This window comes from Chrysoperla carnea, chromosome 2 (assembly GCF_905475395.1).
Source record: "Chrysoperla carnea chromosome 2, inChrCarn1.1, whole genome shotgun sequence".
Lineage (NCBI taxonomy): Eukaryota > Metazoa > Arthropoda > Insecta > Neuroptera > Chrysopidae > Chrysoperla > Chrysoperla carnea.
In genome coordinates this window covers 51880895-52169252 of record NC_058338.1, presented here as the reverse complement: position 1 = coordinate 52169252, position 288358 = coordinate 51880895, and the positions used below count along the sequence as shown (strand labels likewise).

Sequence of the window (288358 nt, the reverse complement as noted above, 5' to 3'; positions counted from 1 at the left end):
TTAATATGAATAATTTACAAACATATATTTAAATTAGGTTAGGTTCCCCGGTTAAAGCTAACTTAGCGTCCTAGAGGAATATAGCTATTTACTATTTGACAGCGCTTACCGCTTAACAATCGCCATTTTTCTTACAAGCGCTTCCAGCGCTTTTTTCTGCTAAACGCACCCATTGATACAAGTTTTTTATATAAATGGTAAAGTTTTTAAAAGAAATTATTCACTAAAAAGCCAAAATTTATTGGGACTTATTCATATATCCCCATGTAAAATAATAGTTAAAAAAACTAAAAAAATACGCTTTTGTAACAAACTGAAGTTAAACTTAGAAAATAATTTCTTTAAATTCAAAAAAATCATTTTACTGTAAAAATGCATGGAGTGGGGTTATTGTAAATATTAAATAGACAGATATTGTTAAAAGTAAAGTCATTAAAAAGCACCAAACGCTTTTTTGCGATAAAATGATTTCTTTTAATTTAAAGAAATTATTTTCCACTTTTTAGCAAAGCATATTTTTTAAACTATTATTTTGTGTATTATAGTTTTTTAGACTATTATTTATTTATCAATAATATAGTATAAAATATGGTGGAAATGATTCAGATATGGAAATGGTTAATCCTGAAAGTCCTGATCAGGATAATTAAATAAACTTATTAAAATATTGTATTGTCATTAGTCCTTGATAAGTATGCCAATTATCGAGTTAATCTAACGCTTTCAAGGGAACCCAAATCATGTTTAAAGTTTCCGTTACATACTAACATACTAACATGCGTATGAAGCTAATAAAAGCGTGTTAAAACTGTTTTTAATTTATCGTAAACTATACAGGGAATTGACTTGAAATTCATACAAAATGAGTCATTAAATACTCATTTATTAACAGACAAAATTTCAGTCTTTTGGTAACACTTTTGTTTTGGTATCAATACGCCTTAATTCACCCTATAGATTCTATCGAAATATTTTAAAAAAAATTAACACCATCAAAAAATTAATAATACAAAACTGTCAAAACAATTAACATCAACAACGAGGGAAAAAATCACAATTACCAATTTAAACCAGGTAATAAAATAAATGAGGTTGTCACTCAAAAATATAAAACACAAAATACAAACCAGAAAGAATAAACTTTGTGTTTTTTGTTTTTTATATAAATGATAGCATGGAAATAAATATATTTTAACGACACAACAAGAGGGCTCAATTGTCACAGTCGTGTGATGTGACGTGTGTAGACATTTTATCAAATACATGTGTGTGCGTCCGTAAGTCTGTTTGACTGTTGTGTCATCATGTTGTTTTAGTGGTGTACTACATATAGGAAAAGTATATACTCATTCATTCATACCGAATCAAATCAAGAATTTTCCCACTTTAACAGATAAATAAATGGATATTTTGTTATTATTTTCAAAGAAAGTAATTAAAATTATTCTGTAACCAAATGTGATGTATTTTATTTTGGAAAAAACTAAATCTTTAAGGTAGGGAAAGGTGGGGAAAATTGTTATAGAAAGAGTGATTTCATTCCGAGGGTGATTCCCGAATTGGACAAAAATTTAGACACATTTAGCTACACATACTTTTTATAAAGAGTTTGGAGGGTTTCATATTTCCCAATGATGCCTTTTTTTATCTTGTCGAATATATATAGATAGATAGCTGGATATATCGATTGCGATATCACTTTAACACGTATTCTACATATAATAGACAAAACAAAATATCATAAGGAAAAATGGAACTTTCCAAATAATTATGTCATTTCAAAAAATGCAATATGGTCAAAATATGAAATGTGCCCAAATCATCATCATAATCGTCAGATTTTGGTGAGGTTTGGCATTTTTAGGTTTAGCGTCAATAACGTGTTTTCGCGTAAAAACTCGTACTTTTTTTTAAAAACACTTTGTCAAAAGTCAAATAATACTTATAATTGTCAAAAATATTATATCTAATTGACTTTCAACAGGTTTACGGTGAAATACCGCCAGAGACCAAAAATTGCTTAGATTCGTCCAAAATATAACATCCAACAATTTTTTTTAAACGTTTAATAAAGAAAATGCTTATCGTTTCCTACAGTAATATATGAAAATATAACTAAAAACACAACACAATTACAGTATATGAAATATCAAAAGACTAGATAGTTCAATAAATTATATATGTCTGTGTATAATTGCATAACGCTAATGGCTTTTCAAATCTTTAATGATATTATCAAACAATAAATTATCATTATCGAAGAAACTAATTTATATGCATAACTTACTAGCTACAGATATATAACAAAAGTAAAATTATTACAGCTTGTAAAATGAAACAGTAATGTCATTCATGTCAAGAGAAACGTCTTTAGAATTTCAAATACACTCAATCATATCCATATTAGTTCGAGTGAAATGGCGCATCAGAAAAGTAGGTAAGGTTTAAGATAAGAATTAACGATTTCGGTTCGCTTAGAGGTTCGCACTTTGCTGGTTGACTAATACTTGAAGTTTTTACTAAGGTATAAGCTCTGTGACGAACTTCAGACAAACCTTATTAAATTATTTCACTTGAAAATTTAAGAAAAAAATATCAAAATTTGTGAGAAATCTTTGTTTTAGTTATGTAACCTATCCCTTCTCTGTCATAAATATAAAATAAGTTTCTTAGGGAGTTGCAAAAGAGGCTTTATTCAGAACTTTTCTAATAGCTCTCTTTCTGTATAGCGAAGTAACTACGTGACGAACTTTGCTTTCTTTTTGTTATTCTAGGAAAAGATAACTAAATAAAAATAATAAAAGTAATGTCGTAAAAAAATTTAATGTACATATTTATTTTCAGACGAATGAAAAATATTTTTCCTCACCATCGTGCAGAAAGTGTCAACTTTCGCCAGCTGTGTAAAACGAAGTTGCCGCTTTCGGCCTCGGCCGGGGAGAAAATAACAAACACAGCATTGGAGCAAGTAAAGAATTTCTCAGATCTGATGGTCATTGTCGCCCAAGGCGAAGCCAAGGGTGACAAACATGCGATCTGAGACATTCTTTACTTGCTCCCGTGGTGTGTAATACACTATTTTTTGTGGACTGGTTACACATAAAGCCTTTACCAACAACAAAGCCACATGAACTTCTTGCCTCTTAGGAACTTCAACTGCTTATAAATACTTTAATAATCTCCAAGAAAACAAGAACATTATATTCTGTACTTATATTTACTAACTTCCGAGTGTTCTTTCATTTTATTTAATTAAAATTACTAAATCGGTAATTTCAAACAAGTACCTATTACCAAGTACCAATGTACCAATTGAGATTAAACTTACATGTTATACTAGTAATTAATAATCTCGATTGATACTTAATTTTAATTGGTACTTGGTATTACCTACTTACTTAGTAATGTCCGAAAATATATTTGCTTTGCTAATTTTAAAGTGAAAATTCATTTTGATAAAAAATTTCTCATTGAGTCAATGTGACTAAAAATCGTCGAAATTTTAGCTGAAAAAAATATTATACACTGCACCATTTACTTCCAGACTAATGCAGAATTATCAAATACAATCAATCAAGCGTATTCATATTTGTGGTATTATACATAGAAACATTACTGACTTAAGTTACAAAATAGATGCTTACAGCAATAATAGAAATTCAATATCCATAAATTTCGTCAGTAATAATCAAATAAATAACGAACACAATAATATATTGATTAATTTATTACCAAACATACATAGTGATTTATTATCATATAGGAAAAATCGAGTAGAAACTTTAAGGGGAAAAGAGGTCTGATTGTTCAAAAAATAACATCCGTGGATTCTGGAACATTATATAAATCACTGAAATTCTATTTTCTGTGATTATACCATGTATAATATATGTTATATATATCAAAGTATACTAGGTAAGTTTAGTCCCAAGTTTTTAACGCTTAAAAATATTCATACTACGAAAAAAATTTTGGTATAGGTGTTCATAAAATCATCTAATTAGTCCATTTTCGGTTGTCCGTCCGCCCGTCTGTGAACACGATAATTCGAAAACGAAAAATGATATCAAAGTTGAAATTTTTACAACGTATTCAGAACATCAAAAGTGAAGTCGAGCTCGTAAGAAGCAAAGGTCAATTGGATCTTGGGCCCATCTTGTAGGACCCATCTTGTAAACCGTTAGAAATAGAACAAAAGTTAAACATAAAAATTATTCTTTATAAAAAATAAACTTTTGTTTGAAACATTTTTTCGTAAACATCTCGGATTACCCGTGAGAGCGCCCAATTATATAGTATGTACTATAAAGGAATATGATTTAAGTGAGTGTGTGTGACATGTATGTATCTCTAGGTTATCTTTATTTACTTTTATGACGTAAAATAAGCAATCGATTGCGTAATCAACTTTGTTTTTACATGGTATTTAACAATTAACTAAGTCAACTGTTTGTTTTCACTTGTTTTTTTTTCCTTTAATGAATGCTTTAATAGGAAAAACGATTATTTGTTTATTGCTTCATTGAAAGCTTATTATTTTAACAAACAGCGGAGAAAGCTTTTTTTGAAATAACTTTTTTGAAAAAAGTCAGAGCTAATCCGTCAAAGATTTGTTGGTTTTTCTTTCTAGCCAAAAAGGTTTTTTCATACTTTATTCAGAAATGCGAATATCATCACATGCGAATATCATCGAATGCGAATATCATCATCGATATTGTGCATCGATTTTTTTCCATTGCAATTGTTTTGGAAAAATGAATTTAAATAAAAAGCAATAATATCACATAAAACAATTTTTAAATTTTGTGGACAATTGTCTGTCGAAAAAAGGTCACAACCTTTTTAAATGAATTCTCAATTGCGACTCGACCGATGCTTAATAAATCAGCCCGTATTAGTGTATGTAATTAAATAAATTCTAAACTATGTTAATGTTATCAAATGCATACAAATTTATTCAAAGTAATGTTATGATTTGATAATCACATTAATTTTGCATACAAACATACATTGTACTTGTACAGAGTGAACTGAATGCTACAAAGGTAAAGAAAGTACGGTTATAAACAAGGTTAATCCAATTCTGTGTTATTATTTGTAAAAAATCAAAATTGTAAATATCACTCTGTATATACTAGTGATTACTACTTTTCTAGAATTTATCATACCAACCGAAAAATAGTGAATCCACTGCTTTTCTTTTGTTCTCGATCACTCGCAAGTTGGCCAACATCTGGGATTTTCATACGTCAATTCTATACACAAATATATGAAAGCATACAAGCGCCTACAGTTTTTATTTTAAATTTACCATCTATTTGGATCCATTTTGGTATCTTTGCTCTACACCAAGTCATTAACGTGACTGATTAATAAAATAGGTTAAGAGATCATTTAACCATAAAAATTAACTTCAAACACCCTTCAAAAACCAAAAAGTTTTTTGAAAGTTTCTGAAAACATTTTCGTCTTCAAATGCGCAAAGTCGTATGAAAAAGGTCATTGTAAACAATTTTTGTTATCATGGATTTTTCCAAAATAACACGGAATAAAATATTATAACCGATTTATAGATGTTTTAGCTAAAAATCTACAGTACAAAATTTGTTTGAAACAACTATTTTCTTAGAATTTAGACACGAAAAATTGTTTTATTTGAATGTTTCCTCTTTTTCTGATAAATCGGTAAAGAATTTTCTAATTGCAAAAGAAACACATTGTACAAATTTTCATTTTAAATACATTCTATTAGAAAATTTTTTTACCTGTAATTAGGAATACAAATATACTTGCGGGTTTGTGATATTTAGTTGGATAGAAGTTCCTTAACGTGATTTACCATGGTGAGAAAACTGTCAGAAACCATCACGTAACAATGTGAGATAAACGTTAATAACTAATTAGGTTACACGAAGAACAACTTTTAGTTAGGTGGGCAATCAATAATTGAATAATTATATGTATTTATTTAAGGTTTGTTTTTGCACAGCTTTGTAAGGAACTTCTTTTCTAACGGGGGCCCACAACCACTAACTTTGAAAAAAATTTATGCTTTAAGGCAATTTTTAAGGCATTAAAAAATTGCCAATTTTCAAAGTTTAAATAACAAATTAGTAGTTGGTAACTTGCCCACTTGTCTTAGGTCAAATTTAACAGCCGTCAGCTGGAACCCTTTACTATCATAATAATTATAAAACTAATACACATGCCTCAGCAACAACCCTAAGGATGGATGACAAGACACACTCAATATAAGTACTCTCTACTTGTACTTTGATAATAATATATGAGACTCGACTCGATTCCATTGTGAACAATAGACAGCATATTACTTAAATATAATATGTACATGCATATTATTCACAATAACATATTTACTGTATGATATGTTATGTGATAGACATATTACAAATAGTCTATGGTATGTAATATGCATATATTGTATATATATATATACATATATATTCTATGTGTAGGTATGCTTGTATATATGCATGAAAATCAATGCACTTGAGAAGTAAATATCTTACTGAAATTTATATCAATTAGGGTCTGTTTTCGTTTGTTGTTTTATGACGGGATGCAAAGAAAACCCGGGGAAACATTCAGCCATATAAACCTTGACAAAATAGGGTATATGTAGTTCAGGTTTTTTTGTAATGCTTATTTTGGCTTAAAATCGTCCTCTTGTAGGTATTTTTGACCGGTGAAGAGGATTATTATCATCATCATTGTGTGCCATGCCTGTTCAACAGACGTTGGCGATCATGGACTTGTGGACCATGCGAAAAAGCTCAGCAGCCTTTTGAGGCGAAAGAGATGATAAAAAATTTACTACCTTTCTGCCTCTTGATTTGTTACCTAATATTTTATCGCTTAGTACTAAATATTCTAAGGACTGCTGTCTTATAACACGACCCACGAACTGCAGTTGCCTTGTTTTCAGAGTCTTTATTAGTTCTCTTTTAGTAACAACTCTATCCAACACTTCCTCGTTTGATATTTTTTCTTTCCAAGAAACATTCAATATACTTCTCTTAATCCAAATTTCAAAAGCAAGTAAAGATGACTCTAGAAAGAGGATAGAAGGTCCGATTACATGATTATGTCACATATTCAAAAAATTTTGACCCGAAAGTTCATTTTTGGTACGAAAACGGAAAACTGTGTATTAATCGTCCAAACTGTTATCTAGGAGGATTTGATGTCAGATTAACGAATTCTGTTACGTATTCCGAAAATCGTAACACTTTGCCTAAGAATTTCAAATTTTTGGTACAAATTTTGAAAACTAAGTATTTGGCGTACAAACTTTGTGCTAGGAGGTATTTTTAGCCGCTGTTTATGAATTCGTCCATTTTCACGATTTCTCTGATGCCCTCCGAAAATATTGTAATTTTTTATAAACATTTAGTGTCAAATTTAAATTGACAAAAAATGACACGATTTTTGGAAGGCGTGACAGAATCGTGTAATCTGACATTAGATTCGTAATCAGCAACAAAAATACTTCCTAGAGCACTGTTTGGACGGTAAATATTTAATTTGCTGTTTTTGTGCCAAAAAAGTAAAACTCTTGGTTAAAAATTTCCGATTTTCGGAAAATGGGCAGAATTTGTTTATCTGTCATCAGATTCGTAATAAGCGATCAAAAATACCTCCTAGATAACAGTTTGGGCGATAAATACTTTTTACGATAAATAAAGTGAAATTTTGGGCTACATAAGTTGGCTGAATGTTCCTTGGGGTTCACACAAGCTACAAAAAGTTTCATTCAAATCGGTTTTGTTTCTCCACTTTTCCACTTTTGACCCTTATTCCGGCTTATTAATTCTTTTAATATATACGTACCTACTAAAATAAAAACATCAAATTTTTTCTTGAACTAAAAGGAGCGTGAATGATTAACATTGACTTTTCGTTAAAATTTCTTGATTCAGGACAATGTGATCATCCTGATCAAAATGGGCGGAACCTTTCAAAATAGTCAAGAATTTTAGCATAACATTCTATATGACTCACAAAGTCCAAAAATATTTAAGTTTCAGTTTCCTTTGTTAATCTGACACCTAAAATCTGAAACTCAAGTAAGAGTGTAAAATTTGATGATTCTGTAGAGTATCATCAAATAATCGAGCGAAGTCGATACGAGCAACATGGGATGTTATACACTTAGCATGTTACATTTTGACAGGAACATGAACATCCCTGAAACTGAATTCCTTAAAACTTAAATTTATAATTTATTTTAATAGATTTTCATATTTTTGTAATATGCATTTAAACGTGATATGTTGCTAATAAATGACATTTTTCTTCTTACCAAACATGGCTATTTTCCTACCTTCATCTGTTTAAACAGGTTTCTTAAGAGATTAATATCACAATTAAGTGACCATTGTTAAAATGTTCTATTCAAAGACATAAATTCTTGTTACTCAAAGATTTTCCTTATCAGCATCCGTATTTACTAGTAAAATATATTTTGGACATTAATAATCTTGATAATAAAACAGACTGTTTTGTATGCATGGAAGATGTTATCATAGCAGCCAACTGCAAAGACAAGGGAAATTGTAAAACCAGGTATATTATATCTGTGATATGAATATACACAATGTGCTACTGGTATAGTCACTTGTCTACCGAAGAATACATCTAGATAGTAAGTTCTAAGTTGATTATGAATATTATATTATCTTACATAAGGTCTGAGTAATATTTCGAACAAATGCTATCTGTAAGAAAATTGTTTCTACGATTCGCGACTCTAAGATGCCATAGGAACCCTGTACTGGCGCTTGAAGAGAGTATAAACATCTATCTGTACGCTCTTACTACCTTATTACCCAACAAGTGAAATTTACAAAATTTTAAAAATCCCTGACAATTTTTTCGTGTATGGAACCCTTAACTCGCACGCGAAGCATTACTAAGAACACTCTCCGTTAAATTACCTTTCATACGAAACCAAATAATTTGAAAATCGGTTCATCCGTTTAGGCGCTACGATGCCACAGACAGACTCACACACATAGCGGTCAAACTTATTAAACCCTTTTTGTTTTTAGTTTGGGGGTTCAAATAATTGATAAACACATTAATTTTGTTTCTTGGAGCAGATTAACACATTTTTTTATAATTTCCAATTTTATTCTTTGAGTGCTATCTAGCGTTGTCATACGAGCTTTTTTGAGCAAGTTATTAATCATTAAGGTGAAATTAGGATTTTAGACTTAAAACAACGGTACTTTCTTCTATTATTTTTTTCCCTTGAGATAAAAGCAAAACCCTCATTTCTGGAAAATTATAGAACTACAATTCTTACAAGAACTACGAGTTGCCTTTAAAATTTATTTACTTCTAAAGATCAATTTCCTGAAATTTTTTTTTAATGAAAAATATGCATAACCTAATGAGTGGAGCATACTGTGTGTAATGAAACCACACTGGCAAATTATCGAATAAATTATGTTTTGGCCAAAACATAAAGAGAACCACTAGAAGGTCTTTCATCTTTCAAATAATGTCTGTATCTCTACTACCATAATTTCAGACGATACAACAATTTAAAATCAAAAGTGCCAATTTTCCTACTGACAACTAATAACTTGCTGAAAATACTCTTACGTCAACGAAAAGACTTGAAAGAGAATCGACAAGAACAAAAGAACAGAATGTTGTAAATGGTAATATCGGATTCTATGCTGAATTATTGTTGGATTTGGCATACACTTTTTATGGCCCTAAAAACATATAATATTTTCTCCCACCCTTTCAACTTTTCAGCCATTTTTTCAAAAATTTTAAAATGCTTTCAATCGTGCCGATGATTGTTGTACTAAGAAATTAATTAGAGATCATACCGAAGCTATCCTAAATTCTTGCTAAACTCTATCCACTAACAATTGGATTTAAGAAATATAATTTGAGAAAAAAAAAACTCTCCAACTTCGAGATATAATGTTTTTGGTTTCGTATTAAAATAGGATATATTATACTTTTTAAAACCTTTTCAGTTATTCAGTAGAAATTTATGGATTCAGTCTAATATAAATAATTAGAAAATTAGTTGAGCTATTTAATTATTTCAAACAAGCCCCTCCAGTTTCCCGAACTTTTAATTCACAGATGTCATTTTATCGACAATAAAATCATACTTTAGTTTCGATTGATATGCACTTCACGGACTACGGACTGGTTATAGATATAGATGAAATTTTCAATGACACGATTTATTCAAATCCAATCCAAGGTGTTAAATTATATTCTTCTAATGAATAGAAAAGATGATCTCACTATCAATCCTCTCTCTTGTGAAGTACTAACAACTGACTTACATTGACGATGCATTACATAGTCTTCTGCTTATGTATATCATATAATACTTACTTAGATATCCTTACCTTAGATATCCTCACAATTAGAACAACATTGTATACTTTACGAGATGAGTAGTACAATGTAGGTGAAACAAGTTTGAGAATGTTGTTAAGGTCAGCCATACTTACAACTTGTGTTTCAAACCACAGAGCCGCAAATGTCAGAGTAAAGGAATATATAAGAAAATCGTGGCTGACAGACTCACTGACCAATCTTCACATGTCTGAAACCAGCTACTGGATTGAGCTGCAATTTGCAACAGAAACAGTTATCATGACGTAGACATCCGCCTAGAACGGATTTTGGAAAATTCCATCTATAAAGAGATGTAACGGGCGTTCAAAATTTCTACGGAGATATAATGTAAGATGAATAAATGTAAAATGACTGAAAATGATGTTGAAACTAATGTAACTATCAATACATTTGGCTGTTATAGTGCAATTTCTCAAAATTGAATTTCTGCAGTATCAGAAAAAAATATTTTGTTAAAATGATATTGGTTTCTTGTAAGGTAAGGTAAGGTAACAACCTTCTAATTTAAAGTGTCTCTGACTCTTTGATGACCCTGCAGGTACAGATCAAATTCAAGGCTTAAGTTTAAACCAATAATATTTGTTTGAAATGTTTTCTTTATTTTAGTTATCGTAGAATATTTTTTATTTATCGACTTAAAGAGCCTATCCTGTTTATTCCACAGTGTGGTTACGACTTTCCCAATTAGTTCTGTAGGTCTGCAACAAAACAACTGCAGTGAATTTTTAACTTCTTCTTACAGATTGCTTTCTCACTGAAACTGGATAACGTATTGAGAAACATCTTTATCTTGCATAGCTTATTTGAAAAATCAAATATTCCAGAAGAGAAACCTCGCAATCTTAGAAATTTTCAGTTAATCATATCACGCAAATAAGAAACTAACGACATTATTGATAAAAAATTAACGATGCCTGATTAGTATATGATAACCCATGCGAAAAACGGAAGATGGAAAATGAAAACATGCTTCAAGTAGGATAATGAAGAAGAAAACAATGTTTCGGAGACAAAAAAGGTATACTATGACAATTCAATGGCTAGTATTATCTCCAATAAAAAGAAGGTAATGGATAACTTTTTTTAATTCAGCACCTTAATTTGCATATTAATAACTAAAAATATAAAAGTGGAAAATTATTTTCATCTTTAAAAAAAATTATTCAAAAATTTCAGAAATAGGCAGATAATCTTAAAAATAGTGATGTACTTACCTGAACAACTCTCCCCTGCACATATTATAGTAGAATGGAAGATTGTTGTATTCACAAGCGATGTTGAAGCACAGGTAGGTAGGGAGGCAGATAGGTGGATATCTTCATTACCATAAATTTAGATATTACATAATATATACACTAATTCTATTGTAAACAGTGGTATTACACTGAATATTAATGTCATTAGAATGTAAACATTATATGAATATTTGTTTAATGTAAATAAGGCACGTTAATACTTGCTCTAGTAATACAATTGACAGCAATCACCGCGGTATACTGTAAGCAGTGTTTGAACATACAGTGTTTCGTTTTAAATATGAATATATGAAATGTAAAACGAAGTTTATGGAGTCAGAGATTCATGGTTAAATTGAAACCTCTATTTATAAAGTTGATTTTTTTTTACTTTGTAAAAAAATGTGATAGGTTGGGTTAAGTTCTTAGATGAGTTAAGGTTGTCCACGAGGGACACACTTAGACCATAAGACACATTCCTACATTCTACTTTTATTTAGAAAATTTTTGTCCAAGAATATTTTTATTACCTTTCTTTGGTTTGGAATATTCTATTGAAAAGTATTTTGGGATTTTGTATAAGAAAGGGTTTGATAATATTCTATGTCCTTAAATTTCCTCCAAATGTAAATATCGTATTTTTACCTAGAAAAAACAATTCAGGTATGAAAAATATAGGTTTTCATTTAACCATGAATCTTTGACTTTCCCATACTCTTTCTTCTACCCTTGACCTTTTCACAAACTGCTACGCGTAATATATTTCCCTTGAAAAATCAACTTTTGTATGAAAATGTTTTCTTACAACCACGGGAAAAATATGGCTATTTCATTTAAAATGAAACACTCTGTATGTTAAAATCCGCGATTATCTTTTGCATGATTGATTATGTTCACTTAATGTATTGATTGTTGATTTCATTGTTTATATTGTATATATAGTTATTTAGAAGTGTATTCCTGCAGATCTTGTTCTTCACATCAACTTTGAAGAGTACCTTAGACGGAAAGCTGTCGGTAATAAATCCATTAGAAAAGCAATAAACTTCAGTTTTTATTTTCTCAGTTTTATAGTCCTTGCAGAAGGATTGGATTTTATATTCCATCTAAAAGAACACTTTAGTATACCAAAAGGGGACCACAATTTGTAACGTACTTCTGTGGCCTGTATAGTACCTATGGCTCAGAAGTTCTTAGCCAATTTTCAATTTTAAGGTAAATCGAGCACAAAAAACTGTTTCAAGTCCAAATAACTCATATCAACGGATGGCTTTCATGATATGGGTATCTTGAGTTTGACCTTGATCTTCAGTTAGCTAAAAATAAACGATTCTGTTACTGATGGATCAAATTGGCCTAACTAAGAAAATTTGTATCCACATAAAACTAATTTTTTTGAAATATGAATAAAATCGATCGTAATTGAATATCAAAAATTTATATAAACGGGAAAATCGCTTTGAATTTTGAAACTCTGTTTGGGCATAGAGTTTTTGGGGTGAAGTATGTCTTTTTAAACTAATATTACAATCAATCCATACAGTAAAAACTAAGTAGCTGTAAAAGTAAATTCTTTAAAGAATCAAACAAGTATTTGACTTCTAAAATTAATACCTTAGATTTTCAGAAAAATGTCTTGTAAATAAAGAAAAGTAAGCGCTACATTTATAATGTACCAAGGTACGAAAGGAATATAGTTCCTACGGGTTCCTACCGGTTGTTCCTACGACAACTCTCGTTCTTTTTAATTTATATAATTAATATGTGTTCAAACAGTACTTATCCCTAAAGCCTACTGAATTTTTAATTATAATCCACATTTTAGCACATAATTAATTCAGTTTCTATGGAACATTTTGTAAATCAATGCTAGAATTAAAAACAGCTTCAAAGTATGAACATTATAGCTACTAAATAGGATAAATACAATATATGAAACAAATTTCAATTAAATATTTTACCTTTTTAAACTCATAGCAATAAAAAAATAAAATTATCCATAATATACGTATATTTTATACGATAGGGGAGACTTTACTATCCGTTTTAGCTCAATTTAAGCCACAATTAATCCCAAATTTCTCTCTAGATGATTTATTTTTCTATAATTATAACAGTAATAGCGGTTTCCTTCAGTGGCTGACCGATAACTGAGTACCAAGATCAATTCAGATTTGAAAACTGAGTTTGGAAATTTGAAGAATGCAAAACGTATTTAGAAAATGGTAGGAAAATGATAGCAATTTCTAGAATTTTTCGAATTTTTATGGAAAAATTAGAACGATTTATATGACAATACAATGTAACTAACTCTCCCCTATGCTATTTATATGGATGGAATAATTGAACAATATTTTAAGCCATTAAAATATTGAATTAGTGTTGAATATAACACAAAATAATTTTATTTATTAGACTATATATTTTTTTTTGAATGTGATGATAATATATTATATATTTTGAAATGTATTTTAGAAGTGTGTTAAATATAATAGTAATGTTATAATACAGGGTGAAAACCGAATAAAGGCAATAAAACATTACTACTAATATCGAAAATATCCATTTATATATTCGAAATTTTATGACATTTTTGTTGAAAGTTTAATGGAAATTATTTTATTACGTATTTAATTTTATCCATTTACTATATATAGAGGTATTGCTATCTTTATAAGTCTAACCAATCACCTTCAATGTCTTGAAAACTATTAAATATACATTTTTTAAAAAGTCGTCGCATAAAGTAATAATTTTAATTTTATCAGAAATAGTTATTATTTTCTTTATGTATTAGTGCCACGCTTGTTTTATTTGAAACGATGGAATTTTTAAAATATTTAATATTAGAATGCGATAGCCTATAAAAAAAGATTAAAAATTTTGCATAGTTTATATATATTGCTTAGATGACTGACTAATATGTTTATGTATTTAAGAAAATAAGCAATTATAATTAGGTTCTGAAATTCGATCTCTGAAATAAATCATGTTATGGCAATTAAGATACTACCAATGACAACTGAAAACCACCAGACATTTTTTATCAAACGAGTAGTAAAAAATATTATGACAATAAACGCAAACTGTTAAATAGTTTGTGCAATTACAGTTGCACAAATTATAATTGAATGGGTATTTTAAATTTAATTTTGTAAATTAAAATAGATGCATATGATACATATAAGACTAATTAAAATTTTCTGATTTGAATAAATTAGTAGTTTTCCCATGCCCATTCTAGTAAAAAACCTGCTAATTAAACTTTTTAAAATCTTTTTTCGAGAAAATAATTGTACGAGGATGTCTTATTTTTCTAGGTTCATAATATAAACATATTAAATTTTAAAATTAAAATTATGTGACTCATTATAGAAAATTCATGAAGGACTCTTCAGAAATTATAAAAATATGTATGTGTACGTGTGTTTTACATTAATGTAACTTACATAATTAATAGTACCTATGTACAGGATGCGGTAGAGTAAGCAACGATTTAAATGAGCCAACGATTTAAATGAACTACGTTGAGATACTAAATTCAACCGTTCACAAATTGTTTATGTTATCCGCTCAACTGTTCGGTAACATTTAGTCAAGTGATAAGACATTTGCTCATGTGTTCTGAACATGCATCAAATGTTTCATATTGCACGTTAAATATTCTTTAACTTCGTAAATCATAACCTCTACATAGTTGTATATAAATTTTTAATTTATTTATTTTATATAAATTGATAACGAGATTATTGAATGATGCTTGAGAGATGCATTTAAACTAATTTCACCATATTTCTATCACAATTTTTTTTTATTTACTGAGTACGACTCAGATTAAACTAACGAAAGTACATGAACAGTAGTTAATAGTATTTGCTTATACCTTTATTCTCGGGGAAGAGAAATTTAAAGCGAATGAAAATAAAATATAAAAAAACTGTAAAAAGATTGCATAGTAATAAGAAAAAAAGTAGTGATATGGTAAATTGTTATATAATAAATTTCATAAGAATTACAATTACCAAATATTAATCGATTAATTTTCAAAAATAACAAATTTTATCTCACGAAGGAGTACTCTAAATTTGTTACGCTTTAACGCTAAAACTAGTGGTTACTATCTGGTGGGAATTACAATATAGCGTTATCGTATCCCTTGGTTGGTAATACGATAACGACTCTTTGTAAAAAGCTCGACCCACGCATCTTGCAAGGTTTTTTCTATCTTCCGGACCATATGCAATTATTGTGTAAAATTAATAGTGTTAATTTTTTGATTCAACACAATTTTAAATCTAACAAGCGTACAGAATGTATTTTAATGGTCGCTTTATTAAATGATACTTAGTAAGTGTTTACTTATTTAGAAACACCCTGTACTCAGTAATATATTGTGATTATACACATAATAAAAGCTCCAAAAAAAACTTTATGATATTATTATATGCACTAAAAATTTATATAAAAAAAAATAACGGTTAAAATTTGCAATGGATGAATAAAAGCACCAGACCGGTAATTCTCTGCTATACATGAAGCACATATATATATATACACATGAATCCAACCACACTTGAATACAATAGCCATACTAGTATTAAACTCGAGTCTCTACGTTAAACAAGTAAGCTTTATAGAAATGGGGAGGAAAGGGCATAGAGGTGTAGTGTGTTTACCAACAACAAAATACAACACAAACAGCTTCATCATTATGTTGATAATCATAATCGTCACCATCATCATCATCAGTATCCTCATATACGATGAGTAAAGCATGTTGTTGCCTGCACATTCAGGCATTAGCTACACGGAGAAATTTATGACGAATTAATAACTAACTTTGGACGTCAGCGACGGAAATAGCATTTAAGAATGCCAAAATAAGGTACTTTTATGGTTCTAATTTGGTACCGTCGTCAGAAATTAGGTGCACTGTAACTCATTGGTGGTATAAGTTAGTAAAAGTTGCGTTGCATTTTGCCAACTTATAAAAAGGAAGGGTAGTTTACCAAAATGAAAAATAGTGATTCTAAATTTGTGGCTCCCTGTACACACTTCTACATTATTTAGAAGTTTTAAATATGCCTACATACTTTTCAGAAAAAGCAAAATATTTTATAAAGACTTTTTTTCTTAAAATACAAAATAAGAAAATTTACAAGTATAGTTACCTCTATCCGTGGACACAGTGTATATTTAATTTTATATTTTTAAGTTTTTGTAATTATTTTAATGTTTAGAGTTGTTTTTGTTGAGGGCGTGAAGTTCCTTAACTTCCGATCACTGAATTTAAGCAACTTTTGGCATAATCAGTAGGTGCATGATATATCAGTTATGAACACTGTGGTGTTGCGTCTTTATTATTTATAATAGTTGATTCTACCCACTGTATAATGTCAATAAAAATGTTTTCATTACTATCGACAGTCCTCATGATCCTTATCGTGCGTTCGGTGGATATGAGCTTGGCAAAAAAAACTACCGACGCTATTATAGTATACCATCTCGAAATATTTTTAGCATTCTCAGGGAGAGTGTGGTCTTGTGATTATAATTTTTTTTACTTCCCGCCCTCCTTATGCGAAAGTACTTGAAAATCATTTACGTCAAAAGATTTAAAAGAAATTTTTTTTAATATTATTATAACGAACTGAACATAGTTTCTACCGGATGTCCAAGGACACTTTTCGAGCTGTTTATTTTACTTTAAATGTGTTAGTCTCAAGTAATAATGAACATATTGCACATGAGACTTTTGTCGTGGCACATGGAATTCTGTAGATATTTGCTCTCTTTTTCATTTTCCAATAAAATGTTATTTTGTAAAAAAATGTCTCCGTGTCTCAGCTTGGCCTCGCAGTATTATCAACAAATTATAGTTGTTTACTTGTTTATATAAATTAATGAAGATATTATTCTCACATAAACGGCTTCGTTCGCTCTCTCCATAAAGTGCTATATGCCCTTTTTTCACATTTTCATTCCAGTATGGTATACATATAGTAGCTAGGTTATGGCTTGCTTGTTGTTGTATGAGTGTTATGAATATTTTATGTAACGGTTGTGTATTATATAAAAATTTTTTAAACATTACAGTAATTTATTATTATTATTAACATATTTCAATCTGGATTAAAAATTATTGAATCAATAGTTATGAAATTGTACGATTCTTTGTATAAGACACATACATTTCACATTTACAGCTTGTAATTTCACAGGTATTCGCCACGTACGATTTTTAGCCCGGTGATGATGATTTTATATTTATATTTTATTATCAAAAAATGTTCACTATGTAGGATCTTCTATTTTCGTTAAATTGCCCATTTAAGATTTATATATTTTAATGTTTGAAAATTGCAATAAAAACGTGGTCATGGTTGGCAGCAATGTTGAAAATGAACATTTCTAATCTAAAACTTTTATCAAAAGTCCCAGTTTTATTAATCAAATTAAATTGCAAAAGCATATATTTGTGGCAAAATAGATTACCAAAATTGGTACTTATATAAATTAATAATTAAAATAATTTGCAATAACTTCAACATTTTGTAAAAGCATTTTAATGATTATTTATTTAAGAACTTTAGTAGAGTAACAAATATTTTATCAGCCTGTTTTTGTAGATCAAAAAGCAATGTTCGAGATCAAAAAGAACTTGCGCTTAAATCCGGAGGGTTTATATTTTTGTCAGAGATTGGGCAAAAGTTTTAAGTACGATTTTTTTTTGTAGTTATCCTTTATTATTCATATTTTTGTGTTTCTTTAATTATTTATCTAATAATTTTATTAAATCTATAATAAACTTTCTATAACCACGAAATATTTGTTCGAAATAAGGGGCCATTCATAAATTACGTCACACCAATTTTACATATAGTAGTATCTTTTTCAACATGATTCCTGGTGGGTCCTTTCAACCAAATATTATAGAATGAGTTTGTAGCCTATTATATCTTTTTGTAATTTTGAGCATTTGCGTTAGTCGGGAACTCTTCCCGAAATATGTATAAAGGTACAAGTAGGTACAGCAGGGTTCTAGCTAAACTTATTTGAGGTATACACATAAATAAAATTAAAAATTGCTTATGTCAGTGTTCTCTTTCAGCTTTTACAATTGTATATAAAAGTATATTCTCATTGAAAATATGAATATTCTCTATAGTTTTAAAATAATAATTCAAAGACTATAGCTTTATACAGGACATAGTTACAGAGTGTTACTTTAATAATACTTAACCACTTGTTTTAATAACAACGCCACTTGTTTTATGTGAACAAACACGACTTCCACGCTCTGAAATTAGCATTTAATGTTTGCAAACAAATTTTTGTTTTGACTTTTTAATGGACTCTCGTGTATTTTTCTGGACAAAATATAATGAAAGGATTTTTGTGCTCGAAATTGATTCAAAAGAGTATTTAAATGTAAAAGTACCTTATTTTCGTTAGTCATATTCGTCTTCAAACCCAATTACTTCATTGTCTACTTTAATTTTTTAACTTTTTCTGCTCCTGAGCCACTTTTTTTCCTTTCTATGCTTGATTTTGTTTCCACGGAACATGATTTTGGAATTATAAGTTTAACTGGAAAACTGCTTGCTCTTTTTTTGACTTTTGCTTAAGCTATCTGAATCCCTCTTCTTATTCCTGCCCTTAAAGAAAAGGCGCAAGTTCGTGCCTCATTAAATATTTATGTTTCAACAGAAATGTTTGTTTTGTTATTATAATAATAACTGTTTTAACGAATTTTAACACTCTGCGCCTAGTCTGAAAATATTTGTTTTGTTGTTGCCCAAAAATCTTTAGTGGGTTTTTTTGGTATAATTTTGAAACTACCTATCCATATATCCATTGGAAATTTGATATCTTAATTTTCGAACTTAAAATGTTTGTTCTGGTGTCCACTAAAGCCTCAAGCAGGTTTTCGTATAAATTTTTTGTTCAACCTATAATACCACTTTTAGTTTACATATATATGTATATATCAAAATGAATAAGTAGATATAAGACTTGAATATTACCAAAGGTAATGTTTACTAGCAAAATAGAAGAATAAGTACCCACCTTGCTTGTACTACCTACAACTTTTGTATATAATAAAGTACCTATGTAGGTACGATCGTTTATAGTTCATAGTTAACTCCTATATATGAATACTCATCTGCCTGCCTTTGAATAAAGACTACTGTTTATGAATGCTGCATATATCATCTATCGTTGCTTACTAAACCTTTGCACTTCATAAGAGTAGGTTTTGTTTAAGGATTGTCTTACGATGTTATTGTATGATTATTGTATTTAAGAATGTAAAACATAGTATTAAAAGAATCATATTAAATATTAAACATCAGATACGTTTTGTTTACGTAGTTTTGTACAAAAGTTATAAGTAAGTATAAAGATACCGTACTTTTTGGATATCGAAAATTTGTGTGGACGTTTGAATTAATTTGGAAGCCAAAATTTGTGGGACCGTAATTGTGAGGTAGTCCAACAATACTGTTACTGTTACTTTAATTCAACTTACAAAAATTATAGTTTACAAACTAATTATAGTATATTATAGCACTAAAAAATTGATAATAATATTAATTGTAATATAAAAGAATTTAAAAATATATATATTAATTTTGAAAAACAAAAAATAAGTTTATTGAATTATTTTTATCCACTTGACCTTTAATGTAAATAAAATAGTTTTAGTAAAATAATATGTATTTTTAACAAAATATTGAACAAGTTGTTAACTTGTTTTTATTACCTCTAATTACGTCATTCATAGGCAAACAGTATATAAACCTGTAAAATTTTAATTTTAACCTTATGTTCTGAAGATGATCAAAGAGATCGAATAAACGTAAAACAATTACTTTATCTTTTGAAAAATTTAAAAAAAAAAGTGGATTATGCAAAAATAAATAAAGTAATACAAATATAACATTTGTTGTTTTAATTTGAATATGGAATTCCACAAAGTAAATCTCAACACATTGAATATATATTACTGTTGCTAGGTTGTTGGGGACTAATGCGGAGCGGATACTATAAAACTACACCGCTTTGCCTTGAAAGTTACTATATATATTTCAAGATAGGTAATGTTATTTAAAGAATAAAGATTAGTATTATCTTACCGGGTAATTTTGGTCAGGATATTAAGATAAAATTATTAAATTATTTAATTGTGTTCGGACCTTGATATGTGTGCAAGTTTTCGAGTTAACCGGACAATAAGAAGTAGATTAAATTTGACTTCTGAGATTTTAGTACATTGTTAGTTACAAGTGAAGATGATATAAGTGTTTAAAATGATAAATATTTCATTTTTATTTTTTTTATTTTAAGAAAACAATCGACTCTTTTACACTCGAGAGTTTGATCAGACACTCAAAAAAGCAGCGTGTCTATTCCCTTTCAAATTTTTAGATCTAAGGACGCATCGCTTTGTTGATAGTTCGACTAAATTGGACAGTGTCGACTGTTTCCTTATTTGGATAAAAGTTGGAGGGACAATTAAAAATTTTCCAAACCCACATGAACGACTCTCTTGGAATAGTTTACACGAATGATATTTTTCAAATAACTCCAATAAATTTACGTTACTATACAGACCAATGATTTGAGTAGTAAAATTTCCAAGGTTTTTTTGGAATATGGAAGTGATGAGTTTAATAAACCTGAAAATGTGAAATATTGAAAACTAATACCGATTCTAGTGTCGTCGTGAAACGATAAAAGAGATACGAAAGGATTAACTCAAATTTCTAAATGGTCACATTTTAGGAAAAAGTTTCCAGTTCAAAATTTAACAAACATAATACCCATTTCATTTATTAAAATACATGACAAAAACTGTTGTCTCCCTAAATTAGAATACATTTTGTTTGAAAATTTTACATTGATGTGCGTTTCATTAAAATCCATTCAGTAGTTTTCGAAATTATCCAGCGATGTTATATGTTATTCTAATGTATAAGCTATAATTATAAATTTTCATTCAAATCAATTCAGTAGTTTTGCGTGAAAGTCTAACGAACAAATAAGTTTGTAGGACAGAAGTAGAGAATTAATAATAAACCAACGAACTTTCCATCTGTTTACATATGCCAAGCTACCTAGCCTACAAGATAAAAAAAAAAAAACAAAAACAAAAAACAAAAAAAGAAAAAAAATTACGTAGAATAATAATAATAACTCCAATTAATTTTTTTTTAAATTATTTTTACTTTATCAATAAAACGACTCCTTTTAGTAAATTTGTCGCCAGATTTCGAATTCATTCGATGTGACCGAACAATATCTTCCCAAGGACTTTTCTTTGCTATTATGATAAAATCTTAAATGCATTAGGAAACATCAATTGACTAATACAAATCCATAAAAATTAAAGTAGTATAAATTTATTTGTAAAAGTGCCAGGAAATATCAAGGTAATTTTCTTTTCCCGAACTTATCGAAGAGAATAGAAGAAATCAATTATTAGTGTAGACAAAGTACAACTAATATTTAACATTAATATATACTGAGTGTTGCATTTACTCGAACAATTTTTACAACATATTTTCGACAATTTAGGATAATAAACACCTTATTTGTTATATTAGCAGATAAACATCCACTTCGCTGAGTAACATTTTAAATACAAAGATTAATGTGTTATATCCTTTACCTCATTGACCATCACTTATCCTCCACTTTTGCTAACAATTTCGTAAGTTTTAATTTTTTGGCGTGGAACCCTAATTTTTTATTAAAACACGCCATAATAGGCTTTTAAAAATAGATTTTTTTCCGTCTATTACCGATCCAATTTTCTTACGGCTTAAGATCACTTACTGGGTATAAAATCACAAAATACTGACATATTCCGTTGGAGCTTCCATCTTGCAAAAAAGTTGTTGGCCGATGCGGAAACTATGCAGTTAAGATCAAGAGTCATAGAAACCATTATTGTAGGGGTGTTTTATACATTTTTAAAGATCAATTTACTTTACAACTTTTTCCGAAACTTTTTTTTAATGACCATACTTTTCAAGCTATAGGACGTTTAATGTTGGACTACCGGATGGAAGCTCTAAAATTTCAAGGTATGCATGCATAACGTATAATTGTACAATAAATTGATAAAAACACCATCATAAATGAAATCTAAAAAGTTCCCATCGATCCGAGAAGTGGAAAAAAATTTATGCTTGGTCAAAGGTCACAAAAACGGGGTTTGTGTAATTTTCAGAGAAACAGTAAGTTTTATCATTAGTTAGGACGAAATTTGTAGACTTTGTAGATTTCATTTATGGTGGGGTTTTGATCAATCCTACCATATTTCAGCCAGGTTCGAATTTTTATACCTTCACTCATACTTTCTTATTTTATTTGATCGGATAATGTTTGAAAAAATATTTTATACTGGCAATATTTTCTTAAATATGAGTTTCTTGGTTTAAAGGCCACCCTATAAACATATATATTCATTACTTTTACTAGTATTGTATTCTTATATACGGGTAGGAGCTATCGGAATGGAAGCTTAAGAAAAAAACAGTATAATGAACAAAGTTTGTTCATTAGAGAATGCATTAAGTATTAAACACTTCCTTTTATAAACCCATCTCGTATTTGCCAAGAAAGAGATATTGTCTATTCTTTTTTAATTTTTTTTTATTTCATCTATTTTTTTCACATCTAAGATACTACTGGAAAAAAGAAAATTTTCTTATTCATTTATACTTTTTCTTCTTACAGGAGACAATAATGAATGCTGTTCTGAAGACAATAAAAAAAAATTATTACTATCAGACTTTTTCATATCAAATGTAAAGTTTATGTTTTTAATTATTTATGAATTATTATAGAAAGTTCGTTTTAAAAAAGTTTACCGAAATCGATAAATATTTAATTCTAATTTGTTTGTATCATAACTTTCTAGTTACAAATGCCACATTCTGCATTTAACAGATATACATGTCTTTGACTCGAGGAAATATTTTAATCAAAGTTCTTTTATAGTTTACTAGAGTGATACCCACCCGCTTCGCTGGGTTTATGAATAAAAATTGATAAAGATTGCTCTCGCTTATCTCCTTTCTATGACACTCGCAATAATGATATGGATTGTTTTAAACAGGTAAAATATATGAATGTTTTTCTATTTTTTTAAATGTATTTATTTTAAAGTCGTAATTATTCATTGAGTATATCAGAAAAGATGGTCGTGAAATATTTCCTATTGACTATTTTTACAGAAATCTGTAATTTATGGTAATGTCAAATTAAAATAATTAAAATTTTATTTTTTATTTTTTTATTAATATATCTTTATGAATTATATCTCATGTGTTTTTCTGAAGTATGAGCTATATTGCTGTACAGTTTCATTAAAAACCATTAGCTAGTTTCAGCGTGAAAGCGTTACAAACAAACAAACAAACATGCTTACTTTCTCATTTATAATATATAAAGATTTATGTATTTTACTGGATGTTTTTAAGGAAAACCAATTTTATTCGGCAAAACCAGCTATATTATTATTCTTAGTGGAATTGTAAATGAGTGCATATTACATATAGTATAATAATTCTCAATACTAACTTATTTGAGATCAATTCTCGAAACCACTGAGCCTTCCGTAGCCCGAAGGACTTATACACTACGTGGCAGAAAGTATTTTTTGTTTTATAAATTCCATTTTAATCAAAATATCCACGTAGATAGGAATTGAAATTTATTATAAATTTTTTTTCTATATTGCTTGTGAAAACAATTAAATCTTAAATCTTGAACTATTAAGAATAATTGCCCTAATCGCATTAACAATTAGTTTTCATATTGTTAGGTTATGAAAAAATTACATATATAAAACCTAAAACAAAATAGTAGTAAAAATGAAATCTCTAAGTAGAAAAATGGTGTATTCAAGTAATAAAACATGGAAATGGAAAAATATGGAAATAAATTTAAATATGTGTATTAAGGTACTAACTCAATTCTACTAGGAATGCGGTTAAAAGAAGAAATGTGGATATATGCAGTACTATTATACTACTAGTTTTATATAGCTACAACTACTTCAAACGAGAGTTGGTGTTCATTTGAAAGAGCAAATGGATATTTTTTTTTGCTAAATAACGCCTCAGACGTACCTCGTACAGACACAACTGTTTTTTGAGTAAAATTGGAAACTACTTTCAAATTGGTTTTCGTGCTCTACCAGGTTGCAACCTGAATGAAGCTAACAAGTAACCACGCCCTACTTATCACTCATTTTGTCCACAATTGCATGGGGTTAATTTATTTGGTGTGAAACCTTAATTTTTCTAGAAAATGAAATAAAACCCATGTTATTTGCTGAAAATGTAGCTAGGTGAAAGAAATTTTAAAATCGATTAAACAGTGGATTAAAAAATTACGACGGATTTTAAAACACAGAAATTTGATCAAAATCGGCTCAGTAGTTTTGGAGTTTATCCCGAACATACTCGGTGACGGGATTATATATATATATATATATATATATATATATATATATATATATATATATATATATATATATATATATATATATAAGATACGGGCGGTATTTTTATACATATAAGATATGAACCCAGCGCTGTTAAAGTTTTCTAGAATGGAAAAGACTGCTAACGGTTTTCTCTCTTGGAATATGTTCGCATCGGTGCTACTTCAAGGAATTTTTATGTTTGATTTAGCTCAAGTAATTATTATTATTTATTTTGTAATAACTCAATCATCTTTCGACTCTGACAATGATACCTTCAGTACAAAAACAAAAAAATAAGATATACTATTTCCATTTTAACTCAGCAAAAATTGTTTGCCATAGAAAAGAAGATTTTAGATAGTCCTCAATGTCAGATAAAATTTTTTGAAATAAGCTCAGATAAAAACCAGAACTCCAAGCGGGAAAACAGGTGGCAGTTTTCTTCCAGGTTGCACAAAAGTTTTCCAACTCTTAGTACAATTTATATATACAATTGTTTCTTTCATTTTCTGCTTAGTTTTATACATTTATGAAAAATTCGATTCATCACGTGTATATTCAAAAATGATAACCACATATTGCTTTTACAACGGAGTAAATGGTTTATAACTCCGAAAATGTTAACAAAGAATGCTTAGATTAACCAATAAAAAAATTTCGACAGCTAAGCTAGTTTTCATAAGGTTTGCGCGTCGTACTTAGAAAAAAAAAGGTATAAAAAAATTAATTTTGTACATTTTGTGACATTTTGAATAGCTTGTGTAGGATCATTGGTAAGGCTTTTTTTTATAATGCTTACTTATCTTGTTCTTGCACTTTTTTCAATCATTTTCGTTCAAACATTTGAAGAAAGAAACTCAATCAAATTTATACTTCCTCTAAATTTTATGCTTAAACCAGTATATATGAGTGGAGGAAACAAAATGTGAAACCAATGAAAAATGAAGAAAGTAGGTAGCCTGTGCCTGTTTCTATTCAGTATAAGTAAATATTTTATAAGTAGTATACAGTATACATATACCTGCTGCAAATGATACAGGGTGGTAGTATAGTACCATGAAACTTAGAGATAAAATCTTAAGATGGAAAATCATATCATTTGAGATTCTATTAAAACAAAACCATTTACAAATCAACAAAAAGCCAATAAACAAATCAAACTCACTAAACTTTTCAAATCAAAAATGACATCGTCTGTTAGTTTTTACAATATATCAGGAAGATATCGGTTAGGGGAGCGTAGTATAAAATGGAAATGGTGGACTAAATAATTTTTTTAGAACTTTGAAATTCAAGTACGAACACACAAACTTTTTCCGCTATTTCCAATTTACCCTCCTCTGCTCTTAGCAGTGTCTTGCTTAGAATATACAAGTAAAAAATAATTGTTTTAAGTCCATTATCTTAAAGACAGCTCAATTGTGTCAAAAACTTTTCGAAGAGTATTGACTATAAGTAAAAAAGTGTAAAAACTTTGAAAGTGTAAAAACGGAACTACAACATCTGACCATTGAGAATAGTATTCTTATTTTAAGGTAATATTATGAAAGTGATAATGATACGATTGATCTTGGTTATTCTGGTCAGGATACTAGAATAAAATTATTAAATTATTGTTTTATCGTCGATCCTTGATACGAGTGCAAAATTCCAAGTCAATGGCACGTCTCTATGTAGGAAAAAATAACAAATAAGATTTCGTAACATTCATTCATTCTGATCAAAATAATAAACGCGTGCTAATAAAATAATACCAAAACACATATACATACTCTTTTGTGGACCATCCGGTAAATTTTGAAAGTAGTTTTATTCGTATAGAGTGCAATAAACATTCGTATACTATATATAAAATAATCGGTCTGTAATTTCTAGTGTTCTATAACGACTTTGGTAACAAGAGTTTTAATATTCAAATGAACCCTTAACAAGTTTTCCACTATTGCATTTTCCACTTCTAGCTGTAGTACATATGTGTAGGTATATAATATGGTAGTATATAATATGTATGTATGTTTGTATGTATGTATACAATTTATTTATGTTGGAAGTTAGAGAGTTTGTAGTAATACAACAAGAATGATTTTTTGGAGGAATGAGAAATTGTTAATATTAAAATACATCATTTATTTTCTACTGCTATTTAGTTCTATTTTGAAATTTTATCCATTCTAGAAATTACTAATGTAAACTTAGTAGAAACTAGAAATGTAGAATATATCCAATTTCTTGCATAGAGAATGCATTTTTATTGTAGTTGAAATTATATATTTATTTATTTTTTAATTTAATACCTTTAGCTTATTTGAACTTGTATATTCTATACTATTTTTGGATAACTCAGTTTCGAGTATATCCTAAAGAAAACATTAACGCATTTGGATTGAAATAGTTGTCAATATTGATGAATACATGAGAGTTTTGAAATTGGCTGAAGTATATTACTCCACATCAAGAATTCCCGGGATTAGAATAAGATTTATTAATAAAATATATAATATGCAGTCCCAAATTTACCAAAGAAAATATTCAAAGCTTCAATATTCTATGAAGTCTGAAGCAGTTAATAAATTCTCTGCAAACATGTTATTTTTTTGAATTCATTGCAAATATTTTAACTCAAAATCAAAATTCATTTGCGAATAGTTACAGGAAAAGTCTTATTCAATTTTTGAAACCGTACGCGGGGAAATTCAATATAACTGTGAAGGAATCAAAAATATGCTTCCATAAGTAAAAAGGATTTTCACCTGGTGAAAAGTAAGCAATCTGCACGATTTCCAATACTATTTGCACGGTTATTGACAAAAACCAAATGCACAAATTACGATATGAATGCAACTTTTATTTTTTGCACATGCATTTGGTAATTTGCTATGAATTGTATGGAAAATAGTGAGGTAAATCAAATCATAACCCGGCTTTGCTCAGGCACGATATACACTGGAATAACAAATATTATTATTTTACAAATACAAATTTAATAACATCAAATATGCAGTCAATCATGATTAATTTTTTTTTTTGTTTCAGGTAAGTATTCTTCTATTGTATCCTTATTTTCTAAACCTGAAAAAAAAGCTCTATGGGTGAGTGTTATGGTTTGTTACAGATTTTAAGAGTAAATGTTCATAATTCGAGGAGGTGGTAGGGTCTACCGAGGTGGTATGGATAAGAAGATCAACAGTTTCAAATAACTGTTGTTATAATTTTATGCAAATCAATTTTGTATTTTAAAGTGGAAAATTACAAAATAAGATTATAGCCCAGATGCTATATGTTCAAGGGCCTTGAATTAAGACCAGTTATTTAGAAACTCTCAGTATAATAATTAAATCTTAATAGTAGCCCGATTGTTTTAGAAGTTGCAAAATATTATCTCGAACAATAGAAGGTATAAAACATGAATCCCCATTTTTACCCGACTTTTTGTTTTAAACATTATTTTGTAAGCCAAATAGTTAAGAGAATGATTTAGCTTTTTGCGCGTCTCTTCATTCAATTTGAACAAAAATGGTCCATATAGAAAGCGGACCACTTTTATTGGAATTTTCTTTTCGAGATTCCATGGAAACAATTACACGAAACAATAATTCTGATAAGAAAAAACAATTTTCGGACAATACTTTTGGTGGATAATTAGTATGGATTGCAGAAAATGTTTCGAACAAAAAAAGTTTCTTAAATCAATAACAGCTTTCTAATTTAAAGTGTTCATTTATCTAAAACCAGTAATGAAATAGAGAAAGGTTTGTATTGGGCCTCAAAACCTAAATCTAGTATTAATGCCTGCGTAAGATGGATACCAACTCACCCAACATTTACAATCTAAAAATATTAAGATTAAAGAAAAACATCCTCTATACATTTTGACATAAAATAAACAAAACTTTGTTTTTTAGAAAAATAATTCAGTTTGAAAGATATTGCCTTAAAATGAGATCAGTTCTGGCGGCTAAAATTCACAGCCAAAAATTTATATTCAGAAACTCTTTTAATGATTATTGGTATTTATTTAGTTTAATAGCTGATAAATATTTCAATTAATGAACAATGGATTTTTGAATAAAATTCAAACAAAATATAAATTGAATCATTTTTAAATTAATTCATTAAATTTAATAAAAAAAAGAAATTAAAAGGAATTAAACAATTTTTTTTAACGAATTCGATCATTATAATGAAATTAATTTAATTGCTCATTTACCCAATTAAGAATATTTTTAACAAGCTGTGGTAAATATGGTCGTTGGGGTAAATTCAATAAATTTCTAATTCAGTCAATTATTTCATTTTCATAAATTTCTCTATAGTTTGCTTTGAGTAAATACTGTTAATATACTAATTGCTTTTTTATGAGTAAATACTGTAATATACTATTTTTTATGCTATAGCGAGAACATTCAAATCGTAAAATATATTTGTGATAAAATTTATTTTTTACAACTTTTGATATTTTGAATTTTATTGTAATTTATTCAATATGTATGGAAAACTTTAAATTTATAATTAGTTTCTCTTAATGTAACTAAACAAATTTTAATTTCAAGTATTCAAATCGAAAATATCTTAAAACAAATTCTTTAAATGGCAAGCTGACAAAAAAATTAAATTTAAATATATAACACTTATATATATTTTTGCAATCACCTTTAAATTTCCTTTATTTTGAGGCCATACTCAATAGATTTTGTTAATTTTTTTATTAACGTATTACTCTTTCGCTTTACATATCCGCCATTTTGATTTTTTAAACACCTATCTGAGAACACTTGAGATTTAAAGAAAAATAAAATGCTGCCTCCAATGTGTAATCCATTGAGACGTTTGGAAAATACGAGGTAATAAAGAAATTTACAAGTATAAATATAAGAATATTAATTTACAGGTATGCATATACAAGATACGCGCAATAACATAAACATAACCACTCCTTGACAGTCGGGTAACAAGATACGAACAAAAACATATCCACTCCTTGGCACTCGAGTAAAAAGGCAAAATAAAAATGAAATTCTATCAATGATTCTGGGATGTAATACGTTACGCCATAAGCATGATTGGTATATTTAATAAAATTTACCTTGTGCGACGCAAATATCAGCGAAATAAAAAATAACAAATTTTTTTTTAAATCCATACCCTCGAGTTGTGTTTTACTGTATTTACTGGTGAATTCAAGCCTATCTACTTATTTTTTACGAAATTGAACCTAGAACCTATATTAAACAATATAGGTCTCAAAATAAATGGCTGAATAAAACGAGTTTCTAAACTATATTTCTCACATTATTTCAACGACATTCAATCGATTTTGTTTTATATAATATTATAAGTTGAAAACTTTGGTAATACAATTTCAAGGTTATTGATCCCATATGAATATATATTTTTATATATAATAACAAAACGATATTTTTATACATTATATTATATAAAGAACTTTTATCAACTCTCTGTCAGAAGGTTATTATTGATCTTACTGAAAATTGAAATCAAAATATTTTTGATTTATTTAATATTCGATCTATTTGGGTTTAGTATGCAAATTTTTATACCATGCAAGGTATATTAAGTTCAGTCCCAAGTTTTTAATGCTTAAAAATATTGATGCTATGAACAAAATTTTGGAATACGTGTTTATAAAATCGCCTAATTTGTCCATTTTCGGATGTCTGCCTCCGTCCGTCTGTCTGTCAAGCTGAAATTTTAACAGCGTACTCAGGACGTAAAAAATGAGGTCCAATGCATTACCTTTTATCCCAGAGAATTGTAGTTCAAACAATAACTGTAACATGAAAATATTTTGTATACTCTGAAGTAAAATGAAAAAATTGAAATATTTGTTATAAAAGTTTAAAAAAATAAATTTAACTTTAATAACCATTGAATCAGCAAGTTATTGGTTATTCCATAAAGTTCATATACTCTTGTACTTGTTTTATATATAACTAGAACGATTTATAAACCTTCAAGCACTTCTTTTACCTACATAATATTGAAAGCTGTGTTATAGTAAATGACACCATTATTTTATTTTATTTTTCTTAGGATGTATGGTATGCATTGGTAAAATTTGACACACGTTAGTTTAATCAAATTTAGAGAGTAAATAAATCATTTCATTCTTGCAAATGAAAAACGTCAAGAAATTTTTAATTAATATTTAAAACGATATCTATAATATTTTTGATTATTCATAAATTCGTAAATAATAATTTCGTATTTAATGAACAATATCTTGTCTCTGAATTTATATAAACATCAAGTTAATTTATGCACAGAGTTGTATTAAATAGAAATTTCGTTTTATCGCTATCCGCATCTGTCTGCCTGCTGGCCTTTGTTTGGATTTGAAAATTTCGTAAATTGTGTAAAAAATTATTTCTATAAATCTATACATACATACATACATAATCTTTTAAGATTGTCTTTTGTCTACTTGGGAGAAAATCGAGACTTACTTGGTGTGGTGGGAGGGGTGAGATAATTTTCCGTGTGAAGCTGGATCAGGTTGATAGTGGTTAATAAAAACACCTTTCTTACTATAAAAAACAATACAACGCCAATCGGTTGAGACGAAGACATTGCTGGAAAATCGTCAATACTTAAATTTAAAGAAAATTAGTTATTGCGTACTTGATATTGTTAAAAATCAAAATACAAACAAGTGAAAACAAACAATTGACTAAATTGTTGAAATACCATGTATAGACAGTGTTGATGAAGCAATCGTTGGTTTTTTGACTTCACGTTAATAAAAAAAGATATCCACTTTTAAATAGCTACACACACACTGATATTTCCATATTAATGCATACTATAAAATTTGCACCTAATAAGTGGCTTCGTGGGTAAACAGTGAAGTTTACAAAAAAAAAATTTCAAACAAAAGTTGTTTATTTTTTTATAAAGAACATTTTTTACATATAAACTTTTGTTCTATCTCTAACGGTTTACAAGATGGGTCCTACGGACACAAGACCCAATTGACCCATATTGCTCATTTACGAACTTGACCTCAGTTTTTAGGTCCTGAGTACGCTATAAAAATTTCATCTTGATATCTCTTTTCGTTTTTGAGTTATCGTGTCCACAGACGGACGGACGGACGGACAACCGGAAATGGACTTATTAGGTGATTCTATGAACACCTATACCAAAATTTTTTTCGTAGCATGAATATTTTTAGGCGTTACAAACTTTGGACTAAACTTAATATACTATGTATATTTCATATATACATGGTATAACAAGCAAACAATAGCAAAAGAAAGAAATGATTTGCATTAATATTGTAACATTTTTCCGTAGGCTCAATACTATGAAAACACAACCGGGTACATTTAATTTTTATATAAAATAAATTAAAAATATTAATTTTCAAAATATGTTCACAATTAATAAATTTATTTTAATAATTCAACCATTCAATCAACCATTTATTCGTAACAGCTCTCTACAATGAAATATTCAGCTATCCACAATGAAACGTATAAAATATCCATACTCAACTCTCCATATCAACTGACCATTATTTCCATTCCACATCCTTAGTTTCACTTTCCCATATCCTTAGTTTCCTTGTTCCATGGAAACTGTCTTCAATTTTGTTTATCCACAGCCAACTCAGATACCAGACTGAATTTCATAGTTTTTTAGACAAGACACAGTATAGCCCAGGATATGAGGATATCAAAATCGTTTCCTTATGTAAAAAGTATGATTGCTTAATCGTCGATTTGTTTGTTTATGGTTTTTATCATTTTCACACACCTAAACTGAACTTTTTTAGTAAGACACTTCATTCAACCCTTTACTTTACATTGATTCCACTCTAACTCAGAAAACTTCCCCATCATTCAAGAAATAGAAATATAGTATGGTTTATTTTACAGTGATTCCGACCTTGGAAAGTGTCCTTTACATCTCAAATTTAAGTTTGCTAGAAACAGACAGACATTTTCAGCTGTTGTTGCCTTTACAAATGAGAGTAAGCTTCCCTATTGCTGCTAATCGTGATGAATAAAAGATCGTAAAACATGTTCATTGATGAAATTTTTAAAACAGCTCGTTATATCAAGTCCATTTCATATTTTATACCGTAATAATTTTCTGTTTGAAAATATCACTTAAAATATTTATGTACCACATTATTTATGTGCTAGCTACCAACACTAAATAATAAAATACACTGGAAAAAAAAGTAAAACCAACTTAAAATTCATATTATACAATATCAATTTATTTTATAGATGTACATATACAGAGAGACGTATATATATGTATATATACTATTTATGTATAAATTTATGGTTAGAAAATACGTACGTGAAAAATATGCCATATTTTCCTGACACATGTCTCACACATATATATAAATGGAAAAATATTTTTCGATGTTCATTTCTGTTTATGTCTATTTATACATTCTGTCTCAAAAAACTGTACCTTCATTATCTTTATATTCGACTTCATCGAAGCAAAAAAGTTGTATAGTTTATTATATACTAGTTCTCCGAAATATTCGATGTAACTAATAAAATGCTGGCTTATTTCTTCACAATTGATTTTGGGCATATATACAATGGCGTAATGTCGAAATCAAACACATCTACTACGGTTATTTGTTATTTTCTGTACAATGCTACGTTATAATTTTTGTGTATAGAACCACGAAGTTAAATACAGTTTCATTTGAAAGAAAAAAAACCAAGACATTCAACATAAAAGTGTTGTAAATGTTTGTCAACTATCAGATAAAATCCCAATGCTGAAAACATAATATGATAATATATAAACAGCTGAGGGCTCGGGGCAAAATAATTTCGATCGAATACTTTTTTCACGATCATAAACTCACTGGCACAAAAATTTTCAATAAAATTAATTAAAATCGTAGCAGTTAAAATATTCTAAGTGTAACTTCCTTTGTGCGAATTTTAACTAACTTTTTTCGAGGGGAGCTATTACCTTTGATAGAATTTTACATTTTTGACTTTAAGCTGCTGTTGCTTCTTCATTATTTCTAACCAAATATCAAATTCTATAGAAAAATAAGACAAAATAAAATGTGGGATATACATACTGTGACCTATGATTTTATTATTTTTAGCGAATTGTCGAAGAAAATGGAGCTATTGCTTTTGCACTGATGACGTAATTTTGAAAAAATTTCTTCAAATATTCATCGATCCCACCTAATAGATGTCAAAAAAGTACCATCGTTAAAATTTATAGTGGTAATACTTATGAGTTTTTATTAAAAATAATTTTCTCCAAGGCCTTCACGATAGTAAAAAATATATGGAAATTTATTATCACGCTTTATTCTCTTCTCGTGTAATAATATCTGTTGAACTACATTTTCAAAAAGTTGAAAGCACATATGTTCAACTAAACTAAAATCCTTTAATTATTGTATTATTATCGTTTTAAAACGTTATATATTACAAACCTTATCATTCAGCTTAGTTGTGGCAAATTTATCTGAACCATCTTGATAAACACTTAACATGCATATCCAAATATGTAGGTACAAAAATTGTTCTAATATTTTTGGTGTTTAAATATGAAACTGTTATGAGATATACTTCATACTTTTTATTTATATTTTCATACTTTTAAACTACAAATCAAAGGTATTTAAGGAAAAAAACGAAAAAATTCGGAATGTGTCAAATTGATATTATTTTGCTATTTTAATTTTTATTAAACATGCTTGGTTGAAGAAATTACGATTATTTAGGCAATGTTTTTCAAGTGGATATTATCTTATAAGTGGATATTATCTTGAAACATCTAAAAACATCACTAAATATGCGAAATTTGAATCCCGTTTCACGTGCATAAAAGAGTCAAATATTCAATTGATTTTTCTTAGAGCAAGCATATAAACATTTGTTTGTAATCAGCGTTTGCAGTTAAAATAGTACACATCTAGAGAGCAAAAGTAAAGAATGTCGCAGATCTCATTTTCATGAAATTTGAGACATATTTACTTGCTTCTGTGGAGTGTATACATTTTTTTGCTTGACGGAGGTGGAAATCGACAAATTTGTTTAAAACAGGGGTTCAAATGAATAACAAGATAATATATAACTAAAGAAATTGAAATGAGGAATCGATTATTGTACGGTTTACGGTCAATAATTCAAACCTTAATTTTACGTTAACACAAGAAACACCTTATAAAATTCTATTATAAAATTGTTACGATGATGAAGACATAATCATAAGCCAACCCATATTATAGCATTAATTTGATTCAAGTTTTTCTCAAATTTTGTTGGGACCGGCTTAGTTCGAGCGAAATTTTACCGCTTGACATCCGATGACAAATGAGCTTATTTAATTACATAACGCAGCGTGTATAAAAGTGTAAATGTTAAATAATAACGAAAATAAAATGTAGTTACAATTATTGTTATTTTTGGAGTCGGTGTCAGTCAAGGAAACAACTGTGACAGAACAGTTTGCTACATTAACTTGGCTGACACCGACTCCAAACAATAATTGTAACTACATTTTATTTTCGTTATTTTTTACTTTTTAGTGCAAATTAATTGGTTTTTGAATTGTTTTTTTTTAAGTCGGTTTTTTAGTTTGCTAAAAGTTTTTTTATTTTATGATTTTTAGTGAATCTGAAGTAAATTAAATAATTTATCACTAAAAAAAGAAGTATCGAAATCGGTTGGCGTGATACTGAGTTATTCGTCCATTTGTCGTACACATACCAAATGCAAATTTAAGACTTATATGGTTTTCACAAAGATGGCATTGTCAGAACTGAACCAAATTGAAATGGGACCACACGGAAAGCACCAGCTTTCAAATAAATAAAAAATCATCAAAATCGTTCCACCCAGTCAAAAGTTCTAAGGCCACAAACATAAAAAAAAAAAAAAAAAAAAATACAGTCGAATTGAGAACCTCCTCCTTTTTTGTTTGAAGTCGGTTAAAAATTGGATCTCAAAAAGGTACATCAATCGACTTTCTACAATTTTGAGTTAGAGGTGTTTTTAAGAAAAATTGTAAAAACCCAACAATTGATATTTTCTTGATTGTTACCCCTCTTATAAAGTTTTCTGTCGATTTGTACATAACTAAAAAGTAAAGGTATCCGTAAAAAGCACATTGGTTCGTAATTTCGTAATTCGGTTAAAGATAGAACAATATAGTTAAAAACTACAAAATTACCATTTGCAAGAACAAGGCTATCAACAAATACTAAGACGCTATTTGCGATATTCAATATAAGCTATGAACGTGATAAGTAATAAACAAATGCGATTTTGAAAGCAAATATTTCATTTTTATATTTTTTCTACCTCAATATCTTGCACCTATTTTACATACCGTTGTCGAATTTTGTTTGTAAAATAAATTATAGAATTTGTTATTTTTTTGTGTTATGTAGTAAAACACTAACACAATAAAGCTGCAACCACACACTGTAGAATACATACTAATGGAAATATGAAATATGAAAAGATAATTTTTTATATACCCACTGTGTTATGTTTGTTACATCGGATATTATGTGGACAGATCAGACATATACATATTTAAGAGAAAGTTGTCAACAAAAGCCACATATATATTTTATTTACAAACTGGTGGATTGGGAACAAGTAGGGTAGTGAATTGAAAAGAAATTCACAATTAAAACTTTCAAAATTTGGTCAAGTTTGATCCTTACCATTACTTCCTGACCATCAACGTAAGTGATGGTCGGATGAGTTCAGAAACTACTGTGGAAAAACATGGTCGAAAATTGCTACTGACAGACAAGCGTGGAGAAACGCATTAGACATTCTACCGTTATTGTGATTACATTCGCATTTGTGAAAGTAGAGGCCGTTGCTTATTTACTGGAATCAAGGCTTGTTGTTATTATTATTGATCCTTACCATCTACGTTAACTCATGGCTTGAAAATGGACAAAATATACGCCGAACTGATTGAAAATGATATGGAAAAAGAATTGAAAGAAAAAAACGTTAATTTTGAAATAGTTCCTTGCATCGTTAGAATATTCAGATGTCTCCAACATTTACCTTTCAAGATGATATCCATAAAATTTAAGCTGATTTGGACTCGCCTTAAAAATGTATCAAAATGTATCGCTAATATTTATAAGAAAAAATTAATAAAAAACTTTTCTAATAAATTTTCTCTTTTTTATGGTAATTAACATTATCTCGCTATTCTTATCACTAACAAAAACGTTAATAAACTGCTTGGTATATATTATACACTTTATTTTCATTTACAGCACTTTCCGTGAGTAGGGTCTAAAGCGATTTTTGAGGTTCACACGAATAACTTTCCTATATAATAAATAGTCAAAAAAAAAAAATATATATATATATATAAAACACGAAACGACTTGACCGAATGTTTTGAAATTCTTTTCGGATCATATTGCCTTTAATACCCTTCGATCGACAACTCAACGAAGTCAATATCATTTTTTTTTCACGTGATATCGACGACGATAAAAATGTCTACGGACGTACGTACACACATACACACACACACACATAGTTATTCTCAAAATTGGTGTAAAAGTCTTGTCCTTAACATGAAACGGGAAGATATGTTGAAAATTTCCATTTCGAAAATCGGACCCATTGCAATAACTTTCTATATTGGTAAGTTAATAAATCGACAAACAAATTTCACATAAATAATCGACAACTAAAACATTGTTGCTTGACAACTGTCCCCTACCACATACTATATAATATATAGCATACAATGACTCCTGATATTTTATTTATTCATGAAAAATATTGACAAATGTAAAATCATAAAAATATTTCATGAATTCATCCACATATTTTTGTTTTACAAAATAGAAAGGAAATGAAAATCCATGGGAATAAATAACATCATACAAAAAGGGGATTGATTTTATTATTATATTCTTTTAATTAAAATTGAATAGATACCACTTAATTCATATTTTTCAATTCAAAAATTTGGTGTGAAGCTAGCAACTACCGTATGCTCGATCCAAAGTTGGAATACAGTCTCCTAGTGACTGTATCATAGAAAGTGTACAAAACACCTAAAACGCGGGCAAGCCCTGATGTGATGTCATATCGGTATGAACCATAGACCATCAGTTAGTTCAGTGTAGACAGCTGGGTAATATATATGCATAGATAATAAATATTTATATTTATTATAATTAGGTGTCTATGAATATATCTATCAAATTTATCTGTGTTATTTCCTATAATGATACCGATATTACGTCACTAATTGGATGCCCGCGTTTTTGACAGTTTAAAAAAGGTTTAAAATTTGAGTTTTTGTCAAGAAAGCTTCAATAAAGTATGATATTTTTAAAATTTTGTTATTTTTTTTAATAATCTATGCATGGACGTGAAATGAAGGTTTGCATTATTTGTTGCTTCATATTTCAATTAACAACCTTTTTGTTTTTAAATACAATTGAAATAAAAATTTTTTTTTATATACATGACCGCTAGCATACTATTGGTATTCAATACATGTTAGATTAATTGATTGATCTCTTAACTTTCTCTTTATAACCATCTCTGTAAGTTATATTCTGTATATCAGAGGCATTCTATCCAATGCCTCTGAAGTTTTTGAAGTGAAAACTGCTGAGTGCACGTTGAGAACTTTTGCAACATTGACCACACTTAATTTTAGGTTGGTTATCGCTTAAAAACAGTGTGTTTTTTTTATTTATAATAGTTTTTTATACACACGTTAATAATTTCAATTTACAAATTATGAAATTTTCATTATTTATAGGTACTATAATTAATACACAATCCACAAAAGAGAAAATAAACAAAAAATTCGTATCGTGGAGCTGCGTTCTCTCGGAGATTTGTAAAAATAACATATTTTTCTTAAAATTGAATATTGTATTTTTCATTCTTCAAGAACTTTGATTGCGAAAAATAAGCATATTGGGAAAAAATCACAAAAATCCTTTTTTTCTTATAACCGATCTAGCACATCATAATGTACGTTAAGTTCCAAAAATCTCGTGTAGTTTTTCAGTTGCAGACTTGTATAATTTATTTCGAGTGAACAACACATTACTCACTGACATTAACATTAACAATACGTAAGAATATTGTATTATAAATAGTTGAATGTAATACGTATTCAGTATTCTAAAATATTTATGAACTAAATTACAATAATAGATTTTTAGTTAGTTGTTTTACTTTACTTACATAACACGAATAAAGTATAAGGGATGGAGATGTTATGTTAAGTAATAAGTTTTATTCCTTGTTATTGTTGTTATTTTCTTCTTACATTATATTATTTGTATTTTGTATAAAACTTTACTGAATTTATTTCGTAATGTATTTCATGTTGTGATTTTCTAATGTATAGTTAGTTACGCTTATAGTCATTCTTAAGTAAGTGTGTGTCGTAGGGTAAAGTGTGGTACCTCGAGAGTGTGGAATTACCTTGGATCATCCTTCAGTTTCTTAAAAATATACAGTTTATATGAAAGAAACCTTACGAAAGTAAAATTAACTTACCAAAAGGAAATCAAATCAAAAGCAAGACAGTAAAATTAAATTTTATAAGCAAAAGTAAAAAAGTTATTTCTATTTGTCGTTTTAAATCGCCATTCTAATTAAATTATTTATTTTATTAAATACATTTAACACAATATGTTAAGTTTGGAAAGCTTAGCTTTTCAAGCGTAGCTTAGAAACTAAATGCGCGCATTGTATGCAAGAAATCTTAAGGGCAACATACCTCCACCTGCAAAAAGTATTTTTTGTCAATTATTCAAATTCAAAAATTCAATGTTCGTATATATTTCTATAAATTTTAGCTTTACAGAAAAAATATCAGAGGAGAGAATTGTTCAGAAATTAGTTTTCTACAAGTATACTAAAGACCAAAAATTTCCAGTTCTTAATATTATAGAATAAATATCTAGTTCCAAATGGGTACATTTGTTGCTGTAAGTTTTAAATTTAAATATGATTAGGATTCCTGCCTGCCAAGGACTTCAGTGTCGGTTGCCACTACAGCCACTTTTTCAAAAATCACTTTACAATAAAAGAAGTAAATCATATAACAAGTGAAATTTACAAAATTAGAAAAAAAAACCCAGATAAATTTTTCGTGTACAAAACCCTAAACTCGCACTCTAAACGTATCTAGGAACACTCTCCCTTAAATTACCTTTTTCCTCAGAGCCTTCTCCAATCTGAACCGATTTTGAGGATCATCGCTTATTTTTAGTTGTTCCGAGTACGGAACCTTAGCTAAGAACACTCTTCACGAAATCTCGTTTCAAACGAAGCAAAAAAATTCAAATCGGTTTATCCGTTTAGGTGCTACGGTGTCAAAGATTGACAGACAGGCACACATAGCAGTTCGTGGGTTAAAACCAACTTATATTGATAAGTTTTTGATGACGCGCAAGGCTGATATCTGCCACGTCGTAGTTACCATATTTAATAGCTCTCTATGACTTATATCACTACAAAATTTTTAAGCCCTACAGAAATACCGTTATCCGGAGGGTTCACAAGCTTTTAAACAATAAACTTAAAAAACACGGTGTGGATTAATGTTGATGTTTCCTTTGTAATATTTAAAAAATGGCAAAAACAATATAAATTAAAATTGTGACTTAAGGTACCACACTCTCCTATAGGATCTAGAGCTTTGTATATCCAATATTATTTATTATAGATACACAATTTACATTAACTTTATTTTATGCTGAGTAAAAGTTGATTTTATTATTGTTGAGAAACAGTTAATTTCATTATTTTAAGTAACAAATTAATTATTTTATCAAATTTTACTACTATTAGTTTGGTGATAATAATGTAGGTGAAAATATTTCTTGATAATATCTTTATTAAAATTATGAAAACTTATAGTCAGTACTTATAGTCTAGTCAACAAGTTCAAATTGGTTAAATATAGAAATAATGGTGTAAAAATATGCGTGATAGCTCCTTGGATTTGAAATAAGCGTTAAATTAAAATAATAAATAAATGTGGAGTGACTTTCGGGAGTGAGAGTTTTTTATTGTAAATATTCTGCACATTTCAAAATTTCTTAAATATATTCTTTACCAATTTTAATTGTTTATAACTTTTACAATTTTTTGTGTGCTAAAAAACGCTTCTGGTACCTTTTTCTAGATTATTCGAATCAAACGAGCTATCACACGTATTTTTATGAGCATTAGTTCTATATTTCACCAATTTGAACTTGTCAACTAGATTAATTTAAGTATTTACATATCTTTATTCTATACAAACTTATACAAGAAAGTAGTTATGAATGTACAACCCTATGAACTGGGTTGTACATTTAATAATAAATTATAGGCAAAAACGTTTTTAAAATAATTTTGTTGTATATCTAACTTGTTGTTTATCTAATTTGTAGTTTACCTTAACGAAATTTAGAGCAAAATGGCAACTAGGTCCATCGGTAGAAATTATTATGATCCACCCATTGACTGGAGTTGCGAGATCAGATTTGAATTCAAAACGGTAGATTAGTCACATCTTTGACAATGAATGAATATAATCAACTGTTTTAAGATAATTATCAAATATTTTTACAAAATAATTACGTACACCATCTTTTGAACTTAATCTTAAAATTGTACTCTTTAAACAGAATCCTTCAGTAAAATTTCAAAGTACATATACAATAATTTCTTTTAAACTTCCTCTTTGGTTTGATTTAAAAATTTTCAAAGCTAAAGAGTCAACGAGTTATGGAAAATTAAAAATTGTATGATGGTATAAACAACTAAAAATTTTAATTTTCCATACCACAACATTATTTTGTGAATTTGAGTATTCTTTATCATTTGGAGTTATTGTTCACACGAAGGCAAACATCAAACAATCAACCAAAGAAGGCAGCTATCTATAACATCGCACAGTAGTTTAAATTTATTCATTAAGTGATGTTATGTATTGCAAAAAAAATTTTTTAAAATGAACTTGTTTATTTTTTTCAATGTGAGTTGTTTATTTTTTTCAATGTGTAGAAACGTTTTGTATTTTGAGGCGGCATCCTATACTTAGTTCATTACAAGCACCAAATTATTATTTAAACAAGTGAAAACAAACAATTGACTGAGTTAATTGTTGAAATACCATGTATAGACAGTCTTGATTATACTGTCACATTACACATACATAAATGTCACACATACATATCTGATATTCCCATATGATACTACATACTACACAATTTGCGCCCTCACAGGTAAACAGTGATGTTTTCGAAAAATGTTTCAAACAAAAGTTGTTTATTTTTTTATGTAAAAACTTTTGTTCTATCTCTAACGGTTTACAAATCCTTGACCTATGTTGCTCATTTACGAACTCGCCCTCACTTTTTATGTTCTTAGAATGCTATAAAAATTTCAGCTTGATATCTGTTGGGTAACGACGTCTAGTAATCAATTTTAAGATGTTTACTTGATTTGTTATTTTACAAAATAACTGAAAGTTGTTTAAATATTAAACAAAGGTAATGTTATCAAAAAATTATTATAACTGTCAGATAAATGTACAATTGGTGATTCATAATTTTTGTCTGTAATAAATAAATAATTAATAATAAAACGATTACTTATTATATTCTGCAATAAATCTTTTCGTTTTTTGAGTTATCGTGTTGTCATTCGTACAGACATACAGACAGACAGACAAGTTGATTTTACTACCACCTATATCAAAATTTTTTTCGTAGCATCAATATTTTTAAACGTTACAAACTTGGGACTAAACTTTATACCTTGGTATATGTTTTATATATACATGGTATAACAATTTTTTTCTAAACTACAAGAGTTTTTATTTTTGTTTATTTGGTTTTTTTAATAAATATTCATGATACATACGTATGAACAAAAACTATACATAACTTCAGGACATAATGTCTACATACCGAAACTCTCGCCTTTATCTATACAAATACAAAGTAACTTTAATTAACAATTTTGTTAAACTATTTTCATTTTTAATAGTGTTTTCAATTTAATTACACCATTAAACGACTAAAGTTTTTGTATTGTTGTCTGCAATTTGGTATTCTGGTTATTTTTTCCATCGAGATATCATTTTCGTATAAGTATTTTTTGTTTTATTTTCTCTATATAAGTTGAAAATGAAGACATAATAATAGTAAATGAGTTTTTCACCTTATTTAGAAGTATTTGAATTCTAAATTTTTAATGATAATGTACTCCAGAAAGTAAATAAAAAATATTAACTTCAAATGTCTAATTACTTCTGACAATGGTAGATAGAATTCTGACGTTTTTAAATTGTAGAAATGAATAACAAAAACAATACACCCGTTGTCTCTACCATTTTATATACAGTTAAGATAAATTTAAATATGCGTATAACTGTATCACTTTAATTATGAGAATATTGATTTTAAATGAAAATGATAAATTTGGTTCGGTTGCCAATCTTTAGTAGTTAATTAGCATTTTTTGATAAATAAAGACATCAGCCATTTGTAAGCCAGAACATCAGTACCCATTTCAAAAAAAAAAGCATCATTGTCAGGTTAGAGTTTGCATGAAAGAAAAATGGAAGTTGAACGGAACATGAGAAAAAATTCAATAAATGGTGCAAACGCATATAAATAACGCATGTCATTACATTTTACTAAGCAATATGTATTTATTTGCGTTTAGCTAGCGGTCGGGCTAAACATACTATAGCTATTAATGAATAGGAGTTGCAGGTAAATTAAGATTTATGTTTAACGAGTGGGGCAGTGGGTGGGCTAACAATTCCTGATCAATGTTTACAATTAAATAGATTGTAATTTGAATAGTATTGAGGAATTATTTATTACTATTCAGGTATTGTAAATAGTGTGAATAGGTATTTATTAGATCTATAGACGAGCGCAGCGAGCTTCACTGCCCCAGGCTCAACCAGGCAGGTAGCCGAAGGCCCTCCAAAGGAATAATAATAAAATTTGGGTTAAGCGGACGTGCTTGCAGGTGGGCATAACGGACTACGCGGGTGGGCTAACAATTGAAAGCTTTAAATTAATTGGAGCTGCAGGTTAATTTAGATTAATAATCGCTTATCAATAGTTACAATTAAATGAATTAAAGGTGAAACGATGTTCACCGGATCATTTATAAATTTTATAAACATTGATTGTTAAATAAAATTGATTAAAATAAATTTGGAAAAGATTTTTATATACATTGATTGTTAAATAAAATTGATTATTAAATAAATTGGGGAAAATTTTCCCAAAGTTTTGTTATCTGTTGTTATCTTATTGCTATCATTTTTACTGTGATATAAATGTAATTTTTAGCAATAGTACAAAAGCTAAATTTACTCAGTTTAAAGAAATTTATTTCAATTTTTTTCTTAATTTATTGGCTTTCTCAAGTAAAAAAATATATTTATGACGGTGAAAAATATATTTGTCAGCGAATAAAATGATGTTTACTATTTAAAACATGAAGTTGATTTTTATTTCCTTTTAAATATCTTCAGTCGTGACAAAATCGGTAATTCAGATAAGTGTATTCTTCATGTTAGGATCACCACCTTTTTAAGAAATCTTTCTTTCAAAAATATATTTAGTTTTTTATGTTAAACAGAAGATTACTGCTTTATTTAGTCTTTATGTTTTTTTCTAAAACTAGTTTTCAATAAAGTTGAAAAATAATGTTCCGATGCGGCCTCAAATACAAATTTATTGATTTTGATTAAAAATAAAAGTTCACTGCCAATGATGTTATGAAAAAAAATACAATTTTATCCCTTATAAATGCTTGGTAGAAAATTCCATTTGGTATAGTGGAAAAAAATGTCCGTTGTAGAGTAACAAAAAAAATGTATTTGTATTGTTGTTCATCTGACCTTTGTGGCGTAATAAATATCCTTTTAAAATAATAAGAAAACAGTATCAAGTGTAATATTAAATATAACAACATTAAATATTTGTGTAACAACAATACAATACACTATACCATCAAAGGTTCTGTCTGAGTTCTTGAAATGCATACATTTTAAAATCAGTGAACAAAAACTATACAATCAGAGGTTCTGTTCTATTCAAATTGTTGGAATGCATATATTTCAATATCAGTGTAAATTTTTATCCTATAGTTCATCTTTAGATTCGAGACAGAAGCTATATTATGTCAGATCTTAAACGAGACTTTAAATTAGCATCGAAAAAAAACTGAAATATGTGTCTTAATTAATGAGTTTTTGGTACGCCTTATGTATAAATTTTGGTTGTAACTATGTACGATTTTATAAAAAGCAACCCTTTTTAACCCCCCAACCGAAAAAGGTGTGTTTTAAGTTTTACCACCAAGTGTGCGTGTCCTTCTGTCGGCCTGTCTGTCTGTGACATCGTAGCGTCTGATCGAATTAACCGATTTTTATTTTATTTTGAATGAAAGGTAATTTAAATGAGAGTGTTCAAGCTATGTTTGAAGAGTGAGTTTAAGGTTCCGTACCTGCAACAACTAAAAAATAAGCGATGAACCTCAAAGTCGCTTCAGTTAGGAGAAGGCTCTAAGGAAAAACTTAATCTAATAGAGAGTATTCTTAGATATGTTTCAAGTGAAAGTTTAGGGTTTCGAACCAGGAAAATTCGTTGTTTTTCTGCCCTTATTGCTATTTACTACACAGCATTTGTATTAAAATGGAGTTATTTTATTAGAATGTAGCTAGACTGTAGAATGGTTGTCAAAGTGTTTTATGTTTTCGTAAAAACTGGAAGCTAAATATTTTTAGAGAAAACATTTTGATTCAGATGATTAACTTTTTTCAAACTGGTCATTGAACATCGTTTAATAAACCATACTGCCAATCATTTTTTATTTGCGAGTAAGTTGTTTACGATATAATTTATTATAATATACCATTGATACTTACAAGGTAATATGTATGCACTAAATTTAACATTTGTATTTTTATGAATTTACGAGCTTAGATGAGCGCAACATAAATGAGAAAAATAAGTTTGATTCGTCTTAAATCAATAAAAATATCAATTTAATCTGTTACTGGGCCGGGCCTTCTGAATAGTGGATGCCTTTAAAAGAAACGTGTAAGACTTTTAACTATTCAATGACATTTATATGATACTGTTTCCTAACTACATTTTACATATTGAAGAGAGCACCTTCAGATAAAATCGGTGGGGGTGGTCCAAGGTTTATTAGGCTGCGGCCTTTGGTACAATTTCATATTGTATACTATTGGGGCACACTTCATGAATCGTGATTCAAACGTTTGATTGAAAGATAATGATATTTCAAAAATTCTTTAAAAAAAGTAAGTAAAGTATAAATTTTGATTATAGATACTAAAATCTATTATAAATTATAAAATTTAGACAGTGAAGGGTACTTGATTTTACTCCTACATCCTCCTTAATAAATACACAAAACTAAACTTAAAAGAATTGTACAAGACATTTAAAATTCATATCATTGATTAAATTTGAACGTGAACGTAGTGGAGGCCATTTAAAAAAAATGGTAGACAGTGAGAATACCACATGGGATGTAGTTCTAAATAATTGAATTTAAATTTTAAACACATAGTATAATATAGATAGAGTGTTATGTATAAATGTACTAGTCATTCTCTCTTCTCTTATATCATCTACCTACTATGGATAATTTTTTTGAACGTTATGGTAGAGAAAAATACACACATCACTATATAAAATATATCAGGGAAGTGAAAATTTATTTATACCTTTTGGGGATTAACATAACGTTGTTGGAAAATATTATATTACTAGGGTACCAACAGAAAAAAAATGGTTTTACACTAGCAATATTTTGTTATACAACAGCACAAAACTTTAATATTCAAAGCTAATGCCATTACATTATTTTTAATCTAAAAATCTGAATTGAGTTTTTTTTCAACTCTTATTAGTATAATCTGATAAGCATTTAAAACCCTTTTTGTATTATGACTCCCATAATTAATATATTATCGATGTAATTACGTAAACTAGCCTTGACCTAAGAAATGCTATGCAAATCAAATAGTACCTACATCACATCTCATCAGATGTATACCCTTTGGATTATTATAAATGTTTGATGCACGGGAAAAGTAAAATATGAACATGATTGTCATGAACTAAGTTTCTAACCTTGAAATTATCATTTTTAAATTAACTTCAGCAAAAAAGGCAGGTTAACCATTTCATAGGTATATTCTTTTTAAGTCTAGCGATTAGTTGATAACGCACCACAGCATTTTCCGATGAAAATTTATGACCGGCGAGGGTGCAATCTAGTTTCTATGGATGAATCAGTTTCAGCACGTGAATTAATTTTTTTATCACTTAAATATTCAATTCGTATTTGAAAGTAAAAAAATTGACCAGTCGCTGCAAATTCTAGCGTTTTATAAATGATTTTATACAAAATACTCAAATTTTATAGTTACTGTTAAAGGTGTAATCAAATAACAATATCATTTTAATTTAAAGCATGTGCAGGTCTTATTTCTAAACGATTTAAAAGCTTTATGCATATGACGTAAACAAATCCAATGATTTACACATTCGAATCTGCAACGTTTTTTTTTTTTGCACTTTGGAGTCCTTTAATTATATAAATTTTGTGAATATACTAGCAAAATATAAAAGTTATAAAATAAAATTTAACTTTTATTATGGTGAGCTTGATGCAATCATTTGTCCTATATTACAATTGCAGAAACGATTCATCTACAATGAATTTATTCTTGCAGGCACTTAGATGATTTTACGCTTTATATGAATGGTAGTAGTATGATGTTTTTTGAAAGCAATTAGATTAATAATTCATAAATATTGTTATTATTAATAGCTTTTTTCCTGTAAAATTACATTGTACAATTAATATATGTAACAATTGGTTTGAATTATTTATTAAAGCATATTAATAATATTACTTAATATTTTTACTTTTTACATTTTATGAGTTGAATTTAATTATGCAAGAACGTTGTTAATTTCCTAAAAAATTGTCACAAATGCATACTCAATACAACTGCACGCTATTATTTTTAAAGTCATTATTATACCATGCATATATGTAATATGCAAGGTATACTAAGTTTAGTCCCAAGTTTGTAACGCTTAAAAATATTGATGCTATGAACAAAATTTTGCTATAGGTGTTCATAGAATCACCTAATTAGTCCATTTCCGGTTGTCCGTCCGTCCGTCTGTGGGCACGATAACTCAAAAACGAAAAAAAATATCGAACTGAAATTTTTACAGCGTACTCAGGACGTAAAAAGTGAGGTTCGTAAATGAGCATCATAGGTCAATTGTTTCTTGGGTCCGTAGGACCTATCTTATAAACTGTTAGAGATAGAACAAAAGTTTAAATGTAAAAAATGTTTCTTATAAAAAAAATAAACAATTTTTGTTTGAAACATTTTTTCATTAACATCATTGTTTACTGAATATCAGTTATGTATGTGTCACATGTATGTATGTGTTAAGTGATAAAGAAATCAACACTGGCTATGCATGGTATTTCAACAATTAACTTAGTCAATTGTTTGTTTTCACTTGTTTTACTTATAAATTTAGTTAGTATTATCTGTTTAATTCATTGTAAAAATTGTAACTGGGTAACTTCCCGTATAAATAAATAAATAAATAAATTAATTAATTAATCAATGTATGCAAAAAAAGCGCCATGCCATTTTTGTCCGCTTGAAAATTAACCATAATAAAAAAAAAGAAGTTTTTATATGCATTCTTAATAAATTGTCTGGTAGTCGCCATATTTTCAATTTTCATCCCAGAAAACAAATCTATTGACGTAAGAAACATCCAAACCAATCCTCGAATTTGGTATCTAGTGTGCCACATAGAAACACACATACATATATAGACTGATTACTGATTAAACACATTACCACTCCTTTACATCGCGCTGTCAACCTCTTACAGCCGCTGTCAAATAGCTTTCATCAAGTATGCACACAACAACAACAACAACTAATAAGTGATATAGTTGTGCGTGTGTCACACACAATAAATGATCTGAAGACTCTTTCTTTGTTTCATACATAAGAACCGCCATAAAAACTCTTCATACTTCATAAATTTTATATGGATAACGAGATAGTAAAACAAACACCATATAACAATTAGCAGTGAATGGAGGATAGCGTAGGTATTCGTTTATAAACCGTCGGCTACAAATCGTTAAATTGTAAAGGAACAGCCATTGTTAGTGTAAAAATACTATAAAAACAAAAACGCTAGATTATCAGCCTTATTGTTCGGTTACAATCTATGGTCGGTTTACAATCTGACTAGTTTACTAACGATTCTTCTATAAATTATTATAAACTTTTAAAAAAATCAAAATTACGCAACTAGTTAAAGTCCAAATTGGGACATTTCCCATGTATGGAAATATTCATTTATTGTTAAATTTTCAATTTGTAGCTTTTGAATAAAATTTTGGTAAATAAGTATATTTTAACTTTGTTTAAAATTTAGAGGAACAAAATACACACGCTCTTCTATTTCCAAGAAAATTAATAACTTAGAATAGAAAAACCTTTTTTTCAAAAACAATTTAGTTCATCAAAAAAATTTGTACGATGATGTTTAAATAATATATTTTTTAATAATAAAAATGAGAAGGAACGCGAAGCGAACTTAACAGATCGTATAGACAACAAAGTCATACTTCTAGATAAAAGGCAAGTTTTTCATCATTCTCCTTTTCGTCTGTATATATATGAATAAGTTTCTCATTACTCTTTTTCTATATGATTTAAAATGTATGTATAGCACTTTTTATTCTATAGTTTTAAAATTTATGAGTATAATTAAATATTATAATACATAAAAATATGTATTGTATTCATAGTCATGACTTGAAGTTAGAGTAAGTAAGTATAAGTAATATTAACTGAATGTTTTGTGTAACAAAAACCTGAGTTTTTTAATTTGTTCAACAGTACAAAAATTATTAAATGTGAAAAACTTTCTACATATTTTCTAAAAAATGATTTAACTTTTATAAACTGTTTCTTGTGATGTAGCAACAGTTAAACTATACCAATTGTATCTTAAATTTTGTAGTTATTATTTTATCTATGAAAGCCTGTGGAAAATGTTCGGTGTTGACTCAAGCTTGGAAACGAAGACTGATCCATTATTGTATGTGTAAGATGATCAAATACTAGTAAGATCTGAAACTAGTAGCAAGTTAAAACCTTTTCAATACTGTAGGTATAATTACCTAGTTTTTCCTTATTGACATTTTGAAGTGTGATAATCTCAATCTGATAATTTCAATTCTCTTTAATTAGGATTACTTAACAAGATTTTAGTCAATATTTAGTTTACGCCTGTATGTATCATATTACATCAAATATAATCGAATAGGCCATGATGTAAATATCGGATGCATGATTAAAAGTAAACATCAACAATAAGTAATAATAATAAATAAGTGGATAAATAAATTGAAAAATTCATTTAGTAGAAAAAATTGAATTCGTGTCTAGAACTCGAATAGCCTAATTGGTAGGGCGCTTGACATAAATCCAAGAAGGCCGGGTTCGAGTCCTGGTTCGAGTGTATTTTTTTCAATTCTCTTTAATTGTAATAAGATGATTACAATTAACTATGAATTTACACTGTAATCTACAAGACAACAAATGAATATCATATGCCATCGTGAACTTGATATACTGGCCGTAATTAAAAACAATGTTCTATTTAAAATTTCACTATGAATTTACCATGAATTAACAATGAATCCCCTGTATAAAAGACATAAAGTGTTTGGTTATTAAATTATAATACCAAAATTAAATTTATATTTTAATTGTCCCTTTAAAATAAAATGTATTAGTAAATGTTTTATTAATAATTAAATCAAAATTATTAAAAGAGTATATATTATGTACATTACGTTAGTCAGCTAAAATAGGCATTCGGTGAATTAATTAAATGGCGTGAGCTATAAAATAATCAAATTAATTAGATATGAAAAGCATATGCTTTGAGTTTTTTTATCATGAAATATTCTTTGAAATAATTTTTGAATTTTTTTTTTAAATTTGGGATGTGACATAGAGTCAGGTCTATAATGATTTTGTGATTTACACTAATTCATGTTTTTTATCGTTACAGGTGAGTACGAGAATTAATAATGAAAATATTTTTCTATTTTAACATTTTTAAGGTAAGGTTTATAAAAATCAAGTATTGAAAAATTATCAAAGTAGAATTTTGATAAATTTTATTTGAAACATCATCCTACGTGGAAATTTAAAAGATATATACCATTTACAAAAGGGCTTTATTCGTTTTCATAATAACCCTTAAGTACATAATAATATTAAAATGTATTGTACAGTTAAAGTCAAATAATTTACATCACCGGAAATGTGAGTATATACATCACCATAATTAATATTCCATATAGACCAGAAGTTTGCCTGGTTTTAGGTAGGCTTAAGGTTATGGAGTACCTACTTTTCGATACAAACGTACTACAAGACTTAAACTTCCACAAAATAATTCAATATTTGGTATTCAATAACTAATTCAATAACAGAAAACAAATGGATATTCATTAATTTTAAGGTGGACTTTAAATGAAAAAAGTTGGAGAATGGAAGGAAATTCGTGTTTTTGCAATACCGTTTTAATGGTTTTACTTGAGTATAGCATTTATGTTGACGACAGGAAAAATTACGTCTTTTATTAACAACGTTATTAAAATTATACGCATTTGAAAAAAAAAGAAAAAATTTTGCGTTCGTAGGACCCCAGTTAGGAACGAAGTTTCTTACGAAACCTTCACAAAAACAAATGTAAACGTTAAATAAATACGTATATACAATTTAATTAACTTACTTTTGTAAATCTGTATAATACATATAATCTGTTTTTGATTGCTTACGTACTAGAAACTTATAAGTTATTAAATAATTATAAAAAGATGTTCGTTTGGCAGCTAGAATGACAGAATAGTAATGAATTTGGGCACATAATTATACAGGTGTATAATTATACGAATTTTGTCATTTTTGTACAATTTACATCCAAAACTAGTTATGCATATAAATATACATAGTCACATAACTAGTTTTAGATGTAGATAGTACAAAAATGCAAAATTCGTGTACCTACTATAATAAATAACAAGTGAAAACAAACAATTGACTAAGTTAATTGTTAAAATACCTTGCATAGTCAGGGTTGATTTCTTTATCACATTACACATACAAACATGTGACACATACATAACTGATAATCAAGTATAGTACATACTATAAAATTTCCGCCTAATTGGCGCTCTCACGGGTAAACAATGATGTTTACGAAAAAATGTTTCAAACAAAAGTTGTTTATTTTTTATAAGGAACATTTTTTACATTTAAACTTTTGTTCTATCTGTAACGGTTTACAAGATGGGTCCTACGGATCCAAGACCCAATTGACCTATGATGCTCATTTACGAACTAGACCTCACTTTTTACGTCCTGACTACGCTGTAAAAATTTCAGCTTGATATATTTTTTCGTTTTTGAGTTATCGTGTCCACAGATGGACGGACGGACGGACGGACAACCGGAAATGGACTAATTAGGTGATTTTATGAACACCTATGACAAAATTTTTTTCCTAGCATCATTATTTTTAAGCGTTACAAACTTGGGACTAAACTTAATATACTATGTATATTTCATATATACATGGTATAAAAATAATATAAAGTAGGTGAACATATCGTGGGTGCCATGGATATGGTACACACACACATACAAAGAATATCTCACATTGTTACGTGATGAAATTTGCCAGTTTGCTCACCATGACAAGCCGCATTAATGAGCTTGTTTCCAAAAACCCGGCAAATATTTACGAAATAAGAATCGGCGTACCTACTTAGAAGCATAATCTTAATGTAATCACATAAACTAATTTTTAGAGGTATTTTATATGCTCATTCCTTTATACACCATAAAAGAACGAACATGTCCAATAGTTCCAAATTTAAAATAAATATAGGTAGGCCACTTTAAATGTATACAACCGTACAATACATAACCAAAAAGCAAACCAAACATAGTAGTTTAGTGAATTGACTCGAATAAAATAAAATTGTTTGCCATATATTATTATAACCATATTCATTCAAATAGGATAGAGTTTAGTATTAGAGAGGTACTACAACAAACTATACTGTATCCATGAAATGTTATTCATCATAATAATATACATTTTGCATGACTGATTTTGAATGTTTAACAATACAATATTTTGTAACATAACACATACAAACAGCAGTTGAGTTGAGTCAGTCAGTCAGTCAGTCAGTCAGTCATCAAATATATGGCAGCCGTAGTTTAGCGTCAAAATTGTATGTATCATATTCTTTTTTAACTATAATAATATTAATAATAATAGTAATAATAATAATAATAAAAATATTTTTATTTTTGAAAAAGCTACTATGCTTGATCTCAATAGTAATACTGGAACAATTTTTATTCATTAAACATATGCAACTGAATTACGCTGTAAGAGGTTCGAAGGATCATATACATAGAATTATTACATAGCGGATTTAAGAAATGTTACGAAACAGCAGCTTAACCTTTGAAAATAATATACTTTGATGAAAAAAAGTTTCATAGAGAAGTTGTACCGCTAAAGTAATTGTAGTAAGCTGATTGAGGTCGTAAAACAGACATTACAATTCTACATCAATTAGAAATTAGAAATTTTAAATTATTGTATCTTGTAACGATGCAAATCTGTTTTCAAGTTTTTTGTTTTTTTATTTTGTAATGTTTTGGCTCATAAAAGTACATAAAAAAATTTGTTTTTCTCATACTTGAGGATATGTAATTTACCACACGCTTTAATGATCATAAGTTACATCATGTTCCAGAATTTTAACTCAATCCTTCATTTTTCAGGGTTCGATAGTTATGTTCAAGATTCCATAGTAGGAATGGAAGGGTGATGTAGAAATTCTTTTCTTTTTAATCCTTCGTTTTTAATATATTTTAAGATGAAAAGTGAATAACCATATGATTCGCAACAGCAACAACAGTAACGAGTTAATTTTTCTTTTTTCCTCCACTTTTTTTTTACAAATATATTTTTTGTAGCACCAAATTCCATTCCATTCAAGTATGTCACTGCCAAAAAATCCTGTTTTAAAGTAACCATCGAGTGAACTTAAAAAATAAAAATTAAAATGGTATGTGACGAAAGTATTTCGAGCAAAACATTTTTCACTCACTGGGGTTTTAAAAACATACAAATTCAATATAGAAAAACTTATATAAACAGGGTTTTCAAAAAGTATGATCGAAGAACTGAAGAAAACACTTCGTTTTGAAAATTAACAAAAAATTATAATCGAATTAAATGAAAATCGAGATCACACATATTCGGATTTCCATTTTTACCACATATTCGGTTCTTCGAGTTAGAAAAAAAATTTTATTGATGTGTGTTCGCTAACACTATAGAAATAGAAAAAAATTTTGTGTAAGTAGTTCATTTACTTGAAATTCTCATGCGGGTGATCATTTAAAACATTTATTTCGATTGAAACATTAGTGAACATTCGTGTAATCGTAAAAAAAAGGTCTTTATGTTTTAACAGAAAGGTGAGTTATGAAAATTTTAAAATCATTAACTTGAAATTATCATGCAGTTATTAATATAAAGACAACTTCGTCTCTGAAATGAACTCGGGGTTGTCAATTGTGAAATATTAAATATTAAACCCTAGGAATTTCTATTTATATTATGCATTTATCCAGAGTATAGGAATGTTGTTTTAAAGGCGGTAAATACGTAATCATTTCTCTTAGTTCCCATAAGATATAACATAAGTTATCATTGCCTATTCCTCCCTTAGAGGCGAAGTTGTCTAAAGTTAGGTTAACTACATGATAGTTTCCAGTAATTGAATTAATACTTTGTAACTTTTCATTTCACTATACTATACCAATAATTTTCCAAAAATTTCTACTCTAAATTTCATGGCGATTATGGCGTTAAAGTTTGCTAAGCATGGACCATTTAAATGTTTAATCCAAAATTTTCCATTTAAAATTTTAAACTTGACTCCTGCCTCAGCCTAAGCATGACTAAGAAGTTCGACTTTAATTTTATTAGATATAGTTTAACAAAAAATTTAGAGGTGTTTTCGTTAAAAAAAAGTATTTTTCGAGTTCTTATACTTTTTGAACACCTTGTGAATTCGCTAACCTAACTACTGTTCACTTTTGTCGAAAAAAAAGTACATTTTCTCGTTATTGTTCGGGGAGGTTGTAATATAAAAATTTATTGTCATACATATTAAGTCCATTAATAAGAATCCACAACGCTCCATCTACGTAAGCTTAGTGAATTTTCGTTTATGTAATATTAAGTATTTTTTAAAAATTGTTATGATTTTTTTCACACAATATTTGCGTATTGTTAATGTTATAGATAAATATAATCACAGAAATGATGCAATTGTGTGAAAACTCATGTTAATAATACTAGTCCACCCTGTGTCTAAAAACTGGCAACAGAAATAATACATATGAGTGATTCAAAATATCCAAAATAATTTACTTTCTTTTTATCGTGCATAGGCAATTTTGTTACAGATATGATATACAAAATGCATACTGAACAAAACTATATCTTAAAAACAAATTGGAAAAAACCTAGACTCTAGTTTTCGTTGTTAGCCAACACGATAAGCTTTTAAATGAGGAGAAAATCGTGAAATTGGATAAAGGAATGGAGAAAATCTCGCGGATTACCAGAAAAACTAGCTAGAGAAAAAATATATTAGATAATATTTGTCTAAAATATTTCAGAAGTTGGAGTGCTCATTGCTTTATGATTCCTTTTTCCGGAAGATAAAAAAATTCTGACACCTAAGAAAAGGTTTGTGTGATTACGCTATTTATTTTCAAAAACTACTGTATTTTTATCGCTATTTAACAATAATTTGTTTGGTAACATTTTTTGAGTAAATTCACGATTGTATTTTTACTAAACCCTAGCACGTTCCAGATTTCGAGCCTTTTATTTTAAGTTACAAGCAAAATTTCGAGTATAAGATCTGTAGACAGTGTGAATAAAGTCTAAAAGGTATACCACAGAAATACTTAACTAGGTAGGAATTTTAAAAAACTTTTAAATTTCACCATTTAAACAAAACCCATAGCGTTATTTTTTAAATTTGCATATAAAAAAAAACTTCATATAGAAAAAAAAAAGAAAGCCAAGCTATAATAAAGGTTAGAAATTATATTTTATATGTTATATTGGTATGATGACAGTCTTGAGACTAAAAAAACTTTTCTAGTTAAAATAATTATGATTAGTTTGGCTTTTAAAAACGAAAAAATACTGACTTTTCATATTTTCATTATGTTCAAAAAAGCCTTTCTGGTAGCATGTTAATCAAGTAAAATAAGAGTAGATTATTCAATCTACTTGATTTTATAAAATAAAAAATATTCAGTCATGAGGACGGAAGTGAAAACTTAAGACTTTGGAATAACTGTGTTTTTTTTTTCTATAATTATAAAAACATAAACAAATCATAAGAATCGTCATCTATAAACAGTAATCAGAAGTTTTCAAATATCAGAATCACTTAGTTTATAGTTAATTGCACAGCTTTAATTAATATTACATAGACGTCGCTTTCCGATTGAAAAAACTTTTAGTTTTCTAGGTTACGGTGTTCCATCTGTAGCTACATGCAAAGAATGTGGCTGAAGTTTATAATGGTTATGATGATGATGTAGCATTGCTGACGCAAATCTATAAGATTTTTTTAAAATCAGCTTACGCGTTTATAGAAGTTTTTCCTTCAGAAAATGTAATTGGCTATGCTTAAAACCGCAGAAAACTTGGAAATGAGACAATTATTTTCAAGAAAATGTGAGAACAGTATTTAAATCTTTTGAAGCGTTATAGCAAGGGCAGATCAGAAAAAGGGTCTGGAAATCATCGAAAAAAATGACATTATTTATTGATATTGTAGAACTGTAGTAGATTAAAACTATGTGCCTGCGTACCACCAGTCGAATTCTATAGTGTATGATCGAATAATCTCGGTAAAGCAATTGGTAATCATAAAAAGGCAAAACCACAAACTCTAAAATCGTGTTTTACTCAATTTCTGTAAAAAATAAATAACTTTTGATGTGAAACTTGAAAACAAACTGTTATGTATAAATTTTCTATCCTTGATTCTAGTAAGTTTTTACCTGAACGTCAAGGACTATTGATAATACTGATAAAATTTGGATATGTGTGCTCAGAAAATCATATAATTAGTACCATTTCAATTTTTCACTCTGTCTGTTTATCTATCTCTCCCGCTGTAAACATTTTATGGCATATTCTAAACATAAAAAGAATATTTTAGAGAAGTTAAGAGCTTTTTTTTTTGGAATTTGCTCTAATCGAACATTTTACTATGCAGTAGTTTTCTTCGGTTTATTTATGCATTTTTTTGTTAGGTTTCTTGAAACTTTTTAAAATGAATAAAGGAAAATCGTTTTATAACTTTCATTACTGCTTAGTGTACGCTTTATTATACATCAGAAAATATGTAAAATAGAGTTTTATATGTAAATACAAAATATTTCTGAAAATTAAACACAAACTTCTTTTCATGCTCAAAACTCACGGATGGCTACCGACTATTGTGGTTTTTGTGATAACTTTCTAAAAATAATATTAAACATTAAACATACATAGATATGGTTTCACCACAATTTTCATGGTTTTATTCCTTCTGTGTATTAAGAATTATGTATGTTGAAAATATTTAGAAAATAATATGGTTTTATGAACATTCTAAAACTGACAAATAATACTTTTTTACATTTAATCTCACATATTGAGAAATCAACGTGGCAATCAGAACCTGTATCATATTAACTTTTATTGCAGGTTCGTAATCAATGATCTCGAAAATTCTCAAATGTTAATTCAGCTGTTTCTGATGGTCAACCTGGAAAAAAGAAATAAATTGTTTGCAGAATTACACGAAACATATAATATAAAGGTGCCTTACTTTCCTATAAAGATTGCTGAAAATTGCTAATATCTTGACTCTATTTTTACTAAATAATATTTTACTACATTCGACAAACTAAAAATTATTTTTCACAGTTTTTTTCGGCTTAGCAACCAACTTTTTTTATGGAATCCATCCACATACACAGCCATTCATAAAAACAATGGCTAAAAATAGTATTTTTGGAAGCATTCATCATCAATTTTTTGAGTCTACCAAACTTCTCTCTCCGACTTTTCACGAAAGCGTTGCGTTCTTAAATGAGCACGATAACGTCATATTTAAGCAATCGATCTGAAAAACCGCAGCAGAGAATTTGTGAGACACGATGACCACTTGATAACATTAATATCTACTAAACAATTCAGATAAAATGAGCTACATATGTATTGAAAGTAAAAAATACGAGAGTACGGCGTGTTTGAGCTCGTAGGCAAGCTCATTGGTGCAGTTTTATAGTTATTAATATTATCTAGTGGTCATAGTGTCCCACAAATTATCTGCAGCGTTTTCTCAAACCGATAGTTCTATCATAAATCAATATGACGTTAATAGACTCACCAAAAGGAAGCCATTCACGGATGTTCAAGTATGTATTTATCATTTTACAAAGCAATCTAGTTCTGTCCAACGGTCTAAAGCACCGAAATCCATTAGTCAATATTTTTCATTCTGTAAAATAATTTAAATTAATTCGAACACTAGACTGCTTTTTTGGATAATTTCTGTTATGTATGATCAAATCGGGAGTTGCAGACACAGAAGAGATTGTTGCTATAATTAGATTCCGATACAGTTTTACATTTAAAAAAAAATTATACTAAAAGCTCTGCATATGGACCTCAAAGCTAATTTCATATTTTTAAAATTGAATACCATTTTTTATCCACCGCATACATATCTGTTATACAGTAATAGATTTTTAAGTTGAACAAACTGTGAATACTACTCTGAAAGTTGAATACAATTTATCCTTACTATATGAAAGAATAAAGAGGTAGAAGATATTATTATACTAGTGGTTCAAGACCACACATACTCCATGGTGGAACCATTCATCTCGTATGTGGGATGTAGGATCACTTATCGCCCTTCCATCGACCACCACACTATTCACTTACATACTAAATTCAAGTACACTAAACATTTGAAATGGTTATTTTATTATCATTTATGTATACGTAGTATGTTAGCAATTGCATTTTATTGCAAATAATATCCTCATTTTGAAAACAATTTTTATTTTTCATTTAGTTTTTACAATTTTATGTTTTTCAAATGAAAATTTTTTTATTGTACTTTGTAGGTATTTGTTTATTTTCGTTTAATTATTTTATGTGGTAATCATATTTTTAGAAAATCCATGTTTTTGACACATTGTTTTTAGAAATGTTTTGAACAATATAATATCCGGAATTTTTATTACGATATTTGCGAAATAAATTTTTTTTTGTTGCACCTTCACTCTCGTAAAAATCTGAAAAATGATAATTCGAAAATAGACCCGTTAGCACTCACGTTATGTGAATATTGCTCACGCTCGATTTAAAACATAAATAACTTTTTCAAATGGAATATGTGATTGAAACTTTTTCAAGTAATTATATCTATTTTCGAATTATTAATTTTTCTAATTTTTACAACCAATCTAGAGTTTTAATATTTTTGTTTCAAAACCTGATGGTGGCCCATTTCGAAACTACAAAGTTTCATATTATGGTTACGTATACACTTTTAGCTAGCTTTGAAAATGGAATCGAAAATTGTATATCTTTGTATATGTGTACCATTTTTATATATTCATCGAAAATTTCATATCCTGACAGGTTTTGTTGTGTTTCTTAAAAGTGAAAAGTTTTTAAGTGTTTCAAAGTTTATAGTCCACGCTGTATGATGGAAGTGATAAGCTAATTAATAGAATTAAAGCACACACAAATTGAGGTACAATTGTCTGTTTTCAAAATGGTAGAAACTACCAAAACACATCGAATAAAATAAACCAATATTAAAACAGTTGATAGTATTGTACCCGAGAAATACGAGAAGTTAGAATACCACGTACATGCATTGCTATCAATATAGAAAAGGCAAAATTGTATAAATGTGACTAAGGGAAATGGTATTAATACAGAAAATCTATATGTGGGTTTTGTTATATGAACAATGATGATACTAACTGACTGACCAACAATCCACAAAAACCAATTTAACAGTTCCCTTTACCTCCCCAACATTTGTAACAGGATCGCCAATGAAAATACAACACAGGATGTTGAAGCTAATAAAGACCTCAAAATTAGTTCACCTGAATCTAGAGATAATACGTTTGCTTAATTTATACTACTCAATTTTATTTTTATTGGTTTTAGTACATATTAGGGTGAAGTGTTATACCTTGATACCAATGTTCCTAGTTGACTTTACTCGTTAAGTTAGTCTAAGTAAGCCACTCTCTGGCGGACTCTCGTTTCACTTCGCAGTTATGATGACAAAATATAATTTTTTTCATACAATAAACTGTTACAATTATTTTTTTAGTTGTATACAAGTTTTTTATGAAATTAATCATTATCCATAACCCAACAATGTTTTATATAAGCCACAATAGTTACTGAACTACACAAGTAATCACCAGAATATGGAGATGATGCTCGTCTGTACTCGCCTGGGTGCCACGTGATGCCTATGACTTGATAAGAAAATATCGTATTTTTAGAAAAAGCTGGGCAAGGTAAGACGAGGACAATCTAGACACCATAACTTGTAATGTGCTTTTGTTTTCAAGTAAAATTCGCGATCGCAAGATACGGTGGCGCCGCGCAGCGAGGACTAGTGAAACTATTATAGAGGATTTTGAGTTTTTGACAGCTACACAAGTGCTGAATGTTTTTGTTGTTGAGATGGAAATTATCAAAAATGAAAAACGTTGTGGTGTTCCCCAGTGTGGGAAAACAAGATCTACAGGCGTCAGTTGTCGCACAATGTCGCAAAAACATGCTTGCACTTGCTTCCAGCGCCCGCTTTGCAAGAACAATAGCATTCGATTTTTTTGTTGTCATTGGCTACAAACACTTTGATTTGGATTTCATGAGGTTTCTCGGTGATGTTCGACGTTTGCAAACATGAAGATTTGATTAATAAACAATTATTTTGCTTCGATTGGATACCACAAAAAAACAAGTTTTTGGAACGAGAAAGCGTCTCTCCTTCCATCAACGGCCTTACTGATCCACCAAGTAGATAAAATATATCACCAATATTAATATCCAGGGCTTTCTCCATGTTAAAAAAACAAATAAACAAAAAAAAAAATGCAAAAATTTATTTTGACAACTTGAACGAAAATCCTCTATATCGGCCATATTGCATTCACACCAGAGCCATCTCTAGGTAATTTCGTTCGCCAATTAAAATAAAAATTTAAAAAGAATCATAATTAAGAATTAAAGGTTTGAAAAGATGCATCGTCATGTACCTTGGATAAAAAAACTTGGTAAATCAACAAGGATGCTTAATTTTACAATTATTTTGTGCTTTATTGTAAGTTAACATGCACTAGGTACAAGTTAAATGTTATTGACAATAGAAAACGTTAAAAGTGCTCAGATAAGGCGATGCCCAAAAAACACTTTCAGGATTTTTCAATTTTTCAGTTATCTTCCTTTGATGCTCTTTCTTTCAGAGAATAGTATATATTACATGTTGACGTGAGCATTGTGAGATAAAACCTGTTCTAATGTATATTAAGATGTGACTCATTGCACATGAAACCACGCATAATATGCTAATAAATCATAAATATAATATTTATCGATATAGCTGTTTAAGAATGACAACAAGCTATATATAAAAAAAGGCTTAAAAAGCAAAGGAACGTAAATTGTGATCCAAGGTATAACACTCTCCCATACATGGTTTGTGTCTGTTTCTGAATGGTTGATTCACACAGGGTATATCACATAATCATTTGCTAATCTAAATCATCATTAACTGGCTTGAAAAAGGTTTAGTTCGGCTATAGTTAAAATTGAACATTAAGACAATAGTGATTGCGACAAATTTTCATTATGCCATTTACAAATAATGTGAATGTTGTTTTGGTTTTAATACCTTTTTTATATTCATTAAAAGACAAATACAATTCTTAAACTGATAAAGGAAAGCTGTTGTAAAACTTATTTGCAATAAAAATATTTAAGTGATATAGTTCAAATTTTCATTGCTTTATCGTAAATTTCTATCTATTCTGTCTTCACGTCAGAATATTTGACGTGAACTTTACATATGAATGATAACGTATAAAGCTATCTTTAAAAAACTCCTAGCAGCTCTTCTGGTATATATTGCACCCTTTTGGAGATAATTTTTCAGTACAAAGTACGGAGATGGAAATTTGTATAATTTCTTTTACGTCAGCCGAACTACGTGGCCTGGTGGAAAAAAATATAGTTACTCAAACCTTTATTGAGTAGCGTATACTTACATGCTAAATTATTGAAATAAATCGATTACGCTCTCTGGTATCCAAGTTTATGTGTATTTTAACATAGACACTTAAATGTAGAAACACTATATGGCAACGAATCCCTCGACGAAGGAACTTTTCCTTACCTGCTTTTATTTCAGGCTGCTTTTCCATTTATCAAATCTCAATTCTCTTAAATCTTTCTCTGCTGATATTATCCAGATTATCATGAGTCTACCTTTTCATCTACCAGCAGTATTTCCTCAGAACTTTCCTTTTACTCTTTCATATGAAATCTAATTATAGGACACAACCATCTCAAGCTTTGTGGATTATTAACATTTGTAATACGAAATTTCCTATACAGCTCTTAAAGCTCTTTCATTTCTAAATATTCTTCCTTGTACTTTTCTTTCCCAAATGTTAAGTGTGTTCTTTTCCAATAAGTTTCGGGTCCATAATTCACTCGTTAAAATCATTATCGTTGGTCGTATTGTTGATTAAACCTTACAATTTTTTCGGATTGTTAAACTACCTTCTATTTATTTATTTCAGTTGCATGTAATTAAATTTTATTAATCTTCAATCTTTTGGATCTTCTTGCCTCGGGCATATTATGACATTCATTCCACTCACTCTAATACGCTTATCACTACTTATTTAATAAATTTACGAATGCAGGATAAATTTTACGCAATGGAATTATTATAAAAGTTCAACTCGGTAATGTACTAAAACTTGATTTAGCTTTTCTCTTATTTCCATCTATTTGATGAGTAAATCATGCATAAATATATTTAATAGTTCAATAAAATAATTTTCACATGAAATCGTTTGAATATACAAGACAACACAAAACTTACAATATCCATTCATGATGTAACATAAGATATTATTTTACGATGAAGAAGATGTTTGGGTTTGAGTTTTCTAGTTAGTTAATAGCTTAGATACCAGTGGTTTATCAATGAGGTTCATATGTGCGGGTAACAGTTTATGTAACTGTTTTAGTTTCTGGAGAGTAGAGATACTGTAACCAATGTATGTACCTACATCTGTACGCTATATAAATTTACTGACGATGTTGTAACAGGATGATAATTATTTTTTGACTTGCAAAAGAAAGACTATCTAAAAAATGGGTATCGGTGTTCTTTTTCATAAGCAAAATAATTGTCCCCAGATCCGAATACTAACGTTTAGAGATGTAATCTGTTCATTGTTCATTTTAATAGCTTTGAGTGTTAGAAGGGGGGCTAGGGAAATGTCTTCCAGTTTGTGCGGTCGTTACGAAAGTTATTTGGCAAGCGCGACAGAAATATTTTTCAGTAAACTTGAGTTTATCTGGTTAGGTTCCACTTTTTTCCGTCTTACAACCTCCTCCGCCGCCCCCTTTGAATCCGCCAAAAAGTTTCATCTGCCACTATTTTTCCTGTTTATAAAAAATGAATGCTTTGATTTATAGTTGCTTCCAGGCGGTTAGGGTTCATCGTTTTCCCCAAAATTCTACAGCATCCTTTACCTTGGAAATTACCGATATGCCATATATGTATATATATATATATATATATATATATATATATATATATATATATATCCAATGAGTGATAATGCTCCATATCGACTCAGGAACTTATTTATTACGCGGCTAAAAGTTAGGATTCATGGATATTTTTACGTACTATATCCAAGGCTATAAATCAAGCCATCGTAACTGCATTTTATTGATACACGGTATAAAATACATTAAATAAAGTCCTTTTACACTAACTAACCTATTATATCCAACATGTGCATAAAGGATAGATATATTATGTACATATAGGTTCGTACCTTTTTATTTCACTTGATTATATAAATTTAGAGACATTATTATATATTTATTGGGTTCATTGTATATATTTGAAATGGTTATAGATATTCATTCACTAAACCAACACCACCCAACCGAACCAACCATTTTGTTGTGAACAAATCACTAAATTTAATTCTATATGAAATTGGTTAAATAATAAGAGTCTACTTCTAATATTACAACGTGAGACAGGATGGCCCAAACTTGAAGACTTGAGTTGTATCTCGAAACAAATTTTAAATACAATGAGCTAAAATTCTTAAATTTAAAAACTTTTACTGAGAAAACACTTAAATGGAGAACTGCTCATAACTAATAAGCTATAAAGGCGAAATATAATCGCTGTCTTCTATACAGGGAGAGCCATTTCGATCTATATATATACTTAAGTAACTCGTTTTGTCCCTCATCAAATTCTGCAACTTTTGTTTAAATTTTTTTTGATTGAAATGGCCACCCATATCGATTAAAATGGGCAACCCTGTGTATACTTTCTGCTCGGCCTCGCGTTGCTGTAACTTGACTATCGCGCTATAGTCTTGGCTTGCCCCCCCCCTGATCTCAATTGTTTTTATTGAAGGTGATTATATGAATTTAAAAAAAAAATAAATAATGATAAGATATATAATTAATATAATAATTATAAACAATTTAAAAAAATACATAAAAATAAAATAGATTTTGACTCGACTGGCGATTGAATATTGATTTCCATGATAGCAGTCAAGTGGTACCACTGAACCATAGTCCATCTTGAAGAAGCTAGAGTTTTTTACATTAAGTATTAGTTTATACCCACTATTTTCGTTTAGTAAACATTTCATTTTGAAAAACAAATATTGAGGTCAATAATTGAGACAAAACTACCCTATATTTTAAGTTGGACCGAATTACAGAGAGTTACGAAATTTGATCAAAATCAGCTCAGTAGTTTCGGTGTTTATCCTAAGCAAACATGAGAGACGATATTTTTATATAAGCAAGATAGTATATAGAAAGAAGAGATTACAGAAATAATCGATGATACATACATATTTTTTAATTTAGATCATTTTAATCAGAAAATTTCTTTGGGGGAATTTCACCCTCCAAATGATTTAAAAAATTTAGAAACAAAGTTTTCGAACAATATTTGTTGGCCTTATTTAGAAAATATTCTCCATTAAAATTCTTTCTTTACTTCTTTGTCATTTGTGAACATGGGTTCTAAATTGAAAAGATTGGTTTTACATCAAAACTTGTAAGTATGTGTACAAAAATTTTAGGATTTAAACAATTGTTTATGAAAATCGCCAATAAATTTACCCTTTTTGTTGTCTTTTGAATGATCGTGTTAGTCCAAATCAGTTTCAAGTTAATTTTCACACAAGAAATTTTAACCTCACAAAATTTTTATAAAGTTTTTCTATTTGTTAAATTTTTTGTGATTGTTATATAAAAGTGTAATAACTCAGTAGGACATCGTGTACATAAAATATAACATTGTTTTATTTTATGTATTTTTATTGTTTTTGATAAATATTTGAGTTATATTGTTTTTTATTTTATTTATATATAAATAAAACATTTACATTTTATTGAATGTATGAAGACTGAAGAGACTATGCTAGTATTTGACAAACAAATCGATTTGAGCAAAAATCTAAAATGTTTGTATTTAGTAGCCCAGAAAGACCTAGTTTAGCAGCACCTGATCCTCATCTCACTAGGTGTGAATACGTTTTTCATTTCAATTCTAAATTTGTTTTTCATGAAATTATGTTATTGATCGAGAGACTATGGAAAAAAAAATATTTGCAGAAAACAGTCTGTTGTTTTGAATAATGATAATATAGATTTAGTTTAAATTTATTACTAGAAAATTTTATGCGATTGCAGGTTTTACCGAAAGCAAGGAAGCTACGAAATAGTTCATGTTTGTAACTGGTAAACCGTAGAGGAAAATTTATATTGAAACGTAGTAAATAGCATACAGATTTTGTTTTTCGCAAAACTTTTTTTTTAAATATTTTTTTTCTTTAAAATTGAAATTTTTAATTTTTTTTTCTTTCTTTAGGTTAGGGTAGGTTATATTGGCTGTCCACGAAGGACCCACTTAGGTTATAGAGCCCATTGTGATACCATATATGTGTTTTACCACCTTTCCGCTGATAATTTTACTTATCAGATCCTCAATTTCAGAGGCTGAGTGCACCTTCTTCATGCATATACCATGCACTAAACCAGCCCATCACAACTATTAATTAAATTAATTTTGTTGCGATGGTGGGAATCGAACCCGCTACCCTTAGCATACCGTGGGCGGAATTAGTTACGCCTTAACCAAATAAGCTAATTGAGCGACTTTTCTTTGTTTGTACTCCATAATTACAAAAATATTACTCATTACAAAAATCTTTTTGCAAACCGTCTCTTACCTAATATAAAATATTTAAATCCCAAAATTAATCTAAAATTGAAATTTTTTATAATGCGAACTGTTTTTTCATAAAGCAACTTGAACGACATTATGAAAATAATTTGTATAGAAAATATAGCATATGTTCGCCAGTTTTTGTCTCAAATTTTCAGAATTGGAAGTATTCTAAAGCAGGTTTTATAACTTCATATACAAAACATTGTATCAAAAGAAAACCCGATAACATTTCTGGAAAATGTTGATTACTTTTCTTTGTATGGAAATATTTGTGATTGATATCAACTTTCTTACAAATACTTTCAAGGATAAAGATTACATAATTTTAGCTTCTAATAAATAAACCTTTGATTTTCTTAGCAATTTCGTTTTTTGTAAAGAACAATGAAAAATGTGTATCAATTTCATTATTTTTTATATGAAAAAACTAACTTTCAAAACTCTTAGACAAAGTGTATAAAAAGTAAACTTCTCGAATTTTTATTGAATATTTAAAAAAATAAGGCTTATTTCTCATAGTCCCAATGCGTTGTTCTTAGATTTCCCATTTCCATCAAGAATTCGATACCGGTAATATAAATCCTGCTTTAATGCAAGCATATTTTTAAAATTTTCTTTTAATAATTCAAATTTGACAAGGTAAATGAATGTATGGTCTTTTTAAATGAATCATGCTTCATGTATTCTGACATATCCGTGTAATGTATACAGTAAATGGTACACAATGGTAACATGCTCTAATCTAAAGGAATTTTGAAGCCAAAATTGATAATATAGATATATTTCATCAACATGACTGCTAAAATCAAAGATGGCCTGCGGTGGAACTGGTTTCTATCAAGAAATGGAATGATACATCAAATAATATCTGGTGTTCACAATTATAAGGAACTCGAACATATGCTGCTCAATATAAATAATATAATTTTAAGCCACTACTTAATACAAAATTCGATATAATTAATTAAATAGTAATTAAAGTAATTAAACGTATTTTGATAGTAAAAAATATTAATTTATTTATAATATAAAATTGTGGAATGCTATTAAATCGATATAGGAGGCTAATAATTTCCCGGTGTGTAGACATTATAATATATTAGAACATACCGATCCCATCTAGTGGTAAATAAAGCCACTGTTACGAAACCGCACACACAAGTGGTATCCAATGGTTATTCCTTTCTCACGTAGACAATACCATTCATATGATATTAGAGGGGTTCTGTAACCATTATAAGTATCCATAATACCGTACTATCAATTGATTTTTATGTTCCTTTACGTAATACATTACGTAACTTGGAATTATATTTTTCATGAAAAAAAGTTGAAGTTTTAATTGAAAATGTATTAAAAATAACCCAAACTTACTAAATATTTTGAAAAATCTATTTAAAATATTACTTTTAACCTCTAAACCAAAAACAAGGGAAGTTATTGATATATAACTTTGACTGTATATATCTTACATTTTATTTCGAAGTTCCCACCGAAATGAAAAATTTCATGCGTTTTAACAGGTTTCAATAAAAATTTTAATTATCACCGGATTTAATAAAGGTGGCCAGATTTTTAATAATATCAGATTTTTGTTTTATTCTCCAACGTAGCCGGGGAAACGTAAAGTAAACAACGTCGGGTCTAACTATAGTATCACATAAACTTCCATTTTTGTTTGCTTAGTATTATCTTTACTGTTGGTCGGTTTAGGCATTTTCAAACTGTCTATATAAAAACACATGTCATTTTTTATATTATTTAAATATTAAAATAAAATACAAGTGGACTAAGCAAAGAAAATTGGAAGTTATTTCTTCAAATCCTAAATTATGGATTCCCACAAAAGTTAGAATGAACATCAGGTTGCGTTGTTTTACGGATTTAGTTTCACATGAAACTTTCCTTTTTCATTTTGTTGATTCGTAAAATAATGGAACTTAGATTTACAACACTGTCTATTATTTACACTACATACATTAATAATATTGTAATTATTATAAACAATTTTATTGGATATTGTTTAAACGCTTTGGGGGTCGATTATTATTTTCAAATTGGATAATCTTCATTTAAATTGTACCGTACATTTAATAGTGGGTTTATTATTATCTGTCAATCAATTAGAGGTGACAATATTGTTTACTTTTTGGATTATATCACAAGCTTATTATATGTTAGACATTGTATTAGTTAAATAGTAAATTTTCCCATAAAGATAAATTTGATAAGGAAATTAAGATGTTATAAGTGTTTGCAATTGAAAATAAATTAAATAAGTATATATATTTTCCTTTTTTTTGAAAATTAAACAAATTGGTCAAGTGCTATTTAATGCTTTCTATTAGCGTAGAGAGGACTCCGTGATGAATCATTTAATAAGCTTTACCCAATTTAATTGTCTTTGTGGACTAAACCTGAGTAGTTTAAAAAATATTACTTTTACGAATATTCCTAGGTAAAACATTTTTTTAAATAATGTCAATACAAAAATTTCACTATTTTCAAAATTTTCCATTTGTTGAAAATTTAAAGACTTATAATTTCGTTTAGGTTTGCCTGTATATTTGAACGTAGGCCTAAAATCAATGTTTTCCAAAGTTTGTTATCAAACTCTCATTAATTAATGTGATAAGGAATAGAATGGCAAATTTTCATGAACTATCCAAACTACACATTTAAAAATTATAAAATACTACCTGTACTCTGCCACGCTTCGCTGTGGTACATTGAATGGTTGCATGGAAATAAATGAGAGGTTTAACGCCTAGGAAATTTTATCAAATTTGATAAACCCCCGATAGAAAATATCGCGATAAAAGCTCAAGAAGCCCCCAATCATCTTTTATTTTCACTTTATCGCCTCAAGCTCTTACATGTATGAGTGACTCGTACCAAAAAGTGATTTTTTTTCTTTTTAGTACAATAAAAATACCCTTTGAGAAGAATTTTTTATTTCAATTTTTGTTTCCATATTGATGACGGAAACCTAAAATAAGAATAACTCATAGATCCATCGATCCAATAACAAAAAATAAAAATAGCTTATAGGGAGAGAAGAGCTGAAATTTTAAAAGTGTGCTCTGATGTTAAATATTCTACTAATTTGTTAATGCTCAAAAATATTTTTTTTAATTGTCCTAATAATTTTTTTTTTCACCACATATGAATGTTGCATAACATAGCACATATTACGTAATCATTTTGTTCCAAACCTAATAATACGAAATGAATAATATCGACCATAGAAAAAAACGACCACTAATGACAGTAATAATGAAAAGAAAAAACGGCGAATGGAAAAAAAGATAGTATAAAAACAGTTGATGGAACAAAACAAGAACATAAAACAATGAAGTCATTACTCGTTGCTTATATCCAAATAGCAAATAGTATTATACTAGTATTCTTCTGTGAGTAATAAATTGAATTCACATTAATTGAAACGGTAAATGATTTTTACAAATATTATTCGTCTATTTTTTACCAACTTAATTCCATTCAAAGCAGATGCAATTCATTGGAAGGTTTCGAGACTTTGGATTCCTTAAGAAAAAAGGTCGTTAAAGTATAACAAAAACCGAAAAAAATTCGGAATACAAATTTGGAGAATTTGAAAGTCACAAACTGGCAAGCTTGATCAAGATTTTTGGTAAACAACATGTTATCCTAAACAATTCAAATAATAATTTATTTTTTTTCAGATACCAACCACAATGTTTTTACGGATATTTTTTCACGGATGTTTCATAGTTGTTTTTTTTTTTTTAACTGCAAGATTTGAGATAGCTAGAGGTCTTTGTTTTTAATTCCATAGTTATTCGATTCAGACAGGGTTAGCCATGGGATTCACCGAAAAAAAATATTTTTAATTGTGTGTGTAAACAAAAAAAATATTTTTAAATAAAATATATTTGTTATTTGTTTTTATTGTGTGTTTTATTCAATCAACGTTCAAAAATGAAAATCATTGTCATTTTGTCAAGAAAAATCTATCAGATATCAGTTTCTTGCGTATTTTCCGTGTCTTAGCGAAGCATAGATCATAAATATTTATTTCAAACGGACGCATTCAGTCGCCATATCGCCGCTTTTTTAACAAATACGACTTCCTTCGGTTTGCTAAGCGCTAACTCCAATTCAGCAAAAATTCAGTCGATTAGTTCCAAATACATTTATATTTATACTTCCAATAGGTATTGATTTTTTCGAATATATCCACACATTTTTTTGAATATATCCACATTCATAACTTAGTGTGTTCAATCCCAGAAGCAGGTGACTGTAGTTGTCGCACTTCGTACAATATTGCAGCGTTTTAAATGAATCACTGTGTACAAATACAATAAAATTTTCCTAATACATAATGAAAATCATTATTTGTTACAATAATTTCAACTACTAGTGGACATAGCTACTGTCTCAAGGGTGACCAACCTTATAAATAGAAATATTATTCTGAATCCAAGTTTGTTATCTTGGCTAACCCATTGGCTAACTAAAGTACATAGACCGTGAATCCATTATAATACAAAATTTCTGCGAGTTTTTGTCTACTATCTAAAGGATTCGTACAGATAAGTTTATAAAATACAAGGTTCGTATTTCAAAAATTTATTGAAACGAAGTCTCTTAAAGTGGCTTGCCATGGTGAGCAAACTAGTGACATATGCTGCGTGTATGTCATATCCAAGGAAACCATTATAATATGGTCGCCCACTTGACACTAACCAAATTCATTATACTTACTATTCGTCAAGGGAACAACAATTTATAAGCGTTAATTATTTAATAAATCATTATAGCTTATTAGTTTTAATCTTTTTTAGGGGAGCAACCAAAAACAGATTATAATAATGATAATAATGGGGTATAACATCCGTTTTCTGACATATAACTAGAGCCTATAACAGAAGACACCCATATCATTATTTGTTAATCTTTATTTATTTAACTCCATCCATATTTTACAATTACATTTATGATGTGGGTGGAGTCGGTTACTTCGTCCTTATCCAAGCGACGATAATGTGATCAATTCTACCACCCCCATTAATTATAATTGTTCACACAGCCGCTACCTAGATTCGAACCCGCAACTTAAGTCTAAATAGATAAACGATTAAAATCAATAACGCTTTAAACCGCTTGGCTACTTAGCCTGTTATAGATTAGCCTGTTGGATTATATGTGTAATACAGATTAAGAAACGTAAGTTAATAAAATTGTATATAAATTTTTATTTCATGGTTACATTTGTATTTTTGTACAGGTTTCGTAAGGGATTTCATTCCTAACGGAGGTCCCACGCTTTTAAAACTTCCTGCGATTTGTGCCTTGCGATGTCAATAACTTTCTTTTACCATAACCAACAGACAAAAATAAATTGACCAAATACGAAACTTGATTTTAGGGGTTGGAAAATATTTTCAAAAAACCATATTTTAATCCACATCAGCAGTTGCAAAGTTATTGCGATTTTCTATATATTGCTTGATTTTCTGTTATTATGAATAACATAAATTTAATTTCATTGTGGGTTCATGGTCTAATATATTGCACAGCATTGTATCGGTACTACCATTTCAATCTCCTGTACGTTATATGTACTATCCTGGACCTTAATTTCTTTTTGTATCGTTTACTTTCTTCCACATAAATGTGGGTTACGCAACTAAGTGATTTACTAAGATTAATTTTCTATATCGATAGATACGATACGATACAATAAATGTTCAGTTTATAGTTAGTTGTGTGTATGTGTAGGGTAGTACATCCACCAGGGAACTCTTAGTTCAATTTAACGAATTCGATTTTGTGTGTTACACGGAATAACAGATACAGTACATTTTATTGGAATTAAATTCTTGTATATGGAGAGATAAATTGTTTTGCTTGTAAAAACGATCATATTAATACAGTGGCTTTAATTTTAAATTGGAAATAAATGTATGGGTATTTATAAGATCCAATTTTCACGTCCGCCAGAAACAAGTATTTTTGAATTATGTTCTGTATTGACATGAAAGTCATATTTTAAAGTTTAAAACAAGATAGATCAATCTTTTGTATGACATTTAAGTAATGTGGCAACTGGTTATATCACTAGTTTAAGAAAAAGTATTTTATAAATAGGTCTTATATGCTTATTACGTTTTACTTCTCCAAATAATACGATTTTGATATGATGAAGTAAGTTTATTTTCAGAAATAAAAACTATTATTGTATTATATCTTTTAATTTTGAAATTCAGGAATATTTTTGATAAAATATCATATCCGGAAAATGGTTCATGTCACATTTCATGGACAATAATGATACTTCATCAGCCACTAAATTGTGATGGCCTGGTTAAGAACAACGTATATACATACATATCCACACTCGAACACAGGCAAGTAATTCGTTCCTTAAACACAAATATTAGGTGCAAGCCAGTTGAAAGCCTTTTATTACGGACCGTTACTTTATTTAGTATTTAGATCCTATTGAAATCAGTTACTGTAACTTTGTGAGTTTTCGTAGAGCTTAGAGCTTATCATAATTCATAAAATTACATTAATAAATTTAAATATTTTGAAAAAAATCATGAAAATTAGTGAATGAAGTAATTGGATTAAAATTTTTCGATGTATTCTGTAAATTTAACGTTAATACGTGTCGAATGAAAAAAAAAAAAGACTAAAATATTTTTTATGTATAATTTATGTAAACAAACCTTTTTATACCATGTCTATATGAAATATACATAGTATATTAAGTTTAGTCCCAAGTTTGTAACGCTTAAAAATATTGATGCTACGAAAAAAATTTTGGTATAGGTGTTCATAGAATCATCTAATTAGTCCATTTCCGGCTATCCGCCCGTCTGTCAACTCGATAACTCAAAAACGAAAAATGATATCAAGTTGAAATTTTTATAGCGTGCTCAAGACATAAAAAGAGAGGTCGAGTTCGTAAATGGGCAACATAGGTCAAATGGGTCTTGGGTAGGACCCATTTTGTAAACCGTTAGAGATAGAACAAAACTCGAATGTAAAAATGTTTTTTCTTAAACAACACTGTTTACCCGTGAGAGCGCAAATTAGGTGCAACTTATATAGTATGTATTATATAGGAATATCAGTTATGTATGTGTAATGTGGCAGTGTAATCAACACAATCTATACATGGTATTTTAACAATTAACTCAGTCAATTGTTTGTTTTCAGTTGTTTTTAATATTCATTGAAATACATAAGTATATTTAACGAATTGAAGGCACTGTAAATGAGAAAAAAATGAACATTAATGGTTATCTTCGTACGTTCAATAAAAATATTCAATGATTAATATAATTTCTCTACACACAATAAACTGAATACATTTTAATCGTTATATTTGTCTTGTGTGTGTTTTTTTTCTTTAGAAATATATATTTTTTTTAAATATATAAAAGCAAATATAATTTTCCTTATTATTTGATCATTTATTGACCATAGAAAATGTGAAAAATTACTGTTTTTTCTACTCAATTTATTTTATAATAAGAAAGATTTTATTTACGATACTAAACTAAAAGTGTTTAGTTTGAAAAGCTCCAGCACTATTTTATTAATATCGAAAAACGAATTTTTACATGCAAACTTTTGATAGATCGTTTGTTGAATGTTTCAAAAAGTTAATACTATACTATACTACCAATTTTTTCTGTCAATTTTTATATTTAACGCTGGAAAGAACTCCGCAGAAAAATTCTACCTTTCGACAAAATTTGCTAAAAATCTGGCAACTTCTTAATTCATACATATCCATACGTCATATGTTTTTACGAGATTCACATTGAATCTCTAAAATTGAAATAGATGTTTCTACATCATTATTTCCATGATCGGGGTGATCATTTATTACGTCTTCAAGGGTTATTCCATGTTGAAAGTTTATTCTGATTAAAAGTATGTCTGTTTAATCAAAATAAAGAATATAACTCAAAAAGAGTGGTGTATTTAATTTTTTTATATATTGTTTTACTTTTAATGCAGAAATTAATTTCCGAAAACTATTAAAAAACTACCTTTTCCCAACTATGAGAAAATATCCTTGCTGAAATTTTTACAAAGGCTAGTAAAACAGTGGGTTTATAAGCCTAGGACGCCTAGGTGAAGGTGTTGGCAAGGGTTACTAAAGTAAATATCAGCATTAAATAATAAATCTTATTGTTTTTTGAAATTTATTCATTTTAAAGTTAGAAGTTTCTACTTTAAGAATTTTTTTGGAATAGTCTACACACTTTTTGTCGTAATTTACACCAAAAGTTCAAGGTATTCTTGATGCAGATTTATTAAAAGTTAAAGCTTATGAAATGGAGAGGAGGTTACGGTAAACCAGAGTAAAAAAAAATTGAAATTTTTTATTAAATGATAATTTTTGTTAAATTTAAAAGAATGACGAGGGAAATCCAAGGCACCCAACGAATAGCTCCGAATTATTTCATTTGAGCTAGAAAATGAAAATTCTCTTTTTTTTTGTTCTACAAGTAAACTTAATATTTAGAAATTGATAAAAGTTTAAATAAAATTTGCATTCAATGCAAAATACAAGCTTCATACGACCATTTCTTACGAAACTTTCTCAAAATTCGAATAAGCCAAATCATCATTAATTGATACAAATATATGGATTTCCGCTCAATATATCCGATGTAGTTTTATTAGGGCTTACAAAACTGCTTCTATAATCTATATGACTTTATATTAAGGCCTACACACTTCTTTCGGGCGTCGATACAAGAAACTTTTTGTTCAAAAAATGTATAGTACAGTATATAATATATTTTCGAAATCTCTAGAATAATATCACATACATACCATTTTCTGACCATGTATTTATAACGACATTTTCATATGAAAACCTTTCTGTATAAACTTTTTTCGTCGTATTTCAGAGACCCGTTATATAATATTTCAATTTCAGTTATTCTTTTGTAACCACTAACACTTATACATAAAAAATTTCAAATGAATTGAATAGAAATAAAATTACCTTAAATATATATTTTTGTCTGGTGTACAGTGTCATACAAGTCTTTTAAAACAATAATCATAGTTCTCCCTCATACGAATCTGATAAGTTTCAATTTTTTACTTTTTCCTATTATATTATCGAATCAAATCCGTCTAAGATAAGAAGATAATCTCAAGCATTTTAAAGCAATCAAATTTGTGTAGCATGGTTTTATTCTTTAGAAATGAGTAAATAAAAAGTATTTCATTTATCGGTATTGATGACTGTCTGTGGTTTTATTAATTCTGCACTGTTGTTGTTAATCAGCTTCGGAAAAAAATTTGCTGTAATAAAGATTTTCCTTTAATCTGTTTATAAATGGACCTTTAATAATGTTTGTTATTTACCAAATTGTAATTTTCGAACAACGGTTGTGTCGGTCAACGAACATCCAGTCTTATACATTCAATTATCATTCTAGAGAATACCAAAAAATATAAAATAAAAATAGGTATATAATTGATTGTAAGCTTATGAGACACTGAAAAAATTGAGTGTGCTTTCCGGGGTTCGGGGTAGTAAACAATAAAGATTACTAATCTAGGCAAAAATATTACGTTCGCTAATGTTTCTCGTACGTGTTAGGACGACTGAATTAAAGTTTTTCAGAGTATTGTTAAAAAATGTTCAAGGATTATAATTGCATTAATACTAGCTAACTTAAAAATATGATTTTTCAACTTTGCTGGCTTACCTTGAAAATGATGAACTTCTAACTTATGACTATACTTATTTAATTAACAACAGTCCTCCAACACTTAAATGTGATCGTCACTATTCAATTTTACTGGTGCCGGGACACGGTGGAGTTTTAGAATATACACAAAAATAAGTTTTAATATAATAATAATAATAATGGGGGTTAACCTCCGTTTCTCTGACATAAACGTCTATAACAGAGACCGCCCACATCTTTTTTTTAAATCTATATTTATTAAACTGTATTCGCATACAATTAAATTTATGATTTGGGTGGAGTCGATGGGATTACCGTCCCATCAATTATAATTGTTCATACTGCCGCTGCTTGGATTCGACAAACGGGTAAAATCAGCGTCTTAAATCGCTGGGCTACCTAGCCTCGAAGTTTTAATATGATTTTGCAAAATAGCTAATTTACCTGGCTTAAACTCGTCCGATGGCATGTTACTGTAATTTGCTAAAAATGAATGAATTTTATCTCCAAATGGTATCGCAGTTGTACGGAAAACGACAAAATACTTTGTAAAATTTTTTCTTACGGCCTGATTTAATCTTTCGTCTTGATCTTAACTTGGGTTTTGATACTTTAATGTGGTTTTCCACTCATTTATCTGTTTATTACTTGGCAATGTTTGACTTAAAGAAAAAATCACGGTTTTTAGCTTATTGAAACAACTCATAGAAAGCATAAAACTATTTTCCTCCCCAAAAATGTTATTTTTTTATTTGATCTTAAAAATTATTTTTACCGGTTTTATGGGAACCAAATATGGGATATTTGTTACAATAAAGTTGTGAGTGTCAAGAATTTCAAAAAATTTACGTAAACGGGATTTTTTATACCTTGAACATTCTGTGTAAATATTTTTTTCGTATTTATATTATATATAGTATAATGTATGTAATATGACTTTGACAAAACATGTTTTCCCTTATAAATAATTCATTTTTTTATATTAATAAAACAATTTTTGTTAAAAGGGTTTCTTTGAAATCGTTATAATGAAATTATGATTTAACATTACCTACAGTATTTTTCATCTGTTAAAATGTAAAGCGTAAATAAACGTGTGTATGTTGTTTCATTCAGTTTGTATCAAAAATAGTTTTTCTTTAATTTCGTGCTGTATGCTAGATAAAACAACAACAATAACAACAGCAGCAAAAACAAATGGAATATCTCATAAACGGATAAATTCAGTGTCCTTTTAGCATTACGATGATACTGTCAAGTATAATTGAATATAAAGGAATTATATTTTACTTTAATAAAACTAAACTCATATAGTTCTATATGGCTTTAATGGGTGAATTTTGATAAATGTATTTTGAAAAATGAGGTACCATTCAATTCATATTTTCGCAAATAGTTTCGATAAAATATTGAATACTGATATTTTATGGTTTAAGAGACGATATAAAATCGATCTTCACCCATCTGATAACCAGATGAGACAGAAAAAATGATTTTTTAACGGAAATAATAATATTGGCTTGCCTGAAAAAAATCGTTCATGGAAAAATTAATAAAAATAAAAAATACGTCTCAACTGGTTATAAAATGGGTGAAGATCGACCTTATACCTTCTCTTGTACTATTAACTATTAATATTTTTATAAAATGTGAGTTTTTACTTGTTTTAACTTATTATTAAGGCTATCAAATGAAAGGATTCAGGCGAAATTTTGTCCTCTACAACTTTGATAATAAATGCAAATATAATTGAAGGCAAAGTAACTAAGACATTCTCAAAAAACTGATTATTGCAACCTTTTTACCCTGAATATCTAAGGACGTGCACATGTGATCATAAGTGACTTTTGACTCAGTATTTGTACCATTAAAATAAAGATTTGTTCAAATATTCAGATTATTTTGTTAGTTTCCGAGGTGAAACACAAAGATGACTAAATATATTTGAAGTAGGTATATTTAAGAGGGCAATGTTCCTATCTACAATAATATATCATTAGTCATACAGAGAAATCGCATTTATTTGAATGACACAACAAAAATTAGCAGATGATATAACAAGTATTGGTAAATGATAATTTTTTTTTTTTGTTAAACTAGACTACCTGATAAATAGACCATATTTGAATTTTTTTTCAAGTGGTTTATTATTATTGTATTATAGGGGGCTTTCACTGTTTTTAATGTTTTATTTTTAACAATAAGTAAATAATCAACACGACTAGTTAAACGCATTTTTAGTGTGACTTATCTATTTATCAGAATATTTGATTCATACTTGAATATTTAAAATATTTTATAATGAGGTGCATGACTTTGTGATTATTAAAACCAAATATGCAAATATTTAACTCAAAATTTTACTATCAAAGAATACGGATAAAATACGCTGGAAAATTATCCAGTTTAATTTAATTTTAATAGGCTGATTTTGTAGATAGTTACGAGAGGGACAAAAATCCTTATGGTCAAGATATTTGGTTGAACAACCTTTTGGTAATCAGCGTTTGAGAAACAGAAAATCAAAAAATCTTCGTTTTCAAAATCAAAAAACTTTTCTAAAAAACATTTGTAGGAAAAAAGTCGGCAAAATAACAAAAACAACAAAACTTATTGACGAACCTTAAGTACATTATACTATAATATCGGGTTGTTCAATAAGATGTTACAAGGATATGGGTGACATTTTTGTCAAAACCCTGTTACCAATTAAATGAAAGAGATGCAATATCCTAAAAAGATGTTGCCATTTAAATGGATGAGATGTTAATTTAAGAACGTAATATATATATATAAATATATTTAATTTATAATTTTAAATTACATTATTATAAAACATTTTGTGTAAAAAAAATAATTTTTAAAAAAAAATAGAACCGACGAAAAATGTAATTAATAATAATTTTAATAAATTACCGCCTCAAAAATCAATAATTTTCTTGTAAGCAATTACGTTTGAAGTCGACGCTAACCAAATCTTTAGATAAAAATTGATTCATTTGCGTCCCATTCAAAACGTTATTTCTCAAAAGGAAATTATTGATTTAAGGCGGTACTTTAATAAAAGTATTTCCACTTTTTTGTACACTTTTCGTTGGCTTTTTTTTTTGCAAAAAAAAAAAAAAATTCTTTACTTTTAGGGAGTTTTTGTAATACAGTTCTCAGAATTCAAATCTGTGAGTGAACTATAAATCACTCTCAGGGTAGACAATTTTTTCACAAATTTATATCAGAGAAAAATCAATCGCTTCGAAGTAATCGTGAATGATAGGTATCGGATTTAGCTATACATGATTTTTATAGAATTTCTAACTATTTAAATGGCCCCTGGATCCGAGTCAAGACCCATTATTATAATTATATCTCATAAATAACTTGTTTAAGTGATTTGGTCACTCTTAATTCAACAAATGTTATTTAGCCGCGATGAAACATCAATGCTCAATAGTTTTTTTAATGGCGTAGCAACTTTTATTGAAATTTTTGTACGAATATGTGTTTTTTCATTATTTTCAAAAGCCAATAAAAAACTTAACAAATATTATTGAAAATAAAAACACATTAATAACAATGTTGGAACACCGCATGCAAACTTATAAAAAAAAGTATATATCATAATTACTGAAGTTAATGTGCGATACATGCTGAAATTCTGAAACAACTACCGTAGTGGTGCAGCCATTTGCTTTATATATTTATCAGCTGTACAAAAAAAAAAAAAAAAAAAAAAAAAAAACATAAAATCAAAATTTATAATCCGTGTAATAAACTTGCGTTGTTTGTCCTACTGTTTTAGACAATAAAACTTTTAATAAAAATATAATATTTATTTTTGTTTAATAATTTATGGGAATTGTAATAAACAATGTAGTAAAGATATAAAATACGCTGCCAATAATGCCACAAAAGTTTCGTTTTCCGTCTGCGGTATGCTTAGTGTAGCGGGTTAGATTTCCGCCGTCGCAACAAAATTAATTTAATTAATAGTTGTGATGGGCTGGTGTAGTGCATGGTATATGCATGAAGGAGGTGCACTCAGCCTCTGAAATTGAGAAGCTGTCCTTCGTGGTCAGCCAATATAACCTAATCTAACCTTATGATTTCGTTTATATTAAAAATCTAATCGTCGCCCAATTCAATCCAACTAACTTTTAAGAAAAGCGATATTAGTAGATACTCTATTAAACTAAAAGAAATACTCTATCGTCTATGTGTTATAGAAATAACGGTAAAATTTTTAATTTCAACTTTAAATACAAAGACTACTTACTTTGTTATAGCTTCAATTCCTTTGCACCTACTTATCCTTCTTTTTGTTCACAATTTCATTAGTTAAATAGTTTGTTAATTTTTCTATGCGAAACCCTATTTTTTGTTTTTAAATAAAATACAGCTTGTGTAATTCGCTGTTAAGGTAGCTTTCTATAGATGAAAAAAAGTAGGCTCATTTATTTTGTGGATTGGTTTCCTGGAGTTATCGTACTATGTAAAATGTAGAACGGCCAATTTTTGTTTTAGATTAGTGCCCCTTTCATTTAGAAAACTAATTTGATGATATGATAATTAATTTCCTATAAAGCATATATTTATATTATTTGGGCTTCGAGAAGACAGTTTTAAGGTAGTATGAGCGCCAAGGCAATTTTCAACTTTGATGATGCATTTTGTTATAACTGCATGAATGTAGAGGAAAATAAGAATAAAATTTTTCGATATCGAATATTATATTGTCAAGTTATAACATAATTCACCATCAAAATTGAAAACATTTTTTTCTGGGTCTCACCACTACCGTACTCATACATCCTTAATAAGTCGGGCACAACGGTATTTTTTTCTCAATAATCTATTAAGGTTCTAACTTTAATTTAAATAGGACGCCACAACCTTAACATGCATTGTCATCCAAACTAAATGTGCATGAAAAATTTCAGCTCAATCGGAAACCGGGAAGTGGATTAAATCTGACTTGAAACTAAGTAAAGCTTGTAAAAAACCAAAATACTTGACCGCTTCATTCTTGAGATATATTTACTTAAAGCTAGTATACTTAAAGCTTAATAAATTTATTGTATAACACAAACAATTTTATTTAGTGTATAAGTAGTGTCAGAGAGATGTCTGTTATATACAGAATTACAGATATATATTACTAGAGTGATACCCACCCGCTTCGCTGGGTTTAAAAGTAAATATTAAAAGTAAAAACTCGAAATAATGGTAAGGATTGTTTTACATAGGTAAAATATATGTATGGTTTTCTATTTTTTTAAATGTATAATAGTCGTAATTATTTATTGAGTATATCAGAAAAGATGACCGTGATATATTTTAAATTGACTATTTTTACAGAAATCTGTAATTCATGGTAATGTCAAATGACTACTTTTACAGAAATCTGTAATTATATCTCATGTGTTATTCTGAAGTATGAGCTCTATTGCTGTACAGTTTCATTAACCATTAAAAATTATTCGCTTATTTTAGCGTGAAATGTAACAAACAAACAAACAAACGAACATGCTTACTTTCGCATTTATAATATATAGAGATTATACAGAATACCTAGTGTTGTAACTCAGGTAGGTATTCTGTATGATCCACGTTATTGTATTAAATGAGTGAAAGTAAATAAATCCAAATGAATAAATAAAGGAAAAATCTGATTATTTTATATATAGTGTTGAAGGTCACCACTTGAAAATAATTTGAAAATCATTATCTGAATGCTGTATCAATTGATTAAAGATAAGTGATTACTTTTAAATTTAAAAAACAATTGTAACTCATTAAGTAATATCTAAATGATACGCCAAATATAGATATTAAGCTAGCACAACAATTTCAGCACAAACAAAATCGAAAAGTATCAAATTCAAGCTCAGTGCTAATTTAGTACATGAACAAAAATTTATTGATTAAATTTTTTTTTAAGATCTTATATGGTAGCTTAATATTAAGCTAGCACATAACACACACATAACTTAGTGACTTAACCCGTGTCATGGAAGACATGCGAAACAAACAGTTTTGGTTTGGCACGCTAGTAAATTGAAAATACCTTGGAAAATTGAATTAACATGCTGCCTATAAGTCAATGCTAAAAAATTTTACAATTTTTGTTTCATAAATTTCCTGTTATTTATTTTAGTACTAGCTCGATACCCGCCCGCTTCACTGGGCTTAAAAGTAAAATCCACCGCTTTATAGCCTTCACCCTCCCTTGATATGCAGTTTTCAATTTTGTTGAATGTAAAATAGTCAAAATTCATTCAGTATATCAGAAAAGTTGGCCATGATTTGTTTGACATTTACTATTTAAAATTTTTACAGAAATCTTTAATTTATGGTTCAAAATGATGAGTATAATTGAAGCAGATTTATGTTCATTTTGAGCCATAAATTAAAGATGTCTGTAAAAATTTAAAAAATGGTAATGGTCAAATTAAATTAAATTTGTTTATTATTATTATTTTTTTTTTAATATATCTTGATCGTTATAATTAATCTTAAAGCCTTAATAATATTATGCTTGACTAAAAATGATCAGAATTTAAAAGAAATTTTGAACTTTGTTATCCTTAAAGTTTCACACACTTGTCTATATCAAATACGCAGGAAAAATATTATGATAGTATTTTATGATTTGTAATCATTTGAAAAAAAAATATTATCATTTAATTATTATTTACATAACTTGTAATTATTATTGGGACAACAACACAAAAATATGATTTGTATTGTATATAGTTATACCGGGTGTTAATTTTGGTATTGAACTTGTTGGTTATAATGACTATACAGAAAGATTCTCAGTTGGTAAAATTGACATTTGGATTCTACGTCCAGTGATTTGAACACGCTTGTGAGAGCCAATCACTAAAAACTGTTACATACATACATTTACATATACAATGAAACTCCCTATTTTTTGAACTGATTTTCATCTGGACACTTTTTATGTACTTGTTTCTTTTTTTTCCCTTATGTAAATTTGTTAAGAGTTTCTTTTGTATTTTTAAGTCACTTTCAAATAATTTGAAAAAATTTATACGAATCTGTTTCGCCATTCTGCTTTGCCATTTATATCCAAAGAATCAATCCGATTTTGCCACTTAATTAAAAGCATAATTGCAGCCACCACTTTCTTTAATGAATCTTCTTACCTAGATAAATGTATTTTTACTTATTTTGTGAGAAATTTAGAGATGGTTTTCGTGCTAACAGAAATTTTTTGGCAGGCGTTCATAATTGATAATATTTATTTGAGATTGTCACTCTATATATATGAAATTTTCACTATTAATGTTTGTAATCATTGTTGTCTGTGGATGACATTGAAGTATTTATCTTCGATGATATTTATAATTTCTATATTTAAAAGTATTTTTTTTAGTATACTGTACCATACCAATATATATCACACGACCATAACGGCGTTATTTGTTTTCTTTAGAGTATGGTATGGTATGGCCATTTCGGTTGAGTTGTAAAATTGCAAGCTATTGCAAGCTAAATGTCGAGTTAAAATTTCAAAACTAACACAATTCCTGCTTGGTTTTTAGTTTATTCGAAAACAAAACACATTGACAATCAGTCTTCAGCCTATCTGCATTCTTATTAGATGCCCTACCTAATTTCAATACAAATGTTGACTTTTCAATGGCAATATCTTTTGAGAAATTCAAGGTACATATGAGTCCAGGTTTACATCTTACGCTTTACATACCGGCGACACCTGAAAAATGTCACATATACATGCTATTGATATTTATTTAATTATTCTTGATAAATTTGTTCTAAGAATAATAACACCATCTTTTTATTTTATTTTGTACATAATTTAATCCAATAATTATAATAAATACAATTTTGAAATTATTGCTAAAATATCGTCAAATTATTTTCACTTTTTGTGTATTGTATATGCAATATATCAAGATATATAATAAATTCCCAGGTTTCTAACGATTGAAAATATTGATGCAATAAAGAAAATATTGGTTGGGATATTCATAAAATCACCTCTTATTCCGTTTGTCCATCTGTTTATCCGACCGTTATTTCGAATTGAATTATTTTAGTTAAAAATCATATTTAATAAAAGAAATTATTCAAAAAAAGTCACATTACAGATAGAAGATAAGGGTAAATTTAATGCATAAACGATAAGTTTTGCGAAATTACCTATGATTGATATGATCATAAAAAATTCTGAGCATGATTCATCTATAAAAAATGGAATTTCCAAATCCGAAGTAAAAGGATTATGCCTATAATAAATCTGACGATTTTGAAAAGCGATTTGACGATTGTAATGTACCAACCCAGAGCAAAGGGATATACAGTTTATATATTTTAAGCATTATTTATTTATTAGAATATTTAATTCTTCACGCTTAATAATAAGACCACGGTACAAAAAGCAGTTTGGTTACTTAACTATAATATCAAAAATATTCCAACGCAGCGATTGTTCTATTTACTTCCATAATCATATACAAAAATTGCTTTACCGAACCGTTTACTTGATGGTGCTGTTACTTGTTTGACAGGAATTTTAATGAGAGTATAAATTGTATGCTGATAATTTAGAAAATTATTGTTTTGTCAAAACAATTAGTTGATCAATAACTAATTGAAGAATTAAAGGACTTTGAAGCAAAGTTTGTTTTGATTACTTATCTCAATTTACCTCAAACTCTTTGAGGGTATTTGAGTTATTTATTTTAATATATTAATTTCTTTAAAAAATTCACTTGTAAATAGTGCCTACCGAAATTTTCCATTTTTAATAGTTATTCGTGACAAAACATAGTTGATAGATTTAACATTTGGTTAAAAGTGTTTTTTGTTTTCTAATTCAGTGTTCTTCAACTTCTTAACATAAAATCATGTGGTTAATTACTTTTGCATTGGTAGGTGTGTTCTATTTTTATTGGAATTTTATCCGACCATTAAATACATGGAAAAATTATGGTATCCCATATATTAAAGGATGGCCTTTGGTGGGAAACTTTTTAAAAAATGCTTTGAAAAGAGAATCTTTTGGTGATGCAGTTATTTCCATGTATAAAGCTTTTCCAAATGAACCGTAAGTTTTATTCTTCATTTTTATTAAACTTTACTAAAAAACAATAGTGAAGGCGGGTATTTAAGTCATTAGTAACATCTATTTTTAATAGTTTCGGACTCATCTGCTCAGTTCGTAACTCGCATTTGTAATACGTTTATATTGGTTTCCTGTACGTAATAGTCTTATTATTATACGATCATAATAAAGTTTAAAAATTGACAAAACTTTACTTGCCTTAATTTACTTGTGCAAATAATCATCATAGTACACAAAATTGTCAATTAGTCATCATGGAGTTAAATAGTTAAATTATATCACACGGTAATAGCGGCCATATTTGTTTTCTTTTGAAGGTGGTATCCACTTTCAGTTGTCTTATAAATTTTTATCAAATAATATTAAGATCTTAATAATGCTAATTCGCAAAATAAACCAAACATAATATCGAGTTAAAACTTCACACTGACAGAACCCCTGCCATTGCTTGAAATACAATTAGTAATAATTATTTAAAAAAAATGTTTTTTATTTTTTTAGATATTGTGGATCTTTTGTATTTTCTGCACCACGGTTACTGATTCGTGACGCGAATTTACTAAAGGATATTGGGATCAAAGATTTCGATCATTTTACGGACCACACAAAAATATTTTTTGGCGATGGTTTCGATCCTATATTCGACAAAAACTTATTTTCATTGGACGGTAAATCTATTTGAGGAAAGAGTATCTAAACCGACAAAGAACCATTAATTGGGACTTTTTCTTTAAAACTAACTTATGGAATCCTTAAAATATAAGTTCTTACTAATATATATGAAGTTTATTGATTGGATCTCATTAATTCTGATCTAAGGCTTACGTCAAGTAATAAATGACGTTTTTAGCATGTATTGAACTTAAAAGATCAAAAATCTGATTTACATAAGACTTTGGTTAGTTATAATTAAAATGTAAATTAATTTCAATTAAATTTTGAAAACTTAACTAAAATGATCTACAATTTTGGCCATCTTATACTTAATGATTCTTTTTTGGGATAGATATTTCGCCTGTTATAATAATTTAAATTTCCGTAACAATTTTTTGTTTTTATACAGGACAAAACTGGAGGGATATGAGGGCAACTTTAAGTCCAGCATTTACTGGCAGTAAAATGCGTGGTATTTTTGTTCTAATGAATGAATGTGGAAATCAATTAGTGAACTATCTAAATGACAAAATAAAAGCAGAAAACAATCAAAAACATTTAGAATTGGAATTAAAGGATTTGTTCACTAGATTTACAAACGATATAATTGCAACCACAGCTTTCGGTATTAAGGTTGATTCACTTAAAGAACCAGAAAATAAATTTTATTTAATGGGTCGTGAGGTCACTTACTTTTCAACTTTTCGATTTTTCTTAATGAATTTTATACCAACAATCATGAGGGTTTGTGCAATTTATATATATTTTTCAAAACAATGACTGATTTTCTAAAGAAATATAGAAATTTTCTTCGTGTTAGAAATATTTTACAAGTGTAAGGCCAATCGAAGGTATAAAATTTGATTTATTGCATAAGGTTCCGAATGGCTAAATAATAAAAATAAAAATTTCGATAGGTTTTCTTGTAGAAATGTCAAATTTTGTTCATTTATATTTTAGTTAAATACATTTTCAGTAATATCCTCAATTTTGATTTTTAGCTTTTAAATATAGGAGTATTATCAAAAGCGGCTTGTGACTATTTCCGGAATTTAGTTTTCCAAACTATTAGTATGAGAGAAACTCAAAAAATTGTACGTCCCGACATGCTTAACATATTACTTCAAGCCAAAAATGGTCTTTTAAAAAATGATGACAAAGGTGATGATAATGGAGGATTTGCCGCTGCTACTGAAGGAAAAGTTGGAGGAAAAATTAGTAAGATAATAACATTCAACTAATATCAAATAGACTTTAAAACTATATCTTTTTATAGGAAAATTGACCGACGAAGACGTAACAGCACAAGCATTTATATTCTTCTTAGCAGGTTTCGATACTGTCTCCACAGCTATGTGTTTCATAGTTTATGAGTTAGCTTTAAATCCTGATATTCAGGAACGTCTTTATTCAGAAATCAATGATGCACTTGATGGAAATCCCAATGCAGAAGTCACTTATGAAACACTTCATAAAATGAAATATTTAGATATGATTATTTCTGAAAGTTTACGAAAATGGCCTCCAGCGGTTTTCATTGATAGAGAATGTACGAAACCATACCGGCTAAAAGCTAATAATGGTAAAGAAATTATGATACCAACAGATATGGGTATAGTCATACCTATAATGGGCATTCACCGTGATCCAAAATATTATCCTAATCCAGAAAAATTTGATCCAGAACGATTTAGTGATGAAAATAAGAGTAAAATTAACATGAACGCATATCTTCCGTTTGGTGTTGGACCCCGAGTTTGTATTGGTACGAAGATTATTTTAATTTTGTTATCTCGATAAAATACTTACAATTTTTTTAAATTCTAGGTTCTAGATTTGCATTAATGGAAACCAAAATTCTTATTGTACATTTGATTAGAAATTTTGAAGTCATTCTAACAAGCAAATCAACAGTTCCACCAAGATTATCAACGCAGTCATCTAATATGGCTATTGAAAATGGCTTTAATGTTGGATTAAAGCCTAGAAACTTTTGATACATTTTAATCTAAAATAAAACTTGTAAATACAACTAGGATTAAGGATCATTTGTAAATATTTTTGTATGTTTATTAATTTTGTTTTTTTTTAATAAAGATATATGATTAATATTTGATTTTACATTTTACCTTGTCCTGTGAATCAAGTGTAAAAAAACTGCCTTTTGGTGTTTTTATCGTTAACGTTAGGCAGAGTAAGTCAGAAAAATTAGTAGAAGAAGTAATTAGTGGAATCAAATCAAGAAATATGTTTCAACTTAATTATTTTAAATTCCCAACTAAAAAAAGAGGTGTTATAAGTTTGACGGCTAGGTGTAATGAAATTTTTATAAAAACGTTTGCATTTTAACATTTTTGCAGAAAAAAATATTATTTAGGTACTTAAGATACTGAGTGCTGACTAGAGGCACTGCAGTTTTGGCACCAGGCTGAAATATTTTTACCATCCAAAACAGTAATATTTTTTTTTCATTCATAATACACTTTTTCGTGGAATAATCCACCTGAATTCATTGAGCGCTTACATTTTCACTTTAAAATGCCTCAAATGAGTTCACAACATATGGCATGATATTAAAAAAAACAAATAGGTTAAAAGAGTGTTGAGTTTTTTTTCTTTTTTAACAATCGGCTTCCTTTCAATTTAATCCATCAATGCAAAAAAAAAGCTATAAATTAGTTATAAAAAAACTTTTAAACAGATATTTTAATGTTCAATTTTTGGTTTTCGATTTTTCGATGGCTTTTAAAGAAACAACATAGGTAGCTTGGAGCTTTTTAAGCAGAAAAATACTTTTAAACTATACGTATTGGTAAAAATTTTTGAAAATAAGCTTGATTAAAACAATGTAACAATAAATAATAACAATAAAAAGAAATGTAATATATCACAGTAATTACTGTGAAATTAATGTGCATGCAAAATTTCTGGAAAAACTATTATTGTGAGAACATTCGTTATTATTTATTGGAATAAAAAAATAATAATACAATTTATAATCCTTGTAATAAACCCAGATTGTCTCACACTGTTAGTTCATAGTAATAAACTACAATTTATTGAATATTTTTTAATCATTTTGTAGGAAATGAATAATAAATAATGTAAAAACTAATAATTTCTGGTATCTAAAATTACCTATGTGAAACTCTATCCATAAAATGATAATTAATTTATTCGTAATACAAGTTCGCCTTTTTGGTTTTTAATATTTGTTGGTTGGCTTGTAAATTTTTACCCCATTCATACTTTCTTCTAAAAAATTGATTTTTTACATTTACAGTTATTTTTAACAAGCTTTTAATTTATGCTCGGTATGTATCTATGAACTTGAATCTTTGAACGTGATTCTCATCCATTTCGGTCAGATTGAATTGAAACTTCGCACACTTATCCAAGATCGATGACCTTACAATAATTTAATAAGTTTCTCCGATCAATCCTAATCAGAATTCAAAAATAAATGATTGTCCCTACCACAACTACGCACCCAACAGATTGACATTAATAATTCAAAATTGTAAAACACACACACACACATATTTTAAATTATATAAATTTATTTTTATTTATTTTTTTATTAACAATTTCCACAAAAGCTATTTCCAATTAACATTGAGTAACTAATGCAAATATTTATAAAATAAATGTAAATTTGTTTATTAGCATGGATCTATTGCTATCTGCCCATGTATGTATTTTTAATTGTGCATAAAATATTTAAAACTTTTATCAGGTTGCAGTTGGTTTAATTTTTCAAAAAACACACTCACATATTCAAATATGCACACAAAATGTACACCGCAGATTCTATGTAAGAAATGAATCTGGGTACAAATAGCTGATATTTTGGGAAATATTAGTAAGACGAGTAGAACTGAAATGCGAATAATTTACATACTACTCAAAACTTCGTTGTATTCAAGATTGACATACAACATGAAGTTCTATATATTCCATGTATGAAGATTCGAATTACAAGAAAAAATGTCTGTACACGAACATTGATTTAATCATTAAAAAAATTATTATTTAGTATTTACACCTTTTTTCACGGAAAAGAGGGGGAGGGGCGAGGGAATCATTTAGACATATGTATATCGTGTGACTTAGATCCTTGAGTTCTTTCTGAATCCTAGATCAAAAAGCAACTATTTTTTACCGACTTCAAACAAAAAAGGAAGAGGTTATCAATTCGACTGTATTTTTTTTTTATATTTCGTTACTTCAGAACTTTCGACTGGGTGAACTGATTTTGATGATTCTTTATCTATTTTAAAGCTGTTGCTTCCCGTGTGGTCCCATTTTATTTTGGTCTAGTTCTGATAACGGCATCCATGAGGGAACCAAAAAAGTCTTAAATTTGCATTAAGTATGCATGACAAGAGGACGACGACAATAACTCAATATCAAGCCAACCGATTTCGATTATTCTTTTTTAAGTGACAAATTAGTTAGTGTATTCACTAAAAATCACAAAATAAAGAAACAAACAAAAAGAAAACCGACTTCAAAAGAAAAACTTTTCCAAAACAAATTAACATGCACTAAAAAGTAAAAAAATAACGATAATATAATGTAGTTAAAATTATTGTTATTTTTGGAGTCGGTGTCAGCGAAGGAAACAACTCCGACAGAACAGTTTGCTACATTAGCTTGACTGACACCGACTCCAATAATAACAATAATTTTAACTACATTATATTATCGTTATTTTTTTACTTTTTAGTGCATATTAATTTGTTTTGGAAAAGTTTTTCTTTTGAAGTCGGTTTTATTTTTGTTAAAAGTTATTTTTTTTTTTTTTGAAAATATAAATTGATTTTCAAATAACGTTGAAGATTTAGTTCAAATTAAAGTAAGTTTTCGTTAATTTAAAAATAGTTATCATATAATTTTTTGTTTGAAACAAAAGTTTTTTTTAACCATCGAATATTTAGAGATACTGGATATTTAAAACTTCAACAGTTCGGTCAAAACTTTTGATTCTTATAATTAAGAAATAATATTTCCTAAAGTTTCAGCAAATTACACCGAGAGCCATATAACATAAAGATTCTGTAAGATACTATGTAAAATTAAAACCAATAAAAAGGTAAATAAATAATAAAAATATTATTAATTAGAAAAAATATGTGTATATGTGAAAATAATAATATCAATACATAAAACCACATGAAAACCACATAAAATCAATTAATTTTCCTTTATCGACTATCCAGGTTGTTGCATTATTAATGTAATATATTTAAAAAAACATAATAATTAGAATTTCGAATAGTGGTAAAATTAAATATACAAAAGGGTTCGTAAGATGCTACAATATTTTCAAACGACGACTTAGTTGCACATGATCATACACAATTGCTGGATCAAAGGGTTCAAAACAGGAATTTTTGATCTAAAGGGGCGTCTATAAAATTTTAAAATTGATTTAGCCAACTAAATCGATGATAAGTTCAAGTCCATGGGGGATTGTTGCTCTGACATGCCTCTCTCCTCGGTACACTTGTGTAGTTGCAAGTTGCAGGTTTTAGTTTGTTAATTGAGTTTTGCTTTTACAACGTGACATTCTTCTAAGCTCATTCATACTTTTTTCGATTACATTATTATTACCTTTGCGTATATTTAAGCCATAGGGCATAAAGTTGGTAAATAAGCAATAATTATATATACGGTAAGTAAGCAATAAAATATGGTTTACGTACTAAAATGACATAAAAAATATTATAACAATTTCATGGAATTGATTTTAAATTAACTTCCCGATGACCTAGACTGGAAATTTGGACCATAGCTTAGTGGTTAGTGGATTAAAATGCATTCACAAAACCGTAAAAAAAAGAAGAAAAAAAAAACATAAAAATTAATTGTAAATGTACCATGTTTTTTTAACTTACTAAAAAGTATAAAATAATAAATAGCTATTAAAATACTTAAGATTAGAAATGAAAAACATGGGGCGCATGCAATACATATAACTATACTAATAACTATAGAGAGTGTAGAGCAGGCATGGGCAAGTTATTTTAAGTCGAAGTCACCATTGTTATAACTTTATTGTGGTCATAAACTCTATTGTGTGTCTCTTTATCCAAGCCCGCATTGCTCATAGAGGAGGAAGCGAGACGGGTGTACGAATCTTCTACCTATCTCAGCTTCTCTAGTAGTAATAAGATAGGCTCGTATTTTAGGCTGTCGCTGGCTAGGTTGTCACTGTCTTACTCGTATGTTAAGTGAGGAGTCCGAGGGACTTCTCTGAGTCACATTTTCCCGTGCCTGGTGTAGAGTCTGCTGCATTAAAATTTTTTTTTGTGTTTCTACGGCATCCTACACTGTAATTACTGTAATTTATGATAACATTACAACCAATAATAAATATGTTTGTTTATTTTGCATTTATTATCAAATGCGGGGGTTTGGATCAGAGTTATTTGAATTGGTTTGCAATATGCAAATTATTATATTAATTTATATACCGTATACTGTTCAATGATTTTTAGTCATTATGTATTATTTCCTTCCTTTTTTTTGTTTTTTTTTCTCTGTTTTTTAATTTATGTTAATTGAAAATACATAAACAAAAATTATAATTTTTTAATGGAAAATATCAATTAATTGTTTTATTTCAGCCAAACGTAATGATATATTATTATTATTATTATTATTATTATTGTAGATTTTAATACTTATATATTTAAATGCATGGACGTGTATTAAAAAAGGGGAGACAACTATAGATCACAGTGACATCAAAGTGATACAAACGTGAAAGTTAATTATGACACAAAAAGATCATGATCATAAATTTAAATTTGTTCCCTAGTAATAGCTGGAGAGCTGAAAATGCACATTGAAAATATTAAAGTTGATAACTTTCGAATGTGTGAATGGTGAAATCGACAACCTGACTGGGAGGTTGGAGGGCCTTAGTGACCTATGACCATTTTAAAGTCTAATATTCAATCATACGAAATATCATCGCCTGGCATGATTTGGTGGGGGCTAAAATAGGCTGGCAGATGATTGAAATAGTGCATTTAAATCATCTGCCAGGCTATTTTAGCCCCCACCAAATCATGCCAGAATCATCACATAATGTTGTTAAATAAACTGTACTAATACACACGTGTCCCAAATGAATCTGGTCAATTAATATAAATGAATTGAGCTTTAAATGGGTATATTTATTATTGCGTGCTGTTTCCTATTTGTTAATTTCAAGCTCTCAAGCAATATATGTTTAGTACAAGGGGTGATTTTCTTAAAGTTTCTACCCTTATAATTTGTTTTTATAAATAAGAATTATGAAGGATGTTACTACACAAAATCAGTCAATTGAAAAAGAATCAAGATTACTTCTGGTTTCCGATAAAGACGTCTCCGTATAAAAAAAATTGAATTCTATGTTTTAAGTCTTCCTGAAAAACGAGCCGATTCCTGTTTTTGCGTTTTGTGAATCTTCATCCCGTTCCGAAAATATAAAGGTGGAGTTTAATAAAAAATCGTCCTGTATTCATAAGTATTATATTTTATGAAGGTGTATGTGTAAAAATACGTTTGGGAACCACGAAAATGTATGATCATGATATTGTAAATCATGTTACTTTTATTCTAGGTATAGCAACTGACTAATATCAGTAAAACATGTTCATGTTGCGTTCACTAAAACGCATTAGTTACAGGTACTACGTACAACCTATAGTAATAGATACTCAAAATTTATGATATTTTATTAAAATACTTAAAATGATTACTAAATACAATGTGTTTTTTGCACGTAAAATACAAATAGCTAATACACTTAAAATAAACTTACCATTTGTATTCCATGGATGCTTACAAGTTATATGCATGAATAACCATACTAAAATGATCGTTATTACTAATACCACCCCGCAAATCTATAAGTGACATAATTTTATACAACTAAGTTTGTAAATGTTAAATTCTTGAAAGCTTACCAAAGTTTAAAAGCAAAAAATTTCCTACACAAAAAATGCTAATCATTTTGATATCTCACTCATTTAATTTTTCTTTAAATACCTTTCTTCACAGACTTGTTACTTGGTACCAAATACCGTTCTGTTACGCGGTACCTTTTTTATAATTTTTTTTTTTTTCGGTTCACGGATTTATTGCTTATCATGTGCACCACAGATATTGTTTTTTCCCTCCAAAAATCTAGCCTTTTTCACTCAATCTTTTGAGAAAAAATCCAACGATGAAAAATTGAAATTCAATAATTCGTTTATTTAGGCGCAGCGAGGGAACTAACGTACAAACATACATGGACTATTAAAAACATATATGTCCTTTTTATTTTGGAAGCTATCATGCAGAAAGTTCTCATTACCCTCATTACTATTTCTCTAATCAAATACTGGTAAATCATTAATAATGAAGTTAAAATGCAGTAATTATTTTACTCATCTTTTTACGAAAAGTTTTTTTCTTTTGCGTATGTTTAAAGAAAGCCTTTAATAAAAAAAGAGCGTTGGAATTTAAAATGGTCAAAAGGATTTTAAATCAGGATTTTTTTATTACAAAAATACCAGCTACTTTACTACCTCATATTTCATACATCCTTACTTTCAGCCTCGCATTAGAAAAAATGAATAGTTAAAAACAGAATGATCGTGAATCTAAATATCATAGACATATCCCTCAGACCACCATACATACCTATTTAAATGGCCTAAATATGTTACGTTAGCTTACTAGCGATAGTAAGAAGATATTGCAAGTACCGTTTTTGTTTTAAGTTTCTGTTAAGGTGGTTTAACTACCGATTCTTGCAATAGATTAAATTAAAATGTTTATGATAGCAAGGTTTCCCTAATAAATGATTAGAGAGTGAGAAAAGATGCAGTTGAGTTTTACAAAAAAGCTGCCTATCAGCGGCAAAAATATTTCATGGTATTTTATTTTACTCTATGTATAACAGCTCAAATATTCAAAATATTAAAATAAAACTATCAAACAAAGTTGATGAAAAGTTGTTTTCAGTAATTTTTTTAATAATAATATTTTTTCGTAAGGCAAAACTTCCCTCCTCAAAAAACTTACAAATGAGCTAATAAAGATTCGATGATGCAGTTATTATATAGGTGCATCAAACGGACAAAATATCACTGAACTAAAGTTGACTTCTTATCAAGGATTGGCATACGATTATATTATCATTTTTCTAAGCAGGTATTTTTATACTGACAGTGAATCTTCGTGAAACTTGCAAACTTTTCTTCTCTTGAGCTCCGTTTGTGACTTTCTTATATTTCTCATGTGAATACTTAAGATGAAAAGTAGATAAATAAAAATTTATAGTATAATACATGTTTATAAAATAAATAATATGTTTAGTCTTAACAAAATAAAATGGTTAATCGTATTATTTTCATATATATAATTTTATCTAATAATGTGCAAAGTTTTTACACAATAAACTTTCCAAATGACACATTGATTGCTGTCATAAACAATGAAAATAGAATAAATATATAAATATTGTTCACTACTAACACATTCCTGCAAAACTAAAACAATAATAATAAATATAAATTTAATATCAAAAAATCTTACTTCCATTACTATGATATTAAGAACCAAAACTAGAATCTTGGAGTACTCTTCAAAAAGTTAACCGAATATTTATTTCAATAAGCTTTGATTCATCTAGACACGTTACAGATCGTTAGAACTTGCATTATTTAATGAATAACTGGTTGTTGTTTGTACAGTTTTGCAAAATTTGATTAAAAAAAGAGCGAGAGATGTGGTGGGACACTTAGTAGGAACTTTGTTCCTTTAGATATAAATTATGTATTATTCAAATAACTAGCACAATGACGAAATGGTAATAAAATTGTATTAACAAGATTGTTGCATTTTTAAAGTTCTTTTTTCCTTAAGCACCAGCAAATAACATGGAAAGGCGCATTATGAACATTAAACTTACGCATAAATCACCCGAAATTAGAACAAAAACCAAGTGCCGAGGGGCGGACATAGAGCACGAATAAAAGAGGGTCGCTGGACGTTCCGAAGTACGATGTGGATACCGTACGGTAATAATAGGAAAAAAAGGTAGACCATTACGTAGATGGCACGATGATCTGAAAAAGTTTTCAGGAGGTGGTTGGTCTCGTCTAGCCAAAGACAGAAGGTTCTAGAATTCTCTTGAAGAGGTCTTTGCCCAATTTATAGGATAACCATTATTATTATATGATAGTCTATTATTATTATATACTATTACCAACAAATAATTCAAGTGATGACTTGGAACAGACAACTCACTGTAGATTCCACAAACGACTGAATAGTGTCCCACTCCTGGAGCTGATACAACCTAATATAATTAACATATCATTCCAATTGTCTTCTATGTGTTGTTCACTTGCTGAAAGCTGTATTATAAAACTTCACGATAACATATATACTTTACGAAGTACGGATGTAAAGTTTTTAACACTATGATTTATGAAAAACAAAGTTATACTGGAGATTAATTCCCTATACATTTAGTAAGTAAAGTAAATTCATAAAATAAAATTTTTGATTGCAAGTCAAATAATTTTTCGTATCACAGATGTTAAGTATACATATACATAAACTGCCTGATATTTCCAATCTCACTATGTCACATTCTGTGACAAACTGTGACATATAAACTTTATATACATAATGGAATAAAATTGTATAACATTGTATATATTTGAAGTATAGAGTGTAAGAAAAAGTGCGCTTTCTTTTTATTTCAGATGATTGAGTCAATTCAGGTTCATAATTAATAAAAGATAGAATAACGATTTAGGTTGGAATATTGTAATATTGTTACGCAAAGGCATTAAAATGTTTTGGTGGAAACATTTTTTTTCCATTGCAAGTTCCATTGCAAGGATGTAGGTAAATATGTCACAATTCAGTTTACAATTCAGTAATATGGCACATCCAGGTTTTGCGATAATCAAGATCTGATAAAATAGTAGATACTGATAGGACGATGAAGCAAAAATTTGCATCCCTTGAATTCCAAAAAGGTACCCACCATCTTGACTTTTCGAATAAAATAGATTATAAAAAAATCTTCGAGAACAATATTTGCCACAGTTTTATATTAAACTTAAACTGAATATTTATGAAGTCAATTGTATAGTTCAAAAACATACAATCAGACCCAGTAACGTATATAACTTTATTCTATTCGCACCGTGTGTGAGTTTTATTGAAGGCGTTTCCATGGTAACGATATAGTACTTTTATTATAGAATTGTATGGATGAATATATAATTTTAGGAATTGCATTTATGACTTACATTGAAAATTTAACATTATTGTCTCACAAATTTAAATAAATAATTATGATAATTTACATTTGAAAAATAATATTTGTGCAATTTGACTTATTTTTACAATTTTTAGTGCATTAAGTTTAATTAAGTAGTGTTTTTCAATAATTTTAATTTGACATTCACTATAACATTTGCATGTAAAGAATTGCAAATTAGTCATAACAGCCTCCTTTAACGGCAAAATTTTTCACTGGAAGCGCTGGCATCGAGTTTATTGTCCCTACCATGACTAAGCACACAACGAATATAACAATTTGGTCTTGATCATTTTTAAGTAAAACCAATTTGTGGAAGAGACATTTAATTGATCCACGAAATTCGGAATAGGAGTAATTTGTTTTACTTTGGAAGCATCCCCAACTGATAAATGAATATTCTCCGCAAATGGGATTGTGTATTTAATTTTATTCATAATTATTTCATTTTGGGGAAAAAGGTATCTTTCAAGAACAATCGTTTTTTATAAACCGCTTGAAATATAATTTTGTAAAACATGACCTTGGAAGGTAATTAATACATTTTGTTTCACCCTATATATTTAATAATGAAGGAATTGTAGGAAAACATTAAAAACAAAACAAATTTTAACGTACAAACAACAAATAAACCATAGAATGTTTTTTAACTGTGAAAATAATATATAAATTGATATATAAATATATGTATTTTTGTTACAGAGCCAACTACTTATGTTTCGGTTTACGACCAATATGGTGGCATGCGACAAATGTTCTCCTACATGTAATATGTTGTATATTATTTACACGTGTATGTTTATTGATTGCACGCATGCGTCCTGGTTTCGCTGCACTAGCTGGTTTATTATTTGCTGCACATCCAATACATACTGAAGCGGTAAGTGTTTTTATTATAATATTATTTTGAATAAGTTGATTTTAAAACAATGCTCTGCTATAAGTATCTACTTTCTTCAAGGATAATTTATATTTTTGTTATATGTAATTACCGCACCCAAAAAGAGATTCACAAACTATTAAAAAATGTTTATGGTTTAAAATTTTTCTCTATCTAATAAAATTAGTTCCAAATAAAACTATCCCACAGTTTTCTTTACAAAATAAGTTGCAACATTTAATGAGTTTTCTAATTCATCAAATATGATTAGGAGCCCAAAAACTGAGAAGCGGAAAGTAATCCTCATATTGCATTCGCTAATTTCCCGTCTTTTATTCAACATTGAAATGTTGTTCGTCCCTTCCTAGGCATATGCTAGAAAATGAGGCAATCTTATCGGTCACTATCTAAGGATTCTACCGAGTGGACTGCACATATATACGCCTAATAGAAACTTCACAGTCTAACTGTTGTTATTGAAATGAAGTAAGTAAAATCGTCCTTAGACACACGCCCAAAAGACATAGTACATCACCGATGAAACTTCGTACATATGTCTTTATTAATATTTTCCATGGCGTCACCAAAATCCAAATTAAAAAATATTTCTATTATTTATTTTGGCAGAAAGAGAACCGAATAACAAAATAAAAACTCATTTTGCTCCACGTTTGATATAACAGGGTCTTCGTTAACCGACTCTGAAGAAGTCTCAATTTCCAAGATGATTATTAATTTGTTATTCGATTATATTTCTGTCGAAATAAAAATCTATTATATTTCAAATTGTACTTTAAGGGTGCAATGAAAATTATTTCGAGTCTCTTGTAAAAGAACGCCTCCATATTGCATTTTCTATGAAGGAGCTGGCTGCAATGTCATAAATTACACATATACAAATCAGTTAGTTTTAAGGCGTTAGTTTTGAGGAGAGTTAAAATGTCTTATTTATGGCAATTAGAGAATCAGTGTCCCAGTTGGAATCGGATGCTATTCATAGTTGAAAGATCTTTTACTATGATTAACTTCTGTAAAAAAAAATCAGTAAATTAAATTAGAATAAATAGCGAATATAGAGGGAATATAACAATTAAAATTTATTGTTATTAGAAAGTTTTCCCTAACTAATTATATGGTTATACAACAATACACAACTTCTTGTCAACGTCCGTCCATTCATCCCCAATATTTAAGTGCACTTTAAATAAGGTTTCTACTAAAACATATCTAATAAAGTAATATTAATACAATATTATCAGCTTCTGAAAAACTTTATGTCACAAAATATTACTATAAAATTACACTGTTAATGTTATGTTATGGTATGTACTATACGAATAAACAAGAGAGGCAAAACAGGACAGGAGCTGCAGACCTACTTTAACAAAAGTTTTAAATGTATATACTTCATTTATTTCATTAACTTTCACAACACATAAATCCATTAAAAGATGGACGTGGAGACGTGCCTATTTAAAAATTTACTTACATTAACAACAAAACAGTAACATTTCTCTACTTCTATTGCTGTATACGTAGTAATGTTAACAAACTTTATATGAAACGTTCATAAATAACTGAAGGTGATATTAAAATAATACCTTGTATATTGAGAAAAGTTTTTAGGTGTTTAATTCTGAGGAGGAACGTGTTTTTAAAATTTGAGCTTGTTTATATAATGAGCAATTTTGTACTTGTCAATGTCTCAGAGAAAAAACACTATAGGGTATATTAAAACGCCCGGAGCGACGTCCGGTACCGAGATATAGGTAAAGGGAGGCTAAAGGAGGAACTGAATAATTTTAAAAAAAAGTTGATTTTTTCAAGCTTAAATTAATTCTAGACATACAAGAAAGAACGATATAGAAAATGATTAAGACCGAGCCTTTAACCGATTTTCTAATAACTTATACTTTGCGTTAACTTATACTGGTCACACTATTAAAATTAATGCTATGTATTTGGGTAAAAAATAATTAAAGAACATTCATGAACAATAATATATTAAGGATGAAAAATATATTGATCCATTTAGAGAGTAGGACGATCGCACCCCGTAGTAATACATAATTATATGAGATATTAGCTTTTGCCCACGGCTTCGCTCGTGATAATTATTCATTTCAATGTATTCCATAAATGATTCATTCAATGAATCGCTGATTCATTTAGAGAACTAAAATTTAAAAACCCACATTCTATCCTTCAATCCTCTTTCCGTCGCTTTGCTTATTCTCTAAACATCAACTTTACTTACAACCCGTTTGAAAATATCCCGGCATTCGGTGATGGAGTTCACTGTGCTCCTTGAAAGAATGAGCACATATATTAATTTTTTCATTCCTACGTTAAAAATGACAAAGTTTCATATAAAATTTTACCCCCTATTTTAGCCCCTTTAAGAATGAACTTTTTGAAAGTGATTAATACAGTAATATAAAATTTTTTTTTGAACCATGGCTCATATTAGTCGCATCAATGAAGGTTTTTATCCAGAAGCCCTCAAAAACATCTCCGCGTTTGATGTTATTTTTTGTTTGTTTTTGTTTAAATGATTCTTGTTGTATCTTCGTTAAAATCAGAAACATTTCACCTGTTTAGGGAATACATTTCGAAAAATTCTTTTTTAAATGAGAGTTACAGTATAAATAATTCATATTACCCCGTGTCTCTGTGTTTTTCTTCACATGCCAGTGATATGAACCTCATAACAGGCAAACGAAGCTGTTGCTCAAGGAATACCGCGCTTTGAATTACCATTGTAAAATCTTTGAAGCATTTATTTGAGTGCAACCTTGGCAGTAATTTTGGAATCACCAACTAGTCACCATCGTTCATCCTAAAATGAACTATGGTGACTACATCAACTTTCCAATGTCAAGCATATCGAACGACATTACATTACATTTTGACATAATAACTTATTAATTCGCTTATAATATTCAAAACCCTCTGTATGCATTAAGTTAATAATAAATAAATGAATGAATGTTTTTATAAGTTAATACAAACTTCAATTTTTTTTCATGTATGAAAGTTTTATCATTATAAATTTAATAATACAATTTTATATTCTGGATTTGATAGAAATCCAAATTCACTTATTTGCTATTCATTCATTATCATTTACCCAGGAAAAATTTGCTCTTGAATAGAATTACTTACCAGACAAAATAAGATATTCTTAATAGTAAAGTTGTTTTAATAAAAATAAGTGAAAACAAGCAGTTGACTGAGATAGAATTATTGAAATATCATCTAAAGACAGTGTTGAATATTCAATCGTTTGTTTTTTTTTACGTTAGGTAAGTGAAGGACTTGAATTTTGAAATGTAGTCTTCAAGAAAGCAGGGGAAATTTGATATAGAAAATCTTGCAATAATGGCTGTAACAACTCATATGGATTTTGAGATTTACCTTTTGGCGTTTTTCTAAGTGTCAATGCCTTAGTTACGGTATTTTTAAAAATCCTGAAAAAATGGATATTTTATAATCGATAGATCACTCTAGATCGAGGTAAAACATTCATAAAGCCCGAGACATATAAAGCATTGCAAAAGCGGCAGTGACGAGTTATCTTTTATAAAAACAATCGATATGGATTTAAAATCTTCATTTTGGCAATCAAGAGCCAATTACGGGCAAATTTACCCTATTGAAATAAACCTTATATGAAATGGAAATTTTTATAAGCCAGTCACGTTAGTAGTCTACTTTTTAGTCAGTCACGTTAGAAAAGGATAAAACTTGGATCGAGTTCAACGTCGTAGTAACGAGGATATTTTATAAGATCATATTTTGATGAGTGAAAATGACGGTGGCATCAGCTTATAATGACTCCGAATATTGGTCAGCTAGTTTCGAAAATTTCTGAACATTTTAAAAAAGTGAATTTGCTGGTTTATTCGCTTGAACTATATCGTTAAACTTCAAAACTGTAAAATTTTTACGCCTTTGTTTTGTAAATTGTTATACTGTTTTTCTAGCTTCTATGGTCATGTGCCTTTGTGGTTGACTCGACATGTACCACAGTTAGGGCATATATAAGAAGTAAATACCGACAAGATATGCCAAATGTCGTCAATCTGTCAATGATTCGAAAACATGCGTTTCCCGAATGTTTCCCCATTCGAAATCACATTGGTAAATGAGAGGTTATATAATTTACGTGTTGTTTTGAGTTATATTCTTTGGAACACTGTATATTTTTTTTCAATATAACTAAAATTTTTTATTAAAAATAGGGTCAAGCAATAATCAGTTTTTATATCAAAAACAATTTAATAAGATTTTTTGCAATCATTTACACACATTTTTATCAAAATCTATTTTCTCAACCCCACTTTAACTAAAGAACACGAGGGATATATACCTTGCATTTATTTATACACCTAATCATTTTCATTCAAGTGCACGCACACAAACACACACACACATTTTTTTGTCATGAATAAACGTGTGACGTCAATTGGAAATAGCTATATTTTAATATGTTTGCTATTGGTAAAGACAATAAAATAATCATTGAAATGAAGCTATGTTTACAATAAGAGACCTTAGCCTAAGCTAAGCAAGGAAGTATATCGGCTTATAAGTTTTTGCTGGGAGATTTTAAACGCAAGGATAAAGTTTTATATTGATACAGAAAAAGAATTGTCTAGCAAATAAGATAGTTTCCAATTGGCTTATTATGAAACTATTATTAGACGCAGCGTCTACTGATGGTTTTACGGCCTCAAATTACGAATATGTTCATGGATTTTGCGAAAAGTGGTGCCACCAACTAGGTTATTAACAGCTTAATTGTTTAAATCGCTGTAACTCGGAAACTTTTAGCGAGGCCATACTAAAGCTGTCTATAGGCAAGGAATGCTTTTTGTAAATTGATAGAACAAAATTTTTTGAAAAAATGGAAATTTTGATTTTGCAGAATGTTTGGAAATAAATTTATTTACTGCTACTATCGATAGTATCCGAGTGGCAACGATTTAAACCATTCAATTGTTACTTTTATTTGCACAATTTTACGTTAAATCCGTCTTAATAAACATCTTCAGAAAACACTGCATCTACTCATCCCGGTTTTACTTTCTCCGAAACCACTATCCCGCGTGTGGACTAGTTAGACATGAAAACTAAGCAGGCAAACAGGCAATCATACAGGTTTACTTTCAAACTCTTAACAGCGATTTTTTGTAAATGATTGAGTCTTGAAGTTTAAAAATGTTTTTAAATGGACCGACCTCAAAGATGAAGTGAAGTGTTTTCGTAGAAACCATATCGTGTATGTTACGTGGATAGACGACAGACGTAAAAGTATCTAGCAGCAACAATGTTACATGCACTAGAAACAAAGCATTAACGGTAAGGTTTGAAGGGATATAATTTTCTCATTTTGTTTTTCCAACCCTTATGTAACCGATTTTATGCGTTCAAGAGTATATACATAGGTATTTATTTAACTGTGTCTATCCTTTTTATGTTTCAATTATTTGCCCACAGTCTCATAATCTTTGATTTATTTGTGACTTTTATTGTATAATATTACTCGACAACTTGTTTTCCATAAGTAAGGAAACTAATTTTGTGTGTAATAAATTTATCACTGTTCAGAAAAATTGTATCCCAAGATGTTGAAGGTATGAGACTTATATATCGAAGGCCATATTTGGAGATTATAATTTTGTTACTTGTTGAACATTGTTCATGCATATTGCATTAAATACAGTTTGGCTGTTTGAGCATGTACTGTGAATGTTCTTTTTTGCGGTAAATGAATGATCAAGGTTCTTTGATCATTATAAACACAGTTTTGGGATCTCTTGCGGGGCAAAATTTTGAATTATTTCATTTTAAAATTGTAATTTTTAACGATATTGTTAGAGCATTTTAATAAATTTACGTCATACAAATTGTCTAGTGGACTACACAGTAGACTACACAACAGCTGGACTATCTTAAAACAGAATAGTTAATAAAAACGTATTTGGCCTCAAATTAATGGTCAAAATAAATTAACTAATCGTAATATAATTATCCTGACTTACTTTAGTCTTATATAACATTTGAAAATATCACTTAGCAACGAGAAATACATACTGTCCGAGTTTTACTTATTTAGGCCAATTGAACATTTGGTGATTTTATTTCATTCAAGGTAGACTTTTGAACTTTACCAGCCCATCTCAACTGTTAGCACTAATTTTTCTTGTATCTCCAAAAATAAAGATCAGCAGACAGGACCAGATTTTACTTTAGCTCCGCCCCTAGGAACTGAGAAAAATTACTGCCTTTCTTTTTCGCAATTCAGAAACTCATTTGCAAATTTGACTATAAGTGGTAGCATGAGGCAGGGATTCAAGTATTTTTTTTCTCACCCTCCAAATTTTGCTGACTCTGAAAATTTGTCACCCTGGGCGCTATATAATTGATAGTATAGATATATAATTGATAGTATATATAGCTTTGAATTCTGTCCTCAAGAAAGTTTTAATGCAAAATTTAGAAATTTACCTGAATGAGAAATAAGAGTTTTTGTACAATAAAGCATCCAAGAAAAAATTTTGAATGTCATCGTAATAATACAAATATTATCTAGACCCGGGCAGAATTCTGTTCCCTTAGTTACCGTAACCCGTGGCTATAAACTACAAATTTCGTAGTAAAGTGGCTAGAAAAATCAAAAGTTCTTAAATTAATATTAGGAGAACATGTATTAAAAATAGTATTTATAGGTCTAGAGTATTAGGAGAGCATCTGTAAAAACTAACATATCTCCCTAATAAACTTTTTTTAATTCATGATATTTTTTCGTTCTAATTACCTATTTGTCTAGCGTTTTTTCCTAAGCGGTACATTTTTAGACCGTAAGCATTTTGTTCGTCGAACCTAGACAAAATAAGCTTGAAAATGAGTGGTGAATCATGGAATTTGATAAGGCATAAGGAAGGTAGGACAGAAAAAAAACTTGCTAGAGTAATATATAAGATACTTGGGTAGAAACTGAACGAACAAAAAAAAAACATCTCGTAGAAAAATTCAAAGAAAATATTTTATAAATTAACAAAAGTCCTTCAAAAGAAGAACTAATTTGTCAATAATTTCTATTTAAAAAATAATTAATGAATAAAATTATTATTAAATTTCCTTCTATATAATTTCAAATTAATTGTTTGTCATATGTTTGTTAATATTCGTTTTTCTGATTTGATTAATTCAAACTTCATTCAATTAAAAAAAGAAAATATAAAATTCAACTAAACAAGTATAATTATAATATTATTTGTAATGACATTGATAAATAATGTTTAATAAATTTTATTTTAATTTTGCACACAAATATAACATGAAAGACATACACACCAAGAAATGTGGCGGATGGGAGGAGTGGCTTGGTAAAGAACACCAAATAAGTACATAAACAATCAGATTAACTACTTTACTGTATAATAGGAAGAGACATACAAAATATTATTAGTTAGAATTAATGCAAAAAGGCGGGAGCCTTGCGGGTAGTTAGAATCAGAAAATTTTATGGGATGGTTGGTTTTATATGAATATTATTACCATAAATCATATTTTTATAACCAGAAATTTAATTAATTCATTATTTTACTCTTTTCTACTTATTAAAAATGATTTTCATTATTAATCATGTTTTTAAGAGTGTTAATTTATTTTCTTTGTCAAAAAATTTTCTTTAAAGAATTTTGCACTTAAGTTCCCCGCTTTTTATTTATGCATCATATTCAGATTTTGTGCCTCGATTCTCCTCAAATATTTTTTTTTTGTTTCAAAACTTTTTTCTAAAAGTATATAGAGCCCATTGTGATACCATATATGTGTTTTACCACCTTTCTGCTGATAGTCTCATTTATCAGCTCCTCAATTTGCATGCATATACCATGCACTACACCAGCCCATCACAACTATTAATTAAATTAATTTTGTTGCGATGGCGGAAATCGAAAAAGCAACCCTAAGTATACCGCGGACGGAATTGGTTACGCCTTAACCAACTGAGCTAATAGGGCGACCATTATATTGTGACATTGTAATGAATTTTGATAGCCATTCTCTGGGTCTTTGATCATTTCTTGGACCTTTAAAAATCAATTAAAAGACACATTTGGTGGTATTGTAATTTTTCTTCCCTGTAAATAGCCCATTGATTTGCAAATGCTAATTTGAAGTTCTATCAGGCTCTGGTTGAAGCGTTCCCTCGATAATTCACATAGTTTTTTGATAAATAATTTGTTTATGGCCTTTATTGGATACATTTTATTTTTTGATTTTGATCTAAAATGCAATCGATCAGACCAAGATATCGTTTAAATAATGCCTGCAGAATCATAGAGGTAAAGCATTAAAGCACGGATTTTTGTTTTGATGGACAACATAGCCGAGCTCTAAACTGGTTCGAGTAAGGAAAACTGATATTTGGATTTGATTGCTATCCCAACGGATTTGGACTTTTTCATAATATTTATTTGTCGTGGACGCCACATACATTTCGATATGCAATTCGAAAAAAAAGGCATAAAATAATAAAAAGGCAGTTCAGTCGTCAACAGAAGTGTAGTAGTACCTTCAAGTTGGTGGTTTATTGGTATCAGTTTCATTCGAAACTTATCTAAAAATGTTAAGTGGATTAATTTAAGAGGTCAAAAACATCCACTTTTTTCGAGAAAATAGATGGAAAAACGTGATCGAGAAATTAGTATTTGCTTATATTGGTTTAGTTGTGCCTTAATTCATAACCGAATGACGATGGTAAGGAATAAAAAAACAATTGATAAATCAAACATTTTGCTGCGAGAAAAAAGTATATTCGGGTATATATTTTTTGGAATCTAAATATTTTCAAACAATTTTTTACATAGAATTTTTTTTTTTTCAAAATCACTTTTTCTGCCGATAATAATATTCATAAAAAATATATACGATAGGACTTTATATTTCCCAGGCCGATAATTTATAAAATAAAATGTAATATGGTTGTCTATGAATCTCTGTTTTATATCACAGCTGTTGATTACTACAAAATGCAATTATATGCTTATTTAATAAACAAAAATTTTAAATTAGTGTATATAAAAATAACGCATTATGACTAGTTTCATAAATTTTTCCACATATTTGTGGCTATGTATCTATGATAAAGAAAACCACATCTTTGACCTAATAAATCGGTTTGGTATAGTATGTATGGTAGTCCTTAAGGTATTTTATAAACTTTGAAACTGTCGCAGTAAGTTTTCATGTAAAAGTATAGAAGAAGTAGATTTAAGACTCATGACAAAGAGATTCGTTGTCGTATATGTATTTTCTAAGTGCAGTTACGTGCTTATATATTTCACCATATACAGTCTGTTTTAACTAATGAAACATTGCAAAATAAATATTTATTAATGTAATTCAGCTGTATTAATTTACTTTAGTAGTTAGTTATAAGTGCAACGTTGCAACGTTGATGTTTAATTTTGCCAACCCTGTTCTGCGAGTGGTAATTTAGATACTCTAAAATATGTTTTTGCAACAGTTAGTCGAATTTTCTATTCCGATTTTGATAACGAGTGGCACACAGTTACTGAACGGACCTAAGGTCCAAATAGATACAAACGGACCTAAGATTGTATACTTTACGAGAAAATTGAAGGTAAAATATTATTATCCAAATTAAAAAATTACTATTCCAAAAAAATTTATTTCATTAGCGACTTTAATTAATTTGTGTATTGAAAATCACACGTATTTCTATACAACTTTTACAAAAAATGGGAAATCAATACCAATTAAAAGTTCAAACTCACTTATTATGGACCTAGAAAACTCAAACTTACTTATTACGTCGTTAGTATGCCATAAAAATTTCAGCTCGATATTTCAATTTGTTTTTTAGTTAGCTTGCTTACATAGTTCGAAATATACTAATTTCTCCACCAATATTTCTAAGTTTTACAAACTTGGGACTAAAATTAGTATACCTTGATAAATATTCCATATATTTAGGGTATACAAACTCTGAACGCTAAAACAAACCCATTTTTATATGGTAAAATAACATTACATATATAGAATTTTGAATTTATAACAACTTTAAGCAGAAAGAATATCATGACGATGTTGTTATTTCAAAGTTTTTACTCGCATAAAAAGGAGGTTGCTGTATGTTTTTCATAGTGGAAATTGTGATGCATTCGTATCCTACACATGTATGGCAATAGCAAGCACATAACGTATTCAAAGTTTATCGAAGGCTAAAGAAGTTGTTTTATTTCACTAGTAAAATATCAACATTAGAAATATTGTGGTTAAATTATTATTCTTTTATAAGTAGTGTAGTTTAGAACAAAAATATAAACTTAAAACAAATGTCCTGTGTTGATGTAAATCGGTTATTTTATTCATCTTGAAAAGACTAATGGTTTATGAAATGATTTTTAAATGATTATACTGGAAAACCAATTTAAAATTTTACATATTAATTTGAGTAAAATGGGCCCAATTTAGAATATAATTTTTATGTTTTCAAAATGTGAGAAGTCAAAATCAAAGAAACATACCTGTAGGGGCAAAGCCCGAACAAAAATGAGACTGACTGACTTAATGGACTGTATGAAAAATGAAATTAGTACTTACGTGTTTTTGATGGCCAAATGATTAAGTACGATGAGATTTGTTTGGGAAATAAGTTGGAAAAGTAGAATTTTAGGGTCAATCAAACCTCATGCCTCGTGCAACGTTAAACACGGCACCACGTTGATCGACCATAACTTCGACCATACAAAAAACCATGCACTCAAAATTTGGTTAGTTATATGATACCAATGTAATAACAACGAAAAATAAAATAATACCGCGCATTTTGAAATGGCTCAAACAATACCCATAATATTTTAGAATTTTTATAATTTATCCCTTAAAATTTTATCATAAATCCTTTGGTCTAAGAGACGGCATAAGGTCGATTTCACCCGTCTGATAACCAAATGAGACATATTTTGTATGAAATTTTATTGATTTTTAAACATTCCTATCATAGTTTTTCTATCAAAAAGTTTTCATGGCTATTTTTTATTTAATTATTTTTTTTCTATGAACGTAATTAAATTATCTTTCTTCTGATACCAATTTCCATAGTTAACGGATTGATGAAGTAACCCCCTCAAATATGAATAGATAAGTCAATATAAGTAAGTACGAGTATACCGATCTGTTAGCGAATCGAAATTGGTATCATAAGAAAGATAATATTATAACGAAAATAATGGTATAGCCATGAAAACTTTTCGATAGAAAAAATATGATAGGCATGTTTAAAAATCAAATTTCATAAAACCTCAACTGGTTATCAAATGAAAAGACCGACGTTATACCATCTCTTGTATTATTTGAAAACATGTTGTCCATAAATCATATCCACAAAAAAAAAAAGATCAAAAGAAGGAATTTAACAAAGAACATATAATATAAAAATTCGTTTTTAAACTGTACATGATAAATGATATTCACAATCGAAATTCAGATTTTTTTAAATTATTGATTCCCATTTTACCCTATTTATATTATCGTTTCAAGGTGGAATGAAATATAGAGCAAGAATATTTTGAAACTTTGGTTTTCTGGCGTGCCTCGAATTATAAATTTTTCAGATTTTGGGAATTGAGAGAGTTTTTCTTATCACCGCACTAAAAATGTAACCAAAAAAATATTAACCTGTTCGAACTCCGTTAGTTTAAGGTAGTACCAGCATGAAATCACTTTTCGACAGATTTGGCCGAATTTTTTTTCTCGGGTTTATAATAGCTTTATTTATGAATTCCTAAAATTTCATAATTTTTGACCGTTTAGATCGCGAGATATTTAAAGACAAAGTTCGCGATTTTGAGGGTCATGTCCCATTTAAAGCATGTAAAATGTCCGGTCTCTCCAACTATTTTTTATGATATTATTATATATTGAAGAAAAAGTAGAAAAAAATGTTTATACAATACAATTCTAAAAAAAAAATTTAGAAATTAATTTTCACTTACGAGATATTAATTTTGACGTAAATTGATCGAAATTGGGACGTTGGCATAATTATTTCCCATTTTAAACGGTCAAAATTTCTGAAACTTTGGGAATTAATAGTAAGCATTATTAAATTCTTAAATTTAATTTTTCGTTAAATTCTGTCGAAAAAAAAATTGTACCATTGCTTTAACATAGAAACTGCAAATACCATGCTGGAACATCCTTAATATGATTTGTATTCAGTAAATATAAAAAAAAAATGTAGTAGAAATCTGGTGAAATAAATTAAAATGAATTTAATTATTTAGATTATTTCTCTAACATTTTCACACTCACACATCATTCAAAAATCACGTAATCAAATTATTTTTAATTGGCTAATGCATTAAAAAAAGTATTTAAGAAGATAAATATTTGACGCATGTGCAGAACGCGTGAGCGAATTTCTCATCAAGCGACTAAAGATTATCGAACGGCAGACGCAAGTGTTTATTTCTCTTAGCTGCATAGTTTTATCAAATGTATGATATCTTAAAACGATACGCCTCCATACTAAAATATTTCGAAGAAAAACTTCATTTTTATTTACTCGACATTGGGTTTAATCGTTCAACACCATTTAATTGGTTTCACAAAATTAATTTTTTTGAGGTTTTTATATTCTCTTAGAAAGAACAAAACATGTCTGCATTAGTGGGAACCTTTTGATTGAGATCAATCAAAATTTAATTTTTTTTTTTTTTGATAACATCATCAACTTCAATTTATATTCGATCTATTTGAGATGTTAACATAATAGTATCGAATTCATCCAATTTATGGATAAAAAAACCAATATAAATAATAAATACACAAGGAAAAAAACTTTCTTTTTGGTATGGTATACAGTGAATTATTTTAATTCAATAAAATGTTTTATTCATTTTCACTTAAATTTGATTATCCTTTTTTTCCTAAGACAAGTTGAACACAATACAGTTGTAAAAAAGAAAACAAATCGTTAATTGAAAATGAAACAAATGGTACCTCAGATATTTTAAGTATATTTTATTAACTAATGATAGAAAATTATTGTTTTCATCCTGCGAATTGAAATTGAAAGCTTTGTGATATTTATTTACCAACAATTTTATAAAATTTCGTCGTTTGAAGATGTAACTTTATTTAAAAAGAAGAAAACCGCAAATCTTCAATCTACCTTTGAAAATACTATTAATGCTGTGTTTCTTTCTTCCTCCTTCTTCTTAGTAAAGTAACCTGGTGCAATTTTTTGAAAGTACAAAAGTGAAAAAAAAAAATATTGCTAAGTGAACACGTCTAGACAAATGCATAACACCATAATAAATTTCTAAAGCGATACCATCTTTTGAATTGGACATTCAAACACTTCTCAAAAAACGACTAATCTTACGGGAACTTTGTCACTTTTTCTATTTAGCCATACCTCACCTATGGCGCCTTCAGCTTCAAGTTGTCGAGATATAATCTAAAATTCACTTCCATGATAGTTAATTCTCTGATCATTTTTTCTATAAAACTAAAATTTACAGAAATATTTACGATAACAAATTTTATGATTTTGTATAACATTAAAAAAAATATTTTCCCCAGTGCCAGAAATCGTATCTTAAACTCTCTTGCGTAGAAAGCGCGTATTTATCCTATAAATTACAAATCTCAGTTCGAATATAATAATTTATATAGAAATGTTAAGGGAATTGAGGAAACTTATCTGGGAATTTGAACCATAAGAGTCTGACACGCATGAACAGCTTATTTTTCATTTTTTAATGAATAATCTTTCAATAAAATCAAAATTTGGAATGATATTTCTACAAATCTTCACACTTATTGAATGGCTCCGAAGCAAAATTTTTTTAAAGTTTTTATCATTTGTGGGGTAATAAGGTAATATAAGTCTTTGGCCGATCTTTAAGGCTCATATTTCCCACAACTTGTATGTTCATTGTTCGGTTAGATAAATAATAATTAAAATGTTTTATCAAGAATAAATAAAAGTGCGTATATAGATGTTGTTACAATATTTTCATCCATGAGATAAAAACAATAATATTAAGTTGAAATTATTTTAAATTTTTCGAAGAATGAAAATGCGTACATTTACAAGATTCAGACATTGTACGTTTAATTAATATTAAACATACTTCCATATCAAAATATTTTCTTACGCTTAACTAAATAAATTTACATGAAATATTATATAATGGGTTTTTAAATTTTGAAGCAGCAACAAATTGCATTTTGTACATTTACAAAACATTAAATGTAATTTCATACTATAAATCTAAAGAACTTTTTTTCATCAAAGAACAGTGACAGTTGCAAAAATTAACATAGCCACTTCCATTTCAAAGCGCCCGAAAAATTTGTAATAGTGGGGCAAGCCTAAAATTGATAAATGTTCATTGAGGACACTGATCTTTAAATTTTTTACTTAATATCGCAAGCAAATTGGCGAGCAATATTAAATTTTGCACCATTAAGGAGCTTTGTTTTGAAAAAAAAAAATGACAAAAACTTGACAATATTCCCCAAATTTCGGACCTTTCTAAAATAGATTGACAAAACGTGTCCTTGCGCCTTGCCTTGATTTAAACTCAAACTCAAGAAACTCTATGATTTTGTTTCTGTACAAATAAGATTAATACTTCATGTAACTTGAACTAGAAGTTTTTATTTTATCTATGTGAAAAATATGGTTTTATGTATAACTATTATTATTTTTTGTACATACGTTCAACGATCGAGATGTAAATATTTAATTACGATGAGGCCTGTTCAGCCGTAATCGATCATCGAATTATTTTTATAACTTTATTCATTAGAAACGATGCTATTAATGATAATAAAAAACCTTTAACTTTTAAAAATTGAATGATTTTCAAAATACTTTAAAAATAAATGTAAACTTTATAAGCTCAATTAGACATCTGTGAAAATACTGTCTCCAAAACTAAAAAACGTTTAGTATCTTAAATAAAGCCTAAAAAATCTGTAAGGAGATTCCATACGAAATCTGTAAAGGGATTTCCTTTCTTTTTTATTTTCTTTAAATTTTCTTATATTTTGAGGAATTTTAATAACGTAAATTTCAGTGATACCATACTATGGATATGTAAAATATTTAAAAAAAAAATATTTTTTCTGATTTTTTATTTTCAAATATTCAGTTATCTATTTATAAATAAACAGAAAAAAGATAGTCAGACACCGGGACTTTATGTAAATGTCATTTGGCCTGGCTGGAGCAGCAGTGGAACTCAAAGAGCTGTTCACAGTTCTAGATAAATATGGTGGGAGCGCAAATAAATACATTTGAATAACAAGATGTAATGCAATATATAATTTATATGCGTTTCCACCATTTATTTCATGGGTTTTAATTTTTTGGTGCGCAACCCTCGAAAGTTTTTGTAATGGATCAAATCTAATCCATTTAGGAGGAGATCAATTACAAACACACACGATGACGATGACGATGACGCGAGTTCCATGATTTTCGTTAATCGAAAAAGTGCTTATTGCGGGAAAAGGATTTTCACTTCAAAAAAATTTTACAGACAGATTATTAATATTGATAGTCTCTCTACTGCCATCTTCCTACACCAAACCAATTTTGGATTGCAGTGCCTTTGAGATGAACCACAAAAAAGCGTGTTCAAATCTAGAATTGTCTAAGAACGGTTCAAATTAGGGTTTCGACGTTCATATCTTTTAATTTATCAAATAAAATTATTATACGAAGAAAATTTATACCAATTTTATGTGAAATATAAAACATTAAATTTAATTAAACGAATATAAAAATATAAAAAAAAAAAAATATTAGTATTTCTTTTAGAAAGTTCTATTAACAAAATTTACTTCGTTTTATTATTTTTATTTTTTTAAATGAAAAACTTTTCATATCAATGTCTTTAAACGGGAACTATTTAATAACAGGAAAATAAAATTACTTCTTCTATTTATTTGGATAAGTTATTTTATATAGTTTTTATTTTAGTGGTAGTTTTTAGATTTTCTTTTCAATACTTTTCAAAAGTTAAAATATTGTATTTGTGTGTATTAGTCTAGTTAGAAATTACGATTTGAGTAATATGTTGCTAATTAGTTTTTGAAATTAGTTAAAATCAAATAAATAAATTTAAAAAAAGGCTCTTGACGATGTTATACTATTGTTCCCTATAATTTTGAAGTATTCCCATAAAAGAGAAAATTTTCAATGCCACTTGAACCGTTATGTAGTATGCTTATCTCAAACTCTGCCAAATTTTAATTGATAGTAGGTTAAAACTGTTGAATTGTTTGCTAGCTGACAAACTAATTTTTATCACGCTTTTATTAGCTTAGTATATATCTATATATCTATGAATGAGATATCCACGTCGGATTGAATTGAAATTTCGCACATTTATCGAAGACCGATGATAATTCAATAATAGTAAGACCATCGATTGAGAACGAATCTACAGATTTGGTTATTTCTCTCTCCAATAATTTTCTAATAATGTGAGTAAGGATTAGAAGGAAATAAAAATTGCGCGGAAAATTGCAAAGCTCAGATAATAAATGTGACTTCTTTTATAGAATTTAACTTGCCCAAATATGGTTTGTTGATAAAGAAGAGTCGTCCAGAAAATTGGAAGCAAAATAAAAGTGCCTTTTAATAAGATTTTAATGATTCGAAAAATTGATACCCGTAAGTCTTCTTGTTTTTTTGGTCGTTTCTGGCCTGGTTAAGGCATGGTCAGGTCAAAGTGCAAGCGAGAAAGATTGATTTAGCAAAGGGGAATATTGAGTGTCGATTTACTTTGTTCGTTTCAGATCAATAGAATTTAAGGGCGGATCAGGCAAATGGAGGAGGAAATGTCAAAATGGCTTAAAGGCAGTTTGTAACAGGCCTAAAGAACGAAGAAGAAAGTAAATAACAGAAAGGATTGTTTTGTGTTAAAAGTTAGTAATGAATAGTCGAGCGAAGCGAAATAGTTGGTAATAGCTAGTATAAAAATAATCATAGTAAAATATTACTTTGAATTTTATTTTCTAATGCAAAATATTTGCATTGAATATACAGGCTGTTCTTTAATTGACTGCAGAACATGCGCCTCGTAAATAAGCTGAGAAAAAAATGTTCTTTACTAAATTTGTATCTGAGGCCTATTTTACGAGATAATTAACCTAAATTTTTATGAATCAATTTATAAAAAATACGTTCATTAAAATAAATTTCATCCAAAAAATCTAATACATCGTATCAACTTACAACTTCACTACAAAATACTTGTCTGTTATGATATGCGCACGATAGGTTGCATTTAAAACTTAATTTACAAAGAAAAGGGATAATAAAACTTGGGTTTTATGGCTTAGTTTTAATAATAATATAAATAGTCAAATAGAGTTTTTTTTAAGTAATTTTGCATTGAGGTCACTCCTTCGCACTATGATAAAACACATCCTCTGTATAAGTAAGCGTTTTATTGGATGAATTTTATTTTAATGAATATATTTCTTTTATAGTAATTTATTAATATAATAGTAGCAGAACCTCAGAACCTCAGAATTTGGTAAAGAACACTTCTTTTTTTCTCAGCTTTCAGGAAACGAAAGTTCTTCATTCAACTATAAAATACCCTGTATATGCATAAATGTTACACATTTGTAACATAGATAAACCAAACAATACCCATACTGTACTGCGTGGCTGTGCATGTGAACTTTTATATTAAGTATTATAAAACAGTATATGAACTTTTTATATAAGTTATATGTAGAAGCTCTGTGTCGAGTAGTAATATTTACTTTTACTTGTGAAAAATATATGGATATGACCTCAAGTGCATTAAATTTAGCATAAGAAAGGACTGTATCATGTATAAATGTATAGAATGTATGTTAAAAATAAATATATAAACAGTTTTATCAAAAAATATGTATTCCGTGGATACGGTTTTTATTATATCAGGTGTCTCTTAAACGAATAATAGGAATAGGATTTTGCAATCAAAAAGAAAAATCCACGATTTAAACCTTATCTGGACATTTAAGTTAATACGAGCGCCATGGCAAGTTGAGACTTGTGGTTGACAGTATTTGTACCTTATTTTCAACTTTGATGACGAATTTTTTTATAACTTCATAAATATAGATTAAAATAAGAATCTTATTTTTCGATACCTGCCTTGGTTTTCCAAATATCGAAAGCTGAAATAATAACGAAAATTACCATTTTTCAATATCTTGAAAATTACTCCAGATTTTTATTCTGACTTTTCGTCTTATTTTGTCAAGTTATAGCATAATTCACCATCAGAATTGAATTTTTTTTTATTTGTGTCCCCACTACCGTACTCATACATCCTTAATTGGTCGGGCAACAGAGTTTTGTTGTTTTCAATAATTAATTGAGGTTTCAACTTCAATTTAAATAGTTTTTTTTTTCAATTTCCACCGACTAGTTTTGGAGAAATCTATGAAAACATATCATCAATCTACAATTTTCCCGCAAGACCACTGTTAAAAATACCTACTTTTGAAGTCATTTATTTATTTAAAGAATCGAGCAACGCCCCCTCCAATAAAATTTTACAGAAGTGATTTAGACCTAATCCAACATTATGTAAAAATAAATCAAGGTTTTTATCCAAAATTGCCCTGGCAAAGTATATGTAAAATTCATCAACCAAATTCAAGATATTAATTTCTGTTTCTTGATTTGATTTTATTGCTTTGGAAGACTGTATAATTGTGTACAATTTAATTTATATATAACAAATTACCGAAAAATAAATAAAAGAGAAATTAATTACTTTCAACCTCAAAGCATAAACTATAATTAAGAGTGGATAATCAATCAATCTATGATAAAAAATCAAATATTGAATTATCTTAATTTTATATGTAATTATAAGGGCCAAGGTGACCCTCATAGAATATAATAGGCAACCTGCATGTGTACATTGTGTTATCTATTATCTGTCTATGCATATAAAATGCTTTGTCCTGAACTATTGATCGATTTACTGACTGACTGACTGACAGAACGATCAACGCACGGCCTAAACCGCTGATCGAAGAGACCTGAAACTTAGAGGGTGTGTTTTTTGGAATGACGTAGGCATCCGTGGTTCCTTGGTTCAATCTTCTTCAAATTTTGCATAAACATTCATTGATGGAAGTCGTGTTTTGTATTTTATTGAAAGTGATAGCCTAATGGGGTAAGAAAGTCATTTTGGGGGTGATATGCACCGAAATTGAAATTCGCCATTTTTTAATTAAATGCTTAACCGATTATAAAAATGCTTCATCTGTAGAAAGTTACATTATCAACATGTAACTTGGGCTAAATTTTATTTTCAAAAGAATTATGGTTCCACACCAAAATATTAAAATCCATAAAATTGTGAACAAAAAGAGGATGAGTAAGGGCTATAATACGGTAGTGTTTACTTTAACGTTAAAATGGCCCAGAAAGACAGGCGGGTATCTGCTAGTATTGAATATACGTAACAATCTTTGAAGCTTAGTTATAGCATAATTATATATTATGGTTAAAATGTGGTTGCTATAGTAAAAAATCAAGAAATGCGTATACAACTGCATTTCAGTTAGGAATATTTAGTCCGCTATGATGATATTGGCATTGTAGTCATGACATGTTATATATAGTGACATTAACGTAAAAAAGACGCTGTTAAGAATGCACAATAGTTGATAAAATAGATCTCAGTGATTTTATCATATTTTTGTATAACAATTTTAAATATATTTTTGTTAAGACTAAGATTAAATCCGCTTTATAATTCTTCTTCTCGAAATACTTTATAATTCTGGTAACCACGGTCAAAATTGGGATGATTACTGAAATATCGTCTCTTTCAACATGGAATTCACTACAGTCAAAATATATTAATCAATAAACGGATTTCGTTCCTCATTCTATGTACTAAACTCTGCTAAGAACATATAGCTAGCATCTATTTTAATGATAATTTTCAGACACCCTATATTATAAGCAAGTGAATTTATTTACATTTGATTTATGAGAATTGTACTTATGCTACACATGTGATACAATAAATACTAGCTCTATAGTATTTGGAGTCTTCACTGTGTTATCTTAAAAACATTTTTATGCAAATCATATATAAACTATCAATTTAAAGTTGTTCTTATTATTATTTTGTATATGGAAGTACATAATATTATGCATGCTTTTGTTAATGATTCATACATTTGTTATACGATTTTTTTATCAACAAATGATTAATTTATTCAAAATATTTGATATTTTTATATTTTCCATTTCTTTATTTCTTCTTGAAACAGTTTTACTGTCGATAATTCGCAAAAGCTTGCACTTATAGGATATTCTACTATATTTGAAAAAGTGCTTCAAAATGTTGATTTTCCTAATAAAAATCCACCAAAAATTTATTTCGGAAAAATACTCACGCTTTCTTGCCAAAAACTGAAATTAAATTTTAAACTTTTTTTAAACTGTCAAAAAGGCGGGCATCCAATTTGGTGACGTAATAGCGGTATCATTATACGAAATAACACAGAAAAGTTTGACAGATATATTCATAGACATCTGATTATAATAAATATAAATACTTATTATCTATGGATATATTATACCCAGCTATCTACACTGAACTAATTGATGGTCTATCGCTCATACCGATACGACATCACAGCAGGGTTTGCCCGCGTTTTAAGTCACGTGATATACAGTTAAAAAATTACGATTTTTAATTTTAATATATCAACAACAAAAATTGGCTTTTATGACTCGAATATGAATCAGAATATTAAAGTATATTTTTACATAAATTTTTGACTAACGAAAGTACCCTATTGTATTTATTACAAATAACCACATTACCCTTCAGTACACATTACCATTGATAAATACACCAAATTGGTGCGTTCTTTAGAGTAATGCTTAGCATAACAACTTTTTTTCCCCTGAAAAATTATGGAGGATTTTCCCCTGGAGTGGCTTTCTGGATGATGCGGGTCCGAAATTTGATCGTGAGGGAAACAATTAATTTATCAAATTTCCGTTTTTATTTTTAGTCCACGGTACACGGTACGGAAAACACTTCTTTCGCAAGTCTTCGAAATTTAATTAAGTAACCTACTATCAATAAATATTAACTTTTTTGAAAATATAATTTAAAGAAAATTTAACATATGTTGTTCGACACCTAGTATGTTGTTGAGCGCCTCAATTACTTGTAATCATTTCTAGGAAAAATAGACTAGAACTATATTGCTATAATTCTATATAAAAATTCATATGTACGTATATATACATTTATAAATACTATCCAAATTGAGCCTGAAGGCTGACAAAAAGTATTTTGCAAATAATTCCTATAGCCTTTAAACTTTTCTTAACCACCAAAATTCTTGTAACGCAGGTATCCTCATTCATGTCGCTCAAAAATTTTTCGAGCGGGTGAGAAAGCTTTAATTTGGCAGATTTCCGTTTTTTTATGCTACACTTATGTATGAACAATTTTAATATTTTTTTTATTTTAACGGTAAAATTACACCTGTACGTATGAAAGGCCTTTTTGCATGTGTTGAGGTTATGTATTCTTAAAAAGAAGAATGCTTACATAATTGCTAGAATTATTTCGAAATAAAAAAAAACTTTCGTTTTTCGGTGATGATTGATTGGATAATATTATTTTTATAGTTTTATTTTGTTTTTTTATGATAAGAGAATTACCTTCCCACATTTTCCGTATACTGATTATGATAAAGTTGATAAATCATACAATTTATGTTAGGTAATAAAAATTTGTCTATCTACAAGTTTCATTCATATTTGAAGAAAATGGTAGATAAAATAAATAAACTTTTTCATTTTTCATATGCAATAATATATTATACTTTAAAAAAAGTCTATTTGACTGACTTGAAAGAAAGCATATAAAATGTTCAAGGCAGAATTCAAGTTTTTAGTCATAAATCCGTTTAGAGCATTGAAATATTCTAATTATTCATGCTTCAGTGTTAATTAGGCTTAAATTTCTTAAGCTGGGTCATTTATAAAATATTCTAGACTGAATTTTAGAAAAGGTTCAAATATTCAAACCTGCTCCATTATTAATTGACTATCTGTTCTTGGATTTTAATCTTTTTAATTATCATTATTCATTTTTCTTTTCTCTAGTTTCAATTTGAAAACTTATTTTCTTGACATTAAAAAATAGAAAAATGTTTTAGTGGAAACATTATTTTTGTTTAATTTGCGTTCACACAATATACGATCTACAATAGGAAAAATAAAAAAAATTTTAACCATCCTCGGAAAGAAAATTTAATTTTCTAATCTTGATTTTTGTAACACTTGTGTATATTTTTTAATATACGGTTCGCTAAAGAGCCAAAATCCTTACCGGTTAAAAATTTGAAAGTTTAAGCTATTGTTCGATGTCAGTTCTGCACTCCTAGGATATTTTGAGTTTGTTCTTAAATCGATTAAGAATGAATTTTGTTTTAAAAGAATTAATTTGTTTTTTTTTTTACAATTAAATTGTTTTTAAACCAAGGCAATTCTTTAAGAAATGGTAACAAGAGTAAATCATTATAAACTTTACCCTCTCTTGAAACTTCTGAAACTTTACGCGCTCTCTTTTAGAGCAGCATCTTTAAAAAAACTGAGGGTTTCATGGTTTCTTCAAGCTACATTGTGTTCAGGTTGCAAATCTTTACTACTGATATTCTATTTATATAAAGTATTTTTCAAAAGTCCTTAGCCACCCTTCTATCACGTGAGATAAGTCATATACCGAAAAATGTGCAAAATGTGAAATGTGAAAATAGCAAAAATTGTTTCCATTAAAGAGTTGCACATGCTTACCTAGAAGAACAACTCATTTTTGTAACTGATGAGAGATATTATACCACTTTAAATATGATTTGGCAGAAATTAATGGTTCTAAACATAAAAATTTCTTGGCATTTTGAAACTCTTTTAAGATATGTAACTCATTTACGACATTATTGGCCTACCCATTTGAACATCATACTGCGTTTTATTTGAAACTTCCCCAGTGGTATTTCTGAAACACGGAACCAAAATTTAAAACTTGGAACAAAAATTTAGTATGTTTAGTAGATGTATTTTTACATTCAATTTCTGTCGAACCTTTTCATATTTCGAAAAAATGTGTTCTACGAAAAATGTTCGCCTTTTTAATTTCTATCTCTTATCCGTACCGAAAGCTTGATGACCGTTAATTGAAATTGATAGTACATGATCCAATGCAAGAGGCCTATGATATGTCTTGGTTTGATACAAACAGATTTTTCTAGAAGCATGTTCCAAGAAAGATCCCATGGCGTGGCAAAGGATTTCTAGGAATTTATAGTTGGACATTGGAACGTATTATAAAGGATATATTGTATAGCAGCAAAGTTAGTTTTAATAATATTTTCTCCGTTAATATAGGCTGTTGTACTCTATCGACGATCAATAAAGGCGGGGGTGGTACTTACTAACTAACGCAAATCGAAAAAAATGCTTCGAACAGATCTTACACATATAATATAGAAAATCAGAATCTGTTATAAAAACAGGCATTTGATATTTAAAAGATGATGAACGTAGGAGTTAAATTCTCATATTATTATTAGCTTTTTTTTTATGATGTGGTTTTTCGTATTTTTTCCGACTTCAACTCTTCCCATACTTTTTAAAAACCCCGTATAATATAAATTTATAAAGATGAAGATGTAATTCCTTCCACAACATCTTAAAAGTACTTCATCAAACAGAAACAGGTTTTTCATTCTTTAAAATAGTTTTTTGTACCCTGCAGTGGAAACTAGTATATACTAACTATACATATAGCACCTTTTACTATTTAAATAACTGGCATAATAACATTTCACAAACAGCATAAATTATGTCAGTAGCTTTTAAATTTACATATATTAGATTATTAGTAAGCTAGTCACAGTAGTGAGAACATACAGCTTGTATCAATATTACCGCACTGAAATTATAACCAATGAAAAATGGCAGACATGCCTCGTAGCAAAAGAAATGTTTCACTTGGCTATGTGTTAAAGGTGAAACTATTATACAATTTATTAAAAAGAGTGATCAGATAAGAATTGTACTACGTTATAATAAAAACGGTAGGAGATTTTTTCTTAAAGTAAAAAAAGCTACATTCAAAAGTACGATCCAATTATACATCGCACATTTTACGCAGACATTAAACTTGAAGTAGGTTTTCAAGCTCAATAAAAGCCTCAGTCTACTCCATAACTGGTAATCAATAAATGAGCACTTTAAATTAGAAAGTTGTAGGAATATCTATATGAAATTGTATTCAGTCATTGAAGTTGATGGGTGTCACTTTTGATACTTAACCGAAATCTGAACTTTCAAATTCACATTTTTAATTTTTTCATATATATAGTAAGTATTTTCATGTATATAAGTAAGGTACTATACATCCCTATACATCCCAAAATATTATGTGAAAGTATGGATGTTTGTTTGTTTGTTTGTTACGCTGTCACGCAAAAACTATGCAATAGTTTTTAATGAAACTGTACATCAATATATCTTATACATCAGAATAACACATGAGATATTATTTATAAAGATATATTTTTTAAAATGTTAGAAAAATTAAATTTAATCTGACATTTACAATTTTAAATTTTTACAGAAAGTTTAAAGTTTAGTTTATGGTTTAAAATGATAATCATAAATAAAGTAGATCTATGATTATGATTTTGAAACATAAATTAAAGATTTTTGTAAACATTTCAAATAGTAAATGTCAAAGAATTCATGGCCACCTTTTCTCATATACTCAATTAATTATGACTATTTTAAAATTAAAATAATTGAATTGAAAACTATTCATATCTTTTAGCTGCGTAAAATAAGTGTTAGGGAAGGGGAATAAGTGAGATCAAGAGATGTGGAGGCTATAATACGGTGCTTTTTACTTTTAAGCCCAGTGAAACTGGCGGGTATCAAGCTATTACATATATTTTATGTATTCTTTTTCAAGTGATAAATTTCAATCTTATTTACACGGTAAAGCACTTGTGATATATGAGCATACATTCACATGTGATCAAGTTTTTCTGTTTCACTGATACATATATCGGATACATATTAGGTACGACTATCTAACCTAACCTATACTACTCAGAATATGTTTTACAAAGTAGAAAAAAAAGTTCTGCCAGTACCTATACTTACGACCTGCTAATAAGTTAACAGATTGGCCTACGAAAAAAAATTTTTTCTGCAACATTTTTAAGAATACAATGATTATAGATGCAGGGAAGGTATAGTCAAAATAATAATAAAAAAATTATTAAATTTTAATAGGTATTTTTTTTTATACATAATGGATTAAAAACTAATAATAAATTATTGAAACAATTAGTTTTTTTTTCCGACTTCAAAAAAGGAGGAGGTTTTCAATTCGACTGTAGTTTTTTTTTCCTTTTTTTAAGTTTGTTACCAAAGAACTTTCTACTGGATAAACCATTTTTGATGATTCTTTTTTTTATTGACAAATTAGTCAGTGTACTTCAGATTCACTAAAAATCATTAAATACAAAAAATATTCAACAAAAAAAAACCGACATCAAAAACAAAACTATTCCAAAACAAATTAATATGCACTTAAAAGTAAAAAAGTAACGATAATATAATGTAGTTACAATTATTATTTGTTTTGGAGTCAGCCAAGTTAATGTAGCAAACTGTTCTGTCAGAGTTGTTTCCTTGGCTGACATCGAAAAATAACAATAATTGTAACTACATTGTATTATCGTTACTATCATGTTAGGTTAGGTTAGGTTATATTAGCTGTCCACAAAGGATACACTAAGGCTATAGAGCCCATTGTGGTTCCATTTATTATAATTAAATCTATCTGGAAATTTAATAATTTTTCAAATAATTAACATTTCTATAGCAAAATTTTATTAAATGTTCGCACAACTTTTCCGAAGGCTCATACACATTTGAACATTAGTTAAGCAACCAATCTTTTAAATGAAGAGCAGTTATTTTGATTGATTGTCAGCTTCCACCTCTTCTCCTTTTTTTATATTGAAATTTTTTGTTTTTTCGTGGTTTCAATAGCTTTGCTGTATAGCCTTTTCAAAGTAGCTAGGGGATTGGAAATTTTTATATTAGTTGGCTTTCTTTTTGATTTAATAATGGAGCGATAAATTGATCACACTTCGAAAAGAACGAATTAACCGACTCCACCCACATCATAAATAAACTGGTATGTAATCTGATGTAGTTTAAATAAATAAAGATTAAAAATAACAATGTGAATGATTACGGAGGCTAAACCCCATTGTTATCTTTTTTATTATTATTTGCAATATTTCGCAAGCAAATACTACCTGTGTAATAGATGAAAAGATGTAAAAAGTCCGAAAATTTTGAGCACGTCTTTTTCTTTGCTTTCGTTAGTTTCACACTCCCCTAAGAGATCCAAATAACATACAAAAAAGCAGCTTTACTTTAAATGAATGAAAATTAGTTATTAGAATGAAAATTTTTTATTTGTTACTTGGATGTATGCATCATAAGCGAGGTTTTAAAAAATTTAATACATTCAATAATATGCCCAACCAGAAAATCCTTGGCCTGACTCCCAAACGCCAATCTTACCATGCTTGATGCTTGTGCCTTTTTTCCACACAGATTTTTTTTACCTTTTTCTTCATAAAGGTATACACAGCACTCCAATACTATTTTTCTATAAATAGATTCCATCTAAAATAGTTTAACGTTGACAATTTAATAAAATATTTTCTGTTTGTATGTGTTCATAAAGTATATTTTTATGCTTTTTCGTTGTAAAGAAAGAAAGCTATTTATACTATTTACTTTTAGAATACCTTTGAAATACCATGGAGTACCAACTGTAGTATTTAAAGTTAATAGCCCTAACTGACTTCTAGAAGATTTCTGTATGTAGAATGTAATCATACATTCGATTTCCTTCGAGTATGTTGACAGTAAATACGTACACATTTACAGCATGTCTTATGAGTTGTTGGTTTGAACATATATTTAAGAAGTCACCTACATCTACCTTGAAATTGAACCTATCTTAATGAGTAAAAATTTAAAGTCGGTTATTACTGCAACGTAAAATGAATGAAGATCCTAGCAGTTTTTTCTTTTAAATTGTGAGTATAATGTGTATATGGGATAAGACAGGGATTACGGGAGAAATTTTAACCAATTAAATTTTTAGTACAAACAAATTCTATAAAATTGTATGAATATGTCCAATAAAATTTTACTAATGTATGTTCAGTGATGTGTTAAATATAACAGTACCTATTTGTACGCCGAAATGCGAATTTTTAACTTGTTTTTCCTTGTAACAAATCTTTCTTGAGGTATAGTGTTTTTTAATACGAAATGTTTACTCCCCAAAAATGTATTTTGGAGGCATAAAAATTTCTTAATGATAAAATATGAGCTTTGAAGTGAAATAAATTTCGATTTTTGCCACAATTTCCTAGATTAGTTTTTTGTATTTTATAAATACGTATTTCGACTACCAAGTAGTCATCATCAGTAAGAATTAGCTATTCGTGATTACTCTTTACAATTTTATTTGCATTCCTCAGCATTACCGTCTTTGCAAGCAACTCTTCATGCATAAATAATGAAGCCATCTTGTAATATACGTACTATTAAAAAGAAATGAAACTATGCGAATATGCAAAGCTAGGAGTCATACTGAATTCCATAGTTTCTTTTAGCTGCTAACGAAACGAAATATTATGGTTTCTTGGGTGAATCACACATGTTGTTAAAAGTAACCTGGACACGTTGAATCTTGAAGTTGAGTAAAATCTACTTCAATTTAAAATATGGGCCCTAAAACACGACAAACCTATTCAAATAATTCATAAATAGAATCCATTTAGACTACAGAAAATAAATGTGCCATATCATGGTGATTATCAATTAATATTTCTTTTCCCGAAGTTAATTCCTAATAAATTCAGTTTCGTAACTAACGACATAGTTGCGTGACAACAAAACCATGACTCACAATTTTTTTATTTTTCTTGTAACACATTTTAAAGAAACTACAGCCGTTTGTTCTACTTCAAAACCGTTCGTTTAATCATTTTTCATTTCAAATTGGCTAGGATTTTATTGCAATGACTGGAATTTGTAAATTTATATTATATACATATATTTAGCCCAACAGTTTAGATCGCCTTGTAAACACATATTTAATGCTAAAACCTAATAGGGAAATACATCCGGCAAAGATTAACTTCCTTGAACTACTAACTGACATATTCCTTTCAATGATAATAATCAATGTATGAGTAGATGCTTATAAAATCTATGCATATTCTTTTTGTTGTATTTTAGAAGAAGAAAAACATGGATTAAAATAAAAAAATACTTTCGAAGGAAGATGAATTTTATTAATATATTTTTTCTTATTTAAGTTGTGTTACAGTATGTTTAATTCAGAAAGGTTTAGAAAGCTATAATAAAGATTGTAACGCTAAGAAAATTTAAGATATAGAAGCAAAATTTTGTCACTGGTGTTTGAGGTTTCTAGTCGTTAAAAGAACTAAATAATTAATACTAATATCGAGCTGGATTTTTTAACAATGTTTTGGGAATGAGTTAACCTCAGGTTTAGTTTTGTTTTTTCCACTCGTATTAGAAGAGAGTTATTTTTGGATGGTTTTTCGAGCTATCTCTTAACAATTAATAATCCAACACATAAAATTCAATTAGACCAAAAATTTTACAAGATGTTGTTGAGTAGGCTTTACACTACAAATAAATATTTCATCCATATTGAAAATCTGATTTTTTCACAGGTTTTTTGTGGGTGTCATAAAAATCGTGTTTTTTCAAATTTAACGAATTTTTTACTCGAAAACTGAAATTCTTCCAAAGTATTTCGGTCTATATAACTCATTTGTTTAAAAAAATTGTTAAAACAATATCCTACCAGGGTATTCACCGGCAACCTGCACTTTTAAGTTCAGGAGCATGTTTTCTACGAGATCGTACAAAAATTTTCCATCTAAAATTTATCGTTCTCAATGACAAATTTTTCCGGGACTAATTTCTGATAATGAATAATGAATAACTGATTTCCGTTTTTTATGAAGAAAGTGAATCCAAACAATAAATGATGGATTAGAAATATCTGCTCAAAAAATTGTCTAACCAAAGTGATAATCGATATATAGATCAAGATCTTACATTTTGAAACAAACAAACGAATATTTTCATTAAAAATAAAGATACCCATGTTGTGGCTCATACTGTATTTTATTTTAAATTAGATACCTTAAATTATACATTTTGTCACTATGGATTTGAATACTATGTTATATCTACTTTTAATAAGATCATGCAGATTATAATAAGAATTTATTCAGGTCAGTCGTAAATAATGTCAATTTTGATTGTCACAAATACATATTGAAAATCAACGTTACAAACACCAGAGATAGTTTTCATTTGAAGGGCACGAGGAAAGAACAAACTTTGTCACACAGACAGATATTGGGCTGAAATATGTTTATATTCGTATTTTAATAATATTGAAAATTTATGTACTTTTGATAATAAAACTAAGGAAGTCAAATTGGATAAAATACAAGAAATTGTGAAATACAAGAAAAATGAAAATATTTATCAGGCTAGAAAGATACCGTAAAAAATTAAAATGATACCAAAAATTGTTATTTATCCATTCATCACCCTTTTATAGGTCTTTTTTGAAAAATTCAAATCGATTCTCTATAGGTTTAAGAGAAATTAACTATCAAAGTCAGTGTTTTTGCCAAAAAAGGGTACATTTGTCATAAACTACACATGATTAATTGATAAATAAAATTTTAAATGTTGGTATTATTTTCATTTCACTCTTTATTTAAAAAAATGCATTTGTGATTGTTATACCATTGTAATTGTTATAACTATTATATTCAATTACATGTAATGTTATAGTTATAACACTTAGAAAAGTTTAAGTTTTTGTGTTAATTGTTGACTGAGAATATATCGGTTTTTCATTTTAATGCTCAGTTTTATTTAAATTATTAAAAAATGAGACTGCGAAAGTTCTTAAATTTGGTATGATTATAAACGTTAAAAGTTTTTTTTTCTGTAAATGGTAACATGTTTGAAAGGCCTTAAGTAGTGACCAAGAACCAACAGTTATTACGACTTACTTCATATAGCACCATGTAAAAATAGTTCATTTGTCGTTAACCGTACAGAGAATCCAATTTTGAAAGTTATTCAGAAAACGTATTTAATATTCATTAATTGGCACATAAAATTTCAGAATTTAGTAACACTTTTGTTCTGATATTGAAACACCTTAAATAATAATGTTTGGAAAACAAAAACGGTGTCATTTTCAAAGCAAGGAATATTGTTGAAAAAAAGAAAATTTTTTAGTGAGCTTTTCAACACTTTTGAATAGGTAATCTTGATCACAAGGTGAAAGGAGCACCGCTACCAGCCACATGATTTTCCATTTTCTTGGGCAGGAATAGAAATGCAAGCTTAGCTAACGGGTCTCTTATTTTGCAAACGAAACTCCTTCTAGTGTCCGCTCTATTCTGTTTCTACACCTTCTTTGGAACTTTTACCAAATTTTTAATATTTCGTAGTTATGAAAAAAGGCACAGAAATTTAGAAAAGGTTTTTCAGTTTCATGCCGAAACTCACTTTAATCAAACTGCCGTGTAAGTCTTTAAATATTGAATAATAAGTCTATAAATATTTTTTACATTACAATTAAACAATTCCGGAAAAAATATAAATTTTTACTTAGAAATTCGACTTAATCTAAAATTTAAGATGAAAATCAATAAAGAATTCAGTTTCATTAAGATACTACAAAGAATTTTAAATAACGCAAAAATTTATAGCACACAAGGACTTATTTCAATTTAAATGGTCTGTCATAGAATATTTTATTAATGAAAATATAGCAGGCAAAATGAGATAAAATATATTTTAATATACAAATGATTAATTTAATAATATTATTATGTATTTATTTGTCAAAATAAATTTAGCATTGTATCATTTATAAATGATTTTACTTGAGAAAATATTATTAGTAGATGAACAAAAAGTCTCCTATACACAGCTGTGAGGTAAACCATTTTTATTTGTTATACTTACTGGCTGATTTACCAGCTTCATTCAAAGCGAGATTCACAAATGCCTATAACATTAGTGGCGAAGTATTTTCCGACGGCTAGCATTATTTTGATAGATTTAGACACGAAACATATTTTGGAAAAACAAATAACAAAAACGTTTTACTAGTCTAAGCTAATTTGCTAATTAAAAAATATTTATCAATATCTGCTCATAATATTTCATGGCTTCGGTTACATATGCCCATTTTCCTTTTCATGGCCCATGGTGGAATGATAGAAAAATGAGATTCATGATAGAAAATGAGACTTGTGGAAACAGTTATAGCAGTTTCAAAAAGGTTTGAAGTTACATTATTATAAAACTTGTATTAGTATGCCCGTTTATGGATTGTGCCCAACAAGACTTTATAATTCTATTAAAAACGAAAATATATTGAAGGATAATTTCATTAAACAGTCTCAACAAAAGTTTTTTTCGATATCCAAAGAGTCATTGCATTTCTTATTAAACAAAGCTACTCTAATTTTTTAAAATCTTATACTTATAAAGAGCAATTTGATTATCGCTAGAACATAACTAAGAAGTAACACAAAAATGTAGTTGCTACAGAAGAGCATTTTAGAAGAATTGCTACAAAAAAGCATTTTAGAATGTATGTATTTACAACCTGAATTAAAAAAAAAGTTTCCACCCTTATATTTCGGGCATTTGTAAAATGAGAAAATATGAATCGGTTAATTTTTTGGAGAATGAGCTACATATTTTAGTGGCATGTTCTTGTATTTAAAAATCAAAAAATTATGTTTGGAAATTATGTATTCAAGAAGAAATTTTAAGGATACATTATTGGCAAATAACAAAATTTTGCAAAAAAAAAAGGATGTAGTGTTATTTAAAGAAAACACAAAATTGGGGTTTTTTTACTTTTAGCTATTCATCAATTTTTCTTTATTATTGGGCCTAATTCTTATAAATTAGCACTCATTATTATAAATACTTTCGATGGTAAATAAGTATTATATTCGATAGTGAATTCATGAACATCCTATATTTACTTGTTGTAATAATCTATAATGGTTATTAATAAATTCTGTCTTCAAAATTAAAATTCTATTTCATATGATAAATGATAAAGTTTATTTAACCTCGTTTTAACATATTACATATTTCTTTATTTGACAGCAGTTTTATTTTTGCATTATTAAAAAATTGGTGACATATGCAACAAATTTAACTGTTTCATAAGTATGTGATTCTTATTTGAGCTTTTCAAAATTTATCATATGTATCAAGTGTTTGTCGTAAATGTTGCAAAAATAATTTAATAGGACTCTCTTTGAACAAAAGTATCATAAAATTTGACAAAAAAAATGTGCTGATCGAAGTTTTATCATTCCCGAAATATACGATAATAGGGTTTTCGAATAAACATGGTAGGAAAATAGTTATTCTTAAGTTTATTGTGTGATCCGCTGCACAAAATGGCAAATAAGTTTTATATTAGCTGATGGTCAGAGACTATTTATTTTCGAGATATAAGACGAAAATTATAACATTTTTCGAAAATGTAAAGTTTCTCACCATATGTTTATACAAAGTTTATCCTCTCTTTAACACGCTTTTATTAGCTTCGAACGTATGTTTGTATGTAAGTATATAACGGAAATTTTGAACATGATTTTGACCCCCTTCAAAACGTTGGATTAACATAAAATTTGGCATACTTATCGATGACCAATGACAATACAATAATTAAATAAGTTAATTTGACTATCCTGATTTTCAGGATTAACGAAATCCATATCTGAAAATATACACATTTACTTGCGCTCCCGTTATATTTATACGTAATTTTTGATAAATAAATAACAGTTTAAAAAACTAAATTTTGTAATTTTTTTGTAATTATCTGAACTAAAAGGTAGAAAGTTATTTCATTAAATTCAAAAAAAATCATTTTATCGTAAAAAACCATGGGATACCTTTTAAGATATTTTATATCTGCCTATAAAATATTTATAATAATTGAAACACCCCACGTTTTTTAAGATAGTTAAGCTAATTACAACAGCGTGTTTTTTAGTTTTTTTAACTATTATTTATTTTATATAAGTTATCTAAAACAAAAATTAATTATTTCGTTTACATATATTGTTTCGAAATTTTTCATCGTATGTTCCAAAATTTCAAAGATCATGTTCTTGCACGAACTTTTGTGTCATTTTTGTGCAAGAAGTTCAACATTACAGATTTTCAAAATTATTGATAGAATTTGTTTAATTACATATCCATTTTTTAAACCGTTACAAACAAAACTAATGATATAGATTTTTGAGATTAGATGTTGTGAAAATCAATTTAAAAAAATCTCGTTTCCATTTGACTTTGATGGAAGATCGGACAAAGTCTATGTATGCTTCTATCGATTATTAATTATTTTTTGTATTGCCAAAATAAATTTATCATCCATTCCATCTACGTTCGTAAAAACAATGTTTCGACTTATAATATAATTGAAAAAGAATCTGATACAATTTTATATATGACAATGGAAAGTAAGATAATGGCCAATTATCCTAACAATGTTTCTTTTTTATGATTATAATAAACTCATTTTCGTTTTTCTGTTTGGTCCAAATTTTATCCTTAAAATTTTAAGCATTTTTTGATGATATAAGCCATATAATATCATATGACTGTTTGTCGTTCATCTGGGTGACAATACATTTTTATGAGGTATGACAAAAATAAGTTATTCTTCATTTTATTCCATCCCATTTTGGTATGCTTTTCAGGTTTTAATTAAATTTTAAACATTTTCAACGGACGAAAAAGTATAAAATAATTAAATGATTTCAGATTGAATTTTAGTAGGCATTATGTATCATAAGGTCGACATTAGGTCAAACGATACGCCGACGAACTTACTTCAAGACGTATTAATAACAAAATAATTTTCTTTTGAAAAATAATATTTTGAAAAAATTAAATACTTTTAAATAATTACTAAAATAAAATGGATCAAGAAGCAGAAAAAAGTTTCATCTTGAAAAATAACAACTAAAATATTTTTTTTCGAAAAATTATGTACTTGATTTTTTAATCCTGTCGATAGTGCCCAACTTTCTGCTATTAGTTTCCACGGATTGTGCGATCAATGACGATTACCTTTTAATCTAAACTAAAGACAAGTCAAAGTCAAAGCTTAAAAACCTTTTCAAGCCATTCTCCTTTAAAGGTTACTCTGAAAGGGTCAAAAGTGGATTTTTGTATTATTACCTAAATGGGGAGGTGCATAGTGTGTCAATAATAAACAGTAGTTTCATCTCAATTTTCAGACTTTTTTCATTTCTGAAAAATTTGTCATAAATAGAACAAATTTTACATTTTTTCGTCTATTTTGGATGCTTTTTAAAGAATTCATGTTCAAAATTGAAAAGTATCGTAAATTCACACATGCATGAACTTTTTCGGGAGCTACAAACCAGAAAAGAATTATAGATATACCATCATTCAGAATAAAACTATTCAAAATAAATTACATATAAATATTTAAATATTTAAATATTATTATATTTTTAGTAATACTTTATTAAATACAAAACATTAAAAAGCTTTGATTACTCGAGCTCTATACCACACAAAATGTGTTTTTAACAGTAATTTCATTAGTCGAATGCTTTATAATATATAAAATAGTATTTGCCAACAAATGTGAACGGATTAAAAAATCGTTATGCAAATTAGTTTTATGGCAGTTAGTGAATTGGTGGTTGGTGGCCAATATTTCTATATCATTTGATTTTCATGTTCTGAATAATTTTGTTTGTATTATTTTCGTTTAAACTTATTACTATGGTATGCTAATATTGATAAAAACTCGATCCATATCACTATAAAATAAAAATTTGGAACAGAATTTACCTTCTTTGTATATAGTACAAGATCCGAATTAGGGTCGACCTTCACCCATCCTTTTACCGAATGAAAGTTATTTTTTATGAAATGTAAAATATTAACAAATATTCCTGTAACGGGTTGCCTTAAAAAATATGGTCCAGACCATTTTTAATATAAATATCAAAACTTGGAAAGCTTGTAAACATTATTTTTGACCAATATTTTGTGGCCAATCATATGCCACCGTAATTGGAACAAAATTATCTTTATTTAGATATGCGAGTCAATGAATTAACAGATGCACGTAATTACTATTTTCAACTTGTATAAATGCGATAATAGTGAACGAAAAAAGGCAGACAACATAGCTGCTACATATTCTTTATGGCTTTTACTTTCGAGTAGATCAAAATTCGTAAGATATGAAAGTCAGTGAAAAATTTCTAAAAATTTTACTCTTGATATTTTCACTAAAAGTAGTCTGGACCACATTTTTTTAGGCAACCCATTGCAGGGATATTTGTTAACATTTTATATTTCATAAAAAATAACTTTCATCCGGTAAACAGATGGGTGAAGGTCGATCCTAATTGGGATCTTAGACTAATAAGGAATATGTTTTTTTCTGAAACCAATGCATTAAATTTGAAAAATAAATTTTTATGCGAAATTGTACGTATTTCTTATTATTTATTAAATTTATATGTGAAAAACTTATTTGCTTATTTAAGTTGGATTTTTGCCAATTTATGTTAAAAATTTGCTGAATAAATTTTTTAGGTTTCTGTAGGCAAATTTTTCTATGAGTCACTCATACCTGACTATTCTTAAAAGCTTGAGACGTTCAATATAAATCTAAGTTGCAAGATTCTACCCGCACAAACATAGCTACATATATACATATATACATTTGTACCGCTTTCTGAAACTATTTTTAATTTTTTAATTAGAAAAAAAAAAATTGTTTGCGTGATTTCTACGCCCCGAGAAATCTTGATGATATTATGTAACGATATAAACACAAATTACATTACACAAATTGCATACACAAATTACATACATTACCCTGACCATAAATCGTAAAGATATGCTGAAAATTTCGATTAGGATTTTAAGACCGATTACACGAACTATTCGGTTTAACAAGGTAAAAGTATTAAAAATTATTTGCGCTACTCAAATTTTTCGATCATACATGTTCTCAATATTATTTTCAAATCCCTTAACTAAAAATAATGCAATTTATACATACATTATTTTTATTATATTCATCAAAATATAATTATGATTTACATGTATTATTATTATTATTATGATTATTATTATTATATTTAAATGGTTATGATTGATCATTAGTGGTGATATTGCTTCCCCGTAATTTGTAGCCCGTTAGCTACGTGTACATGTACGTGTTTTGTTTTGTTGCTGTATTCTAACTAACTATAGGTACTACCTACTAGTAACAAGTAACAACTATTATTTGATTAGATTAGATGATATTACATGATTACATCTAACTATATTCATTTACATCATATGGATAGATGGATGGGGTACTATGGTTTTAATATTAATTGTTCAATTTAAATTTATATATTCAATATACAAAGTGTTCCATAATTAACTGCAAGCCTCTTCATTTCTTGAATAATCTGAAAAATAGGCAAGAAAATGCTCTTTAAAAAATTTGAATCTGAGGGCTAATTTAGGAGATAATTACCCATATCAATTATTAAAAAAGTACATTCAACCAAATAAAATACATCTAATAAAACACGACTTAAACACAGAATGTGTTTTATCATAGTATGGAGCTGAGACCTATTCGCAAAATTTCTCCAAAAAAAAAGCTCTAAAAAAAAATCTCATACATCGTATCAATTTACAACTTCAACGTTACAATCATGTGTATATGTTCGTTTGCGTTAAAACGACCAGTACATAGCAAACTATATATATAGTGTGATTTGTCTGTTAGTTCACTATACGTTTTGATAAAGTTAGCTCACTATGCGCACGATAGATTGAGTACAAAACTTAATTTACAAAGAAAGGATGTTTAATAAAAGCTTACTTTTTACGGGTCAGTTTTTATAATGATATAAATAGACAAATAGAGTTTTTTTTTTGTAGTAATTTTGAGTTTGGGTCACTCCTACACACAATGATAAAACACATTCTCTTTTTAAGTTGTGTTTTATCCGATGAATTATATTTTGATGAATGTATTTTTTATTAAATGCTTTGATAATTATCTCGTAAAACAGTCCTCTGATCGAAATTTGGTAGAGAGCATTTTTTTCTGCTTATTCAGTTAATATATAGTACTATAGCCAATTATAGAACACTCTGTATAATGTATACCGAGTGCCTACAATACCTTTCACCATATTTCCCTTACCGTCATTAAAAATACCAGATAAAGCTTTTGCTGAACGTTCCGAGTAGTGGATGCCTTTAAGGGAAACGAGTAGAGTTTTCAATGCTTCCATCACATACATTCTCTAGAGTGAACTGTAATGTAAATATTATCGAAGATAATAAATGAGAGCTCTAGGATATTTCGAAATAAATTTCGATTTTTGCCCCAATTTTCTAGATCAGTTTTTGGTATTTTATAAATACGTATTTCGACTACCAAGTCATCAGTAAGAATAAGCTAGTCGTGATTACTCTTATTATGAATATTACCCTTTGCTAATTTGGTGGGGGACTGCACACGAAATACGTATATTATAAAATACAAGTCGAAATACGTATTTATAAAATACCAAAAACTGTTCTAGAAAATTGGGGCAAAAATCGAAATTTATTTGAACTGTAATGGCTATATGTTGAAAAAATTGAGCCTTCTAGTTCAATTGGGACTAGAGGCTAATTAGGGAGGCATCTGGAAACATAAAGGTGTAAGACATGGTACATAAAGATATTGTGCCATGGCTCACAAATCATACACCATGATTCCCTCTTTTTTATCGATAGTAATATAATATTTAAATTACCAAAAAAACACATAGTGTTGGGCATAAATAAAGAAAAAGCTGATGTACAATTTCCATTGTGAACAATCATCATTCCAATGCAAATAATGTTTTTTTATTAACTATAGACCCAGCTTCAAAATTAAATTTTTGTTTTTAGTGTTAAGAAAATTGGTCTATATACAATGATATCGTTACGAAACAGGTGGTGTTTAGCAAAGGTATCAGTATTATCTCAAAGACCCTGATTATCTGTATCACATAAAACGGAAAATAGACATACCAAACATAACTTTTGTTTTTTCATCCATTTAGAATTCATTGTTCGATATATGCCCAAGCTTACAATCTCATAGCACCCGGTATATGTATCATATATGTATGTGAGAGTGGTTTATAATTATATAACATTTTCTCGATTACCAGTTTTGGATAATGGTTTCGGTATAAACACTTAATTTGCATCGAAAATTTTATGATTCATCTATTTAAACCAATCAAATAGACAAGTATTACAAATTGGTATTAATGATAAAATGTAAACCTACTTGTTCTTTAAGATGTCAAGAATTGTTTAAGTTCAACTTTGCCTCGAGAACTTATACCTTTTTTGTTAAGCGCTCAAATCCAGATCCTTATTCTATTTATCTGAAGTTATTTATTTGATGTTAATGCTTATTGATTACCATATGAAATTCATGAAAGGCCATTGGCATTGCAAAAACATTGTCCAAATGAGTTTTCCTTTAAAAGATCCAATTTAAAAAAATACTTACGTAATTAAAAGAGTATTGATCAATTCACAAATTTAATTAATTAAAGTCTTACCAATATATAGGTTTATGTATTTACCATTTTACGAATAGTGTAGAGAATGTAATGTAATTGTGATCGAATCTGTATAAACTTATGAAATATAATAATTATTCATTAACCTAGTAATCTATTTTCTGTATTCAATAATACTTCATTATGTAAATACAATATATATATATAGGTACGTATTTAATCGATCATATCGTATAAGTATCTACATTATTATGAAATAGCATTATTCAATACAATCTGTACCTAAGTAAGGAGGGTTCGTAAAATTATTCAAACTAAAATTTAAAGAATATTGTTCGATCTAAAACATTGATGTCATTATCATTGACAAGTAGAGGTGTACGAAATATTCGCAAATTTAATTTTTTTAATATTATATTTGTTGCTTGGCCTCCCTCCACCATGTTACTACTATTTTAGTTCGACTAAATTACCTCTATACAGGCCTCGACATTTGTTGTTAGTAGTTAAAATTATTGTTATTTTTGGAGTCGGTGTTATATTATTATTAAGGAAACAACTCTGACAGAACAGTTTGCTACATTAGCTTGGCTGAAATCAACAGACTCCAAAAATAACAATAATTTTAACTACATTATATGTTTGTAATTTTTTTTACTTTTTAGTGCATAGATTGATTTTTAGTGAATCTGAAGTACACTAACTAATTTGTCACTAAAAAAAGAATCATCGAAATCGATTGGCGTGATATTGAGTTATTCGTTCTACTGTCGTGCATACTTAATGCAAATTTAAGACTTTTATGGTTTTTTCATGGGTACCATTGTCAGAACTTGACCACAGTGAAATGGGACCACTCGGGAAGCTTTCCAATAGATAAAGAATCATCAAAATCGGTTCACCCTGTCGAAAGTTCGAAAAACACATAAAAAGAACACACATAAAAAAAATACAGTCGAAATGATAACCTCCACCTTTTTTGTTTGATGTCGGTTAAAAAGTTCAAATTTATTTCATCATCAATATTTTAATACCCACCTGTACATTTATACAAACTTTTAATTAAAAGGCTCGACCAAATCTTCGATTCATATGATTGAATTTGTTTTTTTGTATGAAAAAAATATTTTTGAATCTGATAAAAAGGTCAAACGTTATGGTGTTACCGTGTTTTATTTATATTTAAAAATAACATGTTTTAAAATAATTTTTCACAAGTTATTGGAAGAATTTTTATTTAATTAAATAATTAGTAAAAGTAATGAAATATTTTTTTAAAATGCTTTGAAATTTTTTCTTTCAAGTTCAAATTATCAGATTATACACTTTTTCAAATACATTATCCAAATTATGTTATTGAGTTTATCAATTATAGATAACATTCAATTATTACTGTTGCTAGTGGAATGGATATTACGGCAGAATGTAATACCTAGGACCTTTGCCCCTGCCGTTTAGAATACTATAAATATTTTAAGATCATATTATTATCAGAATTCTAGGATAAAGTTATTAAACTATTGTATTGTCGTCGGTCCTTGATAAGTACAAATTCCCAAGTCAATAGGATGTTTAAAAGTTGCGGAAAATTTACGTACAAGTTGCGGATGTTTACAAGTTAGAGATTACTCGATTTAAAAGGAAAGATGTCTTTAGTTTTTTTTCTTTTTACGCGACTATCAAGGAGTATTTATGTATGTATGTGTATGTAATGTTTCATATTTGTTTGTGAATTTCTTGATTACCTCGTATCTTCCAAACGGTTCAATGGATTTCAACATTTAAGGTATCATTATATTCGTCTCAAAATATTGTCCCCAGTGTCCTTTCATAGGTGTTTGAACAAAAACAAAATGAGGGATTTTCGGAACGAAATATTAATACGCTTATAAAAAAATTAAGCAAATCAAGCAGTGTATTAAAATAAAGGACATTAAAGTTATATGTTTAAATTTAATTAGGAGTAATAAATTGTTTTAAAAGTTTTAATATAGTATAATGACAATGTTTTTTTTCAGTACTGGGATAATAACAATTCTAAAATAAAATAAATTAATTAAAAAAATAAAAAATCCGACTGTGTTAAATAAAATTTGAAAAGAAAAAACAAAATAAACTACAAATTTCATCAGACATTCAAATGGCCCTAGGAAACGAACAAAAAGAACTAAACAAACTTTTCAAGTATCAAACAACACTTTAACGGTCCCCGTTTAAATCTAGACCTCGACTGTTTAAGTGGCTATGTAAAATAATGAACTTGTTTCTTTCTTTTCAGATTTTACTTATCGCAGTCGGGTTTATTATTTTAAATAACGAAATCTCCAGTTTTCAAATTGGTAATTCGAGCGGTTTTAGTTGCGATACTAAAATTAATGTCATAGATTTGCAGTATAGTTCAGTCTAGCAAAAACGAGAGGTCCCTCACAAAGGCTTTCGGTGGGGACCCTAGAAATATTTATGAAGACTAAAACAAAGTACAGAAAAAGAGAAAAGTAAAACGAAGTTGACCAATTTTGGTTAAAAAAGCTTTCTCGTTATGAGGACTAAAAACATACAGCAGTAAAAGAAAAGTGGAAGGAAATAGACAAAATTTCCAAAGGACGAGACTAATGAGACTAAAAACACACAGATTCGTTCATAGAGTTTACTACAGGCTCCGCACTGGTTTCATACGGTACTGAAACTATGGATAATATATATGAAACATGAAATTCTATTATCCTTGAAGTATATGATAAATGATGTTGGATAATATAGTTTGTAGGTACTACAGTAAAGTAAAATATAGTCAACGATGGGGTCTTGTATATAATATGTATATAAACCAGTTCATTTTCAATGTTGCCATACTGTTTATTTTTACTACCGTAGTTAGGATAAGATGGTTTAAAACATTAAGTTTTGGCAGTAAAGTCTTATTCGACACTTAATGGGCACTTAAGCAATAGCATACTTCCCTAACCATAAAGTCTGTATGTATCTATAATACCTTTTTCGCTAATTATTCCTTGCATCTCCTTCGTAAATTGTCTTCCACATCAAACTTACACTTACATACCCCTGCGTGATATGCTGCTCTCTCCGTTTTACATATCTCTGTGGTACAATTTGAGCTAATCAAGCAGTAAAGTTGAATAACGAAGACAGATTGAAAGCCTTTTTGACATGTAAGTGACACATCAAAAGTGAAATATTCGGCAGTGATATAAGTGGGAAATATGCAGCAAAATAGGTAACGTGCCACCGTATTTAAATATTGTAAAGATCCTTTTAATTTCTATCGATTACTTATAAAATAAACCCCCTGCTCCAACTGGAAGAAGTTGCTTGAAACCCTAACTCAATAATATTTTAAGATATTGATAACTAAACAAATTTTATCTTTTCTTAAACAAATTTTTTTTGATTACTTTTTTTTAAACTAATAAAGAATTTTTGAATTATTAAGGACAGTAAATACTTGATTTTAATTGAATATCTGATTGAGGATTATGAATTGGTAAATCGTATTTAATTCGTATTTCAAACGAAAGACTTTAAACACGGGTGGATTTAATGACCATGTATATGGATGTTATTTTGATGTCACATACAATCTTGTTTATTATAAAAGGTTTATGTTCGTCGTATTTTAATATTACTAGTGTATGTACTCCGATGATACTATTTTGTAATATCCGATATCCATCGACAACAAACTAAAGAAGCTATTAAATATGTATAAATATATCTCTGTACAATAATAAAATGTCCAGAATTATTGTAGGGCCAGCTATTGTTATTTTTAGAATTCTGTCAAAGCTTCTGGAGCTTTGAAATCGCTCGGGAGTCGTCTATCTGTCCATCTGTCTCTCAGAGCCTCCTGTTTTCGCCAAATGCTATTGACAAAGAGAGTCGAAATTCGGAAGTTATACGTAAGTTAAATGACTCAATCACGAATGTTGTTGGATAATATAATCACGGAACTAATAGGCTTTTGTCCTAAATTGAAAAATTGGGTTATACGTTACATTGGTCTCTGATTTACACCAAAAAGAAGGCATTATTTAAGTTATTAAAGAAGGCATTATTAAAAATTTTTAGTTACCTTATGTATTTTGCATTTTAAAAAGCCAATTCAAATTTACTTCTAAAAAAATAGAGTGTCATGGCGTCCCGAATCACATCAAACCCTGACGTACAATATTTGTGTATGCATGTTTACAAGTATTTGCAAGCTTACATGCTTTTGCATTTGTAAGCTTGACGTAGTACCTTCAAAGTATATCTGATTGGTGTTTGCGGTTACATGACCGGATGTATAATTTTAAAGAATTTATTTTTTCTTAATAATAATAATCCCTATATTTTATAAAAATTAATTTTGTGTTTTGTCACCTACAATACATGATTAACCATTAGCAACTTTTATCTAACCGATTTATTCCTAGTGGACATAAGCCTATTAAAATTTTGAGAATTTGTTTGAAAGAAGTTAGGAAATTGAAGAAAATGGAGTTTTAATCTTATTTAAAAAAACCGTAACAGAACTTTTAATTATTATTCAGCTTAAGTTAGTTTATGTTTTGCTAAAGCTTTAACACTGGAATATAAATATAAAAAACATTCTTTGTTTATTTTAAGTGTTATTATCAGAAATAAATTGATATTACCTCGATCAAGTGAGAGAGAGAGAACTTAAACATTAGTCCATATTTATATACATATGTCTACGAATATACCTACACACTGTCTCTCTACATAAATCAGGCAACCTTTCAGTATCATATAATTGTTTACGATAAACCATTGTTATCTACCTTCAGTATATAAAAAACTCTTTGTGAAGACATTTTATATTACAAACAACGAAAAAGTTACTCCTGCCAGTGGAAGTTTTGGATTTTTTTTGTTCTAATTTTACTCAATCATTTGAAAATATTTCGTTTATTTATTTTTTGTCAATAGCCATAATATTAATTAAGTAAATCGATAAAAGTAAAAATGTATCCACCAGCAAATTAAACAACTGAAAATAAACAGTTCTGAATTCTGAGTAAATTGTTGTTTGCCCAAATAGGCCAAGCTGAGTATCAGTGTTTGTATTATTATATACAAAACTCTATAAACCTTGATAAAGCGAATGTCGTCTGTCTGCTTAGGAGTAAATCGGGTCCGTGTTGTCGGTGCGAAAAATTCGCACAGATCATCTAGCTTTATTAAATGCTTTTCTATATAAAAGGGTAACATAAAAATATTGAAGTTTTTTCAAAGTGTTTCAAAATCGACCTACTTTTCTATTCCAATAAAATGTTTATGTAAAAGATCCACAATATAATACTTTAAAATTTTTGAACATCTAAAAACTCCGTAATTACCTCTACCTTACCCATATAAGCCAATTTTTCTTAAGATTTAAAGTGAAAAAGTTAAGAATAATACAACAATTAGTTATAATTTATCACGTATTTTTAAACAAATTTTCCTAAAATAATTGTGAAATTTTAAACGAACAATATTGTGGTAAATCTTTAAAATTACATTTTAAGGTAATTATTAGATGGTTTAAAAGTGTAAAGTATACAGTTAAGCAATTTGCGAAGGTTGTGGCTTTGGTAGAAAGAACAATATCTTTCTGATAAATAATTATTATTAACAAGAATTTGCCCTCAAAATACAAATTTTATTATTATAATATTGAATTGTGTGAATTATCCGATGAATGTTTAGAAACTTGAAGTTTTCAAGATGTGATCATATGCTTTATCTAAAGAAAATAAAATTTATTATAACTTATTATCTTATCTTTTATTTTAAATTAAATAATTATAGAGATATGTTGCTTTTTCTTTTAGTAATCAATAATGATTGAAATTGTTTAAGAGCATACGAATTTTTATAAAAGTTGAAATGAGCCACGCTTTTAAATTCAACATAATTTGCTTAAGAATAATTCAAGGTCAATAAATATTTTATATCGATCGAAAAAACGTCTATTTTTTGCACTAAATCACCACTCTCAAAACTTTGGTTTCGATACAAATCCCTCCCCCCCCCCTCCCAGAAGAATTTTAAATTAGTAAAATATTTTTTTTGGTATTTTGTTCAAACGACAAAAGTGCAAACATAATCACAAAGCTAACAGGTTGGCTGATAAGTCCCCGGTCTGACACATAAATGGCGTCGCTAGTATTAAATGCATATTATTTTTATATAGTACCAACCTTCAAATGATTCGTGTCAAAATTTGACGTCTGTAAGTCAATTAGTTTGTGAGATAGAGCGTCTTTTGTGAAGCAACTTTTGTTATTGTGAAAAAAATGGAAAAAATGGAATTTCGTGTTTTGATAAAATACTGTTTTCTGAAGGGAAAAAATACAGAGTCCGGAAACTCATTATCAAGCCAAGTTTTTGCTTCCACTGTATTTTTTCCCTTCAGAAAACAGTATTTTATCAAAACACGAAATTCCTTTTTTTCCATTTTTTTCACAATAACAAAAGTTGCTTCACAAAAGACGCTCTATCTCACAAACTAATTGACTTACAGACGTCAAATTTTGACACGAATCATTTGAAGGTTGGTACTATATAAAAATAATATGCATTTAATACTAGCGACGCCATTTATGTGTCAGACCGGGGACTTATCAGCCAACCTATTATTATTATTGTGATGTTGTGTTTTATCATTATAAACATCCTATTAATAAAAAATAAATAAATAAAATTAAGTTTCTAATTTTGGGGTGAAAACCGGAAGCTTCAAGTGAGATTCTCAGCTAGTAATGAGGAAGCTTATTAGATTCCAAATTTTCGTATAGTATATGTTCTATTTTGTAAAAGATTACTTTATATATCTATACGATTTTGATATAACATTTTTCAGTTGAACACGTAGCATACTTTTGAATTAGTAAGTTATTCTTGTATGTTTTTAGAATTCGTAATCAGTAGGTATATCATAAGATTCCTTTACTCTTCACATAGTGAAAATTTTCGTAAATATACATTATATTTATTTGTTATGAATGTACAGAATGTAAATCGCTTCTAGGCATATACTATATTATGTTATTTACATCAATTTGGTTTTTGAATAAGAAGCAATAATCAATTGTTATACTTTATTTCAATTCTCTTTCATAAAACGAATAAAATTTAGCAAAAAAATTTCACAGATTTTTGTGCATATAGTCGGCTTAACATTACAGTGTGAACAGAAAATTAGTACCAAGTTTCCATTAAGTAACCTCTAATAAACTTGATAATAATTTGTAAACATCATACGAATATAAATATATATTTTGCTAATTTATCGTTTTCTGTCATGACCATAAATTATGCTATGTCCAACAATTGTATTGATTTTTAAAATGTCCAGAAAGTAGGTGATATTCTTGCTACCAGTTTAATTACATGTTTTCCCAATAATCATCATACTTGAATTTTTTTTAATTAAAAACAATTACATGAACCTTTACGGATCATTTTTCCGTCCATACGATCAATATCACCAGCTTTATTGGGTGTTTCAGTTATACTTTTTCGTTTTTTGTCTAATTCTTCCTCCTTAAGTTTAGCTTTTCCATCAAAATAGCGTAATCAATTTGATTATGCGATGATTTTCTTTCTTTTTTTCGTTCACTATCATGTGACGATGATTGCTTCTTTTGTTTAGACATAATTACACAATTAATTTATAAAAATTTTTAATACAATAACAGGATAAATAATTATTACGTGTAACTAAAATCGCACAAAAAAGTATTATGATGCACATGACAGGCAGATGTTGCTGCCAAGAGAACGGTGGTAATTTGCAATTACTACTCTAAAATCGTGGACTTGGCGCTTACAACTAGTGGTAATACAAATGTTTTCTTCTACTGCAATCATGATAGATGATTTTCTCTTAGAAGTTGAGAATGAAATAATTCGGATCGAGTAATGAAATAAAATAAACACTTTTGAAAATAAAACATGGTTAATTTTTCTGACATTTCATAATAACTTACCACTTTTTTAAATATATACCATAGCATCATTAACCTTAATATTTTTGAGCTTATGAAAAACTTACAACGAAAATGTATTATGATGTTTATCGTTTAAAAACTCCAAAAGTTATTATAAAAATGTGTTGTGCATTATTTATTTTTAAATAATTTACTATATATACTTTTTACCGACATGTTTCTAGACATGTTGTCAACTTATGGGAATATTCTATGTGTAATAATAAACAGACAAAACACATAACAGTGTTGCCATCAAATGCAAGCATGTATCCAGCAGTCTGTATTATGTAGTGGTATATAGTCTGTGACCTATATTCTAAAGGGAAAATGGAACAAATCTTAGAGTTTACATACCAAATGTTACTGTAGAAAGTTTTTTCTAGTAAATAGGGTCATTGAATATTCTAATGTGAAGTACAGGTAATCGAAAGAATGTACATATCGCAATGTTGTTGGAGTAATAGATATGGTGAGTTCACAAATTTATACAATAGTAAATAAAAAGTCGATCGAGGTTCAACGCTTTTAAATTAAAAACTACATTTAACAAGTGCATAGACAGTGTTGATTACTGTCACATTACACATTCATACATGTCACACACACATAACTGATATCTCCATAGAATGTTTACGAAAAAATCTTTCAAACAAAAGTTGGTTATTTTTTTATAAGGAATATTTTTTAGATTTAAACTTTTGTTCTATCTCTAGCGTTTTACCAGATGGGTCCTAAGGACTCAAGACCCAATTGACCTATGTTGCTCATTTACGAGCTCGACCTCACTTTTAACGTCCTGAGTACGCTTTAAAAATTTCAGCTTTATACCCTTTTTCGTTTTTGAGTTATCGTGTTGACAGACAGACAACAGAAAATGGACTACTAAGGTGATTTTATAAATTCCCATATCAAAATTTTGTTCATAGCATCAATATTTTTAAGCGTTACAAACTTGGGACTAAACTTAGTATAGCTTGCATATTACATATATGCATGGTATAAAAATATCAATAAAAAATATCATTATTTCAATTCCTACACCTAATAATACAATTAAATTACAAACCTCAATCTCTATTTTGTTTTATTTATATATTATGATGTCTATTTTGTTTGTTTATTTTAAGAAGAACTTATTCTAGCGAAAATTGAAGAAATTGAGTAGTTGATGACAACAAATCATAATGGGATAAGTCACAAAAATTCAAAAATTATAATAAACTCGAAAAATCAAATTTTGTGTGAAGGTTACAATGCGTGATGGAGTTACAGGTTGTAGATAGATATGTAGGAAGAGAAGAGCTTGTATAACAAATAAAGTAGAATTCTAAAAGAACTCTCTATAATTGTCTTCAAGTTTAAAAGTGTATTTTTAACATCTGAATCACCAGAACGAAGATAATAGCCAATGCTAATAGTAGCTTTATGCCAATGTTGTATGTAGTATTAATTGGCATTTTTTCATCATGAACTGTTTGCTTAAAGTACGAAGGAAGCATGGTAAATGTGAAGCACTCAAGGATATGGTAAAGCATACATTTGACACTGAACTTGAGGTGATTCTTGCTCTAATTTAGGACTTAAATTATTTTTATTATTGAATAGAAAAGTCTTGAAACTGCGTGTATTCAACTATAATAATAGAAAAATTCGAAACACGATTAAATAAGCTTTTTAAGGACTGAAATTCCGAAACAAATGGTTTGAAAAGGTTCCGGTCACTTGGACATTTGATAAGAATTACAAGACGGTATATACTATGATCCAGTAATCGATCTGGCTGTAATACAGTGATTTGAACAAAGATGTCGTAGCTCACATGGTTCAGTTTACAAAATTTTGAATATCTCAAACAATTTCAATATTGACAGCAAAAACTGACTGCTCACAAACTTTATACCAATATATTTGCCCACTTGCATACTTTCGATTGGTAAAACACTCCTAAAACGCAGAAAAATGCTATGCTTTAGAAAATCAGATATATATTGTTTTCTTTTAGACGAGATTTTACCATAGAATACATTCTGTAATTTTAATTTTTTCTTATCCCTTGCAAAACTTATCTACACTATCGACGTTTATGAAGTAGAAATTAGAAATTGCGAAGCCTTGAGCAAACTAGTACCATCCTGTATAAAAATACCTTCATAAAATACGTATAAAATTCAATCTGCAAGAAAATACTGCAATAACATATTATCCGATGTTTATCACATTCATGCACTAAAAAATTTTAAGTCTATATAGTGGTTGTAAAATCTATGGACCATAAATGAATAAAATATTCTTATTGCAATATTCAAGAAACTCTGTGTTAGAAATGATATGAGTGCATCATGTAAAGTTAGTAAGTTGCATACATTATTTACGAAAAGGAATGAACTGTTTCATGTTGTATTCCATTCCTTTCCTTCATAATAATAATTGATACTAGGTACTTTCTGTCTTTGTTTTATTAGTCTTATTACGTATTCTAAGCAGATGATGAAGAGAATACCCAAAACATATCTAATATGAAAAACAAAATTCTAAGATCTTCTATTTATGTGACGATACCAAATCCCAAAATACCATACACTTTGTGAAGAGAAGTGAAATCAGTTATTTTTGAATATACTTTATAGTTTTCAAATAATCAAAACAGCAAGTTAATATCATACCTCGAGTTTTCATGTTTCATTTTAATTTGGCGTCAGTTGAAGTCCTGGGAAATTTTAATAGAAGGAAGGAGAAAGGAGTACCATCAATAATTACTGCAGGAATTCTAAATGTAATAGGTTTTACTTAACCGACATGATTTATAAACGTTTGTAAAGCGTATTACTGAGCGTTTTTATTGGTAATGCTTTCAAAGTATTTTGTTCTGAAACAAAAATATTTTAATGGAAAAAAATATTTTTTCACTTGCTTGATCAATGGGCAGTGATGACCATTATATCCTTACAAGTTTTAATTAACAAGTGAAATTTAGAAAATGAAAAAATCCTCCGATAAATTTTTCGGGTACGGAACCCTAAGCTCGCACTTGAATCATATCTAAGAACACTCTCTATTAAATTACCTTTTTCTTCAAAGCCTTCTCCAAACTGATCCAATTTCGAAGATCACCGCCTATTTATTTTTTAGTTGTTTCTGATACGGAACCTTAAACTCCCACTTGAAACAAACGAAACAAAAAAAAAATCTTCTTTACAATAAAATAATTTTTCTTTATTACTCTTTTTTTGTTTTGAACTTTTAGAAATTATAATAAATTTTTACTTTTTAGTTCAGCTAGCACAAAAGCTTGTTTTTTAGTTTTTAACTATTATTTATTTTCTAGTTTTTAGTTCAGCTAGCAACAAATGAGTTCTTTTGTTTTTATACTATTATTTATTGATATTATGAAATGTTATTGATGATATTGATGAAAGATTCCATTACACAGATTCAAAGATTCCATTGCACAGGTACATAGATACATATCGAACTTACAAAAGCTTGTTAAACAGCCAAAGTATTTTTCTATTATCCTGAAGTAATGCCCAAATATTCTTGCATGCCTTGTAAACTTCAATTTTCTGAGTTATGTCAAACGGACATACCGTTTTATGGATTGCCGAGCAAAATATTTTTCATTTGGTATTCGATGATCTTTTAATTAGAATGATAATAATACATGTCCAGCAATATCAAGTTTGTTCGCACAGTAACAAAATTTCCGGGACTCGCAAAAAAGGTCACTTTCCAAAAAATTTAATTATGACAGAACTTATTCAACAACGTATAAAGACCACATACGTAACTAACAACGCTGGCCTCAGATAGTTGTTGTTTTAAACATGTTAGTATTTATTGTTTTTGTGCTTAATACTAATGAACTTTAGAAATAATTTATTCGGTGCTTCATTGATTTTAGTTATGAATCAATAAATAATTTATGCAGTATAGGTATTTCTAAACATTCTTGACAACAATGAATTCTGTGTGTAAATTATTTTACACTAATATATGCGATTTAATTTGAATTTTAAAATAGAAATAAACGTAATACTTCTGGGATTCACAATAGTTTATGAATAGTCAGGCATTAAAAATTATTAAATGATTACACAGTGTATGGGGGAAAGAAATGTCGTTATTCAATGTATATTGTCAGGACTAAGACGACAACATGCTTAAAATTGTCTGTCCAATAACTCCAACGCCTCAATAAATAATACTTCAACCAATTTTATTTTATAATATTTATGTTCAAAACAATTTTCACTGATCAGCAAAATTTATGTTTATATATTTTCAGCAAACATAATTTTGACCCTAATTCATTACTATAAAAAAAACTAGTCAAAATTATTATCGGTATACTGCTATTGTACAAGGCTTAGACTGAATCAAACATATCATCGTAATTATACTAAACTTAAACTAACATCTGATCGAACGATTGATAATAATAAAATAGTATTATAACTGGTTAATCAATAAGGATCATCAAATATTACCAATTTAGTTAGCGAAACATCAAAAAGTTGTCTACATATTCCAGATTTTGAAAAAATGTACCCGGCAAACATCTGTCAGATAGCTAAGTGGATATAAGAGCGCTGATTATGCTTGTCGGTCAGGTATTGGAATTTGATTCGTTATGTACAGTGTTCATTTCGATGTTAAAATATAATCTGCTTACGAATCAATAAAGCACGGTATAATAGTTTAGTTCAGAAAAATTTAGCAAAATCATTCTTAATCCTGTTAGTTTTATAAGAGGGATTTAAATGTGTTTCTTTAACAGAAATTTCAGATACATGTTTCATTTTCATGTTTTCTGACTTCAAATACACCATTATATTGTATTGTGATTTAATTTCGTTAAAACGTCATAAACATTAGCTTAAACTTCTAATAAAATATGCCTATTTTGTTAGTAATCAGAACCCACATCTTCGATGTATATACACTACTAAAATTGGCCTATTTTGTTATTTCTCTTTGACAATCATAAAATGATAACGCTAGATAGTATCTCTGTTTGCTGCAAATTCCAATATTTGGGGTAAAATTCCAATATTGAAAAGTTTGTTATGTTATTGCATTAATAGGTACTGAATCACCTAGTAAACAGTTCCTAAAATTGTAATTAGAACACCTCACACTTCCAGCTTATGGCTACACTTAACTATACATACACATGAAAATATAAATGTAGCATTATTTGGATCTATATAACCATGTAAATCCACATGTTGTCTCTAAATACCATATTGGTGGGTGTTTATCTTTGGAGACTGGATGATGGGTGAAATTTTCTAGTACATAGTTTGATTGTAAGAACTAATGATAATTCTCCATAAGCAAACCGTAATAACACAATGAACTAAACATCGTTTTGTCTGCCTTTTAGAAGATTTAAAAAAAAACCAAGAATAAAAAAAGGCCAAATTTGAGTTCTGCGATTCTGCGAGTTTTAGGTCTTTGGTTTCGCCTATTCGTTTAAGTCTTCCGCACTTTCAAGACCATGACCAAAGTACAAAAGTAATAGGAAGTAGGCCAAGCAAAACACTCCAATAGAGTTAGTTTCATTTTTGCTCATTTGATTAATATAGGAACATACATTATGATGTACCTCGAATCAAAGAACGTGCTGTACCACAGATACGGTAACATTAACGTTTAGAATTTTAACTTTACTATTATTTTCTAAAATAATTTAGTTTTTGTTTTAAATTAATATTTCAGCCCCATAATATCACAAATATCAATGATCATCGTTAATAAAACAGCTGTTTTTGTTTACAAGGAAATCAGAAAATAACAACCATTGAAAATTTTTGGTGATGGAATGGTTTCTATACCACGTGTCTTAAAACCATTGATGTGTATTGAAGTTATGGTGAACACCAGGTTCTATATCGAAGATTCTTACTAAAGAGACCTGATAGAGTATCTTTTAGCTGGAAAATCGAATACACTACCATGCACATGTTAGCTCAGTTAAAGTGGATAAAAGGAATATCAGTTACCTCGGATCAAAAAAAATATCAATCAGTATAAGCTGTTACTTGGCACTCCTAGAACAGAATACCTGTATTCTTATTTTCAATGTTTCAATTACATTCATGGTTGTATGATGATGTTCTTTAGAGTAAACTGTAAAGATTTCCTGTACCCTTACAATCTATGATGTTTATTGTAGGATCATAACCACAACTTCAGTTATTATCAAAGTTAAAATCGAGCGGAGCTGTATAACTATTAAACGAACGTGAATCATTCATAATTCTCCTCGACAAACAAAATCGTGAATACATAATTCTCCTCGGCCCGATGCCCACTGTTACTTTTTCTTATTTCGAATGTGCGATTCGATTGGTGAATGGGAATTAGGTGAATGATGAGGAAAAGGAGTAATTGAACCTATATTATATAAAGCCTCTGTTTATAGCATTGATACTCCTCGACACTATGTTTTTTTCGACGGTATAGATATCCGAGGCTATCTGTCGATAAAAACCTGTGGTACATGGCACATTACTTCTTTTCTACTGTCCGTAAATTAAAATTTAGTTTTCCGATTTTTTTTTTCGAATATTTTTCTGTGGTTTTTGCTAAACGAAATTCATTTTGTACAACACATCGAAAGAAACAGAAATCGAAAGAGAGCTAAAAATATGACAATATCCGGTAATGCGATACTCTAACTTTGATTAAATTCCCAATTTTCTTAGTTACCAAACTTTTCTATACGAATTCTCAAAAGACAAAAATAAACTACCGAAGTTTATTTCATTATGGGCTTCTGGTCTAATAGTTTATACATAAATGAATATCGTTTTGTCAAATGATATTCTTGAATAGTTAAATGTTAACGATAAGCAAGACTACATACTACACGTGAACGAGTGAGGGCGGCTTTATAAGGTTTGAGGTATATATGTATGAATAAAGTGCTCTTAACATTATCATGATAATATTTTGTACATGTATATATGCATAATATGCTTAAGGTTTATCTTTTATTTTAATAACTAGTCCTATTGGTGTACAAAGGTGATTTTTTAATCCGATCGAATCAATTCTACTTCGAATTTTCTTTCATGTATGAAGTTCCAGATTTATATCTAAAATTTTCGCATTGTTTTGATACCCTTGTACAGGGTGGACCATTTTAATCTATTATGGCCAATGGGTCGTTTTGTAGCTAACCAATCAAAACAAAACTTGCAGTTGCAGAGTTTGATGTACGGCATCATGCTTTGATTTTCCGATATCATGTTCTGAATATGATGCCTCCTCCATCAAACCCCTATCAGAGATTGGCTCCAAAACGAGCTATTAGCCAACAAATTTCAGCCCCAAGTTTGTAACACTTAAAAATATTGATGATGTTTACTATGCTAGAAAATACTTCAAATTTTTCGAAAACAATCAACACTTTCTGTATAGGGTATATTAAGAATTAACTCCGTCAACTGATGTTTTTACTTGCTTACATTTTATTATTCATCTATATTTTGTTTATTGAATATAAAAGTTTGAAAATTAGTTACGTAAGTATATTTTGGAAGATTGACTAATATAATTGAATGGATTAAAAATTTGTAAAGATTTTCTTTTGAAAGTGTGGTACTCATTTTTTTTTTTTTTTAATTTTAACGTATTGTACGCTATTTAATTTATAAAAGTAGAAGATTATTTCTTTTTAGTCCATAGAAGGCGGAGCAACATAGTCGAAAATATATTCGTTCATTTACGTTTTCTGATTTTCATCAAAATTCCAATTTTTAATGAATACCTACTTATATGACATTCCGTCATTAGATTTTTTCAAAAAAGAGTTAGTAACGATGAATAATCAATAATAATAAACAGATCAATTGATTTGATTTAGTTGATAGAATTAGGTGATGTAAAAAAGAGAATAACAAACTTATAATAAAAAAAGAAAGATAAAAAACAAATGTTTAAGTTTAATAAATTAATTAAAATTAACATTTTAAAAGAAAAATTGAATAATTATTTTGAAAACAATGAAAATTTCTTAGACAGCGTTTTATGTTTTTCGTATAATGAATATCCATTTTCTCTGTACCTTAATTAATTATTATTAATTAGTTTTGTTTAAAATTTGGTTAATATTGACCTTCTACTTTTTGTGTCTGAAAAACACAACAGTAAATAAAACAGAGTGTAACAAGAAAACTTTCTAGAATATATATATATTCTATTGAAACCGCAATCTTTATACCGCTGATAATAGAACCGTGTTTATTGCACGTTGTGAAAAATACTTAGAAAAGAAACAGACGAAAGTTTTATATCTATATATATAAAGATATATACCCGATTTAAACCGCAACGTTCAAGTTGCCGAATTTGATAGGCTCCGACAAAAACCTTGGTTTTCAACCAACCTTGGGCTCATCATCCGGCCATGGAGTCCTTATTTAGAACACTTGTTATTAACTATAACATATTAAAATGACCCATCTGGTATATTTATTTTCAAACAAAATCATTTACATATTCTCTGGCCAGTGAGTTTCTTTTAAAATAAATAGCAAACAAAATCGGTAAGAAATCGAAGTCGAAAACAATTTAAAAGAAGTATGAGAACACGTCATAATGGATTCATATTCTTAAACCCAAATACCTGCTTTATGAATTTATCGCAACACATATTGATGTAGCAGAAGCGTTGTTAGACTTAGAATATTTTTGCAAGCATGCAAACAAAAGGTACTGTAACTAATAAATACAAACAAATAATTTATATTAAGCCATTTTTGCCTGAGAAGTGTGGATTCAAATTGAAATGTCTCATCACAATTTTAGTTAGTGACTTCTTATTTATAATTGGTCAAAATGTTACCACAATTTATTTAAATAACAGATGTGTTTTGGTATATGTTACGAACTACAATAGTAAGAAGCTACCCACGCTTTATAACATTCAATTTTACAATAAAATTAATTATTCGCAATGACTTTAATCAATATTTGTTTAAACTTTAAAATAATGAATTTTTGAGTGTGTTTCTTGTGAATTGTGTATGATTTCTTTCACTCTGTAATCATAAAGTAAAAAACATTTTAAACACATATAAATTTGGTAATAGTATATAAATACTAAAAACCAAAGTTGTATAAATATTTTATTATCTCTAAAAACATATTATATAATAAAATAACCTGAAATAATATTGTTATTTTAAAACTAATACGTAAAACAACACAAAAGCCTTAACGGATTTCTTAACAGCTTTTATGAGATTAATCATATATTTGACATATTTAAACAATACATTATATTATATAATAATATAAATAAACATTATGTTAAAATTCTGATATATCTACCTACCCATAAGCGAATATCCTCTTCAACGAAAAGATGCTATTGGTTTTGTAGAGGTTTTGTACATAATTTTACAAAAATTTTCTTAACATGTGCATCATTCCTTCCTAATACAGTGGATAGATAGTCTCCCCTAAAGGAATAAAATTTGGCAGCTTGAAAATCATTTTCTTTCGATATGTTCATATGAAATTTTTTTGCAATAGTAATGAGTCAGCGGATTTATCGACTTAAGTGTCATGACCATATTTATTTTGCGATCGAATTGAAATTGGAGTCTCAGCAACTTATAGTTCTCTTAATGAAATATAGAAATACTGGTCTTAAAAATACATGTGATAGCTCGTTGAATTGGGAATGATGTCTAGAAAAATGTGCTAGAAAGGTTTTTCATCCCATGAAAAATTGCAAAAGTTAATCAATTAAAGATGAATAAAAGATATTTCGTTTTTCATCAATATATCCTAAAATAGTAAAATTTATTTAACAAAAATATTCTCCCGGAACTCTATTTTTATTCTTTATAATCTTAATTTAACGATGAAAATAGGTCTTCTTGCATCATTTTTAGGTTAGTGTAATATAGTCGAAAACGAGTGACTTACACTAAAGAATTTTTTTAGATATTAAATATCAATTTCAAAATTTAAAAAAATTATATTGAATTGTGAACGCTCTAAAGATATTATTATCGTTGGTTTATATTAAAGTTAATTTTTCAACAAGTTGTTCAGATCAGGCACCTGAAATTGGTTTTCATATTGACTTTTTTTATGACAGAAATAAATACAGAATTTCAATCAATAAAGATTTTTTATTTTACGGCGGTTTGATTTATAAATTTTAAGAATTTTTCAACAAGTAATCGTTTTTCGTAACAGAATTTGCCTAGCTTACGCATAGCCTGCGTGAGGATTTTTTATATAATACACTTCCCAAAACCAAATCAAAGCAAAACTTGTCCGTCTCTCTGTCTGTATGAATGTCTGTCCTATCATTCAGTAAATTGAGTGAAATACAATGAAAAACTTTTTTAATTCCTCTTGAAGGTATGGGACGGTTCCCGTGAGAGATTTCCATATTTGAATTGGAAAGAGTTATTTATGTATAAAGGAACATGTAAAATATTATTATTTATGTAATTTTTATCAGAAAAATATTTATTTTTCTCCGAAAATGAAATATAATGGAAATCAAACGAGTTTCCCATTTTAATTATAATTATTAATACCTAATCTTTTGGATTCTTTTATGCCAACAAATACCCGATTCAAAGTTAATGCCTCTGATGACCCTAAATTTCAATTTTTGTTTCATTCAGTAATTATTCACTTCTCACAGCGGCTTTAACAGTAGTTTATATAAAAGCTCTATAGTTCTAAAAAATATCTGCACCATCAAAGAACTTTTTATTAAATTTAGGAAAGACTTATTAAATTATTGCATTGATATCTGTACTTGGTAAATATGTGAGGTTTCAATTCAATCCAACGTTTTGAAGAAAATCACGTTCAAAAAATATGTTACATAGATTCATAGATATCAAGCTAATAAAAGTGCGTTAAAAATGAAATTCAAAACGTTTGAAATCAACGAAAACATCGGCATGGATTTGATATTCTATGTATTTGAATTAAAAATTTTATTTCTTGCTTCTGGAAAGAAATCGAAATTCCACATAGGTATGCACTTTTTTTACATGCGAAAAGTGTATTCTTACAAATTGCTTGTGTAATGATAAGAAAATTTTGATCGGAAAATTTATTGGCTTCATTGTCAAATAAAATGAAGAAAAATTTGAACGGTGCAGTTTTCTATACATAAAGGTTAATATCTTAATACTCGGTTGAATAATTTGACATTTACAGAAACAGATTTCGACAACGTAATGTTCATTTAGATAAGAAAATTAAGAGTATAAAGAAGTTAAATATACAAATGATAGAGCTTATATACATAAATTCATTCACTAATACCAAATTGATTGATAAAAGATATGTATTTAACGATTAAATTACAGTATCACATTCGAATGGTGTCAAAGTAAGTAGATCGAATTATTTTATTATTCAGAAGACATTACAATAATACTCAAAATGAATTGTTTTATCTTCTAACAAATTGATATCATGACACAAGTGAATTCATATTACTTTGGCAATATAAATGCGAATTTAGTTTTTAAAATATTGAATTCAATTACTTTTAAATAACGCCCGTTTGAATTACTATATGTCTATGTTTAATTTTAATCATAGCACGCATATAATCTAGCACGCAATAAATATTAAAAACTCGCTTTGCTGGACAACTTCAGTTTAAACTACTAAGATTATTGGGCTATAAACTTCACTTCATATGTCGTCATTTATCCCCCTTTTGTTCACAATTTTGTTTAACCTCTAAAATTATCAGTTTTTCTCATGATTTTAGATCATAAAGTCATGCCTCCTGAGTCACTTCAATTACATAAAACCTCATCAAAATCCGTGTCGTAGTTTTAAAGATCTAAGCATACATTTGAATAAAAGGATAAATAGTGGGAAACAACTTTGTTTTATACTATGTATTGATTTCACTATGTGATCATAAGTAAAACTTTTTAGCATGCTTAGATTACACCAGAGGATACAGAAGCCAGTTTCCAGGTCTACAAACATTAAACTTAATTTAAATTCCTATATTTCATGCTTGATAAATCGGCTGTGAATCGTTGGGACGCACTGTTTCCTTCCGAAACCTGACATTAGAAATTGATAGAATATTTTATTTTTTATACATTTTTTACTATTTCTTAGCATTTCATATCGTGTCATTCTCAATAGCTTAAATCCAATATTCCTTGTCGACAATTGAAATACGACTACAACTCTTTCTTCGCAGCAAAAATTATATATACTTATTTAAATAAATGTTTAATCATCACTTATTATTTCATAGTTGTGTGGGGTTTGACTCCATAGAATTTGATTTTGTTAACTTTTAAAAGTTATTTAAAAGTTACTTTTTCCGTTAATGAATTCGGATATACCCCAATTATCTTGTCTTATTTACACATAAGAATTTTTTGTGGATTATTTTAACAAAATTTTTTATTGTTTCAGGTGAGTACAAAGAGTTATACTTATCAAATACTTATTATAAGGGTAAGTAAGGTATTTAACCACGTGCTAAATATTATTGATATTAAACTATGAAAAGTTTTATTTGAGACTCTACTATCTTTAGAAATTTATCATTTGGATTAGCCATAGTTGAATTGATAAAGAGACTATATTTAAAACTACACTTGTGACTATATTAAATTATATATAGGGTTTGACTCCATAGAACTTGATTTTGATCTACAAAGTTATTTCAAATATATATTAATAACTATAGTTGATTGTTTATTTCAAAAACGTGAAACCTTTGTAATTTATACTATAAATAAGAAAATCTCCACTACTTTGGGAGATTATAGAGGCGGAAACAAAAATGCGAAAGGTATTTTTTAACCTTATCTCTATGTCAGAATCTAAAAACAATAAACTTGCTCTATCTAAATTAGCGGTCTGAATAATAAAATTGATTATCGAAATTTGGTTATTATTTTAACAGCTAAGTATTTTCATTCCAAATCTTTCTTTTATTTTTAAAATTGCATATTTCCATTTTATAAATATTTAATATAATCGACTAAATATTAACTTTTTGGTTTATATTCATATAGGTAAAGTAAATACACTACAATACTCGATAGTAAATAAATATGTATTATACATATCTATACCTATTGTTGCATAAACAACAATATTAATCTTAACGAAGGTAATAAACATAATACATAATATATATAATACGTATATGTATAACTTCAAATTTACTAATGACTAAATTAATATAGAATAGGACAGACTTTTGTACCTTAATAATAATGTACGTTAAAATTTGTTTTCCGCTCTTTCCCTAACGAAGAAAAGTGATGTTTCGCTAACTTGCCAGTCAACTTAGCAAAACAACTTTCCAAAGTCCAAAACAATTTTTGATATGCTCATAATAAACCACCATTTAACTGTAAATTAACCGGAAAAAATAAAAATTTTTCGCCCCTTCCATAACCGAGAAAAGTGAGGTTTTTCTAACTTCATACTCAACTTAGCGAACTTTTCCCAATTAAATTGAAAATATGCTCATAAAAAGCCGCTCTTTAACCGTAAATTAACCGAGAAACAAAAAATTTTTCGCTTTTACTATAAAAGAAAAAACTTATGTTTCACTTTATTTCATTTAAAAAAGTTAATAATTATTAAGGAATATTCTTATTGTTAAAATTTCTACGAGATCGATTGAAAAATTGGTTACAGATGTAATATTTTCAAAACATTTGACAATCATGTGATGATATTTTCGAACTTTGCATTATCTACTAGGTCCGAGAAGAGTTTGTTTCAAAAAATAACTTTAGGAAAGGGAGTTAAATGGTGTTTAAATTCTTTACAGCAAGAATCTTCTGACGGTAAAGGTTCCAATAAGTTTATATAGAAAAGTCTAAGGGTTAAATAGGTACATGCAGGTACTTAATGTTCAAATTCGTCTTTTGTTATATATAAGTCAGAATGTTGCAAAACAAGTGGTACGAAAAATAAATCCTATTGAACCTAGAAAAAGAGTTATTGGCAAAGCTATTGAGATGTAAGAAAATAACGTGAAGAATTTTTAATGTTTCAATCACATACTTCCTTTGATGTTGCTCTCAAGGGTGAACTTTATTGATTACATATTGAAGTAAGCGTCTCTACAAGCGTCTTCTTACAATCAGTGAGCATCTAAGGTAGATCAAGGGGTCAACATTTGTAGGTATATTACCTATATTATTTTCATGGATCGTTCATTAAGAAGATACATTGTTTTTTATCGAAAGCTGTTCAATATTTTCAGTCTCAAAAAAATTTATGACAGAGTCAAAATAACTGAGATATGAGGCTAAACTATTTCCATTCTTATATATTTTAAAAAAAATTTTATAAATCATTTAAGAATAAATTGTGATCCAAGGTAGAACAGTTTCCCATAAATACATAACTTTATAGCATTATTATTGATAATATTGGTGATTATTGATTTAACACATTTTGAACATAGATATTAATAGATAAGATGAAATTCGCAAATAATGTTTCATTCGATAAAGTCATTCACCATAAACGAAAATGATATTTATTTTGTGGTAGGTACAAGCGATTATCAAAAGAAGGGGTATTTTTAAATCATATGACACGAGGCATCAGGGTCGTCTTTACCCAGGGGCGGAAGGGGTGTGTGATACTCGGGTGCAAGTACTTGGGTGATCGGCGCTAGCCGATCACCTTATACCTGCATACACACGTACACAAACCAAACTTAATCAATCAGTTTTGAATAATTGTATAGGGCATCTTTACTTTGTAGAACTCCATATTAAGTTTTGAGTAGTTTTGTAAGCGCCAATCGTATAGACCGTGAATTTGAGCAGTTGCTAGTACGCAACGTCCACGATTTCGAAAAGGATATTTTAACTACAAGGCTCAAGTCAGCCAATATTATACCAAAAACAAAATTTAAAGTAAATTTTAATTTTTATTACTTGACACGCTGACCAATTCAATGAAAAATTCGATTTATTAACGGCACGAAACTACAAGTTTTTCATTTTTGTTAAACATTGACAGTTGGAGGGTATGTGAGTAAAAAAAAAAGGCACAATGTCTCAACTTGGAAGAAAAGTTAACTCTTTAAAATAGATCGTTCCTCGACAATAAAATCTTCTTAATAATTTACTACCTCTATTCTTTTTAAACATAGACACAGCTCTATTCGAAGTACTTAATTTCATTTACTTAAATAATTCAATGTCCGCATTTCCTAATGTTTCAACATCTTCACGTTTATAATTTACCCTTGACAGTAGCAGAAGGCGAAAGGTCAAGGGGTTCTACTTGATATTCTTTAAAGTTTTTTCGATAATTATTTCGGAACTACGAAATTATTTTGCGGAGATAAGTAAGTACACTTACTTCATGGATATACCACTCTACTACACCAGCCCATGACAATTTTTAAAAATTTTGGTTGTGATGACAAGAACTCGCTACTCCAGTCTTATCGCATACGCAATTGATTGCGTTAAAAGAAGCAATTCCCACTAAAATTACTTGTTGCGCTAATTTTGGAACCCTCTTTATTATTAGTCAATTTATAAAGTCCATTTCAGTCATTTGAGCTTTATTTAAAAAATTTATTTTTAAGTTTAATTTGAAAATATTGAGATGAATCTGCCACAAATTTAGGTTTAAATTGGTGTACATTTAAATATTGCATACTATAAAATCAATAATTAATTTATTAAATGATTTGCGTGTTAATTTTCAATATTAAACGGTTCAATAAACCGTATAAATCAATTTGAGATTCATCAAACTATAAACGGTATTGATGAAATATATTTTATGCATTAACGAAAATTATTATTAACTGTATCGCGTAATCCACATAATACACTCACCGGAACAAAATTTCGGCGCAGTAGAACTGTCAAAAAGTTATATTATCAACTAAATCGGAAGTATATACTTTTCCCTTTTTAAAAATTGACAAAAGTTTCAATTTTTTTTTTTTCCTTTTAAAGGGTAGCCGAGTGCAAAATTATTTTGTATGAAAACTGATATTTGAGAATTACTAATATGGCAAGCTTTTTCTTTTCTGTAGATAGAGCACTATTTAGCATGCAGTGCTAGCTTTTTTAGTCAATTATTAATTGACAAAGCGAAATTCACACTTTTGACTTTAAATTACCATCAAAACAATGATCACACCGCAGTTCAGCATCATTCGGAAACTAGAAGAGCCAATTGTGACGTTCTAAACATCGTTTTATCTAAAGAAAATGCTTTTTTCTTCTTTTCCTTCATCCAAAAAGAACTAAATCAAATCACAGACAGATACACTATTCACATATCATTTACGTAATGTCTTAATCTGGTTGAGTCAGGGATTAAACATTTAGAAATACGCCATATATTCTAATTAGTTTGGTACACATTAGGTAATTATATTTTCATGTCGTTTCGTGTGGAAGAAGACTGTAAAGATTCAGTTAAAAGACTGATATTTTAGATGCAATTCCTTAATGTTTAACACGTAGTTAATAGGATTGTTACAATAACAATCCCGATATATCTCACCGTCTACTTTTTAGTATTTAATAATTTTAGGACAAATTAAGTAATTGTTAAGGTAATATTTAAATAACCAAATGAACAAGTTTTCTTATTTGAATTTTTGTACCTAGAGATAGTTGCATGCCTGGATGCGAACAAAAAAAAACGAGAGGTGTCGTGGGATACCCGGTAGGAACTATGTTTCTTTCGTACAAATAACTGTGTTAGTAATTAATTGTAAATATTAGTTTTGTGGTACGTTACCTTGCGACTTTAGTGTAATTAGTTTGTCTTTTTTTTCTCTTTCGATACTTTTTGCATTTCTGTGCGTTGGTTATTTTAGGATTAATTTTTTTTTTCATATTTTCTTGCGCGATACTGTTTGCATATCTGTGCATTGATAACTCTGAAAATTTAATGTAATAATTTAAGAAGTCAAATACTTGTTTTATTGTTTAAATAATTAAATATTATAGCTACTTTAACTTCATACTTTATGAATTAATTGTAATATTAGTTTAAAAAAGGCATACTTCTGATTTAGTAGTCAACCCACGATTAAAAATTTTTTAGTTTTCTAGGTAACCTACATGTTAGATTTTGGGGTCTGTTGCACTTTTTGTGGTTTTACCTTGCAACCAGCAAACAAATCATAAAGTATAAGGAACGTAGTTCCAATACTACTTTATATCCCGAAAAAAGATTTCGATGGTGTTGTTAGAGTCGAAACATATTTGATCAAAAAAATTATAAAATCAACAGTTAATGCAAGATTATGACGATTGATCTTAGTTTTATGTGCTTAGTTTCGATTTAAAATCGATAACCTGAAACAAAAAAAACAGCCTTTACATATGAGAGCTAATTAAATCACAATTATATATAATTAACTGCATATTGTAAGTTATTATTATTACATCAGATCTAATTATATAATATGTGTATACATTATACACATATATAATATTTGTGTTAACTTATTGAACTATAATAATTCACTATTCAACATTACAAATTATCAATCACGTGGAAAATGATATGTGTGTTTGGAGAACACTATCAGAACACTAATGATTGACAAAATTCCATAACATACTTGACTACTATAATTACTCGAATGTCAAATATGCCGCAATAGTACTCATATAGATCCAGTATTTATGTTCTTTCTTTAAAAAATGAAAAGTTTCAAATAGCATTTCTGCACAAATGAATATAGCAGTAGAAACAATGCTTCGAAAGATGCAAAAATTTTAGCCAACCTCCTGATTGTGCCTTTTAAATCATGTGATATGGCACTGAATGCGATATCCTCAATAAAGGCTTTCAAGGAAACTAAGTTCGAATATAATACGTGAATTAGAAGCAGAACGGTAGACGGTTAAACTATTAAACGAAAATTACCAGTCCCAATTGTTTTACGCATAACGCTTATTGCAGGCTATGGTTAAATATGTGTCTAAAAAATAAATAAAAATGTCTAGGTACATTTTTGAGTCACAAGAATATTTCTCCCGAGAAATAAATTCCCGAAGAAAAAATCAATTTTACTGTTCCTCTAAATTTTAATCCATTTGACAAATCTGAAAAATGTATAGTCGTACTCGACAATAATTACGTGCGAAGTAGAGTTTATTAGCAGTTAAATATTTTGAAAGCTTTCTTTTCGTGCGATGTTCACCTGAGAAGAAAAGTTATTTGGAAGAAATTTTTATTGCATTTTTAAAGGCAAATTTAAGCTAGAACATGATTAATGCCAGCTGAGAATAATAAATTCCGCAAATTAGCGGAAAAACTTCATTTATCTAATTCATACTGATGGTGACTACTTGGTAGTCGAAATACGTATTTATAAAATACCAAAAATCTGATCTAGGAAATCGGGGCAAAAATCGAAATTTATGTTCTTGTTTCTTTATATTTAATCTCGCGAAAAATTCGATAAAATGTTATTCTTCTCATATGTAGTTTGCATAGATTTATGAATTTATATTAAATCAATCAACCATTTAAAATATTTGCAATGTTTGCAACTATGATTTATGGATTTTAATTAAGAAATGTAGTGTCGGGTTTTTCGAAGAAGATTTAAAAAATTTTAATGGAAATTATTAAAAAATTTAACTCGCTCATGCGATTTAAGGCCTTTGATGTCTTGTAAGGAATCTACACGCACTCTTTGGTCTATCCCAACAAGCCAATATTGTTAGACGAGCTCAGAGAAAATCCAGCTCGTCACTTTAAAATAAGTGCTGAGAAAATCGATCGCTGCAAACTACAATTATAAAATTTTTTTTACTAAAATAAAATAATTAAACAATAAATAACTAAAATGAAAAAATTAATTTTGGTCTATGGTGCATTATTTTTTTGAGGTAAATGTATGTAGATTGCGTAATCTATTTTTAATTCAAAATTTCAATGTATTATTACTTTACGTTTCAATAAATTAATCATTTAAATAAAATTTTCAGTAAACAAAAATTGATGAAAAATTATTCTGGTTTAATTAAAGAAATAAAACCATCTATTGAAACTGGTGTTGAAAGTTATTTTATTTTATAAAATAAAATAAAATATAAATAAATGTCTATTACACATATAAAATAAAATATGAAATGTGCAAGCACCGACATTTTAAATATTTATTTTATTTTTATGTTTAATTATTGTTTTAAAATTGAAAATATATTATTGAATATTGATAATATTTTAATTAAAAATATTTATGATTGATTAGTTTTTCAATTTTCAAAATCATCATCTATACAAATAAAATTTTTACTTCATTGAGGTAAATAGTTATTTTTCATAAAAAAATATTTTTATCGATAAAAAATGGAAAAATTCCTTTTTTTAATCAATTTTCATATAACTTTTATCTTTCAATAATACTACCGTGCCTATACCGTATGTTTTTAAGACAGCCATATAGAATTTTTTATCATATAAATAATAGAGTAACATAATTTTTGCAAATATATGAGCAAAATTTTTCTATGAGCTGTAAATACTCCAGTGCACTCACGAAAAAAATTTTGACTTTGAACACGAATAACTTTTTTGTTATCAGTCGTAGCGTGTACTTTGAAGATAAAACGCACGCCAGTCCAACGACATCAAAATCATCAAATTTGAATGCATATAAGGCAAAATACAGGCCAAAACGTAAAAGAAATTTTTTGCCAAGATTGTGGCGAAAGGGTTAATATCCCGAATACGCCAAATTAGATTTAGGGTCTTCAAACAACCCCCTATTGTATGAATAAATAAAACAATCTAGTGTCAAAATTTTTAGATCACACCTCTACGATTTATGTGAGTGCACTGCAAAAGTAGGATTAATCCAAATACAATGGAAAACCAGAGATAGAAAACTTAATTGTAAGTATTTATTTTTAATATGCTACTGATAAAAGTTACAAGTATCGACATATTTTAATAATCCCACTAGCCTTATTTGTTCCAGATCTCCATTACGAATCGTTCTTAAAACATCTAGTTTATGCATGAAAACTGATCTGTCATCGGAAAAAAAGTTTTTTAACATGACTAAATTTTTTAAGATCCATTTTCTGCTCATTCCAAATCAGGATTGACAAATTTATTAACATTATTTCTCACCCAGGCAAGTTGTAACAGATAGATTACATTGGTGGGCAATGAGCTCTGCAGGTAGAAGCAGATACTCTCAAGGAGTATCACCCATCTCACTTCGTATCATACATACAGTACATCATTCATCTTACTTCGAAACATACCACTTTTGGTAAAAGTCACTCAGATTACAACAAAGTCAAAATCTGACCAGCAGTGAAATAGAAGATAAATTTTATTTTTAAAAAAAACCAAGGAGGTGTTACGCAGTGCATTTTCATAAAAAAATAATTTATAACAAAAGGTCTGCTGAAGTTAATGAACAATTGCTAGTAAAATGCATAAAACGAGTCCAAGGAAATAAGAATTTCAAACAAAAGCTTATTTTGCGATACCTACCGAAATCTTCCGAGAAAAATATCTGGTTCCATTTAAAAAACAGAGATGAGACATGTTTGACCATACAAGTCTTCTTGTTTTTTGATTTTTTATTTCGTTTTCGATTTATCATTTAAGACTTTGGAAAAAATCACTCAGTAAATAAACTGTTTGTTTCTTTCTTTTTACTTCCATTCACCAAAACTGTTGTTAAAAATTTTAAACTCTATGAATACATTACGATGTTTTTTTATAGCGAGATAAATTTTGTGTAGGTTTAAAACACAATGAAATTAGAAGAATAATATTTTTATGCCTTAAGAAAAACCATAAAACCCATTAATGTTTTTTTTTTTTAACTTAAAAATCTTTTGTTGTCAAGAGATTCCTATTTTTATCACAATCTGAAAAAAAATTTACTATCAAAAATTATAATAATAAATTTATGAATTATCGATGTAATAGTCATAAACAAGTTATTGAGATATCAGATATTTGTTATTAAAATCATAATATTTATTAGAGGAGTCAACGAACAGTTTTTATACCATGTATATATAAAATATACATAGTATATTAAGTTTAGTCCGAAGTTTGTAACGCTTAAAAATATTGATGCTACGAACAAAACTTTGGTATATGTGTTCATAGAATCATCTAATTAGTCCATTTTCTGTTGTTCGTCCGTCAGTCTGTGAACACGAAAATTCCAAAACGAAAAAAGATATCCAGCTGAAATTTTGACAGCGCACTCAGGACGTAAAAAGTGAGGTCGAGTTCGTAAATGAGCAGCATAGGTCAATTAGGTCTTGGGACTGCAGGACCCATCTTGTAAACCGTTAGAGATAGAACAAAAGTTTAAATATATAAAATGTTCCTTATAAAAAAATAAAGAACTGTTTTTTAGAAACATCATTGTTTACTCACGAGGGCACACCTTAGATACAATTTTTATAGTATAAATTAATCCGGGATTATCAGTCATGTATGGGTGACATGTATACGTATATGTGTTGTTGTTACAGCAACTTGGAGGGGATTCCGAGCAGTAAAAACCGTTTGAGAACGTTTTTGGTTTTTTAACATTTTGATAGCCTCTCCAAATTTCCATTTCCAAATTTATTTTTGATAAGGTACCTGTAATTATTTTTAATTTACCTGTATTAAAAAAAAAGTATATTTTAGGTTTAATTTGTAATTAAAATTGTAATTTTTATCATAAATAATTTTGTCATGAAGAAAAGACTTAAAAATTTTCACAAATAAAGAATTGATTTTTATTTTGCATTGAAATATATTATCGTGAAGTTTTTACCAATCGAATCAAAAACTATCTTTATTAATTTTCAAAAAGTGTTCAAAATGAATCATAAAAACACTTTATAATGGGCTCACGATCTGATTGTATAAATAGATTAACATTAATTATAGTCTAATAATTAATTAAGTGACACTGTGAAAAATCATAATTCCAATGTTAGATAAGTGAATATTCAAGGTCCATGAATTTTTTTATGAACTCTGTACAACTCGAAATTGTAACGTTATCCACCATTGGATGAAATCTTTCTGTTGTAACTTAAACCACTCTATATATAAAACAAAAATTTAAGAAAATGGAATGGCTCACTTGATAAATAATAAATGAAGCAACAGAATGGATGAAGAAAAAAAAGGCTTAATCAATTTTTTATTGGACTTTTGTTATTTGCTTATGTTTTTTTTTTTCTTGTTATATTAAATAATATCATTTTAAGCGAAATAGGGTTGTATTTTTTTTTATACAGTTCTATCTGACTCGTTGGACTGTTGTAATACAAGCAGAGGTGAATACTCTCCAAAGTCAAATATAATGCATTACTTATGAATTGTATATCTTCTGATTTTTCTGTTGTATTTCAATTTATAATCTTTTATTTATAATGGTTTCTATTCGTATATATTGTATGTAGCTCATTTCAAAAAGTTCGTCCGTTTTTTTTTATAAAATATGATAGATTGAGATTTTCCTTGAATACAGAAAATGTACAAGTACGAATACAGTGATAATAAGTATTAGTTTAGTTTCTTTACAATAATTGATTGTTGAAAGTTTTCTTTTTAATATTCCATGCATTTCAAAAGATTAATAGATGCAAATGTATTAATTAAAAATGTAACATTGTATAGGTTCGATACAATAAAAACGGTACTGGGTGATTTCTTTAAAAACTTTTATAAATTTTACTTTGTTTTGTTTATTAAGAAGGTACAATTATTCTTTTACAAAGTCGACTTACAATCTTGATTTTCCAAGTATATTCAAAACTAGTATATTTTATAATTTAAAGACTAACAAATTTACTTAGTAAGTTATGGTTGTTAAGACAAATAGACAACATTTAAAATTTCACATTTAATTTCAATTGTCGTTCCACTGTTGCAGACTGTTCATTCGTTACAAAGTATATCCATGTCCAGACAAAAGATTTGAAAAGAAATATATACAAAAATTTGGTTGACCATTACATGTAGGGAAATGCAAACTTTGTGAATAATTTAGTTAAAACAAGTGAAAACAAACAATTGACTGAGTTAATTGTCGAAATGCCATGTATAGATAGTGTTGATTACTCTTTCACATTACACATACATACATGTCACACATATAACTGATATTACCATATAATACATATTATAGAATTTGCGCATAATTCACGGGTAAACAGTGATGTTTACGAAAAAATATTTCAAACAAAAGTTGTTAATTCTTCTTCCTATCCTTCTTTTAAGGAACATTATTTACATTTAAACTTTTGTCCTGTCTCTAACGGTTAACAACATGGGTGCTGCGGATCCAATACCCAACTGACCTGTGCTGCTCATTTACGAGCTCGACCTCTCTTTTTACGCCCTGGGCAGACAGAGGGCAGACAGACAACCGGAAATAGACTAATTAGGTGATTTTATGAACACCTATACCAAAATTTTGTCATAGAATCAAAATTTTTAAGCGTTACAAACTTGGGACTAAACTTAGTATACCTTGATATATTTCATATACATGATATAAAATAAAACTATACTAATATTTGTTAACTATAGCGTATGTTTCTTATGTTTATTATTCATATTTATTACTGGTTAGCTAAAGGAGGAAACTTAAGGATGTAGTTTTTGGAACTACGTTTGCTTATTTCAGTTTCTGCCTTTGACAAATAACGTACAAATGGTCAGTGAAAGAACTGAAAAAATAAAAATTTTAATGTAAATTGTTTCTTTGCAAACACAATTCTGTAAATTTTTGTTATTTGTTCTAAAAATTTTATAAACACTGACGTAAAGTGGGGAGCTAGCAAAGATTGTGTCTAGTTTTCTCTTCATATCCATCATAAACATTGAAAATAAATATTTATAAAAGTAGTCTTACTCACTCGTTAATCTCTGTAGCAAAATGTCGCACGTATCTACTGATTTAAACATTATTTCATTTGTAACATTATGGACATGCAAGAGTAACAAAAAACATAAATAAATAACAATTTTAAAACAAAATAAATAATAATAAAAAACGAGATTCTGATATCCGTTATGAAATATATTTTTAATACAAAAACATAAACCTACATTTAATATATGTTATATTTTAAGATGAAATATACAAATTGTTCAAAAATTGAAGCCATAAACAATCCCTATATATTATAAATGTGAAAGTAAGCATGTTTGTTTGTTTACTTGCTTGTTAGTTTGTTTGTTACGCTTTCATGCTAAAACTAGCGAATGGTTTTTAATGAAACTGTACAGCAATATAGCTGATATATCAGAATAACACATGAAAAATTAAAAAATTAAATTTAATTTGACATTTACCATTTTTTAAATTTTTACAGAAATCTTTAATTTATGGTTCAAAATTATGATTATAGATGGTGAAGATCAATGATCATCATTTTGAACCATAAATTAAAGAATTCTGGCAAAATTAAAAATAGTCAATGTCAAACAAATAATGGCCACCTCTGATATAGGTACGCAATGAATTATGACTATTTTACATTTAACAAAATTGAAAACTGTGTATATCAAGAGATACTTGAGGCTATAAAGCGGTGGTTTTTACATTTAAACCCAGTGAAGCAGGCGGGTATCAATCTAGTATTATTTATAAGTTTCAAAAAAAAGAACATCCTGAATAATGTGTAATTCCTAAAAAATTTACCTTTAAAATTATTTGTTAAGACCATTTTTCTTGAAGCATTTTTAAGTTAAAGCATACCTACAGTACCATTTGATAATTATCTAGGTCTAGTAGTAAATGATAATTATCTAGGAGACGATAAATAGAAGCCTGTCTAGAAAAAAACCAAGAAGTACTACAAAGAAAGAAATTTCTTAATTATAATTATCAATTTTATTGGGTCTTTTTATTACTAATTAGCGTAATCCTGGAAGGGGAGAAATTATCTCAATTACTGTCCAATTAGTTTAAAAAAAAAAAAAAAAAATTCTGAAAAAAAAGTTTTAGTATATTTTTTTAAGGACTCTTTTATCTTATTTTATAAATAATAACTTTCTAATTTAGAAAGTTCTTCTTTATCTTGTCAATTACAAGAGTGATTTTCTGTAACTCAGTATTGATTCAAATCAAGAGCTGAAAAACTATCCCATCAATTGGGTCTGACCTATTTACTAATTAGATGTTTCAAATTTCACAACTTATGGCAGATTTTAGAAGCGTAAACGGTGTTCTATGACACCTGGTAGTATACAGATGCGATTATAAATGGCGATTTATTAGGGCACTGAAAACTGATTTTCTTGCTCGCCATTTTGTATCCTGTCAATGTGACCAAAAATATGAAACCATTGCAGCAAGTTGTCCAAAATTTAAAAATACCGATTATTTTAGAAGAAATAAGTAAAAAAAATTTTTTTTAATATTGCTATTTGAAAAAAATTATAACCAAAAATTGTTACACCCTTTTTTTAATGAAATATCAATACATAATCAGAACGGATGTTGAAAAACTCATGTTTTTAATAGCAAATGCTTACGTAGATAATGATACTAAATTGGTATGAATTACCAGCATAGTTTGTCCTTAAATGATGTTATTTTTAATATTTATCATTTTTTTTCTAGTCAAAAGTTTTGAGACACTTCATAAAATATACTACACACATTCAAATTTACTACACAATGTAATAGAAACCTAGGCTTTTCGCATATGGTATAATGCTTTATGTAAGTAGTTATATGCATACACATATATTTAGTTTTTACTTGAGAGCAGCAACCACGAGATAATATAGACTGTAGCGTATCTCGAAAATCGAGTCGAAGTACATTTTGTTGTAGCAATGTAATATCTATGTTGTAGCAACAAGGTACGAAATATACATAATAAGTGAATAAAGAATAGAGATACCAAATAGGAAGAGCCTCCGTTGCCGAAACCGTCAACAAATATGTTCAAGCATTACTACAATGAATTTTCAAGTATTTCCTGGTAGTATAAGCTCCCATGGCAAAAAAGGCACTCAATCGAAAACCACAAAATTATAAAGTGAAATTGACAAACATGGAAAAAACATGTTACGCCTCCCCAGACTAATACAAAATGGTTTATTATTTTTATTTTTTTATGAATTTTTGAATATAGCTAAAAACAAGTGAAAATTGAATATGAGTGCTTGCATTAGTGCTTGCATATATCTTGCATGATAGTGCTTGCATTATTTTTAATCAAGTAGAAAACTTAATAGAAATTAATTTTAGTGAAATTTACAATAATTAAAAAATCCCTGACAATTTTTTCGAGTACGGAACCCTAAACTTAGCCTTGAAACATATCTAAGAACACTCTCCATTAAATTACCTTTTTTCTTAAAACCTTTTCCAAACTCAGCCGATTTTGAAATATCATCATCAAGTTTTTAGTTTTTCGGGTTCGAAAACCAAAACTCGCACTTTAAACATACTTTAGACCACTCTCCATTAAATTACTTTTCTAAAGAAACAAAAATATCAAAAGCGGTTTATCCGTTTAAGCGCTACGATGTCACAGACAGACACACACATATAGCAGTCAAACTTATAACACTCCTTTTTTGTAGTTCGGGGTTAAAAAAACAATTTTTTTTTTCTAAATATTTGTAATTTTTCTAAATTTTTAATATCTAAATTTTTCTTAAACTTAAACTTAAAAAATTAAGTCTGTCATAGTAAAAAACATTTTTCCTTGAACAGACCAATTTTTATGCATAAAATAGATCACACTTCAATTTTTAAGCTTCATTTTCTGGGCATTCAAAATAAAGTCTGACCAACTATTCCGAAAAATTGTTAGTCGAAAAATTTTCTGCTGGCACCGGTCACAGGCGTAGTTTCATACAAAATATGTGTATATAAGCAGACATATAGAGAATTATTATATATAGATGTTGTATATGTAGATCTCCTTCGAGCATAATACAATGTAATATTAAAAAGGATACTTTTTTAGTAGTTTCTACAGTATGTATAGATATATATATATATATTGTGTTAGGATTTGGTTCATAGAAGCAGCAACAGTAAATGTATACTACTAACTATTACCATTCTACTGTTAGTATGATAGCAGAAAATTGTAGAAGTTGAAGAAGAGTAAAGACCTCTTATATATTCCCTCATATTAAACTTGAAAAATAGTCCATAGACACAACTATGAAATGCAACAACATGAAGGATTCGGTTAAATGTAAAAAAAAATTGTGGGAAACGGAAATGCAAAAAGTTCTTGACGCTCTGCGTGACGGAGCGAACTTCATCGAAAGAAGTAATAACGTGAATGATTGGGAAAACGAAAAAAAAAACTGTAGGAAAAAAAAATTGTAATAAATAAATTGAGTTACTGTTGAAAAAACAAACATAAATAAAAAAATTCTATAAGTTGAAAAAATAACACTCTGTGTGTAGAGCTTGTAAGGTGCTTGGCCTGAATCCAGAAGAATCGGGTTCGAGTCCTTGTGTCAGTGTATCTTTTTCAATTCTCTTTTTATAAAGGTTACTCGGCAAGTTCTTTATATTTTAAATACGTCATTGTATTATAAATAAACATCAATTATATAACCGAAAGGCTTGATGTTTAAAATTGTATGCAAACTAGGGAACAAAACATAAATAATATATAAATTGAGTTAATGTTGATAAACAAACAAAAATAAAAAATTGGATTAGTTGAACAACCACAAAATTGCCTGAATAATATTTTTTAAATTCATCATAAAGTTGTAATCGGAAATACTCATTCTCTGCTGTTATAAACAAGGAAAAAAATTACCCTTATACATGCTTCAATTTCGCTTGGTGAAAAAGTTTTGAGGGCTCATTTTCAAACCACATTACTAGAATCGATTCAAATTAAAATAATTTTTTTGAAAGAATCAGTACAAAAATACCTTAATTAGTTAATTTGCTTACAGGGTTTTAAATATCTTGACTAATTAAAAACACAATTTCCAATTCCATTCCACAAAACCATATTTGAGTCATGGATTCCATGGATTATAATAATATGTTCAAAATTACCTACCAGACGAAAATTGTTGTTTTCATACAACGGATATTTATAAATTCGGGGTTCAGTATCATTTTCCCATCTAAAAATATTCTTGTAATTACTACACACAAACTACATGCCCCCATATTCTTCATTTCCTGAAGTATATCTTACATTACCATACAAAATGTAGCAAAAATATTGGGCTAGGCTTTGAGACAAACATTAGTGGCAACTTAATACTCTTCTGTTTATGTAGTGGAAGGAAGAAAATTATGACAATTTACTTAGTACACAAATAGTTATCCGTGGCTTTATGAACTTGTTCTTGACTTTAAAACATTACAAATCGAACATTCCCAGTTTGGCGTGCCATTTCGGATTAGTGGCCAACCCCGAATCCTTTAGCATTTATTATAAATCTTTCCAATCTATGATTCAATCCTTAAAGTCTAAGATTCAATGCACAGTTAGAAAATGTTCTAATTGTGCATTGAATATCATGTTCTGTTATTGTGTTTCTCTGCCAGTTGTTTGAATTTTGTGTTGTCTTTGTTAATCGTCTCTGTGAAGCAAAAACGGACATACTTGGTACACGTTGGGCATATCTAGTAATAGATAATCTAATGTTCAATCATAATAATTTTATTGGCTTCAGAAGAATATTCGCAAATGGACCGTTATGCACAGTGAGCGATTCAAACTGTTTGCACATAGTGTATATTTAATATAAACATACCACCAAATATTATATCCATTCACTTCAGAGAGTACAAGAAATTTTTAATGAAATGAAAAACCTTACAATAATAAAAATGAATACTTGATTATTTTCATGACTACCTATTATTACTATCTTGTATTTGTTTAATAAAGTAGGTAATATTGTTTTCTTACACTGTAAGAAAAATTGGTGAATTGAAATAAACGCGTTCACTTCACGCTGCTGTTGATGTATATACAAATAAAATTTCAAATCATCCCATAAACTAGACCACGATTAGTTAGAAAAATTCTAATTATTTTGACGGGTTTGGAAAACAAAAAATTTGGATGGACAAACATTTACAAATCGTTGCCAAACTAATGGCATCGGCATTTTGGGAAAATTCGTATTTAGAGGTGCTGAAGTAAATCTAAATTTTAAGGGGACACCTGTGGATACATAATGAATTAATGACATGTTTATAAATTAAAAACATCAATTTGTATTTGTCTTTTAAAATCTAAATAATTATGGCCACAAAAAAAAAATAATAATAATAATAATAATAATATTTTTATAATATGCAGTACTACTACATTTGTATTTTTTACTTGCGAGTTTCAATAATGTGATTATTTAGAAATTTGCTTGCCTGTTTGGTTTAGACTTGTTTGTTACTGGTTTGAAATAATGTATGTCGAAAAAAGTTTTGAAAAAAACAGGATAAATATAGTATTTGAAATAAAATATATGGATTTTTAAATTATAACAATTTATCAATTAAATTTCTGAATGGTATAACGTAAAATGGTTTGGTTTCTTCTTAACCACCGAACCAAAAAAGGGGATGTTATTTGTGATCGCCCTGTGTGTCTGTCTGTGGCATCGTAGCGTCTAAACGGATGAAGCTATTTGGATTTTTTTTGAAACAGGTAATCTAATGGGGAGTGTTCTTAGTTACGTTTCATGCATGAGTTAAGGGTTCCGCACCCGCAAAATTACTCGGGGTTTTTAACATTTTGTGAATTACACTGTTATAAATTGATTTTTTCATCATTAAAAAGTTTAATTTTAAACTCGTACCAATAACGAAGTTTTTTTTTGGATGGGTTTCGGTATATTTTTGAATTACTGAATCTTTCACTGAATCCAGTTTTCATAAGACCCTAACAAACTTCAAAGTGTAATTTCTTAAAACTTTCCCCAATAACCCTTAGTAAAATTTATTCCATTATGCACAAGAAAACATTTTTCATAAACTGTGGCGCCATGGTAACTTGTTTGAAAATTGTCCGAAAATTTTATACATCATTGAAAACAATAGCTTCATCCTTGTGATCCGGGTATTTAAACAATTAGATACGTTAAACACAAATTATTAAATATGATTTTCAATATCCGATGAAAATGGTAGTCACACACACCCGTATTTATATTCGTATTCAATCCTTTATCTTAAATAAAAAGATGTCTACACTGAAAGTATATTATAATCATAACAAATAAATTCAGCTAACATCACCATGTCGAAAAACGAAAACAAAATAGAAATCACTGTTCTAAGAGAATACCCTGACTGTGTATATGTTGTTGTTTAGATTTATTTTTCCTGAAGTATTTTCACAATACATAGTGCAAAACCTTTATATATACACACAATGTTATCAATTCTATTTTCGTAGCTGCTTCCGTGAGCTTTTCTTTCAATCCTTATATGTTGTTTTTTTTTTCGTCTTCGAAAATAAAATCTATTTATGATCGGAATGCGCAATAGCTTTTCGTGTATTGTGTATGAGTGTGTTTTGTGCTTGCTATATACTGTAATAATATACAAACAACACAATAAACATTTTGGAATATGAATTTAAGGACCTCTTCACGTAAGAATATAAAAATTGTACCCACAACAATCTATAGAGTGTTTTTTGTATATAATATACAATCTTTAATATTTTGACATGGTATAATGTAATTTTTAATTTTCTTGATTCGCTCTCTATCGAGACCAACAAGTGCATTGCGGATACTTCATATATTCATTTTCAAGAAAGTAAAATTCCCAATACTGAACCTTCCACAACCAGTTTCCATGTCTCACTTCGTTATGGTCTCTTCACATATTCGTACAAAGTTAACAGGAGTTACAAGAATTTTTTCAAAAGTATTTCTGTATTAATAAGGTTCTTTCAATTTTTCATTTAAGCGCTTGAAATTGATTTTGTTTGACTTACCATGTGAATAAATATATAAATAATAATATTTACTGCAGTTCAATTTTAAAAGATACTTTTCTATCTTTACCCCTTCGCTCCCACAAAAAATTATTCCTGTTTTCCTGCCAAGTATTCAACGGATTCTTGAATTGAAACTACTCGCGAACAACAGAGCTCAGTCACTAAAATATCATTCTCCTGTCTCAGTTAATGTTTCTTATTATAAGATCACTCATCCTTAACACTTATTTCAACCTACATATCAATTTTTAACCCTTTAGTTTTAGTAGCTGATCAGATGTACCTGGCTTTTATAACTGAAAATGAAATTACTGTGGCGATATGCGATAAAGCAGATCTCTTTTCATGTGATAAATTAGTGTTAAAATATGAGAAACTCGCTTGTTTTGTAATTAAAAGCTGCTTATTCCAAAACAAACAATCGTATTGGATTGTCTCGGTAATAACTTTCGTTCAGGTGAAACGTGAAAGATCTGGTTAAGAAATGCATGAATTTCATTCACCAACATTTTGAGTTTGAGAAAAATGAATGTGCAAACAATTGCCACAAATCATATACTTGTGCATCAGCTTCTTAACATTGTAACTCAAAAACCAATATGCATCGAGTCTCGGTTTTAATAATCCATTCTAGAGCTTTATAGTAACTTTGGATTTAAAAAGCAAAAAAATCATTCAACTTTTACTGATTTGCAGATCTATTCCAAGTTGTAGCTTTTGCTCAGTAAAAAGAAAGGTTGATTCCGGAAGAATCTTCTCTTTTTTACTTTTTACTCAAAATCGATGCATTTTAGAGAAAAAGTATCTCAGTCAAAAGTTTCAGATCGTAAAACAAATCAACCTGTATGTTTTGATTACAAATTTTAAGTGATGTATAAATACTGTGTTTATTTTTGTAAACTTAATTTGTCAATACAAACTGACATGACAGTTATACCGTTATATAAACCATAAGTTAGTGGGAGGCTTTGCGCTTACAATTTGCCCTGTAATACAAATGAAATCAATTTTACTTATTAAAATTTTAAAAACCTTATATCTAGTAGCGAATCGAACCCAAACCTGACACTTTTTAAGTGAATACTCACAATATTAAGCCATAGAATTAGGCTTATTTAGATCATTCGCAAAGATAACAAACGGTCTGTTGTTTGTTACCATCAAGTTGGTTAAAAACAGATAATTCGATTTCCAAAAGTATGCAAAAATATTTTTCATCCTTTTCGTCGTATCTGAACGACTTACATTCGATTATGACATTACAAATGTAGTGAGTTCATATTCTAAGCTTAATTATATAGATATAGTTTTAGAAATATCTCTAATGGTATTGATGGCTGAAGTAAACATTGATACGAAAAAATTATGTATCCTAAATCGCATTATATTTAAATAATTGGTTAAATTAATTGCTCAATATAGCACTTATTTGAAGCCGTCCGTTAATGACATTATAAAAAAATTACCATCCTATATATAATAATTCAATACCTCCTTACTTTTTATACATACCAATATACCCTACAGGATGAATTGAAAAATCAAAACTAACATATTCAGTGATATGGAAAATTAATTTTTAAACCATTCACACAATATGAAAATGCTAACATAAATCCAGATATATGTGTATTCAAATTTCTCTTGCTTACACTCCTTTTCTTTTTTGAATATTGTTGTAGTTCGGTACTATATATTGAATATAAATAAGAATTTTATCAATACATAACGATTTTTTCTTTTAATTCTAATATTCAACAATATACGTACATATATATTTACTTATTGGCTCTTTTCATATAAAGCTACTCAGTATGAGAATTATAGATATAGTGAATAAAAGTATATTATATGAAGAGTATAAACATATGGAGAAAGAAAATATGATGATGTACAAAGTTTAAGTCTGATACACACATGAGTTGTGTTCAAATATTATCAGTACTTTGATTGAATTTACGGAAGAAAGTTTTTTACGTTTATATACGAAGTTATATGCACGTTATATTTTCCACCCGAAAACTAGTTGGTGGGATTCGTTTCTACATATCTGTGTGTGAGGGTTAATGTCATTAAATTGCTTCCAAACAAAGACGGATGTAATCAAATCAATTTGGCTGGTTCATTTGTTAGCATACAAATGCCTATGTGTACAAATATACTGTACAATTTGATTCGTTGCTTTGAAAGTTATTATACACAAACAAATTTATAAACAATCAAAATATAACTCTTGATCATGAGATATTCAAGTGGCGAATGTAAGCGATATAAAATCATCATAAGAATATGGAAAAATATAAGTTTTTCAGTTAAATTAGAAGTGGAACCCCTAACTGCCAAAGCTTTCGATTTTTCCAAATTTTCATTCGATTTGTTATTTTTACTAGCCTTTATTTAGTTTCACCTCTCCCTTTGTCTTTCTGTAATCAAATCTTGCAAGTCAAATTTTATCCACTTCCCGGTTTCCGATTGAGCGGAAATTTAGCATACATTTAGTTTGAATAACAATGCATGGCAAGGTTGTGGCGTCCTGATTTTCCCATCGCTTCCACCATATATACATTTTTTTAATCTTAAATAAAAAATTTTAATAAAAAATACTTTACTAAGCTCTCATTGTACTAAAAAGTTGAAAATAATTTTATCTGTGTCACTCATACCCGACTAAATTTTTGTTTATTGGTTTAAAATGGACACAAAAATTTGTTTATCCAAAAAAGCCATACAAAACATACAATGAACAGAAATAATTTTCCTAATGAATACTTATCTCGCGAATAAAGTTGAAAAAGTACCAATTGGATTTCACAATAAAATAACAAAATTTAATTATTATGTCAACAGAATTTATTATTATTTTATTTTTATAAATAATAAAACAATAAAAATAAATTTTCTTTCATTCTTATTTTTTACCTCACAGAAAACATATTTTTTATTAATTTTTCATATGAATAATAAAATAAGAAGAAAATTCCTAACTCATTTTTGCCCTCATATAATAGAATAATAAAACAAGAAAAAATATAGAAATACTTGGGAAGATAAAGTCATTTACAATTCAGTAGGTGTAACCTATACTACCGTACATGAAGTAGATAATATCTTGATAGAATTCAAAACGTAATATAGAATTGTGTAGAAGAACTACAATTTCAATCAATCAAGCAATATGTGCCGCAGAAAAAAAATAAAAGAAATTTTTATGACCACAAAAGACGAAGCAAACACAGACAATCGTAATATTATTTTATTATGATATGTTTAGAAGTAATGGTCTAATAAATCTCAGGCAATGTATATAAATTTTTGTGTTAGATATAAATGTATATATAACAATGGGATATAACATAAAATAGTAGTAACCAAAACCAAAAGGCGAAGAATTACAGAAATATTTATAGAAAATATGCTGGTGTACGTACAGAGTGATTCATTTTAATAAATACGTCTAGAGAAGGATAAATCGACGTTCTAAAACGATCAAAGTCTCTTTTTCTCATTACAAAAAATTTATATCAAATAGTTTCAGAAATAAAATGAGCAAATTTTAACCCTCGGAAATGTATAGTTATTGGACTATATCATGTGTTTTTTTTATGACAATCATATTTTGAAATCGTCCTATTTGATCGAACCGACCCATTAAAAATTGTTGAAAGGATCCGTGTAAAAATGAATAAATTTTGTAACATTTTGTTATTGGTTAAATCGAATGACTCGATCACAGATTGCTGGCCCTTACTAGGAGGTCTGGGAAAACCAAAACTCATTATTTCCCTATGGCTAGTTACGCCGTTTCTTTTCTTGCCTATGTTTTTAACTTGGCCTCAACAAATCACGGCCACTTCATTTTTCAAACATCGAATATTGGAGAATCTTTCTTCTTCTTGTTTGAATTTTTGGAAATAACCTCTGTTTATTTAAACTTAATTACTATATCTTAGAAAATAATACTTTTAAGTTAGTATCTGATCATTTTAAAATTAGAAATATTATCATTTAATTTTCAATAATTTTTGGTAACTGAAAAATTTATTTTATTTTAAATAGCTTTATCAACCTTTTGAGAAATCTATATCCAATGAAAACTATTTAAGATTGTAATATGTTACAGAGTATGAAAAAAAGTTTCATAAGGCTTTAAAAACGGAGTACAAATAAATTACAATAACTGATACTTAAACCGACTGGTAGTTGCAAACATGTAAAGATTTTGTTCATGTTTTGTGTTGTCAGTTACATTTAATAAATGATTGTAGTAATAAAATATTCCATTTTTCAAACCCTGCAACTTTCTTACGCACTGTGTACATCGATTTCCATGAATACGACATTCTACCTCAGATCGAAACCTTCATTTATGTTTCCCCCAAATTTGTCTTTAATAAGTTCAACGACAGGCAGGTTTAAAGAATTACTCAGTTTTCACTTCACTATGGTGTATTGTCTATATTCATTGGTCAAAAGCTCAACCTGTATAACCATTTCTATAATATATATTCCAATATTTCTAGATACAGTCAGTGTGACTTGACTATATCTACACCTATAAGTAACATTGAGATTTTCGTATCGTATATCTCTTAAATCATCATTTCCAACAAGAATTTTTATAGAGATATAGAACGTTATAAATATATATTTTTTTAAATTTTTATGTGAAATTGTTTTTGTTTTTGAAACTATTAAAGTATAAAATGTATTTATCAAGTTTTTCTTGTTAATATGACATACTTCGTTGGAAGACATTAAATTTTGGTTACGATCTTATTAGATGAACCTGTTTAATGAGGTATGTCTAAGAGAAAAGTAATTTTAATTTAGTTTTGTCAGAAAATCCAATAATATAATATTAACCGACTTTATGAGTATATTCAATCTCTTAGCCTTTGGATAAAGTGGAAAGAGAAAATCATAAGTTTAAATTTGAAAAGGCGGGATACTACCCCTTGTTGGAAAGCCTCCATCTTGGTTTAAAGTTATTTCCATAAACGAGAAAAATTTGTACGATATAATTTATCTACTAATGAATCTAGATTATAATACTTTTTTTTCGTTCTAGAGCAGGCGATAGATAGACTTGAGTGTGCAAAATTAGAGGACCGCATTTTGTCAATTTATTGTTCAGAAAAGCTTATAGATTAATGTCCCGGATGTTGGCAGAAACCCTTTTTGTTCAATTTTTGTATATCCCAACTCCTCCAGAAAAACCATCAAACGTCTGTTTTTTGAACAAATTAAACCTACCCGAGGTTTTTTGGGTAATTTTACGTCAAAAAAACTCTTTGTGATTTTTTCCGGAAGTTCACCGTTTTTTGTTTGGAAAACGCAGTGTAATGTTTGGAAAAACTTTTGCAAACAGTAATAATTAATGCAAATTGATTAAATTTTTGAGCTTTTCAAAATCTTAAAACCATCTTTGAACATCTTTTATATACTTCTGAAGAACAATTACAGATTGTTTGATTCTAAAGCTTCAAGTTTTATTTGTTTAAAAAATTGTTTAATTGTTTAATTGGTACGTTTATTTTATTATTTTTGATTATTTACTAAATTCAATTATGTTTTACTGTAGAGGATTGAAAATTTTAATTTTAACAGTTTATTTTTATTTTTTTTGAACGAACTGGTGAAATCTAACAAAAATTCTTGAAGGCTCGACAATTTGCTAGTACATATTTTTAAATTTCACAATTTTCTTCTCCGGTGGTAGCTCCATTTCATTTTTGACTTTAGTAACTTCGATTTGTTAATGTTTTTTTTAAGATATCATCAATACCCTTACACAAATACCGAACACAAATCACTGACAAAAAATGTTTCCTTAATTACAGCCAATAATCATCCGAACATTACTAATTTCTATCGTAAACAATCAAAAAAACCAAAGCCATTAATAAACAAAAATACATATTAACATAAAAACTCATGAGTAGCAGTGTTCCATCATTAAGATCATCTTTCCCCTCATAAGGCGCTTTTTATACCATGTATATATGAAGTATATGAAGGTATACTAAGCTTAGTCCCAAGTTTGTAACGCATAAAAAGATTGATGCTACCAAAAAAACTTTCGTATAGGTGTTTATAAAATCACCTAATTAGTCCATTTTCGGTTGTTCGTCTGTCAGGCTGCCTAACAACACTATAACTAAAAAACGAAAAGAGATATCAAGCTAAAATTTTATAGCGTGCTATGGACGTAAAAAGTTGGGCTAAGTTCGTAAATGAGCAACATAGGTCAATTGGGTCTTGGCTCCGTAGGATCCACCTTGTAAACCGTTAGAGATAGAGTAAAGTTTTAAATATAAAAAATGTTCCTTATAAAAAAATAAACAATTTTTGATCGAAACATTTTTCCGTAAACATCACTGTTTACCCTTGAGAGCCCAAATTAGGCGCAAATTATATAGTATGTATCATATGGGAATATCAGTTATATGTGTGCGATTTGTATGTACCGTGACTATCTTTTATTATTTATAACAAAATTTGGTCTGATTGTAGAGGTATTCATGACCTTGTGTACCGGGAAAATGATTATATTTCGATATTAAAACAAATGTGGAAATATTGCAAAGTTGATACTCAAAAGAAACATATTTGAAATCCATTCCCTTACAAACTTTCAACCATCTCGCTTAATTTTAAGTTGCTGTGGATGCTGTGAACTTGAATTGTTGATGTAGATGCTGTGAATTTTGAGAGGTTGTGACCTTGACACCACTAAAAGATAATTACCTAACATTTACTTAACCCCTTATATTTAAAAAACCTCATAAATCAATTTCGAAGGGCTGAACAGATGAACAAAGCCTTAAAACGTGAAAAAAAACAGCTTTCTTCAAAGAATCTCTACCAACTTATTCAAGTTTACCCTAACTGTTATAACATCAATCCGCCTAAAATCAATTCACACAACGAATTTCAGCCCATTTGAACTAAAGGTGGTGTTTTATACAATTTACAAGTCTATATTTTTGGAGAAAAAATACTAAATACATTAATTATGAAATATGTTTTTTACACACGCATCACATTTATACGTGTGTCTATCTATCTACCTTCTATCTTCTACCTTATTCTTTCTCTTACCATATATATATATATATATATATATATCTACCTAACATAAATGAATAATTTGCTGTTATCATTTTATAAGACATTTTGTACAAACAATGATATAAAATTAAAACACAAAATTAGTCAGATATATGGTATAAGATATTATTATTATTATTATATTTTCTCTTTCTTCTATATCATTTTTCTTTATCATTTTGTATGTGTCTGTATATCTGACTGTCTATTTTTGTGTGTGTCTCTTTGTGTAACAGTCTGTCTGTTCAGTCTTTCAATAGCTACAGATCAGAAGAGAGTAATATTATATTATGTAACACGATCTGTGCTTTTAATGGCATTTGCAGATGGCTCATTTTGTGTTATACATTTTTTATACCGGATGTAGCAACAACAAAATAGTAGAGCCGGTTCTTAAGTAGATTGGTCTATATAGAGAGAAATTTTGTAAATCAAAATGCATCGCTTACAATTTGAAAAGGCAAGAAGCGTTATATAATTTGTGGTTCTAGCAGAATGGAAAAAAAATCGACTTTAGCAAAATTATCGGAACTCTGCTTGTGAGGTTAATGCCATAAATCCTTTCACGCTGGTTCATAATGCTAAGCGTACATGAGCTTTGTAACGCTTAGTGCTTATCACTTGACACTTATAATTTGCGTTCAAGCAGGCAACTTAGTGTAAAGGATAAGTGAAAGAGTTAGAGGCAAATGAATCGAAGCCCATTGCAAGCGTATAGGTTCTACGATTAATGAGTATATGTGTTTTTATAATATCAACCTATAAGCAGCTAGTGAGCAATGTGAACTAAGCAGGCTAGTCTTAACTTGTATTGACTACTGGCTGGGAAGGTACATGGGGCGGTAAAATGATCACATTGTCGTCCCTTGGATAAGAACGAAGTGACCGACTCCACCCACATCATAAAATTAATTGTATATTCGGATGTGGTTTAACAAATAAATAAAGATTAAAAATAATGATGTGGGTGGCCTCTGTTATCGGCATGGTCTGAGAATCGGAAGTTAAAGTCATTATTATTATATTACTAAACTAGGTATACGGACCCTAAAACATTTTTATCCGTTGAGATTTAGTCCCAAAAAACCTTTTTTATACGAAGTTGTGCCAATTTTTTCCGGTGGTTTCGATAGAAAGTCCTTTGCCAATATTTTCAAAAAAGAATTTCATTGAAAATAAGGAAGAGGCTTTAGTTTATTATTATTTCTTCGGATAATCTAATGGCTCTTAGTATCCCAATTTTAGTCATCTTCTAAAACACCAAGTTCGTTTACCTTTGACAAACTTTACAATACTTTCCCGCGGTTTCTTAATGATTTAAAGTGCTTTTAAGTAATTAGCGTGAACTTTTTTTTGTTAAGGTGTTACCGTGAATATCAAAGCTACGAGTATAGTTTGACAGGCTCTGAAATATTATGATTTTTACCGACTTTTCTATGAAGATAAAGAATCTGGCCATTAAGAATTTTGTGAGCATACCTATATAACGTATTCTATAACATATTATTATAACAATCGATTTCTATAACATTAAAATAACTCATACAATGGAGGGCAGTAAAGTCTGATGTTAGCAGAGAATAAACTGGTTGAAGAAGAACGTTTTTGGTTTGTTTTGACTTAAGAAGGACATATTTTCGGTAAAACAAATAGTTCTTTTGGGATTAAATAATAAAACGATGTTTAAGAATAATCAACCACAAACCCGGTACAGTAAAATCGACTATTCCACTTTTTTAATACAAATGTTTACGTGCAGACATATATATAATTTGATTGTTTTCTTTTAAGTTTATTATACACAAAACGAAATGATACACATATCAAATTCAAAATCATAAGATTTTTACGTGACGAATGGACTAGCCGAGCTGAACAAGATAAAAGCTCACAACTAAGTGTTCTAGATTTCCTACTAGATTCCTCAACGTGAAATTCAGCCCACGGACATTTATTACACCCTGTAACACTGTATATATATTATATTCTCTATGTGCTCATAACATAGGTAATCGTCTTTTGTATTGTACAAGCGAACAGCAACTTGAAATAGTTTTCTGTGTGTGATATCTAAATAAATATTTTTATTACTAAGAACGGAACAGTTATATTACACAATTCCTTCCTTGTAAAAAAAGGTCATCCTTATTACAAATATCTTATTAATTTCATGCCATAGAGTACGATAAAGAAGTTATAATATATATATATATATATATATTTTTTATATTCTGTTTAAGTTTTAATATTATTACACTTTGTTTAAACATTAAAAATTTTATTGGTTAAAACGGTTTGCAATTCTTTTAAATATAAAAGCAACGGTCCCCAGACCATTAGACGAGTATAACTTATTCGTAAAGCGATATAAACAATGGATTAAATAAGCTCCAAATAACGTCTATGCATAGCTTTAACTGAAAGTAGAATTATTTTAGATTTCGATTATTGAATTAAGCAAAACACGTCGTCCTAAAAAAAGCACCACCATTACGGACGAACTTTAAATTATCCAAACTAGAAATGAAAATTTTTAAGCATTTTAATAAATCTCGAATTCCCAGTGAAGATTATCTCATTATCACTTGTCTATTAGAATCTATTATTTTATTCTTCTTAGAATTAAAAAATTGGCAGGGCAAGTAGGTTTTCAAGTAGTAGATGATACCAGTTTTGGGAAAACTTAGATATTCATTTTAATAAGGTTCCGTTTGTACATTTACTTTAACTTTTTCAACATTATCAAAAAACCGCATGCCTACACAAAAAAATTTACTGTTTACGTTATCGTTGAGACTTTTTTCGTTCTTTAATTTGATGTTCTTCTATAAAAAGTTATCCAGCTAGACAAAACGAATATAATATTAGTCTCAACGGTGATGTTATCAGTAAGTTATTAAGGACGGTGGTTTGTGGTCTTTTCCTTGTAATTAAATACTAAAAATACTGTATTCATTGGTAGTCATCGTTGTTATTCCTTAATTGTTGCGTGTTAGGTACAAGCAAGAAAGGGGTGTGCTCTAGTAGATGTTAGAGCCTAAGTATTGTTTTGTTTTATTGTTAATTGTTCTAAATTCAAAACATTGTACACCAAATGGTTTTTAGTATCACGTGCACTTGCATATATGTAAATACGAAAATTCAGACGTCATGCCGAAACTAAACTAAATGAATAAAAATTCACAAAATGTTGAAAAAAAGGTATGAGATGATAAAAAGGGTATTTAGTTTTTCGATATTTTTGTGAAATATTAATATTTAAGATATTAAAAAAAAAAAAATCTTAAAGAAATTTCCAAGAAAAAATTTCCATTCCCGGATGTTTAGTTCCATTATTTATAACTTTAATTTAACGCTGAAAATAGGTCTTTTTACTTCTTTTTTATATTGTTGTAATATCATCAAAAACGAGTATCTCACACTAACTAATTTTTTTAGGCATTAAATATTAATTTAAAAATTTGAAAAAATTATGTTGTATTTTGAATACTTCAAACAATTTATTACCAAATCACTATATAATATTAATCATTGCTTACAAAATCAATTTGACGATAAAATGCACCATTGATAGAGGCCATTTTACACCCACCAAATTTAAAAATAATTCCTCCTTTTGATGAAATAAAAACTCCTTTTTAATGGGTGGCCAAATACAGGTGAAAAAATTGCTACTATAAGTTTTGCGTGTAAGTGCAAAATAGTCATATCCACTACGAGTCACTAAAAATACCAGCCGAAGTCATTACTTGACTCACTGCAAAGAAGAATACCTGTAAGATAATTTTTTAGAGGTTTCAATGCTATTAGCTTATTTTAGCTTTTTCCTTTCCAACTTAAGAGAGTAAAGCCATCTGTCAATCTTTTTTTGTACCAAAAATTAAAATAGTATAACACAATAGGATTTATCGCTATTGCTTTTGGCATATAAAAAGGTTTATCGAGCGCTATGACTACAACAATGTATAGTCTAAAAGCGTGTTGGTATGTGACAAACGTTAAAAAACGTAACATAAGATTTAATTATAAATATTCGCAATCAATCAAACTTAACATATAAACTAAAGAAGAAACTGCATTCGGAAGGGTTACAAGTAAACATCTTGAACTCGATTCTTAATAGAATAATTAATAGAATACTTTTAAATTGCCTATTTTTTTTAAAACAAAACAATATTTTTCCTTTTATTTTTACAGATTTTGTTTTTAATAAAAAACGAAAAAAGCACACACAAGGAAGCTCTAAAAAACTAAATCAATAAGAACATAGAAAAAAAGTATAAATAGACACATAAATCACATTTTTTTTATATCTTTTTCAACTTGGAATTTAAGAACTGTGTACCAACCAACAAAGTTTATGTATTCGTGTATGTTTCCATTTTTATTTCTTTATTACAATAAAAACGAAAAAAAAGGTCAGTTGTGTATTTTTATTCGAAAAATATGTTTTACAATGTATATGTATGGTATGTGTAAGTAGAGTTAGACCGATCAACATTTATGCCTACTACTAGACGAATAACTTTAGATCAAAATGCTAAAATGAAGAATTTTTATATACCTCAACCTATCGGGCCAGTTTTTTTTTTTTAAATGTTCAGGAAGGTCCAATAATTTCTTGCCGCTAGAAAGTTATGCCATTGCTATGGGCCTAATAAGCCCATTATTATAATAGATGATTTTTGAAAATTTCAAACCTTCAGAATATGCATCAAAATGGGCCAGAAACGTACATTTTGGGGGTTTTCGGGATCGCTGCTCACTATTCTGAATCTGATCAAATTGAATATTTACAGAAAATTGCAGTGTTAGGTCAACGAAGGGCGAAAAAGAATCCTGCTGTTTTGGACCAGCGGGGGTGAATAACTCCAGAAGAGGGGAGTACATCTTCATTATAACTTCGGAATCGTGATCAGTGACCCCAAAAACCCCTGAGTATACTTTTTGATCCATTTTGTTGAATATTTACAGAATATTGCAATTTTCGAACAACGAGGTAACTTACCCCAAGAGGGGGAGATTATATCGAAATGTTGATTTCGGAATAGTGATCAGAGACCCCGAAAACCCCCCGAGTATAGGTGTCTGACCCATATTTTCAAGGTTTTAAAATTTTCAAAAATCACCTTATAAATTGATTCTAATGATGGCCTATTTTCCCCATAGCAAAAACCAAAACTTTCTAGCGGCAACAAGTTAGATGTAGATTCCGATGCATGGACTCCTGATCATTTAAAAAAAAAACTGGCTCAATAGGTTGATGTGCAAAAAAATTCGATATGAAATGCTAAAATGACACGACTATACCTAGTTTATGAAAAACATTGGAAAAAAAATTTTATTCGGTTAAATATATTAAAATTTTCCCCGGAGATTTCTCTATTTCAAATTGATTCGGTTTATAATAAATATTTAATGTTTTTATTATTAGAACGAATGATAAGAAAATTTTTAACTACTGCATTGAGGAAATCAAATTTTTTTAAGAGGACAAGTCATCGAAAGTTTATATAAAGTAAGATTGCCGCACATATAATTTGTAATTCAGTAAGTAATTAAGATGATGCTTAAAATTATAGAGATTTTGTTCAAAATAGCATTGTAAAAACACCCATCACCCGATTTTTTAGTGCCGTTATAGCTTAATTTAACTCAGTAATTAAATGCCACACTCGTGCAAAAAATTTAGAATATTTTTTTTACATTGAGTTTTTAAGAATAGCGACCATTTAAAAATTGTAACATGTTCTTAGTAAATTCAATTTTATCTTTGTGCTCGTCAGGAATCGTCAATGCAAAATTTAAAATCGAGGTATTGCATTCTAATTAAACAGAGGGGAAGACACTTTACAAATGACTACATACTTAATCTAACATTCTTCGTATTTTAATTAATTTTAATTTGACTTTCAAATTATCTTAAGTTATCAAGTCTAGTTTTATATTTTATTGGTAAAATGACTTGGATATCATTCATTTACTAAATTGTAATCAAGTCATACGCTCATTCAACATCAACTTTTTGCTAAAAGAAAAAATACACAACGTATGCTAAATTTGCGTATGTTTTGAAAAGTGTTGAGTATTGAGTAACTACAATCGTAATGCGAAAAAAAAAATCAATTAATTTGGCACTACATATGAAAAACAAACCATAATTTCAGCTTACAGAATTTGTATGTGCCACCTTTTTTTAAAATACTGGCAATATGTACATTGAATCAGTTCTCAAGTAGAGAAACAAATTGAAAAGAACGAAACAAAGATTAGTAAATATGGAAAACATTTCAGTTTAAAATACAGCTAAATCTATTTTCACTGTAAATAATAATACTTTTCTTGATATCTACGTAATTGAATTTATTCTTGTTCAAAAAGATGCGTATTATCTAAAATACGCATCTTATACACGAATGAATGAATTCCCAACAATAGAATCAATCTATTCAAAATTTAAATTTGACTACACAGTATTTATACAATACCTACACAAAGAAACGCAGTTATTCAAAGTCAATCAACTCAGCTACGCTTCTATGTTATGTTATCTAAACCACTGTTATACAGAGCTTAGTTAACTTGTTGTATTGTCGAACGATATTCGGTAACAACAGAAAAAAACAAACAAACAACAAATATACAGAGTGGACCGCCGTGAGTATGCCTTAAAGAGTTGGAAATCCAAGGAAGCTTTCAAACTTAAAATTTGAATATAAACTTGTTATTTCTCAAAATTGTGACGAATTGTTGCTGTATTTCATGTTCTGATGTATTTTTTTTGCGTTAATTCATTATATTGGTTTTTCACCTTTCAAGAAACGTTATCTAGCTGAAAGTAGCGCAAACATTTTAACCATGAACGAAATGCAGTAAAATTGTGTTGCCGCTACACAAAAATTCCAGGTATTTTCTAACCAGAAGCTAACCTAGTTCTCAGTTGATTAAAGTGTACCAACCAGTACGCAGTATTCCTAGGGAAGTGTCTTCAATTCTTAAAATAAAAAGCGTGAAAGAAAGTATATAGGCATAAGGAAAGACAACGTAACTCTCCGAAGACATTTATAGAAAAACTGAAAACCTTTATATTTTTCATAGAAATGGAGTAAAAAGCGATTTAAAAGTTGTGTGTTTTAAGTAATCGGTTCTGTGCTATACGGGTATCTATCCCTATTTATATCATAAATGTGAATGTAAGGATGTTTATTTGTTGGTTTGTTACGGTTTGAATCGATACTTATGAACAAATTCCAACAAGAAAAAAATTTCTGCTTTGAATTGCAGAAAAAATGTACCTGGTTATTGGACTAATATGCATAAAAGACATAACTCCGCTTCTCATAATAAAATTCTCATATGACAACTGGAGCTTCAACTTAACTTAACATTATCCAAACCCTTTTTATATCATTAGAAAATTTTTTAAGACTCCTCCTGTATTATTTGCGAAGTAAAAGCATTGATATTTGTATTTTGTTTGAAGAGAAAATTCCGATATTAGAAAATGCATGCCACGTTTAAAGCATATACATACACCAAATTCAAATATCAAAAAACATTTCGAAGTATTGTATAGTTCTAGAATACGACGATCCATGAAGAAAAACATACCTGGATTCTATGCTATCGTATTTTTCATATTTTACCAAGCCGTTACGATCTATGTCGTAGAATAGAGAATCGAAATGTCGAAATCGAGGTGTACTATTAAAGTATTCTGAATGTGTGCTCACAATTTCATATTTAATATACATATAAGCAATGTTAGGTTGGTATTTACAAAATCGTTTCAACAACGAGAACCACTAGATTTTATGGTTTAGAATAATAAAAAAAACTATAACAAGACGTCGTGGATACAGCCTCAGAAATCCAGACCAATAAAATTTCTGAATCAATTTGTTATTCAATAATTTAGGCTTGGCACTTAATTTCTAAAACGATAGATTCTGATCCCTCTCAGACTTAACTTAGCTAGTGTATAACACTCAAAACACAAGCGTTTGATTAGTACAAAGCGTCTGAAAAATGTTATAAAGCCGTGGTAAGAGACTTGTCTATGTAATAAAGGGAAGGTCGATCACCTGAAGAAATCGTTAACAACTTATAAGATATTTATATTGAACCCAACATCTTTGCTCAAATGATTCTGACCATTGCAATTGCTAGTTTGGGCTTGACAGCAGGGATCCTTTTTTTCTCCTTAAAACTTAAATTACTTGTTGCGAATCCTTAACTTGTTAGAAAACATCAGGATGTATTAATTAAAGGCAACCTTGGATATGACCCAAAAACTGAATGAATCATTAGTTGTTCACAAAGACTCTAAATCAGGCATGGGCGAGTTATTTTAAGTCGAAGTAACCATTGTTATAACTTTATTGGGTGCCATAAACTTTATTGTGCGTCTCTTTATCCAAGTCCGCATTGCTCATAGAGGAAGACCTATCTCAGTTTCTCTTGAGATAGATAGGTAGAAAAAAATGTTGTCTCTCTGTCTTACTCGTATTTTTAGTTATCACTGGTTAGGCTGTCACTGTCTTACTCGTATTTTAGATACAGAAGTATGAGTGTCTTCTCTAAGCCACATTTTCCCATGCCTACTCTAAATAAATTTAGATTAATAGTTTTTACTGTGTATTCTATTACATCAACCAAGTACTTATTTGACATGGTAGTGGCATAAAATTATTATGTTTTGATTCTCAGGGTGAAAATAATAACTTTATATCAGAAAGTTAAAAAATACAATAATAATATACAAGAAAATAGGAATTTTTGCTTTAAAAAATACCTCTCCCAATTTTTTTTATTAGGGCAAAAATATTATATTGCAAGTAGAGTTAGTGTTTTGAATGCAGAATATTTTACAAAAATATTATACTTATTTTATTATCTTGTTTAAACGAAATATAAAGATGTACAGATTGTTTTGTTTAAAAGTAAATCCTTTTAAATTTATGTTTGTATGTATCATTCTTATATTTTCTGTGAATCGTTTTATTCATTATTCATAAAAGTTATGAGTTGAAATTAAATTAAACGCAATTGTAAATATGATTCATAGTCACTTTAGTACCGATGAGTTATTGTTTTTGATATAACATTTACTAATAAGAGCTTAATAATATATTTATAACACAAGACAGTCATTGAGCGATTTATAGTAAGAAAGCGGCATATATTATGATGAAAGTGCGACACCCATCACACGAGAGTTCTTCCTTTATCGAGAAATAAAATTTTTTTTAGATTTTGATAATTGTAAGTAATTGTGATTAATTAAAAAGAATTGAGAAGAGAAAAAATACACTCGAACCAGGACTCGAACACGGACTTCTAGGATTCATGCCTAGCGCCCTACCAATTACGCTACTCGAGTTCTAGACACAGAGTGCAATTTTTTCAACTGATTGAATTTTTATTTTTACTTTGTTTATTGACTTATTTATTATTATTACTTTTTGTTTTTGTTTACTTTTAATCATGTATACAATATTTATTTACATCAAAGTCTCTCGATTATAATTGATGAATTTTAATATGATACATACAGCGTAAACTAAATATTGACAAATATCTTATCTAGCAATCCTAATTAAAGAGAATTGAAAAAAATACACTCAAACCAGGACTCGAACCTGAACTTCTTAAAATCATGTCAAGCGCAACAATTTATTTTTTCTTAAAAAGTCCCTAAAAGCCGGCAATCAGAACATACCAATAAAAATCATTTTTCGATTGGTTTGATAGAATGTACTTTATCTAAAAACTGTTTAAAAATTGTATGAAAGTATTTGACATTCTTGTAACAGATAAAGTTTCACATACACAAAAAATTTCAATATGCATATGTTTAAATAAAATTGAAAACACATATTGAAAAGAGCCATTGTCGTGAAACAGTCAGCCAGCCAAACCAAGTCAAAACCAAAATATAAATGTTTAACATTTGGCTTTTATAGCTTGATCTGAAAGCTCTGCTTATTTTTATTGTGTTTCACGATTTCAACCCTCGACCGATACGATGACTAGGTTGGGTCATGGGTGTTGTGACGACTGTGAACACATGATGTTATGCAATCACATTTGTGTGTATACAAGCGGAATCGATGAAGGGGTGGGTGGTTTCTGCTTTTTAATCTAATGTATTTTATAGGAAAATACAAGTTTTAGGCTTTTTTTTTTTCTTGTTTGTGTATATAGACAAACAATTTCAATGTGCTGCGTTTAAAACTAATTTATTTTGTTCATCTTGCTGCTGAAATAGATAGGGCTAACGTGGTTAAAAATGAACGTAATTTATGTATTTTGGGGAACAAGCCATTACAACTATTTATTTTAATCAAAAAAATATCGCATTGTCCAAATATTTTAAAACATCCGTTTATAAAGAAGTAGTATTTAAAGAACTAGCAAAGGTAAAAATGTCTAAATAATAATTTTCTAAGTTATATAGTTCTTAATTTTCAGTTTTATGCATATTTCTCCCAATACATACTTCAGTGTACGTTACGTTAATTAATTTCTAGAAACAAAAAAGAAATGTGCTTTCAGCTCGTTGTTTCTGAATACAATCCAATATGTGCTGGACGCCCACCCTAAAGTGCTTAAATAGCTAAATAGGCCTCTCGCTTCGATCTCAGGTAAGTGCCGATGAGCATAGAGAAAATAGTCTATGTAAGTTCACTTTAAATTTTTCTTACCCGCTCTAATGATATTTCGATACTATGCACGGTAACATAAAAATATGTTTGGAACTATAATGTTTATTGGTTTAATAGAACGTAGATTATTTTATTGTTACAATAAAAAACTTGTGAGCAGCAGAGCTCCTCCACCAAGGTCACATTTTCCTTTGCTAGATGCATTTTATTATGAGGGGCTTATTATTATTATTTTTTTATTGCATTCGATTTTTGTTTTGACGTGGTTTGTGGGGCTTTAAAGGAGGGCTAAAATTCAGGATATTTCAGAAAGGTGAGGGAAGGCATTTTCTTGACACTAAGTGAATCTTCATCTATTTTTCTAGCTAAATTTGATCAAAGCTTTAAAAACAGTAAAAATCCATGTTATTTTAACTCAAAAAAGACCGAAGGGAAACTGAGAAGACGACACACCTAAAAGACACTCTGTGACACTAAGTAGATCAACACACAGATTTTCAACCTTCAAGTTCTATTTGAAGAGGCTGTGGAAGTGCTCAAATCCTTAAAGATATTTAAAAAAATGATTCCTTTACATTTTTTCGTAGTTCCTTACGTTCGATAATCAATTTGTAGCTCTGCACACAAAAAATTACATATCCTTCAGAAAAAGATTCAGCGACATGAAAATCAAAACTTTAAAATTATACACCAGAAAAGAAAACTCCATTTATCTTCGTTCAATGTAAATCAATATAAACGGTATCTCATAATGCGAATGGTGTTTGTGATATAAGGTATGCTCTAAAATTCCTGGGGTCATAAGCAATTAAATTAACAAAAAACCAATCCAAACCGTTTTGGATCACGTGGCAACAATTAAAAATCATTTTGCGTACAATTATGATATTATTTTTCATTCTCAAAATAGTAAATTTTCCATGCTCACGTAATCCGTTCCCTATATATTATAAATGTGAAAGTAAGAATGTTTGTTTGTTACGCTTTCATGCTAAAACATGCGAATGGTTTTTAATGAAACTGTACACCGATATAGCTGATATATCAGAATAACACATGAACTATAATTTATAAAGATATATTTAAAAAAATAATTAAATTTAATTTAATGTGACATTTACCATTTTTTAAATTTTTATAGCAATTTTTATTTTATGCAAAAAATAGTAAATATGAAACAAATCATGGCCAACTATTCTGATATACTCAATAAATTATGACTAAGTTACATTTAACAAAATAGAAAACTGTGTATATCAAGAGAGGGTGAAGGCTGTAAAGTGGTGGTTTTTACTTTTAATCCCAGTGAAGCGGGCGGGTATCAATCTAGTAATGTATGAAATATTCTAAATGGATATTTAATATATTAATTTTTATTTGCGTATATTACTGTGTGTAATAATAAAAAGAAATAATTTTAAGTATTTCATTTTTAAGTGATTTTGTGTTCTGTATTCAGTTCAAGAATCAAGGTAAATTTTTCGTACATAAAAATAAACTTTACATTATGATGTATTACAAAATATAAAAATCGTTTTCGTCGTTGAAAGGTTTTATAGTTCACATTCTTGTTGTAATAAAACCGAAAAGGAAAAAAATAACCCACTCTTGAATGAATTTACACCTGAATCTTCCAATATTTTTATAAAATAATACCAAAAAAAAAAAAGTATAAAAAAGTAATACAATTCGGTGGTACGTATGTGTGGATATATGGATATATACAAGCACGAAAATACGTACCACAAAAGCTCACCGTGAAAACTCTTTTTAATACGTTTGTATACAGGAAGTTTTAACAATAAAACAGTTTTCATGGTTTGAAGAAAAATTGAAATTGAATCGATAGTAAAGTGTGTTATTTTTACCTACAATTTCTACACTTTTTATTACAATTTGTACAACTCTATATTTAAACTTAATACATTTTTAGGAGTTGTAAAATGTGTAGCGACTGATGTAAAATGTATAACATAATAAACTTCGCAACGTGAAAGACAAACAAACTGTGAAATGTAATTTCATAATTTGATGTAAAAGTGGAATAAATTTGACTGTATTAATTTTCTTAATTTGAAACTAACTAACAAATAATTGCTCTCTTTGTACAAGATCTTTCGAAAGAAAAAAATATTACTTTGATTTATACAAAAACACGTGGGAGGAGAAAGTGGCCAAGGTAGGTAAATTTTCTACTTCAGCTCACCGCAATTTCTATCTTTCGATGGGGATGTTGACTTAATTTTTTCTATCACTTCAAATAAAAAATTCTCACTTCACGAATAGAAGAATAAAGTTGGATTTTCCAAAATATGAACGTTTAAAACTCTTAATTAAATAAAGAGGAAAATATCGTCTAGTGACGTCATTGCACGGGATTGACATAGAGATTAGATATAAAACTTTGCATTTCAACAAAGAGACAGCCAACAATCTTTGAATGTTTATAACTCTTTCACTTTTTTATAAATTTTAATTTAACTTTCAAATTTTATTATGGTGTCAAGTCTACTTTTACAATTTTATGGGTAATGTGGCAAATTTGACAACAGGAAATTACCCTATTGACTTATTTATTTACTTTTACTTACGTATTTTGCAATCAGTCTCAATTTCTAAAAAACTTTTTATAATCCTCCTCCTAAATGAAATTTCAGGATAATTTAATACAATAAAAAGCTTTGTTTCTGTGTGGGGAAATGAAAATGTGCTGATTGTTGTTAAGGTTCAACCATTCGACTGAAAAGGTTAATTAACAAATTAAATTAAATTCAATCCAGAAGAAACAAAATGGTTAACTGATTTATGGTCTGTTTCTCTTTTGAAATTTTAATGGAACATTTTGGAACATGTCAGGGATGGATTGGTTAATGTTGACGGTGAGAGCTACGATTAGCTCGTACAGTCCATTAAAATTACTAAGGAGTTTCATCAAATTTTTTCAAGAAATATAACCATGCGATATTTTCTCATATGATAATACCGCATAATAAAGATAAAAATTTCAACAGAAATAACATTATTTCATACATTTATTTATCCAAATCATTGCAATTACTTCGCAATCACAGTATCTTTGGATTTGATCATCCTGTATAAAGTTCACTTAAACACAGTGACAGACTTGAGAGTTGTGTCAGTCATTTTTATTATAAAATTTATTACGAATATGAAGTAAATGGCTTGTAATAAAATATTGTTGGAATACTACCGAATACAAAAATATACAGAGTGGACGGGAATTGATAAGCACAAACATTCAATGAAAGTTTTTGAGACGTATTAGTTTTCGGTTGCACAATCGGATATAATAAGAATTTATAAAATTCTAAATTGTTACTTTATTAATGACAAATACTTTGTAAGGTAGGTAAGTCATAAAAAAATGTTTCAAACAAAATTTGCTGGCGTACCAAAGGGAACATTGACGTTGACGTTGAGTTTAGCCTTGACACTGAAGAATATTTTATAATTATTGCATGTTCTCAAACCTATCATGCATTGGAAACGATTTTTTGAATATTTTACAGAAGGTATTTGTTTTGTAGCACTATAACCTCCCCCCTAACCATTAGATGAAAGAAAGGAAAAAAAATTTAGCAGCCCCATTTTCCCTTAAATGAGATCTTCTTGTTTCTTCCTAGAGAGTTCTATAGTCCGTTTTTCTCAGTCCGTTTTGCTTTAAGAGAATGCCGGCGATAATGTTTTTTTATAGAAAACACAATCAGCTTAGAATCTATAGAAACGGCCCAGTCTACCAGGTAGTGCCGCTTTGCTTTCCTTTCCTCTACATAAATTTATTGTAATACATGTTCTTCATTGTAAGTTCTGGTCAAAATTAATTTTTAAATTATTAACTGTTTGTACTTTAAGTGTGTTATACTATTATGAGATGTTCTCGATTGTAACTCATATTAAATTATATAGATATTTATTTTATACATATAAAGAATATATATAAGCCATATAAAATTCCAATTTACAAACAATTTTCACAACATTTAATACGGGCCGTTAACCATACATAACGTCCAACAATATTGTTTTGTATTTACTTGTGTATATGTATACACGATTATTTATATATCTTCGTATGTATGTATACAGGTTCGTTTTGATTAATATATTCTTAAAATTTATTATAACTGTATCTCATTCAATTAACGTTTTGTTACGAAATAATATTATTTTCTAATCTTTAATACTCAAATATAACTTATACCTAAATCTACCAAAGCAATACAAAAAGTGACCTAAATCTACCAAAGCAATACAAAAAGTGACCTAAAAGTGATTACAACATTAAAGATATACTTTAACGTTTAAAATATACTTTAAAAATTTACAAATTAATCTGTTTGTAGGGGCAAAGCCCGAACAAAAATGATACTGACTGACTTAATGGATTGTATGAAAAATGAAATTAGTACTTACGTGTTTTTGATGGCCAAATGATTTAGTACGATGAGGTTTGTTTGGGAAATAAGTTGGAAAAGGGAGAATTTTAGGGTCAATCAAACCCCATGCCTCGTGCCTCGTGCAACGTTAAACACGGCACCACGTTGATAACTTCGACCATACAAAAAAAAAACCATGCACTCAAAATTTGCCAATAACATCCAAAAAGCACATTACATTAATATTGTTACACTGATTATTTTAAATTGAGTTTAATGTTGAAATACTACAGATAACACCCGATTAGCAAGTGGTAGCACTCAAAAATATCATTACCGAAAACCGTTAAATTTGAAATGTGAATTACGCAAAGACGGTAAATATAGAATTATATGAAAAAAACACTCTTAATTGATTCGAAATTAGTTTGGAGAGAATATGATTCTCCTCCAGAAATTAGAGATTAAATACAATTTGAAATTCACTTTGAAATAAAACTTGAATTGAATTGCGTTGAGACCGTGTGCCTCAAGCCAAAGCGAAAACAGAACAATAACGAATGATTGATGAGCAGGTAGCACGAAAATTTTACAGTTGTAAATTGTAAACATATTTTGAATTGTTAGTGCTACCAACTAACAATCATTTAATTGTAAAGAGTTAGAACTTTAGGCAGCGTTCAACAGGTTCACGGTTGAACGACCTAAACACTGTTATAAAAGTTATCTTTGCGGATAAGGGGCTATTAAATCTTTGTACATTATTTAAAAAAAAATATATGATACTTCTCTATCTGTAGATCTAAGATCTAGTTTTTGTCGAGCAATAAAACTTTTTGTATTGAAGTAAAAGCGTTTACTTGGCAGTTTTTCAACAGTATTTCAATCAATATTTCTTGATTAAACGATCGTAGTACTTAATCCAAGAAAGCAAGTATCTTTTGATTTAACAAAATACTTACTTTCGACTGTTAATATAATATATTCTTGCATTTGAGGCATTTTTATGCAAAGTGTGGGATGATCTGCGATAAATTCAAAATTTCACTCAAAATTTTACTATTTTGCTATACAAAAACCTAATTTGACTATTTCGCCTACCAAATTTTGATAACAAATTCGTAAAATTTTGAGAAATGGCTAATTTTTATTAATAGGTTTTTTTTCGTTGTAAAAATCAAAGAAAAGGAGTTTTCCGGTTCCAGAACGGAATCGGTTCACAAAAATGTTCTTTTCATTCTAAAATTTCAACATTCGGTATCTAGGAAAAAGACACCTTCCCAACTTTATGTGTATTGAACAATTGTCATTAATTTAACATTGTCTACCCTCTTTTGAAGTAGGTACTACTTGAACCATGATGATGTTTTGACCCTTGGAAAAGCAGAAAATTTGTTATTTCATTACCTCATATTTTTATTTCTTTATTTTTAATTATTTACGCCCATTAGTAATTTAATGATTGGCACAAAGGCTATGCGTTATTTAACGAGGTAAATTACTTTATTTACTTAGCTCAACATTTCATGTATAAAGAAGCGTAACTCTAATGATAAGTTTATAAAACCGTTAAAACCTTCGTTTTTTATTTTAGATTTAACGAATGGTAAAAACAGACCCAACTAAGACTTTGCGAGTAAAATCTGTGTAATATTAAGAAAGCAATACTAAAACGTTGTAACAGTTCGAATAGGATAAGGGCATTGAAGAATATCCAACACTATACACAACAACACAATACAAAAACACTACTAAATTCAACTAAAACACAAAAGAATCGACTAACACATTTTTACATGTATGTTAGTACACACATTTACTGACACAAAACACTGATATAAAAGAATTGAAACAAAACCCATATTATATAGAGGTAATATTCCTCAACTCATACAACTACAAAAATAATATTAGGGAAGAAGACGTAGAAAAGTTCTAATAAAGATGTCACATGCAATTTATGGTTTCATCTTCACATGATAAATTGTTTCAGAATTACTAAATTACTGTTTACAACTTGTAAAACTATTATCAGTGGTCGCTTTTGCCTTATATTATTCTTATAGATAGATATAAATAAGTCTTGTACTCTGTGTTCTAAAATAGTCACTGTTTTGTAATCTAAGAACAGCCAACACGCTTTAATAAGATTAAGAACACAAAGGTTATTTAAAATTGCTCAGTTACTAGGGAAAATCACGATAGGCCGTAATGGACATAGAATGCGTTTTCATGACTGCCTATAGTGCTATTAGATAGCGATTCAAAATTCTGATTTAGCTTTCATGTGACTGTTTAATTTAATATAGTGGTTGTTATAAATCCGCCTCTTGACCCCCGAACACAATTAATGGGTTTTTTAAAAGTGCCGGACGTAAAATTTAAAATGTTTTTCTGCTACATTTAGTCATCCTCAGAAGCCTCTTTTGGTTCAAATGAACTGAAATTCGGTATGTAGGATTTGTCAACTTTGCAAACGAAACCCACACCCTTGCCGGTCTTTTTTGTATGTGTTTCATGTTTTTTGAATTTGAATTTTCGCACCTTGACTGTTCAAACCACTTCAAAATGTAATATCACTTTAATAAAGTTTGATTAAGGTTCCATTTTGTACCTCAAAACTACTATGGTTCAGCTACGTAAATCAATTGTTACACTGAAAAACCTCCAAAATCTCACTTTTTGTAGCATAACATAGTGGTGTACATAGGGCGGTGAAAAGTATAGAGGATACGAGATACAGAACTAGATCATACTGAACTTAAAAACACCACTTATCTAAAAGCATTGAGTAACCGATTCATGAACAAAACTGCAGACTATTCCGAATTTAGGAGTTTATAACAAGAGACATGAAATCCTTACGTGATTTTTTAAAGCGGAGAATTCTTCTAATGTATCAATCAAGTTAGCGATATCATTTTTTCCCGATATTAAAAATCACTTAGCGGAACGGTAAAGTAACGATATGATGTTGGACGCGCCTAAAATAGCAACTTTCACGAGTGTGGACTGTATATTCTAAGAAAAAATAAATTTATTCCAAAACCTAATGAAAATTAAAACAATTACACAAATAGAATTTCTTACGGACTTACCTTATACGGTTTCTGCCAGTATTGTTTGGTGATTTAGGATAGAAGCGTAAAAAAGGGGATTATTGGTTAATCACCAATTGTCGGCTGACGATGTTGTTTTCCTCCAAAATTCCGAGTTCACTTTTCTTATATAATTGTTTGTATTTATTTTTGTATAAACTAATTGTTTGTATTAACTAATAATATTGTTTCGGAATCACTAAATCCTTCGATAATTTTTAACTTAACTAAACTCAACTAACAGAATTAATTCTAAACAAATTGAAATAGACTAATATTCCCAACTAACTGGAATTTACCAGATTCATATTAATAACTATTCGAACGAACTGAATGCTACTTTTACTTATCAACTAGTGCCGACTTCTTACGTGTCGATTCATTAAACAGTCTCTAATTTTGATTTATCGATATTTGATTCAATTCAATTAGTCTAGGCGCCAACAGTAACAAAAAGAATTCCTATTTTACAGTTAACTATAATGATATTTTTTGCAACATTCTGTATTATAAGTCTCACAAATAAATACATTTGTTCTTCTTCGTAATTCTTCTTATTTTCTTCTGTATATTCACCATCTATTTACAAAGACTAGATACTTATTTAGTTACTTACTCTAAATATAATACTCCTAAATGGTTTGTATACTTAGAGTTTCATCTGGAGATGTCAGAACGTATCATAAAGTATATTATTTATTATTAAAACAGTTATTATTATTATATTATGAAGTGTGAACGAAAAAAAAAAAACAAATACAATTATTACTTATTGTTTTAATAAAATAATGATTTTTTTGTGCCTGAGTGTAATGCAGACATATTATATTTTAGAAATGACATTAATATTTGTTGTAAATAGTTGTTAGTTCATAATTTTTAATGGTTTTTATTTCAAGTTTCTGTATTTCTGTAGTTGAATATTATTTGATAGTTGACACTAATGAATTTTACATTCAATTTTTTTGCATTATTACAAAAAACTATATGTAATAAAATGCCAAATGCATTTTTATATGGTTTTTATAAAAAGTTGGTAATGGAACAAAACCATTGATTCGCTATCAGTTATTGATATGAATACTGGATGTGAGAAACTAGACCAACGCTCGTTCTAAAACGCTCCCCTTCAGAGCTTCTGGTGTAAGAAATTTTTCAAACCTTGTCGAATTCCTGCCCAAAGGGCCCCGTTGGTTCTTCGATAAAGCGTTCCGAATGAAAGTTGGAAACAATAATTCACGATATGCACCGTGTCTATTACCTGAAGCTCCTAAAGAGAACATTCCCGAGCACATGTTCTGTAAACCAAAATTGTTTTTTCAGTCAATCCCATTAATTATGATGTTTCGGAAGGGTGTGTTTCTTTTTTTTCTTGCTTGCTAAATATTCTGATTAAATCGTTTGGAAGATTCGAAATGATTCTTTGGACTTAACTAATTATTATTTGAAATTGAGTATAGCAAATATATATAATTTGTGTTTGTAGCAAAAGTTTCACAATTTATGTTAAGATACTTTTAATTTTCGGTCAGCCGTGCAATTTTTTATTTTTCCTGTTTAACTTATGCCCAAAATATGAATATTATAAGTACAAGATATTGAGTTTTTATGAACATGGATTAATAAACCTAAAATTGATTAATAAAACAAACAGACGACAGTTAAGATGAAAATCCGTTAGCTTGGGAGTTATATCAGTAAAGGAATATTCGTTTACGTTCATAAAATATTAGTAAAACTGATTAGCACAACAAACTTTGATTTGTGCACTATCAAAACTGTTTTAAGACAAAGAATAATATTTAAATGACGTAATATTTTTTAAAAGTCAACTGTCTTTACACATACAAGTATTTGATGTGTAAAGTTTTTCTCAGATAATTTGAAAAATACGAAAACTGCGATAAGAATTTTTGATACAAATATTTTTCATTTCAAATACTTTTGGAAATATTTGTGCAGAAAAGGCCTTAAATTTTTTGTTACGTTAAAAATTTACTAATATTTTCATTTTTTTTTTATTGGATTCTACTTGTCAAACTTTATATCACCAAAAGTTTTCCTTATTTACAAAAGTTTGGGATAAAGACTCAAAATGCGTGTACTTAATATTATTTCGAATAGCTATTTATTTCTGTAGATTTATGAAGATAAGAATATTATTGTTGAATATTTTGATTAAGGCTATTATTTTTTTTTTGTAATTTGTCTAAATAAATTTCTTTTCTTACAGGTGACGGGAATTGTCGGACGAGCTGATGTCCTGGCCTGCGTGTTTTTCCTAATATCCCTGCTTGCATATCATGGGTAAGTTACAACATACCAATATTGAAAAACTAATCCAATTCTTTGAGTCGTCACAATTTCTTACTTCAGAGTTGTTTCCTTGACTGACAACGACTCCAAAAATAACAATAATTTAAACTACATTAAATTGTCGTTATTCTTTTACTTTTTAGTGCATATTAAAGTTTTTTTTTTGTTTTTGTTTTTGTTTTTTTTTTTTTTTTTTTGAACGGCAAATGATAAGACAGAACTAAAAATTTATAGATTTATGATACTCAAATGTTTAAAGGAAAGATTTATACCACATTTATATTTAAAACATCACACAAATTATTTACCTCCACATGTCGTCTTACACGAAATACAAAACAATTCTTTAAACAAAGTGTCACAATAACAAGTTTAATATCAGTGATTTTAAAAAAAAAAAAAAAAAAAAAAACAAAATAACATAAATTATTCACAGAAGAAGAAAAAAAGCAGGCAGAAAAATTATAATGTATGAGTTTCAATGTGATTGAATTGTTTTAAGCTATGATGCGAAGCCAATATTTTATCGTTTATACACCATTTTACAATCATCTGTCTCCTAAAACCCATTCCTCTTCGATATTCTACTTGTTCTCATAACACATTCGCCAAAGATTGATTTATGCACAATACCCTCTTACCAATACAGAAAGCTGTTCTGTTGTGAGCTAGCTGATGGTGAATCTGAAGAGAGAAAGTTTATATTTTCTATATAACTTATGAATATATAGCAAAAATACAATCATTCTTACATGTTATGCTCAACTAAGCAAAATTCTCAACAGCTTGACTGAGCACATGAAGTATATATTTATAATGGTAGTAAGATATGTCGTTTTCTTCTCCGTTTTTTTCCTTATTTTTACCCGTTCAATGCCTGCTTGCTTGTGTTTTTTCTTTACTCTTTTCTTTGCTGTGTGGTATGTTGTGTTTTCTGTTTTTTTTCTTCTTGTTGTAATAGTCGTTTCAAGTTAGTTGTACACGCTTATGATAGTATAAATGCAAATACATCAATACTTTAATTTTACATTATAGTGTACTACACCTAAAATAATTTTATTCATTTATTGTTGTTCGCCAGTAAAATCTTAAAAAAAATAATAATAATAATAATAATAAAATCGCAAGACCCGATGTAAAGCTGCTTTTTTGGTATGTTATTTGCACCCCTGCGTTATTCGTGAAAATCGTGAATAATTTCGCAAAATTTTCGGACTTATGAAACTATGAACTTTTGACATTAGTCGCTACTCTCATTTTGAAATTATATTAAATTTTAAAACAATTGAAGCCAACCTACAGTTCCGTGAGTCTAATAGTTTTTGAGATTAGATGCTTAAAAATTTATATGGTTTTCAGAAATATTGAAATTTTGAGTTTTGCATATGTTAAACCATTCAGGATAGAACAAAAGTTTTAATGTAAAATGTTCTTTGTAAAAAACAAACAAATTTTGTATGAAACAATTTTTCGTAAACATTATTGTTTTCTCGTGTGGGTGCAAATTAGGACAAAACTTTGGTGTACATTTTCTCCAAAAATATAAAAGATAGTGAAATGGCGGTCGGAAGGCGATGTAAAGCTGCTTTTTTTTTGTTATTTGCACCTCTACGTGAAACTACGTTTTGCAAACAAACAAAAGTTTTACTACCTGCGTGAATAGGTGAAAAATGAAAATTTGGAGCAAATCTTTTTTTTGCTTGCAAAACGTAGTTTCACGTTCCCCTAAGGGATCTAAATAACATACCAAAAAAGTAGCTTTACATCGTGTTTTGTGATTTTAATATGGAATTCGACTGGCGTTTTGGTCATATAATCTTTCATTGTTGAATATATCTAAATATTCGCCAAGCAGATTAATTGAGACAGTTTATAGTAAAATATGGTCTTCACATCATGTACATCGATGGTCTTCACATCATACATTGGATAGAAGCTCTAAGCACTTGCTTAATCTGTCCTAGCTAATAAGCTCACCAATTTTGATTGAAACCAAATTCTCTATCATAACGAGATTTTTTTATGTTTTAATATGCAAATTTCAATTCATAGAATCCACTTATTCAACTTTCAAAGGAATCGGGAATATTTCAGATTTCAAAAATTACTTATCAAAATTTGACAAATGAGATAACGTTATAAGCGTCTTGATTGACCGCTTGTTATAGGCGTCACATTAAATTGAAAACGGCGCCCTCTAGAGGACAAAAAGCAATGAAAGCACTTTTCAAATATATTTATGCTACACTTTCTCACGAAATTATAACTCCAAAATGGTTTTTAAAAAAAATTTGAAAACTTGAACCCTGACAATTAAAGAATCGCGCTCTAAAAAGTATTAAAACAAGAAAATATTTTCATCTGAAATTGTTATGATAAGTAAAATCGTCATTATAGTCGAGGGACCTCTAGGAATAAACAGTTTTCCACAGGACCGAAAAGAGGTCACCCGACTGTAATGACGATTTTACGATTTTACTTATCTCACTTACGATTTTTCTTGTTTTCATACTTTTAAAAGCGCGATTCTTTTATTGTCGGGGTTTAAGTTTTCGAACTTTATTTTGTTTTAAAATTGTCAATATTTTCTTTTTACTACCAATTTTATGCAAAAAATATAAAAAGATGAACTGTAATGTCTCGGAAATTGTTTACTTTGTCACTTTCAACATCCCGATTTTGATAATAAAAGGGTTTATGATTAAAAGAGGGTGAATCTAGTTAAAAATAATAAATAAAGAGCGTGTTTGCTCTTCCAAGTAGTTTTTTAAATGTGTACTTTTAAACGAGTATGGATAGGTCATTGAAGAATCTTTACATAGGCAGACTATTTTACTCAAATAACATATACATTAGAAAAATTGATTCAATCTACATTCTTTTTAAAAACTAATGAAGCATTTAAGATGAATCACTATATAGTTGACGTATACTATATTAAAAACTAAAAACTAGATAGGAAATAGTTTTTCTTTAACCAATATATACATACAGACATACATATATACACATATGTGTAGATATACAGAAGTTGTTCACTTGTTACGCGAAACAGATGGCAATTTTTCATGCAACAGTTTTATTGGATTGATTTGTAAAAAAGTGCTTACATTTTTATATTTTATAAGCTTGTATTATATAACTTATATTACAAAACTATAAATAATTTTTCAAACTTACATTTTGAAAATGAGAAATAGTAATATTTGAATTTAATTTATTTTGTTTGAATTAACATTTGAAAGAATGATCAAAGCATCAAACTTTGATTAGTTGTGTAGTAATTTTCTAGAAAATGAAAAATGTTTTAGATAGTTTACAACAGACTGCGTTTCTTTACAAGGCCATCTGAGAACCAGATATATATTTATTTATTAATGTTCTTTATGCATATGCATCACCCTTTGAGAGAATAAGCTTGCAGAGTTTAGTATTAAAACAAACAGATAATATTGTAAAGAAAACTATAGTCAGCCCTATTGGTCTTGCCTTAAAATATCTGTACTGAAGCTTTGCATGTTAAGCATAAAAATGTCAATAAAAATAGAATCAGCATAATTTTCTATGTAAAAAATTCCCTTGTGAATATTTTAGACTTGAAATACCTTTATCGAAATACATCTTCATTATTTTCGTTTGTAACTATCTGAATGTCTCGATTAATACCAGTTAAAATGAAAGCCCTACATCAGAAAATTTGATTTGAGAAAATAATTCAAATATTTTATTTTAGAACGTTAAGCGTAAATATTTCCGTACTCATTCAACTTTGCAAATATGCAATCCTTATTTCGTCATTGAAGTAACTAATTTTTATCTAGATTATCCTGATAAAGCCAACAGCCAGTCCAGTGTGTCTGCTGTCGGGATATTTACATGGTATAATAATTTAAGTCCCAAGTTTGAAAGGCATAAAAATATTAATAACACGAATACATTTTTTGATATAGTAGGATGTCCACCCGAAAACAAGATAGCTGCTAAACTAAAACAGATAGCAAGAAAAAATTTTTATAGCCTGCTCGGGATGTAAAAGATTGGTTTAGGATTGTAAATGAGCAATATAGTAAAGTGGGGGACCCATCTTGTAAACAGTTAATGACAGAACAAAAATTTAAATTAAAAAATGTTCCTAATAAAAATAAACAACCTATGTTTCAAAAATTTTTTCGTAAGCGTTTATGTTATCCCTGATGGCGCAAATTTTGACAAAATTTGCGTGTTCATTTTTTCCGAAATGATTCAACTAGTGACGAATCTTTCACAATTATTGGAAAACAAAACAAATGACATAATCGGCGGCCATAATTGTGTTGATTTTTTAACTTTTCTAATTTATTATAAATAATGCAAACACTGACATTCAACTAGAATATTCTATACAGAGTATTTCAATCAAGTCAGTTAATTGTTTGTTTTCACTTGTTAAGCTAAACATCAATTTCCATACTAGTGGGAAATATATGCCATACTTTGTTCGGAATTTTTAAAATAAAAACACAATTAGTTAAATTTTTAAGAATTATTCCTTGGTTTCAGGCATATTGATGGTAAATGTCAAATATGGGCAAGTGTTGCTTTAGGTGGATTAAGTATGCTTGCCAAAGAAACAGGAATTACAGTATTTGTATTAAACTTGGCATATGATATGTACAGATGTTGGCCTTTTATCAAACGGTAAGTACGTTTTTATTGTCGAAAACGTTTTTAGTCTTTTAAACGTTTGTTCCTTAATTACAGGACTTTCGTGGAAGTTCGATGGAACGAAGAAACATGCCAATTAGCTCGGCGAGCATCAAAAATTTTGATGTCGGTAAGTAAGAATTTCCTAATATACTTATTTTATTTTTTAATGATAATGGTATAGTTATCACAATGATATTAATTATTTGAGTTTGTTTTAAAAAGTATAGTAAACTAAATCAAGCTTTTTCAGTTTCGAAGAATATGTCTACATATTATCTGGTATGGGATTTGTCAATTATTCTCTGGTATGTCAAAATTATATTGTTTAGTCAATATTGTTTTGGCTCACATGATAGGAAATAATCGTATTTTTTAGTAGAAATAAGTTTCGGTATCACTCTTTTCCTTTCTTTTACTTGTACTTAAAAAATTGAACATGTATGTCGTTAAATCAATAAAGCCAAAATATTTAAAGTTTTAAATAATAAAGACAAAATATAATAAAAATAAATGATCTCCTAGAAAACCATGCAAAGCACTAAAGATTATTTTATACGAGACCGCATACCTAATTTTCCCATTTTATTGCGATGGCGTACATTAAAAAGGTACATAATTTAACAGAAGATGGATACTTTTACTAACATTTTATACCCTATCTAATAACGTCTTTCTATACATACACACATATATACAAATACTAATTACACGATTCTTCCTTTGATTAAAAGTAATACCTTCTTTTTTTTTATTAACATTCAACAAACCCATTAGTTAATTAACTCTCTTTAACTGTTTCAGGATTTTATTTGTAATTGCCTCAAGTTATTACCACTGATCAATTTACAAGTATAATATGTACTTGTATGTTTTATTTTATATCTAAAACATTGGCATAAGGATACCCCTTTTATATATATATTATACAAAAGGTGATTCTTGTATCTGTTTCTGACTACTTTCAACTGATTTTAATATCTATACATCAGCACCTTCCGGCTTTTTTGACTTTCGAATGCAAGGTGTCTCAAAAAAAGGTGTTTTCTTTATTGTATTTTCAAAATCCTTCTATAACCTCAGCAGATAAAGCAGGTTTGCATAATTAAATAATAGCGTTGAGCTAAGCTGAGAACTTAAAAACGTATTTTGACCACAATGTAGTCATCATCAGTGTAGAAATAATGGGTAATTTAGTTACGTAAACTAAGTGTCATTGAATTCATTAAAAAGATGCCTCTACAATTTAGTCTACATACGAATGTACAATACAAAAAGTTATTTAGAGCTTTACCCAGAGCTTCCATAAATTTTCTTTGATAATTTGTATTATTAATCCATCGACTCTTTTTATTCCATTATTTCCATAGCTTTTAACAGAAAAAACAAACATTACTTTAGGAGTATAAATTAGTCATTTCATTCAATTAACTAATTATACAAGGTATAAAAGTATTTTTTAGTCGAAAAGTACTCAAAAATTGCAAAACGAAAGGGTGCAGAGCTCTTCACTCAAAACATTTCTTTTTCATATATCATCATGGAGTTTTCATTACCGAGAATGCTACATTCACGCATATACTATAGTATGATTATTAAGTATAGAGTAACGAGCCTTTGACTTTAATACAGCAGGAGAATCGAAAGCGACCCTGGACACAGTATTACGTTAGATTAGCTAGATGGTAGTCTTCCAACAAAGGGGTCAATTATGATAGAAAGTAATATTTGTATGTAATATTGTGTATCGTTGTACCGAAGTAACTGAATACCCAACAAAGATATTTAAGTATTCTAGATTCATATGTCCACCATGACGACAATTGACAGATTAATGCTTCGAGCGAAGAAAAACAAACTGTAAATCCCACCCTTTGTTAATGACCCTGTATTCCCCGATAAAAAAAACAGTTGGTTTCCTCGAAAAAACCAAACGTAACCGATCGATTTATTAGCTTTTTGATACAATGAGAAAGAATAAAATTTTTTTTCTATATTCCTGCATCCACGTAACAGAATAAGTGTCCTGTAATTCAGATCATGGTGTGGCTCATTTTTGAGACCTTTTGTAAACCATTTACATTATGAAATCTAATTCATCTCTCTCTACACAGTCAATAAAAATATGATATGATCAAAAAAGTATTATTATTTTATATCAGTAATCATTTCACAAAAAAATGAAGCTATATTCTACACAAAAGTTTGTGAAAATCATTATGATTAATATTCATATTAGTTTGATTGATGTTCCTTTTTAAAAAAGAGAAATTTATCCCATTCAACCCCCGGGGGAATGTATCTAATAATGTAAAAATGTTTTATTATTAAAGGTTTGTAGAAAGAGAAACTGACTGGATCTTTATTAGACTTTAAAAAATACTTTTATGATGTATTTAATTGGTGTTATGTTATACTAAAAAGGTATATTTTTCATTCATGTAATAATTACATGTCTGTCCTTGAAGTTTTCAGTGGAAAATACGTGTCTTAATAATATAAAAATGAAAGTGCTCATCTAAAATTAACCTTATAATATAAAATTTAGGTATTTGTATCCAGCTTAATTATACCATGTATATGAAATATACCAAGGTATAATAAGCTTGGTCCCAAGTTTGTAGCGCTTAAAAACATTGATGCTATGAACAAAATTTTGTTATAGGTGTTCATAAAATTATCTAATTAGTCCATGTCCGGTTGTCTGTTAGTCTGTCGTCTGTCGTCTGTCGTCTGTCGTCTGTCGTCTGTCGTCTGTCGTCTGTCTGTCCGTCTGTCATCACGATTACTCAAAAACGAAAAGAAATATCAATCTGGGTAAAAAGTGAGGTCGAGTTTGTAAATGAGCTACATAGGTCAATTGGATCTTGAATCCTACGGACCCATCTGGTAAACCGTTCGAGATAGAACAAAATTTTAAATATAAAAAATGTTCATTATAAAAAATAAACAAATTTTATTTGAAACATTTTTTTTAAGCATCATTGTTTATCCGTGAGAGCGCAAATTGTATAGTGTGTATTATATGAGAGTGTTTTATATATCTGTAATATGTGTGTGACATGTATCTATGTGTAATGTGACGCCGTAATTAACACTGCCTGCACATGGTATTTCAACAATAAACTCCGTCAATTGTTTGTTTTCACTTGTTTTTTATTTAATAATATCTAGAAGAAAATTTGTCGAGTGTCTCATTAATATCATTGAAGTTTTTTAATTTCTTATATTCTTGTTACTAAGGCATTTACCACCACAATACCATTAAAAGTATTGAGTAAAATCTTTGTGCTGAAACCTTATCCCATGATTTGATATCTGGAAATTTTTATCGAATGTATTTCATAAATTGATTTTACATAAAATTACATAAAAGAATAAACCGGGTAAAAAATATCTTCGTATAATACATTCGGCAGAAATATACATCATTTAGGTAATTAAATTTGTATTCCGTTCGGGATGACTGCGTTGAGATTTTTATACGACTAGCAGATCATGACTCAATTCTTTCCCCCATAACAGAGGGAGATATACGTCTTTCAGGCTACTGTGCTAGTGATTTCTTCATTAATTAACTAATATGTTTAAATAAAGACATTTCGTTCGATATACGACTCCTCACATCTCCTGCAGCCTTTAATTACGCTTGCAGAATATATTGATTAGAAAATTTCCTCTTCAAAACATGATTTTAATTTAAATTCGTCGTCCCTAATTTCTATCTACACTCATCAAAACGTTCAAAAAAGTGTAGGTAAATTAATTATATAAGCGAAAAATTTAGAGAAAAAAATTTTAAAATTTTATACCCAAACATAACCAAAAGATTTGAAAAAAGAGTATTTTATTGTATTCGAGACAAAAATCTTTTTTCTTTTGGATACTGATTTTCGTCCCAATTTTTTCTGTTTTGGTACTGCACTTCATATGTTCTTGAAGGACATAATTATTTCTTTATCGAGTGATGTTCATGGTCGAAAAAAAAGCTTTTTACTAATCAACCTAATATTTTCCAGCATCACTTATTAATCACATAATTTACATTATACATAATACACTGTACTGTATTCGTTGTGTGTGTAGTCATGGTAGGGATAATAATCGATGCACTTCCAGCGAAAAATTTTGGCGATAAAGGAGGCTGTTATGACTAATTTGCAATTTTTTACATGTTAAAGTTATAGAAAATGTCAAATAAAAATTATTGAAAAACACTAATTAATTAAACTTAATGCATTAAAAATTGTGAAAATAAGAAATCAATTTGCACAAATATTATTTTTCAAATGTTAATTATCATAATTATTTATTTAAATTTGTTAGATAATAATATTAAATTCTCAATGAGCCATAAATGCAATCCATGCAATTATATATGCATCCATACAATTCTATAATTAAAGCAGTGTATTAAACACGCAGTATAATATTTTTAAAAAAAAAAGCAGTGTATCGTTGCCATGGAAACGCTTCCCATAAAACTCACGCACGGTGCGACTATGATAGAAAATTTATTGAATAATAACAAGAGATGATAGGAAACAAGAAATTAAAGAGAAAAAGATAATATAGAGAAAATAAAGAGCAAATGAAATGGGGAATAAAATGGATAAATGAAATGTTTTGTGCATTGATTCTCTGTTACATAAAATATAAGATAAGTTAACGGATGTTCATTGAAGGTAATGATCTGTATCTGGTTTGTTTTTCAGTTGGGTGTTTTGTTAGCGGTACGCCTTGCCATCCTTCAGGGTTCTTTGCCAAAGTTTTCACAACAGGATAACCCCACAGCATTTCATCCTTCGCTTTATGTCAGGTATGTACCTTTAAGTTATTTAAATACAGATAATATTCAACATTATATATATAAAACGTATTTAATATTGTGTGCGAACATTTTTTGCGAACAACCTCTTTATAACAAATTTTTACAACTATAAATAAAGGGTTAATATTTTCAACTATTAAAAAAAAAAAGTGTAAATACCTCTAATTAACGAAAGGTTTTGTTGAAGCTAATCAGAGACATAATAAAACATTAGAAAATTACAGAATTAATGTTTAATTGCATATTAAGATGCGAAAATGATTAGTAAAGAGAGATCAGATTGACTTATTTCATAATTTTTATCAACATAAAATCACTTGGATTTTTAATTAGTTTTCTTATTTCATTTGATTTGAATTATTCATATTATAACGGAGTGAAGCGCGCTCTAAAGGCAAAGGCTTTCTGAGAAATCAAGGGAAAATATCGGATTCAACGGATGGATTACGGTGTGTAAGACTTTTTCGAGTTACTTGTATTCTTAACCTACGTTTTTACAATTATTTAAAAAGAGAACCTGGAACATTCCAGCGGAGCGAGTTCGTACAACGTTGGTATCACTACATATTAATTTAGAATTGTCTTATAGAGTATAAATAAGTGAGAAAAAAAAACAAGTAGAAGCGAAGAAAATAAACCACTATTTATTGATGTATTATATTCAACGCACATATCTTCCATTGATATCACATTGAATCTTGTGAAACGACGACAAGATATGTTATTCTATTCTAGAATAAAAGTTTTCTATTCTATTCAACATAAGATTTTTACACATTGACGAGAGCATAGGACAAGTTTTTCATTGATAATAGAATATCTATCACACAACAGTTCGTGGCATTATATTTATATTGTGAACAATGTACAAGATGATTCGAAAAGAGTGATAACCCCCGCAGCTCTCGACGTTCTTCAGACGTACCACTTTTAAATACTATTACTTTACAATGAAAACACAAATAAAATGATACAAAATTTCTATTTTCTTGTTCGATAATTTTGCTGGTATAAATAAAACATTTCGTAGTTGCACGCGCAACATTAAAATTGCTTGCACCCCCACAAACTAGGAAAATCAAAAGAAGCATGGAAATTCCATAAAATATGTAAAAAAAAGTTGATTAAATTCGATGGTAGGTACAAGTGCAACGGCAACCAACGGTCTAAACAGGCCTGTTGTTAGGGGGTTCACTTAACTACATTAATCATTTTCGCATCTTAATATGCAATTTAACATTAATTCTGAAATTTTTTTTTGTTTTATTATGTCTCTGATTACCTTCAACAATGACATTAGTGAATACCAAGAACCTCTGACAAAATATTAATGGAGCTGAATAAAAGTAAATTTCATTTGAATTTTTTGAAAGAAAAGAAAAAAGAAAATCTGTACCATTCATTTTCTAAGTGAAAATTTTTGAAAACGATTGGTTAATTAACACATTGAATAAATAATATGGGACTTAATTTCTTGACTCAGTTTCTGGAAAAAAATGCTCTTGATTCAGTTTTCTTAGGGCCCACGCATATATATAACAATGTTCTTAAACTCTTACCGTAAGAGCAAAGTTATGATTGATTGCCGTTGGTACTGAAACACCCTTTAAACGTGTATGGAATGATCTAGTGATTCACTAAGAAATTTATGTGATTGAAAAAAGACTAATGTATGTGGGTTTTAGTAGAAGAAATCCATTTTTCGAAATTAGCCATAAGCATTTAGACAAAACTAGTAATTTCAAGAATATCAAGCAGAAAATTGATTTCTTTTCATTAAAAATAGGTATTTCAGCATTTTTGCCTTTTTCTTTTTTTACATTTTTCTTAAAATTGAATCATTAAGGCAAGTCGAAATCATTTGCATTCATATTTCATCATTTTGAGCTTAAGGTATATCTATTAGCATAACATTAAAATTATATTCTCCCATTAAAATGAGAGAATAAGATTGTTAATTTGAAATTCGTATTTAATTCGTACCTGATAAAGATATAAGTTTTGCTAGCTTAGGGAGCATCTAATAAGTTGAACTCTAGAAGTCTATTCAATGCACAATGAAAGTTTGCTTTACTGCGCAAAAATATTGATAACCTTCCACTACAGTCAATCAGTTAATGAGTAGTCTCTCAAATGTATTAAATACTACGAATCTATTCACAAAATACTGTTATTGGTTAATTTTAATAAATTGGAGAAATTATTTGCAATAATGTGGAAATGTTGAATTTGCTCTTTTTGGCGTTAGCCCTGTTCAGCACACAACGAATACAGCTTTTTTAATAATCCTCATTTAACTATCTTTTTTTTTTAAAGGAGATTTAAAATTGAATATTTATTTTGATTTTATTTTCTAAAGTAACCTGAAATAAAAATTATTTATATAATAGTATTTTTTACCGCTTCAAATAAAAGTAGTATTTAATTAACAGGCAAAGCAATCGATTTTCACAGGATGCCTTGGGCCGTTTTATTATGATTAGTAAATAACTATCAAATCAATTCAATCCACTTGAAATAATGAAGCAAATTTTTAACTACCGTAGGGTATTTTTGTTATAAAAACACAATGTTGTTATACACATGAAATTGAAATACTCTATTTGTGATTGAACCGAAAAACAAAAAGGCTTTAAACAAGTTATTTGGAAATAATTGTGATTTTAAATCTACATCGAATTTTCTACAAACTACATGCAAGGACTTTACAAACTTTAGACACGCGAGGATAATGTTGCAAGCCAAAACTTTTTTTGCCAAGCATCTCATAAAAAAAAACATGTACTTCCATTTAAACGGGTTTTGGCCTAGTTTGGAAACTTAAAGAACATTCACTTGCAATTTCGGTCTTCAAGCTAACATATCTTCTATCTTATAATAAATACATTCGCATGCTAGAATTTAGAAAATAGCAAGTAGAAAACATTGGGCATTGAATAATAATATAACAATTTTCAATATCTTTATTTCATATTAGTGATACGATTGTACATGTATACAAGGAAAATGCCACAGGGAAAAGGTTTTCAAATTCTTTTTCGTATGCTTTTTTCGCATCGATAATAATTGTAAACATTAAATTTGGTTTGAACTTTTTTTTATTTATGTGTATATATTAAAGTGCTATGATAATAATGATGTTCATTTTGAACATTTTTTACGTCGAGAAGAGACAAATGCGTGTTTCTGGCAAATACTATACCTTTTTTGCTGCTGTTCATTGGTCTTTTATTGACAAATGTTGGGAACTTTTAAGTTAATAATGGAGAATGGTATGGGGGCAATTGTTTTTTTCAGTAAGTCACAGAAAAAATTTGTGTTAAGCTATACACTTGATCAAAGGCTCCAAATTACGAGTGGAACACAAACACCCTTGCCTTGTTCATTTTCTAAATTAAAACTTTTTACAAATCACGTAGTAGTTCAAGTCCGTTATCGACGAAAACTGCCATGCCAGAATTTATTATCTGTATTATCACACAATCTCTGTATTATAATATATATCAGTATAAAATTATTCTACGGTACTGCTAGTTTAGCCAACACGATACCATGGCAACTAGACAATTTATTCTAAATATATAAAAGAAGAAATTGACTGACTTACTGACTGATCAATCAGTTCACATATAATATAATAAATCAACCCCTATTTCTTCTGGTCATTGAACCACGCGTGAACGGATGGAACAATTTCGAAAATTATTTTTCCGTTGTAATAATTATTGCCAGGGGAAGGTTTGTATGAAGAAAATTGAGCAGAACAGAAATTAAGGAAGTTTTGCCGAACATTAGAAAATTTAATAAAAAATATTTAATGCAATTAATGGTGGAAACGCATATAAACAATGCATTATATTACCTTACCATATACTTATGTTTTTATTTGCGTTCCCACCATATTTATCTAGAATTGTGAAAAGGTATCTAAATAGTATTAAGGTAGTATTTATTATTATTCAGGTATTGTGAATAGGTATTTATACGCCGAATATACGTTTATTGTCATCATTTGAGAAAACTTGAAATTTTATTGCATAATCAATGTATTTATAAATAATGTTGGTATTGGTATAATATCACATAATATTATTTCCTAACACTAGGCAAATAGTTTCTGAATCGTTTATATAGGATGAAAGGTATTTCAACTTTGCAATATATTAGTTTATATTTTTTTAACAGAATTTGATAATGTATATGCAGAAGTATTCACCTGACCAAAACTTTACTAATAGCTACTACACTTAGTTTTGAGTACTAAAACTAACCATTCAAAGTATCATACGGGGTGAACCATTTTAATCTTTAGAGGCTAATATATAGTTTTGTAGTTAACAAATTCAAAAATTACTTGAACAAATGTTGCTGAGTTTGATGTGGGACTTCATCTTCTGACATCAGATTGGAACTGGTTTTTCGGATTTCTATAAGCCAGTTTAGATCCTAAAGTTATAAATAGAAGAACAGTAGTTTAAAGATAATTATAGGTCAAAGGCATGGACACAAGCATCTTTCTGTATCTAGCGTGTTTTCTTTCGATTAAATGCCATATTTTTAAGCCGCATTGCCTCCGAAAGCTTACAATTTTCGAAAAAAATGTCTTTAAGAATGTTTGTTTTTCATGAGGATCAATTTTCTAATTAAAAGAGTAAGAGTTTCTATCTCTTACCATTTAGAATCTAAACATGATGTCCCACATCAGTTGTTTTATATTTTTTTGATTGAAAATGGTCCACCCTGTAGAACCATTCAAAATATTAACATAACCAAACTGTAAGCATAAACATTCTTGATAATAGCTTTGGATATTGATAAAACAATGTTTTGTTGAAATTATTTTCATGTACATTAACTCTAAATTGTTACATTCTGTGTAATATTTAATATTATCACTATTGTTAGACAGCAGCATCCCATTCTAAAAGCAACGTTTCTGTTTAAACTCCACTATGCAAATTTATCTGTACAACAGAGTAATTGATGTAAATAGCATAATTTTTTGTATCGTTAAAGTAATAAAAAACCGTCACCAATTGTAATTTATTGATGATTCACATTTAAATAAGGTTTGTGATAATTTTTCTGTTTATATAACAGATTAAAAGTTCGGCAACTCTTGGCATTACTTTAAAACGGTTCAATATAAAGGCCTGAAATTTTTATTCTAAGTTTAAGAGGATAATAGGTCACTGTCACTCACGCAGCCTAATAAGGGAAGGAAGTGGGGGAAAAATTACGTTTTGTTACATGGAACACTGGATTGAAACTTTTAGAATAGACTCTTTCTAATAGTGATGGCTAATTTAAACGCAAGAGAAGCCTACGTGCTCATACACTAAAACGTGCTTGAAGTGAATAAATAAATAATGTGGAAATTACACATATAAACGTTGTTTTCGGGGACTTCATGACGACTAATATCATTACCACGTTATTTATTAACTATAAATCTCCTCTAGCGTGCGTGCCTGTGTGTTTGTTCCTCTTAAAAGAGTCGCAGCGAATTTTTTGAAATTTGTTGTATTTGTGAAAAGCGGTGAGTGATTGTCGTCAAATGGTTTTGTATATATTCTTGCAAATTGAAAGGGAAATTAGTTTAATCAAATTGATTTCGTAGCGACACCGATATTCCATAGATGCCTGGACAGGGATATAATACTAATAGAGAGACATTTCAGCAAATTTGATAACGTTTTACCAAAGTTTTCATATTTGGCATACTCTGTTAATGTAATTCAATGACTTCCATAAATGATTTTTATGTTTCAAAGTTATAAAATAGAAAATACGCAGTCAATAATAGCTCATTAAAATCCCATCCTAATAATTTTTTTGTAGACATCACTTTTTACCCGTGAGTAAAAAGTTTTTATGTACGTGTATTGTGCCAGTGTAATGAACACTGTCTATACATGGTATTTCAACAATTAACTCAGTCAATTGTTTGTTTTAACTTGTTGTTTTTAAGACATTATTTTTCTCTGAAGAAAAAATATTCATGAAAAAAATTATCAAATATATGATTAGAGGGAATTTAATTTCCAGAAAGAATTTTATTATTAATAAACAATATATTTAACGTCAAATTCACTTGTCTTTTTAAATAAATGTTTTTAAAAAAACATGTCAATAAGTCGTCTGCCATATTTGATTTTATCATATCAATATGAAATTTATTTTCATAGACATAAAAGATATATTTTATCAACAACACAGCACAGTTTCAAATTTAATATTTTTGGCATGAAATAAAACTATATAACGATAAATCATAAACAATATATTTTGATATGAAGGAAATATATATTTTATATTATATACTTGGAAGACTATTTCATAAAAAAAACCACGACATAAGCCAAAAAAGACATTTTTATTGTACAACGAACAAAATATTTATGATAAATTGTAAGGAAATGATGAAATTTAGACTGTTTTTGAAGAGAATTATTGTTTAATCGTTATTTGAAATCACTTTTCATAAATATAAATTGTACTACAATGCCGTGAGGCCATAATAGAGCGAGATTTTCACGACTCATTTTGTCTGCCTTTTTGATAATTGATATTTTAACCAAAACTTATGGAAACTGTGAAAATCCAATTTTTCGAATTAATTTTTTTTCAATTTTGCTTTTTATCATAGAAAAAAAAGTCGCCCTATTAGCTCAGTTTGTTAAGGCGTAACCAATTCCGTCCGCGGTGGCCATAGGGTAGCAGGTTCGATTCTCACCTTCGCAATAAAATTAATTTAATTAATAGTTGTGATGGGCTGGTGTAGTACATGGTATATGTATGAAGGAGGTGCACTCAGCCTCTAAAAATGAGGAGCTGATAAATGAAATTATCATCGGAAAGGTGGTAAAATACATATATGTTATCACAATGGGCTCTATAGCCTAAGTGTGTTCTTCGCGGACAGCCAATATAACCTAATCATCAGAGAAAAATTATTTTTGATTCATATGCCATTCTATCATTTTTTCAACATATTTTGTTGTCAATAACTTTTTTACATGCGAGATAGACAAAATAAAATCGTAGAAAAATACTAAAAGCCTTAATTTTGTTTGTAACCTACCTTACCTTAATCAATCTTAAAAAAAAACATACGAAAAGTAAGTTTTCTTCAGTTTGAAAGCAGTATGAAACCAAATTGTAAGTGTAATTCAAAATTGTAGAACTTTTTCTGCGCGGTCACGGTTCTTGAATTTTTTTCTGTAAATAAGACAACTTAATGGGCCTTGAACTACATTAGTGACAAAAACATTATTATCTAGGAAAATACTGAGCGAGTTAGAAAGTAGAGTCACCATATATAACATTCTACGTCGAACCTAGAAAGTATTTTTCTTTAATTTTTTGCTTCAATATAACGTTTTTGTCCAAGTGTTAACAAAATTTGGAAACCTTTTCCTATGGGACCCATAGTAATGAGAATATATTATAGAAAAAGGTAGCTTGGAAAATTTAATTTTATAGCAAAATTCTACATAAAATTTCGAAGCCTAATGAAATTTTTAACCACAACGGGCGAATTGAGGAGCAGAAACAAAATGGAAGTAAAGGAAGGCAATGATTTGGTGTATTTTCTAAATAAATTGATGAATGCCGTAAATGTTCAACGATCATGTGTAAGAGTTAATAGAGGTTCATTTGGATTCCAATAATTAATTCACAATGATGTAATACAGAAGATATTTCAATAATAATACCTTGTGTTTGGTTATTTACTTGGTTGATGGTCACAACATTAGAGTATTTAGTTCAAGCAATAGAGACCTTAAGGATTTTTTGGATCAAAATTTAAATCAAATTCTTTGTAAAATTAGCAAAAACATGAGCGAAAAAGATAATCATGCCAAATGTATGACTTAGGAGAGAAAAATAAGAATTAAAACAACATTCTTATAATGTGGGTAAAAGACCATTTTGAATGTACATAAAACGTTCAATCTTTTCAATAACCTTAAGAAGTTTTTCACAAATATAGGTATGGTACCATTTTTAATGTATGGTACCTTTTTCAAGGAGCTAATACAACTCTTAAGGATGTTAATTACATAATTGTTTTATGCCAGTGATTCCAACTTGTGGTCTGCGGACTACAGGTGGTCTGTGGGAGTTTCGTAAATACACCATGGCAAGATGCTCTATTAATACATTTTTAATGATTTTGAAATGTTTTCCATTACTACAATAAATATAATCCCATCGTTGCCTCCCGTAATATAACCAAACCGCATCTTAAAGGATTCAATAACTGACTCATAGACCTTTTAGTTCAGATAAAGTTTGTTTTTCATTGCTTGCAAATTGAGAGAAACTGGGAAGAAACGTATGTATCGGAAACTTTTGAAATCGCAAATCGTAACTGTTCCCTTGGCCGATTATTCGTCGTCAATTTGTAATTTTATGTCTTCTCATAAATGATATTTATAATTTTACATTCCAATTCTAATACTAAAAATACAGCTTTAAACAATATTATTAGACAAAGAATCTAGCTAATTGATTAAAACGCAAAAGTGACTTGGCAAAATAATTTTCCATTGTAAATTTCTATTGCTAACAGCAAAACAATCAAGGTGATCTTTGGTGGAAAAATAGTTGGGAACTTTCTTGCTTGAACTCGTCTTTTGGGAACAAAATAAGCCTATGGTTTCAGAAATTTTTAATCGTTATTAGTAGATTATCTTTAGAAGTAGTTTTTCATCGAAAAATGGATTAAAGAATCATAATTTACTACTATTAAGTTATAATTTTCCAATTACACGTTCTACGTTACAACATTTTGGACATTGTTCATCGAACCGACTCCCTGTCGGCTCGAACATCCAGATTTTCTACTATCAACTTCTAAAAAATTACTAAGACCAGAATCAATTTTCTACTATATTGCTTGCACTAATTGGTAGAAATGGGTGCCTCCATAACAATTCTATAATAACATCAACTACATAATAATATACGCTTCGTATATTCCTAGTGCTTCACCATTATCATCAATGTGTTGTCATCAACCATACAAACACTCCTTGAAATGTCTGTGTTCCATACAGCGGGTGTTGTTCTAAGATATATTATATCTAGATATGTATATGTATATATTGGTTTTGTGGATATAGTTATCGTCTTCAGCAGTTCACTAGGTTATAGTTGTTTGGGAAAACTTTCACAAACATAACAGTTATAGACATATAGACATATAGAGTGTTTTTTTATAGGAATATCTTCATACGTTAAAAGTGTGCTACATAGGTGTAAGGTGAATTATTTTCGGTGGATTAGATTAGACAATACTAGATCATTAACATCATCACACTGAAATTCGTTATACTTTTTAAGAAGTAGTTATTTTGGAAAGTGATTTGCTAATATTGTCAATCGTTGACAGGGGTCGAATATTTAAATTGCAAATATCTCACCCACATATAAAAGAACTGGAGATCATCCCCAGGCCCGGATTTAGAAATTTGCCGCCCCTAGGCAGTTGCCAAAATTGCCGCCCCTCCACCACCCTTGAAATTTCTTAAATGGTGGAATTAGTTTGTTTCATTCAATAGAATGCATTTTTCTGAAAGCAAATATTTTATTTAATTATAATCAGTAGCCTTATAATAATGAGGTATATGACTTAATGTCATTCAACAATACCATTATTTATGCTATTGTCTTTTGTACAAAAATTATTGCTTATTGGCCCAAATTTTTACGTCTTGTTTTTAAAATGGCAAAGTTATTGATAATGTCATCACAATCTAGAGACATGAGCAAATCTGATTCTATAGTTAACAAAGCAAGTGCATTTAATCGTCCCGCAACCAGTTTTGATCTCAAATAGTTTTTTACTCGCCGCAGCACGGAAAATGAACGTTCAGCGCTACAATTTGACACGGGTGTACAAACAAGCATTCGGTACGCTATATCAACATTCGGAAACATCAAAACTGTGTGGAGCTCCTTGGTTCTTATTAATTTTAGCAGATCTATAGGAGAATTTTTTTCCATGTTCTTTTTAGCACAATAACTTTTAAATAAAATCATTTCATTTGCAAACGATGCTTCGATGTCTTGATCGTAGAAATTTATCAACTGAGCAGATTTTTCATAAATTTCTTCTTTATTCAAACAATGCATGTCTGTAATGACTGAGAATTTCTGATAAAGGACTTTGTACGCTTTTTCTCTTTTTTGTAATTCTGATAAAATTTTGAAAATTTTGTCTAAAATGACGTTGAAAGTATTTATTCTAAAGTTTTCCCGACCAACGAGTTCAACTTCCCCATCTCTCGATTCATCGCATCTAAGTTTTCTTGCCTTTTTTTCGCGTAGTAGCCGTTTTGTATTCTTGGTTTTCGGAAACAGCGAGCGCTTTTTTTTCATACAAATCAAAATCTTCACGTGTATCACTGAAATTTATGCCCTTGAAACTTGTCGCAGCACACGTATTGTTGACAATGAATTAACACAATGAATTCTCAACCGCCAATGTTCGTTACTAATCACAGAGGAGGTTATGTTTTATTTCACAACACGTATAGGAGAAATCAACATGATTATATAGAAACTTATCGAATATTCGATATTATGTCAGTGTCGAGATGACTCTATAAATCGATTTTTTTCTCGATTCAGACATTTTCCACTTTTGATGTTGGTACGCGTGCCAACAAACCAGGCGGGAAATTCAATTCCCGCGAATTGAACAAGTTTTCGAAGTTTTCGCTAAAATTTGCCGCCCCTTAATTCTTGCCGCTGTAGGCGACTGCCTACAATGCCTGCATGGTAAATCCGGGCCTGATCATCCCATTCAATCATTATATCAAGATTTCCAAACTTACTCGTGAATTTCGTAACTTCCATATTTAACTAACAAAAAATAGAATTGCCTAGCAGAAAAATTGTTATTGATTTTACATTCTTTACAACAAAAAATATTAAATTTTCAATTTATTTACATTTTTATTTTTTGAAATTAGCGGATATTTTGATTAAATGTTCAAAATAAACTAATATTTTACAAGACATATATCAAAATTACCAAATGGAAACAACATAGTATTCAAATAAAAATCATTATTTCATCAGTTTATTAGACATTGAACATTCTCTCCATCAACTTCATTCCACCACTGATCCAAATTTATGCTAGCATCTATGCTTGAACTCTTAAGCCTTTACCAAAGAGTGCAGTAAGTAACGAGAGAATTAAGATTAACTAATTGATTCTGACATTACAATCTATTCCACAATCCATTATAGCAAATTGAAAATTTTATTTCAAATAGAAGTTCTCGTGTATTTACCTATCCATAAAAAAATTATGAAAATATTTGTTCACCTGCTTTGCAAAACGTAGTTTCACACTTCCCCAAAGGGTCCAAATAGCATACGTAAAAACCAGCTATACATCACCTTCCGGTCGCCATTGGTACTAGTTTCGAAGTATTTACCAAAAAACATTATTTCGGTTTTTTTTAATTAACTGAAAATTATTGAGGAGCTGATAAATGAAATTATCAGTGGAAAAGGTGGTAAAATACACATATGGTATCACAACGAGCTTTATAACCTAAATGTGTCCTTCGTGGACAGTCAATATAACCTAACCTAGCCTATCCTTGGGTTTCGAAGGCAGGGTATTTGAATCACAGTCCAGCATCGATGTCAATGCTCCACTAGGCAGGTTTAATTCAGATTGAATTTTTAGCGTTTCAAGTTTCGACGTTTATGCGTGACCATCACGCAAGTTCAATGTTTATTCGCCATTCTAAAAGTGTTCATCGCGCTTAAAGATTTTTTACTTCAAAGATTATTTAGTTTAATTAGATTGATGCACGGGCTCATTTTAGTTAAGAGGCATGGTTATGGCTATTCAACCCTATAAACTTATTCACTTGTAACAGAAACAGGATAATTCAATTAAATACTATATTTTTGATCGATCCTGTATATAAGTGATTCTATTTATATTCTATGTATGTAGATATAATACAATTGTTTTAATTTTAGTTTATTACCTTTAATTTACCTATTCTGACCAATATTACCACAACCTACAACAATACAATATTATTATCCGTCCTACTACCTACCTATCTATCTATAGAGTGAAGTATATTTTTGGTCAAAAACAGTTTTCTCTCTTAAAACAATAATATATATTGAAAACAACAAGAAACCAGAAGACTAAACTTTAATTTATTGTCAAATATATAATATGGTACCTTCCAACCTATAACCTTGGTTGTAGGTTGAGGTACGTACCTTGGATGTAGGTAACGTTTAGTTGGATAGTTCCTACACGTTTTACATTATAGAAATATGTATAATAAATTTACTTCTAAATTAAATTAACTAAAGTGTCTCCCTCAAAAAATCATTTATTCAAATACGTTTTGTTTTATACCATATCTATTTTACCTTGATATTCGTCTAAATACAGTGTCTTCGATTCAAATAGTAATACTGACAAGCAAGTTACACAAAACCTCAAAATTTTTGTCACGTGCTATAAAAGTATATTATAAAAGTACGTGCCTTTTTATATCAAAATCATGATTATTTAATGGCGTTAGTTATTGGTGGTTTTACAATACAATTTCTTTTAGCAATAAAATTTCTATGCAAATGGAAGCTTTAAAAAACGAAATTGATTTTAACTAAGCTGTTAACTAATAGTGATAAGACTCGTTAACTTTCACATTTTATACAAAATTGACAATTATTCGAAGCAATTTCTACTCAGTGAATATGAAGTACGAAAAATTACCTTAAACGTTTCCAGATATTCTTTATTTATTCATCCCTTCGACTCTCACAGCTACAAAAAATTTATTTTCATGCCCGTAATCATGAGGTACTCAGCGGATTCTTAAACTGCACTATGAATAGGAGCATTATGAATAGAATTTTTATGTTAATTCGTTATTTTGGAAAAATTTTTTAATAAAGTGCATAATAGGTCACATTAATGAACCATAAGAGAACGGCAATAACATAAATTAATAATATAAAATTAAATAATAACTAGCCATTCTTTTGGCGCAACAATTATCATGAAGAATTTTGTACTGTTATTGATATTAAAATAAGCTCAGTCAAAGTCACTGTACGCTTTTAAAACTAACTTCAGGTATTTTATCTCGAATTCTCATTTATATTAAAATCATTTGCCCAAATTTTATCAAGCATTAAATTATTTAAATTAATAAGAAATATTTTTGTGAATGTTTATTTTACTGGATGATAATCGTTGAAAAATAAGCAAGATATCCTGGTATCTCCAAGACATTTTCCATTGAAACATTATCTTCATATATGCTGAACTTTTTTTAAAAGGCAATCAAAATGATATTCATTCTATGAACTGTACATACACGAATTATACATAGACGATAAGTTATTATACGATATAGGTATTACGTACCTAAGGGATGAAACAGATAGCTTTATTAAAAAAATTATTATTTGCCATTTTTAAATATATATTTTTGTGGGCTAAAGTAATAATTTGAAATATAAAATTGTTTTTCCTTATATTTTGTTCTTTGAAGATTATTTCACGCTGTGGGTACTTTTGTTCATCTGAATTATCATAGTGAATATTTCCGTTAACTAGAAACCTCCATCGAGATAATATCTGCTTCTATGTTTAACACCAGCTTTGAGGATCTTTGTTGCGGTAAAATAGGACAACAGGTACAGCACATCGGATGAAATAGGCTTTTGTTTAAGTTATATGATTCTCTTGAAATTTTTAACCATGATATATTCATTTAAAATCATCAAAATTAAATTATTTTCTAACACCCATAAATACAATCAGCAGCAGGTCCGTAACTAGGGCGTGGCAAGGGAGGCGTTTATTATATTAAATACAATCAGTATACGATCTTGCATCAAAATCGTTAAAGCCGATCCTGATATATATAACCAACCGCAATTGATAGACCAAAATAAGCCCTTGTGATAGAGCAAAATTAAATTTATTGGATTCCGATGACGCCATAAAGTTAAAAAATCCGAATTTTTGATAACACAGATAAATTCGATCCGATTTTATACGAATTTGAAGCCCACTTATTTGGAGTCATTCTTTTCAGATGTAATGTTTCTTTTTATCGCTAGTTATCCCTGATGTGCTTAATTCCGGGGCCAGGACATCACATTCTTGAAACTTATTAGAGCTAGGTTAATTAGGATCACAAATTTGAAAAGTATTACCTAAATTTAGTCGGATTATATACTTGGTTTATCAAAATTTGATAAAATTTGGATGTGATAGAACAAACTCAAATTTTTTGAATTCTGATGAAGTCATAAAGTTAAAAAATTCAATTTTTTCGATAACACATGCTAATTTGATTTAATCTTATTGGAATTTTTTTTAAACCCAATCATTTAATTCATTCTTTTCAGCTGTGATGTCAGTTTTTTGCAAACCATCACTCATGTGCTTAGTTCCTGAACCAGGGCTCCACCTTCTTGAAACCAATTAGAGCTAGGTTAACTTTGATCACTTATTTGAAAGTAGTAGTCCAACAAGCCGCTCCTAGGGGATATGATTGCCATCAAAAGGTAGCTGGATGAAGTAAATGATGAGTGCAACTAATAATTAAAATTTTGGTTTTTGTTTACCCTTTGGAAATAATTTTTTTTTTTTCAAAAATATTATTATTACTCAGAGTTATATTGTAAGTTTAAATCTCTCTCTATTTTAATCTTGCCAGAATATGAATTTCTCGTTTTTTTAATATGTTTTAAGATATTATATTCGAATTTATATTCGTTTCGTAAATATATTTTAAGATATAATTTATAATCAAAGAAAGAATTCAATATTGTTGTATTACAAATTTAATTATACTACAAAAACTATCTTTGTATCAAATATTATAAAATGTTGCGTGTAAAATGAAACCTTTAAGATTCTTCGTTACTTAGTGTATTTACCTGCTTGCAATATAAGAATATGCTCATTTCGTTTTAATAATTATTACGTAAGGTGTGGAAAATAATTCAGTTTTCTGTAAGGTTGTTTGAAGTTTATTTGCACATAGATCAATTTTTAATAAGAATAGTTTGTCAATGACGGTTCTTGTATGGTACGACTTCATTAAAAAAAGTTACTCTTTAGTTTAGAAATTGGCATGCGGTATATAGTTATTTTTGAGTTGTAATGTTAAATTGCAGGACGATTTATGGAAACAAGCAATGAAGGTTTTTATATCACGCTCCCATTTCACAAGCGATAACAAATTCTAATCCAAAAAACAAAAATAAATTACGTTTGATACAGGAATTATTTGAAACCCCCCTAAAAATTTCTTGTGAACTTATTGATGTTTATATTTTTTAGTGCTTTTGTAAATAATTAATGGTATCGAGTCCAAATTTGTGGAAATCCATTATTATGTTTAAGAGTTGAATAAATTATTTGCTTTTTCCACTTTAAGAACTTTTTTTTATAAAACAAAGGCATATATAATCGACCGAAACATAGATGTCACTTAAAACGGAAAAAATTTAATTAAAAACATTCAAGCATTAATCTGTAAAGAATGTTTGAAATGTGTACGAATAAATTTAGCTACTAACGATGATTACGCGGCAACCAAAATTATATATTTTTAATTGTATTTTTAAAATATCGAGGTATTTAGTTTAATAACTATGTCTCAACTATAAGTAAACAAAAATTAATTCACATTCGAGTATTTTTTTGTGACTCGTGAATGAATGGCTCCAGGTATATTATAATGTATAATACATCTTTACTCTCTCATTTAATAAACTTAAAATAATAATTAAATTCTCTTTAAAAGGTAGTAATTTATTGCAAAAACTTAATATATTTTTTTACTTTTTAATTTTACAAAAACATTTTGTTGTTAATTATAAAGTTCTTTATGGATGTTGTATCATCTATGTGTAAGGTAAGTGTTGCACCTTGAGGGTGATGTACCTTATCCTCGATAACATTTCAGTTTCTTCCAGACATTGCTATGACGCAAGAGCCATATGAAATTTCAGCATCCAAAATTTTCTACATAGAATTTCAACATCCAAGACAATAATTGTCCATGTGCTATGGCTTTCAAACGAAGACAACCATTTTTTAATGCAAAAAATCGAAAATTTTTCTAGTGCGAGTTAATAATGGCACCATTTAAAATGCGGGGTACACTTAGGTGTGATCCATGATCAATTATATTATTGCATGTGTAACCTTATGATAAGAAGACAGCATTTATTAAAAATTGTTTCATTTTTAAATTTTCAAAAAATACATAGTAGGCAGCAATAATGCTGCTATTAGAAAACACCCTTTCATTGAAATATTTTGAAATGGCTTTAATAATAGGGTATCTTAAGAGAGGATTTATGTAGTAGCTCGAGCGCGTCTGATTAACATATAAGGGATTCCTTGGACCATCAGATTATTAAAATATACACTTTTTAGCATGTAATTAAGCCACCATATCTTAATCTGACGCGCTCCAGTTAATTCACCTGTCACAATTTTTATTTACTACTTTGATCATCTGCCCTACGCGCGTCTTCAAATATTTAGGGCTAATATTAGGAGAAGGTACTAAGGAAGGTCCAAGGAATCCCTCATATTTTAATCTAACGCGCTCGAGTTACAACACAAATCCTCTCTTGGGCATAAACAACTACTAAATGTTAATCCGAGGTACGACACTCTCCCCTATTTATAATTTAATATGTTATTAAAGATACAGGATAAAACGTACATTGCTTAAAGCATGTTTGTGTATTTTATTTTATGTATTATTAGAAACTTTATATGTATATACAATATACATACTTATATACTTCTATTCAAAAATTTATATTCAAAACTTATATATATAATATTATAGTATTATACAACACTGTATAAAACGACTCACTCAGGGGTGTACCAAAGTCTTTATCAAACCGTATAACTGGTTATTATATAATCAAAATTAAGCTAATTAATGAAATCTTTGGGTACATTAATATTGTAACAAAGGGATATTATAGGGCACCAAAATTTTTTCATACAAACGTTGAGAAAATACAGATATATATCTATTAATTTCACATATTCGAACAAAATAAAGGAAAATTTTCTGAAAATCTGTCGATTATATTACAAATGGTTTAGTAAATAAACGTTTCCAACTTCTTATAAAATGACATGATTAAACAATAACAATAATGATGCTTATAAGGCGTCCCGCGTGCATTGAATAAAATGGTAATTTTTTTTTTTTAATTAAAAAATAATAATATAACTAAACCATGGAGTCAGGTCGATTGAAAAATAGTCAAAACCACAGTGTTTACTCTAGAATACATTCAAATGAATTCATATACGAATATTCATTTTGCAATATTTGATTTGAAATTAATAGAATTATAAAATAGATTCAAAACATTTTTTCATCAATATCTTTTTTATGTCAGCAATATTTTAGTTCAATTTAAATACAATTTACGTTTGTTTGTGTTTTAATGAAATGGTTTTGTGTGTGCATGCAAGTGCAATGTGTGTGAAGTAATAGAAAATAAATTTTACTACTAATAATTTTCACGTTCATTATACTCCAAATAAATTTTATAAGCCTCTCTACAGTTAAAATAATTGCGAATTTCTCTTAAAAGTATTCACAACTACATAATATCATTATATTAGAATAAGAAATACATAAAATTCAATATAACAAATACATAATATCAAATTCATTTTGTTAATGAAATTGAAATAACTCAATAATATTAATTACAAATCATTTATTGCTTTAATAACCTTTTTGGATTAATCTGTTTAAACGCTAACATAGAAACGCTTTAAGAAATTACGTACCGTTCAACGACTAACTCCAGAATATTATAATAGTTATTTTGCCGCTTAATCACTTTCTATAAAATTCGATTTGTACTATCATTTTTATTTACACTAAGTATATTAATAAAGTTTCTTTTTTACATCCTTGATAGACTTCAATCATTATTTAATTGAATCAACTTTACCTCAATTGTAGTCCCATTTTACCGGCAAGGAAAATTCCTTCTCCAAGGCGTTATAAATACTGCTACGCTATGCTTTTCTATTATTGATGTTGTTGTTTTGTCTTAACGTCTATACGTTACATCACGATCTGATTTACACCAAAAAATTATTATTTAAAAAAAAAAAATATTTACATTTTCAAAAATCAATTGAAATTTACTTCGAAAACAATGTAGAGGGTCATGGTGTCTTGAATGACATGACGACCTGCTTCGTTCTTTTAAAATGTAATGTTGTTTACATAGAGTTTGTTATGGCGTGACGTATAATACTTTCTGATTGGTGATTGCTGTCACGTGACTGAATGTACAATTTTACTAAAATTATTTTATAAAAGTAATCATTATCCTTATTTTTTATGAGACATAGTTTTGTGTTTTGTTATCTACAAATCATGATTAATCATTAGAAACTTTTATCCAACTGATTTACTCTTGTGGACAAAAGCCTATTCTGGTTTAAATGCCGTGCTTTTGACATCCCGAGAATTTAGAATCGATCCTACTCTTAAAAAAATTAAGTTTAAACTCTTGTATCTTTTGGTACTTCTGGGCAATGGAATTTTAAAAGTATTATTTTTTTATTTACATTTTCAATTTAATACTAAAAACCGCATGTCTATTAAATATGATGAAAGAGTTGGGAAAATCAGGCCATACGGACCATAATAATGCCTTGTCTGATTTACATTTGCATGCAGTTCAAAATCGGGGATTGAGCCAAATTGAACTCGAAAGAATTGATTTCAAACAACGGAGAGGTGAAACAAAAAAAATGCTTCTACAAACGTATAACACTTAAGTTAAACGTTTTTTCCGAATTTTATGAATCATGTTACAATAATTTAACGTGTATATTAGTTTTGAAACAATTTTTATAAAGACTGCAGTGTGTAAATAGACACAATATATTTTTTAATTGAACTTATTAATGATTGGCTGGTAAATAACATTATGTAGGTACTTTATAGAATATTGAATTTGTTATAATAAAATTAAATGATAATAAATTTTGTATAAATTGAATAACATTAAAATAACAGTGATTATTTAATTATTAATAATGAATGTGATTAATGTTGTTATACTTGGTGTAATGAAAACAGATTTTTAGGGGATCCATAAAATACATACCTACATCTTAAACTGCGAACAAGTATACAAGAACGATAAATAGCATTCGAAATAAGTGAAAACAAAGGAAATTCATCGATGGTGATAAGGTATAAATATAATATACAAGATGGCCTTTTTGTCAAAATTATTAATTTTCATTTTGCATTATTTAATAGAACAATTAAATTCACGAATGTACAAAACAATTAAAAATCAAAATATCGCTAGTGATCCACGTTCCATACTGCATGGGTAGTAAAGACACGTTGGTTTTTGAAAATCTTCAGAAGTATGTAAAATATGAACGTTCATAACTTCTAATTAAACAAAGAGGAAGATATAAACTAGTAACGTCATTGCACAATATCGCCTAGACGTCAAAGCATGTAGACCCCAAAAAAAGTAATCATAATTTGAAAAATACTTTCGAAAACTTGTACATAAATGTTTTTGTTCTTTTAACTTATCTAATTTCAAGCAACGATATGCAACACTGCTTGCACAAGGCATTTTATACCATGTATATGTGAAATTTATCAAGGTATACTCTACAAGTTTGGTCCCAAATTTGTAATGCATTGATGCTCAGAACATAAAGAATGAGATCGAGTTCGTAAACTTATACGTTGCATATATTATGTATATATGTGCTTGTTTTTCTTTCCTTACTTACTAAACGTAAAAAAACAAACGAGTGCGTAATTAATACTGTCTTGACAAATTTTTCATTTTCATCTTTACATGATTTTTCAATAATTCACTCACTCAATTGTTTGTTTTCAATAAATCCAGTCAATAGTTTGTTTTAGCCTACAATTTTTTCTTAGCCAAAGATAAAATATTATTTTATTAACACACAAACATTATATAAAATGATGACACCCTATATAATCTTTATTTATGCCTTGAAGACAAAAGATAAATGGTTTAAATTGATGGGCAGATTTGCTTTACTTAGATTAATGCACAGATCGGTTTTTCATTTTAACAGCAAATTGAATTTTCTCCTCATTTCAATGGTTATGCTATAGATATAGTAGTTTACTTGTAGTATATACGTATACATCTATCTTGTATACTTGATATGAGATGATAAACTTGTGTAGTAAAGATATTGTGTGCGTCCCATCGTATCGCGTACACACACCGCCTTCATTGTACTTCCCCCCGTTTAACAGTCTTCCTCCTGTACACTCTGCACATTACATTGCGTTTCCTTTCTTTCTTTCCATCATCCATCTATCCAAACATCCAATCCATCTATCTTGGATCTTGTTAACTTTCTAATAGAAAGTTATTGTTTAGAATCCGAAAAATGAAATCGAAAATTTCATATTATGGAATTTTATTGTCTGCGCACTAATGTGAATTAGATTAGGAAAGAACTGTAATAAATATTCATAAAAATATCTCCATGGAAATAGAATTTGGAAAAAAATCATGAAGTCGAAACTTCATACATATTATTACTTGTCCTTATCCATGCTGGTTGAAGCCATCACAATACTTCTGGTGGATAGCCAGAACTATTCAATAATGTTATATTACTTATGCTTACATATATACTATAGTATCTGCCTCTGTACCATACCAGCACCATAGTAAACGCCATACATTTCTTATCGTGAATAAGGTTTTCATTTCAATGAATAATAATATTATAATAGAAAACAAAAGGGTTAATTACCACTGGCTAAGAGAAGGCTCAATTTCGCTAGCGAAACGAAAGCTACAGCCTTCAATATGTTTCCCACCAACTATTAAGATCCTTGTATCTTATTGTGAGTGAATATAATTTACTGAACATTAGAGTGATATTTAATAAATGCCAATGTATGTATTGATTAGTCTAGTAGGGCACATCAATAAACAAACAAAATAATTCATTTGAAGTTAAATTCAATATTAGAGTTAAGGCACAAAATTTTAAATTTATCGGTAAATAACAATAAAATATTTATCATACGCTGTATAAAGAAAAATCTCCTCATAAGAAGATATGATCATATATCTTTCTAATATTCAGAAGGCATTCGAAAGATTTTATTAAATCACAGACATGTTGACTCGGCATTTCAAAGTCATATCCAGCACGGTTTTATTTAGACTATATATATACTTCTATAGTCTTGTTATCATGAAAATAGTCTCTATTTTCTTCAATTTGAAAATAAATTAATATTATTTTATTCAAAATATATTATTAAATGTCATTGAAATAAGTTGACAAGGCATGTAATTAAAACGAACATTGTGAAGTATAAATAATATTATTTTATCCTTACTAATTTTTTTTTTTTTTTTTAATATTTTTTTTTATTTTATAAGTTGTTGGTTTTGACTGTTAAGTTAATTATTTCCGTTGTATATATTTTTTTATTGTTTTTGATTATAAGCTTTTTTTATTTATTTATAAGATATGTCATTATTATTATTATTTTTTTTAATTATTTTTTTTTGTCAGCGAAGTGTTGGAATGTAAGCAACATGACAGTTATTTATGACAGTTATAATGGCGAAATAATAATATTTCGTCGAAGTTATAAAATTTTAATTTTATCGAAAGGTCGTTTTTTACCAATAAACTATATATATATGCAAACAATAAAATTAGAGATTTCATTTCAGCAATTAAGAAGAAATTTCTCCTCTTAATTGATATAGAGCGTTGAAACTTTGTAGACCAGTTCAGCTTATAACAAGGAAGGGTAACTGAGTATGTCAACATCTCAGCTTCTTGTTTCTCTGTTTCAGTTGAAATAGCACGTTTTTTGATTTCCAGTTTTGACTGCAGGCTTTGCGCAGCTCCAGAAGCGCTTTAAATTGAGCTGGGAGGTTACAAATTTGATTCTTTCATGAAAAATGTAATCTGTGTGAAAAGTGTGAGATACACTAACTTGACTAAATATGCTTTTGAAATCAGAATGCAGAATCAATTGGAAATATATTTAGCGCATTGACGAAGATAATGAAGCTATTGCTTTTGTACTGATGATGGAATTTTGAAAAAATTTCTATATATATAATACGTTTATGTGTCTGTAAACTCTCTAGCAGTCGCAATTTAAGTTCGATTTGAACAAAATTTGGTACCAAGAAGCACTTTGGTGTTTGAAAGGTCAAATTCGTTAGTGAGAAAAATCGACAGGTTAAAAAGGGGTGGAGGGATTAGCAAAGTTCTAAATTTGGATTTTTCAAAATAAAAAATATTTTTGTATTTTTTGATCAGTTTTAAGTAAAAAAAATACTCTAGTGGCTTTTTCTCTAGACGGTTAGTTTTCGAAATAAAAAACTTGGAAAACTAAAAATGCAATATTCAATTTTAAGAAAAATGTGTCATTTTTTTCCAATCTCTGAGGGAATTCGCTCCTGCGCTTAGAATTTTTTCTGATGCAGTAGATACATGAAAAAAAATCTGTTTAGTTGTAAAAAACGTTTTTTTTCGTTGTATTCGACGATAAATCTGATTTTACGAAAAATAATTATCACACATTTGCAAGCAACCACATGAAAACTTTCAATGAAATAATCTCAAATAGTTTTAATAGGTATTACTAGACATTAAATAGGTAAAAAACATTTCGCTGCATAGTAAATACTTATGTATTGAGGAATTTAAGTATCTACTTTTAAATAATAATAAAATTTTATTGTTAATGGGGAAATATATGGAAAAAGAAGGAATTTTAATATAGTAATAATACAAATTGTTATATGGTTATATTGATTTAGAAAATTTTGTTCAAAAACTTTATGAGTTCTCGAGTTTCATATTATTGAATTTTGAAGTATTTTTTTCTATTATCAAATCTCGTGGCATATGTATGTTGTACATACATGTATAAACATACACTAAGATACAAAAAAACTGAATTGACTTGCAATTCAAAGTTATTGAAAAGCAAAGTTAATGAAGCCACTGCCACAATGATATCAAAGGGTAATAGTGTCCGATTAATGTTATAAAGTGGTTATATGTGATAGCTTAAATATGACTTCATTATTCCCATTGGAAAACGCAGCACTTTCGATAAAAAGTCGTGAAGAGAATGATTGGTGAACTAGCCATTCACGAAGTTTGAAGTATGTATTAAGCATTTAAGAAACAGGTTGCTTCCCCATGGGTTATTACGTGTTCAGTTTAATTCAAATTTAAAAAAAATAAAAAATAAAAACAAAACAATCAATTCAAAAATACAAAAAAAAGAGTTTAAAAAAAACAATTGACTGAGTTAATTATTGAAATACCATGTATATGCTGTGTTGATTATAATGTCACATTACACATACATTAATGGCACACATACATAACCCATATAATACATACTATACAATTTGCGCCTAATTTGCGTACTTACGAGTAAACAGTTATGTTTACGAAAAAATATTTCAAACAAAAGTTGTTTATTTTCGACCCATTTACGAACTCGACCACACTTTTTACGCCCTCAGCTCGCTTTAATAATTTCAGCCCAATATTTCGTTTTTGAGTTATCGTGTTTACAGATGGGCAGACAGACAACAGGAAATGGACTAATTAGTTGATTTTATGAACACTTATCCCAAAGTTTTATGCATGGTATCAATATTTTTAAGCATTACAAACTTGGGACCAAACTTAGTATACCTTGATATATATTACATATATACATGATATAAAAATGACTAAAGCTTTAATTTCCTCGAAGAACGACGGTATCATTGTTTAGCGTAAATATAACGATGACTCTTTGAATATAGATAGTAAACAGTCAATTAATAAACCTTGACATAAAAAAAATACTTTTTAAGAAACAAGCTTTTCTTACTCTAAAAGGTAGAAAAAAAATTTTTCTATGAGTCATGGTAGGAGGTAGGGTAAGTGGCGTTTTTACCATCGCTTCCAGCATATTTGTAATAATCCAAACTTAGCGTGCATTCAAAATTTTAGCTCAATCGGTTGACGATAACTGCCGCAAAATATAGCTTTAAGATTCCAAGAGCGCAAACATACATTCATTCATTCATACATAGATACATTGCAAGTTAAATAAAAGCTTGTAATAAAAATATTTGCGTCCGCGAAACCTCTGTCTACTTGTTTATTTGAAACGGTGATATAATACTAACTTCAGCTCTCTGCAACCATAATATTTTTCATATAATAATTGAATGTTTTGAACTGTACGGTACACTATAGTACCTAGGATAACGTTTGTAGAATTTTAAGTGCGAAGACGACTTACTATCATATGTTTGTACTATTTCACTATTGTTGTAATAATATGTTTTTGAAAAACTTTTTTTAAACTTTTATTTGTATCGCAATGAAAATCTTTTTAAAAATGTTTTTCATGTTTCAAAACGTGAACTTTAACAATATACACTCATACATCCAACCATCCATCTTGAAATATTTGTTGTACCTAAGACGTATACAGGGTGGACCATTTTAATCTATAATGACTATCTATCTAGCTCGTTTTGTGGTTAACCAATCAAAAAATAACTTATACACAAGTTGCAGTGTTTGATGAAAGACATCATGTTCGGACATCAGGTTGGACCTAGTCATTAATACATTTGTATGTCATTATTGCTTTTATCGAAAGAAAACCTGTGCCCAGGACTGGTCCAAGTTCATTTGACATGCAAATGATCTTGAAAATTTACCTGTGCTTAAAAGTTATTAACATATACAACTGAACTTTATTGTCATTGATAACAATTGTCTCAAAGTTTTTCTAAACCTAGCGTAATTTCTTTCGGTTAAATACAATGACTTATTTTTAAGTCGTATTCCTCAGAAAGCTAACGATTTTCGAATAAGTGTTTTAAATAAAAAATGTTAGTTTTTTATGTGGATTTACTTTCTAATAATAATATTATAATAAGTGTTTTTCTATCTCTTACCGTTTCGAATCTAAATTGGCTATTAAAGCAACCCGGAGCACTAGGTCCAATCAGATGCCAGAACATGATGTCCCCATGAAACTTTTGTTTAGGTTATTTTATGATAGATTAACTACAAAACGAGCTACTAGTCATAATGTATTAAAATGGTCCACCCTGTATACACATATATAGATAGTTTTATTTTGTATCAATATAATACAACAATAAAATCATTTTTAAGTGGTGTATAAATGTTTTTTATATATGTTTATTGTGATGGGCTTTCAAGTTTTAATTTCTAAGAATTTGAAGATTTCTAAGTAGCTTTTTATTAATATTTAAGTTTATCAGTTTATTATTGCTATTTTTTGTTTAATAAAAAATATATCAAATAACTATTGGGACCGAGTTTCAAAAAATCATTCATATATTCATGGCATTTTTATTTAAAATTACTTATTTTTTTCTGTGAACGTATGAATGAAGTAAATCATTCGTAGCTAAAAAATAGCTTTTTTAATTTCTATAATTTTTTCAATATCCAGCTTCTCAGTAAAATAGCTGTTGTTGTGTCATAGATAATCAAAAATAACTATTTGTCAATGATTTGGAAAAAGTGTCATAGTAATCAAAAATAACTTTTAGTCAATGGTTTGGAAAAACTTTTGTAGGCAATTACGAAAGTAACCAGTAAGCCTACAGTTATAATTTTCGAATAACCTTCTTTTCATTATTTAATATAATTTGTTTGTATAATCTACAATCAATTATCAACTTAAATTCTCATTTTTAAATAAATGCATACTATTTCATTTGGGGGACTCCATGTATTTCTAGTAGCTTGAAGGTCCCATAGCATTGTTACCACTGATATAGCAGTTACTACGCGACTGAATAAAATAATAATAATTACTTAAATATTTAATCAATTTTAACAGCGATAAATGGATTTAAAATTTGTACAAATAAATAAATGTATTAGAGAAATATTATACTGATGAATAAATAATATTATACCAAATGAAAATATTTTATCGGACTGAAAAAACATGGCTATTAAAAGAATAGATGGTGTTTGGTATGAAATAAGAAAATTTGAAAGAGTGCCTCGCTGGAATGCAAAATAAATATAAACGGTTCTTAAATGCGGTATATTTTTCTAAATAAGGCTTTAGAAAATAATTATTTCATATTTTAATCAGAATTTTTTTAAGCATTAAGAGTATGACTTTCGTAGATATGTACACCAATTATAATAAAAAAATAAAAAAATAAATAAAATAAAATAAAAAATAAAATTAATTTAATCTGACATTTTACTTCTCCATTTATCATCATCATTTCGAACCATAAAATCAATATTCCTGTAAAAATTTACAATAGTAAATGTTAAACAATCCATGCCCATCTTTTCTGATATACTCAATGAATTATGAATATTTTACATTTACAAAAATTGAAAACTGCGCATATATATTATTTCTGTATAAAGCAATTCCTTCGAGTGTTATGGAAGGAGGATAAGTGAGATCAAGAGAGGCGGAGGCTATAATGGGATCGCTTTTACTTTTAAGACCAGTGAATCGGGCGGGTATCAAGCTAGTACTGAAATAAAATAACGTGTTATGTAAGTTATAAAATACGGCCTTGGGGAGAATACATATGTAGACTAAATACAGAAATAGCAAAAAAAATTTGAAAAAAATTATACTCACGAAATAGCTTTCTTTTCCTCCGATTTAGTATTTGAAAACTGTTGAGTTGGTTTCTATAGAGAGGAGTGATTTTATCACACTCGGCAGTTTGACAATTTCAGTAAAAAATTTAAAACGGCAAGTGTTATTTTATATAAAAAGTATATACAACTTTTCGATCACGTGTTATACGATTCTTGTGCAAATAAAAAAATAGCAGAGTGTTTGTTTGATAACTGATGTTTCATTGGATTCTATCTAATAGTCAAAATTCAACAAAATATTAGATAAAAGCCGAAACTTTCAATTCAAAATATTGAAAATATTAGGGTAATTCTTGTAGACATGCTGTATATTTTAATGTTAAATAAACTTGCAGTACTTTACTAGAGTGTGTTAAACCACATTTGAAAATTTGTTTGGTAAATTTTGGTTTGATACCTTACAAACATCGTTCGCATATTATGATAGGTTGGTAAACATTACTTATACATATATATTACATGATAGTAAACAGGGTAACATGGAAGTTAAAACCTTTTCCCCTTTTCTCTTTCACCTTGTTTTCATTAAAAATTTAAAGTATTAATTTTTTTTACGAAAACTATTCAGAATATTGTATTATCATTGCATGGCATATGACTAATAGTTGACTATCATGACTAATAGTTGAAATAATAACTTCGAAAAATTTCTGCAAATGGTAAATTTTTTTTATAGGCTTCTTTTTGTTGTTTGTAAAAAAATACAGAAAAGGAGTTTTTTAGTTTCGGAGCGAGCCGCGTGACCTCCTTTCTAAAATCGCCATACTAATTGGGAATTGTATTCCGATCAAATTTGCTCATATTGCGAGATTTGGAAATATTGGTTAACTGATAAAAAGTCTCTATGGGCACGGCAATCAATATGACAGCGTTATAAGCGTTGTAAAATGAATAATCCTTGTGCAGAAGTACACCTATGTCAAAAACATAACGAAACAATCACACTCCAATACAAAATATTTTAGAAATTGATATATTGATATACTCTTTACACAGTGGCCTGCTTACTCTCATTACTCGGAAAAGTTTGCATTTGGATCATTATATCATCGTGCTCATTGAGACTTTTGATCAGGATTCCAAGATCTACAAAATCTCGAAATTTGAGCAAATTTGACCGAGGCCCAATTCCATTATAAGTGTGGGGTTCATACTTCATTACCGTGGAAAAATAAAAAAATTACTATTTTCGTAATTAGACAGCTGGCCTATCTTGATAAGTTTCTTTCAAATAACGTCCGCATTTTATATAAAGTGATTAAAAAATACATTAGGTGTTTGTTAAATGTACTAAAAAATACATTTTGTGTTCAAACATCTTTGTGATGTTTAAATTTTTTTGTTTACTAATTTACTGAATAAAGAAAGGCAGATGGGTCCAGTAGAACAATGCATTATATCTTATTTCAGTATTAAAATTACACTGAATTATTTAGTTAACCAGCCATAAGTTTTCTTTGTAAATCGTTCCTTGAGATAAGATACAAGCATTACAGTTGTTCGCTCCAATGCGCTCCACTCCAACTCTCTTTCCGCACTGTTTCTGTAAGAAAAATACCTGTTTGCTCATTTTCACACACCAAAATATGTAGCACTTAAATTGCCATAACATTATTTATATTAAAACTGATTAATTTTCTTAGAACAAGGGCGGTATATTGACAATTATACTGAGATTGTAGCTAGAAATGACTAGTACAATAAGATCATAAAATCCTCTTGTTGTTTTTAAATACAATTAAATGTAGGATAAAAGAAAAAATCAATTTCAATGCACATAATTAAATTGTTTAATTACTAAAACCGGTGAGTTTTCAAATAAGAATAATATGGAAAAATACCACAAAACATATAAAAAAAAAAAAAGAAAACAAAGAGTGATTGAAAAATTTCATTTAAAAAGAATAAAATATTTGTTATTTATTCTTCGACAAATAGTTCACATTTCTCTTATCACATAAACAAAACAAATGAAAATTTATAAATAAAAATAATATTTTATTTATAAAATATAATTTTTGTAAATCATCCTTTAAACATTTTTAACGATAAATTTACAAAATATACTTTTGACATACCTTATAATATGGTTACCATCACATATACCATATTCTACCATATTTTAAAGTATGAAGTAGGTATAGAAAACGGAACTTTACGAGTATGTTGGTAAACCATTGGAATGTATGTGTAGAACTTACGCTTATATGATGAGTATGATAAATGGTTTATACGTTATAAACTCTATTTAATATGTACACAAAGTATACGGGGAAAATATATACATACCAACATGAATGTAATGGGTGATGCAACTAGGAAGTTGCAGATACAAGAAACTAGAACAGATTTATAAAAGAGAGATAGACAATAACTAGAAATCAAAAGCAAAATTTTCATGGCAAAGATTTTGGGTAAATGAAAGTGTACAAATTCGACACATCAAAGTCTACAATTTCCAAAATTTGGAAGGTCCAACATTGTTTGAACAAACTGAATTGAGGAAGGTATAGTTCTAAAAATGCTAGTTTACATTTGTGTTTTAAAATCCATTTTTTAAAACTCTATAAACAGAAATATTTCTAGCACTCTAAAAATTATTATTATAGTTATTTCCGAACAATAAATAAATAAATATTTTCGAAAATTAAATTATTAAATAACAATCTATATAAACGTGTTACCCGTTGTACAAAGAGCTTTTTCTATTACACAATATCATATTATTCCATGGGTGCAGTCCGCCACCAAATTAGCAAAGAGTAACATTCATAATAAGAGTTTTCACGGCTAGCTAATTCTTACTGATGGTGACTACTTGGTAGTCGACATACGTATTTATAAAATATGTACAAAAAACAGATCTAGGAAATTGGGGCAAAAATCGAAATTTGTTACAAAAATTATTATCAATTTCTAAAAAAAACCGTTTAGTACCTACAAGCTAAATTTTGTACTTTGGAAAACTAAAACATGGTATTTCCACTTTATTTGAAAACAAATGCACATGAATGATCATTCAGTACGTTGCTTTTTTCTAGTAATTAAATTTTGTGTTATATTACATTACCAATGTCGAGAAACTAGATAATCGTGTGATTATCGTTTAAAAAGTGGATATATCTTCAAAAAGAAATAGAATAGCAAGTTAAAGAAAAAACAAAAGCTGTCTTATAATGTATTATGTATATTTCTAAATGTTAGTCATTAAATCCTTCTAAACGGATGGACCGATTTTGATGAAATTTTTAGTATTAAATCTAGTTTTTTTTAATTAAAAAACTTGTTTAAACACCACAAAACACAAACTTTCCAATGCTCAGCATGTTGTTAATTATCCGAACTTTTTTTAATTTATCTCGAGTTAGAGACTCGACTTCAAATTTAAGTGGTAAATGTATTCTTATATTCTTATTAAGTATATGCTTAATTAGAATTTTCGATCGATATGCTCATAGCGAAACAACAACTTTAAATCATTCTGTAACTATGGTAGAATATTGTTATTAAGGTTACTAGTTTACAGTGTAGTTGTGTATGTTTCTATATAAAACTATGTACAATGTAACTACCGATTTGTATACATACGGAAACAGTATCCGACTATAACTCTGCTATAGGTTTTGGTTGCCATATTAGACATATATATACCATATACGATAGTCATACCAACCGTGCACCATACCATATATAAAACTTATCGATTACACGTGTACCACTATAACTCTAGTATAAGTGAATGAGAGAGTGTCATCATACTCATAATCATCATCAGCATCATAGTCATCATCACTGATGAATATCAGCACTATATATGTGATCCCCTCCAACACCTTCCTTCCACTTCCCACTATTTTCGCTCGTATGAATATCGTTTGTATACAGATCACATGCATTTTTCTTATGTGAAGTTACTCTGGTATTCGATCGAAGTTTCTAAAATAAAAAATATTTTTGCCATATAACTTACCTATATTATTAACATGCATTTGTTTTTTATAACTGATGTTCTTTTTTAAAAATATTTTAATAACCTTAGTAATTTATCAAGTACACTGATTAACTTTACATTTAATTCACTACAACAGAAATGCGCAACGATAATTTTTCTTGGAAATAAGCAGAGTTCGCCTATTTTACTTGAAAGATACTCACTCAGTACTTCATTATACCTATTACTATTCATACCATTCAGAAGATTTTACCAGTCCATTGACTAAAAACTGGCTGAGAGGGTATAAGTTCAAGCCTCAGCAGGGACACTTTATCAATTCTAGTTAACGGGATGGTTAATTGATTAAACTGTCGTTGCATCGATAAGAACATAGTAACCGACTATGCCTGTAGAGGTTTTCTGTAATTTTTCGGTCATGAAAACAGAGGAAACTTGTTATATTTCCTATCAATAGTCAGCTGCAATACCCTAATATTCTTGTGGAAGAAATTAGCAGTCAAGAAGCACTTGAGGTGCAGCACACCACATGTAGGTTTTAATTGCACAGCTCCTTGAAAATGTAGCAAATGATTGCTCGAAGATTAATCAAGTTCAATTATTTTCGTTTAATCAAGCTCGAATATTTCAATCATTTACATTCGATGATGATATTCCCTAATAGAGCTGCAACACTTACATGTTGAAAGTAGCTGCTTCAGCTACAATCGATGTGGATGATTCTATGCACATAAGAGTGTTACAATGGTACTTTTTGATGCTGTACCATGATTCACAGGTTTTTATCGGTAGTTGTTTAATATTTGAAATCTCAAAAAATACATAATTTTGAAGAATAACAGTGCTATATACAAAGACAATTTTAAAGATGATATTTTATTGCATGGATTTAAATCATGGAAATGTAAACTTTTCTTCTGAGAGCTCCAATTTCCCCCTACAGAAAGCTACAGAAGGAAAATGTACACATATATTGCAATAACTGTAGTAAAAAAAGAAAGCATAAAATTATTAATTAAATTTTAACCGTTAAATACTTCCAATTTTTTTTTTATGGAATTCTTTTTATGCTGGTTGGTGTATGCCGATATTTTATGTTGACATTTCTTTTATATTTTAAGAAATAACTATAAAAGCATAACTATTTTAAGAATGTATTACCCTATTTAAAAATACATCCTATTACATAGCCATTATCCAAACTCTTAATCACGAATATAAAAATAAAAACAAAAGTGATATTCACATTAGCTTTAATTACAAGAAAGTATATCTTAACAAGGCAAGAAAGTATGTAATTATGATATAAAATAATATAAATCTTTTCTTAATACTCTCTTATTTCAACCCTTCAGAATTGTTTAAATACACAAGCATTGGGGAAGATGGGACATTGATACACGCGGTACACTAAAAACCAATAACATTTTTAAAACTTTATACATATGTTTATTTGTATTTGTATACAAATATTTATGTTTTGCTGGACCGAACATACTCGTAAGAGAATTAGCTAATTTTAATTTTAGCACATTACATACAACATGCATTAAAACAGAAACTTTATTCCGAAAAAGCTAACACGTACTATTCAATCTGGAATAATTTTGGTAATAGAAGATCCCCACCAAATTAATCTACCGACATCGAGTTTCCTAATGAAGAAAATATTTTATACAGATGGCCTCCGCCACGTCCCGGTCAGGCTGTCATTAATTATTTCATGACATTTTATTCGTACTCCCATCCAATCTCTTTAATTATACAGAATGTTCGATTTACATCTAGGCATATGAATATCACGAGTATGACAGATGATATGCTTTATGCAATGCATCTAATTAAGAGATATTATAGGTGTTATATGAAATTGCAAAAGTGACTTGTATCGTGGCTCATCTGTTGTAGTTCATCTATTCAACTAAGAAACTCCAACTCCCCAAGCGTCCTACAACTATCACTTTGATGCATTGCTTCACGCATGTATTCTGCCATACTCGTGATATTTATATATGATTAGATGTAAATCGAACATTCTGTATATAATAAATACATAATAATACATATAAAAATCAAGCTAATAATGCTACAAACACAGCAAGTCTATGGTATAGGGCTGTCTCAGTAAATCATATAAAACAGTAGATAATAACATTGATAACACGGCAGTATAGAGTTGTCTTAGCAACAGTAAACATGTCTTGGGGTTGTCGTAGCTTTAAGGTTGACTCAATTATTGAAACTTTATGCATAAATCGAATATTGAAAAAATTTTTGAAACTCATCGCTGCAACCCTTAAATTAATTGTTCCCGAGACAATTCCCTACAATCGAGATCTACAGGAATTGCTAAATAAACAGAAACCAGATATGAGGCCTAGTGCAATAAAAATGTTGTGTCCGAAAAGATGTGTTCCAATTATTTTCTTTTATATAAATGTATAATTGGGAGGATGTGAAACATTTTGAAATTTGATACTACTATTCATTAATTAAATAAATTTTCTACTTTTAATACTTTACCACAATTATTTAAACAGAATAAACATTTCATTTTTAATAGCTGAAAAACAGTCTTCTTACTATTCCCCACTTTCCCCTAAACTTGTTAATGTAGGAACAAGAAGCGCTAAAAAAGGACTGTAAAAATATTATTGTATTTAAAATAGTATATAAAAAGTGTAATTTTCATCCTATTATTTTTCGATAGCATCAAGATATTTATTTATATATAAGTCAGTTGTTTTGTTTCTATTAAATATTGTCACGAAGACAAAACTGACATTTCACTATGTAAGGCGAAGCTGAAAAGCCAAGCTAACATCTTATTATACCGTGTTACTGTAGGTTATGATGCGATACTCAAATATCATTTTAAGCTTGCTTATTGTGAAATTTTTTTTATCTTGTTATTTATACACCTTTGATCATAAAAATATCATCTCCATAGTTACTTAAATATTAGTAAGAATAATATTTTAAAATATTTATTTCAATAAAGTTTCAATGAATATTTCAAAATGCAGCATATACAGAACGTTTAAAATTTATCTCAAATTTTAGTAAATATTTCCAAAACCTCTGATATGGAGAAACATTTTAACGGTTATCGAATCCATCACCATAGCTGAATCTGTCACGACATCCAAGTATCCGACGCCCTCGATTATCAAAATATACGTTTTAGGAAAGAAAAAAGATAAAGTATAGAAAACAAATTTTAACTTAATATTGTAGTTAATAAAAATTAATTACATTAGACAAATTATAAACATTATCATATTATCATTAAATTAGGGCATACAATAATTAATGGTTCTAGGCCTTTTTCCTCTGAAGATTAAAAAAAGATCCTCTAGATGGCAGGATATATTTGTACCCCCCCCCCTAGTTGCCATCTAGCGGATCTTTTTTTCAGAGGAAAAAAGCCTAGAACCATTAATTATTGTATGCCCTGATTTAATGATAATATGATAATGTTTATAATTTGCCTAATGTAGTTAGTTAAAAATTTTTATTAGTTTTATTTTAAAAATATAATGCTTCAATTAGCCTTTTTAACATTTAACATTTTTATTGAAAGCTAAAGAATCAGCTCCCCACTTCTGTATCCGGCAATAAACTACAGGATCGTAAATTAAAAATTTTTCTTATAAGCTTTATGAAATAAGAAATTTTTCAAATAATTTCATGATGATTTCAAACTTCTGAATTCATATGTACTATGTAATCATTATTATTTACCTGTTTATCCTGACGTTGTATGTTAGTAATATAGAGACGTAAGAAGGGTAGTAAAAGGAAATTTTATTACCATGATCATACATCTTTTCTAACGACGCGAATTTAACTCCTTCATTTTTTTCTTACTCTGACGCGCCTTCTACAGACATGTGAAATGTGATATCAGCAAAGTACATAAGGAAGTATAGCTCCTTCAAAATATATACAGATCAGTAGGTTAGTATGAAGTGCTTCAAATATTTTCAATATGATTTGAAAATCTATGGATATGATATACATCCGGATAAAATTGAAAGTTTTTTAAGGCATTTTGTGATTTAGGGGTAATGAAAATCTTAGCTGCCACGGAAATTATACCTCAAAATAATACTTTGTAAGTTTCGATATAGATTTAAAAAAAGAAGAGAGGTGACGTGGGACACCCTGAAGGGATTATATTCTTTTCTTATATTGGTACATTATAAATTTAGCGCTTCCTTTTTTTATTAACAAAACATTTTTCGGAAAATTTAAGGTATTGATTTTAGAAATCAAATACTTGTTTGATTCTTCAAAGAATTTTATTTTATAGCTACTTTTGGTTTGTACTGTATGAATTAAATGTAAAATCAGTTTAAAAAAGACATACTTCTGATTTAGTAGTCAACCCAACATGTGAGTACATTTCATTTGGTTTTGATTTAATTTAAATTATCTCTATTTTCTTTAACTTCGGTTAACTTTCACCACTCAACTTTTTTAAATGATAAAACATAAAATTTGGACAAAAAATATAAATTAACAGTTATAATAATATTTATGCATTTTCTCAAAATTCATTGCAAGCTGAATCGATTGAAAAAGTTTTAGTTTTTCTAGGTAACTAGATAAAAATACTATTACTTCCCAACCAGCAAACAAATCAAAACGATAACGTGCGATAAGGAACATAGTTCTATTGGTTCCAAAAATTTTCAACATATCTTTGCGTTTCATAGCCAGGATATACTTACACCAGTTTAAAATTGATGAATGCGTTTTTTGATTGATATCTACCACTGTTTGTCATTATATATAAAATTTATTCATTAACGTGTTATTTACACAATTTTTTTCCTATTACCAACTTTAAAAATATCTTTCAGACCTATGAGGTACGCTAACACCAATTAATTATTTTTTTACCGTGCCTTTAATGACACATTTTTTATTTTAAAAGAAGAAACTTCATTATAAAATTAATTAAACGACAGTAAATTGCATTAGAAATATTTGCTCAGTTATGAACAATTTTTGATAATAAATACAGTATCAACTTTTTGATAAAATAAGGATTATTACTGTATGATAAAACTTTTAAGATACACCTCATCATTCTTTCCTGACAAAGATATTACTGTATTGTTTAATATTACCAACTGTACACACCAATTCAACATAGTTGAACGTATTTTAAGTATTACGCTGCCTAAAAGAAAGCTTTGATAAAACAAAATAAACTTAGGTAAAAATCTGAATTTTAAATATTGTTTTTAGTAATAATAATAATTAATAATATGTGAATTTTAAATATTGTTTTTAGTAATTATATAAAAATATTAAATAATTGTTATATTAGATTTTTAGAGCTAAGCATGACAACATTTTTATTTACGAAAATTATAAGTTCCTTCTGACTCTCACAATTGCAAAATAAAGCAAAAGTTACAAATACAACACATTATCTTGTCGGACACATAATAGAAAAACAAATTGAAATTGTTATTTTCTCCAATTTTCAATAAAACAACCAAAATGCGGATATCCGTCAAATTTAACTATCAAAGGGTAACCATTAGGACTTGAATCGTTGACAAATATTCGGAAACTAACCAATTACGATGAAAGATATCAAATTTTTGATTCCTGATTGAAAAATAAAATCGTGAAGAATCATTCTATATTGATTCAATTTTTTGAAATTATAAGTTACTTAAATAATAACTGTTTTTGCTGTTGTTATTGTTGATGTTGTTGCCTTATTGTTGTTGCTGTATTACATTATATTACTTATTATATGACGAAATACTGTTCACATTTTAATGTAGTGTAAAAATTTAAAGGAACAAATAATATATAATATAATAGAAGAACGATATATGACATATTTATTTTACATGTTTTGGGTATCTCTTATACATGTTTTATTATAGCATATATACAGGAAGAGTCGGTACGTAGAATCCTATGCCCAAGAGTGGATTTTACGCACGAAAATATTGTAGAAAAACTCATTTGTTCTCATTGTAACTCTTGGAAATGTTGATGGTGCAGACAAAAAATTTTGTAATAGGTGGTCATAAACTCACCTAATTAGATCATTTCTGTCTGTCCGTCTATCCGTCTGTGGCCTATCTGTAATTCCAAAACGTGACCAAACGATAATTCCAAAACGAAAAATATATGTATGTATCTTATGAAAAATTAAGAAATTTCCTCCAAAACGATAGAAGTTTAAAAGCTTGCAAGTAGTTTTAAATAGTGAATAGTTATCATGTAGAAATTTTTCTTGATTCAAGAAGAATATAAGAGGTTTTTACGTATTATGTTCTAAAATAAAAAATTGTTGTAATATGAAATCAAAAGACAATGAAATACGACTATATGGGTTATTTATTTTTATAGATTATTTTTTTACATCTTATATTATATTTTATTTTCAATGTACATAACTCCTGGAGTTTCTTTTGACAACAAATCCTACAACTAGCTTATTTCTTCTGATTCATCCTGTATATACTATCTGTATTCACTTTATATTGGTTCATTTTATTTTATATTTTGTATATACTAAATATAAAATCATCATTTGTACATAATGTCAATCTATGTTTACAATACAGTACAAGTGACTAACTTCTCGACATAATTTTTTCTTTTTTATTACGTCATAACGTTCTCAGAAATTTACTGGAATATATATCTGCAATCTTGGAAACGCGAAAAATCGATCTAGCTTGGTTTAATTTTAAGAAAATTTCGTTTTATCCGTTTTTTTTGGAAAAACTGAAACAAACTGCAAAATACGACTCTTCCTGACATATATTGGTGTTTATCGTAGTAAACGAAATAAAATACATTAAGGGGACATTCAAATTGGTGTTTGTGTACAGACATTTTAAACGATTCTTATATTAGTGATAAAATTTGTCTTTTTAACTCAAAAAATATCGAGCAAAGTTCGGTCATCTAGGTACTCAATCTTAATTAATCTTTAACGGCTGTCAGAACAAACCATACAATTTTTGCTATGTTAAGAGTCTCGGAGGTTGGTTTCTGATAATTCGTATTTCTAAAAGATCTTATTGAAGATCAACTAGATCCATGATTACCATATTACTTTCGTTGCGCTGATTTTTTCATAACAAATTCTTACATAATTCATACCGATACCGGGAATATCCCTGTTTACGATTGGCATCACGGTATTTATTGAACATTATCATCAGCAATAACAAGACATAAGCTAGGTATTTCGTCTGCCGAATACATATTACATTATACATCGTACATTGTACATTGTAACAACAGAACATTGCAAATAAAAATATCGGTATATCTAGATAATATTGTTATTATTATTATTTTACTTTACTTTTATATAACTTTACTTTTATTAACGATATGGTTTCATATCGACCAGTTTAGAATTTTTTATTAAAAATATTGTTATATTTTTATAATTTATTTATTCAGTTTTAGAAATGATAATAAAAAACTGTACATAAATGATATCAAGGGATAAAATAACATTTATTTATTTACATGACATAAGTAAACTATGCAAACAAAGCAAAGTTACTAATTCATCGACGATTACAAATCTTCAAACTGTTTGAATCGTTATATATCATATATAACGGTGGCTCTTAGAAAAAGTATTGCGACATTTTTTATATTTAAGTATTTGGTTTACAATTTTTGTCTAATTTTATGATAAAACTTCTGAAAATCGCGAAATACCCGTTTTTGTGAACTTTGACGTACTTTGTAGATTTCATTTATGATGGTGTTTTGAACAATCCTGTCAACTTTAAGCTGAGTGCAAATTTTTATACCTTGTGATGATTATTTTAATCGGATAATTACAGGAAAACTAGCTCGAAGAAGAACACTTTTTATGATAATAATTATTATCACAAAATAATAATTATTATAACAAATGACAGTAACACTTATAAAATTATCATAAAATTGACCAAATAAACTTTTCAAGACCACTTAACTTTTTGTAACATTTCACAACAAATTATTTAGTGGGTTTTCCTATTAGTTTGTTGTGATTCACTCAATAATTTATTGTGAAATGTTTGAAAAAGTTTGGTAATCTTGGGAGGTTTATTTTTTCAATTTTGTGATAATTTTTGTATTGTATTTTTAGTTCTGTAATTTTCGGGTAATGTTTTTCATATTTTCTTTTAAATTTGCAAAAAATGTTTGTAATTGTGTTTCATGAATAAATTTAGCTACTAACGATGGTTGCGTTGCAATCGAAATATCGAGCGCAAATTGTATAGTATGTTTTATATGGGAATATCAATTTCATATGTGTGTCATGTATGTATGTGTAATATGACACAGTAATCAACACTGTCTATACATGGTATTTCAAAAATTAACTCAGTCAATTGTTTGTTTTTACTTCAGAACAGAAGTTAACGTGAGACTTATTTTAATGATATAATAATGAGTAAATATTGCAACATGCGGCGCAAAATTCGATTCGTCACTCAACGAATAAACACTAAAGTGATCATATTTGCTCTATACTGGGTGTGGTTGGCCCCAAACTTATATACATATATATAGGTTTGTGACGCACAAATTATATTTTAAATTAATTATATTTATATTAATAATAATACCCATAACATAATACCATCAGAAAAAAAAAACAATAGCTTCTTTATATGATGATCATTAAATCTGATCATTAGAACGTGAAAATTCAATTGTGATATTCGAATTTATAATCGAAACATCGCATCGAGGTACTTAATTGGTGTAGTAACCTACAGATATATAACAAAATTGCGATATACAATAAAGGAAAATATTATTATTGATATTAATTGTATGGTCAGATCATTATGATTGTTTGTTAACTAATTAATTTTACTTGAATAATATTAATTAAATTTTTAGATTTATTGCAATTAAGTAGAATTGAAGATAGATACTGGCACAAAATTCTCAGCTATTTATTTCAAGTACGGCGACCATTAATAGGTCAAACAACCTAATTTTTTTAACGGAAAATGATGGGCATAGGGCATTTTCAAAACCCTCCCGCAGGAAAAAGAATCAATTAATTTCTTCAAGTTCTGCTAATGGATTAAAAGCCAGGCCAAAATAATTTCGATGAATTTATTAAAGCTGATAATTGTAGTAGTTGTGTACACACACATACTGCGGTCAGTCAAGCGAGCGATAGAACAGGGGTCAGATATATGCTATCAGATATATGCAGAAAAAGTTTAGTATTACGTGGTACTATAATGAATTTACTAAAGCTGAAAATTATTATATAGCTTGTATATTGCATACAGATAACAGTTATAACAGTCGGTCAGTTAAACGTTAGAACAGGGCTGGTCAGTCAGCCCTTATTTGTGAACAATAAATAAATTAGATTCATTTATGATCTGATAAATGATTCTTATTTATTAATTGTGCATCACGAAAATCATAAATGAATCTAAAGTATTTATTGTTCATAAATAAGGGCTGACTGACCAGCCCTGTTCTAGTACATAACTGAATGACAATCATAACTGTTATTTATATGCAATATTCAATCGGTATAACAATTTTCAGCTTTAGTTAATTCATTTTAGTACCATGTAAAACTTAACTTTTTCGATAGCATATATCTGAGCCCTGCTCTATCGTTCGATTCGACTGACCGTAGTATGTGTGTATACACAACTGCTATTACTAATTCCAAATTATAAGCTTTAGTAAATTCAACGAATTTTTTTTGGCTTGGCTCTTCCATTATAAAGTGTTACATGTTGGCCCTGCATTTCTGTTATTTATAAGCATTCCTATGACGGCTAGTACCAAATATACGTTCATTTAACAAAAGCTATTCTATCCATGAAAATTTCATGGACGGAAATTTGAACTTTGTCATTAACACTTTTACTTAAAAGCTACTAGAAAATAAACTGATTATAAAAGCGTTTAATGTACATTTTTTACACAAGAAATTATTATTAAATAAAAAAAACTTTAACGTTGGTTGAACTTGTTTACATTGAATTACACAGGGTCTCATGCAATTCATTTGCCACAGACTTCAAAAGGTATTGTATATTTACGCCCCCGTGTTGCACTTTTAAAAAGTAAAACTAGTAAATGATACATGGTCAAACTATTGTGTCGTATAAAACAAATGCTATTGCGAATATAAAGTTTTTATAATTCAGGATCTGCCTTACTTGAGTAATAACCAACATTTGTTATTTTCAATGCTAAATGTTTCAATTAACAGTAAAATGTTGCTGTTGCTACTTTTTTATTTTCTTTGAAACTTACATCCAATCTTCGAAATAAATTAGAAAACGGCATTGTGTATTCATTCAAAATTCAAAATGTAAATATTAATGATATTAATATTCCAGGCTAAAATATTACTGATATTATTCTACTAATTTACTAAAATCCTTTTGATGAAACTTAAAATATTATATTCACAAGAATAAATTAAATGAACAGCTTTTAATCTTTTAATCGAATAAATTATGTTTTATCTATAAATTATTTGAAAACAAAATACAAAAATTTAATTACATATGAGACTTTATTTTGGACATATTTATACATAAATTATTAAATTAGTATCTACTTGATTTATTATGCATATTAGAATATACATATAAAGGCTACCTATCCACTACATACTAGTGGCTTTATACCATTTATCTACTGCATAAAACAAACTATCCATGTACTGAATGTACTGATTCGAATTTTATGTTGTTGGTTTTTAATAAAGACTATGAAAAGCGATACTACGAAATTGTAAGTTCCTTGGAAAAAAGGCCATTTGAGTAACCGATTCACAATATTTCTGAAAAAATTGTTATAAAAAAGTTTAGTAATTTATAATTAATATGAAAATAATTTGTAGGATATTTTTTACCTTACACGGAAAAAAGACAACATTCTAACGGTTGACGGAAAAATTTACAGTCCAACAGAGGAATAAACCAGTGTAAATTTATTGTTAACTAGATACTGTATTGATAGTAAAATTGAGTACATCGTGTGAATATTCTTTATGCTAATATAGAAAAGAAAAAAGAATCGAATATTAAAATTTTTTTAAAGAAATTCGAATTTTCTGCTTTTGGAAAACTTTTTTTGGCACGTTGAGTACTTAGCACAAAGCTATTTATAAGAGCTGTATGCAAGCGCAGCAAGTTCCTCTATCGATAGTTCCAGCCAGACAGAAATCCAGGCCAAAGACCAATTATTCTAAAGTTTTAAGTTTTCACTTGCGTCGACAATCCCCATGGCTCTGGTATCTTTTTTTTACTGAAATTTTTCTTCGAAAATTATTTGAAAATATATTTCTGCATTGGAGACTATTTCTTTGCTATCATAGTAAAAAACCAATACATAGTCAATTGCACAATGTTACATAGTAATTTTTTAATCCCTAACGCAAAAAAGAGGCTTTATAAGTATAACCGCTTTGTGTGTGTCTGTCTGTTTGCCAGGCCGTAGCAATATAGCTCCTAAACTCATGTATTGCCATAGGAATAATTAATATGTCAGCATAGATTATTAATATATGGCAAATTGTAATTTTCATTATGTTCAAGTTGTTGTACTAAATCTTCCAATGTTTAGAATAAGAAAAATCTCATGTAAAATAGGGAAACCTCCATTTCTTTTGGAATTGGGCTCTTGTTGGTAAAATTTATCAAAAGAAACTTAGGGAACCAATTTTCTACCGCAACAAAATTCCGTTTAAAATATTCAAACAATATTTGAAAAAATTCTGATTGCCCAATTGATTGTCCATCATAAATAATGAATATTTAGCCGACCGTTTTTTGAACTCTCCATATATTTATTTATCATACCAATGTTTGTTATGTTACCTATAAACAACAATATATGTATTATGTTAGCCACAATATCCTTGATTAATTTCTAGAGGGTAAACTTATTTGAATAATTAATATCCATGTTATACAAAATACTTATATAACGGGTGATTCTACAATTTTGAGTAGTAATTAAGGCAGCTCATGAAGAATTTTTATTTGTGGCATATAGATATGTATTAGGCACTCAATTAATCAAATTCCTCCAAATCACAACTCTAACTTACTAATTATCTATCGTTTTTTTTTTATTTATCTATTGGATCTGATTTACTTTTATATCAACGATAAAAAACAAAACTGACAAATAACATACGGATGATTGTATATTTTAGGACGAGACAAGTGCGTAAAATGACAGCGAAATTACAGAATGTGGGACACATTACCGAACTCTTTTGAAAATTTCATTTCAATTTGAAAGTGAATTAAAGAGAACAAAGTCACCACGCATTCTTTGTAGGCTTTAATTGGTGTTTGAGTGAATATCAACTATTCATTCATCAGTTGGTAGGAGAGTCATGGTTCCGACTCTTTATTCATGCCTTTATTCACAAGTAAAATTTACAAAATTTAAAGGCCCTCCGACAAATTTTGCGGGCACGGAACCCTAAGCTCGCACTCAAAACATAGCTAAGAACACTCTCACTTATAAAAATATATGCATATACATATACAATGCTTCTACTATAGTTGTCTCTGTTACAACTCTAATACACTATTATAGTTGTTTTTGTTCAATAATAAAACTGTGGGTAGTTATTTCAGATTGTAAAAAGTCACGTTAAAGCTCTGTTTATGAAATTAAGATTTTAATTTGAAACTTGGATACTCTGTTTATAATAATTATTTTGTTTATGAAATCTAGGTAACCTAGAGATTTTTATTAAATAAATCGAATTTCACTTGCTTACGTTAAGTAGGTTTTGGGTTATTTAAAGCTCAAAAGTGGCTTCAAATAGATCACTGAATGTATTGCACAGCCGCTGCCAGCTTGTCACAAGTTCCTTGGGTTGATGCTGCATGTCTAGATAAACTTTTGTTCGAATCAAGTTTTTCAAAATTTACTAAGACTGTCCACAACACCTGATAAAAATGGTGGCTATTGTAAATTGCAGGCAAAGATAATCTTTTACGATATCTCAATGGTAATATCAATGGAATTAATTAATTAAATAATTTATTATTGAATTGCACATTTCACTTACAGACTGTACGGTCGACCTGGTAAGACTCCTGACGTGGATCTAAGACACCCAGGTTCGACAAGTATTACTTGTAAGGTATTATTACTGAACTCCTTTGTATCATACAAAAAATCGCTTGATATTGATTGTATTCAAAATTTAGTACACAAACAAACATAATAAGTTTAAAAATATGAATGTTAAGTTTTAGAGCCTATTAAAAATTTTGTATTACATATTCATAGTAAAAAGAGGTTCACTATACCTTTAATATTTTTGAAATTCACTGTGTAAATGCCAATTTGTATAAACGGATAATAATGCCTTTAGTACAGGTGTACTTATAAAATATGTTCATATCCATAAAATAATATTATAAAGTATTTTTAACTGATTATAAAGCTTAAGAATGGATATCTTACTAATATGGTCGGGTTTAACAGAGCTGTGTGCTTTAGTCATTAAAAACTTTTGTACAGAAACTATGAAGGTTACACAAATCATTTGAGAATTATAACAATACATTATAACTGATTATTCTTTGACCAAATGAAAATTTACTAAGGCCAAAGTTTGCTTTGAAAATATGGTGGAAAACTTATTTAAACGGCCGCTGTACTGTTATCTTCTTCAATTGTTTTTTTCATTTCTATTAATATAATTCCTTGTCGGCTAATGAGAAAAAAATCCAGTTCTGCAATGGAGTCTATAAGGCGGTATACAGTGTATACCTTATTAACCTCTTTACTGATTTCAAATGTGACGAATATCATTTTATCAATGAATAAAGCAAACACGTTCTGCAAAATTTTCGCTTCAATTCGGACACCAGGCAAGTTGTCGTGGTGGATTAAGATCTTCTGATCTACCCAGATTCGTTTTACCTGTTTTTTTCTGGCCGAATTTTAATTTTGATCATTAAATCTTGAAAAACCAATCAAAAAGTGAGTCAAAATTTTTCGAAAATCTTATATAATTAAATTATTTGAAAAAAAAAATGTTATGGTATTTATTTTATTAATGTTCTTCTGTACCATAATCGGAATTTACCGTCTAAACATACAAAAACATACATCCTTTCAGATAATTTCAGACAGATTTCTATATTCAATATCTGTAAAATGTATTCGCTTTTCGAAAAAATGCTTCACGGAAAAGTTGTTAGTTTTTTTGACAAAAAATATTATTCCTTGAATTTAAAGTGCTTCTATATCATACCAGTTGAAAGAGTCACTTAGTTAGAGTCCGAAAGTTGAATATATGTTCAAGCGATCCTGCATATTATACTCCTTATTCTTATCAATATATCATTGCTTTAAAGCAATGGGGGGGGGGGGGGTAGGGCTTGGGCCCTTCTCTTAAGAAGATAAGCGGCAAAAATAAATAATTGTAAATAACATGGTAGAATGGAGCCTGCAGGAAACCGAGGTTACAGCTCCCTCTAGCCCTCTAGTTAATCGGGCCTGGATTCGCATACTAAGAATCTGACTTACTTTGGCAAATATATTGATAAGAATAAGGAGTATAATATGCAGGATAGCTTGAACATATATTCAACTTTCGGACTCTAACTAAGTGACTCTTTCAACTGGTATGATATAGAAGCACTTTAAATTCAAGGAATAATATTTTTTGTCAAAAAAAACTAACAACTTTTCCGTGAAGCATTTTTTCGAAAAGCGAATACATTTTACAGCTGTTCGCATCGCATGTAAGTAATATTAATAATTCTTACAATGTTTCAACTGGTGCCTTCCTAATGACATAGATTTTACATGTAATGATATAGATTATACAATATACTATAAGCATGTGTGTACAATGTACAGAGGTAGAGATACAATATACAAGAGGTAGAGATAGTTTAATTTCATTGCGTCTCCATCTTTTATTTACTATATGTACTATAAGGACCAACACACACAGGTGAAATTTTAAATTACAACTAGTCGATTTGCAAATAAAAATTATTTTGCAACTTCTTATTAACAATAGTATAGTGTGGAGAGCCCGAAAAGCATAAAAATTATTTATACCAATTTTGTTCGTATCATCAATATTTTTAAGCGTTATAAACTTAGTACACCTTAATATAGGTATATTTCATATATACAGGGTACTCTAAAGTTCCTAAATTTTACGGCCAGCTAATAATAATTATATACTTTCAAGCTATTAATAAAACTTCTTTTTCTTGTTTTCAGATTAATAACATTTTGTTATCTGGCAGCATTTAATTGGTGGCTTCTATTGTGTCCGGTGACACTGAGTCATGATTGGCAAATGGGTTCAATACCATTAGTAACATCATACAGTGATTACAGAAACATAATTACATGTTTATTTTTTGGATGTGCTTTGGTGTTAGCTTACCGATGTTTAATGGATTTTGAGGTAAGTTTGTGTCAATACTAGTCTTATATTCAGTAACAAACATCATCCAAATCTCTATTTCAATCTTCCAATCTAAATCAATATTTTAGTGTTATTATAATAGAATTGTCATAAAAGACCTTTTCATTTTAAATTATCTAATATAACGACTCGATGTGTTTTCGTTTTATTTATGTTTATTTTCCATCTAACATATCGTATCAATCGAACCTGTCCGTCAAACAACACTCTTTGATTTTCTAATCCATTTTTAAAAATGAATATTATGGAACAACTAAGAACTTTACATTTCAGTTCTTAAGTTTATTTAGCCCGTGCCTGGTTGTAAAATTGTCGTTCCATACCCTGAGGTTCCCACTTCTTTTTTTTTTTTTTTTTTTTTATATTAGTACATGCTACCTAAAATAGCAGAATAATTAATATATTCCTCGAAGCTCTTATTTTCTCACAATACATTTTTTCATTGAGCTATTTCAATTATTTGCTATTTAAATTAAAACCAATTTATGAAAAATATTATATACTTTATATCATTATCATTGTTTATATCATTATAATGATTATAATTACGGCTTAAAACTTGTTTATAAGGTCTGGTAAAACAATAACAACACTTGCCATTAAAACAATTCGCAAAACAGGAGGTGCATCAGCTTACAAACCTAAACGAAACGTATAAAATTATTTTACTGTATAAGTATCACGTTAGTTCATTGTAACTATTTTGTTTCTCTATAATTAGAGAAATTATTATAGAAGTATTATAAGAAAAGATATATAACTTAACTTTAAGATAGTCCACGGAACAGAATCTTTTTGTTAAATGATTAATACATACTTGAAACTACGAACTATTCCCATGTGTCAGTGGAACAGCGAAAGTAAAAATCGACTATTTTCTAATTATTAGGTTAAACTCAGTAAACAATGTGCCTAAAAGTATATATTATCGGCATTTCCTTGAAAAAGCTAAGAAATTTTTCATATTCCCGAAAATTTTTGGGCTGGTAGATTATTATGTGACACAATCCTATATTCTCCAATAACAACAATTCCAGTATTCTAGCACAGTTAACATCAAACTTTTTTAGGCGACTTTAAGATTTGATCTTTTTTTCACAGGTTCAGAATAATGTTAGTTATGCGATCCCGAAGTTGATGGGTTTTGGTCGTTTAGATCGCCAGATAATCAGTTGTAAAGTTCGCGATTTCCAATTTCAAAGCATGTACAATTCACTGTCCTCTCAGCTATTTTGTACCCCCGAAATAAGAAAAGGGGTGATATAAGTTTAACCGCTATGTGTATGCGTGTCTGTCTATCTGTGGCATCGTAGAACGTAAACGGATGAACTAACTTTGATTTATTTGTTTCGTGTGTAATGGAATTTAATGGAAAGTGTTCTTAGCTATTTTTCAAGTGCAAATTTAGTTTGTTTACGATATTAAAAAATTCTGTCCAAAGAATTGAAAAACAGTTGGAGAGTTGAAAAGAATGTTTTTAGCATAAAATAAAAAAAAAAATCAAAATTTGATAATAATTGTTGTTTTCGCGAAATTAATTTTCACGTAAATTGATCAAAATTGGGAACGTAGAAATAATTATTATCTCGGGTTTTTCGCGGTCCAAATTTCTGAAACTTTTTATTTTAATATTAAACCCTATTTAGTTCTTAAATTTAATTTCCCGTTAAATTCTGTCGAAAGAAAATTTTAACATAGCTTAAATATCGGAACCGCAAATAACATGCTGGAAATAACTTTAATTACAACGACACAACAAAAAGGTCAGCAATAGATGTGTAAAACACATATATATCGGCCATTCGTCGAATAAAAATCATCCTGTAAAGTCATAGTAGGTACTTACCTATAAGAATTGACGCACCATATGTATCAGACTTTATAAAACATGTATAATGTTTCAATTGGTTTCAACAATTTTCAACTAAGTACAGTTATAAATATTCAATATACAATAAGCTGCTCAAGGATATTATTATGTAAATTATGCCATTTAGATAGTTACCTATATGCACTATTAGGTACATAATATGTATAAATTTCTCGAAATATTAACTTAAGCCACGTACTCATATAGTGTTGTTACTACAGTATAAGTACACTCCGGTATTCTGATAACTGAAAAAGATAAGTGGAAAAATTACAAAAATTGTAAGCATACATAAATCAAAACAGTGGAGCAAACACCCTTTCTACCATTTCGGATTTTTAGTCAATGCGCGCTAACATATAATGTTGTGTTCCCAAATGTAAATTGTTTTAGCAATGTTAAGGGTCCAACTGTGCAAGTCCAGGAGGTTGCCACCACCAAAAGTCTTAATATTTTATTAGGAAAGACTTGGAGAATCCTTGCGATTAATTCGAAGTAGACCAAATAAAACACTATTAATTATTCCTCTACTGATATTTCGAAGTTTATTGTTTAAATATGTTAATTATTGAATATATTATACAAAGATATCGTTAGGCGTAGAGAAGAACCTTGTCCCAAGTGTATTAATTTCGATATGATGTTAAAGTTGTATAATTACTGTTTATTTTGCATCATTTAGTGGGTCTTGAAATATAAAAACTTTTAGGTCAAAATGTGGCGTGAAATGAACAATAATAAATATTAATTTTGCTGACTAACTAAATAATCAAAATATACTTTTTATACGTTTTACAAATACTAAAATTTGGTGATATTTACATTTATTATTTACATAAAATAATATTACTTAATTAATAATAATATGATTGATTTAGTGTGTTAGAACGACAATTTTCAGGATAACGCCGTCCAGGGCCTAACATACATAGACTAAAACAGACTGACAGGCGAGATATGAAGCTATTATGATTAAGACTGTAGATATTTTTGTCCATAAAATAGTTTTAGAATGCCTCTATTGTTAAAATGCACAAGCACTTTACGGGTTAACCATGCATTTAACTTTACCTTTGAGCTATCAACTAATGGTTTATAATTTATGTAAAATAGTTATTAATGATAAAAAACAGAGCGTAACACGAGTTGGAAAATCGTAGAAGGACGTTAATAATGCGTTATCACACTTATATCGTACAAAAACTTTATCTGCGCCTCTAAAATGTGAAAATAAACAATTATTATTATTTGAAATTTGTCAAGGCTTATGGAGAAAATAAAATTAAAAAAGTTGCTATATAGTAATTGAATTCATTACCACCCTAGTGTGGGAATGAATTCATTATCACACTAGGGCGGATATAACTATTTTGCCCGCGTATACTGAGTGAGAAAAGTACATCTTTCTCACGGGAGTAGATAAGAATTATTTCAGTAAATACACGCCTCTAGATTAAAAAAAATTGCGAACGATTTCAATACAGTCAAATTATTACCCAAAAAGTTAATTTTACTAAAAAATATTGTAATTATTTGAAAACGCCAATTAATTAACGTAAAGTAACTTTAACGCAAATTTACTACCAGAAAAACTGTAAAATAATTGAGTTTGACAGTTTATATATGAAATCTAACATTTAAAATTTAAAAAAGCTTGATTTCTGTTTCATCGCATTTAATTAGCAAATTATCTCGTTATACCATGCATATCTCGTTTAGTCCCAAGTTTGTAACGCTTAAAAATATTGATGCTAAGCAAAAAATTTTGGTATAGGTGTTCATAAAATCACCTAATTAGTCCATTTCCGGTTGTCTGTCTGTCGTCTGTCGTCTGTCGTCTATCAAACTGCAATTTTTAAAGTGTGCTTAGAACGTAAAAAGTGAAGTCGAGTTCGTAAATAAACAACCTATGTTGTTGTAATTGAGTCTTGTAAACCGTTAGAGATAGAACAAAAGTTTAAAATAAAAAAATATTCCTTATAAAAAAATAACCCACTTCTGTTTGAAACATTTTTTCGTAAATATCACTGTTTACCCGTGAGGGCGCAAATTAAGCGTAAATTGTATAGTATGTAATTATGGGAATATCAGTTATACATGTGTGTGTAATGTGATAGAATCATCAACACTGTCTATGCATGATATTTCAACAATTAACTCAGTCAATTGTTTGTTTTCACTTATCTTTAATATAAAGAGATCATCCATTAAAAAAATGGAAATTTCAAAATTTCTTGAACGTTCTTGAACGAATTTATTTTTGGATACCTTGTAAATATAAAATTGAAAATAACAAGTATGTTTTTAGACTAATTAGATTAATTGGTAGTGCTGTGGTAACTGAAATGTCTAACTTTGTATAATACTCTTTTAAATTGATACATTTTAGATTAAATTTGGCTTTATTGAAACAGGATTTAACACGGTGAAATGAAATTTTATAGCTTTTACAGTAATATCCAGAGAAAAGTAGTTATATACGGTGTCGCAACCTACCCGTTCTTCTCATTTTAAAAGGGGGAAAATGATTCTTAGAAATCGAAAGCACTTTATCCAACGGTTTTTGAAAAATATTTGCGACTTCTGTCGAATTTATTCGATTTTCGAAAAGATTTTCAACTGACAAAAATTGTATATTTCTTATAGTGTTACAGATTCCTATTCTGTAAAAAATACAATATACTAAAGAATCGCCAGAAAAGACTTATACAAAATTTAAATTGGAATAAAGGAGTAAAATATGAATTTTATTTATTGTTTATTTTTAATCATTTTTATTTAAAAATCATTGGATGTAAACAACCGTTACTGAGATGTACAACAACGAACAAGGCTATTTTCATTTTCGAATATACAATCCATTTACGTATAGTAATTGAATGAGTAATTTCAGAGGAGCTGGCCAGTACCGGGTTCTCAACCGTAAAACTAACTATAAACCCGCGTTCTCAAAGTGGAGGTTGCACATAGTTAGTGCCAAGAAAGTATCTCCTCTCCCCAACCTCCTTGAAGTGAATCTTCATAACGTAGAATATGTCGATTTTTTTCTTACCAGGATACGGATTTCAGAATTACTAAAATTAAAAAAAAATTATTCCAGAAAACTTTGATATGGGTTCATTTGGAATCTTATGTACGTAGGAATAAGAAAAAAAAACCTTAAGCCATTTCGTTTTTACTGTTTTTAATCCCACCTTCAATGCTCGGTACTCAATGCTCGTAAGTCCATACCATGAGATTATCCAACTCTCTATATTTGTTTTGTTATATTCTATCCTCATTAGTTCAATTAAAATGAAATTGATGTAGAATCTCCGCCCTCAAAGGTATATGCCCTAAAAATGGTGAGCTATGCGACTCAAAAATTTGACAAAACCCATGATACATTAAAATATGTTGATTTGACTGCTACACGAGATTCTTCAAAATTTTGGAAATTAAAAAATTTTTAAGGTACAAAATATAAATTTTATTTTCTATTTGATAGTGGAGTTCTAAAATATTTCATACGAATCTTTTTTACATTTTTGTGACCCTTTTGCTAAAATCAGCAAAGGTGCGCACTTAGAGTATCATTTGGAATCGCAGATTCAAAATAACTCTATATTAAGAGTATATATCTATGATCTTAATAATAATCTATGATATCAAATACCGTCAGTTTCATTGGCTTTGATTATACCCATTTCTGTGTTCATTTCCTGAAAAATTATTCAATCCCATTTTATGGATTTTTAAAACAACATAAATTGTAATTTTTTTTAATTTTGGTTTCAGCAACAACGTCACATACCATTGGTGCTTGGAGTCCTTTTATTAATTTTACCATTTCTACCAGCAACAAATTTATTTGTCACTGTTGGATTTGTAGTTGCTGAACGTGTTTTATACATACCTAGGTAGGTAACAGTACATTTTCTATTAGTCATTCATATAAATACAGGATGTAAGTTTTATCGACGAATAGTGTTTGCAGTTATGGATTTAAGACCGTCGTAATAACTTACTTTCCATTATTATTATAATTTTAAGTAAATGAAAGAAAACCAAGCTTTGAAAATTATTAAAATCTTTAATATTTGCTTAAGACTATTCTATACACATTTTTTATTGGCGTGAAATCTTTCTTTGATTGGTGTTAACCTTTATTAACTTCCTCGAGGAAGTTAATGTAATGGGGCCGATTTTGAAAATCTCCAGTTTTACATATTTCCGCGGTTTCAAGTGCGCAATATCCGAATCAAACCTTTTCAATGTGATGTCTCTGTGTGTGTGTACATATATGCGTATGTTCGTTCGGATCCTTTCGGCTCGATTATCTCGCGAACCAATTATATCATTAATACGTGACTGGCCTTGTTCGACGCGTAATCGCGCATTTAAGAACTGTAAGAAGTTTTCAGCAGAATGAGTTCAGCCATTTTTTTATGGTAATAAAAAAACTGGAACAAATAATTTACCTATGGAGATAATAATCGTTCCAGCATAAGCTGTTTTCCAGATAAGAATGGTTAAAGTAACAACAAAGTTTTGGATATGCTATAGGTAATCATATTCTACCTGCTTTGAATATTTTTATTTTTCGAAAATACTGTTAATTTCTGCAATTTTCATTCTTCAAATCCAGGTACAGTAGAATAAGAAAAAATAAAAATACTCAGGGCGTTTAATATGAATACCTATAGCATATTCAACTTATTACTTTAATCATTTTTATCTGGAAAGCCTAATTCTAATAGAATTGCAGTGGAACGTCAGTAATCTGGCCATTCAGTAGACACGTCCAGTAATCGTTCCGACCACATTTACCACACCGTTTCCTACACCTGTATATTCACACAAAAAGATGTATGTGCATACACGTAAAATGAGTAATTGAGTTACCAGAACATTCCAGTAATCCGACACCGTTCGGTTTTAAGAGTGTCGAAAGTGAGACTCTACTCGTCGATTTAGTCAGACATTACTCTTTTTATTTTTATACATGAACTTAATAGTTACCAGGAAGAGGATTCCATGATCAATTCGCTTGTGATCAGTATATCCACGGCAAAAATCGCATGCTTCGAAATGATCTATGTAGTTTTTTTTTATTATTTCGTTACATCCTGTATTTGCATGTTTTAATATTTTTTGTGCTGAAAATTTTGCAATGATAATTTTTTACAAACAAAAAAAGGAAATAAAATGAGAATCATAAAAAATAAGTAAAAAATTTTGTAACATTTTTTTTGCGTTGGTTTTTCAATTTAACCTTTAACTTGTGTTGTGCCAACAGAACTTTTTAATTTATCCCTGTGTCTCTAGCGAATAATATAATAGTTAGTCAGATGGAGTAGCAATGCTTACTTGAAAGTGTACCTCATAACATCAAGTTTCATTAATGCTAACTATGATACATTATTTCCTTCCTGTTAGAAAGTGCATTGTTTCCACCTCAAAACTTATGGTCACGTGGTCCTATTTTATTGTCAATCTGATCTGGTCAAAGAAAAGTTGAGGCATTTCTCAGTTAATGTTAGTACAGTCTAAATTTTTATTTTTAGCAAACTTATAGATATCAAGTTTCTATAACTCATCATCATCAGACTATTTTTTGTTTAAACAAAGATATTTGAATTTTAAAACTAATAAAAGAAAAATTTTATTAAAATACAAGAATTTTTAAAACAAAATCTTAGACTCAACTGGGAGCCTCTTTGAGGCGCCTTAAATTTGGGAGGTCATAAAATGTTACCAACAAACATAGGTCATAAAATGCTCCCCACAGAGATCAAAAAATTCTACGTTTTTTATGAACACAGCCGGTCTTATTTACCGAAGCTTGCCTATAAGTGTCTCATTTCAGACACTAACCTTTTCGGTAGGTTAGACACTAACCGATTCAATCTACATTTTCTTTATTTTGATGGTACGCTACATCTTTTTATGCGACGAAAAACCCAAGGAGTCTACCTTAATCAATCCGTAGAGAAATAGAATAATATACACTTTAGGGATAACGTTTTTGAAAATTACAAATTTTCAGTAACGAAAAGTAAAAATTAAAAAGAAAAATTTTTTCCTCTTTTGTGCATTTTTTTGAATTTGGTTCTGTTTTTCTCCAAAACATTTTATTTAAACATTTAAATGGCTTAAGCTTAAAAGTATTTATATTCCCATTTTCTGACATAATTCAGTAACCTTATCGTCTGAAAGCACGGAATAGTTTGCGCCAATAGGTCTGATTTTTAGCAGATTTGTTTATGATGTTGGCCCGAACAATAATGTAAGTTTGTGACCTCGATTGCTAAAGGCAATTTTTTCAAAAATCAAAAAAAAAACGTGAAAATTTCGTCTTTTTCAGATTTTGGCAGTTATAACTCGAAAGACCTAGTTTTTGAAGTACGTTTTCATGATTTGCGAGGTTCGATAAAAATGATAGATTGTGAAAGGCATTATTTCGGAAGCTTTTAGGTCCACAGAGACGATTCTAGTCTCATATTGTAGCAAATTTACTTACAAAAACGTTGTGAAGAAGTACTATCAAAAACTATTCCTTTAAGGTAATAATCGCCAAATCTGAGAAAATCGAAATTTTCACGTTTTTTTTTTTTTTTTTTTTTTTTACAAGGGTGCGTTTGGCACTTGAGATCATAAACTTGGATTATTCATCGGGTCAACATCATAAACAATTCTGTGAAAAATCAGAAATACCACATTTGTCGCAGACTAACGTATAAAATTACTGGACTAACATAGTCGGTATATTTTTAGGTTAGACTTTAATTTAAATAAATTAATTTTATTGTCAACTTTATACTTTTTCCGAATTATTGTTATAAATAAAATTGAATGAAACCATTGAATGAAACATTTAATCCAAGGTTTATGGCATTTAACTAACAGTTAATAATAAACGTTTATTTTTTATATACTAATTTTTTTTACAAACATAAAATAAAATAAAATGGAGGTACCTACCTAGCCAGATAATATTATATGAAAGTTTTTATAAATTTTTTAATTATAACTTTTTATTTTGTTCCCCTAAAAATTTATAAAGTTTTTTAATCGAAATATTGTATGCTGTAGCCCTCATATTGTAATTTTTTTTTGCGTGTTTGGAAGCAGCACCTATTGTATAAATTTTTATTTCGTTTTTTTTTTTTTTTTTTTTTTTTAAATAAAGTTAATTGAATAATTTAAAAACAATCTATTCAGAAGAATATATTTAACTTGTATATCACAAAACTATGAATATTAAAATTGTTTCTGGTGTGTATAATAGTTGAAAATAATGTATATTCACAGGATTTCGTTTGAAAATATTATGATAGCACAGGCAATAGAGAAATTAATTAACTCTTACCTGAAAAGTGTTAGCAACATTTCGTTTTAGAAATTTTAGAAATGGAAAATTTAAATTTAAAAAAAGTATTCCTCTAACAACCTGAAAGCTATATATAAACTGAAACAAGTAAAAACAAACAATTGACTGAGTTAATTGTTGAAATACCATATATGGACAATGTTTAATACTCTGTCACATAACACATACATACATGTCACACATATATAACTTATATACCCATATAATACATACTATACAATTTGCGCATAATATTCGCTCTCACGGGTAAATAGTGATGTTTACGAAAAAATGTTTCAAACATTTTTTTATAAAGAATATTTTTAATTCTCAAACTTTTGCTCTATCTCTAACGGTTTACAAGATGGGTACCCAAGACGCAATTGACCTATGTTGCTCATTTATTGCGAACTCCACCTCACTTTTTACGTCCTCAGCATTCTATAAAATTTGCAGCTTTATACTAGTTTGGTGATTTTATGAACAAGTTTACCAAAATTTTGTTCATAGCATCAATATTTTTAAGCGTTACAAACTCGGGACTAAACTTAGCATACTTTGATATATTTCGTATACATCGTATAAAAAGTTCAATTTAAAAATTCTTTTTGATGCCCATTTTCAGTTTTATTCGACTTTTTAGTACAAAAATTGACAAAAATTGGCAAAGATATGCTACGTTTAACGATAAGTAATTTTTACACGTTACTATACTGATATATGCGAAACTCCAAATTTTTTTCGTAGGTAACTCAAAGCCATACATTCAATTGAAAAGTGTGATATATAAAGTAATTAGGTATGTTGAAAATTTGATTCCATTTTGTTAATGTTAAAATAATAGTTTCCGAGATATAACTGATTAAATGTCATATTTAATTCGTCGAACAACTTCAGTCGAATCATTCAAGGTTTAATAATTTAAAAAAAAGGAATATTATTTGGACTATTATTTGGATTATTATTATTAAGAACCTAATAGGTACCTAAATTAAAGTTTGTCAAAAGATTTTTTGATTAAATAAACGGTTTTATTCGCGATATACTAGTTATCTACGACAATCGTTAAAATTTGCGTTTTCGTGCTATCAGCTTACATATTAAAATGGAAAAAAATTGATGCTAGAAAGTCCAATAAATAGTGAAATTTACAAAATTTAAAAACCGTTGACTAACACGGCTTTTTCTGGTAGGTCTCTGCAAACTGAATCGATTTTCTTGAAACATAGCTAAGAACACTATCGATTAAATTACCATCAAACAAACAAAATCATCGATTCATCCGCTTAGGTTCTACTATTCCACAGACAGACACCCAGATGGATACACTTGCAGACCCACACTGACAGACAACCAGACCGACACATATAGCGTTCAAACTTATAATACCCCTGATTTTTCACTTTATTTGATGTATATTTTTACATTGTTGGAGGAAAATTTTTTATTTACTCCTTTTAATTTCCTTTTCTATTTATAAATTTTTCAAAAATTCCACGTTCCAGTAATTTTGATATATTATTATATTACATTCTTTCAAATATACATATAACACAATTTTCTAAAGTTGCTAATATTTTTTATGTTTAAACATTTATTTCTTGTACTAACACCTACGGTGTATTGTTTAAATGACTGAATAAATTTTTTAAACTAAAGTAATTACGATGTTATTTTTTATAAAGTGATATTTTTAAAGCTACTTTTTTAAATGAGATAAAACACATTTGAAAATTAATTATATACCATTTGTGTTTAATTATGCTTTCGGGCATGTGGCCTTTGTGGCTTACTGTTTTTTCATTGCGAATCATTTTCAGCTAAAGTTGGGCAAAATATCCCTTCTTACTCAAGTGCTGATCATAGCTATAATCATAAGAAATTTTCTTATGCAATGAATCAAAAACTCCCTCTAACTTAGCTAGCAAAACCGAATAAACAGCACGGCCTTTTTAAGCTATTTTCAAATAAAAGTTCAAAATTACGATCTTTATATTGAACTCCGTTAATGGGAAGTATCACCTTTTTACAATCGAACAAAACGAATCACATAAAATTTCACTTCGTTTACGATTTGTTGTTGTTTTGTTATTTCTGCTTTATATTTTATTGTTTTGTAATTTGAACTCCTTATTTTTGTAACCAATTCAAAATCAACAAACCAATTGTATTTTTTAACCAATTACACAAATATTACATTATTTATTTATTGTATATCGATCGTTTACATACACAGATAATTTACAAACTAAAATTCAGACAAAATAAACATGGGAAAAAAGATGTTTGCATAAATTCATTTTATAATGTTTTCCAATACGAAATGAAATACAAGGTCTGATTTTTTTTCAGTATGGGTGGAATTATGTTAACTGTATATGGAATGCAACTCCTATGGAGTTCATTTATTAAACATCGTCAAACATTATTGTGTTTTGCAATTTTACTTTTGGCGGCGGGATGCTTACGAACAATTGCACGTAATCGAGATTGGCGGTCCAGAGAATCTTTACTGAGGTAAGAAAATTTCCAAAATGAAAAATACCATATTCATCAAATATTACAATCAATTTTTTTTTATCTACGGAAAATGTAACAGAACAGTTGATATAGAATATTTCATTCTTTTCTGTGGTTTGTTCCGAAATACCTACCTCTCTGCCTTGATTCAATTTATCAACAACTATTTTTTAGCTAGTTTTTGCTGATAACGATTAAAACAACACACCTCTCTTCTAGTTTCAAATTTTAAATAAATATTTCTAAGTATACTTCTTCCACCGATTTAACATAAAATTTGGAGGCTGTTTTGTTTTATTTAACTTTTTTAATTAATTTTTGAGTAATTTAACATTCGTTCAATCGCTTCTATTCACTGTTTCAGAGACCCATTCTTCAACTTTTTTGTATTTTAGCTGCCTGGTAATGAATAGTGTTTGTTGTCTTTTTCTTTATAAGAATATCCTAAGAACTTAATTTTGTTAAACCGGAACATGCCGGTTTCGAGAATTCAATTGGAAATATCAGGGAATGTTGATTTAATTAATTAAATTATCTGAACTTTTTAATACTTTAGCCATCAAAGACTTATCACCAACTTTTTGGAATAGACCGTGGGGCAGAAAGAGTGCTTTGTAAAATGATTAGTACATACTTGAAATTTCGTGAGTGCCTTCCTTTTGGCAAGTCTACCAAACTTTTCTCGACTTTTTTCGAAAGCGCTGCATTTTCAATTGGGGACGATGACGTCATATTTAAGCTCTCGGTCTGAAAAATACGCAGCAGAAAATTTGGCAGACACAATGACCGCTTGATAACATTTGCTAGTCAAAATATTTTATTTTTTAATAATTATTAACTTTATCAAGTGGTCATAGTGTCCGAAAAATTCCTTGTTGCGTTTTTTCAGACCAATAGTTAAAATATCATCGTGCTCATTTGAGAACACAGAGCTTTCGTTGAAAGTCGTAGAGAGAAGTTTGGTAGACTCGCCAAAAGGCAGCCACTCACAAAATTTCAAGTATGTATTTATTATTTTACAAAGCATTCTTTCTGCCCCATGATCTAGAAATAAAAAGGAGATATGCAGAAGTAGTAACTTTTTGTGTGAAAAACATCTTACTCAAATCTCTTCTCTGAATTCAGTACTGAATGCACTGACATTATATATGGGCTTTTTACTACATAACCTATCATTGGCGATTTGTTTATTTTTTATGTGAATTTCCAAAATAATTCGGTTTTGTTTACCTGAATAACGCCAACTCCAGGTAACATCCAGACAACGACACTACTATAGCTGGTAATGAATAAGTCCCTAAATGTACTTGAAACTAAAATGTTAAGAGTATCAAAAGTTATTCATTGTTAATCAATAATATCAAAATATTAATTTTGTATTTACGAAACAATCGAAAATGAATAATTTAAAATGACAAATGATGATTAGGAATTATTAGACTTGTCATGAATGCGAAAATGTAATATAATAAATATATAAATGTCAATTCTGAAAATATATATCATCCATAGACATTTGTAGTTTCAAGTCAATGATTTCCCTACTCAATCTAGATTGATAACAACAATTTAAAGATCCCAGAAATTAACTTGCCGAGATAGGGGGCTGTAAATGTATTTATTTTGTTAATTTTTTATAACTTTAATCAATAGACCCGCGGTAATCCGGCCCCTGTCTTATTGGACACCCCTTGTAATCCGACATGGCTATAACGGTAATTGCAATGCAGATTTATTATAAATACATGAATTCTTCGCGTCTGAAATCTTATCACTTTGATATATAATTTGTCGGATTACAAGGTAATCTTTTTCAAAAAATTCCGGACTACAGGGAGTTTGAGGCAGTACTCTATAGTCCGACAAATTCGAGAATTCGACACCACCTTGCAAAACGTTTGTCGGATTACCGCAGATTTACTTTATATGAACGCCTTTACTATCTATAATTGAGTCCTATATTATGCTGAAACGAATCAAGAGCTCTTTAAAATTCAAATTGCGCAAGTGACAATTCTAACGGGCTATTCCATTATGGAAAATGTCGCTAGAATATATAGGTATAAATTATACTCTCGCTAATGTCATGTGTGACACCCCTATACTCTAAGATCTGAAGCCAATTCTATTGGCTTATATAGAATGAAAAACGTCTTAAAACTTTTATATAAAGCATTACTAGCATTTCGCAGAGCTCATTATTTTCTTGATGGCTATCTCCGCCACTTCCTACAGACCGTTTTGAGAGACACTCAACCATTGTATGTTGTTTATCTAAATTAGTTCCAAGACTATATTTTTGATTCAAAGTTTTATTGACAGCATGAACTCTTATTATGTCAAAGCTATGTTATGCACCTACTCCGCTTATGTAACCTTTTTGACAAATAAAATCTCTTCACCCCAAATTTCATCATTTTTCTCGGAATATCCTAAAATATAAATATATAAAATAATCATTGAAAACACTCGAACGACTTATTTATTTATGTTCGGTAATTACGAATTTAAAACCTTGGCTAACATCACTTTGGCTAACCAAGCTTTTTAACGATATAGACAGTGAGAGTAACTGGCACCAACGTTCTTTTGCTTTAAGGACAGAACCCATTATTAATTTCTTGATATACATAACAGATCAGTAGCAACACCCCACAGAAACTTAAAAAACACTCTAAATTCCACCCATGCGGCAAATGTGGTTGCTAAGTACACTTAATGTAGTCTACTTTTGATAAACACTTTTATTTAACCCTAGAACCGTACCCATAATAGACTTTAAATAACAGTACCCAGGGGTTCTAGTGTACTCCGTTAAAGAAAACAATTTTTTACATAAGAATAGACAATTTATTAATAATCAACAGACATAGACTTTTATGGAACTTCTTTTAGTCTCACGTTACATAATTAAACAAAAAATTAACTTAAATCAACAATTTTGGCAAATCTTTTTTTGGTACTCTAAACATATAAAACTTTTACATTTTTCACATCGAGTGAGTGATTTACGGTCTTTTGATCTGGGACAAAATGAACATCTACCAGATTTTGAATCTGAAGAAGATGGAGCACTAGAAGGTCGTGTTTTTTCTAAAATACCGCCAATACTTATTTGTAACATCCAATAATTAGTAACTAATATAATTACCTTAACTGTACCCAGGGGGTGCTGGAGTATTCCACACACGTGTTGCCACGACCGCACGCTAACAGTAATCGCGTCCGGCTAAGGCTTCGACACGACCCCTCGCCCCCCGTAAATACGCACCGGTGCGAAAATATCCGTTTTAAAACAAACAAGTTATAGCCAATTTTAAATATACTTTTTCACTTGTACCCCAGGATACGGTTTTAGAGTTAAAGTTCTTGCTCAGATAAATTATGTGTAAATTTAATTTCATTTTTAAATTTTTCAATACTATTTTTCTAACAAATACATTTCTTTTAAAAGAAACTTTATAACAAGTTGGTAACGCTATTTGACACCAGGTATATTTGCTTATTAACAGAAATGTGATCCAAAGATTGTAGATATCTTTGTAAATAATAGTTATTATAATGATTAATGTGAATATCAAAAATCCATCATCCATCTATCATTTCATTCGAACAATTATCTAATTGAATTTGAATAATTAATAATATTATGGCTCTAGTCTATGTACTGTTACCTGCAACAACGTTTTGTTCTAATATTTATGTGAGGAGATGGTAGGTATATGAATCAAACATTAATAATATGTTTGTGAAAACCACACAAACAGTCTACGAAAAGGGTTTGTACAATGTTCATGTTCACTTACTCCTACCCATTATTATCAATTTCAAATTATACGATTGCTTCTCATTATTTTATAAATATTTTATGATAAATATTACATTTAAACAAGTAAAAATTTTAACATGCAATACGTGGTATGCTAGTTGTATGAATACACGTATGATAGTTGTATGAATAAACAATATCCTTCCACTTTTAAGGATATTATAGGGTTAAAGTGGTTTTCTCATGAACTTCGATTTTTTTAACTTTCCGTTTATGTTGGTATAAAGCTGTCGTACATTTTTTGAACTTATTTGCAACAAGTACAAAATTAGTGTGGACGTTATTCTTAAATAGTCGAACAACTAAGAAAGGTCAAAGTGAAGAGAGCTGCGCTTTTAAAGTGCTTGGTCGGGCAAAAACTTGTAAATGTTCCACCAGCTTAAAACTGATGATGCATATCTATCTTACTTTTAAAAATATATAAATCGACCTTCTGACACTTCCGACTTTTGTCCAACATTCAAAAAAGCTTCCTTAGTTCGACAGTTTGAATTTTGTACAAATTTTGTATTTGAAAACTAAGGTACTTCCCAATTACGATGGTGACATACAATAGAAAACTGCCACATAATATTTTCGACATATTATGGGCTTACCTCATTTTTCCCTCGGGTGGAGCTGAAATTATTTCAGTGTTGACAAAACTGAGAAGAGATTTACGACTGATCCCTGTGGATAAAATTTTCTTTTAGAAAATTAATTTTCCTTTTTCAGACATTTCATTTTACTAGGTTACTTACGTACATATTCCATGATTTTAAAGTGGCCCTCACGACATTCACGCTCATATTTTCGATATACAGAAATAGTCCAATAAAATGAAGAATTAAACTGCCATCAAACGGAAGCCTCCATTTTTGAATATAAGTTTGTTTTGACATAAATTTGAAGTATACATCTATATATACTAATTACAAAGCTGAAGAGTTTGTCTGTTTGTTTGAACGCGCTAATCTCAGGAACCGCTGGTCCGATTTGAAAAATTCTTTCAGTGTTAAATAGTACAATTATTGATTAAGGCTATAGGCCATATCATATTTTCAAAAAAATTAGGGATCCTTACTAAAAGTCCAATAATGTAACCCAAAGTATAAAAAAATGACCCCCAAAAATCCTTATCCTTACACGGCGTGCGCTGCGATATTTACATTAAAGAGAGCCAGATAGGTAAAGGCTATAACACTAAGTAGTCTTTATTAGTATTTATTTTTAAACACAGCGAAGCGGATGGGTATCAAGCTAGTAGTGAATAAATGTTGAATTCTATTAAGAGGGTAGAAAATCATAAAAACTTTTAAATAAAAAATGTATCTCAGAGTCACAAAAAATGACTCGATTACATATAGTATTATATGTATTTTTTGTGACATTGAGTATAGATATCAAAATTTTCTATAAAATCATTTCTAATCACTTTTGAAGTATTTGCAATAGAAAGCGGGATATTTACAATAAACAAATCTAAGTTATAGCTAAGCCGCATAAAATATGAAAATATTTCCCCCCGGAAAATCAATAATACCCCCCAAAATTACGTTTTTCAGTTCTATAGTAATGAACAATTCGATGTCAAATCTTATGAAAGATATCTGAAAGATATTTGTTTATTGAAAATATCTCGGTCTCCATTGCAAATACGTCAAAAGTGATCAGAAAAAATTGTATAGAAAATTTTGATATCTATATTTTTTAGTTAGTACAAACTTGTTTCCATATCTTCGTATGTTTTCGAGATATTTTCTAAAAAGTAATTTTGGGGTTAGTTTTTTATGTTTTTCTACCCCATTAATATAATTCAATATTTTTTAACTATGTCTACTTCAAATGTTAGCCAAAACAAACTTATATTCAAAAATGCTGGCTTCCGTTTTGATGGTAGTATAAATCTTCATTTTCTTGGACTAAAACGTCTATGATATGGAGGCGACTGTAGTTGCTTAAGAATCCCAATAGATAATGTTGACAGAAATGCAGATCAGAGTTATGATCGATTTTTTAGGCTAAATATTCTGTGGCTGTAAATCAATATTTTAACCAAAGAATTTTCACTTAAAAGTTCATATTGATTATGATATGTAATTTTTCAATTTTTTCTTTCTTTTCCCTCTTATGAATTAATATTAAAATTTAAAATAAAAAATAACATTTTTTCTCTATACAATATTATTCATTCCTGGATGCGCGCAATTCAATATTTATTTTTATGATTGATTGCTTGCTGAGTAGAACACGGAGGAAGTACACAGGGTTCAGAGAGCACAGCAAACATAGAGCAGCATGATGATAAAAGAGAACAAGAACACATAATGTTCAATATTATTATTGGAATGAAATATCTTGACAGAAAAAATGAAAATAATATTTACACGGTATTTGTTCTTTTTTGAGATATAGATAATGTATTCATTGAAATATATTATTTTATTTTTTCAAATATATATTTATTATATTTGATTAAATATTACTTTTCCACTGTGATTTTTTATGTATTTATTTACATTAGTTATATATTGTGAATGTACTCTATATTGAACGCAGAATTGAGAAGACTCTGTGTTCCAGGGACGCGAAATACTTAATTTTAATCCAGCATGAATGAGAAAAGAAAACAAGTGAAAACAAACAATTGGCTGAATTAATTGTTGAAATTCCATGTATAGACAGTGTTAATTACTCTATCACATTACACATATACCTATACATGTCACACATACATAACTGATAATTCCATATTAATACATACTCGTGAGTAAACAGTGATGTTTACAAAAAAATGTTTCAAACAAAAGTTGTTTATTTTTTGATAAGGAACATTTTTTACATTTAAAATTTGTTCTATCTCTAACGGTTTACAAGATGGGTCCTACGGACCCGAGTCCCAACTGACATTTGTTTGTCATTTACGAACTCTGTCTAACATATTACGTCTTGAGTCCGCTATAAAAATTTCAGCTTGATATCTTTTTTCGTTTTTGAGTCATCGTGTTCACAGACGGACGGACGGACGGAACCGAAAATGGACTAATTAGATGATTCTATGAATACCTATACCAAATTTTTTTTCGTAGCATCATTAGCGTAACAAACTTGGGACTAAACTTAATATACTATGTATATTTCATATATACATGGTATAATAAGTGCTTTTTAGGAGAAATCCCAACTCATTCTGCATAATTCTGAAATTGTGTATGAAACTGTAGATTGGTATTTAACTATGAAGAATTTAACCTAATTATCACTTTTAACCAAAAGTAAAATAAAGTTTTTCCCATATTTATCGATGTATTACAACATTTTTCTGCGAGTTATATTAAAACAATCGCATAGACTACTACGATATATTTTATATAATGATAGACGCTCAAACAATTTTTTCAAAAAAGCTCGACTACATATTTTTTAACTTAACTAATTTGCATCTATTAAACCAAGTTTTGTTTTTGAATTGTACGATTTTGGTAAGACACCCAGAAACCTGAAACTGTTTTTGAAATTTTGGTATATCACTTACACTTTGTCTCATCCACTACGTATATTTGTACCGCTTATGAGATCGGCTTAAATGTAGATACTCAAATTGAACAAAATTCTTTTTAAGAATGAAAATCCTCTTTGTAATTAGAATCATAATTTTGGCAGAAATATTATTATTAATTTATCTTTCTTTTCTTTACTATTTATCTAAGTTACATACAGGATGGGCCATTTTCATTTATGTGGCTAATAAAAAATAATTCGTGATCAAAAAATAATTTAAACAATAGTTGAGGAGTTTGATGAGGGACATCATGTTCTGACATCAGATTGGACCTAGCTCTTCGAATTGCTTTAATTGTCAATTTGGATCCTAGAATGAAAGAGATGGAATAACACTTTAAAATAGATGTTGATCCTCAAAAAAAGTAAAACATTTTTTCGAAAATCGTTAGCTTTTGGAGGAAATTGTTAGCAACTTAAAAATATGTCATTATTGGATTTAATCGAAATAAAATATGCTACCTATAGAAAAAATTTTTAGACAAAAGTTATCAACGACAACAAAGGTCATTTGCCCGTGTTAATAACTTTTAAGCCCAGGTAAATCTTCAAGATCATTTGACGATCAAGTTCACATGACCTTGAAACTAGAATTATAGCTCAAGATCATGTACAGGACGAATGTCCTATTGCCCTAGACAACTTTTGGCTTACGCATTTTATTGTAACATTTTACTGTGTTTTCTTTCGATTGAATGCAATAATGATATATTTTTAAGTCGCATTTTCTCCGAAAGTTAACGATTTTCGAAAAAATGTTTTGAATAAAATGGAGTTAGGTCCATCCAATCCGGACAACTAGGTCCAATCTGATGTCAGAACATGAGATCTCTCATCAAACTCTGTAACTTAAAAAAAAATTTTTTTAATGGTTAATTACAAAACGAGCTATTAGCCATAATAGATTAAAGTGAGCTACTCTGTATAATAAAACTGTGGTGCTAAGTTAGTGGGAGAATTACATACCTAGAATTTCTTTTATTTTTAACCCACTTGGTACACTGAACTGTTTTAATTCATCTTGCGGTAATTTTCAAATACAAATATTGTAAAAAATTGGAATGAATATCTTTACCAAAATGAATTCATGGTATATTTGGACACTCAATTTAATTTTTTTTTTTTTTTGTGTTTGGTAGGTATAACATCAAAATAAACACAATCAAATTTTTTTTAATGGAAGTGTTTTTTTCTGTTCAAATATTTTTCATCAATCTATAACTCCATGCTGTTGTATGTTGGTTGTGATATATTATTTATAGTATAGGATTAGCATATAATTCTTGAGTAGTACACTGTATTTAAAATAGGGAACATTCAATAAAATTTTTCTTTTAACATAATTTCTTCAAAAATATAGTCCAAAGATTAGTAGGACAGTAACTTAATGCAAGGAAATTAAAAGTTGTTGTCCTGCACACCCCAAAAAATAAAAACTTTCAAAGTCTAGCTGTATTGGTCCAAGAGCTCGCTGCAAAAAACCTGGCCTATCGAGTTACCGGCTGAAGTATTTTTTAAATGATACTACACACTGTAACTATTAAAAAAATCATTTAGTGCCAGGGCAAATATGGTGCATAACCTTGCTATATTTTTTCTAAGGTACATTTTTTGGACATAAACTGTACCAATCGAGTAACCGCTTGAAACTGATTTTAAAATGTAGTTTCGAGTGAGTAGAAAATAATTATGAACAACTGCCTCGGTCAATCTGGTGCTAACCCCATGGCACGACACATTTTTTAATTTTTTTTGTTGTTGTGTTACCGTACCTATCGAGTAACCGCTTCAAACTGTAATTAAATTGAAGTTTAAACATTTCTTATTAAGAAAATATATTAGTGCCACTTCTATTTTAGTGACAAATGCCCGGCACGATACTTTATATTCCTTCAAGTCCCATACTATTGCTCATATAATCTATAACAGATACATTGGGGAATAAATGAATAAACATCTAATGGATAACAATTACAGTAATTTTTAAGTGATTTTTTTTATTTATACGAGTATTTTATAAAGTATCAACATAAAATACAATGAAAGTTCTCTCATATACATATTTTACTATAAAATTAATTAAAAAACTTAAATATCTAAAAATATACATTGAACTATATATATAGAATTATTATTAAATGTCATCATGATCATCATCATCACTATCGTCATGATCATTGTCACTACGGCCATGATCATCGTCACTTTTATCATAATTATCATCATGGTCACCTTTATTTTCATGATTATCATCGTTATTATCGTTATGGTCACTGTCATTTTTTTTGTTGTAATCATCATTATCATAAGAATCATCGTCACAATTATCAATTTCATTAAGCTCTACTTTATCAAGTTCTACCATAACAATGTCTTCAACTAAGAGAGGTGTTAGATCACCTTCGAACCAAAGCGGTTCAATTTTATTGTCATTTACTGTCCATCCGCATTGTTCTGGTGAGAAATTGATGCAGTTAGCTTCAGTAGCATTCTGCCACATTGAAGTTACATAGATAGTTCGTAAAATTTTTTGTTTCAGTGACTTCCAACATGGTGGAAGTTGAGTTGAATCAAATCTTTTTACATTTTTCATAAAATATTCTGCTACAGACGTTGACGTAAATCGATTTTGAAACATTAATAATCTCGCATCATTTACATTGTTACAACTTATTCCATAAATTTTACAAGTATATTCTTGCAATATTTCCATTCTTCTTAAATTATCAATTTCGTCTATATTCGCGCTCAATGTTCGCATCAAGTTTGGACAGCTTTTGACAAGTTTTGATATTTAAATTTTTTTAATTAATTTTATAGTAAAATATATGAGAGAACTTTCATTGTATTTTATGTTGATACTTGATGTTTATTCATTTATTCCCCAATGTATCTGTTATAGATTATATGAGCAATAGTATGGGACTTGAAGGAATATAAAGTATCGTGCCGGGCATTTGTCACTAAAATAGAAGTGGCACTAATATATTTTCTTAATAAGAAATGTTTAAACTTCAATTTAATTACAGTTTGAAGCGGTTACTCGATAGGTACGGTAACACAACAAAAAAAAAATTAAAAAATGTGTCGTGCCATGGGGTTAGCACCAGATTGACCGAGGCAGTTGTTCATAATTATTTTCTACTCACTCGAAACTACATTTTAAAATCAGTTTCAAGCGGTTACTCGATTGGTACAGTTTATGTCCAAAAAATGTACCTTAGAAAAAATATAGCAAGGTTATGCACCATATTTGCCCTGGCACTAAATGATTTTTTTAATAGTTACAGTGTGTAGTATCATTTAAAAAATACTTCATCCGGTAACTCGATAGGCCAGGTTTTTTGCAGCGAGCTCTTGCTCCATATTTGTATGATATTTTCACTCCATTTAGTAAGGTATCTCTGATCAAATCTATAAAACGAAATCAAAGGTTTTCTGCGATTTTTCTCTTTAAGTGGATGTTTAAGTAGATGTAAGTTCTCGAAAATAATATCATACAAATAATTCGTGTTTATAATGCAACCTCTGGGTGACAAAAACTTTTCAAACAACGAACTAATTCTATACTTGTTTGTGAAGGATTTTTTTTTTAATATTTAGAATATCAACTTCAAATATTATTAAAAACAAGATATACTGCCACCTGTAAAAGGGTAAATACAACCCTTGAATTGCAAAATTTACTTCTCTCAACAGTATCATATATTTATTATTGAAAACTTTACGAATACAATCGCATACCTGATTCACACTATCTCATAAATATTACCAAGTTGGTATAAAATTAGGCTCTATGGATTAACATCTTGAAGCCACCAATTGGTAACATTCTATCTTTCATAGTTTCGAATAAAACATCAAAACATTGCATGACATAATTTAATACTCTGATTTTTCTAAAGCTTTTCACTGATCCCGATCTTGTCTCGATTTTTTCGAGTTATGTTTAAAGATTACTTAAGGATGTTGATAAACTCAATAATTAAAATTTAAAGCATTGTTTTTAGCCTTGAAATTTTGAAACATTCAACAAATATCTATCTATAACTCTATAACTGACTTTGTCCGCGTTTCCAGGAAATTTCCCAACCTACCGTTACGTTCTTCAATACAGTAGGATAAAAACGACTGTTCAATATTGCCACCATGCTATATGGTGCCATTTAAAAATCTACAAACGTATAATATGCTACTGCATCTTAACGTTAACTACCTGATCATATAGACGTTTTCTATTATAACACACTTAACAGATGAATATTTAATGTACATTTATATAGATATTTGAGTTTATGAATATATCAATTTCATTTATTTTATATTTAAACTGTGGGAATGAATATAAATAATAAAGTTTTTTATAAAACACCATTTGTTTTTGTATTACTAAAATCAATTAATGTATTTGCTGCGGCATTTTCATTTTTAAAGCTTCACATGACTTTCAGGCAGTTCTAAATATTACATTTTATCGAATCGTCAGGTTACCTGCATAAAATTATTTTATTAACAAAATGGACAAATGACTTCGCATGTTTAAAAGAGTTAACAACTAAGAGTACCTATTAAAAATTACATGTTTTCAAAAATATATTCAAATATAGAAAAAATAAATAATAAATATTTGGAAATTTTATGAGTTTAGGAATTTTTTTATACTCCCTTCGTGCGTAAAATTTTGTTTCGATTTGTTTTTTGTAATCTTCGTAAACAAAAATTAATTTTTTACAGCTCATGTGATTTAATGCATTTTATTCAAAGATCATTCAGCCTTTTGTCGCTGTAAGCTGATATACCGTCCATTATAATATCTAGGTAATAATAAATTCGGATACTTTTTAAACTTTCAGGCTTGTATTTCAAAACAGTTTCATTGTTAATTACGCAAAAGGCAGAAACTAAAAAATATGGGGAATCAATTCCTCTAACGGTTTATATACTAAACATTGTTGCAAAATATTTATGGAACCATTATTAAAGATCTCCATAAAACAGATTTTAAAAGAAAACTTAATATTACACAAAATCCATGTATTTCAGGTTAAACACTGAATTAGATTTTTCCCCACGAGGTCATAAACAAAAACCGACTTGAATAAGCGGTAACTTTTTGGATCGCAACTGTATAGGTATTAAAACAATTCAAAAACTAAAGCCAACGTCTTTCTATTTTACAGATCTGGTTTACAAACTTTACCGCATAATGCAAAAATGCACTATAATTTTGCAAATTTTTTACGCGATTCTCGAAAAACTGAGTTGGCAATGGCACATTATCAGAAAGCCTTACAGTAAGTTTTCCAAGAAAAAAAGTACCTAATCAATTTAAATAAATTATTTAATTATTTTCACCTTTACAGATTATGGCCAACATATGCCAGCGCACATAATAATTTAGGAACATTAATCACGAACAAATTTCAAGCGGAGAAACATTTTTTATTAGCCATCCGCTTTTCATCGGATCATGTAAATGCTCACTACAATCTTGGTCAATTATACAGGTAAGATTAATATGGGTTTAAGCATATAGTCCACCTCTATCTATTCTATTTCTATTATTCGTTAATTATTAGAATTGTATAAAAACAGGGCCTTAGAATCTGAATAGGCAGACACAAACAATTAACGCTCATTACCAACGTTTATTGACTCGACTAATAATTGAAAAATCATATTTTTATAAATTTTTTATTTTTAACAGAAAATCAAATCGTACATCTGACTCAGCACGAATGCTTGAAAAATGTATTGCACTTGAACCGACCTACACTCCAGCATACTTAGAATTAGCTCGTCTACGAGGAATGAACGATCTAAGGTCAGGACAATTACTGAAACATGTTGTACAGTTACATCCAAAAAATGCAAATCATTTAACATTGTATGGTGATTGGCTACGAGGACAAGGTAACAATGGAAAAAGAAATAATAATTACAAATTTAAATTCATACATATTATTATTTTGTATTTTACAGGAAGAAATTTTGAATCATTGAAGTACTATTGGCGTGCATTGCAGATATCAGGAACACACAAGGGTGCGGTTACTGGAACATGTCGAGTACTGCGTACATTAGGACAACGTTCACGTCTTCTACAGTTGATAGCGAGATGGCAGCTTATTGAACGTTCGAAACGCGGTGAACCACTACCATTCATCGGTTTACATTTATATCTAAGATCGTATCAATTACATGCAGAACTTTCCAACAAAGCAAAGGAATATGACAATTCATGTTCATGTAAAATTTGTGTAAGTATCTAATTTATTTGGTCGAAAAATTTTATCGAAAACATTATTATTCTCATTTAATTTTTTTCTTTTAAAGTTAAGATAAAATTGCAATTTATGTATATTGTATGTAATAAAAGGTTTTTGAAATGTCTTCATAAATATAATTAAGTAAAGTTAGGAAAATGTTCGTTAAAAATGAATATTTTCTTTTTTAAATGGAAATGTCTCACACGATAAAGTTTCGTGTATTATTTTAATAAAAGTTCAACTTGACATTTAATTTTTTTCCATATGAAAAGTTTAAATTTATTTAAAAAATTGATCATATACAAAGTGACCCGGAAACAAAAATTACAAATATTTTCTTGGAGAATTTTTTTAAATAATTTTCCTAATAATTTTGCATAAATCAGTCAGTTTTAAAAATTGTTGACTCAGGTATTTTATAATGAGGATGATATAAAATATATAAACAAGTTTTTTAACATTCCTAAAATTGTCAAAATTCGTCGTACATTATAAAATATTTCCGTTTTGGTGCTAGTTCATCCCTTTAGATGCTACGATGCCACAGACAAGCACGCAAACAAATACACACGTGGTTTGCATACATTTCTAAATTCCGAAGGCATGGAACAATCATTTCCTTACACACTCAACCTTTTTAATTCAATTAAGACAATGACCTGTAACATAATATAATGTAAGCAATCATTTGGACTTTTAGATACTTAGCTCCAGGTGTTTCTAGAATTTTCAAAAAACTACTATTTATTTCTATAAATACATTTATATCCAAAAATGTTGATTTGTGGCATTTAAAATTATTCGTAAACTGTACCTAGTCGTTAACAGATACAAATCTAATTTTTTTGGGTAACTTTTTTGTAATTAATAATTAGAAATGGAAAATTTAACATTTATCCAAAAAGGGAATTTTAAATGAAAAGCACGATTTTCATCAAATTTATTTAGAAGTGCTAGAGAAAGAAGGTATAAAACAAGGATCTCTCTTGTTTAACTGCTATAGATTAGGGAAAAATATAAAAATAAAAATTTGGTCCTCCTCTATGAATTATACCCGACTGTCCGAACAAATTTTTTTTCTAAAAATGCCGAATAAGTTTAAAATTCTTAATAATTAACTCAAAGAAACTTTGCTCATTTTTAACATCAAGAAGAAGACATTTACAACGTTATAGCAATCGTATAATCTATACATTTTTCATTTATACAATCAATTTTCAAAAAATGAAGATTTTGAAACTCTTTTTGTTTTTACCATTTCAAATTCATTTAAAACTCAAACATTCTGAGTCAAACTATCCTATACGATAAGCCAATTCTCATTATAAAGCCCCAAGATTGAATTTTTAAATATAATGAGCTTTTTTATTTATTTTTAGACCAACAAATGCCAACAACCAAAAACCCAAATCAATATGCCAATTGTAACACAACCAGAATCGCAATCTTTTAACAACAATGAGCCATCTAGTGTTGGTTTTGATACACCAACAAAGCGATCGTCAACCACTCCATCAGTGGTAGGAGTTGGAAGCAGTACAGCAATATTAACGTGTAATCGAACACAACGTGGTAGTGGCTCTACTGCATCAGCAACAAGTGTTGCCAACAGTATTCAACGGAGTACATCGTGTTCATCACAAACTACACGATTGTGTCGCTTAAGTCGTAACAGATGGCTACAAAAGAGTAAATTATCAACAGATCTGTTATTACACCACCTATTAGATTCCCTGTGAAGTGATATTCCGCTGCTACCATTTACGTAAACTTTTTTGTATAAACTTTTATTTTACCGATGAAAATTAACCAATGGTAGGCAGCGGTATATATGAAATAGCTGTAGTTAATATAAATAGCAAAGAATATTTTTTAATAAATAATACTAATAATGTTTTATAATTAATATTGTGATAATAAAATTAAAAATTAAAGAATTTTAAATTAATGGTTTTTAAAAAAGCATTTTTCGTAAAATTTTAAATTTTGGTAAACAAAGATTGCTTGTTTAAAAATGGTTCGATATTTTTAAAATTTGTTTTATTTTAAATATAAAACATAAATAAACGCGTAAAACCTTACCGCTCTTGCTAAAAATTATATTTAACAATAATCCCACAAAGAAATATTATTTTCATTAAAATTTTCCGAATACTGCCGGCAAATTTGAAAATATCGACCAAATGAAACATATTTTAGAAAAGTTTTATGAATTTTCTTAGAGAAATAATTTTGTTACACTGTTAAACACAAGAGGTAAAATTAAAAATAAACACTACTTTGTGGATTGTGGATTAAATTTCAACCTAATTTAATTTAGGACTTTTTCTTATAAAATTCATAAAATCTTGATTTTTGTCCATTCTTGGACTTTTCAGAAAACTAAAAAAATGAATTATTCCCACAAAACCATCGAAAAAAATGCGTCGGTCAAATTAAGGATCTGCTTTAGCAGATTTTTGTTATTCTGAACTAGACTACATTTTTAAACCCATAAACAATGAAAATTTCATTCTGAAAACCTACTGATAAACTTTTTCAAAACGATATAAGTAAAATTAAGAATTATGGAAATATCACTTTCAGTAGATTCTTTGAGTATCAACGGTTTAATGTCTTACGACACGGACTATTTTTATTCAATCTTGTTTCCAAGTGTTGAAGTAGAATTATTTATTTAAGAAATATATTTGCTTCAGCATTTTCCTGCCGAGGAACCAAGCGAGGCGTGTAAACGTTTTCGAAGTGGGTCACGTTCATTCTATAGCGTCCCGTTTTTACAGACAGCAAATTTTGATTCGTGAAGTCAATAATCTTCGGTTTAGGAAAACGTGCAGACGGTTTGTTTGAATCAGAAAATGCTTGAGTCAGAACTCAACTTAAACGAGTGGAAACCATAGTTCGCAAATTTTTTACCAGCATCATTTCAGGAGACTTCAAAATATGTACAGCTACCTTTTATAAAATAAAAATATTATGATGTGATAATCTGCTAAATAATTATAAAATTAAAAGTTAAGTTAAAATAATAATTAAAAACTAAACGC

General features: G+C 28.7%; 2 protein-coding genes across 3 annotated transcripts; both read left to right on the top strand.

Moving 5' to 3' along the window:
• The first annotated feature begins 85387 nt into the window (after positions 1-85387).
• LOC123293923 (cytochrome P450 9e2-like) lies at positions 85388-88589 on the top strand. Of its 2 annotated transcripts, none has more exons than XM_044874917.1 (6): positions 85388-85841; positions 86361-86527; positions 86923-87257; positions 87515-87731; positions 87790-88278; positions 88341-88589. In XM_044874917.1, exons 1-6 carry the CDS (start codon positions 85642-85644, stop codon positions 88508-88510), a joined length of 1578 nt encoding a protein of 525 aa, XP_044730852.1. In that variant the 5' UTR covers positions 85388-85641; the 3' UTR covers positions 88511-88589. The 2 variants fall into 2 exon arrangements, with proteins under 2 accessions (XP_044730852.1, XP_044730854.1); XM_044874919.1 differs by having other exon boundaries at positions 87790-88300; positions 88341-88430.
• A 9819-nt stretch (positions 88590-98408) lies between these two features.
• On the top strand, positions 98409-287063 carry LOC123292755 (protein O-mannosyl-transferase TMTC1-like). Its single transcript, XM_044873469.1, has 14 exons — positions 98409-98419; positions 98542-98719; positions 204100-204173; positions 208722-208859; positions 208923-208995; positions 213581-213684; positions 259722-259911; positions 265580-265701; positions 271506-271670; positions 284223-284336; positions 284406-284549; positions 284750-284955; positions 285025-285302; positions 286691-287063. The coding sequence occupies exons 1-14, from the start codon at positions 98409-98411 to the stop codon at positions 287048-287050; spliced, it is 2157 nt and encodes a 718-aa protein (XP_044729404.1). The 3' UTR covers positions 287051-287063.
• The last annotated feature ends 1295 nt before the right edge of the window (positions 287064-288358 follow it).

Bases quoted from the DNA above. Each gene is read 5' to 3' on its own strand.
- LOC123293923 (XM_044874917.1), top strand. From the start codon at position 85,642: ATGTGGTTAATTACTTTTGCATTGGTAGGTGTGTTCTATTTTTATTGG. The intron at 85,842-86,360 runs GTAAGTTTTATT...TTATTTTTTTAG, and splicing joins AAAGCTTTTCCAAATGAACC to ATATTGTGGATCTTTTGTAT. The intron at 86,528-86,922 runs GTAAATCTATTT...GTTTTTATACAG, and splicing joins AAACTTATTTTCATTGGACG to GACAAAACTGGAGGGATATG.
- LOC123292755 (XM_044873469.1), top strand. The intron at 213,685-259,721 runs GTATGTACCTTT...TCTTGTTTTCAG, and splicing joins CATCCTTCGCTTTATGTCAG to ATTAATAACATTTTGTTATC. The intron at 284,550-284,749 runs GTAAGATTAATA...TATTTTTAACAG, and splicing joins AATCTTGGTCAATTATACAG to AAAATCAAATCGTACATCTG.